The sequence below is a fragment of the Trichomycterus rosablanca genome, chromosome 5 (assembly GCF_030014385.1).
Source record: "Trichomycterus rosablanca isolate fTriRos1 chromosome 5, fTriRos1.hap1, whole genome shotgun sequence".
NCBI classification, from domain to species: Eukaryota; Metazoa; Chordata; class Actinopteri; order Siluriformes; family Trichomycteridae; genus Trichomycterus; species Trichomycterus rosablanca.
Genome location: NC_085992.1, coordinates 25,914,478 through 26,175,489, shown reverse-complemented (window position 1 = coordinate 26,175,489; position 261,012 = coordinate 25,914,478). Strand labels below are relative to the sequence as shown.

Genomic DNA, 261,012 nt, shown 5'->3' with positions numbered 1-261,012 from the left:
TATTTAAGAATATTTCAGCATGTTTAACTTAATGTGAAATGTTTAATGTTTAACTTTACCAACACCCCGGATTACATACTGGACTGTTGTTATTATTTATCATTAGCACCTGCACTTTACACAACTGTCATACATATATATGTATAATTATAGTTATTTTTCACCATCCTTATATAGTTATAGTTACAGCTGTACAGTTTTTTTTTTTTTATTATCTTTATTATTATTACTGTTATAATTATAATATATACCTAACTAATCTTTATTATTATTACTATTATTATTATAATACATACCCATTTTTATTCATATGCTTATTGTTATTATTGGTATTATGTATATACTGTAGTACTATGTACTTAGATATAATTCCATATACAGTATGTAAATAGCTATAGTTATAACTTTATACTCATATTAATCATAGACATATGTTTACTGATCTTCACTGGGGTTTTTTTGCACAATGCTACTATCTGCACTTCTGTTAGATGCTAACTACATTTTGTTGCCTTGTACCTGTACTGAGCAATAACAATAAAATTGAATCTATCTATCTATCTATCTATCTATCTATCTATCTATCTATCTATCTATCTATCTATCTATCTATCTATCCATCCATCCATCCATCCATCCATCCATCCATCCATCCATCCATCCATCCATCCATCCATCCATCCATCCATCCATCCATCCATCCATCCATCCATCCATCCATCTATCAACAATAAAGGTGTCTTAATCACCTTATCAATTGAGCTCATCATCTAAAACCCAGCAAGACAGAGCTGTTACTTATTCCTGGAGATCAATCTCCAACCCAGGACCTAGTCATCTCTCTTGATGACTCCCAGATCAGACCATCTGATAAGGTAAGAAGCCTTGGCGTTGTCCTGAATAACCAGCTGACCTTCTCTTCTCATGTAGCCAACATGACAAGATCGTGCCGGTTCCTCCTCCTACAACATCAGGAAGATTCGGCCATTTCTCTCCATGGAAGCTACTCAGATTCTTGTTCAGTCACTTGTAATATCACGGTTGGACTACTGCAACTCCCTCCTGGCAGGTGCTCCCATGTCCACTGTTAAACCCTTGCAGCTCATTCAAAATGCAGCTGCCCGTCTGGTTTTTAACCAACCTAAACATTGCCACATCAACCCACTGCTGCGTTCTCTTCACTGGCTTCCTGTAGCTGCAAACATTCAGTTTAAAACACTGATGCTCACCTACAAAGCGAGTTACCTTTGTGGTCTAATCAAACCCCGCTCTGTACCATGCAACCTCCGAGCAACTAGTTTCACTCAACTTCATCCTCCACCCAGGACCTCTACTATGAAAGCACTTCTGTAAGTCGCTCTGGATAAGAACATCTGCTAAATGGCAAAAATGTAAATGTAAATCACAGCCAGGCAGTACATATTAGCTTTAATTGAAACAAAAAACCCTTCTGCAGTTATTAAAACCACTAAGACATCCTCTGTATCATCACACAGATGCAGAAAGTGAACGGAGTCAGAAATTAGTTTGCTTTATGTTGCTGACTTTAAACAAAATCTTTGAACCTTTGTATATCAGTTTATGTGTGATTACGCTTTGAAATTCTAGTAGCAGGTTAAACTGGGGTTTAGTGCACAAAAGCTTGGCTGTCAGTTTTAGGTGTTCCCCTAAATGTATAATGGAGCCTGATCCTGTCTGACTGGAATTGCAGGTGACATAGAAGTAAACAGACTTGCATTGAGGCCATGCATTGAGCTAATATTATTTAATTTCTATTTACTATATTTAGTACATTTTTAGTAAAGTTTTATCCAGGGTAGCTTGCAGAAATGCTTTGCATTTCTATTAGGAATCATTTCCTCATACCAGCACAAGCAGGCAGAAGACCCCTTCACTTTCTAAGAAGGCATTATGGGTAAGGACAAAAAAATAACAATAAACTTTTTAGAGTGCAAGACTAGTGTACTAAAACATGTTCACATGTTTTATATTTATTTGAAGACAGCAAGTGACAGACAGGGGTAGAAAAGACCTAAATGCCAGTACAAAGAGAATGACTAGGATATGTTCTTGCATCAATGTCCCTTAGTTGATTCTGGCAAAACACTTCTTTTCCCCAGTAATCTGGCATTATGTTTCCTACCCACTCATGAGCCACAAGTAAATTCTTTAAGAACGCATCAGTAAGATGGCTATTTTGTCCTATAGCAAGCACTAAATAGGTTTACATGGCCTTACTGAAACTGGCATAATTTCTTATGCCTCCTATGCATCATATGTATAATATACTGTACATCATCTTGATTGCTGCCCTAGTGTGTTAAGGATATGTATTTAAATACTACCCAGTCGTTAAGTTTGTTTGTCAATATGTAGGTGTTTGTTTTGATGATTCAGTTTAGAATTTTGATTAATATTTGTTTCACGCTTGTAACACCTTGTTTTGAGAGTTTGGCTGCTATTTCTTCTTCAATTACATCTTCTAGGTCTCTGGAGTAGATAACTCCATTACTACTGTTCAGGAGTGGTATATGAAAGCCTTGATGTCAATCCTAGCCAGTTGGTTTACCCGTAGAAGGTTTTCCGTTTGGGTATTTATTGAAAAAATTTAATTAGAATCTGGCATGATCTAAATATTTGTAGCATCCTTTGCTGATTGTTGTTGAGTATCCCAGGGAAAACCACCATAATGCTTAAAGAATCTTGAATTTTATTTCTGTCAGGCAAAATTATATTACTGAGTTAATGCAAATATTTCAGCATTTACCTGTCCTACAAATTCTTCTGCCGCGACCACTGGTTTAAAAATGTGAAGTAAAAGATTTGATTTGTACATATAAAGCACAAATATTTAAGAAATTATTCACATTTATTTTATTGCTGTGACATTTATTTTAAGATATGATGACAAACCTGTACCTGACAGGCAACGACTACATTCCGATAGTGGTGGGTGATCCAAATATCGATATTATCGATACCAACATTGGTATTGGTATCGGATTGCAATTTGTTTGAATTCTTCACTGTGATAACATTGGGTGACATAGAAGTAAGTTCATTAACTTTTTAGTAAAAAAGGAATGGACATCTTTCCGATTCATTTATAAATGAATTCATTTTCACCAACCATTCAATCCTGGTTTGTCCCTGGCTAGAGGTGGTTGCAGGGTGGGTAGACACTCTGGTCAAGAGGCATTTGGATCATTGTTCAGGCGGATGTTCCAATTACACTTCAGTTTCAGCTCACGGACAGGTAATGTTACATTGTATGGAATCACTTTCGGACAGAGTGGAATTAATTGTTTATTAAAGGTCGCACATACAGTAGTAAGCCACTCCATATTTGCCTAATAGGACAATGTTCTTTTTATGAGGTGATGTTTTTTCCATGTCATATTGATAAATCTTGTTATTCTGTTAAGGGTTGTGCTGGGTTTGTTTCCTCCATGAGAAATTTATCAAACTTTATAGATCTTAATTTGTACATAGGAGGACTGTCATGCTGAGACAGGAAAGAGCCTTCACTGAACTATTATCTCAGTTTTAAAGCTTATCATTCATCATATGTAATTTATTTTAATTAATTTAGCAGTGGGTGTGATTGAAAAACGTCTAAATTCAATACTTAGGAGGAGTGTCCACATACTTTTGGCCATTGTGTATGTATTGTTTATAACGTGATGTCGCCATCTACTGGATAAGGCTTTAACATGCACCCTATAATCTTCAGTTGCATGTTTATGTAATGCAGGTTTTGTGAGATATCCAGGTGAACAGGGCCGTTTTAACATAAAATTGGCTTTACCACCTTCACATTACAGATATCTGTAATTCATTTATGACTAGACATATTCCTTAATTAAGATATCTCTAATTATATTTTGACTAGGTAAAATACCAATTTGAGATATCTCTAATTACATTCTGACTAGTATAAATGACGTAAGATTTACCGTTGAGTTGTATGGAGGCTCCAGTTCAAGATATCTGCTATTAATTACTGACTATCTGAAACGTACATTTCAGGTATCTACAATTAAATTATGACTAGTCATAAAGTAAATTACAGATATCTCGATTTTTGTTCTGATTAGTCATAATTGCAATTAAAGATATCTTAAATGGCGTCATTAAAAGATATCTTAAATGTATTTTTAGATATCTGAAACTAAGATTCGATTAGTGCAGATTAAATTGCAGATATCTTAAAAGCAAATAATGACTAGGCAAAACTAAGTTAGGGATATCCAGAACTGTATTTTTGACTAGTCAAAAGTCCTTTTAAGATATCTCCAAATAAATTAAAGATATCTTGAACATTTTTCCATCTAGACGGCTTTTGTATATCGGCTATCTTGAATTTTCATTCTGAATAGTCAGAACGTGTTTGGGTGAAAGACGAATAGGGTGTTCCAAGTACCAAAAAAATAAAATGGTTAAATTGTATATTTTTTTCATTTAATATTGTGCACAAATGTGTCACCTATGTAAATATGTATTTTTTTTCTCAGCATTTTGTTTATTTGATATTTTTAAGTGTTGTTGACACACAACAAGGGCACAAAAATGTCATTCAGTGCAACGACTAATTTATGACAAAATACACACACAAGGACCAATCTTAGCCATTTCAAATTTATAAGTTTAGTATATCTCTTACAAAAGATTTAAAACCTCAGAAGAAACTGTACTTACTCTGTTTTGAATTTTCTGTGCATTGTTTGTACTCTAATGCGTCTTGGGATTTTGTTTATTTGTATACAAGATGTTTTTGCTACACATTCTATTCTATTTAAAACCCAATCAAACTCTGTTTTCTATGAAGCAGGCCTGGATTCTCTTGCATTCACATGAAAAAAAATATATAATAATTACTTGTTACAGTTATTTTAAGCAAATGTTTTTGTTGCACTGTATGATGATTTTATGCTGCACTGAATGACATATTCCAAATTATCCTGTTACATCAGAATATTCATGACTTAATTTGTTTTTAAGTTCTTTATTGATTAAAGTAGCAGTAGTAGAATGAAAATATGCCACACCAGTGGCAAGTATGTGTTATAATATTACTACATCATGAGTTTGCAGGTTCTCCCCGTGTCTGCATGGGTTTACTCCGGGAGCTCCGGTTTCCTCCCACAGTCCAAAAACATGCAAGTGAGGTGAATTGGACACACTAAATTGTCCATGACCGTGTTTGATAAAGCTAGTGAACCTTGTGTGAAGATAAACTACCGTTTCCTGTCATGAATGTAACCGAAAGTGTAAAACATGACGTTAAAATCCTAATAAACAAACAAACAAACTACATCATGAAAAAAGTAAACTTTATTCTGAAATAAAACAAGAAATTGCATAAAAGTGATTTAACATAAGATCATTTGAAGTCCTGTCATAGCATGAAAAAATGGTTGCTGTTAAAGCATTTCAATATATTCATAAAGCATTTTAATATTAAAACATAGCTAATGAAGCCCTCATAACAACTTGTAAGGCACCAGAACAGCGTGGAAGTGTGGAATTTGTGTCATAACACGTGAAAAAGTTGCTGCAGTAAATCTAAATTCATTCAGCAGTGAAAACCATTTGAAGTCACATTTTATCTTTTGTTGTTAACCTTGAGGTTCTTGCTGTACATGGCTTTGGTTCTGCGATTATGATTTTGACATCAGACTTAAGGTAGTAAATTTCATCAGGTGGATTTGGCCACACAAAGGAATTTCTGTTTCAATTTTGCTTTAAAAAATAATTTTAAAACATTATAAAGTCAGTATAACAATGTCATTGTCAATTTAGTGCAACAGCGAAATTCTGTTGCACTGAATGACTGTTGTTGTACTGAATGACAGAAATTTTACTTTAGCACATTTTACAGTTATCTCAGTGGTTAGCCAAAGCTAACATTGACCTTAACTCAAAGACATTTCTACACATATTCACATTTAAATGTTAATAACCTTGTTTGTTTACAAGAGTAACCGTAATGTTACGTTTTCTGTGTTGTACTGAATGACACTTAGTTTTGTTCTTTAACGTACTATGTCAGTAAAAAGACATTTTTATCAAATAATGTTAAAATGCATTGACCTCGTGTGTGTGCTGAAGGGTCCCCAGGAGTCTTCTTTTGTTGTTATAATTGGTCACATGACTGCAGTAGCTTGATTGCATATTAAAATAAGGCTTTTTATTAACGTTGTACTGAATGACAACTGAAGATTGGGAAAATGGGGACTGAAAGTATCCTGAATATTATTAATATTAAAAAACACATCTGATTGAATATTATTTAACATGTCACACATGACATTTGTACAATTATGCCAAAGCAGTAAATTTTAGTTTTACTTAAGATTAATTAGTTTTTTCTTAATGTTTTATTACTTAAAGAGGTAGGGGGACCGTTGCACTGAATGACATTTTTGGGGTTTCAAGGGTTATTTTTTCAAAAATCATACATTTTCTGAAAAAATTACTTTAAGTTTCCGTAAACATGTACAAATGGAGTAGACTGAAGGTATATCCACTTATATTAATATAATTGTATATTATTTATCAAGTGGGGACACTAAAAAGTTACGTCTCGTCTTTGACCCGTTTGTAGATATCTTGAATGATCATTATGTCTAGTCAAAACGTCCCAGATTTACCAAGTTTATTAAGCATTTTGGTATTGTTTGCATTTGCTAATCAGTGGTCTGCATGCGATGTCGGGCCAGTCGAACTCACATTCTCGTGTTTTTAACACGATTTTTAGTGCTGCAGCTCGTGCTCGACAGGAATTAAGCAACACGATCGACAACGAGAAGACTTTTTTGACGTCAAGTACAGCAAAGTCAAGGCAAGTGGCTGCTATCACGGTCCATGTTACTGCAGCTTTCTAGCTAGACTACGTTAGCTTCTGGGGACTTAGCTAGTCGATTTTTACAACTTTCATAGCGAACATTAAACTATATAGGCAACGTAAACTTAGTGTATCAGCTTGCAGCTAGTGCATTAATGGTGTAATCCTGTTGTGTTCGTTACAGGTTCAGTTGGGAGGCGGCCAAGCCCTGTATAGCAGACAAATATTTTCTTACTCCCTGGCCCAGATATTGATGTTCTACCTTCTCCTTCTGAAGTACTAAGACTTAGGAACCATGGTTTAGGTAGGCATAACTTTATAATGTTCGGCGAGCTAGTTAGCTATAAAGCAGTACGTTCGCACTAACACATACATTGGAATTCTTAAGTGGATATTAAATGTGCTTCAGTATTTTTTAAGACTGTATAGCTAGTCTTTTGCTTGGTATGTACATTTTTCATGAACATTGCCACTGAAACATAGGTTAAACACCATAAATTACGAGTTTTGAGAGTCAATTAAATAAGCTAATGTTAGTCATGTATTAATCATTAAAGACATTAAGTAATTAAATATAGAGAACAAGAATTCATGAATTTGGCAACACCTTTTCATGTATTGCTGTATTATTTAAAAATATGATTTTACTGTTTCACCAAAATTCTTTGGTTGGCTGATGGTTTGTGGCTTAAATTCAGTTAAAGGTACTTTGTGTTACTGTGTGTTATTATTGTTTTGTCAATGTGTCCATTTTCAGGCAAGCTGGCAATTAGGCAAATTAACTTGAATTGGAGCTTATCTGAACTGAATAACTTTGTTTGCCAAAGCTACCCACACATCAGTTTAAATTTGTTTGGCTTTGAACTGGCAAGGGCTGGCAAAGAACGAAAGGTAAAAAAATTACAAGTGAATTCTGTGAGGGAGCTGAAGGAAAGGGTTGGCAAAAGCAGACTCTACACTTTACCACTGGCAGATGTATTGCAGGTATGAATGTTTTGTACACAGGAAATTGCTGTATGTCGTATAATATATGCTAAGTAATGTGTGCCATTATAGTTAAAATATATCTCGGCCCAACCTAGGAAACCTCATCAACCTCAGCAATGTCCAGGAGTTCATTTCCAGAACCCTTCTCTGCACCAACACTAGACGAGATCTCTCCAGCGGCTGAGAGCACCAATATCCAACATTTGGTGGTAGAGCAGGTCAACCTTTTTGAGACTAATACAGTGCCTTGCAAAAGTATTCAGCCCCCTTGAACTTTTCAACCTTTTGCCACATTTCAGGCTTCAAACATAACGATATGAAATTGTAATTTTTTGTGAAGAATCAACAACAAGCGGGACACAATCGTGAAGTGGAACGAAATTTATTGGATATTTTAAACTTTTTTTAGAAATAAAAAACTGAAAAGTGGGGCGTGCAATATTATTCAGCCCCCTTGCGTTAATACTTTGTAGCGCCACCTTTTGCTGCGATTACAGCTGCAAGTCGCTTGGGGTATGTCTCTATTAGTTTTGCACATCGAGATACTGAAATTTTTGCCCATTCTTCCTTGCAAAACAGTTCGAGCTCAGTGAGGTTGGATGGAGAGCGTTTGTGAACAGCAGTTTTCAGCTCTTTCCACAGATTCTCGATGGGATTCAGGTCTGGACTTTGACTTGGCCATTCTAACACCTGGATACGTTTATTTGTGAACCATTCCATTGTAGATTTTGCTTTATGTTTTGGATCATTGTCTTGTTGGAAGATAAATCTCCGTCCCAGTCTCAGGTCTTTTGCAGACTGCAACAGGTTTTCTTCCAGAATGGTCCTGTATTTGGCTCCATCCATCTTCCCATCAATTTTAACCATCTTCCCTGTCCCTGCTGAAGAAAAGCAGGCCCAAACCATGATGCTGCCACCACCATGTTTGACAGTGGGGATGGTGTGTTCAGGGTGATGAGCTGTGTTGCTTTTATGCCAAACATAACGTTTTGCTTTGTGGCCAAAAAGTTCGATTTTGGTTTCATCTGACCAGAGCACCTTCTTCCACATGCTTGGTGTGTCTCCCAGGTGACTTTTTATAGATATCTTTGAGAAATGGCTTTCTTCTTGCCACTCTTCCATAAAGGCCAGATTTGTGCAGTGTACGACTGATTGTTGTCCTATGGACAGATTCTCCCACCTCAGCTGTAGATCTCTGCAGTTCATTCAGAGTGATCATGGGCCTCTTGGCTGCATCTCTGATCAGTCTTCTCCTTGTTTGAGCTGAAAGTTTAGAGGGACGGCCGGGTCTTGGTAGATTTGCAGTGGTCTGATACTCCCTTCATTTCAATATGATCGCTTGCACAGTGCTCCTTGAGATGTTTAAAGCTTGGGAAATCTTTTTGTATCCAAATTCGGCTTTAAACTTCTCCACAACAGTATCTCGGACCTGCCTGGTGTGTTCCTTGGTCTTCATGATGCTCTCTGCGCTTTAAACAGAACTCTGAGACTATCACAGAGCAGGTGCATTTATACGGAGACTTGATTACACACAGGTGGATTCTATTTATCACCATCAGTCATTTAGGTCAACATTGGATCATTCAGAGATCCTCACTGAACTTCTGGAGTGAGTTTGCTGCACTGAAAGTAAGGGGGCTGAATAATATTGCACGCCCCACTTTTCAGGTTTTTATTTCTAAAAAAAGTTTAAAATATCCAATAAATTTCGTTCTACTTCACGATTGTGTCGCACTTGTTATTGATTCTTCACAAAAAATTACAATTTCATATCTTTATGTTTAAAGCCTGAAATGTGGCAAAAGGTTGAAAAGTTCAAGGGGGCTGAATACTTTTGCAAGGCACTGTATATGCATTTTAGTTTTATCTCTTGTTATTTGTGATACTGCATATAATAAATGCTGTGTTGGATTTACAATAGACACTTCAAGAGTGGCGATCTCTACGTTCCCAGCAAGACCAAGAGTATAATGAATCTTTGTTATCAGACCAAGAAAAGGTAGATTAAAATTTTTTACTGATCTTTTTCTTGTTTTTATTCTTCAAAGAAAAGTTAAATTTTTACTGTAACAGGAAAGGAGAAAACAGACCTGGGAGGAAAGACGCAAAAAGGTTAGAACTAATACTGTCTTAGAATAACAGTGTTAGATTAATAATCTGAAGGTTTATTTAGTGCTCATGTTTTAGGCAATTGAGGCCCATTCAGACGCTGCAGACTCTGCACTCTGCCCAGGCACTGCCGTCCCTGCCCTCCGTCCAGTCGCCACAGACCCTGCCATCTACCCCAGCACCGCCGTCCCTACCCTCCACCCAAGGGCTGCAGACCACGCACTCTGACCAAGCACTACCGTCCTTACTCTTCGCCCAGGCACCGCTGGCCCTAACGTCTGCCCAGGCGCTGTCGACCATGCCCTCTGCCCAAGTACCATCAACTTGGCTCTTCTCCCAGGCACCAGCGACCCAGCCCTCCACTCAGGTACCGCCAACCCTGCCGTCCTCTCAAGTGTCACTGGTCACAGCCTCAGGGCTGCTGGCCCCACCCTCTGACCAAGCACTGCTGCTCCACCACTCTAACCAGGCTCCACAAGTGATTACCATTGAGGACCAGACACCAGCTTATCCATATCATCCTTGAAGACCAAGAAGGGCAACTTTCTGTCTCTCCACCCCAGTCTCCGCTACATCCACTGGATTAGCGTTTGGATGAGTAAGTCCAAATTTTTAAACTGTTGACACAAATAATGTATCGTCAGTATTTTATATATTCCTACATGGAGGACTATAATTGGGCTCTAATATTACTGTCACATTTAAATCTATCTAATCTTTGGTTGTCTTTCAAAAGATCAGTAAATATGTTTTTGACTACAAACACTTACAAATGTCAGTAGTTTCTGTCAAATTCCATAGTAAATACATAACGGTCATTTTTGACCCATGTTGTGCATTAGAAAAAAGATTTTTATTAAAAAAGAAAAAAATATGAAACTGAAATAAGGATTTGTGATGATCAAAAACAACTTAATTGAGGAATTCATGGAAGCTTGAATGACGAAATTAATTTATTGCAAAGATGTAGAAAATAAAAACTCAGTTGGGTCACTTTTGACCCAGGTTGTGCATCAAAGGGTTAAGGACTCAGGAGCTGCAGAAAAACTCTGGACTGTTTTATGATTTGTTTGTCAGTGAGGAGAGACCACTCCTAGCACGGGACATGTGCACCCTTTTTGAAGTTCGTTTTTCCATGCAAGGCAGCAACAGAAGGGCTAGAGAAAATCAAACAATATGCTTTTGGAGAGACTGGTTGATCGATATTGAAGGTACATTTTATTGTGATATTAGCAGCACAATTGGTTTCAATTTGTTCTGTGATAGCCAATACATCATCACTGTCCAAAAACACATCTCCATATTTTTTTCCCCAGTTTTCATTTTTGACATCATTTGAGTTTAGCAGCTGGCCTTTACATTGCGTAAACATTTCATAATGAATGGACCAAAATAAATGCTAAAAATTGCTAGGAATAAAATATCTTTACATTAACTTGCCTGGAAAGAAACTTTTTTTTTTTAAGTTGCCATTATGGAGATTCTTGTCTTTCTTTGGACAGCAATTATATATTGGTGAATTCTGTTGCATAAATGCATTCTTTAACACACCCTTTACAGTGAACATGCTAAAATATGGTACATTTTGCAAATGTTAGTGTAATGTTTCTTTTAATTTGCTGATTAACATAACATAAAATATGCACATCATATACTGTTTTTATTGTTTCCAATATGTTATTTCGCTCTATAATTAGCAGTTATTTATCATTTGCTCAAGTGTGTCTCCGGTAGTGGATGTGCATACTTAATTTTAAGGGGTGCCGAAGATGAGATGGTAAGATGGTAAAGGTAATATTTTCCCTACTGCTTTAGATGGGAATAGAGGATTCATACTGCCACATTACAGCTGAAAATAGGGCATCTACATGGGAACCTTTTTTTGGTAGAAACTGGCTGAATTGTTTTGACAAGCACAAATAGAAATTTTGATTTTTTTTTTTTCTTCTTTTTATTATTAGTTTCATGCAATGGTTCATTCTTTTGAAAAAATACAAAATAGCAAAGGGTCCATATACTGTAGATAACAGAAATGTATTTGTCATGATCATCAAATGCATTGTCATAACCAGTCTATCAAGATTAACCTAAAGGACAAAAAGACATTTGTCTTCAGCTCTCAGTGGAACGTATCAAAATGTTTTTTCCATGTTTTGGATGTCTTTATTTAAGAGCACTGCAGTTTTTCCCCCTATAGGAACACTGTATGCATTATATCCAAGGTCACCATTTCTACATTTTATCTTTCAGAAGGAGAATGCAGTCCCATTACACTTGAAATGATATTGGAGTTTGCCTCTGTAACATCCACGGTGCCTCCACTGGGATTTCCCCATCGTCCACAAATTGAGTTCCTCCATGAGGCCAACAAAATCTTCCCAGAAGCAAACACTTGCCTTATAGTACTCCGCCTTCCAGTACACACAGACTATGAATCTTTCACAAAGTATATGAAAGAGGGTGTTCTGCAGGCCCCTACTTTTGGTGTTGCATAAGCAGCCAGTAAGTGTACCAGTTAATTCACAGTTCTTTTAAAATAAAATTGTTGGGAAGTTTTGAATTTGTTTTTAAGAATGCTCTTAAACACACTGTAAAGGTTTTATATGGCTAAGCTCAAAATTGAAAGCAAGATTGAAACTGTTAATATTTGCTAATTTGTAAAATTTTTTTCCTTAAAAAAAGATATTTTATTGAAATGCAGTACTGTTCAAAGGTTTGTCAATTGCCATATATTTCATTTATTAGTTCTAGAATTCTGTGAATAAGTTTGTTTGTTTATTAGGATTTTATTGTCATGTTTTACACTCTTTGGTTACATTCATGACAGGAACAGTAGTTACTCATTACACAAGGTTCTTCAGTTCACAAGGTTATATCGAACTCGGTCACGGACAATTTAGTGTCTCCAATTCACCTCACTTGCATGTTTTTGGACTGTGGGAGGAAACCGGAGCACCCGGAGTAAACCCACGCAGACACGGGGAGAACATGCAAACTCCACACAGAAAGGACCCGGATCGCTCCACCTGGGGATCGAACCCAGGACCTTCTTGCTGTGAGGCAACAGTGCTACCCACTTAGCCACCGTGCCGCCCTCTGTGAATAAGAGGTACATAAAATTTTATACTCTAATTATGTACATTCATTTTTGGCTGGAATTTTTCCTTAAGATTTAGTCTTCAGAATTTTTATTTTATTTTTTTTGCATTTTTTCCCTTTTTCTCCCCCTTTAGCGCGTCCAATTGCCCAATTGCAACATGCTTCCTCTCTGCCTATGCCGATCCCCCTCCTGGGACCTGGTGTGTTTGAACCAAGAATGTCAAGAACTCACTACAGACTTTATTACAGACTGGACTGAATAATAACTCTATTATTATTTATTTATTTATTTATTGCTAGTTATAACTTTTAGTTCATTTTATTTCTGTGTTTGTATGATTTGTGTAAATCTTATTCATTTAAAGTATCCTCCAGACCACCCAAGAAGGATGGGCCCTGCTGAGTCTGGTTCCTCTAAAGGTTTCTTCCTGTAATTTTAAGGGAGTTTTACCTTGCCACAGTCGCCCTTGGCTTGCTCAACAGGGGTTTTTGTATCTGTTGGTCCTGGATTTTGTAAAGTTGCTTTGAGACAATGTCTATTGTAAAAAGCGCTATATAAATAAATTTGACTTGACTTGACTTAAATATACGTTCTTAAAACTCTTCTTAATGTAGAAAGTCCAGATGATCAGTTCATACTAAAAATGGGACACACTGTGGCAGCCATCCTGCAAGTACAAGTCTAACTTTAAATAACCAATAAGTTTAATCATCAACTTTAATCAATACAAGTAAATTGGTGTGAAGAAGATCAGTTAATTCTTATAAAGTAATAAACTGCTAAGCTAATACCCATACATAAACAGAATAGGATGATGGGTAAAATCAGACTGGGCCTCTCAGGCTTCCACCAGCACATACTGCCTCCTTCTCTCCTCTCCTCCTCTCCTGCTGTAATTGAGCCCTTCTATCAACACACTCTTAATGACTCCATCCTGTTTTACACTTGTTTATCTGTTCTCCATCTCCCCGAACACTAATGTGACCCTCTGAGCAGGCATGTGAGAGGAGAATGGAATAACAGACAGAAGAAGATGGGCCTATATAATTGTGTTCATGCCATATGTGCATGTGTTTGTCTAACAGGAAGCAAGACTGCAAGTGTGTTTATGGAACAGTCTGAGTTGAGATGGTTAAGACTCTGGGGGTCTGTCTGTAAGAGGTAACAGGGTACAGTGTGGGGTGGTTTAATGGAGTATTGTTTGGTCAAGGCAATCCTATATACACACTCTTTCTTGTTATCGTGAAAGGCATACATTTCCAGGTTGAAGTTGAACCCCTTGGGGTTAATTAATTATTGACTAAATGTGATGATAACACACATGATAATATGTGTTATTTTCAATATATGATTTAAGAAATGGTTTGAGATTGGAGGGTGAGTTTGTTGGAGGGGTGACTTATTAATTAACTCAAAGCTTTTTTTTCCCAAAGTGATGAAACATAATATCATTAAACAATTCAAGGAATCAGGAGGAAGTTCAGTGCATTAAGGCCAAAGGCTCAAGCTTAAGCTGAACGCCCGTGATCTTCAATCGATCTTCAATCAAGAACCGCCACTCAACAATAGCTGATATAACTACATGGGTGAGGGATTACTTTGGCAAACATTTGTCAAGCACTACAATACAGAGTTACATGCACAAATGCCACTTATAACTTTACTGTGCAAAAAAGAAGCCTTATGTTAACCATGTCCAGAAGCAGCATCGACTTCTCTGGGCTCTAAGGCATCTAGGATGGACCATCACACAAGTGGAAATGTGTTTTGTGGTCAGATGAATCAGCATTCCAGGTCTTTTTTGGAAAAAATGGACGCCGTGTGCTCCGGACCAAAGACGAAAAAGGACCATCCAGACTGTTATCAGCAACAAGTCCAAAAGCCAGGGTCTGTCATGGTATGGGGCTGTTTCAGTGCCCTTGGGAAAGGTCATTTATGCTGCCTTCAAGACGTCGTCTTTTCCAGGGACGTCCATGCATTTTTCAACAAGACAATGCAAAACCACATGCTGCACACATTACAAAGGCATGACTGAGAAAGAAGAGGGTACGGCTACTGGACTGGCCTGCCTGCAGTCCTGACCTGTCCCCAATAGGGAATGTGTGGAGAATTTTGAAAGGAAAAATGCGACAATGACGACCCCGTACTGTTGCACATCTTAAGACGTGTTTGCAGGAAGAATGAGACAAAATAAAACCTGAAACACTAAACTTTTTTTGGAATGTGTTGCAGGCCTGAAATGCAGGAATGGATGTACATTAAAAAATGAAATTAAGTTGACCTGACAAAACATGAAATATCTCCAGTTCAATGTGTTAGTTAATTATTACAGTGGAGTATCTCTTTTTCCCTGATTTTTCCCCCCAATTTTCTCCCCTAATCTAGTCGTATCCAATTGCCCTGATTGCGTAATGCTTCACCTCTACTAATACAACCCTCCACTGCTGACTGAGTAGCTTCGCAACTGACACATGTCCACTCCGACACGTGATCAGTACCGACTGCCTTTTCACGAGGCGAGTTCATATGCTGGCCAGCCCTGTGCACGGAGAGCCACACCCTGATCAGCATTATTCCCCAACTCTGCGCAGGCACCATCAAACAGCCAGCAGAGGTCGTAATTGCACCAGTTATGAGGAACACTGGTCCAGCTTAACAACCCTGTGAACAACAGCATAACGTTGTTCATGTGGCCGCCCAGCTCAGCGGGATGGCAGAGCTGAGTGCGATATGATGTATTTAAAATCCCAGCTCTGGTGTGCTAGAGTGTTTTACCGCTGCGCCACCCTGAGCGGCTCACAGTGCAGTATCTTTACCCGGTAAATCCAGGGGGTTCACAAACTTTTGCTTGCAACTTTGTGTAGTTTGAATTCCCACACTATATAAATAAAATTATTGGGACACCTCTTTGAATGTTTGAAGTTTTGAATTATATAATAGTAATTAATAATAAATTATCTTTCACAAGATAAGATTGAATTTAAACTTTGCCAAAAAAAAAAATTAGGGAATGCCCTTTCCTGTTCCAGCATGACTGTGCCCCTGTGTACAAAGCAGGGACTGTAAAGACATGAAGAAAGCGTGATTTAAAGAAACTCCACTGTTCTGCACAGAGTCCTGACCTCAGCCTCACTGAACAGCTTTGGAATGAACTTTCTTGACCAACATCAGTGTCCAGCCATACAAATGCTCTTTTGATTGAATGGGCACAAATTCCCACAGACTTACTTCAACGTTTAGTGAGAAGCCTTCTCAGAAGACTGGCTGTTGTTATAGAAAGACTAATTCAGGTGTCCATATAGATTTGGCCATATATTGTATGTATAACTTCAACCTTAAACCAAAGACCTTAACAGTCTAATGTCTAATTACTTTAACCAACCCTGCAAACAAATATACTTCTGTTTAAGGATTAATATTTCATTGTGTGTGTGTGTGTGTGTTGCATTCTAGTAGTAAAAAGCTTTTCTCACTCCGCTCTCGTCCCTTTGGTACGACAGCGTGTAAGCCGATCCTAATCTTTTCCGTCCTCCACACTGCACTTACAATCCAGTAAAGAATGGCACTTTAATGAGGTTATGAAAACATGGCTAATGACCACAGCATCCACAGAGACAACTCTCTCACCACCTCCACACAACTGCCTGCCATGTTCACATCCATGTCATTACCACCGGCATTGCCACTTAGTGTGATGGAAAGTCACTAATTAGTCATTCATGTGGTCCGGGGGTTGTGAAAAGCATAAATTAGCAGCTATAGCTAATCTGGAGGCACAATGAGAAGTCTAACAAAGACTGTGGTAATACAACTAAGGATAAGAATACTTTGCTTAATTTTAAAGGTCTCATAACTATGCACAAAATTCCCTTAATTGCATCCCAACCTACAAAATGTATAGTAAACAGTATGTAGATTAATTTCCAATAACATTGGTGGTGTATTAAATAGACACACAGTTTAGTTTGGTAGTGTGTTTAGCTCACAAGCTAAATATCTGTCCAAACTTTAGAAATTCATACATTTATTACAACTAGTAATGTAACAATTATTGCATCAACTAGTAATGTAACAAGGAGACAAAGCCTAAAGTGGACATTAATTGTTAGTTCATGTTTTTTTGCTATAATGTATAAAGAAATGATGGAACAAGTTTGGTAGGGAGGAACTCTAGATTCAGATTTAGAATTTAGTCATGTCCAGTTACCCAATTAGACAGTGGTAGCCTAGTGGGTAGAGCTTTGTGCTATCAATCAAAGGTTGAAAAATCGAATCCTGGCTTTGCCATACAGCCACTGTTGGGCCCTTAAACAAGGACCTTAACCCTCTCTGCTACAGGGGTGCTGTACAAAGGCTGACACTGCGCTCTGAACCCAGCTTTCAAACGAGCTGGGATATGGCAAGAGAGAATTTCATTGTACTGTACATGTGTATATGTATAAATGACAAATAATGACATTCTATTCTATTCTAATCTTAAATCGCCTCTACTGCTGCTGACCTCCACCTTGTCACATGCCCCCTCCAACACATGTGCAGTACCAACCACATCTTTTCACCTCCATGAATCGGGATCATATGGGAATTCATTTGCACTTATCACACTTATTCCTCGTCTTATTGTGCAGGCATCAGTCAGCCAGCAGAGTCCATAATTACAGCCATTATTAAGAGACCCTTACAGGCAATCATTTGTCTATGTTTGTTCCCGGCCAGGTGATAGCAGAGCTGACATTTAAACTTAAGGACTTGAGCTGGGCTAGTGCATTTTACCACTGTGCCACACCAGTGCCCTGTTTCCACTGTCATTCGGTCTTTTTGAGAGAGGAGCTTGACACAGAGAACTTGTTTCATATTGCATTTCTTGATTCATGGATTGATATTGTGGATTAAATTTTTAATAGAAATCATTTTAACCCATCGATGTAAATAAATCACCCATAATGACAAAGTAAAAACATGTCTTTAGCATTTTAAAAATCACAATGTGATAGCAAGCTTGGAGTTTTCTTAAAGACACATAAGGGAATATAGAATATTCTCTGGTCAGATGAGACCCAAAAAATATTATTTGAGGAGAATGGCAAACACTAATTCTGGAGATAATCAGGCAGTGCACATCTCTGGCTAATACCATACCTAGGGTAAAACATGTCTTTGCATGATGTAGATAAAACAGGGTCTATTACCTATAATATCTGAAATGATAGTACAGTAGATAGTAGTTTCTAAATGTAGTAAGAGAAATTGAATATGTAAACTTGTAAACTGAAATAATGAAAAATAATGTGATGAAACAGGAATCTTTGGGTTTTGAATATGCCTTCTACTGTATTATACTGTATAAAACAGCCAACAGCCAACAGATTTGGTTCTCACATCACAGTCTGGGTTTATCTGTGTCAATAATTGTGATATTGACAAATATTAATAAAGGAATTATTAAAAAAACTTCAATAGAAAGACAAGCATCACGTGGTTCAAAATAGGGTTTACATTGTTTCATAATGTGTTAATGTTTTTTTAGGTTTTCCGTTTTTATTTAAAAATCAGTACTCACATAGATGAAATATGATAAAAAAAAAAATAATATTAAGCAGGTGTTAACACTACACTTTATCAAATAAAATGCTAAGAAATGCGTGGTCTTGTTATTTATTTATCTACCCAAAAGCCCAAGTGTCTGAGAGAAAACGTAAAACTTAAAAACGTAACTTATCACATAAAGCATGCGTTTTTGTTGTTGATGTTGTTGTTATTGTACTATAAAAAAAATACATATTTTAAACACATAATGTATTTTGTGTAAAATCTGGATTCAACAATTCTAAAGGTTTCGACGGTAGCAGTGGAACGCATATGATGGGCTACACTGCCCTCTAGTGGTAAGTGTTTATTTTATTTGTGCATTCTATATTGTACGTTGTATCAAAAAATAAATAAATAATAAGATAGATCCTCAAAACTGCTATCAACTAAATGATTTAAACTAATTTAAAAAAAATAAACATTCAGTCACCCCCATCCTTTAAATTAAGCTCAAACTACAGTTTGGCTTCATAATATGGCTAAACACATGTCCACCAGTTACCTTTTACCCATTATGTTACTTTTTAAATTTGGTTTGACACATTCTACCTGAACTTATTACAAATAAACAATTGTACTTTGCAACTTTTAAAAATTGAAATTGAAATTTAACTTTTTGGCACACAAAAATAAAAAGAAATCTCCTAAAACTTTTTTACAGTTGTGAATCATGGATTGGGGCATCTTTGCTGCCTCAGGGTCTGGACAGTTCGCAACCACTGAGAGAAAAATAAAAGATCTGTATTAAAAAATTAAACAGTCTAACAAATGTCTAACAGAAGCCTAATCTATTAGATTAAGCCTTAATCCTAGAATCATCCTGTATTTCTCCACATTACTGTTAATGTCTGATGCATAGCTTCAGGAAATGTACTGCTGTTAAATAAGGTCCTGCTAGTTACTGAATACAAGAGAAACAAAACTGGCTTCTAGTTTTTGATTAGTCAATGTGTTTAATAAATGCATGCAAATATTTTCTCTGTGTTATTATGACCTAGATATTTACTTGGTCCGGTCATTTCTCCACCCAGGCACTGCCAATTGTGCCTGCTAGATGGCACCCAGTTAACCGGTAGCAGAGCCAAGATTAGAACCGGGGTGTTTAGAATCTCGGCGCTGGTGTGCCAACGGAATATCCGGCTGCGCCACCTGGGTGCCATCTGTTACTTTTTTTTATTATTATTATTGTCTTTATGCATTTTCTCCCCTTTTTCCCTTTTCTCCCCTTTTTCCCTTTCTCCCTTTTTCACGTCCAGTTGCCCAATTGTGTCATGCTTCCTCTCCACCGATGCCGATCCCTGCTCTGATTGAGGAGAACAAAGCTAACCCACTTCCCTTCCGACACGTGGGCGGCATGCCGTATGCATCTTATCACCTACACTTTGACGAGTGCAGTGCAGCTCAGCGTTGTGTGCGGAGACACACACCCTGAGAGCACTCTTTTCTCATCTCTGTGCAGGCTCCATCAATCAGCCAGCAGAGGTCATAATTGCACCAGTCATGAGAGAGAGAGACCCCATCTGGCTTAGTCCCGCCCATATCTGAACAACAGGCCAATCGTTGTTAATTTGGCCACTCAGCCTTAGCCGGCAGGCAGAGCTGAGATTCAATACGATAAATTCGAGATCCAGCTCTGGTTCCAGCGTGTGCTTTTTTAACGCTGCGCCACCTGAGCGGCCTATATTGTATATTTTTTATTCATATTGTTTTCTTTTCATTATATTTCCTAAAACTGTAATTATGCTTTGGCAATACAAATGTCCAGATTTTGTCATGACAATCAAGCTACGTTTGAGTCTGAGTTTGATTGAGAGCAATATTAGGCTCATTTGCAAGTGCTCTAGTGGCTCTTTTAAAAGGGAAAGAAGGCATTTCTGTTCAGCAGAGGGCCCCAGGCTTGTCCTGTCAAGCCGCAGAATAAGACCCAGAATAAGACAGATGATCCTTTTTCTGTCCTTCCTGATCCTTCAGGAGAGAGGAAGAACAGGAGCTTTGTTTGCTTAGTTGTACCCTTGGCTGGGCAAAGCTGCTGGAGCAATCGCTGCCAAGAAGTCAGAGAGGGTGAGAGCGGAGAGCCAGGCTGTAAAGCCATATGCTGACAATACAATTTGTAGAGCTTTGACACACACACTCTCTCTTTCACACATGGGTGAAAGTCCATCCTGATGACCTGAGGTACAATATTGAGAACAGTCTATTCTGTGTTCAGACTCAGTAGGGCCACTTAATGCATCACAATGCTCCTTCATACTCGCAGCAACTCAGCAGTCTGACTATGAGCAGGACTGTTGGTTTCTCACTTTCTGTATAGACCATGGTTGTACTGCAAACACAATGGACATGATCTCTGGCATTTTACATCCTCAAAATGACACGTCTATGTTTCCTTCTAGTCTGACTCTTTACTACAAAAGGCTGTTGTTGCATGGAAGAGAACCTGTTGCTTTCCAATTTGCTACCAGTTATTTTGCTGCCAAATCACTACTGTGGGAAAGTACATTCCCACACTCACACTGCTTTTATCCTCACATCCAACTAGATTTTCTCCAGATACGTTCACCTCTCTGTAAAAGAGATGAAAAAGGTAGATTGACTGGTCTACATTGTTTATTTATTCATTTATTTATTCATTGTCTGTTTTACCACTGGGGTGCCACGGTGCAAGAAGGTCCTTCTTCTCCATGTTCTCCCCATGTCTGCATGGGTTTACTCCGGGAGCTCTGGTTTCCTCTCACAGTCCAAAAACATGCAGCCAGGTTAATTGGAGACACTGAATTGCCCTATAGGTGAATGGGTGTGTGTAAATGTGTCTGCCCTGCGATGGACTGGCGCCCCGTCCAGGGTGTTACTGTGTGCCTTGCGCCCATTGAAAAGCTAGGATAGGCTCCAGCATCCCCTCATGCGACCCTGATTGGATAAGCGGTTAAGACAGTGAGTGACAGTGTTTTACCACTGTTGTATCATGGTCAGGGTCAATCTGGTAATTGGCTGAAAGGTCATCAGTCCATCAGTAACTACAAATTCACACACACTTGGCCTGACTGCATATCTTTGAACTTGTGAGAGAGAACCAAAGCACCCAGAAAACACAAGAAGAACATGCAAACCCCACACAGAAAAGTCCCTGGCCTTCCAGCTGGGGAATCAAACCAAGGCCCTTCTTGCTGTAAGTCAACAATGCTACCCACTGCACCACCGTACTGCCTGCTCTAAATTTTAAGTGTATGAATGTGAGTGTGTGCCCTGTGATGGATTGTCCAGAATGCATTCCTGCCCTGCTCGCATTTTTATGTGTGGCACCACACCCACCACAACCCTGATTTTGATACTAATGAATAAACAAACAACCCAACCTCAAACAGAACTAATATTCAAATATATGTGGTATAGACAAGAGGAACTGCTGGAATTGTAATATGCAAAAATGATTGTTCCACAGCATCAGGTTCCTTAAAACATGGGTTTAAACATCACTTCTGGTCACTTTTTAATGTTCTCTAAGTTTTGTTTCCCATTTATTTGCACCAACTTTGTAGATTCCTAATTAGCAGTTTACCTTTGCCTACCACACCATGCTCTCTCTGGCAAAGAAGGGCTGCAGGCTAACACACATTTTCTCTGAGGCCACTGGTCACATCAGGTTCTGTATTCCGGTGGCTCAACTATCAATAAGGTTAAAAACCTCTAAACTATACGTAAGGTGGAAATGCTTCATTAGAAGGCAATACATGTAGCCGCTCAGGTGGCGCAGGGGTAAGAACATACACTTGCACACCAGAGCTGGGATCTAGAATACATCGTATCAAATGTCATCTCTGTCTGCCGACTGGGCTGAGCGGCCACATGAACAACGATTGGCCTGTTGTTCATATAGGGGTGAGGAATTGAGCCGGATAGGGTCTCTCTCATAACTGATGCAACAACAATCTCTGCTGGCTGGTTGATGGCGCCTGCACAGGGGCGGGAAAGGAGTGCGTTGATCAGGGTGTGTTTCTCCGTACACAGAGCTGATTCGCAGCTGATCTTGTCTAGTGTAGGTGAAAAAATGCATACGGCTGCTGCCCACGTGTCAGAGGGGGCGTGGGTTAGCTTTGCTCTCCTCGATCAGAGCCGGGGCCGGCATTAGTGGAGAGGAAGCATGACGCAATCGGGCAAAATTGGACGCGCTAAACGTTGGGAGAAAACGTTTGTTTATTATGCATAAACAAAATAATAATAATAATAAAAAAGAAGGCAATACATGTTAGCTGGATCACTGTGCCACCCATCTTTATCTGATAATAATAATACTGATAATAACAGGAAAAAGAAAGACAAATATATAACATTTAAAATATTAAATATGTATAACTCATTCATTGTTTAGGACTCCTATTATCTTTAATAGGGTGCTCGGGTGGTGCAGCAGTAAAAACTATCGGCCAGCTGGGTGCCTACACAGACATCACTGACATTATTGGTTATGTCTAATGGGGAAATGGTGAAAGCCCTGCATTGGATTTGCACCCTGTTTTGGTGTGTCTGTGGTTTCCAGTGGAACCCACCACAACACAACCCTAATCAGAATAAAGTGGTGGTAAATAATTAAAATTAAATTCAAAATCATTTTAAATATATTTCAGTTATTAGTTTTGTATTTGTAATATGTTTCTATATATTTGAAGGGTTTTTATTATTTTAGTGTCTGCATGTACATGGTTAAATGAATAAGGAAGAGAACCCGTAATGTGCATATTGTTCCCTAGGCAGGCAATAACCTGCTGTCACTGAACATAGGTAAATCAATTAGCCTACTTTATAAAAAAGGGTTGAGAGAGCATTGATGTAACCCACCCCCTTAATGTCACAGTATCTATTCGGTCAAGTTTAAAAGGTAATTAACAACTCCAAATTAAAAAAAGATTGTGACAGTATGGAAAAATGCAAATAAAAAAATTGCAGTGTTTCTTACATTTACTTATTACATTGGAGACAGTGTGAACCCAAGATATTTCATGTTTTGTCTAGTCAACTTCATTTAATTTGTTAATATACCTCCATTCCTGCATTTCAGGCCTGTAACACAATTCAAAAAAGTAATTTGGGACGGTAATTTTCTGATTTGGGGTTGTACATTTTTAAGCTCTTAACCACTACTCTTAGGAACCCTGGTGTACGTTTTACCAGTGTTGGTTTAGTCTGCCTCTGCACAGACCAGTGCCAATGGCTGCAGGGAACACATGTATTACAGATGTTGTACTCCTTTACCACAGACATGGCCTCATAACACAAGATACATACCGTTTTCTCTTCTTAAAGCACAAACTTGTATTTACTTCCCCATCTCAGCATCACTTGTTGAAAAACCGCCTCAGTTAAACGCTGATGTGGAAACACCGCCATCTAGTGGTGGGATGCGGTCACTTTGCGGTCACAAAATCGGCATGCACTGTGGGAGATGCAGTTTATGTACGATTTTACAGTGTATTTTAAGACAATCATACGTCTTTTAAGCTCTCGCGGGCCACATAAAATGACGTGGCGGGCCTTGAGTTTGACCCGTGTTCTAGAGACTGATAGAATTTATGCCAAGACACAATATAGTTGTTGTGGTGGTTTGTGGTGACCTAAAACCTCAGTAAAACACTTGCAAACTATTTTTAATAATACTACTTTGTCCCATATGTCTGAGCCATTTTCTCAAGCTCAGCTGTGTTAAACACTAAGAGAGTTGGTAAACACTTCAGTTATATTTGCCAACCTCAAGCTTCAAACTGATTACATCATGTCTACTGTCATCTATTAACCAGAACTATCAGCTTGATGCATACACTGTCATCGCCAACCAGGAAAGCAGGCAACATCCTTTACGTCATCTTTAATGACGTTTTCTTTCAACACCACTCCTCCTCTCCCCACAGCTTTACAGTTACTGTACATTCACGAATCTTAAGCATGTATAGATTTTAAAGAATGGCCTTCTTACTTGGCCATCATTTATTCCCTGTTTGTCAATCATATATCACTCCCAAAGAACAACATTTCACAATGTTGAGTGCTAGGAAAAGTATGCTAAGTATTCAGTGTTGCTTGTTCGCTGTGAACACAGCCACTGCCTCAGCTTTCTTTTAGTTTAAACCAACAAAAGTATCTCAAACCCACACATTGTTCTTCTTTTATTCAACCCTCATTTCCCCATCCCACATCTTTACTGACAGCTGATGACACACTTCGCACAGAAGGTTGCCAACATCTAGTCATCCTTCAAATGTCTAGCTGAGGCGGAGAGAACCCAAACATATCACATATTTCTCACCCTTTTTATTATTCTAGACTCTCTATGGTCTGCTAACATAATCCAATACCACAAAACACCAGACATTTTACACAGTATCCAACCAGTATGGTCAACATTTTAGCATCATGTGGCCCCAATTTGCAGAATGCTTAACCAAGGTAGAGCTATACTTAGCCATAAATAAATAATAAATAAATAATGTATACCAGTCAATCCACCTTTTTTCATCTCTTTTTCCGAGAGATAAAAGCTAAGTATATGGAGAAAACTAGTTGGATGTGAGAAAAAAAAGCATTAATCTTTGACAAACCACTCACGGGGGGGGGGGCAGTTATCCAATGGGCACAAGGCACACAGTAACACCCTGGACGGGGCACCAGTCCATCACAGGGCAGACACTTATCCAATTAACCTGACTACATGTTTTTGGACTGTGGTAGGAAACCGGAGCTCCTGGAGGAAACCCACGCAGACATGGGGAGAACATGCAAACTCACCCGAACCGCCCCACCTGGGGATCGAACCCAGGACCTTCTTGCTGTGAGGCGACAGTGCTACCCACTTAGCCACCGTGCTGCCAATAAAAGAAACAAAGCCAACTAAAAACCATAACCCAACAATAGCTGAAAGAACAGATAGACAAGTGCCTTAGTGGAAGCTGTGGTATTACACTACACACACACACACACCCAGAGAAGTAAAAGGAATGTTCTCCTCACAGGGACAAAATCCTATGCTGTCCCCAGCAAACGTCAAAAAAGGCAAGTGGCCATGTGCTCATCTCACGAGCAATATGCAATTAAGCCACCAGAAAAAAACACATAATCACAGAAGAAAGTAGGAAAACAAGATAAAAACTAAAAGCTACTTGGTCCACCACTGCATGTTTTTAGTAAAAATACATAAAAGAGAGAGAAACTCAGGACAAGCTGGGGCAGCAATTAAAAAAGGAAGGAGCGAGAGTAGCCACTTTACCACTAATGTAAGCCACTTCCAGTGAAGATCCGTCTCTGGAGCGCCACAAAAAATTACACTGCTTCAAGAGACAGCTCACCCATCCAGGATGGACAAAAGGCACAACACTCGTTGAGCTTCTTGTTCATGTGTTGATAAGGACACCATATAGACACCATACAGCACAATGCCAATGTGCCAATGTGGTGAGGAGGCCAATGAAGACAGTATATTAATTTGATTCTGCAACCTGTTCCTCCTGCCGATCTCCATGCTCTTTTGATAAAGCTTTGCCAAAGAGTGGATGGTCTCATACACACAAAAGAGGGGCCAGCCTTATATTAATGCCTATGGTTCTAGTATGGGTTTTTAAAACAAGCTCATGGTCAGGTGTCCTGTTACTTTTGGCCATGTAGTATTTGTAGCACCAAAAGCCTACAATGCACAATGCCAGACACAGGATGAAGTGCTGTAAGACACATCACATTTGGCAGTATGATTGTAAATTCTGGTTTTGGCAGCTTCCCTCAAAATACAAAGTGTTACCTCTTGGTAGAGGAGAAACTGTGACGTTGGGCTAATTTTGATAGCTTGGGCTGTGAAAGAAAACCTCTTCCACATACGACTAAACCCTTGTCACTTGTGTGCATACAACTTCGTTCAAACAATTTTGGGACAGTTTTTTTCTCTGCATGACAGTGCTCCCATGCACAGACTGAAAGCATTGGCTTGAAACACATTAAGGACCTTTGGGATTTATAAAGTTCTAAATGCAAGCCAGGACTTCTCACTCAACAGTCAATCACTCAGCTCATCAGTCTTTGACCTCACTAATGTTCTTGTGGTCAAATGGAAGCAATTCCCAATAGTGCAAATGTGTTCTACTGTATAATCTAGTAGACAGCCATTGATAAAGAGTGGGGTTGTTAAAGCAGCAAAGAAAAACCAACTGTATTAACACTTATGGTTTTGGAAACAGTAGTTCAACAATCATGTATGCTATTTATATTCCTTGACTCATTTGTGTATCTGTGCTCTCACAAAATGTCTGCATTTATTCATTCATTTTCAGTAACCACTTTACCTGATCAGGGACAGAGTGGGCGGCTGCTCAGAAACACAGACTGTAAAGTGAGAATACATCCTACACAAGCCAATCTATCATTACCCTCACTTTGATCACCCATACACCTTGTTCACTAAGTAGGATTTAGAATAGCCAGTCTACCAGTGGGGAAATTTTTGGATGCAGTAGGAAATATCATATTACACTATTAGTGTTGCTGATGTGGTCACATTAATCATTACTCCTTTAGCCGTTTAGGTGACACAGCGGTAAAGACACATGCTGGAACCAGAGCTGGGATCTCGAATACATCGTATCGAATCTCAGCTCTGCCTGCCGTCTGGGCTGAGCGGCCACATGAACAATGATTGGCCTGTTGTTCAGATATGGGCGGGACTAAGCCGGATGGGGTCTCTGTCCCATGACTGGTGCAGTTATGACCTCTGCTGGCTGATTGATGGCGCCTGCACAGAGATGAAAAAAAGAGTGCTCTCAGGGTGTGTCTCTCCGTACACAGTGCTAAACTGCACTGCACTCGTCAAAGTGTAGGTGATAAGATGCATATGGCATGCTGCCCACGTGTCGGAGGGGGCGTGGGTTAGCTTCGTTCTCCTCAGTCAGAGCAGGGATCAGCATTGGTGGGCATTGTTTTTTAAATAACAGCTGTAGCGAATTTTAAGCATATCTGAATATTGGGGGACTCGTATATTGTGATAACGGCTTTGCATTAATGCTTTTAAAGCTTGTGGAGTTCATGGCAAATTTCATAAATTGTGCTGACAGGAAAAGCACCTATGAAGTAACTGGAAAAAAATAATTTAACTACTTAATAATTGGGAGATTATATCTAGGCTCTGTTTTTTGTTCTAGCACCTACATAATTAAATTATCTGTTTGAAGAAAAGACAACCAAAACCTTTTTTTTAATTTTGTTTATGCATTTTTCCCATTTTTTCTCCCTTTTTTTAACACGTGCAGTTGCCCGATTGCATCTCTCCACCAATGCCGATCCCCACTCTGATTGAGAAGAGCGAAGCTAACCCATACCCCCTCCGACACGTGGGCAACACCCGTATGCATTTTGTCACCTACACTTTAACGAGTGCAATGCAGCTCGGCACTGTGTACGGAGAGACACACCCTGACAGCACTCTTTTTCGTCTCTGCGCAGGTGGCATCAATCAGCCAGCAGAGGTCGTAATTGCACCAGTCATGGGAGACAGACCCCATCCGGCTTAACCCACCCCTATCTGAACAACAGGCCAATCGTTGTTCATGTGGCCTCCCAGCCCAGCCGGCAGGCAGAGCTGAGATTCGATACGATGTATTTGAGATCCCAGCTTTGGTGTTCAGCGTGTGTTTTACCGCTGCGCTACCTGAGCGGCAAGACTCACCTTTTCACATAGTAGCGTACTTAAATTGAAACAAGCCTTGTACCTAACAATGTCTTCTTGTTTTAAATACAAACAAACAAACCCCACTTTTGTTATTGTGTCTATTTTGTTGTGTATTGTGTATTGTTGTCTATTTATATAAGGTTAGAAAATTTTCACTGAGGAAAACACAATGCACCTATGTAAATCATTTAGGATCATGTGCTAATATGCTAAATCCTGTAAATGAAAATGTATTGCTGGTGGGCTCATGCATAGTGTAAACAAATTGATGGACCTTGACATTTAAAAAAGCTCAGGTTTTCTGTAATATGTTGTCAAATGTGTCCAAATGACACTATTATATATTATATATATTATTTTTTTGGATTAAGTTGATGCATTTTTTTATTTTAGTTATCGTATCCAGTATACAGAAAAGCACGGAGCTCCTACAAATATATGCTAAATTCATGATAAAATAAATGAATTTGTACACAACCATTGCGAATGTGGTTTGAGACGTGGGTTTGGCAGTAAAACATACATTTTGCCCACATACAATGCACACCTACAGTATACAGTAGACCCTTGAGTTACGAACGGTTTACCATACAAACATTTCAGGTTATGAACGATCTTTTCAACTTAACGTATGAACAAATTTCGGATTACGAACAGAAATTCGCAAAACACGTGACGTCACGAACTAGTTGTCTCCAACAGTCTCTCTTTCTCTATATACAGTGAGCGAACATTCGGATAGCGGACGGTGTTTTTTCTGTGTTTTCTTTATATTTAGTAAAATTCAATATTAAAATGTCCCCAAAGAAGGTGCAGAGGAAGCGTAGTGGTGAGAAAATGAAAAAAAAAAAATCACTATTTGTTGTTGTATAATTACTCCTGCCAGTAGCTGTCACTGTGTATCAGACAGAGGGGACAGTGAGTGAGAGAGAAGAAGGAACTCGGCTCAGTAAAGTATTCTTTCTTTCGTGCAATTACACCTACAAAATACAACACTATTGAAATAAAGAAGGAAATAATAGAGAAATATGAGAGTTATTGTTGTTTCTGGTAGATAAATTTTATATAAAAAAAGGAAATGTATTATGTGTATGGTACAGCACACGTACTGTACTGAAATGTGGTGTGTGTTTTATGTACAGTACTACTGTATATTGTTGTTTATTATTGTTTATTACAGGAATGTCTATTCTATAATTTAAGATGTAAGGGAAAATATACTTGTATTTATAACAAAAAAGAGCATTTATGACATTAGAAAAGTTAGGTAAGGGGGGGTTTGGGAGGTCTGGCACGGATTAATTCTATTTACATTATTTCTTAAGGGAAAAATAGGTTTAATTAACGAACATTTTGACCTAAGAACAGCCCTTCGGAACCAATTAAATTCGTAAGTCAATGGTCCACTGTACTGTGCATTTTGACTGATATATAAGGTCTATGTATGAATTCAGGCTTAAGTGTTTCAGACCTGCAGCATGTGGGCGGGGCGTCGAGATTAAGGGCGGGAGTTGTAGTTGACAGACGTGCGAGCGGATGTCGCTGATCCAATCAAATTCCGGCGTGTTCATCCAACGCTTACGTTAGATATCACACTGTATTCACTATACAGTGCACTTCTTTTAAAGTTCTACGATCTGTAGTTATGTTAAAACGCATCGTGAATAATTAGCAGTACACTCATTCACTTTAAGGGTGCACTGCAATTAGCTTGTGCTCAGACGTGTTTTCTTACTGGTTCAGAACACCCAGAATATCAGGTGAGAGGTTTGTGGAATAGGGAATGTGAGGTGGTTTAGGACACAGCCCACGCTTTCCAGATGAACGAGTCTGTGCTTGCTGTGCATCAGGGAGGCGTGCGTTTTGAGAACTGATCAGTGAAGCGGAGCGGGCGGAGTCGCAGAAGGAAGAGGCCGCTGCAGCAGTGCACTGTGTATGAGCGGTGCGCCTGGGGACCTGTGAGCCGATCCTCTCTGACTTATTGGTCTTATCCGTTACAATACAATACAAATACTCGGGTCGATTCTGATACAGCCTGAACCGGATAAACGGAGAGGAGTCCGTGTTGTATTTAGGGGTGTCAGGCACGCTGCGGCCCCGCATTCCACCTTTTATTAACGCAGACCTCACAACAATCAACCGGGATTCTACGAGAATCTGTCTGCTTTTCTTTTACACCGGCTAATCCTCTGAAAATGGACGGATTCGCCGGCAGCTTAGGTGAGTGCACATATCGGTATCTAACATGCTGTTTCTTTTGGCTGCTATTAATAGAAATGCTGTCATGTAGCAGAGTGCACCTATAGCCGCAGTGCTAGTGTAAACCTTGTATGTATATGCAGAACCATGTGTGCACATGTCAACCCTGCAATCCGTCCCCAAACACGGATCTGTACGCGCTGTCATCTGAGACTAACACTAACAATCGATCGAGCAGAGCTTCTATTGTTTTGACTGATGATCAGATTTTTTGCTGTGTTTATTTCCGTTGTGGCACATGACATGCCATTGGGGGATGACAACAGAAAGGCCGGTGCGATCTGCCTGCTGTTTTAATAAACACGCTTAATTTAAACAAGCTAAGAGTGATCTATGCACTGTTAGAAGAGGAATTTGTTTAGTAATCGTGCCTGACAGACATTTCTGGCTCATTTGTTTACCACTTTCCACAATCTCTCTCTCGATCTCTCTCTGTGTTGACATTAAGGCTGTGGCATTAGCATCCTCCATATGATTGTTTTGTGTTTGAATCAATATATCTTTCTATATATATATATACAGTGTATCACAAAAGTGAGTACACCCCTCACATTTCTGCAAATATTTCATTATATCTTTTCATGGGACAACACTATAGACATGAAACTTGGATATAACTTAGAGTAGTCAGTGTACAGCTTGTATAGCAGTGTAGATTTACTGTCTTCTGAAAATAACTCAACACACAGCCATTAATGTCTAAATAGCTGGCAACATAAGTGAGTACACCCCACAGTGAACATGTCCAAATTGTGCCCTAATGTGTCGTTGTCCCTCCCTGGTGTCATGTGTCAAGGTCCCAGGTGTAAATGGGGAGCAAGGCTGTTAAATTTGGTGTTTTGGGTACAATTCTCTCATACTGGCCACTGGATATTCAACATGGCACCTCATGGCAAAGAACTCTCTGAGGATGTGAGAAATAGAATTGTTGCTCTCCACAAAGATGGCCTGGGCTATAAGAAGATTGCTAACACCCTGAAACTGAGCTACAGCATGGTGGCCAAGGTCATACAGCGGTTTTCCAGGACAGGTTCCACTCGGAACAGTCTTCGCCAGGGTCGACCAAAGAAGTTGAGTCCACGTGGTCGGCGTCAAATCCAGAGGTTGGCTTTAAAAAATAGACACATGAGTGCTGCCAGCATTGCTGCAGAGGTTGAAGACGTGGGAGGTCAGCCTGTCAGTGCTCAGACCATACGCCGCACACTGCATCAACTCGGTCTGCATGGTCGTCATCCCAGAAGGAAGCTGACGCACAAGAAAGCCCACAAACAGTTTGCTGAAGACAAGCAGTCCAAGAACATGGATTACTGGAATGCCCTGTGGTCTGACGAGACCAAGATAAACTTGTTTGGCTCAGATGGTGTCCAGCATGTGTGGCGGCGCCCTGGTGAGAAGTACCAAGACAACTGTATCTTGCCTACAGTCAAGCATGGTGGTGGTAGCATCATGGTCTTGGGCTGCATGAGTGTTGCTGGCACTGGGGAGCTGCAGTTCATTGAGGGAACCATGAATTCCAACATGTACTGTGACATTCTGAAACAGAGCATGATCCCCTCCCTTCGAAAACTGGGCCTCATGGCAGTTTTCCAACAGGATAACGACCCCAAACACAACCTCCAAGATGACAACTGTCTTGCTGAGGAAGCTGAAGGTAAAGGTGATGGACTAAACCCAATTGAGCACCTGTGGCGCATCCTCAAGTGGAAGGTGGAGGAGTTCAAGGTGTCTAACATCCACCAGCTCCGTGATGTCATCATGCAGGAGTGGAAGAGGATTCCAGTAGCAACCTGTGCAGCTCTGGTGAATTCCATGCCCAGGAGGGTTAAGGCAGTGCTGGATAATAATGGTGGTCACACAAAATATTGACACTTTGGGCACAATTTGGACATGTTCACTGTGGGGTGTACTCACTTATGTTGCCAGCTATTTAGACATTAATGGCTGTGTGTTGAGTTATTTTCAGAAGACAGTAAATCTACACTGCTATACAAGTTGTACACTGACTACTCTAAGTTATATCCAAGTTTCATGTCTATAGTGTTGTCCCATGAAAAGATATAATAAAATATTTGCAGAAATGTGAGGGGTGTACTCACTTTTGTGATACACTGTATATATGGGTGATTCTTCAATTGCGGGCTCTTTTTACCATCTTAATTTTTGAAAAATAAAATTAGTAACAATTTAGTTTTAATTATGTCAAGATAATGCTTACATGCTTTAGAGCAAAGACTTAATGATGGCTACAATTGAATTTTAATATTTCATATTTATCTGCGAAGTGGCATAGCAAAATGTCATTATGTGTTGTAATGACGTGTTGCGGTAATGACAATTTTTCCTTTTTTTAAGAAAAAAACTAGCTAGGCCATGGATTTGCTAAAGCTAGTCAACAGCTAGTACAAGATGCACTTTAAATACATATAAATAATGTGTAAATTTCTTTTTTTTTTTGGTAAAGTACTGCCATATTGATGTAAATGGTAATGACGCTGAATACATATACTCTATGATCAGGAGGAATACATGATTAAATTACTCACATTACAGACATTAAAATGTTAATCTTCTCTCATGGCTGGCATGTGCTTCCTTGCAAGTCTTTGTTTCCATGGTTACAACATAAACAAGTGTTACCTTCAAATGATTCCCTACAGAAACCATACACTGTTGCGGTAATGAGGATAATGCTGGGGACAGTAATACAGTATATTGCTTAAAAATATTCATAGGTTGTACAAATATGAAAAAAAAAATTACATTTTGTTTCTTTTTAAGTTGAATATTGAATATTGAATATAATATGAATATTATTAAGTTTTTATAATGAATTGATCACTTTTTAGCATTTTATTAGAGCAGAGAAGTTTTAAAGTCTGGGTTGGGGACAAGGCCAAAGTAGCATAATTATTTTGGTATGTAATTTGTAATACTTTAACTTTAACTTTTTAATACCTAAAATATTATTTTTTTAATAAAGTATTTTTAACACAAATGTATAACCTAGGGACGTAAAAGTTCCCCCAATTGAAGAATCACCCATATATATATACAGTGCTCAGCATAAATGAGTACACCCCAACAGATTTGTCAGAAAACCTTTAGTTTCTTTACAGAATCAACATTTTCTATGGGGTACTATACTACAAAATACTCCTACAAATGTGGGCCATTGATTGCAAACAAGATTTGTTCATTTGTACACACAAAAAAGTTATTTTCTCAACAAATTCATTCAAGACCATGTTGCAAAAATGAGTACACCCCAATGAAAGTCTTAGGAGTTTAGACTACAAAATTCTAATTAACACTAATTTAACCACGTGAGTCTAATTATTCATTAAACAGGTGTCCAGCAGACACTTGACAGTTAAAAGGGCATTACTTAACAAAGAAAACCCCATCCCATTTCATGCTGTCAGCAGTGGCACCACATGGAAGAGAAATGTCACGAGACCTGAGAAAGAAAATTGTTTCTTTACACAAGAAAGGTGAAGGCTAAAAGAAGATTGGCAAAGCTTTACTGATCAGTCAGAATACTGTAGCAAAAGTGATACAAAAATTTTACAAAGATGGAACTGCAACCATCTCACAGAGACGTCCAGGCCATCCACGGATGGTAACACCCAAACAGGAGCGTCTTCTGATGAGAAGGGTTGAAGAAAATCGCCATGCAAGTTCACTGCAGTTAGCTAAAGAGGTAAAAAGCCAAACTGGGGTGACTTTTTCCCGTGACACAGTACAGCGTACACTGCAGAAGAATGGCATGCATGGGTATCATCCACGAAGGAAGCCTCTCCTGAAGCCCATGCACAAAAAAGCCTGCCTAGAATTTGCCAGGGCCCATGCTGAAAAAGATGAAGACTACTGGGACTCTATACTCTGGAGTGATGAGACCAAGATAAATGTTTTTGGAACTGATGGCTTCCAAACTGTATGGCGTCACAAAGGTGAGGAGTACAAAGAAGAATGCATGCTGCCTACAGTGAAACATGGTGGTGGCAGTGTCCTTATGTGGGGCTGCATGAGTGCTGCTGGTGTTGGGGAGCTGCATTTCATTGATGGTATCATGAATTCACAGATGTGCTGCTCTATATTGAAGGACAAGATGCTACCATCACTTCGTGCCCTTGGTTGTCATGCACTTTTCCAACATGACAATGATCCAAAACACACATCTAAGGCCACTGTTGCATTTCTGAAGAAGAACAGGGTGTAAGTGATTCAGTATGTTTCCTGATCTGAACCCAATCGAACACCTACGGGGAATTCTGAAGACACAGGTTGAGCATCACTCTCCATCCAGCATCCAGGCTCTAAAAGAGGTCGTTCTTGAAGAATGGAAAAAGATAGACGTTGCAATTTGTCGCCAACTTGTTCATTCCATGCCTAGAAGACTTAATGCTGTCCATAAAAATTATAGTGGTCATACAAAATACTAGATGTAGTACTTTTTGATGTGGGGTGTATTCATTTTTGCATCAACTCATTTGAGTAAAACTGAATATTTTGTAATCTAATTATTAACCTTACTTTTATGTTATGGGTTAAAGAAATGTTCTATGAAACTGTCTTGTCAAAATTTAGAAAATTGTTTCTGTGTTCAGTGAGATATTGATTAAAATCTTACTTTTCAGAGGGGGTGTACTCATTTATGCTGAGCACTGTGTATATATATATATATATATATATGTCCATATATCCTTTCATAAATGTGTATACTAAATACCCAACATCTCAGTGAGTGCCTCCACCGATGCCCTAGTCCTTCCCTAGATATATTTTGATCCTGTTGCATCTCATAGTCCAAACATTGTATGTCGTTTGACCAACCAACTTGATAAGATTGCCCAATAAGCTTTAGAATATATCATTTCTTTGTAGGTAAGTCATTATTAATGACAATATTTCACTACTATAATTAGGGCTGGGTATCGCCACTAATTTCCTGGATCGATTCGATTCCGATTCACAAGGTCCCTCTTCGATTTTCGATTCAATTTTCGATTCAATTTCGATTCAACACATTTAGGCATATTTGAGTTACATTAACAGGTTTTGTTTAAATATGTAAAGATGTTCAGAGAACGAATGTGATAATTGTACAAAAAACACTCATTATTAAAAATATTTGTGTATTTTGTTTACATAATTAATCCAAAACAGAAAACGGTAACATTCATTTCTTATTATTATTTTATATGTCTGACACGCTACAACATTGTAAATGTAATGTAAACATACACCTGGCTGTTGAACAGCTTATGCCAAGTTTACACTACACGACACTCTGATTAACACCTGGTCGCTGTAATGTTCACACTACACGACTGATCGGCGATGGGGGGTTTTACACTACACCATCTATCACCAGGGGGAATCACAGGCGAGCTTCTCTGGTCTCCAAAACTACGTTTTGTCACGAAAACACACGTGAGAAGTGATGAAAGGTTTAATGATACCACGTCCAAACATGCACATCAACAAGTAGCGAGAGATGAAAGTTTGTGCGCTGATGAAATAAATGAATCTGAGTGGATTTGGCAACACGAGCAGCATGGCTTGTTCTATAGTGAGTTGGAGGTTAATAAATATTTTGTTTTGTAGAGAACGATCAGGTCAGAAATACTGTAAAACTCGTGTGCTGATGTATTCTGATAGAAACTATATTGCGCTCCACCACCTGTTTACAACCTCTCCCCTGTGTTTCCCCTCGCTGTTTCTCACATTGATTGAGAGCCGAGTTTTGATCGCAGAGCGAACACCGAGTTCCTCCCGAATCCAGCACCGACCCGTCGCCGAGCGAAAATCAGTGCAAAAAGTTGTGTAGTGGTCATAACTTGAGCTTCTGCCATGCTAAACTGATGTGCAGGTCAGATCTTGTAGCATGAAAAAACACTGACTGGTCACGCGAAATTAAAGGGGGTAACAGATTTCTGTGTGCACCGTAAAAAGGGGCGTATTTAAAAGATCGATCTCGCGTTTATATGAATCGATATCGGATCGTTCAAATAAAGATCGATTCGAATCGAAAAATCGATTTCATAAACCCACCCCTAACTATAATACTAATGTGTGTATTTTTGTTTATAATAGTTGTAGCATCCTCCAAACTGTTTATGTTTGAGTGAATTGCTTTGCATGGAGATAAGAAGGAAACAAATGGTTACCCACTGCACCATAACATTCCTTTAATGTTCTTTGCAGCCTTATAGCTTTTAAGAAACGTATATACTGTATACCTAACATCCCAATGAGCACCTCCATCAGCGCCCCAGTCCTTCCCCTGGTATATTTTGATCCTGTTGCATCTCATAGTTCAAACATTGTATGTTGTTTGACTTAACAACTTGATAAGATTGCCCAATAAGCTTTAGAATATATAATTTCTTTGTAGGTAAATCATTATAAATTACAATATTTCACACATATAATACTAATGTGTGTATTTTTGTTTATATTAGCTGTAGCATCCTTCATATAACTGTGTATGTTTGAGTGAATTTGTTTGCATGTCAGCGTTATGGAGATAAGAAGGAAACAAATTGTTCACCCTGTGTTCCTTGCGGCCATATAGCTTTTAATAAATGTACATACTGTATGCCTAACATCCCAATAAGCACCTCCACCAGCACCCTAGTCTTTTTATAGATATATTTTGATCCTGTTGCATCTCATAGTCCAAAGATTGTATGTTGTTTGACCTACCAACACGATAACATTGTCCAAAAGGCTTTAGAATACTTCATTTCTCTGTAAGAAAGTCATTATTTATTACAATAATTTATTAGTATAATACTAATGTGTGTATTTTTGTTTATAAAAGCTAGATGTTATTTATTTTCCAAGTGCTGACATTAAGGCTGTGGCTGTAGCATAACTGTTTATGTTTGAGTGAATTTCTTTGCATGTCAGCATTATGGAGATAAGAAGGAAACAAATTATTTATCCACTGCACCTTAACATTCTTGTGATGTTCTTTGCGGCCATATAGCTTTTAATATATCCCAGTGAGCTCCTCCACCGATGCCCTAGTCCTTCCCCGGTATACTGTATTTTGATCCTGTTGCATCACATAGTTCAAACATTGTATGTCGTTTGACTTAACAGCTTGATAAGATTGCCCAATAGGCTTTAGAATATATAATTTCTTTGTAGGTAAGTCATTATAAATTACAATATTTTATTAGTATAATACTAATGTGTGTATTTTTGTTTATAATAGTTGTAGCATCCTCCATATAACTGTTTATGTTTGAGTGAATAGCTTTGCATGTCAGCGTTATGGAGATAAGAAGGAAACGAATGGTTTCCCACTGCACCATAACACTCCTTTAATGTTCTTTGCGGCCATATAGCTTTTAATATATCCCAGTGAGCATCTCCACCGATGCCCTAGTCCTTCCCCTGGTATATTTTAATCCTGTTGCATCTTATAGTCCAAAAATTGTATGTTGTTTGACCTACCAACTTGATAAGATTGCCCAATAGGCTTTAGATTATATAATTTTGTTGTAGGTAAGTCATTATAAATTTATAAAGTATTTTATTAGTATAATACTAATGTGTGTATTTTTGTTTATAATAGCTAGAAGTTATTTATTTCCCTGACATTAGGGATGTGGCTGTAGCATCCTCCATATAACTGTTTATGTTTGAGTGAATTCCTTTGCATGTCAGCGTTATGGAGATAAGAATGAAAACAAATTGTTTACCCACTGCACCTTAACATTCTTGTAATGTTCTTTGCGGCCATATAGCTTTTAATATATCCCAGTGAGCACCTCCACCGATGCCCTAGTCCTTCCCCGGTATACTGTATTTTGATCCTGTTGCATCTCAAAGTCCAAAAATTGTATGTTGGTTGACTTACCAACTTGATAAGATTGTCCAAAAGGCTTTAGAATATGTAATTTCTCTGTAAGAATTTCATTAATAATAACAATATTTCACTACTATAACACTAATGTGTGTATTTTTGTTTATAATAGTAGTAGCATCCTCCATATAACTGTTTTGTGTTTGAGTCAATATATCGTTTTATCGCCGCTCAGGTGGCGCAGCGGTAAAAGACACGAAGGAGCGGATTTCGAAGGAGCTTCGACATGGATTTCGAAGGAGCGTCGTTTCGAATCCAGCTCTGCCTTCACGGTCGAGGCTGGGCGGCTATGGACAACGATTGGCCTGTTGTCCGGGTGGGGGGCGGGACTTAAGACCGTAGGGGATGCTCTCTCAGGAACGGGGCGGTTGCGCCCTCTGCTGGCTGGTTGGTGGCGCCTATATGGAGACAGGAGGGGGTGTGGCGGAGTGTGTGATCCTCCGTGCACAGTACTCTGCCACGCTGCACTCGTCAAGTGTGGGTGATAAGACAGTCGATTGGCTGTGCACGTTTCGGAGGAGGCGTGGAACGACCTCGTCAGCCCCAATCAGGAGCAGGAATCCGCACTAATGAGAGGATGATAGATGGGACGAAATTGGACGTGCTAAATAAAATAAAAAAAATAAATAAAAAAAATATATATATATATATAATCGTTTTATCTACATATCCATATATCTTTTTATAAATGTATACACTGAACACCTAACATCCCAATGAGCACCTCCATCAGCACCTTAGTCCTTCCCCTGGTATATTTTGATCCTGTTGCATCTCATAGTTCAAACATTGTATGTCGTTTGACCTACCAACGTGATAGGATTGCCTAATAAGCTTTAGAATATATAATTTCTTTGTAGGTAAGTCATTATAAATGACAATTTTTTACTAGCATAATACTAATGTGTGTATTTTTTGTTTGTAATAGTTGTAGCATCCTCCATATACCTGTTTATGTTTGAGTGAATTGCTTTGCATGCCAGAGTTCTGGAGATAAGAAGGAAACAAATGGTTTTCCACTGCACCGTAACATTCTTTTAATGTTTTTTGCGGCCATATAGCTTTTAATAAATGTACTCATAGTTCAAAACTTGCCAAAACTTTGACCTACCAACTTGACATGATTGTCCAGAAGGCTTCAGGATGTATTTTATTATCTGTAGGAAAGCAATTATTAATTACAATATATTACTAGTATAATACTTATGTGTCTATTGTGTAAAGCCAACTTCCAACATGTTTTACAACAATACAGTGTTTGTGTTTTGGAATGAAAGCCTATATATGCAAAAAAAATGTAGTCTTAAAATTCAAAATAAAATGGTTTCACATTGTCTATAAAACTCAAAAACATGTGAATAGCAAAGCGGGGTAAATGAACTGAGACTCAGACGTAATGCAACACATCCAAAGACGAACCCATGCATATTTTGCTTTGCACGATTGTTATTATAAATTTACCACGTAATTTAACATAATATGTCACTGGCAACCAAGTGTGGTCCCGACCCCAAGGTTGAGAACTGCTGCATTAGATGTGCATTAATAAACAGTTCAAACATTTGCTTATTGTTAAAAATGGGTTTGGTTTATGTATACACTAAACCAGGATGTGAACAAGCTGTAATATGACATGTGCTAGTATTGTATTGTTTATCATTTGGCAAGCATGACCTTAAATAGCAGCAGTAAAACTCTCTGTAACATTTACAATAAACTATTACTAAGAATAAGAGTATTATGGAAACATTTGAAAAAAACATTTATGGACCATAACCTTTCACAGTATGTTAAAGTATGTTAAATTGAACAAATAAACAGTGATTGCACTCATTTGTAATAAACCTAACCAGCATCATTTTGGTCCATAATATATATAGCAGATCTAGTCCGCATTTATTACATGGGACAGTTTTTACACCATATGTCCATCCTGACTCAAGCATGAGACTCTTATAAACTGTTATGGGGGAGCTGTTATGTTATAGGGGAGCTGTTATGTTATAGGGGGACTGGGGCCCAACTGTGATCATATGTGCTTCATACTGTTTGCAGTCTGGCATACTGACATGTACACACTGCAGGCATGTGACTAATAAATGATTTATAGGGCTGCATTGTTACAATGTAAATATGAGCCTGCAATCTAAAAAAAACGATAACCAGATACACTGCTCAGCCAAAAGAAACAAAAACAGTTTGGGGAAGGCCCTTTCCAGCTTGACTGTTCCCTGTGCTCAAAGCAAGGCCCATAAAGACATTGTTTGACAAGTTTGCTGTGTAGAAACTGCAGTGGCCTGATTAAAGCCCAGATTAAGTCCTAGCAAACACATTTGGGAGGAAATGAGACTTCAGTTGAGGGTAGGGATGTTAATGATTTACCGGTTAACAGAAAACCGACAAATGAGTCATTGTTTGATTTATGTTGTACTGTACATTAAAAAGATTATTTCTGCCAGTTGACGCTTTATTTGAACTGAGAGAAGGTAATAAGTTGATTTGAGAATCGTGTCCTTACACCTTCAGTGTGCATCCGCCAGCTAAGTGCACATACTCATTTTGAGAAAGCATTTTTTAATGCATTTTCTTCATTTTTCTCCTGATTTAGTGTAGCTAATTGATCTTCCACTGCTGTGAATCCAGCAGGAGGGTATATTTGCCTGCTCCACCCCCCTTCCAACGCATGCGCAGTCCTTTAACTCCTTCTTTTTTGTCCGTGCTTTATTGGATTTGCACATGAGGCTCATCCAAGTCTGCACAGGCACGTCAGTCTGCTAACCAGGGTCCTTGCACAGCGAACCCCTAGCAGACTTGGTGGCCCATATCTGCCAACTGTGCCTGCTAGATGGTGCCCAGCCGACCGGTAGCAGAGCCGAGATTCAGAGCGGGGTGTTCAGAATCTCAGCGCTGGTATCCTTCTGTGCCACCTGAAAAAGTGTTTTTTAAATGCATGTATATTATTAAAATCATTAATAAGCCAGGCCTACACATCCCACATCATTGTCTGACCTCTTAAATGCTCTTTTTGACTATATGGGCAAACATTCCCACAGTGTCCACATACTTGTGGTTATAGCATGTAGCAAGTCTTGTCATTGTTTTTTCGTGGAGCGGGCAGTGGTGCTTACTGTGTGTTACTTTGAGCTCTAAAAAGCAAATTGGTTGCTCTTTTTTCACGTCTTGGCACTGGAAACGTAGAGGCGTAACAAATTAGGCAAAGCATTACCAATTAGGCAAACACTTTAAGGCCGTAAAACAGAGAAGTGGCAGTACAGGTAGAACTATACTGATTCAATGCTGACATTTTTAAGACTGCAAGTGACTTGTCAAATGTAAAATGTTGCAAGTTTTAGTCCTGTGTTAACTAGGGCTGGGCGGTATATCGCAAATATCAATATATTCGATATTACTTTTTACATGATGTTGAAAATGACCATATTTGATATATCGAGTATGCGTAGAATACACAGATTACCATTTGAGAACGTTTAAAACAGAGCGCAAAATGAGCGCATGCGTGCACGCACACACAGGGAAACTGAATCACTGGAAAGAGTCAACAAGTCAGGAACGACTGTTTTCAAAGGAATTATTAATTGGAATCAAATCAGGTAGCTGTGCTCTTATCTATGGTAAAGAAAGCGAAGCTCAGGTCAGCAGCGGTTATGATTTTATGCTGCTGTGTGATTGATCTGGGTCGCGGTGCTGCTGTTTACTGTGCGCTGTCATTTTGCAATGATAGCAAAGCATTAATAAAATGTCAATATATACCCCCCCAATTTTCTCCCCTAATCTAGTCGTGTCCAATTACCCTGATTGCATCCTCTATATTGATTCGACCCGTCACCGCTGACTGAGGACGCCTCTCAACTGACATACGCCCCCTCCGGCACGTACAGTCAGTACAGACTGCATTATTCACCTGCACGAGTCGAGTTCATACACATGACGGCCACTGTGTATGGAGGGCCACACCCCCATCAGCATTATTCCTCAGCCCTGTGCAGGCGTCATGAGTCAGCCAGCAGGAGCCGCAGTTGCACCAGTTATGAGGACCTATGATCCGACTTTTTTTTACCCTCTAACCCTAAACAACAGCCAATCGTTGTTCATGCTGCCGCCCAGCCCAGTCGGAAAGGCAGAGCTGAGATTCGATACGATGTATTCGAAACCCCAACTCTGGTGCGCTAGCATACTTTACCGCTGCGCCACCTGAGCGGCTAGTATTTTGTATTTTTATGGTAACTTAAAAACAATATAAGCTAAAATACGGGCAGTGGCCTGCCATTGTACTTTAAGTTTACATTATATCGTATCGTTATCGTATCGTATATCGCCACTTCTCAAAAGCATATCAAGATATGAGTTTTTTAGTCATATTGCACAGCCCTAGTGTTAACTTAGATGATCTGTGTTGTTTCAGTCATCATGCAAATTTAGAGCATGAAGCATGGCGCATCTTAGGATGGTAGAAGATCTGAGGATAATGACACGACACATTGCCCTGTTTGATGACTTTTCTGTTTAGGAACATTCCATGTTTATTTGTGCTATTTGGCCTTTGTTGAATAAAGCATGTTCCTGTAGCGAGAGTAGAATCAAGTGTGTGTGTGTGTTTTGTGCTGAATGACATGCTGTGAACGTTTTTGTTTAAGGACCTAGCTCACAGTAATGCTAGTTTTTCTTAGCTGAGTTGAGTGAAACTGGCGAAGACAAAAAGGGGATCGGGTTGCAAAATTTCATTTGGTGAAAGAGGAAAAGATAGGAGACAGAGTGCAGAAAGGGAATGAAAAAAATCTGGATGGGGACTCACGTGTGTTTGAACACTTCCAGATGCAGGAATGCTGCTTTCCAACTTGGTGCATTCCTTAAACCATTTTCCCCTTATAACAATGAATAATAATATATCTGGAATAAAGCGAGGTGTGTGTGTCAATGTGAAAGATTAACATTGTTAAGTAACCGGTGTTTAAGTCACTAATTATGGCAGATTTATATTTTTTTATATTTAATTTATGCATTTTCTCCCCTTTTTCTCCCTTTTTAGGGCGTCGAATTGCCCGATTGCGTCATGCTTTCTCTCCACCAATGTCGATCCCTGCTCTGATTGAGGAGAACGAAGCGAACCCACGTCCCCTCCGACACGTGGGCAGCATGCCGTATGCATCTTATCACCTACACTTTGACGAGTGCAGTGCAGCTCAGCTTTGTGTACGGAGAGACACACCCTGACAGCACTCTTTTCTCATCTCTGTGCAGGCGCCATCAATCAGCCAGCAGAGGTCGTAACTGCATTAGTTATGAGAGAGAGACCCTATCCGGCTTAATCCCACCCATATCTGAACAACAGGCCAATCGTTATACATGTGGCTGCTCAGCCCAGTTGGCAGGCAGAGCTGAGATTCGATACGATGTATTCGAGATCCCAGCTCTGTTTCCAGCATGTGTTTTTACCGCATGACGACAGATATTTTGACTAGGGATGTCCCGATCCGATCTCAAAGATCGGGATCGGGGCCGATCAAGGCATTTTTTAATTGATCGGAATCGGCTTTACTAAACCCGATCTTAATCCCGATCTTTTGTGTTACGTCAGCATGTCCGCTGTGTGGAAATACTTTAAATTGAAAAGTAAAACAAGTTCAACAGTGAAGTGTAACGTCTGCAGTGTGAGCGTTTCACGAGGCGGTGGGAGCAGAGCTGCTTTCATGTGTGAGAGTGTGTGTGAGTTAAGGATCACTCCGGTTTACAAAACAACGTAGTGATGCACTCGTTTAATAAAGAAATAAATGCACAGAATATTCACATATTGTCGGGAGCAGAACACTTTATTAACTTCTTCTGTTACGGTACCGAATAGCCGAAAGGGTCAAAACACACTCACTTCGTGTACAAACGTCCATCAAACCATTGTCACAATAGAAGCACTTTAAAAACTGGCTTTCCTTCATAACAAAAGAGCCTTTCCATTTTATTTTGGTATTCAGGTTTTCTTATATTTAAGTTAAGCTGCTACACAGATTTCTGTTCATTTTTAGTGTATCACTGCATTAAACATTTTTTTTCTTTGAATGTAAAGTTTAAAGTAAAACTAATTATCTCACTCATTTTGATTGATTTTGTAAAAATACAAAAACATTAAGCAATAGCTTGGATGCAGCATTTTTCCCTTCAGCACTGCAGAGCTATTCAGTTGTTAAACATATACACTGGATTAATTTGAATAATTGTAATGTACTTGAAGTGTGCACTGTGTGAACAGTATTATCTAGTTCTTATCTAGACAATATCTAGAAAATACAAGTATCGGTTTGAGAATCGGTATCGGATCGGGATCAAAATTAATAAACGGGATCGGTATCGGGAACAAAAAAACGTGATCGGGACATCCCTAATTTTGACTAAATATGTCTTGCTTCTTTTATTGTTCTACCCTTTTAAACTGGTCAATCAGCAGAAGTGTAGAATCAGAAACGTTCCTAAACGTGAGAAGGAAATACTCATACTCGTACTCAAAATTGCATGCAAAGGACAACAGGACAACCGCCTAGGCAAATATCCACTGGAGCTGAGCAGTATGACCAAAACTTATCGCAATATACTTTTATTTTTCCCCTCATTTCCCCCACACTATCAGTATCTTATTAAGTTCCACAGTGGGTTAGCTGGTGGAGTGTAGGCCACATATTGGGTTTCTGGTAAGACTGGGTATCATTTGTATTTTTGTAATTCTGATTCTGCTTGTTTCAAATTCAAAATAGTTAAAAAGGGAACATTTACAATGTAAATAGATTAAAATAAGTGTTTAACCAGAGCTGGGATTTCGAATACATTGTATCGAATCTCAGCTCTGCCAGCTGGCTGGTCTGGGCGGCCACATGAGCAACGATTGGCTGTTGTTCAGGGATGGGAAAGCTGGACCACAATTACGACCTCTGCTGGCTGATTGATGGCGCCTGGACAGAGTTTGGAAATAATGCTGATCAGGACGTGGCTCTCCGTGCACAAAGCTGATCCGCATGTGAACTTGCCTGGTGCGGGTGAAAAGAGGTAGTCCATACTTCACACGTGTCGGAGGGGGCGTGTGTCAGTTGCGAAGCTCCTCAGTCAGCAGTAGAGGGTTGTATCGGTAGAGGTGAAGTGTGATGCAACCAGGGTAATTGGATACGACTAGATTAGGGGAGAATATTGGGGAAAAGACAGAGAGAAAAAAATAAGTGTTTAAATAAACTGTAAGAACAATAATACATATTATACTGTGACATATCATACAAGTCATATCTGAGAAAACTAAAAGCTTGTTTGAGCAGCAACAGGGGCAAAATGCTAGAACTAAAGTGTGCACACAACACACACAACACACAGCCTGCAACTAAATAAACCAAGTCAATACATAAAACAGACAGCATGTTAACCATGTATGCAACAGTTCTTCTTAAGGAAAATCAGCATATCAGTCTTTTCTGGCTTTGATCAGCTTTGTTGTTTTATTTTATAAAGTGAAGCCACACTTTTGATTGTTTACTTTGGTCCATAATGCACACTGTCATAAGGTTAGCCATACGTCCTAGTTCAGGTAGTAACATAGACGAATTCTGGTGTACACTGATCAGCCATAACATTAAAACCACCTCCTTGTTTCTACACTCACTGTCCATTTCATCAGCTCCACTTACCATATAGAAGCACTTTGTAGTTCTACAATTACTGACTGTAGTCCATCTGTTTTTCTGCATTCTTTGTTAGCCCCCATTCATGCTGTTCTTCAATGGTCAGGACCCCCCCAGGACCACTATAGAGCAGGTATTATTTGGGTGGTGGATCATTCTCAGCACAGCAGTGACTGACATGGTGGTGGTGTGTTAGTGTGTGTTGTGCTGGTTTGAGTGGATCAGACACAGCAATGCTGATGGAGTTTTTAAACACCTCACTGTCACTGCTGGACTGAGAATAGTCCACCAACCAAAAATTATCCAGCCAACAGCGCCCCATGGGCAGCATCCTGTGACCACTGATGAAGGTCTAGAAGATGACCAACTCAAACAGCAGCAATAGATGAGCGATCGTCTCTGACTTTACATCTACAAGGTGGACCATTTAGGTAGGAGTGTCTAATAGAGTGGACAGTGAGTGGGCATGGTATTTAAAAAGTCCAGCAGCGCTGCTGTGTCTGATCCACTCATACCAGCACAACACACACTAACACACCACCACCATGTCAGTGTCACTGCAGTTCTGAGAATGATCCACCACTTAAATAATACCTGCTCTGTTGTGGTCCTGTGGGGGTCCTAACCATTGAAGAACAGCATGCGAGGGAGCTAACAAAGATAGATAGACAGATAGACAACAGTCAGTAATTGTAGAACTACAAAGTGCTTCTATATGGTAAGTGGGTGGACAGTGAAATGGACAGTGAGTGTAGAAACATGGAGGTGGTTTTAATGTTATGGCTGAACAGTGTATATGAATGTACATCCTTACAGGTTGGTATCCTGTATTTACAATAATAAATGCTTATCTCTTTTAGGAACCAATAAGCAGAACTGATAGTTAGTTTGTACTTGCCGGTACTTGCCATTTTTTTTTCAGTTCTAAATTGGAACCCGAGGTTCGGTGTTTTGGTACCCAACTATATTTCCTGGGGACCTGGGTTTCATACTTTTCTTTGTTTACTGATTTTAAATAAACGTGTGGTCTGTTCTTCCCATGTCTAAGTTGGTTTCCCCACCTTTAAAAAGCTTGTAGAATTTGCTGAGTTGGCTTCTCTAAATTGCTATAAGACGTACGTCAATGGTGGGCAATTCCTCATGATGGCTTAGCACCCTGTCCTAATGTTTTTGGCTGGCACAAAACCCACTGCCACCCTCAGCCCTCTCCAGTGATTGAAAAGCTTTGTGAATTATTCATTTGAGAATTTGAAGTTTGAAGTTCGGCATGTTAACAAATAACTTTATGTGGTAACGAATAAAGGGGATTGGGATCTTTCTGTCTGTCGGCCATGAAGAAGTATTTGCCCCCTTCATGATTCACTTTGACGAGGTGAAAAGAACACAAAATACAGATTTTTAAGCATTTAATTCATTGAAAGACTATGTTATCTAATGCCAACTTGCCTTGGACAGCAAGGCCTGTGGGGGAATATTTGGAGGCTAATAAATATTTTTTGCAATGCATTGTTGGTATTATGGTTTGGCGCGGATGATAAGATAATACTTTTGAGATAACATATAGACAACATACAGAGTTTTAAAGTTATAGGTAATGGCATGTAAATTTGGTCCCTGGAATCAGTAGTGGTATCGATGTGGTATAGATTACTCTTAAACTGACCAGTAACTGAAGTTTTTTGTCATTAATAAATTAATTTAAACGCTGCTCAGGTGGTGCAGCGGTAAAAACACATGCTGGAACCAGAGCTGGGATCTTCGAATACATCGTATCGAATCGCAGCTCTGCCTGCCGGCTAAGGCTGAGCGGCCACATGAACAACGATTGGCCTGTTGTTCAGATGGGCGGGTCTAAGCCGGATGGGGTCTCTCTCTCATGACTGGTGCAATTACGACCTCTGCTGGCCTGCACAGAGATGAGAAAAGAGTGCTCTCAGGGTGTGTCTCTCCATACACAACACTGCACTGCACTCGTCAAAGTGTAGGTGATAAGATGCATACGGCATGCTGCCCATGTGTCGGAGGGGTTAGCTTGGTTCTTCTCTATCAGAGCAGGGATCGGCATTGGTGGAGAGGAAGCATGATGCAATCGGGCAGTTGGACGCGTTTAAAGGGAGAAAAAGGGGAGAAAATGCTTAAAGAAAATATATATTAAAAAAATTACACGAATTTAATGGTGGATTACTGTGTGAATAAATAATACGCCCATAGCTTTACAGTATGCTTAAGTCATAGATGTATTAATAGAAAAATCCAAATTCACCGGTGAAGTGCATGCATTAGTTCCTTTCTTTTCTTTCATCTAAATCCGTCTTACTCTGAGTGTAAAAATGTGCATGCATGCCCTTGCTACATTTTGAATTCCAAGCCAAGCTACATGGCAGCATGCTTTCCAACACACACACACACACACACACACACCCTGATTAAATTAGATTATAAGAAAGAGTCAGAAATGTGTCAGGGTATAGCTCATGGCTAGATGGATTGTCTGACGTAAACTGGTTTTTGATTCCTGGCTTAACCTGTCTTATTGCTCCAGTGTATTAGCTTCTCTAACACGCTGTTCAGCAGGTCATAAGTCAGACCTTGTCTGTTTCTCTCACTCTTTCTTTGTGTGTGTGAGACTTGGCCCGGGGTCCAGTGGGGAATGTGCATATGTAGGGCCCCTTAAAAAGAGTCACTTACCACTTAAGTGCAGCCAGTTTATCCACTGCTTGTTTTTGGGAGGCGAGTTGAAACCAAAGTATCTGTATGAAACCAAGGTAGAGGTGGTGAGACCATGCTAAACTCCTAATAGACATTTACTGAAAGCCGGTATCACACACAGGACCACATTAAGAAGAAGATTGTCTTTATTTGTCATACAGTATATACATATACACTTGTACAGTACAATGACATGGAGCAGACAGGGTTAAGGGCCTTGCTCAAGGACCCAACAGTGGCTGCATAGCTGAGCCTGGATTTAAACCGACAATCTTCAGATTGATATCCAAAAGCTCCAATCACTGGGCTACCACTGACCCTAAAAATAATAAAATAATGATAATAAAAAGGTTTTTTAATGGATTTAGACCAGGGGTGTCAAACTCAAGGCCCGGGGGCCACATCCGGCCCGCCAGATCATTTAATGTGGCCCGTGAGAGCTTAAAAGACGTATGATTGTTGTGAATAAAAGTTTAAGTGATTCAAGAAATTACAGTTTTTAGTTATTGCATTTTTAGAAAGTGTCCCAACTTTTTTGCAAATGGGGTTTGTACATACAGTATATCTGTGTTAGTTTGATTTTCATCAGTGTGGGAATAGCATAGCATCATCTGGGGTTGATTTTCGGTGGTTATGGAAACAGACTCTGGTAGGAAGATAAAGTGTGCTTGATTGTACAGAAACCTGCAGTTGATCTTGCAGTCACTGCTCAGCTTGGGAAAACTATTACCAGAAGCTCCACTTGATGAGTTTTTCCCATAACTTCCAATACAAGTTTTCATTGCCGGACAGGTTGTCAGTTATCAGTTCACGCCCAGTGCTCGTAAATGTTTGCATACTTTCTATTGACAACAGGAGTGTTCAAACATTTTTTTTTTCAAAGTGGCCCAGAATTTATTGCATTTAAATAATCACGGGTTCACTTTCTGCCAAGACAATTTTAAAGCTTTGTTATTTAAATGGTCAAAAAACCCTTCCAAAATACACAGTTTTTATTTTATTTTTGAACTTTATGAACCTATTTTAGAGCAATTGCCAAACAGAATTCCAGTAAAACAACCCATATTTCTGAAAAAGTTGGGACATTTTGTAAACTGCAATAAAAAATAAGAATGTGATTTTTTTTATTCTGTCAAATCTTTATTTTAATTAAACTAACAAAAGTACAAAGAAAAGATATTCATAATTTTATGCTTGCAACACGCTCGCAAAGGTTTCATACTCAAAAAGGCACCACTGTGCGGTAAAAACACACGCTGGCACACCAAAGCTGGGATCTCGAATACATCGTATCGAGTCTCAGCTCTGCCTGTCGGCTGGACTGAGCGGCCCCATGAACAACAATTGGCCTGTTGTCCATATAGGGGAGGGGCATTAAGCCGGATAGGGACTCTCTCATAACTGATGCAACTACGACCTCTGCTGGCTGGTTGATGGTGCCTGCACGGGGCGGGGAAAAGAGTGCCTTGATCAGGGTGTGTCTTTCCGTACACAGAGCTGATCCGCAGCTTAGCTCGTCCAGTGTAGGTGACAGAATGCAAATGTCTGCTGCCCATGTGTCGGACGTGGTGTAGGTTTGCTTCGTTCTCCTTAAATCAGAGCCGGGGCCGGCATTAGTGGAGAGGAAGCACGACGCAATCGGGCAGTTGGACGCACTAAAAGTCGGGAGAAAAAAGGGAAGAAAATGCATAAACAAAATACAAAAAAAAAAGGTACCACTGTGTTACATTGCTCTTCCCATTAATTGCACTTTTTAATTATTTAGGAATTGAGAATACTCACTGTTGCAGTTTTGCAAATGGAATCTTTTCAAAACTTCAGCTGTTCAACAGTCTGTGGTCGGCATTGTCAGATTCTCCTCCTTGTGATGCAGACAGATCTGGACTGCAGGCAGGCCAGTCAAGCACACACACACTCTGCCAACAAAGCCACACAGTTGTGACTTGTACAGAATGAGGCCTGGCACTGTCCTCCTGAAGTAGACTTGAATTTCCTGGGATGATACAGTATGTCATCTTGACGGAAGCACGTCTTTCCAAAATACCAATATAAATCTTTGCATCAATGGTTTTGTTAAATTTATGCAGATCACACTCTGTTGTAGCACATGCAGGATTAGGCCTGGTATTGGCTTGCTAAATTAACTATGAACTTCACTGAAAACTAAGTTGCCTTAAAGGCATCTTATGTGCCTCTAAACCTTCCAATCTGTGTAAGACACAGATCTTTGGTGGTTTCTTCTTTTATACCCAAGCATTATATTGTGGAATGTTTTAAAACAGTGTTAAAAACAACTTATATACAGTGATACCTTAAAACTCAACGTCAACTGGTTCTGTGAGTGGTGTCGAGTTTAAAAGGTGTTGAGTTTTAAGGTATTTTTTCCCATAAGGATGTATGGAAAACCTGTTAATGTGTTCCATGGTCCCGTGGAACTGCATATATTTTAGATTATGTAAAATAATGGGGTTGTTTTTGACACCTATACACTAAAAATAACAAGAATATAATATAAAAACACTGAAATACAATTTAAAACAGTTACAAATCAATATAAAAATACAATAAAACATGCACTTTATTTTTACTTATTTATTCTTATGCTTCTTAATTGTGGAGATGCTTGATCTTTGAATACAATATTCCATTCAGTATAGGCGCATTTACATGAGAAGCGGCAAAATGGCTTTTATAAAACAGCTTTTATTTCCTATGGAGTGTGCTGTTGCACAAAGCTTAAAGTGACTTATTGTACTAAAACATCAAGCGAGGAATTTCATTAGTGGAAAGAACTTAAGCAGTAATCATTAAGAGAGGTTTAGTGTTCCTATGTTGTTCTTTTAATACACTAAGTCACATTAAGCTCAGAAAAGCTGATTCCTACAATTTCTCAGCATGCTGAGCTATAACACAAGTTTAAAAGTGAAACAGAAAAAAAAAAATCCAACTACACACAGATACATGGACGCTTTCAGAGTGAATTTGACGGTTATTCCACACCAACTCATATTCTCATATTCGCACTTTGAGGATGTTTTACCACACCACTCAAACCAAGTGCTGAACAAGCGGCGAGTACACATGAAGGGAAACGTTGAGTTTAAGGGTACAAATTTCTTGACGAAGGCCATTGACTTTTAAAGATTTTGAGTTTAGGGGACATCGAGTTAGAAGGTACCACTGTATTCCTGTGTTGCAGGCGTAAAATAAAAAATTTGTATATATAAAAAAAATACAAATATTTAATATTTATTGCCATGGTTTCTTTTTTGTCGTTTCCACAAGAAACCCAACTTTGCAAAGTTTCTATCATATTATGGAGTCATAAAAACTGGACCTCTTTTGGGATCTTTGATGACTTTCAGGATGAGTTATAACAGGGGCGGAAAGCCAAAGCCCTGCACTGGATTGGCGCCCTGTCCAGGGTATCCCAGCCTTGCGCTTAGTTTTCCCAGTGAAACCTGACCCACCGTGGCCCTGACCAGGATAAAACGGTTGAGGAAAATGGAAAAAAAAAAAAAATTATGAAAGAACTAGCAGTTGGATGACGAGTCAATCATTCTGACATTTCCCTACCTCATACAGTGTCTAGTTCCAGCCCTAATTTTACCAGGCTGATCCGGCTAATCAAGTTGACTTATTGCCCCGAGCAGGTTTAGACTTGGACCTTAATTATATAGTAAAGTAAAGAAAAGCTGTAGAGACACAGTTGTTAAATACTGTTAAATAAGTTACTAAGGCTTTGTTCAAATGACAAATGGTAAATGGTTATTACAGACCGAGAATAAAAGATGTCTAGCTGTTGTCTATTATTAGTAGTCTGGCTCTCACTGGGTAGAGATACGGTTACGTATTCAGATTTACTTTTGTAATTATCAGTATAGGAAACAATAATCTCTAATGGCATTAGATTTTGGGTAACAAGGTTTTATCAAAAGCAAAAATAGTATTAAAAAGTAAACATATGCTAATGAATTACTAATTAACTAATAACTATTGGTTGACCAATTACCAAAAAATGACCATCAAATTTTCTTTTGTGTTCGCATGCTTTAATTCTGAGGCAGTTAAAGAAACTATGGTGCATTTACAAGCTCCGGTGGCGATACGGTAAATTATGCTGGCCCACTACTGCTGGGAATCCCTAACAGTGCTATCAACCGCTCTGACATCTACCCAGACATAATTCACATGACTTATTGTACTAAAACAAGGAGCAAGGAATTTCATTAGTACAGAGAACCTGTGAGCAGTAATAATTGAGAGGTTTAGTGTTTCTATGTCCTTCTTTCAATACATTAAGTCACATCAAGCTTTTTATTTTTAATGATAAGCGTTTTATACTCTCTCGCAAAAGTTGATTTTCACAATTTCTCAGCACCACGAGCTGTAACACAAGTTTAAAAGTAAAACAGGAGAAGAATACAGCTAATCACAGATACATGTGGAGCTTTTAGAGTGAATGGTTGACCAATTACCAAAAAATGCATTTTCTTTTGTGTTCGCATGCTTCAATTCTGAGGCAGTTAAAGAAACTATGGTGCATTTACAAGCTCCGGTGCTGATGCTGTAAATTATGCTGGCCCACTACCGCTGGGATCCAGGGCTGGAATCCCTAGCAGTGCTATCGGCCGCTCTGGCATCTACACAGACATAATTAGCTATGTCTGAGGGAAGGGGGATGGCCAACGCCTCACGATGGATTGGCGTCCTGTCTACGGTGTGTAGTTAAATTGCATCCAGTAATTGCAAGGAGGCTCGACTTACCATGACTGTGACCAAGATAAAGCAGTGGTAAAACATAAAAATGAATGAATGGACAAGCTATTAGTGCACAGGCACCTCTTCTGTTTACAAACTCATTAGAGAAGTATATTGTACCATGCCTCAGTAAAGGAAGAACTCCGCTTACTATATAATAACTAGAGCTTTAATATACAGATCTCGTCTCTATTGTTTTTTCATTAGAATGTTTAGTTAGAGGTTGTAATGGATTGTTTGCCACGGTCTAGAACAGGGGTGCCCACACTTTGTAGTTTTTTAAAATGCGCTTCAATTGCCTATATTGATATTCAGCATTACAGGGCAAGCGACTAAAAAAAATCACACTAACCTTATTCTGATGATTTGCACTGAATGGTGTCAGCCGGGTTTGTGACTGATGCCAATCCTCAAGCTTTCAAGTGTTCATCAGTAAGGGTGGACCGATATTTAGACTTAATTATTTTCAGGTTGAAAAAGGCTTAATCACACAAGTAGGTTGACCCAAAAATGCTGTAAAATATGTGGCACATTTTCTTGTTTGGATATTTTTCCTTAGCCAGCAAGTTCCAAAATTGTCCAGCAGAGGCCCTTGACTTCATTAAATGTCAGATTGCTGGGTAAAAATTTCTGTTTGTAACATGAGATCTGAATATTCTCTGTCAGCTTCTTCCACGTATGAACGAAACAGCCGTCTTTGCTGTGTTCTTGCCTGAATCGAACCGTTTTTGGTTTCTTTGTGCTTGGTTGCGCACTCGTCTTCACAAACAGTGTGGGTTACAAAAGGAAAAATGCAAAAATGGTGCAAACTGGCTACTGATGAATGAAAACTTTCTAGATTCGCAGTGCTTTAGGCGGGCTCAGAGCCGTAGATAGAGAGAGTTGCGACACTCCTTGATCTCGCCGCCACGCGGTCACATGGTTCATGTAACCCTCCAATAGTTCCAAACAAACCCGGCGCTGTCATGTTCTCATATGGGACAGGCAGCAGTAAATGAAATATTAAACGCTAAATAATAAACACTCGTACAATTTCTGGGTATTTTCAACTGCCTTTACATTTACTGCATCTGCTTTAATGTCAATTTGGTATATGAAGTGGAAAATTGATGTTTATAATGACTTGTTAATAGGTCGTTCTTGTTAACACACAGTGCATTATATTAGCATACATTACATAATGCGATATCATTATGTAGTAGAGACAATATACAGTACAGATATTAGACAGTTTTTTTTTTAAATTTTTTTTTACATAAACTAATCTCCCTTCACTTTCCTGAGGATTCATAATAATAATAATCATTTTGGTTAAACACTAAGTCATGTGGCTGGATTCATAAGGTGTACCTGCACTGCATGAACAGATTCATAAACACACTACCGTACCTTTAACATTATAGTGCAGGTACATGACATAGCATGAATTCATGTCTTATTTCATGAGTGATTAATCATTGATTCCTACATTAATGAATATGCACTAGTTCATTTTGTCTAATGTAAGAGGTGGAGAAGGTACACAAACCATGCATGCAGTTGAGTTAAAGTAGAGATATCCAAGGTAAAATATTACTCCAGTAAAAGTAGTAGTAAAAGTAAAAATACCTTCACTTACCTCCACTAAAGTACTAAACTAAATTTACCTTCAAATGTACTTAAGTATGAAAGTAAAAGTAGCATGATTTATTATGGCTCTAATGTTTTATGATCATTTCTGTAACAAGACTCTTGATTAATCAACTCATTTTAGGTGAAAAGACTCTAGTGTCATTAATTTAGCTTACCTGACCAAGCTAAATTGGGTTATACCTATTAATTAAGATAAACATGTAACATTTAGTGCTGAGCAAATGCTACAGTGTATCACAAAAGTGAGTACACCCCTCACATTTCTGCAAATATTTCATTATATCTTTTCATGGGACAACACTATAGACATGAAACTTGGATATAACTTAGAATAGTCAGTGTACAGCTTGTATAGCAGTGTAGATTTACTGTCTTCTGAAAATAACTCAACACACAGCCATTAATGTCTAAATAGCTGGCAACATAAGTGAGTACACCCCACAGTGAACATGTCCAAATTGTGCCCAAATGTGTCGTTGTCCCTCCCTGGTGTCATGTGTCAAGGTCCCAGGTGTAAATGGGGAGCAGGGCTGTTAAATTTGGTGTTTTGGGTACAATTCTCTCATACTGGCCACTGGATATTCAACATGGCACCTCATGGCAAATAACTTTCTGAGGATGTGAGAAATAGAATTGTTGCTCTCCACAAAGATGGCCTGGGCTATAAGAAGATTGCTAACACCCTGAAACTGAGCTACAGCATGGTGGCCAAGGTCATACAGCGGTTTTCCAGGACAGGTTCCACTCGGAACAGGCTTCGCCAGGGTCGACCAAAGAAGTTGAGTCCACGTGTTCGGCGTCATATCCAGAGGTTGGCTTTAAAAAATAGACACATGAGTGCTGCCAGCATTGCTGCAGAGGTTGAAGACGTGGGAGGTCAGCCTGTCAGTGCTCAGACCATACGCCGCACACTGCATCAACTCGGTCTGCATGGTCGTCATCCCAGAAGGAAGCTGACGCACAAGAAAGCCCGCAAACAGTTTGCTGAAGACAAGCAGTCCAAGAACATGGATTACTGGAATGCCCTGTGGTCTGACGAGACCAAGATAAACTTGTTTGGCTCAGATGGTGTCCAGCATGTGTGGCGGCGCCCTAGTGAGAAGTACCAAGACAACTGTATCTTGCCTACAGTCAAGCATGGTGGTGGTAGCATCATGGTCTTGGGCTGCATGAGTGTTGCTGGCACTGGGGAGCTGCAGTTCATTGAGGGAAACATGAATTCCAACATGTACTGTGACATTCTGAAAAAGAGCATGATCCCCTCCCTTCGAAAACTGGGCCTCATGGCAGTTTTCCAACAGGATAACGACCCCAAACACAACCTCCAAGATGACAACTGCCTTGCTGAGGAAGCTGAAGGTAAAGGTGATGGACTAAACCCAATTGAGCACCTGTGGCGCATCCTCAAGTGGAAGGTGGAGGAGTTCAAGGTGTCTAACATACACCAGCTCCGTGATGTCATCATGGAGGAGTGGAAGAGGATTCCAGTAGCAACCTGTGCAGCTCTGGTGAATTCCATGCCCAGGAGGGTTAAGGCAGTGCTGGATAATAATAGTGGTCACACAAAATATTGACACTTTGGGCACAATTTGGACATGTTCACTGTGGGGTGTACTCACTTATGTTGCCAGCCATTTAGACATTAATGGCTGTGTGTTGAGTTATTTTCAGAAGACAGTAAATCTACACTGCTATACAAGTTGTACACTGACTACTCTAAGTTATATCCAAGTTTTATTTCTATAGTGTTGTCCCATGAAAAGATATAATGAAATATTTGCAGAAATGTGAGGGGTGTACTCACTTTTGTGATACACTGTAAACAATAACAGTATTAAGTATATTAATGACATTAAATTCATTATTTTTTTAAAACAAAGCAACATACAGCTAAAAATGCTTGATGTAGTGGAAATGAATGGGGCTCTATGGGATGTTTGGAACTATTCAGAGCTCCACAACCCGGAAGCTGCGCAGAAAAAATTCCCCCCCCCGTTACAACGGTTCCCTATGGAAGTGTCGCCACTCTGTTCTCTCTACGGCTCTGGGCGGACTGAGGCGTAGCTATGGTAACAAACCGCAAATTAAAGAAACAGTGGCCAGATTTCATGTCAATCACGTTGACCTGTTTGAATGATCGATGTATTGGGCACCCCGGTCTAGAATGCTTATAGAATGTTCATTCTGACTGGTGAACTAGTTCTTCTCATGGTGGTTATGATCATCTTATTGTTTTTATTACTGCTATGTACACTATGTTGCACTAATTTTCTTTTTTCAAATAAATATAGCATAAGGACTTAGGACAGGAAACTAACAGGAAACAGTTAACCGCTGACTAACAAATGTGTGTAACACTTTTTTTAAATATATTTTGTATCATGCCCCAATATAAAGATAGAGTGCTACTAACCTTGCTGCCAACTTCCTCTCTATTCGATTGAGAGTCTCAAATTAAATTATATGTTAAACTTTATGATCCAAATGAGGAACTAGCTTTGGCCAGCATATTTGGACTGTTCTACATTACTGCAACATTCACTACTTTAAGCAGATGGATTAAAAAGCCTTCATTATATGGATACTGGGACATAAGCATGCTAGAAATCCAATTCCATGACCACGGACACTAAAAAACATTCTGTACGGGACAGTGATAGCCAAGTGGGTAGGGCTTTGAGTTATCAACTGAAAGGTTGAGAGTTAGAATCCCAGCTCTGCTATGCAGCCACTGTTGGGCCCTTGAGCAAGGCCCCTTACCCCTTCTGCTCCAGGTGTGCCATACAATGGCTGACCCTGCGCTCCGACCCCAGCTTCCAAACAAGCTGGGATATGCGAAGAAAGAAATTTGTTGTACTGTACATCTGTGTATGTACAGTATATATGACAAATAAAGGCAGTCTATGCTCTTCTGGGAACATTTTGCAGTGTGTGTGTAAGAACGTGCTTATTTAATCAATTGTAGGCTACAATTGGGCAGTTGTATCCTAGTGGTTAAGGTACTGGACTAGTAATCTGAAGGTTGGTGGTTCAAACCCCACCACTGCCTGGTTGCCACTGTTGGGCCCTTGAGCAAGGCCCTTAACCCTCAATTGCTTAGACTGTATACTGTAAGTCGCTTTGAATAAAGGTGCTAAATGCTGAAAATGTAAATAAAGAGGTAAGCTTGTGTGGGGTAATAGTAAGAGCCACCACCTGTTCTGGGGGTTTAAATCAAGGGCTGAGCTCACAAATACAGAAGCCACATGGTGGTACATTAATCTAGCTATTGGGGGAAACACATATCAGTGCACCCTTAGTACTGGTCCCAAGCCTGAATAAATAGGAGGGTTGTGTCAGGAAGGGCATCTGGTTTAAAAACTGTGCTAGGGAGTACGCTGTGGTGACCCATAGTTGGAGCAGCCGAAGTGACGCATATATAGTGTATATATATATATATATATATATACATCAGTTCAATCAAAGAACATTTACAGACCAGGGCTACATGTAGGCCAGTTCACACTGTTGTTCCTTCTTGGTGCACATGGCTACAGTCATATTGGGACAGGGAAGTTGGAAGTTGTTTTACATAACCAATGATATTTGTTTGCAATAGATGTGGCTGAAACAATTAGCGTCTACATACTTTTGGTCTACATAATCGGTGGACTCAATCTGGAACTGAATGCATTTATGCTTTCTGGGTGGCACGGTGGCTCAGTGGGTAGCACTCTCGCCTCACAGCAAGAAGGTCCTGGGTTCGATCCCCAGTTAGAGTGGCCGGTCCTTTCTGTGTGGAGTTTGCATGTTCTTCCCGTGTCTTTTTGGGTTTCCTCCAGGAGCTTTGGTTTCGTCCCACAGTCCAAAGACATGCAAGCGAGGTGAACTGGAGATACAAAATTATCCATGACTGTGGACTGTTTGACATTAAACTTGTGAACTGATGAATCTTGTGTAATGAGTAACTACTGTTTCTGTCATGAATGTAACCAAAGTGTGTAAAACATGACGTTAAAATCATAATAAATCAATAATGCTTTCTGTCTCAAACACACTGCACAAAAGGTGCAACGCGTGATATTCTGCAGCGATGACTGTGACACTGCAGATTTCATCCTGTGCTTTAGGAAATGCTTTACCGGGTAGAGGGGGTGCTGATGACCTCACTGCACTGCAGCAGTATGCAGTGATGACTCTGCACTTTTGCATACTGTGAATAAGTAGTTCTGGTATCTGCGTACTTTCCCAGAAGTTCTCACTGGTGCATATTTACAGTGTTTGCTTCGGCTTAGCCATAGAGGCAGTCCCGCAGAGTTCAGATGAGCCATGGAGAATAGAGGATGTACTAGTAATGTCAGACAGGTGGTGCTGTTTCTGTAGCTAAAGAGAAGATAAGATGGTTAAGTGACCATACGTTTATTTTTCAACAACAAATTTTGGGGTAGCGATGGGTCCAGAACTTTACTGAAAGCACAGGGCGCATGGTGTGAAAGCACCCTGCACAGGGTACCAGTCTAGGGCTGCCACTAATGACTATTTTTCTATCAATTAATCTATAGACTATTTCATCGATTAGTTGATTAATCTAACGATTAATTTTCCCTCAAAAAATTTTATTCAGAATCTCATTTACGCTTTTATTTTAACAGCAAATTGTATGGCATAATAATATGGCAAAAAACTAAATGTAAACAGGGTTTATGTCCATATGATCAAATTCTCAAGTGCTCCATATTAAACAAAGTGCAACATGTGTTTATGGCATTCTGTACACAAAGCAAAGTGCTTAAACTGTGCAGAAACAAAATAGAGGTGGGCACGTCTCATTAAGTCCAACGTACAGTAACGACAGAATGAGCCCAGATTCTAACCTACACATTCACTCAAAAATTACTTCACATTCTAAGCGATGTAAACAAAGTGGTTAGCGTTAAGAAGCTTTTTGCGCTTTGATTGCCGTGGCAACCACAAAAATTGCGATCCCAATGGAGCAAATGCGCGGCTCGTGTGAATGCGCCCTAACTGAACTCGCTAAGAAATACGGTATTCCAAGATCTCCGCGATTAAGAAGCTTAATGAAACAATATAAAAGTAAAGATGCGCCCTAATTGAACTCGCTAAGAAATACGGTATTCCAAGATCTCCGCGATTAAGAAGCTTAATGAAACAATATAAAAGTAAAGATGCGCCCTAACTGAACTCACTAAGAAATACGGTATTCCAAGATCTCCGCGATTAAGAAGCTTAATGAAACAATATAAAAGTAAAGATGCGCCCTAATTGAACTCGCTAAGAAATACGGTATTCCAAGATCTCCGCGATTAAGAAGCTTAATGAAACAATATAAAAGTAAAGATGCGCCCTAATTGAACTCGCTAAGAAATACGGTATTCCAAGATCTCCGCGATTAAGAAGCTTAATGAAACAATATAAAAGTAAAGATGCGCCCTAACTGAACTCGCTAAGAAATACGGTATTCCAAGATCTTCGCGATTAAGAAGCTTAATGAAACAATATAAAAGTAAAGATGCGCCCTAATTGAACTCGCTAAGAAATACGGTATTCCAAGATCTCCGCGATTAAGAAGCTTAATGAAACAATATAAAAGTAAAGATGCGCCCTAACTGAACTCGCTAAGAAATACGGTATTCCAAGATCTTCGCGATTAAGAAGCTTAATGAAACAATATAAAAGTAAAGATGCGCCCTAATTGAACTCGCTAAGAAATACGGTATTCCAAGATCTCCGCGATTAAGAAGCTTAATGAAACAATATAAAAGTAAAGATGCGCCCTAACTGAACTCACTAAGAAATACGGTATTCCAAGATCTCCACAATTAAGAAGCTTAATGAAACAATATAAAAGTCAAAATGCACCCTAACTGAACTCACTAAGAAATACGGTATTCCAAGATCTCCGCGATTAAGAAGCTTAATGAAACAGTATAGACGTGCAACATCACGTTAGTGCTGCTGTGGTATCATCAAAGCTTTGCACAGTGTACAAACCACCTTTTTGTTTTGTGCCAGTTTTATGTATTCCCAAACTTTTGATGATTTGGGTCGTGGAAAACTTTTAGCTTTTCTTTAAAAGCTCTTTACAATCTCGACTGCTGCAGATGGCATTTTTTTAAGACTGCGCTTAATCCCGCCACCAAGTGACTGGACCAAATACGACTTAGGTCATGTATGCAGCAAGTAGTGCTGAGGGAAATCATATGAACGGTTATATAAATGGAAACATTGTAGAAATTAAAAAGGATCATTTATAAACAAAGCTGCATCAACTTAAAGTATTGACGTCGACGCGTTTTTAGCGACGTCTTCGACTAGGTCGACCAATCGCGGCAGCCCTATACCAGTCTGTTGTTGGGCATCAAATATGAACCTATTTTAGTAAATTAATTGGCTACTAAAAATTGCCCCTGCATAACTGTCATGTTTTAGTGAGTGCAAGAAAACTGGAGCCTCTGAGGAAAACCCATGCAGACAGGAAGAAAACTTGCCTACTTGACTGTAGGTAGAACAGTGAACATAACGTATTAATGTGGTATTTTAAAGTAAAAGGAAACAGAGGTAGTTTGCTTTTCAGAACCTCCCATAGAGGTTTAATGTTGTTTAAATCTGCTAATTAGGGAAAACAGGGAATGCCGTCAAGTCGATTTTGTTTCATGCTGACCATATGGAAAGTGCATTTCCAGAACATTCTGTTTTCTACTTGGTCTTCTCCTAAAATGGAAAGGCTCAGTTTGGTTATGGATTATGAATGAGAAGTTAGGTTTTATTGGGTTTAGGATCCACCTTTTTGTCTTCTTTGCTGTCCAATGACTCTTAAGTCTCATGAGTACAAAAGCATTGAGATTTCTGAGATTATTGTCCAGCTTTCACATCTGTTTTTAATAGGGATGCGCTCATGATGGTCATAGAGGTGTTCATTTAAATCTGTCTGTTTTTTTTAGATGCACTTTTCGGCCATAAATGTCCTTTAAAATGTCTGTACACCTTGCTGCTAGATGTGGCAGCTCGGAAGCAACTCGGCGTTCGCTCAGGGCTTGAAAATCAGCTCTCTATCGCTATGTGTGAACTGTTCAGTGACTCGATCCGAGCAGCTCGCCGAGTGCTTGCTGATCGCTCGCAGACTCAGGAAAAACATCCATCATGCTAAATATCTGAACCTGTCGGCGACTTCAAATCATGTAATGTGAAAGGTGTTACGATCAGTTTGTAATTGTTATGAAGCAAGATACAGAAGGGAAACCCGGGGGAGGAGTTGCAATGGTTCTGGCTGCACCGGGAGGAGGGGTTGTTCCAGCACTGCACCCTCAGTACAGTAGAGACGGAGCTGCACTTTCTCACCCAGTGTACCAAATACCACCACATCCGGTCCCAATTCTTCACCAAATTTAACACCGTCATCCCCAACCTCAACTCCCTCCCAGACCCGACAAACTGCCCTACCTACTGGGGAAGCACAGAGAGAGCTGCACACTAGCAGCACTCTATACACACACCTGCCACCAGGTGAGAGACAGTGGGTGACCATGTCTCATAAACACACACACACACACGCACGAACACAACAAACGTTTATGACTACCTCATTATTGTAAATGTCACCTTTTTTATTGTTACTATTTGCACAGTTTTTATTATTATTTTATTCTATTTTATATTTTTTGCACCTGTAACTGTTTTGTATTGTTATATTTATTTTTCTCTGTAACTGAGCTTTGGCAATATGAATGTCCTTATTTGTCATGCCAATAAAGCTTCGTTTGAGTTTGAGAGTGTGGGACAGGGGCATAATGTAGTTTATATCAGAATACATCGGCACACACACAAGCTTTACAGTATTGTGACTTATCATCCACGGCAAACCATAATACCAACGCTGCATTGCAAGAAATATTTATTTGAATTTCAACTCTTTCTGCAAAACAGACAATCCATGCTGGTGCTATTTGTTTTTACGCTACATATCAGCGCTCAAACAATTTTGATCACTCGCTTCTTGCTGATGTGCGTTTTTGGATGTGGTATCTATCACTAAACCCCTTCGTTACTTCTCGCATGTGTTTTCGTGACAAAAAGTAGTTAGGGAGACCAGACAGACTTGTCTGAGATTCCTTCTGGTGATAGATGGTGTAGTGTAAAACCCCCTATCACCGATCAGTGGTGTAGTGTGAAAACCACAACGACTTAAAAGACTCCCGATTACAAGAGATCCCATTGTGTGGTGTTAACTGTACAACCATCTAAACAACTTGAAAGTCGTGTTGTGTGAACTTAACATTAGTTGCTGCTTACAGAGATGCTTCTGAAATGATTCAGGTCTGGTTTTGTTTCCACTCTTGTGTATGGTGGTAATCAGACCTTGGCTGAAAATGCAAGATGAGGTTGAATGATTTGAGCTGCACCTTCTGTAGCTCAGCTTCATTTAGAATGCTGCCACAAGGGTTTTTAGAATTTATTTATTTTTATTATTATTATTTTTTTTTATTTTACCCCTTTTTCTCCCACTTTAGCTTATCCAATTTCTGCCCATCAATCATCCTCTCACTAATGCTGGTCCCTGCTCCTGATTGGGGAGGACGAGGCTGCTCCACGCCCCCTCCGACACGTGCACAGCAATCGAACATCTTATCACCTACCCTTGACGAGCGCAGTGCGGTACAGCGCTGTGCACAGAGGGCCACACCCCCTACCGCACTCCTTCCCCATCTCCGTGCAGGCGCCACCAACCAGCCAGCAGAGGTCATAATCGCACTAGTCTGAGAGAGAGTCCCCATCCGGCTTTTAGTCCTGCCCCTTATCTGAACAACAGGCCAATCGTTCATGTGCAAGGCAGAGTCAAGATTCGATACGATGTATTCGAGATCTCAGCTCTGGTGAACAGCGTGCGCTTTACCGCTGCACCACCTGAGCGGCGGGTTTTTAGAATTTGAATTTTATGTTTTAAATCTACTAGTAGAATGTGTTGGTACAGTGGAGGTTTTTTGGGTTGAGTTGTAATTGAAATTTTTAGGTTTTTTAGTTTTTTGGGCACAAGTGATTCCACTTCTCCCAGACTGGACTTTAATTTATAGATTCTTTAATTTCTTTAAGGGTTTGTTTAAGAGTTAGTTAATAAGAGTTAGTTCACACCAATGATTTATGTTCCTTTAAAATGTAACAATTTATTTATTTATGTATTTTTTGGTTTGAGAGTTTACGAGGGTTCTTCAAAAAGTTTCCACACTTATTTTAACTCTTTTTATTAAGAATTTAAATAAAAATGACATCACTTTTCTACACATTCACCTTCTGATGCATTTTTCCGTGTTGTGCAATTGTAATGGCATCAGCAAAAAATGTTTTTGGTTGATTGCGTAGCCACTGATGCATCGCTACTTTCACATCATCATCACATGAAAACCTTCTTCCTCTTAAAGCTTCTTTAAGTGGTCCAAAAAGGTGGAAATCAGATGGTGCTAAATCCGGACTATAAACGTCTCTCAGTCTCTCAGACACGACCAATTACTACTCCTCCCGCCCTCACCGTTTCCAAAGAAAATATAAATGTGTGATAACTTTTTGAAGATTCTTCATAGATATGCTTTGTCACTTCATATTTAATTGTTCATTTTTCCTGGTTTTTGTTTGATATTTTCCCCTCTGAAGGTTAGCCATAATTGCTACATCATGAAAGATACTTGTAATTTCCTTAACAGCAAGATCAACATAATTTAGGCTTTCTCTCTATAAATATAGATATACAAACAAAGCATTTCATCAGAACTTCCCCTTGACTTTGGAAACCAAGTTGAAACCAAGATTTCTTTTTGCTACTCTTGGTGTGTGTTTCTGGTATCCAGAACTAGATTGACAGATCGATGTCTTTCCGAGCAGCTAAGAACTGGCTTGCGTGTCAGTGCAAGGTTGCCAAACCCTTATTATTAACTTACCTGTTCCTTCCAGCAGGTTTTTACTATCTAAATTTAGGATGGCTAATTAATTTCCTCATGCCTAGTGAGAGGGGAAATCATTAACTTCGTGTTTGTGTCATGAATGCAGACTCTTCTCTCACTGGTTATGACAGCCTGCATTATCTAAACAGTACGAGTCCACATTAATGCTCATAAAACTGGCACACAATCTGCACATGCACTGCTGTCATTTCCTGCTCACAATATAATATAAGCAATATATTATATAAGCAAGGCTATAAATGTTCAGATGGAACAAATACAGCCTCTTTATGGTCTGTATATAACTGGTAAGGAGCTGTGAAAAGTATTTGCCCCCTTCCTAATTTGTCACATTTAAATATATGCCAAAGACACAAGTAAACACAAAATGCAGCTTTAAAATAAACCTACACCGATCAGCCATAACATTAAAACCACCTACTTGTTTCTATACTCACTGTCCATTTTATTAGCTCCACTTACCATATAGAAGCACTTTGTAGTTCAACAATTACTGACTGTAGTCCATCTGTTTTTTTTTACATGCGTTGTTAGCCCCCTTTCATGCTGTTCTTCAATGGTCAGGACTCTCCCAGGACCACCACAGAGCAGGTATTATTTGGGTGGTGGATCATTCTCAGCACTGAAGTGACACTGACATGGTGGTGGTGTGTTAGTGTGTGTTGTACTGGTATGAGTGGATAAGACACAGCAATGCTGATGGAGAGAGCTGATGGAGCTGATGAGCGACCCCCAATCTTATCATTATAAAGCCCTGAAACACCAAGAGCTGAGCAAACATACCAGTCCCCTCATCCAATTGGTCCTGAGTCACTGCACCGATACACTAACACACACCGGCACACCACTAACACACAATGGCACACCACTAACACACAATGGCACACCACTAACACACACTAACATAACAAACCCAATTAAAATGAACCAAATTACACAAAAACTCAGAATGAAATATCTGAATTATTGGGAAACTGAAACTACAGCTCAGAATAAAATGCAGTGTTATTTGGCCCTAAACAGACACTACAGTACAGCAGATTATCTGAGCACTGTATCCGACCCTAAATTAAGAAACACCCTGACGAGGTACAGACTTGAGCGCACACGACCTGGCAGTGGAGACGGGGCGACAGCACTGCACTCTCAGTACAGTAGAGACGGAGCTGCACTTCCTCACCCAGTGTACCAAATACCACCACATCCGGTCCCAATTCTTCCCCAAATTTAACATCATCATCCCCGACTTCAACTCCCTCCCAGACCCCGACAAACTGCCTCATCTACTGGGGGAGGACAGAGAGAGCTGCACACTGGCAGCACACACACACACACACAATCTAATTTTTATGACTACCTCATTACTGTAAATGTTATAATTTTTATTGTTATTATTTGCACTGTTTCTATTAATATTTTATTCTATTTTTTTTTTTTTTGCACCTGTAACTGTTTTGTATGTATTTGTTTTTTCTTATTGTTATTGTTCTTTTTCTGTTTAGCTGAGCTTTGGCAATATGAATGTCCTTATTTGTCATGCCAAAAAGCTTCCTTTGAGTTTGAGTTTGAGTTTGATGTCTTGTAAGCCACTGGGACTCCAGCATTGCAGTTGTACTGTAATTGTGCTATAAATAACTGAATAATACGGTTATTCACTTTTCGTTAAATGGGGTCTTATACCAGTGAACACAGGGACATGTATTCCTTGTAATTCAGTTGCAGCTCCAGCTTGCATTTGCAGTATGCACCAACGAACCCTTTATACACCTATCTAAGTAGACTGGCTTTACACCTGATTTCTCTGTATTTAGCGTCAGCAGAAATTTCCACAGAACTCTTTGATACAGTGCCAGTCGCCTCTGTGGTACAACCTTGTGTGTTTGTGCAAGGCTAAGTCGAAGAACACAACTGGCAGTTAAGAAGGTGCAAAGACTTGTCCAAACACAAGTCTGTCAGGTTTTTTTCCACCCCACTATAATCATTAGCTGTGCCGTAGGTTAAAATTCCTCGTAGTGCGCATGGACTAATACAGTAATGCGGTAACAAGCACTTTCATTGTTGTGATTCCGTACTGCAAATTTACCACACTGCTCCCGGATGCCACAGTTTATGACTTCTCTTGCATAAAAGGAGGCTTTGCACAGCTCAACATTGCAACAGTTTGGCTTGAATTTAGTGTGATTTGCAAGAAACAGACATGCATTCATGTGGGCAAGCAAGATAAAAATCTAGTGAAGAATGTTGCAACAAGGGACGTTGTTTTAAACTTCCTGTCTCACATTTTTTTGGATGAGTGAGAGGATTGTGTCGGCTATAGATCAGAAATGGCCAAACTTGTGAGGGCTACAACTACTGATCGACAAACTCAATAACATAACAATACTTGCCAATGAATTTTAGAATCAGTTAGTTGGTTTATGACTAATTCTCACTAAAACATCTATATTTTTTTAAACCCTTATGTTTTATCATTATGACATTTCCAGCATTTACATTGTTTTGTTGCAGCAGCACAACAATTATGACATCTACATGCTGTGTAGTTTATATCTAGTGCACTACATAGAGCTTGATCTTTTAGAAAGCCTCCCAGGTTTGAATTATAAGTATTATGTTTATCACAATTTATAAATGAAATAAACTGAGCTTAGTCTTGTCTGGATTAGCCAAAATATTGACACTTTAAATAACCTATATTCTTTTTTAACCATTATTAACAGAAAATCAAAAAAGGCTTCCAACTTTTAGTTAACATTTTGGGAAAGGCTATTCCCTGTTCCAGCATGCCCCTATAATGCTGTATAGAGTTTGATGTAAAGAAGCACTCAGGTTTCTTGCACCAAACCCTGACCTCGGTCCAATTGATTACCTTGGATGAAGTGGGATGTTGATTGCAAGCAAATGCCTGACCCTACAAATGGTGTGAAGTATACAAATAAACCACCAGCCTAAACAGTTAAAATCAAGCAGGTTGGGTCTATGCATTTTATTCCTTTATGCTGTTATAGCTAAATTTTAACTCACTTTAACAGCAGAAATTCGTCAAACCAGGCAATGATTTTGAAATTTTCAGCTTTTGACTTGAGGTGAACCTGTGCCCACTTTAGCCTCAGATTCCAGTTTTTGCCTGATAAGAAAGAAACATGATGTGTGTTTTACTGCTGTAGCTCATTTACCTCTAGGTTATGCTTGTCAGGGGCGGCACAGTGGCTCAGTGGGTAGCACTGTTGCCTTACAGCAAGAAGGTCCTGGGTTTGATTCCCAGGTAGAGCAGTCTGGGTCCTTTCTGTGTGGAGTTTGCATGTTCTCTTTAATACAATTTAGTAAAAAGCTATTAAAGAATAATTGACTCTGCATGTACTGTAGTATAGAACATAATGATATAAGTTAAATCCATTTTTAAAAGTTCACTTAATAGATAGGTAGATGGATGGATGGATGGATGGATGGATAGATAGATGGATGGGTAGATGGATGAATGGATGGATGGATGGATAGACAGATAGATGGATAGATGGATGTATAGATAGATGGATGGATGGATGGATGGATGATAGATGGATGGATGGATGTATAGATAGATAGATGGATAGATGGATAGATGGATAGATGGATGGATGTATAGATAGATGGATAGATAGATAGATGGATGGATAGATGGATAGATGGATGGATAGATGGATAGATGGATGGATAGATGGATAGATGGATGGATGTATAGATAGATAGATAGAGAGATGGATGGATGGATGGATGGATGGATGGATGGATGGATGGATAGATAGGGAAAGTCAGTTATTAGAGCAGTTTAAGATACATTAAATCAAGTATTACAAGTATTAAAATACACAAGTATTTTTGTACAACACTATGTAATTAAATAAATAGAATAAGAAATGTAGTATGCAATATAAAAATTATTAAAAAGTTTCATTGCAGTAAATATTATTGGATGAGATATGTAATATATAATATACTAAACTGTTGTAGGGTGTTCTTTGCAGTAAATGCTAAGAAGAGTGTAATATAATGTAGGCTCCATAAACAGAGAGCCAAGTCATGCTCCATGAGTCTATCCTGATAGTGAGTGGCTCAGTGTTCAATGATGTCCCGACACTGTTTCACTACACAGCTGGTGACATGTGTTTATAGTTGTGACGGTGTATGAGGAGTATTGGAAGACTGTACTTTATGTAATGTTTGTATATTTAAATGGGATTTGAAGTCTGGATTTAGTTTTGCACTTTGACCCACTTGGAGGCACTTGTGAGGGTTGGTGGCTATATACAGCGGAAACACGATGGGGCATGTAACAGCCATTCCAACTACATTAAGTAACAGACGTTTAATAGCAGACATTGATGAAATACCTACTGTGGAGTGGGGGTTTACTTAAATAAAGAAATGAACAGAATAGGATTCCTTTCTATAATGTAATATTCAAACATTTATTTTGCCTGCACATTGATTAGGCATAATATTATGACCACCTTTCTTATATTGTGTTGGTCCCCCTTTTGCTGCCAGAACAGCCCTGACCCATAGAGTCATGGACTCCACTAGACCCCTGAAGGTGTGCTGTGGTATCTGGCACCAAGATGTTAGCAGCAGATCCTTTAACTCCTGTAAGTTGCAAGGTGGGGCCTCCATGGAACGGACTTGTTTGTCCAGCACATCCCACAGATGCTCGATTGGATTGAGATCTGGGGAATTTGGAGGCCAAGTCAACACCTCAAACTTGTTGTTGTGCTCCTCAAACCATTCCTGAAGCATTTTTGCTTTGTGGCAGGGTGCATTATCCTGCTGAAAGAGGCCACAGCCATCAGGGAATACTGTTTCCATGAAATGGTGTACATGGTCTGCAACAATGCTTAGGTTTGTGTCAAAGTAACATCCACATGAATGACAGGACCCAAGGTTTCCCAGCAGAACATTGCTCAAAGCATCACACTGCCTCCACCGGCTTGCCTTCTTCCCATAGTGCATCCGGGTGCCATGTGTTCCACAAGTAAGTGACGCACATGCACCCGGCCATCCACGTGATGTAAAAGAAAATATGATTCATCAAACCAGGCCACCTTCTTCTATCACTTTGTGGTCCAGTTCTGATGCTCATGTGCCCTTTGTTGGCGCTTTCGGTGGTGGACAGGGGTCAGCATGGGCACCCTGACTGGTCTGCGGCTATGCAGCCCCATACGCAACAAACTGTGATGCACTGTGTATTCTGACACCTTTCTATCAGAACCAGCTTTAACTCTTCAGCAATTTGAAGACACCTAAAGTAGCTCGTCTGTTGCATCAATGAGCCTTGGGCGCCCTGTTGTTGGTTTACCACTGTTCCTTCCTTGGACCATTTTTGATAGATACTGACCACTGCAGACCGGAAACACCCCACAAGAGCTGCAGTTTTGGAGATGCTCTGACCCAGTGATCTAGCCATTACAATACTATTTTTCCTGCTTCTAACACATCAACTTTGAGGATAAAATGTTCACTTGCTGCCTAATATATCCTACCCACTAACAGGTGCCCGTGATGAAGAGATATTCTGTGTTTTTCACTTCACCTGTGACCACAGTGGTCATAATGTTATGCCTTGTTGGTGTAGTTTTAACAGATTGTTACAATTGAAGTGAAGCTTTTATGTAGACTTGTAAAGGACATGCATGTCAAGGTAGTCTTCCTATTTTTTTCTGTTTTTTCAATCTAGTCATCTCCAGTTCCCCTCATTGGAATCTTGCCTTGCGGGCTCCACCCCACTGAGACTATCACACACCCTCTTTGACTCTCATGCAATCTCCAGGCACAACTTTTCACCTGCCAGTGGTGGAGTTCCAACAGAAAGACTTCTTGCATACGGAGAGACACACTATACCCTCAAATAATCCATTACAAGGGCAAGTGGTTTGACCAGACAGAAGGGTCACAATGCCAGTGAATTTGACCCATCCCTCCCTCCAGGCACAGCAAATCATGCCTGTGTGTTTACCCAGCCAGGCTGACAGCACTGCCTTGTCTTTGGATTGGATTTGGAAGTCCTTTTTATTGCTAATTAATGACTATAGCTGGTAACCTTCTTGTGCAGTTAATCCGAGGAGCGACAAATTAAAGTTTCCATTCACCACAGATGAAATATTAAAATCTCATTACTTGGAATGAGTAGGTTTGGCACATCTGAGTAAAAGTCTTTTTTCGAGGTAATCAGACATGTAGGCCACTTCCTGTGTTGGGTCGTGGCACACTTCTTGGCACATTCTGCAGAGAGACTAGTGCCAGACACTAAACTTGCAATGTGTAGCAGCAATCGAACTAACATGTAAGGTGTCATGTTAGAGAATGCCGAACGTTTAATAGGAGTTGCTCCTCATGGCATTTTTGGCATTAGCAGATATCTTCCATAATTAAGGCTCTCCTGCTGATGATTCAGCGTCTCGGTTGGCGTTTCCAATAAATACATACAATGATGGGCCACATTATGTAAATTATGGGCATTATGTCAGTTATGTCAGGCTGACAGTTGGTTCACCACACACAGTAGTCCCTTCCCTGTTTTCTGTTTGGAACGAGGCTGCCCAGGTGCCAATCATTCACATGCAGCATTTAAACCAATGTAACAGTGTAACCGGCAGTCAAACTCTGCACTCTGATTGGCCATTGCCTGTTGATTTTTGTCACTCATTTGACGGTATAGTATTGTTTCTATATTGTTCCATTTATAATTTTTTTGCCTCCCAATCTAGTCATATCCAATTACCCGCTTGCATTATGCTTCCTCTCTACTGATGTTGACCTCCACCCTGATTTAACACACGCCCACTCCGACTGCCGACTGCATCTTTTCACTTGCACGAGGCGGGTTCATATGTGGATCAGCTTTGTGAACCGTAAACCCTTGTCTCTGTGCAGCCGCCATCAATTAGCCAGTAGAGGTCGTAATTGCATCAGTTATGAGGAATCCGCTTCCGCACCGCCCTTGAACAACAACCAATCGTTGTTTGTGTAGGTTCCTAGCCTGCCAGGTGGCAGAGCTGAGTTTCGAATTGACGAGCTTGAAATGTCAGCTTGGTGTGCAAACGTGTTTTACCGCTGCGCCACCTGAGCACCCTATGTCCCTGGCAGGTCTGGTTTCACTGGGAAACATTGTTCGCAGAGCAGGAACACCCTGGATGGGGCGCCAATCCAGTGCAGGGCTTCGGCCATCCTCCTCTCCCTCTGACATAGCCACATAGGGCTTTTCCTAGGTTGTTCATTTCTATACATTAATACATGTGTACATCCAGCAGGACTTTCATTTGACCACTGGTGCTGCATAGTAGAATGACTGGGTTTGGCATCTATCATGATATGAAAATATAATATTGACACTTAATCTGAAGCAAGAGATTGATGTTTGGCTAGCAGCCTGGCATTCAAGCTTTCATAATACTTGTTTCTGCTAGTTTTTGTTTACGATGTTAGCACGAGCGTCACTGTAACAATGCTGTTTTTACAGTACTGCGTGATACAGCGTAGTAGTAGAGTTTCCACTCTGGCCTCTTGGCCTCTCAGTCCTGCTGCATTCTGCCAGGCTAATTGGAAACAGAGACTGCAGGAATCTGGCTGATGCTGCCAAGGTTGGCAGTGGCGGGCGGCTTGTTCGCTCGATCAGTCCTTCCCTTACCCACGTGGCAGCTGAGGTACTTTGAGGGTGCAAAAAGCCCCAAGCTTTGGATCTTGCGGGTGTGCATTATAACTGCAGCAACCATGTGCATGTGCCTATTGTGTGGAGGCTTTGAAAGAGTAAAGAAGAAGAACTACTACGTCTGGTAGTAAATTACTGGTTAATGATGCATGGCTGTGTAGGATTTGCAGTGGCATTGCCTTTAAGCCATCCACTTTAATCTTTCATTCTCTATTTCTCTGCCAGTTAATGCCCTGCTGGTTCAGGGCAAACCTGACTGTTCTTGTATGGTCTGTGGCTGTGTTTCATATGTTGTAGTGGTAAAAAACCTTCTTTTCGTCGTGCTGAAGAGACAAGACGAGCAGGGTCAAATGGAATTTCTCATCAGTGGGAATTTTTGCCTAGACAAAGTGTGACTTTGTGTGGGAACCTTCGACTTCTTGTTTTCACCAATCAGTCTGCAACTGCACCCTTGTTGGACATGATGCATGCAAGTCTGTGGTGCTTTCCAACCAGAACGAGGCAGCGGGGGAATTATAAACAATTTAAAATGACTAGACAGATCCTAAACATCATTGTACAATTACAAATGTAAAAAAAGATAAGATGCTGCCTATCTAGTGCACTACTGTTTGATTTGGGTTTGAATTTTAGCTGGGCTATCGGCTATCGGCACTTACACAGAGTGGCTATGTCTGATTGGCTATGTCTGAGGGATTGGCAGGGGAGTGGTTGAAGCCCTGCATTTGATTTTGAGGGATTGCCTATTGTTTCCCAGTGAAACAGACTTGCCACAACCCTGACATGGTGGTGGTGTGTTAGTGTGTGTTGTGCTGGTATGAGTGGATAAGACACAGCAGCTCTAATGGAGTTTTTAAACACCCTACTCTCACTGCTGGACTGAGAATAGTCCACCAACCAAATATATCCAGCCAACAGCGCCCCGTAGGCAGCGTCCTGTGACCACTGATGAAGGTCTAGAAGATGACCAACTCAAACAACAGCAATAGATGAACAATCGTCCCTGATCTACAAGGTGGACCAACCAGGTAGGAGTGTGTAATAGAGTGGACACGATATTTAAACCCCCAGCAGCACTGCTGTGTCTGATCCACTCATACCAGCACAACACACACTAACACACCAACACACCACCACCATGTCATTGTCACTGCAGTGCTGAGAATCATTTACCACCTAAATAGTACCTGCTCTGTGGTGGTCCTGTGGGGGTCCTGACCATTGAAGAACAGAGTGAAAGCAGGCTAAAAAAGCATGCAGAGTAACAGATGGACAACAGTCAGTAATTGTAGAACTACAAAGTGCTTCTATATGGTAAGTGGATCTGATAAAATGGTCAGTGAGTGTAGAAACTAGGAGGTGGGTTTAATGTTATGGCTGATCGGTGTATATAGTGTTAAACTCTGGCACTAAGGGTGAAGATTTTAGCAATGCCTTTGCATTGTGGGGCTGCGTATGTGTAAAATCAGCATCCCTGCTCTTGATTTAAATCAACCCTCAGCTGCTGGAACAGAATTTAAATGATCTTGCAAGCGACAGCATTAGTCAATGTTTTTTACTGCAATATTTAAATAAGTCTGCAATATTTAATACCAGAATAAGTAGGCAAACACTGTGATCCCTTTAAATAGAAATGTATTTGAACAAACATAGCCAGTGCCTATTGTTTATTCGTAACCTGTGCAAAAAATTAAGGTCTGAATACTTAATGAATCCACTGAATATAGCTGCTGAAGTATGTATGCAATGCAGTGTAATTCAGCCTCGAGCGCAAGGATACCAGTGTGACTTCTCGACTGGCATCGTGCCCTGGAGCTACTGAGCCAACATGGCGGTATCTCCTTACTCACAGAGATTAGCCCAGAGTTCTCAGCACCACAAGCAGGCCTGAGCATGTCCCATCAAAAACCATTAGTCAGGTTACGATTCAGTGAGGGAAAACAGACCAGCAAAGTTCTAGGTTTAACTATTAAGGTAGGCTGTGCTGTGTATTGTAGCTTTTATTTATTCTAGTGCTGGACAATAATTCGATATCGATATATATCGCGATAGAAAATGTTTCAATAACAGTGATATGATTTTTAAACAAATTCGATCGATATGCATACGTCAGTGTGTGATGATGTACGCCACAGTCACGAAGCCAGTGCTCAGCGTTACCGCTCTGATTGCACTCCGCTACAACATGGTGGATATTAGCTGCAAAATAAGTTCAACAGCTGTGAGTGAACGAGCATCCACAGTTAAAAAAGAAGCAGTAGAAATAGTTGATAAGAGCACAACACCTGATATAGCAAATTCTGCAGCAACTCTTAAGCACTTTTTATATTTTTTATCCTGGTTGAGCACTTTTGTTTGAAAATGTTTACATACAAATAATAATCAGTCCATGTTGTGGATTAAAGTTAGTCAAGACCAGAGGTGGAAAGTAACGAAGTACATTTACTCGCTTTACTGTAATTGAGTGTACTTTTTTGTTTTTTGTGTACTTATACTTTTTAAAGTAGATTTCACAGCCTGTAATTTTACTTTTACTTAAGTATGTTTTGTATTAAGAATTGTAATTCGCTACATTTTAAATAAGATCCGTTACTGAGTAAAATAATAAACGCTAAAGAAATCGTGTCTGGGAAACTGCTGCAGTGAATTCTGCGATGGGGAGTCGGATCTTTTGTCTCGGTTCCTTTTAAAGAGCCATATAAAAGGGCCGTTCAATAGATTCAAATAATTCTACGACACATCACTCACTAGTGGTTATACAGTTTAAAAAAGTTTTATGGGACTAAAATGATACATTACACACCCCTAAATGTTTTAAATGTTGTATCAACATGTTTCTTCTATTATACAGTCGAATCCGGTTAATTGGACCACCGGTTAATCGGACCAGCCGCTTATTCGGACCGAATCCTAAAGTACCAAAACACATCCTATTATGTACGTGTAATGTTATTCGCTTATTTGGACCAAAATTCCGTTTAATCGGACCAAAGAACGTGAGAGCGAATAAGAAAAAGAAGCCACAAGTCGCCACTTAGAGCGGATGCAAAGATATGGGAGGTCAGCGAGATATGGGAGGATTCCTGGGCTCCCCGGGAGAATTTATGCTTTTATCAAAGGTCAGGAAATCCGAAAAGTTGTGTTGACAAGAGCAAAACCAGCGGGAGGTGAACACGCCCACCACTTTCTTTCCCACAACGAAGCACCCAGTAGCCAGCAGTGTGGTTATTGGATCCATCTGCATCTCCGCTTTTCAGCAAAATGAAGTAAAGCGTAAACAAGAGTGTCCGGCAGCACGTGCAAGGAATTCCCTCCTGTCAATCACGATTAAAGTCTACACGAGAAAGCTATCATTCCACTATCATTCCTTGTAACATAGGGCATGTTCGTGTAATCGGACCAGCCGGTTAATAGGACCAAAACGATCGCGTCCCGATGTGGTCCGATTAACCGGATTCGACTGTATTTGAATTAAAAACAACTATTGTGAGATTTATATCCACTTGTCCTGTTTGCATTACACAGAAGAGACCCCCCCTGCTGTTAATAAAGTAACTAAGTAACGTTTACTCTGAGTAAATTTTAAATGAGTTACTTTTTACTTGAGTAGATTTTTATACTAGTATCTTTACTCGTACTTAAGTGAAAATTCATTAAAGTAATAGTTATTTTACTTGAGTACAATATTTTAGTACTCTTTCCACCTCTGGTTAAGACGTATGTTAATATATTATATATTGTCAAAGCTTATGTTTATTTGAGAATGATATCGTGTTTTTCTCTGTATACAAATGCTGAATACAAGTAAAAGGTAAAAGCTAATTTATTTGTATTATTATTATTATTATTATTATTATTATTTCTAAAATATTATAAAGTTTTAAAGGGTGAGATTTCATAGACTTTGCCAATAAATTTTTCAGAGGTTCGCAGGTACAGCCTTTCAATGTTGGTGTTTCTGGCAGTTTTTCTGACATTTGTATTATTCATATCGATATCGGAATTATATCGTATCAACCGAAATTAGGAGTTATATCGTGATATAAATTTTAGCCATATCGTCCAGCCCTAATTTATTCTATAATTTAATGTAATGTGTTAATTAATGACTGTCGTGAATTGCAGCATCTTTCTTTTTTTTCGAATTTTCGATACCCCCCCCCCCCCCCCCAATTTTTCTCCCCCTGATCTAGTCGTGTCCAATTACTCTGATTGCGTCTTCTATACTGATTCGACCGCTTCACCGCTGACTGAGGACGCCTCTCAACAACCAGTTATGAGGACCTATGATCCGACTTTCTTACCCTCTAACCCTGAACAACAGCCAATCGTTGTTTATGCAGCCACCCAGCCCAGTCGGAAAGGCAGAGCTAAGATTCGATACGATGTATTCGAAACCCCAACTGAGCCACCTGAGTGGCCTGTTGCATCTTTCTTAAAATATCTGTAAAATCTGTGATTTCTAAAAAACAAGGTTCGTAAAATTTTCCCATAAATTTAGTAGAGCCCTAATTATTATATGTGAAAATTGAGTTTTTATTGAGAAAAAATGACCTGTTCATATCTAATATTGTGTTCTCCTGTATTTCCATGTAATATGTGTATTTTACATGCCCTTATATCCCATTTAACCTTAGCGGCCCTACTTCTGGGCTACATTAATTTTAATTCAGCTCTAGTAGTCTCTGTAATGCTGCTATAATAAGTGCAGTAATACTGGCCTTAATAGGCCTTAATGAAGGTGACTCAAGCTTAGCCTTTAGTTACTTCAAAGCTGCGTGTCCCTGTCAATGCAGGCTTACCCTTATTGAAAGTGCAGCCATGCGGGGTCGAACTGCACCTGGGTTTTGAAATGGGCATGAGTGTGTCTGTGGTGAGCGGATGTTACATTAAGAGCAGCTTTCTTTTTCTGTGTTTCTTCCTGTCACATCTAATCGAGTGTGTCACTCTCCAGCTCTTAAGTCTCGCTTTCGGGTCTGGAGATGACTATGCCCGTCGTTTTGCAACTACCCAGTGATGCAGCCAGTTGCGGGGTGTGGCGTGTGCCTCGTGCCTTGTGCCTCGTGCCTTGTGGTGAAAAATGTTGGACCTGCCGTTTCCAGACCTGTGGATGTGCGTGAGAATAAGTGCCTAGTTGTGGACTGTCTCTGTTTTGTCTACTTGTAGCAGAAGTCATATGACCTTAGGCTGCACTTGCACTTCCACTGCCGCGTCAGACCATGTTGACATGATTAAGAGGGACGATATAGCCATAACATTAAAACCTCCTACACTCACTGTCCATTTTATCAGCTCCACTTACCATATAGAAGCACTTTCTAGTTCTACAATGACTGACTTTAGTCCATTTCTTTCTCTACATATCTTTTTAGCCTGTTCTCACCCTGTTTATCAGTGGTCAGGACCCCAACAGGACCATCACAGAGCAGGTATTATTTGGGTGGTGAATGATTCTCAGCACTGCAGTTACACTGACTTGATGGTGGTGTGTTAGTGTGTGTTGTGCTGATATGAGTTGATCAGACACAGCAGTGCTGATGGAGTTTTTAAACACCTCACTGTCACTGCTGGACTGAGAATAGTCCACCAACCAAAAATATCTAGCCAACAGCACCCCGTAGGCAGCTTCCTGTGACCACTGATGAAGGTCTAGAAGATGACCAACTCAAACAGCAGCAATAGATGAGCAATCGTCTCTGACTTTACATCTACAAGGTGGACCAACTAGTTAGGAGTGTCTAATAGAGTGGACAGTGAGTGGACACGGTATTTAAAAACTCCAGCAGCGCTGCTGTGTCCGATCCACTCATACCAGCACAACACACACTAACACACCACCACCATGTCAGTGTCACTGCAGTGCTGAGAATCATCTACCACCTAAATAATACCTGCTCTGTGGTGGTCCTGTGGGGGTCCTGACCATTGAAGGACGGGGTAAAAGCAGGCTAGAAAGGTATGTAGGTCCGTGTACCTTTGGTAATTCGTTTTTCACTTTAAATCCCAAAGTTGAAAAACAAGAAAACGGGTCGTTTTTTGTTTTTCGTTTCAAAAACCAATATTGAAAAACGGGAAAACGGGGCGTTATTCGTGTTTCGTTTTAAGATCAAAAATCAAATAACAAATAAGCAGAAATTGAAAAACGGGTCGTATTTTAATTTTCCAAAATCAACATTTTTTATCAGTTCAACCAGAAATAAAAGAGCGAGCGCGTGCACGTGCTGAGGTGCGTGTACACGCTTCATATAAAGTGTAAATCAGGTACAAGTGTTGAGAAGACGGAGCACAAAGTCATAATAACGTTACACCGCGTCCCCTGTTCTGACTTTTGTGTCTGCTGTACTTTTTCCTGCCTTTGTTATTCACACAAGAACTATTTATCCTATTACTATTATTATTACCGTATAGGACTCAGTTCTGTAATACAGGCATAACTAATCGTACATGTCACATAGTGGTGGTAAATTCGGTTCATTTTATGGACTCGGGTTAGTCTGAGTCACTCAGTAATGTGATTCGGTTCACTTGAGTCACTTGTACTGACATCTTGATTGAGATTGATTTACTGCATGAAAATGCATCCAGACATCACTTATCTTCCGTGCACTCAGAGCCAGGGCCAATCAGAGGACTCATAGGATCCGGGTTCATTGAGATCTCGGACTCGTGATTCCTGATTCAGTACGAAGATTCGAATCCTTAACCGAGGCGATTCAATATTTCTTGTTCTCGGCCAATAAACATCCAAAAATTTATAAAATTGCACGAACTAACTCTGCAGTGAACAAGGAGCAACAACAATCAAATATATTTCAAAAAGTAATTTGGTAAATAATAGGCAGAACACTGATTAAAAAGAAGCATTAGATGTTGTAATAGCTTCACCGTGACATGTACGAAAATCAAATAACAAATAAGCCTGTATTACGGTATTGCCTGTATTACGGTAATATAACAGGGGACGCGGTGTAACGTTATTATGACTTTTTGCTCCGTCTTCTCAACACTTGTACCTGATTTACACTTTATATGAAGCGTGTACACGCACCTCAGCACGTGCACGCGCTCGCTCTTTTATTTCTGGTTGAACTGATGAAAAATTTTGATTTTGGAAAATTAAAATACGACCCGTTTTTCAATTTCTGCTTATTTGTTATTTGATTTTTGATCTTAAAACGAAACACGAATAACGCCCCGTTTTCCCGTTTTTCAATATTGGTTTTTGAAACGAAAAACAAAAAACGACCCGTTTTCTTGTTTTTCAACTTTGGGATTTAAAGTGAAAAACGAATTACCAAAGGTACACGGACCTATGTAGAGAAACAGATGTACTATAGTCAGTAATTGTAGAACTACAAAGTGCTTCTATATGGTAGCTGAAGCTAATAAAATGGACAGTGAGTAGAAACAAAGAGGAGGTTTTAATGTTATGTATATATACATACATGAGTAAAATCATTATTATCAGAGTGAAAACTCATAATGCAGTATGAACTAACAGCTCAGAACATCTTTAGTCGTGTTACCTGTTAAGTTTCTGAAATGACTTTGACTGACAGTGCGGCGCAGTTTAACCTCTCCCTAGTGTCCCCTTAGGGTTGCCTCACCCTTCAGTGCACACACACACATGCCAGATCAGTCAGTCAGAAAAACCCACTCAATCTCAACTCACTTAACCAGTTCAAAACATCAGTAAGGAAGAACACAATGTTTAACTGGTTTCATTAGCATGTACATTGCATACAGATTTTATTACGACACAAATTTAAAAAAACCCGGAACGGTACGAGAAAGATAAATAATGCCAAGTTCACACTACACAACTTTCAAGTTGTTCAGATCGCTGTACAGTTCACACTACACAACTGGATCTCTTGTAATTAGGAGTTTTAAGTCGCTGTGGTTTTCACACTACACGTCTGATCGGTGATAGGGGGTTACACACTCCACGATCTATCACCATAAGTAATCTCAGACAAGCCTGTCTGGTCTCCCAAACTACGTCTTGTCACGAAAACACACGCAAGAAGTGGCGAGGGGTTTAGTGATACCACATCCAAAAACGCACATCAGCAAGAAGCGAGCGATCAAAGTTGTTTGAGCGCTGATGTGCAGCGTAAAGTCAAGTAGGAAAAATAAATGAATCTGGGTGAAGGAGTGGATTTGGCTACGTGGGCAGCAGGGATTGTCTGTTCTGCAGAGAGAGTTGGACGTCAAATAAATAATTTTTGCAATGCAACGTTGGTATTATGGTTTAATGTGAACGATAAGTCACAAATACTGTAAAGCTTGCTACATGTAGAAATGCGAGGTAAGACTCCACAACCTATAACTTGAAGCAGAAGCCATATATCAGTAACATCCGGAATCCCTACCAAGCTCTTCTTGGGATGCAGAGGGGGGTGGGGTAAAAGCAGTTCGTTGTAAAAGCAGCTCAGGAACAGACTCATGTAGACTCAAACTTTTCCTATTATTCAAATACCAAAACAAGCCAAGTGACCAGATTTTCACCCAAAAATCTAATTTAATAAAGTTAAACAGTTAACTCCACTGAGAGATTTTGGTTAGGCATATGAACTCACCTTGGTTAGGCATATGATTTTGGTTAAGGCATATGAACTCGCCTCGTGCAGGTGAAAAGATGCAGTCGGATACTGCACACGTGTAAGAAGGGGTGTGTGTTAGAGTTTCTGCGCTTATCACCAGTCTCTTTTTCTTTTTCCTTCTTGCTTGTTTTACTGAGAAACTCCTTCATACTGTCTCTGATTATAGTACGAGCTGACAACTATCTGACAATCTAAACACACACTGAGCTTTATGCTGTATAATCCGTAACCCATGTATCAGCATTTGCTGCGTCAGTGCGGACGCACCCGCAGGGTTACAGGATGTGTAGTAAATATGCTGAGAACCAGAAGCTACTGATTACAGGGACTTGTAGTCACAAATACTGTAAAGCTTGTGTTTTTGTGTATTCTGATATAAACTATATTATGCCCCTGTTCCTCCCTCAGGGTTTCCCTTCTGTATTTTGTGTTCATAATAATTACAACCTGATCGCAACACCTTTCACACTACATGATTTTGAGTCGCTGACAGGTCTAGATATTTAGCATGCTAGATATTTTTCTTGAGTCTGTGAGCGATCGACTAATGCTTGGCAAGCCGCTCGGATCGAGTCGTTAAACAGTTCACACATAGCAATCAAAAGCCGATTTCCGATCCCTAAGCGAACACCGAGTTGCTTCCCAGCTGCCACATGACCTCCACTCTGACTAACACACGACCCATCCAACATGTGTGCATAGCATTTCTCTCTACTTACACTTTCTCTCTACTGATGTCGATCTCCACCCTGGTTGAGGAGAGCCTTGACTAATGCACGCCCCCTCTGACCTGTGTTCAGTAGCCGACTGCATCTTTTCACCTGCACAAGGCGAGTTCATATGTGGATCAGCTTTGTGTACGGAGAGAAACACCCTGATCAACGCATTATCCCTCGTCTCTGTGTAGGCGCCATTAATCAACCAGCAGAGATCATAATTGCACCAGTTATAAGGAATCCCCTCTGGCACCCTCCCTGGAACAAGAAGCCAATTGTAGTTTGTTTAGGCGCCCAGCCTGCCGGTAGCAAAGCTAAGATTCGAACCAACGTGTTTTACCGCTGCGCCACCTAGGCGTGTATAAAAGCAACATTAATGAAATGGTCAGTTGGTTACAAGGAAGGATGGGTCAAGGTTTGCCACTTATGCAGGCTATTGCCATTTACAGTCCATGATATTATCAAAATGTTCAAAGATCCCAAATGGAATCGGAAAGTGAGAAAATCAAAAAGAAGTTGCCGGTGAGCTTTGATCCCTCAGATTGAGTTGCATCAACAGAAACCTGAAAATTGTTGTAAGTAGTGACAACTTGTTGCTACATGTAGAAATGCATGTTAAGACCTACAACTTGAAGCAGAAGCCATATATCAGTGACATCCGGAATCCCTACCAAGCTCTTCTTGGGATGCAGAGGGGGGTGGGGTAAAAGCAGTTTGTGGTAAATCTCCTTCTAACCTGTCAGCTTGTTTTACTGAGAAAATCCTTCAGTTCTGTTCTCTGATTATAGTACGAGCTGACAACTATCTGACAATCTAAACACACACTGAGCTTTATGCTGTATAATCCGTAACCCATGTATCAGCATTTGCTGCGTCAGTGCGGACGCACCCGCTGGGTTACAGGATGTGTAGTGGATATGCTGAGAACCAGAAGCTACTGATTACAGGGACTTGTAGGGACTGAGCAGAAACTGGTAACAGTATATTCATAACAAGAATTTAATATGAAATAGAGCCACTCTGCCTCCAGACAAGCAGTAATTCTATTTGGAATGTTGTAATACAAGTCATGAATGGTTCTCAGTCATATTTTGGAGCTTTCTTCAAGAGGGAACCTATTTTATAGTCTGCATTCTCATACAAGTACAGTGATTTTTAAATTTGCAAGGATAAATTGAAAATGTTGGCTTCATCCTGATGTTCATTAAACCACTTTTGAGTCATTTAAGCAGTACTTATGGGGGTATATCCATCTTAGTATGTGGGAACATCAATATGGAGGGTGTACTCATGTAAAATCTTCTTTTTTTTAGACTTGTGGGCAGTTAAATAATGATTTTAGGAGATAGCTGGCCAAACGTAATGGATTCCCCACTGAACTAATATGTATCTACAGTACAATGTGGGTTAAATGTGTCCTTTTGACTTTTTACAGATTTATTGTAGTTAATATTTTTAATCTACTGGATCTACCTCATATTTGATTTTTACGTGCCCTGGCTCTTTCTGCAAACCTGATAAATGAAGATTCTCAAGGATTTACGTGTCCGAATTTGGAACATATTTACCCTGGGACTAAAAAGGAACATGTAGATCTCTAGTGTCCATGTGTGTGTATTGTGTGTTCGTATAAGTGGTATAATAGTATAGGGTTGAATTTCCTAAGTTACTGAGACATTTACTACTGAAAACAATTAATGACACTGCAGTACTAGGTGCTGGGGTGGTGCAGTGGTAAATTACACTAACCCACTGCTGCTGGGATCCAGGGTTTGAATCCTCATCATTCAGGCATCTACACATCTAGACATATGGCTATGTCTGTGGGGGTGGGGTTGGAGGGTTGAGGCCCTGTGATGGATAGGTGTTTTGTATTACACTGTGTTGTACCCAGTAATTTTGTGAAAAACTGACCCACAGTAAGATCAGACATGATTGTAAGGTCACAACATTCCTGACCCGTCGAGGCTTGAACTCCACTAAACCCCTGAAGGTGTGCTGTGGTATCTGGCACCAAGATGTCAGCAGCAGATCCTTTAACTCCGGTAAGTTGCGAGGTCAGGCCTCCATGGATCGGACTTGTTTGTCCAGCACATCCCACAGATGCTCAATCGGATTGAGATCTGGGGAATTTGGAGGCCAAGTCAACACCTGTTCCTTCCTTGGACCACTTTTGATAGATACTGACCACTGCAGACCAGGAACACCCCACAAGAGCTGCAGTTTTGGAGATGCTCTGACCCAGTCGTCTAGCCATCACAATTTGGCCCTTGTCAAACTCGCTCAAATCCTTACACTTGCCCATTTTTCCTGCTTCTAACACATCAACTTTGAGGATAAAATGTTCACTTGCTGCCTAATATATCCCACCCACTAACAGGTGATGGGATGAAGAGATAATCAGTGTTATTCACGTCACCTGTATGTATCATATATATATATATATATTAGGGCTGTCGAAGTTAACGCGATAATAACGCATTAACGCAATCTCAATTTAACGCGATTAAAAAAAGTAGTGCCGTTAACGCAAATTCTATTTGGCCCTGCGAGTCATCCGTAGTTCATGTTGAGACTTGACCGTGCACCAACGTTTTAACGTCGGACTTGCCACCGTTTGTTTCATTTGCGGTTTGTTAACATAATGTAACCGAGCATTGTAGTGATGCACTTGCTTAATACAGAATTAAATACACGGTATATTCACAAGTTGTCGGGAGCAGAACACTTTATTACTTCTTCTGTTACGGTACAGAATAGCAAACAGCTAGAGTCATACTGTTAGCCAAGCATGCTATTCCATGCACTATGGAGGCCCCAAAGCCAAAGGGTCAAAACACACTCACAATGTTTGCTGATGGAGAAATTTTAACCTACAATCTGACATTTATATGAAGTCAAGGGTCTCTGCTGGATAGTATTACTGCCTAGTATGTGAGTGAATAAAACTCCCTTACAGTTTTCTCTTGTCCCAGCAGTTTTAAACATAAGTACATTTAGCATAAAATGTGTTCACCATTTTAATTGTAACATTTCACTTAAAAATCCTTGTTTTCTATAACATTTACACAGATTTTTTAAAAATGCGATTAATCGTGATTAACTATATGAAATTCTGAGATTAATCGCGATTAAATTTTTTTATCGTTTGACAACCCTATATATATATGATACACAATCAGATGGAATATTTTTGGCTCCTATTGAGGTTATCAAACCACACTAAAAGCAGAAGCTTCATCAAACAAACACTGAAGCACACTGCTAATCAAAACACAACCACAGAAATACTTAATTTGGTAAAAACATTAAAAAATTACAGTACATCTGTATTTTAAATGAGGTATTTTCTGTTTAAACAGATACCTTACACAGTTTACCCAAGAACATGAACATAAAAATATAAGTTAAAGGTAAAACAGTTAAGGGAAAATATCTACGAGATTTTAAAGGCCTGCGTAAGCACGTGTGTGTGGTAGGAGTTTAACACCTCCATGTGGTTTCTTTCTCTCATGTACCCCTCACCCTCAGGACAGAGTAAAATTACACATGCGTGTGTCTGTGCGTCTATGTGTGTGTGGTTCTGTACAAGTGCGTGGCAAAATGGCAAAGGTTAAAGACGTGTAAGCGCCGAGCTTTGGCCACGCCCTGAGCCAACCAAGATTTTCTTTTTTTATCCTTTATCTCCTCCTCCTGCAGCTCTCGTTCACTCACTCGCTCTCTCACTTACTCTCGCAGTCTGTGGGCTTTGTGCACGCGGGTAGACGTGTGTGCAGACAGAGCGGCCAGGTTTGCTACGGTCTGCAGTCCTGTAGAACTGTCGGTTTTTGGCTAGAGAAAAGAAAGGAGAACTCGTGAGGGCTAGAGGGGGAGGAATCTTGAGGAGAGACACAGGAAGATTACACACGTACGTACACATACTGCACACACGTCTGTGGAAGGAGAATGGAGGACGGTACAGCAAGCGTGGCTCCGAACTGCAACTCAACAGCCGCGCTCAATAACCATTGTGCTGGTAAGAAAGCAGGATCATCTCTGGGTACGTTTGTAAATCTACACCAGAGCTCGGGCTATGCTTCCTATTGCTATTTGGTCTGTGCATGCAGCTGCGTGTGTGTGTGTGTGTGTGTGTGTGTGTGTGTGTGTGTGTGTGTGTGTGTGTGTGTGTGTGGGTGTGGGCATGCTCAGAAAGTGGTAAACTTCAGACAGTGTTCCTGTTTCATAGTGTTTCCTAGATCTGGACCGAGTTTATAGCAGGCGGATGACTCGCGTATGCTTGTTACTTAACTTGTCCCATTGCCTATACCATATATGTTTTTAAATATACTGAATGGACACATCCGTACTATATACATAGGCCACATGGCGGTGCAGCTGGTGGTGTGGGTGCTGCACAACTTCAGGGTCTTTGGTTTGAACTTCTTCTTTTACTCACCGTCTGTAATAAGTTTATACTATGTGGGTTTCCTCTGGATGATTTGTTTGTTCTCACTTCTCAAAAGTACTCAGAAATAGGTGGATTGGCTAGTAAACTTTCCCTAGTTCTGAGGGACTTAGTGAATGACTGAGAGAGAAAAGCAGTGCAAAGAATTTGACCCCCGTCCGAAGTGCATTCCCGCCGTAAAACTCAGTTTATCTGGGTGAGCTCCGGATGCAGCCCTGATCATCAGAATCTGAGTATGTTACACATACAAGGAATTTGTCTTGGTGCAAGCACACATGTATAACATGCAATTTACTAAACAGACCAGACAGCACACAGATTGCTAATAAGTATTTAACTTTAATTTAAATAAACAGAATAAGAATGTAGAATAAGCAGGAGCTTAGAGATGTCTGCGTAAGATATATATGTAGAAATTATGTTGGGATGATGAATGAAAATTAACAGACAAATAAATAAATATAGGACAAATGTGTACGTATACATTTCACAGGCTAGTTCTGGTTAACTTGTTGCTAGGATATTAGTGATGGCTTGAAAGTCTAGAGTATTAACCAAGCAAACCATGATACTGAAGTTACCCAGTACTGTAATTTCCAATATATTCTTGCAGCTAGCCATGAAAAACCATGCAGGGTTTATGTTATGTAAACAGTCACCATTGCCTTGTCCAGTAAGGCTCTCCTTAGTAACCTAGTAAAGGTTTGGCTTTAACAAGAAAGTGAAGATTCACATTTACATTTTCGGCATTTAGCAGAGGCTCTTATTCAGATTGACTTGCAGAAGTGCTTCCATAGTGAACAATTCCCTACTCTAGTTTAAGTAGACAACAGTCCAAAAACACAAATCTGCTGTAACCCTAGTGTTTAGTAAAGAGGTGGGTTTTTAATCGTCTTTTAAAGACCTTAAGGGATTCGGCTGTTAGGACAGACAGAGAAAGTTCAGAGAGGAGCCTTGATGCTTGTCTTCCTTGAGTTCTGAGTGGACAATTAAGCTGAGCAAGACTAGTGGCCTCGGAGGTTGCGTGGTACAGAACGGGGTGCGAGTTCTCTAAGGTAGTTTGGAGCTGGTCCAGTTTTGGCTTTGTAGGCAAGCATTAGTGTAGTGTAGAAGTATTACAACTGTGTAAAAGTTGAAAGACGTGGCCTTAGATAGGGTCAGTGTTCAGGATTTCACCATTAGAAAAAGACAACAGTCGTCTTTATGGGAGAGTGTAATACATGTGGGTTAAAAACACAACCCACTACACAACAACCCAAATCCCCCACTCCACCCACCAAAAAAGAGAAAAGAAATAAAAGGATTTAATGTCTCAGTAACTTAGGACTTAATGACAGTGCTACTTGAGGTAATGTTTTGTAGGGCATGGTCCATCTGGTACAAGGCTAAGATAGCAATTCACAATAAGAACATGGGCGGCCTCACAGCAAGAAGATCCTGGGTTCGATCCCCAGGTGGGACGGTCTGGGTCCTTTCTGTGTGGAGTTTGCATGTTCTCCCCCTGTCTGCGTGGGTTTACTCCGGGAGCTTCTGTTTCCTCCCACAGTCCAAAGACATGCAAGTGAGTTGAATTGGAGATACAAAATTGTCCATGACTGTGTGTTCGATATAACCTTGAGAACTGATGAATAGTGTGTAACGAGTAACTACCGTGTCTGTCATGAATGTAACCAAAGGGTGTAAAACATGACGTTAAAATCCTAATAAACAAACAAACAAACAATAAGAACATTATACCAACATTCATAGTTTGGTAGTGGGAAGGTAAGAGGATGCTTTGCTGCTTCAGGTCCTCAAGGACTGATATTTATTCATCAAAAGCATTTAGTTGTAGCGCCCAGGTGGCACAGCGGGATAATTCGCTAGCACACCAGCACTGAGATTCTGAACTCCCGAGTTCGAACCTCAGCTCTGCTACCGGGTGGGCATAACTGGCAGTGCCTGCAGAAGACAAACCTGGCCATTTAAGTCTGCCGGGTGGGACAAAGACAGGACTGAAAAGTGGGTGGGGTCTTTGACGCTGTGGAAGGACCCTGATTAGTAGCTTGAGGCGTCTGTACAGAAAGTGGAGGAGCACGCTGAGCTGTGCGAATACTGGCCTCACGCGCAAATTCACAGAATATGTGGGCGAATGTGAAAGGGTCTGAGCGTGAGGCAGGTAAAAATACCCTCCTTGAACACGACTGGAGTCTCCAGCAGCGGAAGACGAATTGACTGTGCTAAATGAGGAGAAAAGGGAAGAAGCATAAACAAATAGTGCTTGTTGCTGTCACCAGTTATAAAGTTTAGAGGGGGTGATAACTTGACATGGGTGATATTGATCTTGAGTAATATGTAATCTTTTCACTTAATAAAATGATGTTGAAACTGTGTTGTGTTCTCCGTGGCCTTTGGTACAATTTAAACGAGGACCTGAAACCACCAAGTTTGGTAAATATGCAAAAATAGAGGAATTTAAATGGGGGCGGGGGATACTTCACGGCTCTGTATGTCTAAAATATCTGGCGTATATGTTCTAAGAATCTGTGTACTTGCAGGTATTTTGTTTACAGTGTTTATGAACATAATAGAAGATTGATAGGTGGAATGTTACACCCCGATGTGTGTGTGTGTTTGTGTTTGTGTTTGTGTGTGTGTGTGTGTGTGTGTGTGTGTGTGTGTGTGTGTGTGTTGGTGCAGCGTAGTGTGGTGGTTGTCAGAGAAAAACCACTTCTGTGGTGTCTCATTCACAGCAAACTGTTCTTTGCAGCTGGGGGACAGACTCCGCTAAAGCATGAGCTACCTGGCTTTCGGCAGAGGATATGAAACAGACACACAAACACACACACACATGTACACACACACACATTTTGTGACACGGGTTCACGGGTCGGCATGGACGGGTGTTACTTCCTCTTTTTGTCACACCGTGATGTGTTGTAGGAACTGCTGGTCAATGAGTAACCAGTGCTACAACAGTGTATGTGTGTGAGTGCGTGTGTTAGTGCGTTTGTGTATATTTGCCCACGTGAATTATGGCGGGAATGTGGGTGTGCGCTTGTGCTCTGCCAACATATGCCCTTCATTTGCATACTACAGTTAAAGTGTGCAGCAAATCTAATTCTGGATGGACTCTACACAATTTTGCACTTTGTTTGTGTAGTACTGGGCCTTTCCCAGCACTCGTTCCCTTCTCGTCTTTAATCCCGTTCCCGCTGTTGCGCTCTCTCATTCTTCCCCTCCCCCTCTCCGACTTCACCGTCCTCTTTTTTGCATCTCTCATGCTGAACAAAAAGCAAACAGGAACACATGGAAGTAAAACAAACCTTGTTTCTACACTCACTGTCCATTTTATCAGCTCCACTTACCATATAGAAGCACTTTGTAGTGGACTGTTGTCCATCTGTTTTTCTACATACTTTTTTAGCCTGCTTTCACCCTGTTCTTCAATGGTCAGGACCCCCACAGGACCACCACAAAGCAGGTATTATTTAGGTGCTGGATCATTCTCAGCACTGCAGTGACACTGACATGGTGGTGGTGTGTTAGTGTGTGTTGTGCTGGCATGAGTGGATCAGACACAGCAGCGCTGCTGGAGTTTTTAAATACCGTGTCCACTTACTGTCCACTCTAATAGACACTCGTACCTAGTTGGTCCACCTTGTATATGTAAAGTCAGAGACGATCGCTCATCTATTGCTGCTGTTTGAGTTGGTCATCTTCTAGACCTTCATCAGTGGTCACAGGATGCTGCCTATGGGGCGCATTTGGCTGGATATTTTTGGTTGGTGGACTATTCTCAGTCCAGCAGTGACAGTGAGGTGTTTAAAAACTCCATCAATGCTGCTGTGTCTTATCCACTCATACCAGCACAACACACACTAACACACCACCACCATGTCAGTGTCAGTGCAGTGCTGAGAATGAGCCACCACCCAAATAACACTTACTCTGTTGTGGTCCTGTGGGGGTCCTGACCATTGAAGAACAGCATGAATGGGGGCTAACAAAGCATGCAGAGAAACGGATGGACTACAGTCAGTAACTGTAGAACTACAAGGTGCTTCTATATGGTAAGTGAAGCAGATAAAATGGACAGTGAGTGATCGGTGTATATATACAGTGTATCACAAAAGGGAGTACACCCCTCACATTTCTGCAGATATTTAAGTATATATGGAGGGAAAATGACAAGCAGTGCTCAATTTGGACATTTAGGGGTGTAGTCTCTTAGGGGTGTACTCACTTTTGTTGCCGGTGGTTTAGACATTAATGGCTGTATATTGAGTTATTTTGAGGGAAGAATAAATTTACACTGTTATATAAGCTGCACACAGACTACTTTTCATTGTGTCAAAGTGTCATTTTGTCAGTGTGTTCCCATGAAAAGATATACTTAAATATCTGCAGAAATGTGAGGGGTGTACTCACTTTTGTGATACACTGTATATATATATATATATATATATATATTGTGATTACTGGCTTGCAGCCTACATTTACCTTTGCATATGGTAACCTTAGGCTTGTTGGTGACTTGGTCATGCAGGTCCAATTCATGAAGCCTCTGCCAATGTCTCATGACTTATTAATCAGTTTTACAGCTTAGGACTGATGACTTAAGTGTAAGCGTGTGAAGAATAATTTTTGGATGGCATTACTAGCAGATTCACTTTTGAATCCAGTGATACTGCTTAAGATTCCTTGAGGTTCCTCGAGAGCTGGAGGTTTACTGCGATTGTTTGTTTATGGATTTGGGAGTATGCTTGCAAACAGTTGAAAAACCTATCAATTAAGAGGGCGTGGTTTCATATTTTTAGAGTTTTTGAAGAGCATGTCAGGTCTTGCAGAACCCTGAAGAGCTACAATTACAGTTTGATAATAGCTTTTTGTATTTGTTCAACATAATTCAATAAAAAAGCTAGACAATTTGTACCAAGATGAGTGTCAGGAAACTGACTTACGCAATATGATGATGTTGAAATCTGAGGTGATCAGATAAGGTCGTCACTTCTGTAGTGTCCGTATCAACCTTGAGGAAATGCTTTGATCGTCTAGCTTTCCTTCACTGTGCTCTCACTTTCATACATCTGTCATTGTCAGGAGGCTTAGGAATAATTGCACCAATAGCAACATTTTATTTGTTTCTACTATATCAGGGCTAATAATCTAAAAAATTAACTCTGTTTGGATGGTACAGCTGTAATTGCGCTAGTCCACCACTATTTTCAGGGTTCGAATCCCCAGCTGTGCATTTAGCTGCTTAGGCATCTACATACAGACATGCTTGGCTATGTCTCTTGGATGACCTAGGCCTTGCAATGAATTAACATCCTGATATGTGTTACTGCTTTGCGCTCAGTGATTTTGGAGTGACCCGAACCAACCATAGCCCTGATGATGATGATGATGATGATTTTGTTAACTCATTAATGCATGTGAACTTGCTAATAAACTACAAAGCAATCATATTTAAAAAAAAATATGACTATATTAATATGCTGATGCCAAAGTTCAAAATATTGCTCAATACAGATACTGGCCTAACACTTTCACCTTCACTGTTTACTTTCACCCTCACAGCAATCAATTTCATGAGGATCTCATATAGCAATTTGTGCTTGTATGGTTTATATGGTTTACATGTGTGGTTTATATGAGTTTTGCCAATCAGACACACCCATTCACAGCATAGTATGAAACTGTATCAAATTGAAAACTACCTTAAATCCAGCCAAGAGTTAAATGCCAATACTGCTCTGATAAAGCAGTTGTGTTGGTAGTTGATACACTTATTACTACTGATGCTGATCCCCACTGCTGATTGAGGAGAGTGAGACTGACACACGCCCCACATTTTTCACTTTTCACCGGCACGAGGCGAGTTCATATGTGGATCACCTTTGTGTATGGAGAGCCACACCCTGATTACTGCATTATTCCTTGACTCTGTGCAGGTTCCATCTACCAGCCAGCAGAGGTGTAATTGCACTAGTTATGAGGTCCCTATCCGGCTTCCCACCCTGTATGAACAACAAGCCAATGGTTGTTCGTGTAGCCGCCCAGCCCAGCCGGATGGCAGAGCTGAGTTTCGAACCGACAAGTTCGAAATGTCAGCTCTGATGTGCTAGAGTGTTTTACCGCTACGCCACCTGAGCGGCACTGTCGAGTGTATTTTCAGTAGAGTAAAAAAAACATGTATTGAAAATACCAATATACAGAATCCAATCAAGTGTTTAGTTCAAATGTCTAAAACGTTTCCATTCTTGACTGTATTCGTTCTACAGATAACTGTAGCACATTGAATAATTGTCACTTTTGGGGGCCAGCGTGTGTAAATGCGTTGGTAGTTTTTTTGGTAGATTTAGACAGTACAATAGGAATGCTGTAACATTAACCCATTCTGGAAATGGACACATGACAAATAAAACATAAAAACACAAATAAAAATGGTGGTATGTTATTAAAATCTTAATGTATTTTGACCTGTTTGGAAACTCCATTCAACCACAACACACTTAAATGTAAACTTATGCCAAGTTCACACTACACGACTTTCCAAGTCGTCAGGTTGCTGTACAGTTCACACTACGCAACTGGATCTCTTGTAATCGGGAGTCTTTCAAGTCAGTGTGTATTTCACACTACACGACTGATCGGCGATAGAAGGTTTCACACTACACAATCTATCACCAACTGGGACAGCGAGCTTCTCTGGTCTCCCAAACTACGTTTTTTCACGAAAACAAACGCGAGAAGTGACAAAAGGTTTAATGATACCACGTCCAAAAATGCACGTCAACAAGTAGCAAGCGATCAAAGTTTGTGCGCGGTAAAATCAAGGAGAAAAAATAAATGAATCTGAGTGGATTTGGCTACGTTAACAGCAGGGATTGTTCTATAGTAAGTTGGAGGTTAATAAATATTTTTGCAATACAACGTTGATGTTATGTTTCGTAGAGAATGATCAGGTCAGAAATACTATAAAACTTGTATGTGTGTCGATGTATTCTGATAGAAACTATATTATGCCCCTGTTCCACCTTTTTACAACTCCTCCCCTGCGTTTCCATTCACACCGTATCTTGCGTTCTCATTGGCTGTTCGACATAGCACTCATTGCCAGTCGGGCAACTCAGATTCCGATATCTGACATGCTAGAAATCTTGCTTCGGTCGGTGAGCGCTCGGTGAGTTTGGATCGAGTTGTTCAGTAGTTCACACATAGCGATTGAGAGTCGAGTTTCGAGTTGCTACCGAGCTGGCAAATTTAACGCTGACCAGTCGTCGAGCGAAAATCAGGGCAGTGTAGTGTGAACTAGGCATTAGCTAGATGCTTCATTTCTTTGGATACCAGTAGGAAATTAAAGCAACTGGGGTGAAGAAGACTTAACTTACCATCTGTTTTAGGTTTCCACTGGCAAAAATTACTATTTTATTTGGCGGCTTAAGCAATGTTTCTTATTACTTAACATTTCTGTGAAAGATTTGCTAGTAAATGCTTTGTTCATTGCAGTGTTTCTATTTGTAATTCTCCAGCTTCTGTGCTTGTGTTGTCTCGATGGTAGATACTGGCCTAAACTGTAAAGTGTGTTTGTGCAGTTGTACATTAGCAGTTAGTTATCAGTAGTGACTGAAAGGTTGCTGCTTGAAGTCTCTGTCACTGCCAAGTTTCCCTTGTTGGGCCCCTGACCGAGGCTCTAAACACTTAATGGTTTGGATTGTATTCAGTCATAATTGTAAGTCACTTTGGACCTCTTTTGGCTGTTTCTGGTATGAGTCCATACTGCGGCTCATTCATCTCCATCTCCGCCTGTATGTCCTCTCTCACCATATCCATAAACCTCCTCTTTGTTCTTTCCTTTCCTCCTCAGCACCCTTCTTCTGATATAACTCTCATTTCTCTCCTGCACATGCCATCTTAATCTTTCCTCCTTAACTTTGTCTTCAAAACATCCTACCTGCTCTGTCCCTATAATGAACTGGTACTTAATCTTGTCCAGTTTTGTCCCTCCCAATGAGAATCGTAGCATCTTCATTTCTGCCACCTCCAGCTCTCTCTTTTGTCTTTTTGTCAGTGTCACTGCCTCCAAGCAATAAAACATTGCAGGCCTTATTACTGTCTTGTAAATTTTCCCTTTTACTCCGGCAGATCACAACTGTGGTAAATGTAAATGACTATGTAGTTGGGATGCAAATTTTGCTTAGTTCTTTTAACTGATAACCGACAGTCATTAGTTGATGGTTGAACGGTTCATTACATGCACTGAAACATGCTAATCAAAATAATGGGAGATTCCTGACCACATTAGTACAGTTATTACAAGATAATAAATAGAGTATTACCTTTATACTGAGACAAGATGCAAATTATCCAAATAGGAACTACTGACGCAAAACAGCTTCAGTGTTTCTGATTTTAATGCGTAATAGGTTAGTTGTTTGTTATTATTTAAAAGACATAAATGTGTAACAAAGGAGCTAATGCATACACTCCACAAATGGGGAAGAGTGTGTTTCCAATCTCTTTTGTACAGACCGTTTCTTAACTCTCAGTTGGAATCAAGCATTAGCTGCTGAAAATAAATAAAGATGTTTTTAACCGACAGCTTGATGCACATGCCATTTCTAAATAATATCCATTAATATGGAGTTGCTTTTCCTTTTGTGGCTGTAACAGCCTTCCTTTCTATAGAAACAGAAAGATTTTGGAGTCTATCTGTGGGAATTTGTGCCCATACAAAAGTGATATTAGTCAAAGAAGCTTGGCTCACAATCTCGCAATGTTCCAATGTTTGTTCACAATGTTTGTAGTTTATTTTATTGATGTGACTAATTCATTCATTCATTCATTCATTCATTCATTCAATAATTTGTCTGTTTTACCACTGGCTTATCATGGTCAGGGTTGTGGTGGTCTGATTCAATGGGCAAAAGGCAGTAAACACCCTAGAGAGGTTGCCAGTGTATCACAGGGCAGACACACACACACACTTACACACACATACACACACTTACATGTTGGGCAATTTTTAGTAGCTCCACTTAACCTGCTTGCTGGACTGGTTAAGGACTGGTCCGGGCACCTCTGTGAACGTGTTGCGGTGGGGGTTGCGTTGGGGGCTAGTCTGGGCCTTCTTGATCAGATTGGGGGTTGTGTAAGCGGCAGCGGATTTAGTACGGGGAATGGGAAAATAAAGGGGGAAATCTAGATGGGGGTACATTTGGTCACTATTGCAGAATTGCATTTACACAAACCCTAAAGGGGTTGCCAGTCAATCCCAGAGCAGACACACACACACACACTTACATGTAGGGCAATTTTTAGTAGCTTTAAATAAACTGACTGCATGTCTTTGGACCTGTGTAAGGAAACCGGACCTCCCAGAGGAAACCCACATGAACACAGGGAGAACATGCAAACTCCACACAGTTTGCTGTGAGGCGACAGTGCTACCCATGATTAAATCAGCTAAACTTAATAATTATGGGTGTCCAAATAATTTTGGCCATATATGGTTCCATAAAGAGGGCATTAAATTAAAATTAGTTTTTGCACAGTAATACAGTATTGAGGTGTACAGTGAAGATAAGTGGTATGGTAAAGATAGCATATGGCAAGCAGCCAATTGAAACTGGGCCTGCACTCGTGAACACTTGATGAATAGCTGTACGTCAGTGTGCGCGGTCATTGAGACTCGATGCCTCTACATTAAATCATTGACATTCATTTCACGTCTAACTTGTGCTCGGAGAGTTACAGGGCCCCTGACATTCTGGGACTGAAGAGTATATGATCTGGCTCACAGTCTGTCCAGGCCCTATGTCTGACTGCAGAGTAATGTCTTTAAGCCAGCCTGTCACCACGTGCACTGAACAGTTTGAAGCTGCATGCAAGCAGCGATCATCACTCTGGCAAACATGCATTTAAGAGTTTAAAAAAGCAGGGAAAACTTGTACAAGAATGTCGAATGCTGACATATAATCCTTGAAACTGCTTTGCTGTGGTTTCACTGTGACACTTTTGAAGCACGGCATGTTCTGTTGTGGTTTAAGTGAATAGTTTTCAAAGTAATTAATCAAAAGTGTCTGTAAAATATGAGAAGTTACCAGGGGCAAGAATTTCTACGCTACTTCCCATACGTAAGGAATTAAATCCTTTTGAATTGAAAGAACACAGTGTACAAATGCTAAGAGCACACTGCATAAGTAAAATGATCAAAATCAAACTGACAGCCTTTCTGATTTCAGCATGCACACAACACAAAGGTTTGACCTGCACAGATTCCTGACATCCACCCTGCAACTGTTGGCAAATTTAAATTAAAAAGTTCCCATGTGCTTAACTTCACAAATGCTCTTTTGACTAAATAAGTACAAATTCCCACAGATGCACTTGTGAAATCTTGTGGAAAATCTTTCCAGAAGGGTAGAGGCTGTTGAAGCTGCAATTAGCGACCAAAACCACATTCAATAATATGATGATAGATGGATGGATGAATGGATGGAGGGATGGATGGATGGGTGGACAGATGAATAGACGGATGAATAGACGGATGGATGGATGGATGGATGGATGAATAGACAGATGGATGGATGGATGGATAGATGGATGAATAGACAGATTAATAGACAGATGGATAAACAGATGGATGGATGGATGGATGGATTCATGGATGGATGATAGATAAATGGACGGATAGATGGATGGACGGATAGATGGATAGATAGATGAACAGATAAATGGATAGATGGATGGATGATAGATAAATGAATGGATGATAGATAAATGGATGGATGGATAGATGGATGGATGGGTAGATGAACAGATAAATGGATAGATGGATGGATAGATGGATGGATGGATAGATGGATGGATGGATGGGTGGATGGATAGGTAGATAGATGGATAGATGGCTGGATAGATGGATGGATGGCTGGATTGGACATAAAACAGATAACACAGCTCAGGTTTTTTCAGCATTCTTTATTTATTTATTTTGGTGATAAATAATGTTAAATATTTAATATATTACAATAATAGAAGCCTGGAATTGTGAAGCTTTTATAATTAAAAAGCTCATGTGACACCTTTGCTTGAAATAAAAGGACATAGTAAATGGAAAAGAATGTCTCTGGTAGTGCTTAATTTATTTTCTTTTTAACTGGCTAACTTACAAGCTCTGAAAGTGTGACCCAGTTAAAACTGGTCTTTTGTCACGCTATTTCCAAGGTTGCAAAAAAAAACAACTAAGGGTTGTTTGGTGGTAGAGCAGGTAGAATTGGTACTGCAGTTTTTTTAATGGTTGTAATGGTTTTGTAATACTGTACAAACACATGTAATAGAGAGAGAGAGAGAGGGAGAGAGATACACACCTTCATTGATATTGGTGATTTAAATATTTATTATTATTATTACTGTTATTCTTTTATTACTATTATTATTATTATTATTATTATCATTTTTACTTAGCTAAAAGCTTACTTTCTGCATTGGACTTATTGTTATGTTTCATTACTTATTGTTATATTATTATAACAATCTTAAACTTATTGTTATATCATTATAACAATATTGGACTTATTGTTAGTATAACAATATTAAACTTATTGTTATATCATTATAACAATATTGGACGTACTGTTAGTATAACAATATTAAACTTATTGTTATATTATTATAACAATATTAAATTCATTGTTATATTATTATAACAATATTGGACTTATTGTTATTATAACAATATTGGACTTATTGTTATTATAACAATATTGGACTTATTGTTATTATAACAATATTAAACTTATTGTTATATTATTATAACAATATTAAACTTATTGTTATATTATTATAACAATATTAAACTTATTGTTATATTATTATAACAATATTAAACTTATTGTTATATCATTATAACAATATTGGACTTATTGTTAGTATAACAATATTAAACTTATTGTTATATCATTATAACAATATTGGACGTACTGTTAGTATAACAATATTAAACTTATTGTTATATTATTATAACAATATTAAATTCATTGTTATATTATTATAACAATATTGGACTTATTGTTATTATAACAATATTGGACTTATTGTTATTATAACAATATTGGACTTATTGTTATTATAACAATATTAAACTTATTGTTATATTATTATAACAATATTAAACTTATTGTTATATTATTATAACAATATTAAACTTATTGTTATATTATTATAACAATATTGGACTCATTGTTATATTATTATAACAATAATAAACTTATTGTTATTACACAATATTGGACTTATTGTTATATTATTAAAAGTTAAAAGTTGATTTGTACCCTGCGATGAACTGGCGCCACGTCCAGGGTGTTACTGTGTGTCTTGCGCCCATTGAAAAGCTGGGGTAGGCTCCAGCACACCCCCCCCCTAAATCCATAGGCATTCATATTAGGTTTGACTCCCTTTGCAGCTATAACAGCTTCCACTCTTCCTGGGAAGACTCTTTCTAGTGTGTCTGTGGAAATTTTTGCCCATGCATCCAGAAGGGCATTTTTGAAATCAGACTGAGAGTTTCTGGCTCTGTCTTTGTCCTTGTTCATCTCAAAGCTGTGTAATGGGGTGGAGGTCAGGGTTCTGGCATACAGCTTTTGTCCCTCATTACTGTGCTCACCACTCTGTAACTTTACGTGGTCTGTCACTTCATGGCCGAGTTGCTGGGGTTCCTGAATGCTTTGATTTTCCAATAAAACACATCGCAGTTGATCGTGGAATATCCAGGAGAAAGAAAATTGTGGCAATGGATGGCTCGGTTAACTGGGTTTGGAAAACTCCCAACCAATTCTGTGGACGCAGAGGGCGGTGTGTCAAAACATGGTGAAAACTTTTGAACATGAAGCCTCGCACCGTTGCTAAACGTTCTAGGTTTACATTTAACCCTTAAGAATGGCTGTGCTGTGTATTGTAGCGTCTATTTATATATTTTTTTCTTTATGCATTTTCTCCCCTTTTTCTCCCTTTAAGCACGTCCAATTGCCTGATTGCGTCATGCTTCCTCTCCACCAATGCTGATCCCTGCTCTGATTGAGGAGAACGAAGCTAACCCAAGCCCCCTCCGACACGTGGGCAGCAGCCGTATGCATCTTATCACCTACACTTTGATGAGTGCAGTGCAGCTCAGCGTTGTGTACGGAGAGACACACCCTGACAGCACTCTTTTCTCATCTCTGTGCAGGCGCCATCAATCAGCCAGCAGAGGTCATAATTGCACCAGTCATGAGAGAGAGACCCCATCCGGCTTAGTCCTGCCCATTTCTGAACAACAGGCCAATTCTTGTTCATGTGGCCGCTCAGCCTCAGCCGGCAGGCAGAGCTGAGATTCGATACAATGTATTCGAGGTCCCAGCTCTGGTTGCAGCGTGTGTTTTTACCGCTGCGCTACCTGAGCGGGCATCGTAGCTTCTATTTATTCCATCATTTAATTTAGGAGTTTCATTTCTTCTAAGGATTATAAATGTCAGCTTACAGGAACATTTTTGTTAAAAAAATGTGTTAGGTTATAGGACAATCCTTTTCTTTTTACAAACCTCCAAATAAAATAAAGAGCAGTACTTTTACTTTTCCGAAAGATAATAAGTGCACCAGGTAATACAAACAAAAATCAAGATGTCAAAATGTCTGTTGTAAAACTAATTGCTGCTTTGGAATTGGCTTGTAGAAGGCTGTGTACATGGTACTTGTTTGCTTGACTTTGTGTATCTTGGATGATGTATCAACCTTCTAAAGCCTGTATACTTCACTACAGAAAATGGTTGGTCATTTAGCGCAATGAATGCCATTATAAGATAAAGATAGCAGGGGCTGCTGCCTTGTGTCTGGCTCTGTGCGCTCGCAAGCTTTAGCTTTAACGTCTTTGCCTTTGTTTGCTTTGTCTAATTCTACATATTCAGCTGGGTGATGCTGTTTTAAATGTCTTAAATTATTTGTTCCGAATGCTTTCAAAGTAGTTCCCCTACTGCAAACTTTTGCCGTGTGTGTGTGCGTGCACAGATATCGGTTAGATGTCGGGCTGTACTAAATTCACGGGGAAATGTGCTTAATTTCTTGGACCTTTTTTTTTTTCAAAAATCACAGATTTGACAGATTTTTACAGAAAAATGCAACATTTTATGACAGTCATTAAATTTCACTCATAAATTGAATGATAGAAGAAATAGAAGCTACAATACACATCACAGCCTTCCTTCAGGGTTGAATGTAAACCTAGAATATCCAGTCTCAAATACAAAAATACTCGTCCCTGTTTTTGCACACCCCCCTCTGTGTCCACAGAATTGGTTGGGAGTTTTCCAAACCCAGTTACCTGAGTAGTGTTTTAGCTGCTTTACACTTCAACATCTTGGACATTTTTGACTAAGCGATTGATAACTGAATTGCCGTAGGATTGCTAGGACCACCTCATAGACATGAACCAGCAAATGAACCAGTAAACGTGAGACACTCGAATTGAATGTAAATGAAACATGTTAATTTGCTAAAAACACACTGAAAGGTTTGGATTTTAAAGCAAATTGCATATTACACGGGAAACGACTCATTTTCACAGTCCGTGACGTGATTTTTATGGTTGTGAATTATGTAGGGTCTCTTCACGAGCTTACAAGCTAGTATACTTTCAGTGGTTTCATTTTGCCTGTCGCGTCTGCTCCACAGTTGCAGGTGACGCTGTGACATTTATGATGTTAAGTTCCATGACTACCGAAAAACGATGATCACAGTTATGGCGACGTGCAAGGTATTGGAAGTGTATTAAAAATGCTACAAGAAGAAGCAGTACTTGCTCTGAGAGACGCTTCTCAAAATCATCCATGTTTGTTTTCATGGCACGCCTTTTTTTACCAACCAGTCACAGGTGTTGTTTGCCCAGCTTTCATGAAGCGACAAGGCGAGCGAAGCCTCTGCGCGACGTCTGTGGTTGTTCCGCTTGAGACTGATCGATTTCAGTCACCGGCCCTGTCCAGTTTCAGCATGACTGTGTCCCCCTCTGCACAAAATGTCCATAAAGACATGCATTACTTTGATCAGTTTGGCACTGAGGAAATTCCTCCTCTGGTCTCAAATCAATTAAACGCCTGACTGCGAGCCAGGCATTCTCATCCAACATCAGTTCAACGCACTCCTGTAAAGCTGCTTTTTCTGCCGCTATTCTTCCTCCGTAAACCTGCAGGCAAAAGAAATCCTCTGGAAATCTTTGCTACATGGCGACCTGCCAAGAGCTGTTTGCATTTCGGGCTGCTCTATGCCGTAGTTACAGGGAAAGAATGCTCATGGCCCTGTATACACGCCAGTATACATTTAATGAAGCGTAGCCTATATGTAATTAAGCGCTTAGCAATGAGGCCCAGCGTATACATACATGCGGATACGTGCAGAAAGGTCAAAGCTGAAGAACGGCCAGGAATGTAATGGGCTATTGTGAAATTTGACAAGTGCGCAAACCTTCCCTTCCTTCCTTTTAGCCCGCAAGTGCTTATGGGTAGAACAGGGGAAGGCAATTCTAGTTTCTACTGCTTGCAGAATACCCTCTGACATTCCTGACACCAGGGTCACCTGAGGAAACACAAACACACACAAGTTACAATTCAGTCTGTCATTACATACTTTAGGTCCTTACACTATCCTTGAGATCTGGTTCGATGAGTGCATACCACTAGTAACTCCTTTGAAGTTCAGTATCCATTGTTGAGTCTGTATGCATGCACTTTTCAGATCAGATTTCAGATTTTATTACCTGATTATTGAAGTGCTCAGAGAACTGAAGTTATTCAGTACATGTTTATCTTCTATCAGTTCCTTTGAATTTTTAAAACTGTAGAGCTTGAAAAACAGCCTGTCTAATGCCACATACACACTGCACAACTTCAGACTGGTCTGATCGCTGTACTGTTTACACTACACAACTTGGGAATCTATAAGTCATTGTGGTTTGCACACTAAGTGACTGATCAGCGATAGGAGGTCACACGTTACATGATCTTCCACCAAGTGGAATCGCTGACGAGTCTGTCTGGTCTCCAAACTGCATTTTGTCACGAAAACACACACAAGAAGTGACAAGGGGGATGACGCGATACCATACCAAAAGATCCAAGTTGTTTTTGCTCTGGTATGCAGTGGAAAGAAAAAAACAAGGGGGAGGGGATAGTATGGGGAAATTAGTGGATTGGGATATGTGACTATGAAAACGTAGGTAATATGGTTTGGCGTGGACGATAAGGTTACAAATCCTGTAAAGCTTGTGTGTATGCTGATGTATTCTTAAAGAAACTACAGGGTGAGTCAAAAGTCGCAGGACACTCTTTTATTTCAGAAATTGCCGCAATCAGATTTGCAATATCTCTTGTGGTTCAAAAGTTAACACAGAAAGTTGCAACAACAACCGGGAACGTTCCCTGATGCACAGCTATTTGACGTGTTCAATGTGTTGTCCCTGGTGCTGAACACATAGCTGAAGGTGCTGGATCCAATCGTTATAAACCCGCATGAGAATCTCTGGAGAAATGCTGTCACAAGCCTCCACGATGCATAAATTCAAACCAATGGGATGAGGTGGCACAACGCGCTAGCATATCAACTAACATCTCCCTCCGTGTACCGAAAATAGTTAAATTCGCTGACAAAGCCCGATTTTGCAAATAAATGACACTTGTACACGTTTATACAAATTAAAAATCACTGATAATTTATTTACATTTGAAAATAACTCTGCACTGTCCGCCATGTTTTTTATTTTTTTCTGAGAAAAGCTGTGCCGCACTGAATGCTGGGATTGACTTCACCTCTAAGGCAGCATCGGTTATTCAGTCAAAATAACGTTTAGATTTAAGGTGCCTTAGTAGACAGCATTTTAGGCATCTAAGAATTCAAACAGCCTTCTTCTCGGGAGCGTACGTAGGATGACGTAAAATGCTGCCTATGTAGAGAGCTATTTGTTTGTGCTAAACATGCGAGATGGGTCTGTGTTCCAGATGAACTAGTTATTTGCTGAAATATCTAATTTCCGCATATAACAAGTGAACTTAAGCATGTAAACACAATTTCTCACTCTGCCTTTCCACACGCTTAATTATTACCAGGATTTATTACCAGCTTTAAAAGTGAACTGGTTTGCTCTTTTATGAAGGCTTTGTATGCTCACTGTTTGCTCTGTTTGCTCGGCTGGCTCTTGCCACAGCAGTGCTACAGATAAGCAGCTTAAAGGAAATCTATTCATTAAAGAACAGAAAACGTGGGTGGACTTTTCTAGAAGGTCTAGAAGGTGTTGAACAGACGGCTACACTTAGCTTTTATTTCTGCAACCTTGAAGTCACTTATGTTTCTTGGAAAGCTGATCATAAATGGGTTTGTGTGCAATGGTGTAGACGTGAGGTATATACAGGTATTAAACCGAATAGAGTCAAACAGTGCTGCGCCATCCTGTGGCATTCGTTTTACCATATTTTGGATAAGGTGGAAAAAACGTCACAACCATTGATGACTGTTGGTTATCTGTCTGTCATATTTGTTTATTAAACCTTTGTTAGATTGCAAACTGATGCAGTTAAGTCATGTATAGTTGAAGTACACCATGTTCTTTGTATGTTCATGTTCAGAATTTCAGCCACACTCATTAAACAGATTATCACTCATTAAACCAATTATACAGAATAAAATAAATGATGTCAATTGTGTGACATCTTTTTTTTTTAGTATACTAGTGCTTTGTTTACCATACATGCTTTGTAAAGACATGGCTTAATAGGTTGGTCTGTTGGAACTCCAAGGGCTTTCAGTCCTGGCATCAAACCCTGTTAAACACCTTTGGGATGAATTGGATATAATTGATTACCGGGCGGCACGAAGGCTTGGTGGGTAGTACTGTCGCCTCACAGCAGGAAGGTCCTGGGTTTGATTCCCAGGTGGAGCGGTCCGGGTCATTTCTGTGTAGAGTTTTCATTTTCTTTCTGTGTCTGCATGGGTTTCCTCCAGGAGCTCTGGTTTCCTCCCACAGTCCAAAGACATGCAAGTGAGGTGAATTGGAGATACTAAATTGTCCATGACTGTGTTTGACATTAAGGACTTGAACTGATGAATTCTGTGTAACAAGTTACTACCTGTCCTGTTATGAAACATGACGTTAAAAGCAACAGCTGACCTTACAAATGCTTTCTTGGCTGAATCGACCCAAATTCTCACAGTTACACAACACAGTTTGGTGGAAAGACCTCTCAGAATTGGATGCTTTTATAGCTGTACGGGTCTGTTATCTAACAAGCTGGTCTAGTGTTCACATACTTTGGGTCATAAAGTGTATCATTTTGTCACCCAAGTAGTGTATAATTGTATACTTATTTTAATCTGGATGGGTCATGTTCTGTATATATAAGTCATTTACTTGTAAAATTGAATGAGGCAGTTGTAGCCTAGCGGTTAAGGTACTGGACTAGTAATCAGAAGGTCGCTGGTTCTAGCTCCACCACTGCCAGGTTTCTGTTGTTGTGCCCTTGAGCAAGGCTTTTTCCTCAATTTCTCAGACTGTATACTGTCCCAGTAGTGTAAGTTGCTTTGGATAAAGGCGTCTGCTAAATGTCGAAAATTTAAATGTAATGTAAATGACTGGTTTAGTCCTTTTTTAGAGTATTATACAAGTGTATACTCTAGAGGTTCTTTTGATCATAGGTTTTTGAAAAACATGCTGCAATTTATTCAATAATGATCATTATCAAAGGAAGAACAGTATATCAACAGCCTGTATTTTTAGTTCTTGTATGACAAAACTAGCAAATCAGTAACTAATGGTTCTAAGCATTAACTGCAACTACTGATTATATACAGTATCTGGATTTATGGTTATGCTTAGCTATGCACTCATTACATTATTTGCTTCATGTACAGCACTGATTATCAAGTTGTTTGTACAGTATCAAGCTCAATTTTATCCTCAAAGTTGATGTGTTAGAAGCAGGAAAATGGGCAAGTGTAAGGATTTGAGCGGGGCCAAATTGTGATGGCTAGACGACTGGGTCAGGTCATCTCCAAAACTGCAACTCTTGTGGGGTGTTCCCGGTCTGCAGTGGTCAGTATTAGAGATGGGACGATCGATCGGCTATGAATCGGTATCGGCCGATTTTTAATCAAAATATGCTATCGGCGATCGGCCGATATTTCCTAAAAGTAGCCGATTCGATCGTGTGATATATAAAGATCACGTTAAGTTAACAGCTCAGTGGATTGATCCAGACTTTGAGCTACGAAGCACCAACCATCACATCACCATTCATCAACCATCGTACAGAAACCACAGTGAAAGCTCTTCATGACCTAAAATAACATCATTAACTTTGTGCATCATACATACGATGTAATTTTGCTGATTGTAATATTTACTTTAAAAAGATAATTCAACCCGGTCACATCTGAGTCGATTCTATCAGCACGTTATATAAACTCCTGGTTCACTTTGGTAAATCGTGAGCGGTTCTTACTTGTGATGTACAGTAGATGAGAACAGAAAACGTTACAGAGCCAATCAGAGGCAAAAGTTTATTCATTACCAAATTCGTTAGTTCAGGATCATCTGCTGAACTTTTAGCTCCTTAGACGGAACGAGTCTGACGGTCGGTTACAGATCTGTGGTAATAGCAGTTTAATTAAGCTTTTTAATGAAGCTTTTTAATGTAAGAGAGTCACACAAAATGTTCTGTAGTAGTTGGTGTTTATTTAAAACCACGACATTTAATTAATAACAGTAAACACGGAGAGATAACTGAGAAGAGAAACTTACGCTTCGCGAAAAATGACTCGTGAATCAATGAATCACTTATAGCGATACAGTGAACAAAGCGTCTCTTCTAAAGGCGCACACACACACACACACACACACACACACACACACACAAACACGCGCGCGCTGCTCCGGTTTATCTTCACTGTGAGGCCCCCCCCCCCCCCCCCCCCCCGATCGCAATCGGCTATCGGTAGATGTCCCTGAAAGGAGATCGGAGATCGGAATCGGTGCCAAAAACCCCGATCGTCCCATCTCTAGTCAGTATCTATCAAAAGTGGTCCAAGGATGGAACAGTGGTAAACCGGCGACAGGGTCATGGGCGGCCAAGGTTCATTGATGCACGTTGGGAGCGAAGGCTGGCCCGTGTGGTCCGATCCAACAGAGGAGCTACTGTAGCTCAAATTGCTGAAGAAGTTAATGCTGGTTCTGATAGAAAGGTGTCAGAATACACAGTGCATGGTGTATTCTTCCTAACACAATGTTAGGAAGTTGGTCATAATGTTATGCCTCATCGGTGTATATTGGTTTGTGGCCAGTTAAAAAAATATCTGTGATTATCCCCTCTAATGCTATGATTTGGGAATAGGATTGCAAACCCCCAAAAAATTGTAAAATAATAATAATGAATATATAAACCCCCACAAAAGTATAGAAGACTTTAGGAGGCTGTTTTTTTTTCCTTTTTGGTTTTCTTTCTGCGTGTGCTTGGCAGGTTGAGCTGATTGATTTCTTAGCTGGCTCAGCTAGTATTATGCAGCAGTTACGCTTGGCCTGAGAGTGTGTTAATTTGTTTGGCTCTACGTCTTTTTTCAGCTCTTTGAAAGTAGTGTTGGTGCATTTTATCCAGACGTGAAAGGAAGAGTGAAGAGCTGTGTGACGGGGCATTCCTTAGCCTTATTTCTCTTTTCTCAAAACCCACACAGATGGCTACAATAACAGTTGAACTTAAGATTCACTCTCTGCACTCTACATTCTTCTATGTAGTGTGTTGTGGAATGTGGTGATTGCCCCACGTAGTAATGATTTAGCTACAGTGTTAGTGCATTAGTTTTACAGCATTATGTTTTATCTTTATTCACCTTGTTTTTATAGTAATATTTACTATGTGAATGCGTGTGTCTGTGATCTCATTCACGAATGGCAGTATTCAGTCAGTAGTTTAGTTACTAGCTAACCACAGTTGGGACTAAGGGGCCTCTTCATTAGCCAGCCTACTTTGCCAAGTGTATGCAGGCTTTAGCAGGCCAAGTGCTAACCACAGCTATTCCACACAGCCTCCTGGGGTTCTGAAAAACATCACCCCCTCCAAACAGCCCTGCACAGTATTGTTGTATTGGTATGTCAGTAAAATGGTTTTATTATTATTAAATTGCTACTATTATATTATATTAATAAGTATTACTTTATTGTTCTGGGACACTGTAATGTTGATCTGTTTAAAAGGTTTATCACATTCCAGATCTGTGTTCCCAATTGTAACAAAGTAAGCATGACAATAGGCAGAAACAATAGTTTAAGCTGTACAGTATCAGTGAGGTATTATTTGCATGTAGATATTTTGACACTTGAGTACTTTGAGGAACTTGAATTCCAGTTATAGTGTTATTAAATTAATTGCGCCATAATTACACTTAGTGGTTTATATGTCTTGGCTAGCACTGCTGATTGCGAACATGCTAATTAACATATTTTAAGCCGTTACAACTGTGACAAGCAGTGGTTAAAAAAAAAATCTGATTTAAAATGTGCTTTGAAGTTTTGGCTGATAAAGCTTTAGGTATTCATTTGTATAAACAAATTTAGAATTTGATTCCTGCAAGTAAGACGTGTATATAAAAATAAAAAGTGTATATAATATTCACGTTACACGTAAAGATAAAATGTATAGTAGTTTTAAAATATTATAAAAAAAGAACATTTCCAGTGCAAGATTTTAAGAAATGTAGGTCCTTTACCATGTACCATACATAATATTGTGAAAAGATTCAGGTAATTGGGAACCACAGTAGAATTTGTGTAACCTTTGCCTTTCCATTTAAAAAATATATAAATACAGTGTAACCTTGATTTAACCGACCTCTATTTAACAGATTTTGTGAAACTGAATGTCTGCACCGACTGGTTAAAATTCCGTACCAAGACCAGTAGTTTGTCCACCAGCTGGCGCACGTCTCTCTGTTTACATGAGTGATAGGCTTTGTTTGTCCGGAGGCTCGCTTTGTTCTCTTTTTCTTGGTGTTTTATGCTTAATTATTACAAATTCTTATAAATCGTTCCTTATGTAAGCCAAGAATATGTGTTTTAGATAACTACACTATTTAGCATTCTGACTGAATGTTCTCATTCCTTTGTTGCAGATGACAGTATCTCGGCAGCGAGTGTGTCGGATATGCAGGACAGGCTTTCGTCCCTGGAACTGAGGGTACAGCAGCAGGAGGATGAACTCACCGTGATGAAGGCCGCGCTGGCCGACGTGCTTCGGCGACTAGCACAGTCTGAGGAGTCTAAAAAGCAGCAGAATGCCAAAGGTAAGACGTCTGTGTGTGATTTTAACGTCATGTTTTACACTTTAGTTACATTCATGACAGGAACGGTAGATTCACCAATTCACAAGTTAAATGTCAAACAGTCATGGACAATTTAGTATCTCCAAGTCACCTCACTTGCATGTCTTTGGACTGTGGGAGGAAACCGGAGCTCCCGGAGGAAACCCATGCAGACACGGTGAGAACATGCAAACTCCACACAGAAAGGACCCAGACCGCCCCACCTGGAAATCGAACTCAGGACCTTCTTGCTGTAAGGAGACAGTGCTACCCACTGAGCCATCGTGTCGCCCCCATCTGTGTGCGTGTGTGTTAGGCAGAAACTTGTTTGGTATCACTGTATTTTAAACACTTTATCAAGGTTAATTTCTGTGCTATATTTGTCAAAGAGGAGTAAGGATAGCGGTTGTGCTTATTATCTTGTTTCTCATCCGGGGAATAGAATTATGGGATTCCATTTACTGAGATTAACATGTAGTGTTGACTGTAAATAAAAAAGGCTTTAGCCTAAGGGAAAAGCCTTATTAGTAGAAACAACTTTAGCAAACTTTGCACGCTAGTTTACTTAATAGACTGGTTTCTTTTACTCTGTCCCTTTAATCTGGCCCTGTTTATTTCTTGGATGATGGATGTTGTATGGTAAATTAGAATATGAATGTACATAACTTTGACTTCCAATCTGTGCTTATTTATCACTATATCATACCATATCATTTTTTTTCCTTTTATTCATGCATATACCCTTTTTCCAATCCACTGATATCCAATTACCCAGTAGTGTCTTTGCTTCAATGCTGCAGACCCCTACCCTGAACAAGGTGGCCTATACCTAACACACGTCCCCTCATTACATGTGTGATTACAGTGAAAATAATCTTTAATTACAAACCATATGCAAGTTATTTACTACAACACTATTGAAACTGTCTCCTTAAAATACATGGTCACTGCTCAGTGTCAAAAGCTTGCATTGTTTATCTTGCTTCCAGATATTTCCATGAAATTATGTGTCTTTTCTTATTGGGATTTTAGTGAAATAATATAAATTTTTGGCAACATTTAAAATGTGATGAATATAAGGGATATGCATAAATAAATATTAAGTTATTCAATTTAAGCAATAGAGGGTTAGTGGCCCTTCTCAGGAGCCCATCAGTGGCAACTTGACAGTGCTGGACCTTCTGATCTTTAGTCCAGTACCCTAACGCACATCCACCATGGTCCTCGTTTTAAATGTAGTAAATGTACTGTTATGCTCATTATCTGTCCCAAGCACTAATTACTAACTTTAATAATGTGTAATGTGTATAAGTAATGGCTGATAATGTCTGAGTACGCTTATAGTGGTTAACAGATGAATATAAATACATTTTAAAGGGAAAAATATACACAACGGTGGATGGTTGTTAAATACCATTAAAATACTTAAATGTATTTTTGCTTATATGATGCCTTATGTGTAAGGCAGTACCAAATTCACGGCCATGAAAATATCGTCATGGACCTTGAAATGAGCCTTTTCCCGTGTAATATGCAATTTGCTGTGAAATTCGACGTTTAAGGTTTGTGTTCAGAGAAATAACATTTTTCATTCGTGTAGCGTATGAAATATGAGGCCCAGTATGCAATATGAGACGGTCCTACCAATCATATGGTAATTAAGTTAGTGTAACGGACTTTTCTGTGGTGTAGTGTGCTGACAATGTTTGATGTATGTGTTTATGTATTGAGTGCTTTTTGTTCATTTTGAGGATTCCATAGTCAATGGAAAAGTGTGGTTCTCTACACACGTGATCATCTCTCTGTAGTCTGTGCTTAAAAAAAACAAGCCAGTAAAGTATAATGCTCCCGATAGTTTGTCTATGTACAGTTTATTTCTTACTTTATAAACTCAGCAAACTCTAAAGACGCTCGGTTACATTCGCATCGGTTAGTCAAAATGTCCAAGAGGTCGAAGTCTAAAGCAGCCAAAAACACAACTCGTATAACTGAGTTTGGAAAACTCCCAACCGATTCTGGTCAGGATCATTGTTATTTACTCATACTGAGCAAATGCATAGTCTAGCGGTGCACATTATCTAGGGTTAAAACAACGTTTACTCTCATAGTGTGACACTATTGAATAAGACGTTATCCAGAAGTATAAACATTTTTTTGCATTCCCCTCTTCTCCAGTCTCTCCTTCCTTTTCTCCCAATCTAGCTTTCAAATCCTTGATTGTTGGTAATGCCACCCCCACCCAGACCGAGGAGAGCTGCAGACTATCATACGCCCCTTTGACATGTGTGCAGTCATCAGGCAGAGTCATGTTATTCATGCGTAATCAACCTCTAATACAGGCGCCCAGAATCGCCCACCCTGTCAACCAACCTCCCACAAGCACAGCCAAGTGTGTGTGTGTGTGTTGGATGTCTAGCCTGGTTGATAGCACAGATTATGTACCATTATGCAACATGCAACAGTTATTATACAATTAGCTAATCACATTTATTCAACCTGGCTATGATTTGGGATGTGAATGCATTGTAATAATCCCAGTACTAATGAATGCCTCTAAGACAGGCTATGTCTGCACCCGCTGATTTTAGTTCGAATTTGCTCATCCTCATTGCTGTCTGTACAGCCTGCACCCAGCTGTGAGTGTCGTTATCCTGGTTGTGACTGATAATGTCTGTTTTTGGCCTGCACTGATAGTGGTTAACAGTGTCTGCTGGGGAAGGGCAGGAGGAAGCCTGTGACATGCTCTGGATGGAAGGCAGAGATTCCCCTCATTTCCTGTGGTTGTTAAAAGGCCCTATGTGGGCCACATGTGAGAATGTGCAGACCACACACACACACACACACACACACACACACACACACACACACACACACACACACACACAACCACACTATAGGTCATCTTGTTGCTGGGCTCTGATCTTGTTCCAGGCGTTCTTCATTATCTAAGCCCCTGTGTTAGGGCACGTTCACATGAGAAGCGGCTGCGCCGTTTTTTTTTATGTAGAGAGGCGGACCGCGTACTTTTTTTCGCTTCCTCTTCACTAATGCCGATGCCGACCCCCGCTTTAATTTGAGGAGAACGAAGCTAACCCACGCCCCCTCCGACACACGGGCAGCAGCCATATACATTTTGTCACCCACACTAGGCGAGTGCATATATGTGAATCAGCCTTGTGTATGGAGAGACACACCCTGATCTGCACTCTTTCTCCACCTCTGTGCAGGCGCCACCAATCAGCCAGTAGAGGTCGTAGTGCATCAGATACGAGGAGTCCCTATTCGGCTTAATACCCCACCCCTATATGAACAACAGGCCAATCGTTGTTCATGTGGTCACTCAGCCCAGCCGGATGGCAGAGCTGAGATTCAATACGATGCATTCGAAATCCCAGCTCTGGTGCGCTAGTGTGTGTTTTACCACTGCGCCACCTGAGTGGCCAACTTTGATGGTGTTTTAACGCACCGCTCAAGCCAAGCACTGAGCAAAGCTTTGCCGCTTCTCAAGTGAATACATCCTAAATGGGAAGTTAATGTCAATAATATCTGAAAGAGTGCCATTGGGACAGAACAGAATTATGGGTGAAGTATAGATTTACTTATAGAGAAAAGCTAAATTATTTCTAGTGCTTCACAAGCCATCAGAATAGGTGAACCAGCCTCTAGAATCCATATAGGTAACCTCAGGCTTTGTATTTTGAGCGTTGAGTAATTTTCCCAAGTCTGATCAGTCAAGATGGATTGGTTTAGCAATTCCAGTCAGGAATTCCAGTGTAGTGGTTTTGGATAAACACAGCTAATCTAAACATGCTAAGCTTAACACACAACAGTAACGTAACACTAGATATGTTAATATTTTTTTAATAGGTTTTAGTTAAGAGACTAAACAGATTAACCCAGTGTTAAATAATATAATTATTAATGATAATAATTAATAATAATAATTTACTATCTTATTAATATGTTGTTGAGAATCCAGCTTACTACATTTGCCTCATTATGTGTGTGGACCTAGCACTTCCTGTCCTTCTCTGGGACAGTAATGTTCAAATTAAACATTACCAACAATAAATGTAAACATTAAAAAAAAAGCCCAAACTTTGGAATTTTAACATTTATTAAAGGAACAAACACACACATATTTCTGGTAACAGGAGCTGGATTGTGAAAATAAGATTAAAATGAAAAGCTGCCACAAAAAAATGACCACAAACAAAACAAACCAAAAGAGAGACACAACATGTTTGCTAGTGGCTGTCTGGTAGGGGTTTTTAGACATAATTCCAAAAACACACTGAAACATCAAACAGAACAGTTTGTTTATGTCTATGAGGCACAGCTCTTGTGATCTATTTATAGAATAATAGAAATGGTAAATCTTTATAGGCAGACACACATCTATCATCGAACAGTAAATAAGGTCAGGTTTCTCTACCCTAATACAGTGGTACCTTGAAACTCGACGTCAGTTGGTTCTGGGAGTGCCGTTGAGTTTCAAGGTATTTTTCCCATAAGGATGTATGGGAAACCTGTTAATGTGTTTCATGGTCTTGTGGAACTGCATATATTTTAGGCAAATGTAAAATAATGGGGTTGTTTTTGACAATTATACACTGACAATAACACAAATATAATATAAAGAAACACTTAAAAACAGTTAGATACAATAAAACCTGCACTTTACATGTACTACTTTATTGTTTCCTTATGCTTCTTAATCGTGGAGATGCTTGATCTTGGAATACTTCACAGTATTCCGTTCAGTAAAGACACATTCACATGAGAAGCGGCACATTAGCTTTTGCACTGGCTGTGCCGTTATTTCCTATGGAGTGTGGCGGCGCACAAAGCTTAACGTGACTTATTGTACTAAAACAACGAGCGAGGAATTTCATTAGTAGAAAGAACTTATAAGCAGTAATAATTAAGAGAGGTTTAGTGGTCCTGTGTCGTTCTTTTAATACATTGTCACATTAAGCTTATTCAATGATAAGCATTTTTGGCTCTTGGAAAAGCCGATTCTCACAATTTCTCAGAACCTCGAGCTGAAGCACAAGTTTAAAAGTGAAACAGGAGGAAAATACAGCTTCTGTCAAGGGTTATTCCACACAAATGCAGATTTGTCTTATATTCGCACTTTGATGACATTTTACTGCACCGCACAAGCCAAGTGCTGAACAAGCAGCAGTTGCACACATGTAGAGTTAAAGGGAAACGGCGAGGTTAAGGATAGGATACACATTTCTCGATGAAGGGCATAGAGTTTCAAAGATTTCGAGTTTAGGTGACGTCGAGTTACAAGGTACCACTGTACTTGGATTCAGACATGTGGCCATTTTTTTGTATAGATTTTAAAGACAGTAGCAGTATGTTACGTTTTGTATTTTTCTATTTTGCTTTGGCTAAGTCGCTCTGGATAAGAGCGTCTTCTAAATGCCAAAAATGTAGATGTAAATGACACTTAAACACTGAAAATAACACAAATATAATATAAAAACACTGAAATACAACTGAAAACAGTTAAATACAATGAAATCTGCTCTTTACCTTTACTTCTCTATTGTTTCCTTAGGCTACTTAATCATGAAGATGCTTGATCCCTTTTGCACTCAGTATTTCCTATGGAGTGTGGCGGTGCACAAAGCTTAATGTGACTAATTGTACTAAAACATCGAGTGAGGAATTTCATTAGTAGAGAGCAGTGATAATTGAGAGGTTTAGTCTTCTCTTTTAATACGTTAGGTCACATTAAGCTTTTTTATTTAACGATAAGCGTTTTAGGCTCTTGGAAAAGCTGATTCTCACAATTTCTCAGCAACCCGAGCTATAACACAAGTTTAAAAGTGAAACACAGAAACATGTGAATGCTTTCAGAGTGAATCTGACGGTTATTCCACACAAATGCAGATTCGTCTCATATTCACACTTTGATGACGTTTTACCACCAAGCGCTGAACAATGTGGCAGTCACACACATGTCAAGTTTAAGAAAAACGTTGAGTTTTAGGGGTACAAATTTCTCAACAAAGGGCATCGAGTTTCAAAGGTTTCGGGTTTAGGTGACGTCAAGTTACAAGGTACCACTGTACTTGGATTGGATTCAGTTATGTGGCCATTTTTTGTATAGATTTTAAAGACAGTAACAGTATGTTCTGTTTTATATTTTCATATTTTATCAATTAAAACTAAGCCATCTGGAATGTATACGTTTCTATAAAACAGTAATTATTAAATGGAATCCGAAACAGGCGTCCCATAGCTGTTCATATATCAGACATGCACCTCATGTGTGTGTGTACTGAAGAAATTATACAGTGAATTAAAGTATGAAGTATTTTCATGACCCTTCATTCACCCAGACGCACCGCTTCCTCTCACACACATGCTTCAGAGTGACATGGCAGGCCACATGTTGTGTATGTTTTTGTTGGGTGCTAATGGAGTGTGAAACTAGTCCATGTGGCACTGACATCGGATCACCTAACCCCCATACCACACACATACACAGCTACACGCATCCGTTCAGGAAGATGTAATTAATCAAATCTGTCCCACAAAGATTACACAGCACATTTAGAACAGTTATAGTAATTACAAACGTTCCTGCTGTGACATAAAAACATAAGCGAATCCAGTAAGCATAGCAATGCTAAGCGCAGTTAAATCAGACCTTTACACATGCACGTGATTGAGAGCGAGTTTTAAATAGACTGGCTGATGCAAACTGCTGCAATGGCATCAGAGCTTATGCTAAGAATGTCATGCTAAGGTTAGACTTGCTCGTTAAGGTATTTACAGTTACAGCATGTCTACCAATGGCATTTACTGACTAAATATTCCAAGTATCTGATCACATTTTTGTCAATACTAAGATTTTTTGTTTCAATTATAAGTCAAAAGCTTGCATGCTTTTTTTAAGGGTCATGTATGTGTTGGCAGTCTTAGGATTTCTGTAATTTTATAGAATTCTTATGAATTCCACATTATCACTAGAATATCCTTTAACTGGCCCACTGATTCCTCTTTAATCCTAACTATATATACATACACTGATCAGCCATAACATTAAAACCACCTCCTTGTTTCTACACTCACTGTTCATTTTATCAGCTCCACTTACCATATAGAAACACTTTGTAGTTCTACAATTACTAAATGTAGTCCATTTATTTCTCTACATACTTTTTAACCTGCTTTCACCCTGTTCTTTAATGGTCAGGAGCCCCACAGGACCACTACAGAGCAGGTATTTTTTAGGTATGATTCTCAGCACTGCAGTGACACTGACATGGTGGTGGTGTGTTAGTGTGTGTTGTGCTGGTATGAGTGGATCAGACACAAAGTTTTTAAATACCGTGTCCACTCACTGTCCACTCTATTAGACACTCCTACCTGGTTTTTCCACCTTGTAGATCGCTCATCTATTGCTGCTGTTTGAGTTGGTCATCTTCTAGACCTTCATTAGTGGTCACAGGACGCTGCCCATGGGGCGCTGTTGGCTGGATATTTTTGGTTGGTGGACTATTCTCAGTCCAGCAGTGACAGTGAGGTGTTTAAAAACTCCATCAGCGCTGCTGTGTCTTATCCACTCATACCAGCACAACACACACTAACACACCACCACCATGTCAGTGTCAGTGCAGTGCTAAGAATGATCCACCACCTAAATAATAGCTGCTCTGTAGTGGTCCTGGGAGGGGGGTCCTGACTATTAAAGAATAGCATGAAAGAGGGCTAACAAAGCATGCAGAGAAACAGATGAACTACAGTCAGTAATTGTAGAACTACAAAGTGCTTCTATATTGTAAGAGAAGCTGATAAAATGGACAGTGTGTGTAGAAACAAGGAGGTGGTTTTAATGTTATGGCTGATCTGTGTATATATGTATATATCAAAAGAATGCCTGCCCTTAAGAATGCCTCATATCCTGTCTTTTTTTCCTTTGTATATTATTTAAATACTTTAATCAAGCCAGCTTTGGAGCCAGTTTTGGAGCAGGAACATCTTTCTTAGTCAGTGGTCTTAATCATAGCAAGCGTGTTCTTTTTATTTATTTTTGTGGTTCTTGCATTACATAAGACCACATAGGCACATTTTTTTTTTTGCATGTGGTGAAAGTTTGTGGTTTCTTTGTTACCACTGTTTCATGTACTTTTTCATCGGGGCAGTCAAATAAGCCCTATGTACGAGGGATCTTCGAAAAGTTTCCACTCTTTTATATTTTGGTTTGAAATGATGAGGGTGGGAGGAGCAGTGATTGGTCGTGTCTAAGAGACTGAGAGAGAGCTTATAGTCCAGATTTAGCACCATCTGATTTCCACCTTTTTCAACCGTTTAAAGAAGCATTAAAAAGTTGGTATGACGGTGGGAAAAATGCATCGGAAAGTGACTCTGTAGAAAAATGATGTCATTTGTTTTTGAAATTCTTAATAAAAATAATTGTGAAAAGTGCGGGAACCTTTTGAAGAACCCTCGTATATGGCCATTAAGAGATCACCAATCACCAATAGGGAAACTAGGAGGCTATGCCACAAAGATAAATAGCATTGTACTGTATATTATCTACACTATTTATTGTATAATTAAAGTCTGTATATTTTTTGACCCAGTGAATTTTGACCCAGTGAATTTGTACTTTTAAATATATCATTTAAAATCGCTTAAATGTAATACAAACCCAACCAATAACAGATACGATTCTGATCTGAAATGCACTGTTTGAGGTCCTTAAGTGATTTACTAATGTATTCCAGTTCACATTAAACACTTTCGCAGAATCAGGGCTGATCTTCCACATTTTACGAATCACGCGAAAGCCTGTAGTTGTCATACCTGTAATGATTTGCATAACTTGGCAATAGTCGACATGGTTACTTTGACAAATATGTGATCAGTGTATTCCTTTTAAGTTTCTCTTAATCCTTAAAATACACTTAATACCCAGTATTTCCACATACCAGTAAAATTCATACCTCCATACCTCTTGGTTGGAGCTGTATGTGTGCTCTTAGTTGCTTTTTAATGAATTTTGCCTAAGATAATGCTGCAGGTTTAAGTGAATGTTTACACTAAGGTTATTTTTCATTAGGAGTGGTAGTAGTTTGGGTAGGCATCTCACTCACTTGGCTTAATCCTGTCTTGTATAGTACAATTAACCTGTCTGAATCCTGTCCTCACTGATTTCTTTTTCCAGTGTTGTTCTCATTAGTGAAATTACTGACCACAATGCTGACTGACCGATGAATGTTTTCACTTTTTTTGTCGACTGTAAACACATAATAGAGAAATCTACACCGACAAAAGCAAAATGATATTCGACTAAGGATGCCTTAATACCTTTTTAATGATACAGTACTGATGTCAAAGCTCTGAGCACTGATTGTTGCCGGACAAGATCCTATAATGATCTGATCTCCTGTTGCACTACAGCCTACTAATTTGTTAGGGTTGTATTTGGTAAGAAACCATTTTTAACTATTTTCTGATTCGGAATGTGTTGTGCAGGTCAGACACCGCTGCGTGAGGCTTACTCCATGTCCTGTATTGCTAATGGAAGCTCGAGTGGCCGCAGGTCTCACAGAGACAGCTCGGCGGTGTCCGTTGCCAGAAAAGAAACGCTGTCCTCTGCAGCAAAGAGGTAACACACTCACAAATGTACACATGCACACAATGCTAAGCACAGTGTTACAATCACTGTTGCATAATCATACATTACTTTATCAGATTTCTTACTCACTGATGTGTTTGTTTTACAGCTTTTGATGAATCTGCAAAAGTCACTCTCATGCAAAGTCCTTGTCTTTTCTGGGTATAACATATATGTCATTGTGTTGGAGATTTTCATGAAAGAATAGCACTTGTTTTATGGATTTTCTCCCTCTTTCCCCAATTTTAGCATAGCCAATTAGTCTTCCACTGCTGGAGACCCTGATCGCCTCAGAGGAGGGTATATTTGCCTGACACACCCTGTCTTTTTTGTCCATACTTAGTAAAAGTGTCGCGCATGTAGAGTCATGCGGTCTCCGTGTTCCTCCACTTCTGTACAAGCACCTCAGGCTACTAACCAGGGTTTTTACACAGCGTCGAAGACCCCACTTATATTAATCCAGTCTTTTCCCACCCAAAAGACTTGGTAGTAAATTAAGTTTGCTATGGGCCGCCCAGCCGACCGGTAGCAGAGCTGAGATTTAAACTTGGGGAGTTCAGAGTCCCAGTGCTGGTGTGCTAGTGGAATATCCCGCTGTGCCACTTGGACACCCAAAGAATAGCATTTCTGTGGAAATGTTACTGTAGAAATTTGTTATTAATACACCATAGTTGTTGCTGTTTAGCCATAAACAGAAACTACCATACTTAGACAGGTAATTTGTAAGACTTTGACCTGGGAGCCAGACGTGCTGGCCAGACGTCGCGTCTTGGAACACGTAGGAAGTATGCTGTGAAATCTGACCCAAATTTCTTAGTTTGTGAACTCTAAATATCCTAGAAAAGGTCAAATCAAGAACAAATAAGCACAATTACTCACAGACTTAAGAATGGGTCTAAAAATTGGTTGTATGAGTCAACAATCAAATACCAACCCATTTTGTGCAACAAACACATTAACTGGCTTCTCACTGGTAGACCTTTTAGCCATGCTATCCTACAGGTACACCCATTTAGTTTTCTTTTCTGTATCGGTCCCAAACCACATACTTTCTATACTAAAATAGTATGTAATAACTCTACCGTATTAGAATATCAAATGAATACACTAGAGTAGTATGATGTACTTTGAGACGCAGCCTATTTACATAACATTTAATCTTTATGAGGGGTTGGATTGGGTTATAGTAATATGACAGTCCTTTGAGAATTTAAGACAGACCTGAACTTTGAGACTACACTTTGGGTGTGTTCGAAAACCTAGTGAGCTCTCTACATAGACAGCATTTTATGTCATTCTATGCATGCTCCTGAGAAGGAGCCTGTTTGAATTCCTAGATACCTTAAAATGCTGTCTACTAAGTCACCTTAAAATTTGAATGCTATTTTGACAGAATAACAAGGGAGCATCTGATGCTGCCTTAAAAGTGAAGGCAATCCCAGCATTCAGTGTGGCACAGCTTTTCTCACCAAAAAATTTAAAAAATATGGCTGACTGTGCGGAGAAACGATTTATTTTCAAACGTACATACATTTTCATTAATTTTTTATTTGTATAAACGTGTTCAAGTGTATTTATTTGCAAATTCGGGCTTGTCAGCTTATTTAACCATCTTCGGTACACGGAGGGTGATAGTTGACATGCTTGTGCATTGTTCCACCCCATTCCCATTGGTTTGAATGGCATGATGCTAACTGTGTTAGCTTAGTAAGTGAAACTGATGGAATTGCCGTCTAAGAAATGCGTTTGAATAACCTGCCTTATAAGTCAATGACTTATTAGAATCCTCTCTACTTTGGCAGTTTTCGAACACACCCTTTATCTAACAGAGAAAAATAATTAATAATTAAATAAATGCATTTTAACAGGCACATAACCACCACAGTAACCTGTACGTGATTGCCCACTTTGTGTTATGTCTTGTAAACCACAGTGGGACCAAATTATACAGAGCAAAACAGAAAGAATACGATGCATTGTTTATGTTACCTGGGTTGCGTAAAAAATTGTGGACAAAATGTGGGTCGGTTGAAAAACCCTGCATTATCTGACAGTCTGTGTTATAAAGTCGTTGTGTATATTTTTGTCAATTCAAATAAACAATTTAACCCATCATTCACTGCACTGACCCGGACCTGTTTTGCAGCGGTACAGAGAAGAAAAAAGACAAGCCTCTTCTGGAGGAGATTAAGGAGAAGGAGGAGCCATCACAGGCTAATGATAAACCCCCTTCAACACCGAGCACCCCACAGGCACCATCCCCTTCCAGCAACCCCCCTTCCCCTCATCCCCTCCAGCCCCAGAGAGCAACACCTGACAACAAGGGGCCCTCCCCAGCCAAAAGGTTCCACTCAGCATCCCAACTCTGTTCAGCAGTGCCCTGCAATGCTCTGGCAGCATTCTCACTACGTGTTTAATTCTGAATAAGAGACAAAGCTGACATGCTTCCCAGATCATAGCATCACGTTTTCTTTGTTACAATAGGATCATGTGCGCATGAGGCGCATACTTCCTTAAAAAACCACAGTACGTCCTTAAATCTCTTGGGGATTAGAATTAATGCAATGCTGCTTCCAACAGGTAACTAATAAAGGCATAAGTACATTTAGTAGTGGATCAACTAGATTTAAGGATATTAAAATTGGATCAAAAAATCTTTGTGATGTTGAAAGATACCTAGTGAAATAATGGTATGTTGTCTCTGCTGCTACTTAAAACGTTTTAATTTGTATGACAATTACATTTTATTAATGGCCATTTCCTCTTAAAGCATTAAATTTAAAGCATTTTATTAGTAGTGTTTACACCGACCAGGCATAACATTATGACCAATGACAGGTGAAGTGAACAACACTGATTATCTCTTCATTACGGCACCTGTTAGTGGGTGGGATATATTAGGCAGCAAGTGAACATTGTATCCTCAAAGTTGATGTGTTAGAAGCAGGAAAAATGGGCAAGCATATGGATTTGAGCGATGTGGTCCAAGGATGGAACATTGGTAAACCGGCGACAGGGTCATGGGCGGCCAAGGCTCATTGATGCACGTGGGGAGCGACGGCTGGCCCGTGTGGTCCGATCCAACAGACAAGCTACTGTAGCTCAAATTCCTGAAGGAATTAATGCTGGTTCTGATAGAAATGTGTCAGAATACACGGTGCATCACAGTTGCAGGGCTGTTTTGGCAGCAAAAGGGGGACCAACATACCAATATTAGAAAGGTTGTCATAATGTTATGCCTGATAACTTTTGCACATGCCACATAACTTGGAAAACCAAATAAAACTTGAAATTTGACCGTAAATGTCTTTTATTATAAGACGTGTAGTGTATCCAAATGGGAATTTGACTTGTGTCATTCTTTAAATAATCTATTTAATACAACAATAGACATGTAAATGCCTGTATTCCATTACACGCAGTCACTCACTGATCTCTGTGTTAATAAAGGTGTAAGTACATTCAGTAGTGAATCAACTACATACACCGATCAACCATAACATTAAAACCACCTCCTTGTTTCTACACTCACTGTCCTTTTTATCAGCTCCACTTACAATTACTGACTGTTGTCCATCTGTTTCTTTACATACTTTTTTAACCTGTTTTCACCTTGTTCTTCAATGGTCAGGACCTGCACAGGACCACTACAGAGCAGGTATTATTTAGGTGGTGGATCTTTCTCAGCACTGCAGTGACACTGATATGGTGGTGGTGTGTTAGTGTGTGTTGTGCTGGTATGAGTGGATCAGACACAGCAGCGCTGCTGGAGTTTTTAAATACCGTGTCCGCTCACTGTCCACTCTATTAGACACTCCTACCTAGTTGGTCCACCTTGTAGATGTGAAGTCAGAGATGGTCGCTCATCTATTGCTGCTGTTTGAGTTGGTAATCTTCTAGACCTGCATCAGTGGTCACAGGACGCTGCCCACAGGGCGCTGTTGGCAGGATATATTTTGGTTGGTTGACTATTCTCAGTCCAGCAGGGACAGTGAGGTGTTTTAAAACTCCATCAGCACCACTGTGTCTGATTCACTCTTACCAGCACAACACACACTAACACCCCACCACCATGTCAGTGTCCTGGGAGAGTCCTGACCATTGAAGAACAGCATGAAAGGAGGCTAACAAAGCATGCAGTGAAACAGATGGACTACAGTCGGTAATTGTAGAACTTCAAAGTGCTTCTGTATGGTAAGTGGAGCTGATAAAATGGACAGTGAGTGTGGAAACAAGGGTTTTAATGTTATGGCTGATCAGTATATACAATGAAAGGACTGATGATGTATTGCAATACATAGACCGATCAAAGGAAGGTGTGAAGAATACGATGTTTGAACAACATAAATTTGGTGTTACGTAACATCTACGTAACATCCTGTTGACTGGGAAGCATGTCTGCTCTGTTGGACCTGAACCAATCCCTTTTCTGTTCCCCTGTGATTACGGTTGATGGGGTGTTGTTTGTAAGATAAAATGCCAGTGTGGCATGTGATTAACTTTCTCTGGGTTTTTTTCTCCTTTGTGTGTGTGGGCATACGTACATGGCGCGCTTGTGTTTACATGTAACTGATCACTCATGCTTACTAAATACCTTCAAAACTGTGTGGCTTACAGCTGTGAGGCTTTTATTTAAATACAAATATCTGTGAAATTTAATATTCTTTTTATTTATTTATTATTTTTCTACTATTATTTTAGCACTGAGGTATTTAATTCACTGCATTTTTAACACCAGAAGCGAAATTGTTATAAGTCATAGCAATGTCTCTATCAAGGTTAAGAAGATGGTATAATATATACACAGTTGAGTCACATTATTATGACCACCAGCTAATATCCAGAGTAACCGCCATGTGCAGCACGGATGGACAGCTGCTAGACGGGCTGTGAGTGACACAATAAGGTCCTGGTAGGTTGTCTGGTAGGTATCTTGAGCCATGCTGCTGGAGGGTACGTGGGGGAGGATCCGTAGAGCGAACACGACAATCAAAGTGGTCCCACAGATGCTCAATTGGGTTAAAGTCTGGGGAATTAGGTGGCCAGGGTAGTACTTGGAAGTCTTGGTCATGCTCCTCCAACCAGTGTCGGACATTTCTAGGCATGTGTCATGAAGATCACTTCCACCCCGGGGAAGACTATCAGCATGTATGGGTGTACATGATCTGCAAGGATGGATTTATACCCAAATCAGTTGAGAGTGCCTTCCACATGAATGCATGGGCCCAGAGGATGCCACAAAAAACATTCCCCAGACCATAACGCTGCTACCGGCGTCAAAAGTATGAAGTGGTCATAATAATGTGACTCAACAGTGTAGTAGCAGTTGCTGAATGGATATCAGTATTGCAAGAGTGATCCGAGGCTTTTGATTGTTTCTATGCGCATAACACTTTCTCCTTACGCACAGCTACGCATGAAGGATTGCTCCTCTCCTAAACTGGTTTCTCTTTTTTATGCAGGTCATTTCCTGCTCTTTACTCTTCATCTTGCCCCGACTATTCCTCTGACTGACTTTGCTGTGTGCATTTTTACTGTCTGAACCCTCATGCTAAAAAACTGAGGTTCAATACTGAAATGACCTGTGTGTATATTAACTATTAAGTGGGGTTCGTTTTTCTCTTATGTGCCTGGTCTACTGCATGTATGGACCCTTTTGCAAAGTAATTGCATACCTGTTAATGTTCTACATTCTGAAGACTTGTTTATGCTTTTGTCAGCTGTTTAAGCTTTGAGATTAACCAAAGAACAGGAAAGGCATGTCCATATGGAGGACTTTAAACCAAAGCTATAAATAGTGAACAACTTAAAAGTAAATTCAAATTACATTCGTTTTTAATATAACTGATCAGAGAACATACCTCCATTATCATGCCTTTCCACTAAATTATAACACCTCCTCTGCTTATCTTGTCCAGCAGGATTTCCTTTTCTGCTTCTCTTCCTTCACAAAAAGGAGATAATATTAAGGGTTTCTTTTGCTCTATTTTTCTGGCATCACCAGGGGACACAGTGCAAAGCGTGGTGGAGGAATGGAGCGCTCCCAAAGCACCACATGGGAAAGTGGAGATGAGAACAGAAATAAGCTGGTGAAAGCTGCTTCCACCTCCAAACTTTTATCCAAAGTTGTGAAGAATTCAGAGAAGTTAGTAATTTTACCATTTGAAAAACTGACATGATTACATCTATGAAATATTAAAACGTATAATTTGTGTAACTAATTTTGTGTCTAGAAACACTATAAAATAGGCTGTGGGAGACAGCATTTGTACATTTTTATGATCATGCAGTTTCAAAACAAGCACCATCCAAATATTTTTAAGTTGTAAAGAAATCAGAAAAGTTAGTACCTAACACAACTGTCTTAAAGTCCCTCTATAAATTACAGGTAGTTTGAAACAATTGAAAATGTATGGAATAATACATGTCATTTTAATGAGGAAATAGTTGCAACAGGCCTTCAACACACTGTTAAAGAGTGGTGAGAGGAACCATTTTAACTTGCATAGCCAACAATTCATTATTATTTTTTTTGTTTGTTTTGCATTTTCTCCCTTTTTCTCATGGTTTTTAGCACTTCAAATTTTTACCCAATTGCATTATGCTTCCTCTCTACTGGTGCTGACCCCCGCCCCTGATTAAGGAGAGCGAACTGACACATGTCCTTTTTGACACGTGAGCAGTACCGGACTGCATTTTTTTACCTGCACCAGCCAAGTTCATATGCAAATCAGCCTTGTGCATGGAGAGCCACTCCCTGATCAGCATTATTCTTGTACTCTGTGCAGACGCCATCAACCAGCCAGCAGGGGTCGTATTTTGCACCAGTTATGAGGTCCACATCCAGCTCCCTAACCCTAAATGAACAACAGCCAAACGTTGTTCATATAGCCGCCCAGCCCAGCCGGATGGCAGAGCTGAGATTCGATACGATGTATTCGAAATCCCAGCTCTGGTGTGCTAGCGTATTTTACTGCTGCAAAACCTGAGCGGCCCAAAAATGCATTATTGTATAATTTAACAATTTAAAAACATTGTTTCTCACTGATTAATTGCAAGAAAGTTTTTTTTTTCTATTTACAGTGCATAGTATTGTTAAAACATTAATAAATTTGAAAAATCCTCTTTACATAACAAACTACTAGTGAATGACTTTTGGGCTTGATTTGTATAGCAGCTAGATTATGTTGGCATGTAGCTTGCAGAATGACTTTCTTTCTGATAATAAAGTAGCTCAATTGTTTACAAGAATCTTGTCATATAGTACATTGCATATGAGTTATTATTAGTGTGATCACTATTTAATCTAAACAGTTAGATCCCTTTACTCCCTTCAAATATTTTCATCCTCAGTACCTATTTTATTGTATGTAAAGAAAGTTGATTTTGTAAATCCCCTGTATAACATTGTTTTTTTTAAATCCCCAGACACAGAGATCCAGTCATCAGCCAAGGTAAAACCATTTTTTCTTTCCTCCATGGCACCACACCACCTCCCTGCTTCATCTGTCTTTAATAAATAGTTAGTCTCTGTTGTCAGATCATTAAAGCCATTCTCTTCCTGGTGTGTATCATCCCGTGTTTGTTTTGAGACCTGTTATTTCTGTTCCATAACCAGCCAAAATGTCAACACGTGAAAAAAACAGTCAAGGTAAGCTTACCAGTTCTGATAGCTGGAAATGTGCAACTATACAATCGAGCATATACTTACCAACTCCTGCTTCTGGCTGGCGTTTGCGCAACTGTCACTTATTCTTTTTAACCAGGATTGCTTTTCAGCATGGCTTCATGTAATGTGCAAATTAAAAATTATTTTAGCTTATATTGACCTTTTCTAACAGCATGTTGATCACTAAATGATCAACATCTATCTCTTTTTCTTCTTTCTTTATTTGAACCCAGTTTAGCAATGCATTTTCTTCCTTTTGCATAATTTATATTGAATAGTTATACAATTGTATTATAGGTGTTGAATACCCAACACCCTTTTGTTGTTTATCTGTCAAAAATGCATTAATCATTTGTAGTTGATAAGGCAAATAGTACAGTAGAATCGATTTTTTTTTTTTTTTTTTTTTTTTGTGGAGAATTTCATCAAGCTCCTCACACGGGGCACCATTTTCTAAAATGTTACTGATATAATGTTTTGTTATTCAGATACACAGTTTTACCAGTATGGTAACAGAATTAAGCAAAAGGAATGAATTTGGCATGACCTGAACTTCAGTTTACTTTTACAATCAGCTTGTAAAACCCTATATGAGTCTATATCAGTAATGATTTATGTACAGTCTGTGATACATTTTGACGATACTGTAATTAGCTTTGCTCCCCCTTATAGCATTGCTTCAATTTGGATATATCTTAACGAAATCCATGCCGGTCTAAGAGGGCCCCAGGCTAGCAATTTCGTCTGTCGAATGACATGTCATGTTAGTTATATGGGATGTTTTTGGTTATTGAGACCGAATGTGACTTAGTAGGTTTTGCATTTCTGTTTATACTGCATATTGTTTATACACTGAACTTAGAACTTTCTGTCTCCATAAGGTCCTGAAGCTTTATTTCTTTCTCATTTTTTACTATGATCCAGTGTAAAAAGTAATGTTTTTGAGTCCAATAAAGTTGCTTCAGTAAACTATGTTACTATATACACTGATGAGCCAAAATATTAGGACCACCCTCAATAATGTGCATGGCAATGTCCATTTCAAAACAACTGTGCATGTCATGGTTAGGGATATATTGGGATTATGGTACTTAATCATAGTATGTGTGTTGAATGCAGCCGAAATGGGCAGCATAAAGACCTAAGTGACTTAGATAGTATGGTATGGTCAGTTGACTTGGTTAAGGTATCAAGTGGTGAGTACCCACTTACATTGGTCTAAGAAGGGACAACTATGAACTGTCGACAGGTTCTTGGGTTGCCAAGGCTTATTGATGCTAGAGAGCATATGTGCTATGGCATCTGGTACAGAACAGAAGAGCTATTGTGGCTCAAATTGCTTATCATTTTAATACTGGTGATGCGGTCAATGTGCCACATTTGTGTGAGCCTGCATAGTCACAGGCCAGTCATAGGGCCAATGCAAACTTCTGTCCATCATCAAACGAACTTACAATGGGGATGCATGCATAAGAACTAGACTTAGGAGCAAAGGGAGAAAGTTGAAAGTCAGTCAAGATCCCCAAGATCATGTAGATGTATGGGTACATGTGCATTATTTTCCCAGGGAAGAGATAGCATCAAGATGCACTGTAGAATGATCCACCTCACAATGTACAGAAGTTAAAGGGCCTGCTAGTAATGTACCAGATACCATAGGACCCCTTCAGACGTTTTGTGGAATTAAAGTTTCTGTGTGTCAGAGATGTTTTAACAGCATATTAGACAGGTGGTCTAAATGTTTTTGCGCATTAGTGTGTAATATTATGGCTTTATCTCCCAGACTTTACGGGAGTTAAGTAAAGAACCATTCACCATACGCTGAAACTCCCAATTCCATTCCTCTTTCTTCATTCCTATCATTTCTTCTTTTACTTCTCATGCTACTTTACTGCCTTCCTCCTTTTTAATCCCAACCTAGTTTGGGCATCTACACGCTGCTTTTGGATTTCTGCATGACAATACATTGTTCTGTCTCTCCTGATTTGCTTGGTTTTCAGAATGAATTAAGGGCATCTGCACCAAGTTTAATTCTGTAACAATTCAAAGAATCATTCATTATATAAGATTAAAAAAATTAAAAGCAGTTAAAGCATATTAATGTTATTTATTACAGATGTTATTATTGTTATTATATGGCCAAAAGTACACCGACGAGGCATAACATTATGACCAGGTGAAGTGAATAACACTGATGATCTCTTCATCACGGCACCTGTTATTGGGTGGGATATATTAGACAGCAAGTGAACATTTTATCCTCAAAGTTGATGTGTTAGAAGCAGGAGAAATGGGCGAGCGTAAGGATTTGAGCGAGTTTGACAAGGGCCAAATTGAGATGGCTAGACGACTGGGTCAGAGCATCTCCAAAACTGCAGCTCTTGTGGGGTGTTCCCGGTCTGCAGTGGTCAGTATCTATCAAAAGTGGTCCAAGGAAGAAACAGTGGTAAACCGGCGACAGGGTCATGGGTGGCCGAGGCCCATTGATGCACGTGGGGAGCAAAGGCTGGCCCGTGTGGTCTGATCCAACAGACGAGCTGCTGTAGCTCGAATTGCTGAAGAAGTTGATGCTGGTTCTGATAGAAAGGTGTCACAATACACAGTGCATCACAGTTGCAGGGCTGTTTTGGCGGCAAAAGGGGGACCAACACAATATTAGAAAGGTGGTCTTAATGTTATGCCTCATCGATGTATGTGGACACCAGTTTTTATTATTCAGTCTTTTAGCCACACTCATGGCTAGCAAGTATAAAATCACTTCTGTAAAATAAGTTCCTCGATTTTACCTTTTTGGCAACAGATTTGGGAGGGTCTCTTTCTTGTTCCAACATGTCAGTGGCCCTGTTCACCCCTGTTCACAAAACTAGGTCTATAAAGACATCATATGACGAGTTTGGTTTGGAGGAATTCCAGTGACGTGTGTCAGTGTCCTACATCAGTGCCCTTAGACACACTTTAAAAACTTAGTTACAATTGCAAATATTCAACCCTCCAAAGAAAATAACTAATATAATTATTCAACCCCTATATAATATTGCTGATATTAAAACCTACTACTAGTTCGTATGACCGTTGGGTACAGTTGGGATATAACATGATTGAATCATTGTGACTCAATGCCAAGCCTTAATTTGCTTCAGCTGTAATTTATAACCTACACCTAGAGATCAAAGTGTTGAAGGTGTGTTGCAAACATGGTGAAAACTGAGCTGTCACAAATGCTGAGACAGGAGATACTTTCACTGCACCAAAAGGATAATGCTCATAAGAATTTCAAGACCCTGAACATTCTTAGAGACACCACTGGGAGTATTGTCTGGAAGTTCCAAACTTATGGCAGAGCACCAAAGCCAAAACATTTGTCCAGCGGTTTTAGCAATCTCATCAGGACAAAAAAGATGTACAGGATGACACGATAAAGGATGGGACAAATGTGTCTGTGGCAACCTTAAGAGGACTACTTAACAACCAAGCACTTCATAATTGGACTCCACAATGCACACTACTCTTGATCAAGACGTACAGCAATGGTCGACTGCAATATGCCAGAAGGAATTTGGATAGGCCTGCAGAGAGAGAGTCCTATAATATCCTGGAGTGGACTTCTCAGTCTCAATATTTAAATAGAAAGTCTTTGGAGGGATCTAAAGAACGGAGGTGCAGCATGGAAGCTACCAAACTTCAATATGCTGGGAACTTTTGCACAAAGAGAATGGGCTAAGACGTCAGCATTTATCATTAGAAGTTATCAAGGCAAAAGGTTGTATCACCAAGTACTGAGGCTGGGGGTTAAATAAAATTACACACAGACATTTGTTAAAATGTAACATATGTTCCTTGAATGTTCCTGTTTTAACTATTTTAACTGAATTCCTACACACACTACCACAATACCGTTTAAAGTGAGGTAGCTTGAATATTTCCAATTGCTAATGTAAGTGTTACCAAAAAAGTTGTGGCTGGTATAGATGCAAACCAGGCTGTTTAAACTCCAACTTAATACTATTATTAATAGGCTTATGGTCAAGTGTCCAAATACTTAGTCCTAAAATCCAGCCTAAAACCACACACACACACACACACACACATTTGATTCCTTTATTGAATTAACACATTATGAGCACGCCTGACCATGTTCTTTTTTCACAGAGGGCGACTATATCAAAATGTTCATGCGAGGGCGACCCATCACCATGTTTATCCCGTCTGATGTAGAGAACTATGATGATGTCCGGTGTGAGCTTCCACCAGAAAAGCTGAAACTGGAGTGGGTGTATCCTTTTTAGAATATTATTGCAGCGATGCTTTCCAGTTGTCCCAGTCATCTTTGCTGAATTAAAGTGGAATCTTGATGGATTTTGAGAGATATCACAATCATTGACGTATCTTGTTCGTCCTGTTTATGTGCTTTGACTTGTGACTATTGTTTCTAATTTTCAAATGCTGTTAGTCCATGTTTAATGTATGCTACTAATGATTTTAAACCAGTTCTCCTTAAAACAGTAAATAATCTTTGATTTTTTGTCTGGCAGAGGTACCTAATTGATGTACTGTAAAACCTTTTTAGTGAGCTTACATATTTAGCTCATATATTAACTAATACATGCTGCCAGTTGGTGATGAACTCATACACGTAGCTGTAATGGTAACTTTAAAATTAGGCTTCTTTTTCATGTGATGTTTCAGTTTTTTGTCCACCCCGGCAACCATTATTTTGAATTCCTATCTCACTAAAGCTTCTCTCAACCTCTCCTAAATTTTATTTACGAGCACTCTTACATATTAAGTGTTGATGGCTTTACTTTACTCACACATGCTGGAGAAAGAATAAAAGTAAGATGACAAGAGTTTTCTAGCAGTTTTAACTGATTTACTACTCTGAGATTTTATCCTTGATTCTTTAGTTCAGATATGGCTATAGAGGACGAGACTGCAGGGCAAATGTGTATTTGCTTCCTACAGGGGAGATTGTTTATTTCATCGCCTCAGTGGTTGTACTCTTCAACTATGAGGAGAGGACGCAGCGGCACTACATAGGACATACGGACTGTGTGAAATGGTAAGATTGATCTGATTCGGATCTAATTCCTTATAGTCGCAGAAACCACAGTTGGCATGTAGAGTAGAGTAAAACAGAAATGCCTAGTCGAAGCAGGTATTTATGTGGGTAGTTTCATGTACCAGTGATATTCTTACCAATGGCATTAATAAGTAAATAATTGACTTTAATACTAGGTGAAGAATTAACTTTTTTGTCTTTTGATCTGTTTAAATTTGTCAAAGAGTTCACATTTGTAAAATATAGATCCAATATATTTCCATTTTGACCTCTGAGGTGGCTGTAGTTCACCTTTAATTCACGGTTCATTCAAATGAATACCTATGAGTTTTGACTAAACTGCATCACAACAAAGGTGGAGATAAGATGCAAATAGCTGTCCATACAGGGCTGGAATGCTAGAACACTGTATGATGGAAAAAATGTCCACATTCACAAATAAATCAGTGTAAGGATGATTGTATATAGAAGTATATCACTTTCAGAATGAGATACTAATTAATCTTGTATATGAAAGAATATTACATTTATAATTAGATTTTATTTTTACATTGGATTCTTAAATCCTGTTTAAACCTTCTGGCCTCTTTATTAGGAACACAATTCAAGTTAAAACTCATTTTATACAGTTAGAAGAAAGTTATCTTCTCTAGTGCTTTGTCAAGAGAAAATCATTTTTGATTATCATTTTTGATTATATTTCCGTGTGCTGCTACATTAGTACAAGTACAACACACATCACCATGTCATTACCATGTTATTTTTACTGGTGGGGGTACAAAGTGTACAGAGCAACAGATAAGCACAGTTAGTAATTGTATACACACAAAGCTTATCTGTATAGTCGGTGTAGCCTCAAATAAGCATTGAATGTACACACCAGATGGGTGTACATGACAAAGGGCTCAGGAAAGTCTATGATTTTATTACATTTAAAATTAAACACAATTTTACATTTGTTCTGGGAAAAATATAGCAACTACAATGAAATCAAACTTAACATCTTACGTCAAGGCATATTATATACAAAATGTGATATAGATAAATATTAAATATGAAGGATATCACATTTACAATTAAAGAAATCAGAACATTTCACCAATATCACTCTGTCTGTATGGCTTGCAGTTAATTAACATGGGCGGCACAGTGGCTCAGTGGGTAGCACTGTCGCCTCACAGCCAGAAGGTCCTGGGTTCGATCCCCAGGTGGGGTGGGGCGGTCCGGGTCCTTTCTGTGTGGAGTTTGCATGTTCTCCCTGTGTCTGCGTGGGTTTCCTCCGGGAGCTCCGGTTTCCTCCTACAGTCCAAAGACATGCAAATTAGGTGAATTGGAAATACAAAAATGTCCATGACTGTGTTTGACATTAAAGGGGGACCAACACAATATTATGAAGGTGGTCATAATGTTATGCCTGATCGATGTATAACAGTGTGTCTGATTACTGTGGTTGGTAATCTTTTTGCATGTTATCTATCCTTATTTCTTCCAGTCTTGCTATTCACCCAGATAAGATTCGCATTGCCACGGGACAGATCGCAGGAGTGGACAAGGATGGCAGGGTAACAAACACTATCTCACAAACATACATAAACACCAGAAAGCAAACTAAATACTGTATTTCCTTACCTGTCAGTGTGTACTACAAATTTTATCTGTATCCTTTATTACATGTAATTACTGTAGGTGTGAACAGACTTTTTCCTACAGCTTTTTAAATTGCTTTTTTTAAGAGGCCAAACAAGGAATTTCACACTCACAGAATGATGTAAATACATCCAGCATTAGTGGTGGTAGTTCTGGAGTTTACAAGCACTTTTTCTGATGCATCTGTATCATTTCACACTGACAGTTATTCAAGTTCTGTTGTTACTGATTAATAATAATAATACCGCCACCACTAAAGATTCTTATTCTCTCTTTTTATTTTTAGCCGCTGCAGCCCCATGTACGAGTGTGGGACTCCATTTCTCTGCAGACTCTGCAGATCATTGGCTTAGGCACGTTTGAGAGAGGAGTGGGATCTCTAGCGTTCTCTAAAGCAGTGAGTCTTCATTTATCCTCCTCACATTTGCTCATACTTAACCCAAATACAGGGGTTGGACAAAATAACTGCAACACCTGTCATTTTAGTGTGGGAGGTTTCATGGCTAAATTGGACCAGTCTGGTGGCCAATCTTCATTAATTGCACATTGCACCAGTAAGAGCAGAGTGTGAAGGTTCAATTAGCAGGGTAAGAGCACAGTTTTGCTCAAAATATTGCAATGCACACAACATTATGGGTGACATACCAGAGTTCAAAAGAGGACAAATTGTTGGTGCACGTGTTGCTGGCGCATCTGTGACCAAGACAGCAAGTCTTTGTGATGTATCAAGAGCCACGGTATCCAGGGTAATGTCAGCATACCACCAAGAAGGACAAACCACATCCAACAGGATTAACTGTGGACGCAAGAGGAAGCTGTCTGAAAGGGATGTTCGGGTGCTAACCCGGATTGTATCCAAAAAACATAAAACCACGGCTGCCCAAATCACGGCAGAATTAAATGTGCACCTCAACTCTCCTGTTTCCACCAGAACTGTCCGTCGGGAGCTCCACAGGGTCAATATACACGGCCGGGCTGCTATAGCCAAACCTTTGGTCACTCGTGCCAATGCCAAACGTCGGTTTCAATGGTGCAAGGAGCGCAAATCTTGGGCTGTGGACAATGTGAAACATGTATTGTTCTCTGATGAGTCCACCTTTACTGTTTTCCCCACATCCGGGAGAGTTACGGTGTGGAGAAGCCCCAAAGAAGCGTACCACCCAGACTGTTGCATGCCCAGAGTGAAGCATGGGGGTGGATCAGTGATGGTTTGGGCTGCCATATCATGGCATTCCCTTGGCCCAATACTTGTGCTAGATGGGCGCGTCACTGCCAAGGACTACCGAACCATTCTGGAGGACCATGTGCATCCAATGGCGGTGCCGTGTATCAGGATGACAATGCACCAATACACACAGCAAGACTGGTGAAAGATTGGTTTGATGAACATGAAAGTGAAGTTGAACATCTCCCATGGCCTGCACAGTCACCAGTAAATATTATTGAGCCACTTTGGGGTGTTTTGGAGAAGCGAGTCAGGAAACGTTTTCCTCCCCCAGCATCACGTAGTGACCTGGCCACTATCCTGCAAGAAGAATGGCTTAAAATCCCTCTGACCACTGTGCAGGACTTGTATATGTCATTTCCAAGACGAATTGACGCTGTATTGGCCGCAAAAGGAGGCCCTACACCATACTAATAAATTATTGTGGTCTAAAACCAGGTGTTTCAGTTATTTTGTCCAACCCCTGTAGGTCTGCAATACCTTCATGCATTTAGATGCTACAGGAACTAGGAGGTGACATATTTTTGAATATTTGCTCTGTCAGAAAACAATTTAGCCTTGTTTTTATTATTTTATTTTTAATTAAAGACAAATGGGTACTTAATTCAGTTATTGTATTAATTTATTTATTTTGGCTGCTCCCATATTAGGAGTTGCTACAGCAGATCAATGCTGGTCCCTCTTTATTCTATCCAGGCTAGGGACCAGCATTGAGAGCATACTGAGAAGTGCACCTCCCAGTAGCTATAGGCTTTACATGTAAATACTCCTTGTAGTTATTTGGGGGGCACGGTGGCTCAGTGGGTAGCACTGTCGCCTCACAGCAAGAAGGTCCTGGGTTTGATCCCCAGGTGGGGCAATTCGGGTCCTTTCTGTGTGGAGTTTGCATGTTCTCCCTGTGTCTGCGTGGGTTTTCCCCAAGAGCTCCGGTTTCCTCCCACAGTCCAAAAACATGCAAGAATCAGAGATAGAGGATTGTCCATGACTGTGTTTGACATTAAACTTGTGAACTGATGAACCTTGTGTGACAAGTGACTACCGTTTCTGTCATGAATATAACATACAAACATAACCTATAAACAAACCTTGTAGTTATTTAGTGTAGATGTTTTAGCCACACCCATTGTATTCTTACTGGTATGGGTGCCACCAGAGCGAAAAAATCTGTACTATGCAGAGCTATTCCTCAAACTGTCATATACGCTAGGTCTAAAGAGACTCACTCTAAGTTTTGTGTTTTAGGTATTTTGTTGTTGTTGTTCTTTGTTGTTCCAGACCGGTTTGTGTGATTAAACATAGGTCACATTGCTGACAAGTCACAGTGAACTGGTAGCGTACAAGTGATGAATGCCTTATAGGGAATCTAATCAGTAGGAGACAGTCTTTTCAAACATGTTTTTACAGCTCAGACACAAACATCTGGCTTTATTTTACATACTTACAGGGTTAAGCGTGGTCTCACCTTATTATTATTACATTTGAGAAAGGAAGGTACTTTGTAAAATTACTTCTCCTACATGCACCTCAAATTTATTTAATTTCTAAATAGATATTTATAAATAAAACAAGTGAAAACGTTTACCATACTTACACCATAAAAACAATATACACCGATCAGGTATAACATTATGACCACCTTTCTAATATTGTGTTGGTTCCCCTTTTGCTGCCCCATATGCAACAAACTGTGACGCACTGTGTGTTCTGAGACCTTTCTATCAGAACCAGCATAAACGCCTTCAGCAATTTGAGCTACAGTAGCTCGTCTGTTGGATCGGACCACACGGGTCTGCCTTTGCATCCCACGTGCATCAATGAGCCTTGTCCACCCATGACCATGTCGTCGGATTACCACTGTTCCTTTATTGGACCACTTTTGATAGATACTGACCACTGTCAACCAGGAACACCCCACAAGAGCTGCAGTTTTGGAGATGCTCTGACCCAATCATCTAGCCATCACAATTTGGCCCTTGTCAAACTCAAATCCTTACGCTTGCCCATTTTTCCTGCTTCTAACACATCAACTTTGGGATAAAATGTTCACTTGCTGCCTAATATATCCCACCCACTAACAGATGCTGTGATGAAGAGATAATCAGTGTTATTCACTTCACCTGTCAGTGGTCATAATGTTATGCCTGGTCAGTGTGTACAAACTGGACACTCCATTCCAATATGGAGTGGACCCGCTTCTCTGGAAAAGCTTCTAGATTTTAGTAGGTCTGTGAAAATTTGGACTTTTTTAACCAGAAAAGCATTTTGAGATTAAACATTGAATTTGAATAAGAAGGCCTGACTTGCAGTCCACTTTCCAATTCATCCCAAAGGTGACAGAAGAGATTAATGTCAGGGCTTTGTGCATGCCCCTGAAGTTTTTCCACACCAAACTGTTCCAACCATGCCCTCAAACAAAAAACACACTTTTGTACACATTAAAACATGAAATGGCATTCACCAAACTTTTGCCACCAAGTTGAAAGTGTATAATTAGAGTAAAATAATTATTTTATACACATGTTACCAATGGGTCTGCTGAAACTCTGAAGCATAATATTAGAAGGGATGTCTACATACTTTTGGCCATGCAGTGTATTAATCTGTATCTTCAAAAATCTAAATCTTTTTTTTCTTGGATGCATGATATGTTGTTAATAAAAGTAAAATAAAATAAAAAAGAACCCAAGTCGGTGTCAGTTCCTCTTGGCAAATACAGCATGATACAAATAAGCGGTTAACCTATCATGTTCTGGAATCTGGACTGATATCGCTCATATCATATCACAATGTTGGATCAAGATTACAAAAGTTACAAAAGGAGGGCCTATTATTGGCACACTAGCTTTAAATGGATAAACTGTTGAGATGGCCTGTGGGACCCTTTTTTATATGGGGCTGTGTAATTGAAGGCCAATCAAAGCGCCCATGCTAACTTACTGGCCACAGACAAAAAAGCATTATTGAAACCATGGGCCATGGGAGCAACAGGGGAAGGTTGACTGGTCCCACACATCTTGTTTTCTCCATGATCATGTGGAGGAGTTTTAATATTAACAGTTGTTGTTCTGGGAAAATAACAATATAGGTTAAACTGCAAACCTCAAACTGCAAGATCCAAAAGCAATTGTTCATTATCACGTTAATCTGTCAGTTATTAGAAAATGATTCAGACTGCTCAGCTGATTAATACAGAAGTGAAGTGGCAGAAGTGGTCTCTTTCATGGTGAATTTATCCCCATTTCTGTGACATGAGAAGTTACTGAATTGTTTAGAGAATATAAAAACAGTGAAACTGTATGCTCTAACTTTTCACTCATCACATCCCAAACCAGTTGAAGGTTTTTAATCCGAGTTGGTGCTTAGCTGTGCCATCATGAACTCCATTTGAGTAAGTGTCTTTAATAAAAAGTGTTCCTTCAGTTCCATACAGTTCTCATTAATGCCATATGGAAGCCCAACACCTTACCAACACAGTGTACTTGGATTCTTCCTTCAACTTATTTCCCATCTGTGTATCTATCTTTCGGAACATCTCTGGCTCTCCAACAGAATAACTTACATCAGTATTCTTTTTGACTTTCAGATTTGATTACATTTTATTCTGAATCTGTTTAACCTGTATTGATGATTTAAACTTTTCTTTTTGCTTCTTTGATGTTTTAGGACTCAGGAACTCACCTCAGTGTGATTGATGACTCTAATGAACACATGCTGACTGTATGGGATGTGCAGAAGAAGTCAAAAGTTGCTGAGATTAAGGTATGGTGCAATAGAGCGTATTAATATCCTTCACCCTGAGGCTACTGCTCAACTTTCCCTCGAATATTTTCTTTCCCTCCGACAAAGTTTTTTTCCCCCTTTTTTTTTTTTGAATGCCTTCCTGTTCCTGTAACTTTTCCTTAAAACGTTTTGTTCTTTTAGTCTTTATTTGTGTGCTTTTTATTCAGTTCCTTTCTCTTTCCCTGATCTACTCATTTACTGATACTGATACTATTTCTTCTACCTATTCAACCTCATCCCATTATGTTTATCTCACTTTCCATGGTGCTGTCTGAAAGGGGTATCATGGTAGTTGAAAACTATTATTTACAACCTTTTTGGACATGCACCCCCTTCCGTGTGCCGACCATGAACTTGCACCCCCCCTTCCCAAAACAACCCTCGCTGAGAAACCATTGTGAAAGCTCTTGACAAGCTAAAATAATATAATTAATGTTGTGCACATCATACATACGCCAATTAGGCATAACATTTATGACCACCTTCGTAATATTGTGTTGGTCCCCCTTTTGCTGCCAAAACAGCCCTGACCCGTCGAGGCATGGACTCCACAAGACCCCGAAGGTGTGTTGTCAGACCAGTCAACCTTCTTCTCTTGCTTCTGTGTCTAGTTCCGATATCTATGTGCCCATTTCTTGGGCTTTTGACGATGGACAGATGCGGCATGTTGGCTAAGTGGTTAGCACTGTCGCCTCACAGCAAGAAGGTCCTGGGTTTAATCCCCAGGTGGGGTGGTCTGGGTCCTTTCTGTGTGGAGTTTGCATGTTCTCCCTGTGTCTGCATGGGTTTCCTGCGGGAGCTCCAGTTATTTCCCACAGTCCAAAGACATGCAAGTGAGGTGATTGGAGATACTAATTTGTTCATGACTGTGTTCGACATTAAAACTTGTGAACTGATGAATCATTTGTGATGAGTAATTACCTGTCCTGTCATGAATGTAACCAAAATATGTAAAACATGACGTAAAAATCCTAATAAATAAATCAATTGACAGTGGATAGAAGTTGGCAAGGGCACTTTGACTGGCATGTAACTTCATGCACAAAAGGATTTGATGCACTGTGTTGCGACACATTTACCTTATCAAGAATATGATAAAATGCACTGCAATTTGTAGCAGAATAGTCCTTCTGTTGGTCTGTCCAAGATGCCATAGCATTCATGTCCTCTGACATATTTGAGTCTTGGTCGCCCAACAGCCTGTCAGCGGTTTGTGGTCTCACCATGGATGCCTGTGAGCACTCCTTATTATTTTGGAGATACTTCAGCCCAGTTGTCTGGTTATAATTGTTTGGCCCTTATCAGAGTTACTGAAGTCTTTATGCCTTATCATATGTGCTGAATTCAACATTTTGCAATGCGAGTAGCTACCATCAGCCCAACATATATCAATGACAATCATATGCACAACTGTTATAATGGCATTGCCATGCACACTTTTTAAATAGGGGCCCTAATGTTTTGGCTCGTCAAGATGCATAATTCATTATGTAGACCCCTTTTGGGCCCAGTGCCTTTTATTATATTTATTTATCATCTGTTTCTTTGTGCACTTTGTCACCTTTCTTTTCCCCATCTATTGGTTGAGTTGGACCCCCACAAACCAGATAGTATTTGGGTGGTGGGCCATTTTTAGCACTTCAATGACATGGTAATGTCATGATAGTTTGTGTAGTCCCGGTACCAATCAAATACTGTCCACTCATAAAAGCCTAGAGAATGATATTTGCATTCTAACATGGTATGTGGGTCTAAATAAAGTGGCCAGTAAATGTAAACAGTCCTTCAAAGTCCTAGATATACTGCGTCACCTAATACACCAATACCAGTACAACACGCTACCATGTCCCTGCTATCATAGTGTCATTACAGGTGGTCCACCACCCAAGTAAATTCTGGTAAATCAGTGGGATACAGTGTGGTGACAAAGTCTACAGAGCATTAATATGGTAGGTCTAGCTCATGCTGGTTATTGAATCGTGGTATGTGTACTTTTAATGTGGTTACTATGATTATAAAAATGTAAACTGGCCCTAGCTGTAATTAATGTCAATCTTTCTGTTTCAAATGATTTTTGTTTTTTGTTTTTAGACAACCAATGAGGTGGTATTGGCGGTTGAGTTTCACCCAACAGACCCCAACACCATTGTCACCTGTGGAAAGTCGCACATCTTTTTCTGGACATGGAGTGGCAACTCCCTGGCTCGCAAGCAGGGCATCTTTGGGGTAAAAACACTCACATACAAACACACACGTGCACACACTGAACCATGACAAATACATAAACAGAATGATATACTTTTGGAGTGACTCATCCACTAATAGGGGAACCTTTTAAATTGCATAAGTATGGGCTTGCACATGTTTAGGCATGAATATGGACTGAATTCTACCATATCAATGCAATTACATGCTGTTATTAACAGTGCAATTTGTGCTTAAGTTTACTTTACTGGAAGCTCAGTGATCGATGTTTTAAACTAAAAGCCATAGTGTTTAAATGTTTAACCTGGTTAATGCTTTATCAAACAGCTTTTGAGAACCACCTGCAATAAAGTGCTGGTAAACATCTGTAATGTTTTTAGTTTTGTACAACAGAAGGAGGTTTATAGCTGTTCCCAGGCAGTCCATACCAGGCCGGTATGCATTGATGACAAGTTTACTTCGTCACTTGTTTAAAACAACAGAACATTGATTGTATCTTTATTTATTTTCCCAAACTGCAAGTACGGTATTTGGGTGGCAGATCTTAGCTCTGATATCACTGGGGTTCACTGTTGCTGCTGCAATACGACTCTCTGTAAGACTTCACCTCTGGCAGAAAAGAAGCGGCCAGCAACTGCAACAGCAGAAAGTACAGTTAGGTGGAACAGCCTTACTATTGGAAGTGCTGGTCCCAAGCCCGGATGAAAAAATTGGAAGGTTGCATTAGGATGGACATATGCCGTAAAACTTTGCAGACCAAATCCACTGTGTCGATGATTCCTAAGTATGAAAGCAGCCTGGAAAAAATATAATAATAATTTAAAATAATGTATGTATTATGTATATGTATGAACAGTATGTATGTATATGTATTTATATGGGACGTTGTAGCCTAGTGGTTAAGGTACTGGATTAGTAATCAGAAGGTTGCTGGTTCAAGCCCCACCACTGTCAGGTTGCTGCTGTTGGGTCCTTGAGCAAGGCCTGTAACCCTCAATTGCTTAGACTGTATACTGTCACAGTACTTTAAGTCGCTTTGGATAAGAGTCTGCTAAATGCCAAAAATGTATGTATGTATGTATGTAAATGTATGTGTATGTATGTACGTATGTATGCATGTAAATGTTTGTGTATATGTATGGTATGTGTGTACGTATGTATGTATGTATGTATGTATGCATGTATGAATGTAAATGTATGTGTATATGTATGTGTATGTATGTACGAATGTATGTACATGTATGTATGTAATGCCCAGCCCAGTAATGCCAGCAGCAAACACATTTCAGATGCCAGCAACAAAAGTATTAAAGACATACACCACATCACTGTTATACAGATGTTCTAACACTGTGATATCTGTGCATGTGTCTTTTAGAAATACGAAAAGCCCAAATTTGTGCAGTGTCTGGCCTTCCTTAATAATGGAGACATCCTGACCGGAGATTCGGGAGGCGTCCTGCTGATCTGGACCCGCAGCACAGCGGATCCACCTCCTGGGAAAGGACCCAAAGGTGAGAGCTGTTTTGTCTTTTACCTCTTACTCATTTGCTCACATTCTTTTGCTTTTAAACACCAATTCCCATTCATGATCTGTCTGGGAAATACAAAGAAAAGCCCAAAGAGCACCCTGAGTTATTTTCCCTCGAGTGTATGCACAGGAGAAAATGAGTGGTTTCATGATTGCGTGTTTGTCTGTGTGAAAGAGAGAAAGAAAACGAATGTGATTCTATTTGGGTGTGATTGTGTTTGCAGGTCTCATTCTCTAGTTGAAGTGTTAATAGTTTTTAGAGGCATGCTGCGGAACTGGATCCACAGAGCTGGAGTGTGGACTACTGCCAGCTTTTAAGCATTAATCATGCCTTGATGTAGCCCCTGCACTGCAGGATGTTGCACTTTATTGCACAGTGCCCCCTACAGATCGAGTGTTCGATCTGCACTTTGATTGAGAGATATCGATCACGAACCCTGAAGTATTATCTGTTTTTTGTCTTGTCTTGTGATTGACTGTGTGTGTGTGCAGTAAAAACAAGCACATTTATATAAATAAATAACTGAATTGACCATTTTATTTGATATTAGAATGTGCAGGCCATTAGAGTTCCTTTGCACTAGACCAGGGGTGGGCAATTAAATTTTGCAAGGGGCCACATGTGAAACTGGGACTGTTGTAGAGGGTCAGACCAATAGGCTGATCTTAGTTTTGCTCAATATTAATTTTATCTTTGTATAAAGACAGTGAATTTTATGTTTTAAATAAACTGTTACTGTTAAGCGTAGATGTTCCAGTTAGACAATAAAAATTAGAAGCAGTCAAAGTAAAAACATCAACATAATTTTACTATCTAATCAACTTTCACAAAAACAGTTTCAAACAAAATATGCATGTTTTAAATTTTAAAACCTGTTTTTTTAAATGTGCAGGTTTTAAACTTTACACAAAGTGTTACTGCTATTTTGTTTGGAGTCCGATTACCTAATTTGCTGTTTTTCAGTCCTTTGTTCTTGTTGGATATTGTTTCTAGATATCACAACGCTGGTCTTGACTGCTCCAGTCCTGAATGTGTAAATCCCTGTTGCTTTAGCCGTTCAGATGTGATGCTCTGCATTGTTTGTTTGTTGTTTGTTTATTAGGATTTTAACATCATGTTTTACACTTTGGTTACATTCATGACAGGAACGGTAGTTACTCATCACACGTTTATCACCTCTCAAGGTATATATCGAACACAGTCATGGTCAATTTAGTGTCTTCAATTCACCTTACTTGCATGACTGCCCCACCTGGGGATCGAACCCAGGCCCTTCTTGCTGTGAGGAGACAGTGCTACCCACTTAGCCACCGTGCCACCCTCTGCATCGCACAAGTTCTTGTCTTTCTCTGTGTTTAGTACCATAATAGCGATTTAAATTGTAATCCTCGAACACAGCGATCTAAACACACAGCTTTACATCTGAATTAAATAAATAAACACTTAGACGTCCATGTCTTGTTAAAAAGTCATACATTTTGTATCAGTTGCACGCACAATTCGATTCGCCAACATGTTACGGTGAAGCTGGGTACACTCGCACACACTTGCGAATGTACAAATTTAAAATAAAAACAATGCTATTGTACTGCATGTATGATGTACACTTATTTACATCTGATTTCTAATTACCACTGATGTGGTCCAGTCAGAGACACCAAACAGGCCGGATGTGACCCAGGCCCGTACAATGCCCAGGTGTACACTAGATTTTTCTCTCCCTGTCATGCTAAAACTAGGAAAGGCCTTTGCCAAACTGATGCTGCAAAGTTGGAAGCATTATTTATTTAATATAACTGATTTTATACACTTGTTAGCAATAGGCGTGGCTGAAACACCTGAATTCAATAAGTAAGTGGGTTGTTTACATACTTTTGGCCATATAGAGTTCATTTTACATTCACATTTTCAGCATGTAGCAGGTGCTTTTATCCAAAGTGACTTACAATATACAATCTATGCAATTGAGGGTTAAGGGCCTTGCTCAATGGCCCAACAGTGGCAACCTGCCAATGGTGGGGCTTAAACCGGCAACCTTCTGGTTACTGGTCAAGTACCTTAACCACTAGGCTACAGCTGCCCTGTAAATTATAAGTTCATGTCCCTTATAAGTATATGTACATTAGAGCTTTCCATGATTAGTTATCAGTAGCATGTTATCAGTTTGGTGCCAGTTATATAGTTATGGTATGTGTATTAAGGCTACAGATGTGTCAGCACTTTGTATGGGCTGATTTGTTGTCAGGACACACTGCAGCACTATTGATTCACTTACAGACATTGTTCATGATCAGGTGTCCTAGATCATCCACTGTCTACTTCACATCCTTCCTCAAGGCAGCTGTCCCAGTGTGTGTGTGTGTATGTGTATGTGTGTGTATGTGTGTGTGTGTGTGTGTGTGTGTGTGTGTGTGTTTTAGTTCTCCTTTTCCCAATTTGTAGTGTATCCAATTGCATTTTTCTTTCTCTTTACTAATTCTAATCCCCGTCCTGATTGAGGAGAGCGAGACTGACACACACCCCATTTGACACATGTGCAGTAGCCAAGTGCATCTTTTCACCTGCATGAGACGAGTTCATATGCGGATCAGCTTTGTGTACAGAGAGCCTCACCCTGATCAACGCCTTATTTCTCGACCTTGTGCAGGCGCCATCAATCAGCCAGCAGAGGTCATAATTGCTCTATCCCTCTATAAACAACAGCCAATCGTTGTTAATGCAGGTGCCCAGCCGGATGGCAGAGCTGAGTTTCAAACTGGCAAGTTTGAAATGTTAGCTCAGGTGTGCTAGCGGGTTTTACTGCTGCGCCACCTAAGCTCCTCCATTCTATTTTAAAGGAGTTGCCCCCTCCTTGCTTTTAAAACAAGTCCATTCAGTCACAATATCCTAAGTAAAGTCAAGCACTGATGTTGGACTATAAGGCCAGACTACTGTTGACATTCCAGTTTATCCCAAAGGTAAATTTCAGCCAGTAAAATTCCTCCATACCAAACTCATCGAACCATGTCTGTATGGACCTATCTCTGGGCACAGGTGCACGCTCATGCTGGAACAGAACCTTCCTTAAACTTCTGCTACAAGTATTTATTGTATGTATTTAAGTTTATATACCTGTTATAAAATCACATGGGGTGTCCACACATTTATATTGTGACATATATCGTGAATGGGGGGAATGTCCACGATACAGATACACACACATACACCCCCCTCTTCCCCCACACCCATAAAAGCTTTAGCACCAAGCTGCACAGACCGCATTAGCAATGAGAAGTATGCATGGCACCCAATTCCCAGAAATCCTCTGAGCAGTCACCTATTTTTTCCTCCACTCCAGACCATGATTTAGGCCGTGTGGTTTTCTCATTATCATCATGCTTTTCATCTACTCCTCTTTTCCTTTACTGCTACTACTTAACTATTGTTTTATTCCCTTTTACAATAAGCCTGTTATTGTGGTGTAATTATCTCTGACGGTTAATTATTAAATATTCTTTAATATTCTGTTGTATTTATTCGTAAACTATTGTTTATTCGTAAACTATTATCACTGGGAGCCAGTGATAGCTTGGTGGTTAAGGTATTGGACTAGTAAGCAGAAGGTTGCCGGTTCAAGCCCCGCCACCACCAAGTTGCCACTGTTGGGTCCCTGAGCAAGGCCCTTAACCCTCAATTGCTCATCGTGTTCCGCTCATTGTGTAAGTTGCTTTGGATAAAAGCGTCTGCTAAATGCTGAAAATGTAAATGTAAACACTTTATGCAGAATAGCTGTATTATTAATGAATAAAAAACACACAATAAATGAAAAGAAATTATGTATAGGATTAGCAAATCTCGCAAATTTATGAAGGTAATAATAATAAACCTGGCCTTTAAAAAATGCAACTTGGCAGTCGTATTACTTGTGAGAGGGCTGGTGTATACAATATATCTATTTGCATTTACACACTTTGTCAAAATGTAGATGTTTATGGACATAAACAAAATGTGTGGAGGGGAGGATTCAGACTAATCATCTAACTTTTTGTAGCATATTCTATTTGGCCCATATCTTTTGGCAAACCACCTTTAAAGGCTTCCATGGTTTCAACAGAATTTAGGTCAGAAGATTTGCTTTACCTTTTTACAAACCAGGCTTGAGTTATTTTGTTGCTCCTGTGGCACCCTGTACACAAGCTGCCACCCCACAGGATAAATGATCTCTCATCTGTTTTACAGGAGCGTTTCAGATCACTCGTCAGATCAAGGCTCATGATGGCAGCGTGTTCACATTGTGTCAGCTCAGGAATGGCACCTTGCTGACCGGTGGAGGAAAAGACCACAAGATCATCCTATGGGACCACAACCTCAATCCAGAGAGAGAAATAGAGGTGGGCCAAAACATTTGCAGATAGTAGGCTTTTTAGATGAACGACAGTTGCACTTTGTTCATTCAAAGTATTTAAATCTGCATAATTTTATCTCGATTTTTCAGTAACAAGATAATCGCATCACTGTATTTCTAGTGTAGTGGTTTGTTATTAATTCAACTAATTGTTCTGACTTCATTAAGTGTTAATCAATGCTTTGTCCATCAGTGTCATATGTACACAACAGACATAATTTAAGTCACATACCTGGGTGGATCTGTCAAATTTTTTATTCCAGACATTGGGATCAAATACTTGACTCTAAAGCTTGAGATAGTTCCACATCTGTCAGCTGATTTGTAAACAAAGTATAGAAAAGTACATTTACCTTAGACATTCTTTAAAGGACAGATTAAGCCAGTGGCAGTTTATACCATTTAAATATGTTTTACTATAATTTTGTAGGTTCATTTGGAGTGTCTGATTTGATTATGTAGAATTACTCAGGTGTATATTATAGTGTATGATAGTAATAATAATAATAATAACAAAGATAATAAAAATTTGTTGCAAGTGTATTTATTTTTTATTATCAATAGTATACCTGTGACTTACCTCACTGCAGTTTAAATTAACTCATAACTCCAGAATAATAATAATAATGCCTGTGGATCTATACCAGTTTGTTGTACTACTTTTTTCTGCTATAGTCTATATACAGTAAAAGTATATATTATATATATACACAGTCGATAGCACGTGAAGGAATTCAGGTTTCGTGAGCTGGCTTGGTGGGTCTATACGGTGTGTGATAGGCTGTCTGCACACATATCCCTCGTTGCTCTCATGGGTAAAAGTACCATGGGTAAAACTGTCTTCCCTAGGCTGAATGTGATCTTCCAGCAAGACAGTGTCACACAGCTAGAAATGTCCAACATTGGTTGGAAAAGCATGACCAAGACTTTCAAGTACTACCCTGACTTCCTAATTCCCCAGACTTCAGAATTCAATTGAGCATCTGTGGAACCACCTTGATCGTCATGTTCGCTCTATGGATCCTCCCCCACACACCCTCCAGCAGGTGTGGGATGCACTGCAGTCAGCATGGCTCCAGATACCTTATGTGACAACTTACCAGGACCTTATTGAGTCACTCTCAACCTGTCTAGCTGATGTCTGGTGCTGCACATGGCGGTTACTCTGGATATTAGCTGGTGGTCATAATAATGTGACTCGACTGTGTATATAGTGTATATAGTAAAAGATAGTAGCAGATAGTAGTAGAGTCAACAAACCGTTAAGAAAACACTTTTTTTCCCTTCATTTCTACTTCAGGTTCCAGATCAGTATGGAACCATTCGAGCTGTGGCTGAGGGGAAGGGTGAGCAGTTTCTGATAGGTACTTCACGCAACTTTGTCCTGAGGGGCACTTTTAATGACGGCTTTCAAGTGGAGGTGCAGGTAAGGCTTTCATCTCGGACTCTTGGTATGTTTCTACCTGTTCTGTTTAGGTAGTCTAGGTTTAGGGGTGTTTTGTCTGTTGGTCCTGGATTCTGTTAAGTTGCTTTGAGACAATGTTCATTGTAAAAAGCTCTATATAAATACATTTGACTTGACTAGTCCTTAATGTCATTTTATTTCTGGGTGCAAGGCAGGAACAGCCTGTGCAGGGCGCCAATATATCTCATGCTCCAGCCATCCCTCTCTCAGACATAGCCAATCATGTCTATGCAACCCGAGCGCCTTCGCATTCCTGTTAGAATTGAAAAAATGCTTAATAACAGGTGGATGGAAATCCCACTGTCCTCTCTTATATGTGCAGGCTCGTTTCACATAGCACAGATTAATGACTTAAACAATCTTTTCCTGATTAGCTTGCTCAGTAGAGGATGAAGGCTGCAGTGTATCAGCAGAGCCGTGTCAAACCCTGATTCAGTCTGAGATTTTCCACATCGCTCTGGCAACAATTCTAACTCCTGCTGAATGTTTTATCTTTGTCAGCTATTCCGTCCCACTATAATAAGTCATTATAGTCACTGTCAATACTGGTAAATTTACTTTACCTCTCTATACTATACATGCAATATGCTGCTCTTTTACCTAAAATCAACAGCACCCATCATTGTGCTTATTACCAACCAACTAGACATTGTGTAGGTATTGTATTGTAATTATTTCTTGCATATTCACACACTGAAGACTGTGACCATCTTGTCTTTCTCATTCTGCAGGGACACACGGATGAGCTGTGGGGTTTGGCAACACATCCATTTAAAGACCTGTTCCTCACCTGTGCCCAGGACAGGCAGGTATGTCTGTGGAACTCAGCGGACCACTCGCTGGAATGGACCAGACTGCTGGATGTAAGTTCTACACACAGACAAATTGAAGCTAATGCAAAGTACTCCTAAACTTAAACCTTTTTATTTCTCTTCATCAACTTTAAGTGCCTATGCACGCCTTAAAATATTTTGTAAATAATAATAATAAAAAAAATTATAATAATTATTATTATTATTTATTTTTAATGATTATTATTAAGATTAGCAAGGGTAGTTTATTTCAGCTGTACTTTGAAGCAGTTCTACTTAGGAGACTTTTTTTTTACTAAAATAACACCTTTTAATAACACTTGATTTTGCCTTTTGTCCCAGATGCAAAGAAATACGTTTTAATTTTTAATTTTTAATTTAAAATAATTTAATGTCAAACACTTATATATGGGGTTATGGTTTAAACCTATTCTAGTGTGCATATTCACTGTACTTTTAATAACTTAAGTGTTAAGTCCTATTTCTTATTCCTATTACCTGTTAGCATGTATTATTTTAAGTATTTTCCAGCTTTAATGATGATTAAAATGTATTTTATATTTTTGGTAATGATTTTTTGACAGGAGCATGGTCACTGTGCAGACTTCCACCCGAGCGGTGCTGTAGTGGCCATTGGCACTCATTCAGGGAAGTACGTGACCCTCTATGTTTCTCTCTTGCGTGTACTATAAACCATTTATATAAAGTGTAAACCATACTGGTTGACTTTCAGAGACATACTCAGTCCCTTTTTGTGTGTCTGTGTGTTTGCACAGGTGGTATGTTTTGGATGCTGAGACTAGGGACCTGGTGGCCATTCATACAGACGGCAATGAGCAGCTGTCTCTGATGCGCTACACTGTTGGTGAGTGACTGTCATTGCTTTATTAGGATCGTGTTTTACATGTTAGACATGTTTAGACATGTTAGCATCATGACAAATGCCCTTGCTTATTTTTTGATACTCTTGTGATCCATTTTATGGAAAAATTTATATTATGGAATGTTAATTATTCTTTCCTTACATTAATCAAAATAAAGAAGCTTTAAAAACAGGTGTTCTGTTTGCTCACATTTAAATCGGTATGATCAATTGTGTATAAATGGTGCCTACTAGATACCTTTTCCCAAATGAGAACATTTATGAAAGAGGTCACTGACTGACTGTGAGTAGGAGTAACACTTGAGCAGCAACACATTCCACCTGTGATGCATCACATAACTTGGCGACTTTGGGGTCAGTGGTAGCCTATATTTATATATTTATATTTTCAGCATTTAGCAGACGCTTTTATCCAAAGCGACTTACACAATGAGCAACTGAGGGTTAAGGGCCTTGCTCAGGGACCCAACAGTGACAACTTGGTGGTGGCAGGGCTTGAACCGGCAACCTTCTGCTTACTAGTCCAGTACCTTAATCACTGGCCATAGTGGGTAGAGCTTTGGGCTGTCAGTCAGCAGATTGTCAGCTATGCAGCCACTGTTGGGCCCTTGAGCAAGACCCTTAACCCTGTCTGCTCCAGGGGCACTGCACAGTGGCTGACCCTGTGCTCTGACCCCATGTATGTATGTATATATGACAAATAAAGGCATTCTTCTTCTTCAACTTAATTACTGTTAGAATCCCAGTATCTGGTATGAATTGGAAAATACTCAGACCTCTGATATCAGCAAATTAATTAATAAATAAATTAATAAATAAATTATTTTATTTTGCTTGCTCCCGTTATTGATTACCATAGCAGATCAGTCGTCTACATTTAACTTGGCACAGTTTTAAGCCAGATGGCTTGACATAAATCTTTAATTTACTGGGGCATGGGACCAGCACTAAGGGTGCACTGATCTTTGTGCCACAAATGGCTAAGCTCAAGTAACACCATGCATCTTCTGTATTTGTGACCCCAGAACATACCAGCAGTTTGGATTTTACCAGTACACCAAAGATGTCTGACACTGATTAATGAATTAGGATAATATTAAACATTGCAAAAATAACAATATGTCTGTATGTATAGATATTAACCAGCCGTTTTCCTTTTAATCTTCCACTCTTTCAGATGGCACACTGCTGGCAGTGGGATCACATGATAACTTTATTTACCTCTACACAGTGTCGGACAAAGGACGCAAATACAGCAGATATGGGAAATGCTCTGTAAGTCTCTTCTATGTTAATTCCTCTCCTATGTTCAGTGTCAACTATTTTCACACTATACAATCTCACTAATCACTTTATTAGGAACAGCATACTGATACTGGATAGAACCCACTTTTCTCTTAGAAAAGCCTTAACTCTTTGTAACATGGATTACACATAGGGCTGGGAAGGTTTTTACTTTGACGTTATTTTGATGTAGTACATGTTAATATAATTGCATCATGCAATTGCTAAAGATTTGTCTCCTGCACATCCATGTTTGAAATCTCCATTTCTTAACATCCCAAAGTTACTTCATTGGATTTAGATGTGATGCTTGGGGAGGACGATAAGATACACCAAACTTAAATGTAATGCTCATTAAACCTTTTTTTGTTTAAATTATAATTCTGGAAGCAGCTATCACACCACTAGTAATTGGTATAAAAAAGTGCATTTAAAGAACAACATATAAAAACAACACAAGGATGATAGACCATGGTTATATTATTGGCAGCAAGGGTAGATTATTCTCATGTCAGTCTAAGCATGGTGTAAAACAACTAAATAAAGTAAATAGGTCACCAGCCTGGACTGATGACACGAGGCAGGTCTATAGATTCATGCTGTTAGGGCTTTAATATGGGGGATCTACACAAAACAAAGTCTATGACAGATCCATATTTTTCAGGTGTAAGATGCACTTGCATCTTACACCTGAAAGGGGCCATATTGATTAAAAAAAAATCCTAGTGCAAGGAGTTGCTCCATTGATGAAATTCTACGAAAATTATTTTAATTGTGGACATTTCCCATAAAACTCCTAGGGTAAAAAACTGTTAGGAGTAGGGAGAAGGACTTTTATCTATCCAAAAAAAATTTAACATCTGCCCACAGAAATCCCAATGAATTACTGAAAGACAGTCTATTAATAGGTACAGGAAGAACTCACTTCCACAGACAGCATTTGATTTATTGATGGTATGGGCCAGTAGCAATGGCCTGTGGATAATCCCCTTACCGGCCAGCGTTTCAGACCGGGCCAGCAGGGCTGCCTGTGAAACAGTAAAAGATTAAGCAGCTAAGGAGTTTCTTAAGTAGAGGTAAAAGAACACTGAATAACAGTGAGTTAATAGAATGCTACAGATTCTATTGTGTAGGAATAATGTTTATGGTTAAGCTTATTTAAAATGCTCTCACATCTCCTACCCAGCACAAACATACCATACTGCCAGAATTGAACATTATCACAACTCTAAGGTATTTGGGAAATGGAAAAATGCCACAGTGCAGCAATGATGATTTGAGTCTTTCATAACCTTCTATTAGTAGAGGGATCACGCAAGCAATTGCAGAGCTTTAATAACCTCATTTCAATTCTCAGTTTAGTTTATTTCCTCTGGACAGTCACACCTTGCAGCAAACACCGTAACTGAAAAGAGCAAAGCCATTTTACTTCAGTAAATATCAAATAGATTAAGTACAAAAATTGCCAGCATGGTAATAATAAGGCTTATAATATGCTGTATATTATAATTAAGAGTACTTTGACAACCAGTTACAGTCTGTGAAAGAATGCGTTTTACGGCCGCTCAGGTGGTGCAGCAGTAAAAACACACACTGGAACCAGAGCTGGGATCTCAAATACATCGTATCGAATCTCAGCTCTGGCTGCCGGCTAGGCTGAGCGGTCACATGAACAATGAGCCTGTTGTTCAGATATGGGTGGGACTAAGCCGGATGGGGTCTCTCTCCCATGACCTCTGCTGGCTGATTGATGGCGCCTGCACAGAGATGAGAAAAGAGTGCTCTCAGGGTGTGTCTCTCCGTACACAATTTTTTTTTTAATTTTATTATTTTTTTTTTTTTAAAGCACATGGTCATATGTAAGCTCACCAAGTACTAAGAAGTTCTAAAATTCATGTAGACTTTTCAAATATTCAACCTTTTGACTCCAATTGTGCTGATTATATGACTCCTAATGAAAAGAATCTTGTGTTTAATAAAGAAATGCATTTTCGCCAGTGGTCTCAGACTTTTGGCTCTTGCTGTACATGCACTGTACCACGCCAGAGTGGGATTGGAGGGGTCACTAGAGACTTAGCAGGGGTGAGTGTTTATGGAGCGAGACACTGGACCGGCTACAACCTTCTCCAAATCTCAGTGGAATGAAACATACAGAGGAACTGTGAATCCTGCTTCTGTTCTCCCTGTTATTCTTCCCTGTTTTTGCTATTCTGTAGAGTTCAGAGGGTCTCCCTAAGGGAGGGTGATTTAAGCAAAATTTTATGTCATGACATTTTCAGAGGATTAGCAGTAAATAAACAAGTCAGCCCTTTAAATGGTATCCATATTTCATTGTCTCAAATTGCATGTCTTAAATATAGTGAAGTTCTTTTTGTTAGTTTATCAGAGATGAAAAAAGTATTCACTGTCCTGGTAATACTGGCTTTGATTCCATGCAACACATTACCTTACCAACTTGCTGAATTCAAGAAAAAATGTGGATTAGCTATTTTTTTTTAATGCATTTTCTCTACTTTTTAATAAATTTTCCTGATTTTTAGCCCGTACAATTTTTACTCGATTGCATTATGCTTCCTCTCTACTGGCACTTGACTGCCGCTCGATTGAGGAGAGCAAACTGACACACGCCCCCTCCGACACGTTTGAAGTAGCTGACTGCATCTTTTCACCTGCACAAGGCGAGTTCATATGCGGATCAGCTTTGTGCACGGAGAGACACACCCTGATCCCCATTATCCCTCAACTCTGTGCAGACGCTAACAGTCAGCCTGCAGAGGTCACATTTGCATCAGTTATGAGATCCCCTCCCTGTATGAACGACAAGCCAATCGTTGTTCATATAGCCTCCCAGCCCAGACGGATGGCAGAGCTGAGTTTTCAACCAACGAGTTCGAAATGTCAGCATTGGTGTGCTCGCGTATTTTACCGCTGCGCCACCTGAGCGACGGATTAGCTATTTTTTGTTACTTCACCAGGCTGAGTAGTCTCTTTATGAGGTCAATCAGTATTGAAAATCCAACTTTCAATAAAGTTCCACAATTTTTTACCTTGTCTCTGCCTAGGAGTGCAAATAACCAACAGCCCGCAGGTTAAAAACTCAAAACGCAGGTTTAGTAGACATGCAGTCAAAATGATTTTAAGGCCCTGCACCATTTCCATCAATATTCATGCCACAATCCAGCATAAACTGTACTTATACTGTATATTTCAGTTGGCATGTTAAGTCCATTGTCTTATTTGTACCAGCATATCCACCACTTGCTCATCATCTCATGTATACCAACCGAGCACTTTATTAGGTAGACAAACATTGTGGGTATGAAATTACTGACTGTAGCCTGTATATCATTCTGTACAGCTCCAGGAAATATGCTCGAATGTTAACATCCAACAAAAATTCCAAATAGAAGGACAGCGATCAGGTGGCATACCGTAGGTGCTAGGTGTCGAATTGGACATACCATTTTGTTAACACATTCCCACTTAATTACAGGAGATGAGGCTTTATTATGTGACACTTGTCAAGTGGCTGCCTCCATCAGGCATATTCTAAATGACTGTCTTAAGTATTTACAAGAGGAGGCACGGTGGCTTGGTGGGTAGCACTGTCACCTTACAGCAAGAAGGTCCTGGGTTCGATCCCCAGGTCGAGCAGTCCAGGTACTTTCTGTGTGGATGTTCTCCCCATGTCTGTGTGGGTTTCCTCTGGGAGCTCTGGTTTTCTCCCACAGTCCAAAGCCATGCAAGTGAGGTGAATTGAAGATACCAAATTGTCCATGACTGTGTTTGACATTAAACTTGTGAACTGATGAATCTCGTGTAATCAGTAACTACCTGTTCTGTCATGAATGTAACCAAAGTGTGTAAAACATGACATTAAAAATCCTTATAAATAAATAATACGAGGAGAAGGGGCTCCATTAGGTGACACTTGACAAGTGCCTGCCTTCATCAGGCATATTCTAATTGACTGTCTTAAGTATTTAAAACAGTGGTAAGGACTTGACTTGGGAGTCAGTGTCGTTAGGAATTTTCAGTTTGGTTTAAATGGCTGGCCTCTTTATTAGGAACACATGCCTATCACTCAGGTGCAAGGACACAATGTGTGTTAATATTCCTCTAGCGTTTTATCAGTGGACACCAATTACTGATCACATGATGCTGTTGACCAGAAATGAGGTGTTAAAAAATCCCAACAACACTGCCCATGCAAGTACGACATAAACTATCATATCATTACCACATTAGTGACTTGTGTAGTGCAGTGTTGAGAATGCTCCACCACAATATCTGGTCAGTGGGGGTTTTATGGGGTCCCTTTCAGTTGACAAATGATATACAAGGGGTAACAAGGTGTACAGAGCAGCAGATGGTATATTATACCCACATTATACCCATAAAGTTCATTTGTATGATCGGTGTAGCCAATAAACGAACCAATAAGTGTACATACCAGGTAGGTGTACCTAATAATGTGCTCGGTAAGTGTAAATTATCTTTTATTCATTTTTAACTGATAAAAAAAAGAATTTCAAGTTACTGGTGTGTGTGTGTATTTGTGTGTTTCTGTGGGTCTGTACAATGTAAATGCTAAATTAAAGGCCATGTCAGGAAGTCTTAGGAATGAAAGACATCAAGCGAGCTCAGCTTGCAGAGTCTGTGCACGCACATCAGCTGCCAGTCCAGCGTATGCATGAAGGGCCCTGAACAGCTGCACAACAGCTGCCTAATAAACTCCATCTCGCCCTGTAGGGTGGGGACTGGGGAAAGGAGGGGTTATGTGGACGCAACCCAGGCGAAAGGGAAATGAAGACATTGTGTTCACACACATACACAGAGAATGACTAGCTGCTTTGTGGCTGCAGGATGATGGTAATGGGCATATGTGAAGGTGGCACATTTGATACAGCTACTGTGCGAGTGTGTGAATGAGTTCTTGCACCTGTAAGTTTGTGTAAGAAGAATGGACAGATTATTTGTGTATGTATGTGGACCTCATTCTAAATCCTGTGTCCTGTGGCCCTTAACCCTCTGGGCTCCAGGGGCGACATACAATGGCTGAACCTGTGCTCTGACCCCAGCTTTTAAATGAGCTGGGATATGTGGAAAATAATTTTATTGTACTGTACCCCTGTATATGTATATATGACAAATAAAGGCATGGGTTTATTAGCTATTACAAAGCCTGAAAATGTAAAAAGTATCTTTCAAAACATCTGGTTAAGTAATTAGGCATGATCATTTATTTTTTTTAAATGGTAAAAAAGACAAGTAAACTGGATAGATTAACAGACATTTGGGATGGATGGATGGATGGATGGATGGTTGGATCGGGAAATAAATGAATGAATTGATTGGATAAAAGATGGATGAATTGAGGAATGGGTTGGATAGTGGATGGATAAATTGGGGAATGGATTGGATAATGGATGAATGGTGGATGAACAGATTGGATAAGGGATGGATGGATGAACAGATTGGAGGGATGGATGGATGGATGGATGGATGGATTGAATAATGGATGTATTGGATTGGTTAATGGATGGGTGGATGCACTGGATAATGGATGGATTAATTGGATAATAGATGAATGGATGGATGAACAGATTGGAGGGATTGATGGATAGATTAATGGATTGGATTGTGGATGAATGAAGAGATTGGATAATAGATGCATTGATGGATGAATGGATTGGATAAGGCATGAATGGATGGATGAACAGATTGGAGGATAGATGGACTGGATAATAGATGGATGGATGGATTGGGGAATGGGTGGTTTATGGGATGGATTAGGGAAGGAATTAGATTGTGGCTTTGTGGTGGAACACAGTAAGGGCTACAAAATGTAACCCTAATTTTCCCCATTGTCGGTCAATTTACATTACAAGGCAAATTATGCAAACACCCCTTCTAAATAGAAGGTTTGGCTATTTTAACCCATTTTTTCAAGCCAACAGCCATACAATTTCTATAGACAGACGCTGGCCCTAGAATGGGTCATAATGAAGAGTTCTGTGACCTGGAGTCTGATTTGATTGTAGAAATACACTTTTTAACAAATTTTTAAGCTGTTTCAAAACTGTAATCTTTATTGTAAAGTGGAAAAGAATAAAGAATAAATCACTTGCAAATGCTTACAAATTCCCAAATTCCAGACAACTTCTGCATGCTTATCAAAGTCATGTAGTTGACCATAAAATTACAAAAACACAAATGGTAAAGATAACTACTAGATTTTAGTGTTCTCTGGGGTTTACTGGGGTGATAAATCATGGTTTTACCATCTGGCAGCTTAATGAATGAATTTAAGTTTGATTGGGGCTAGGGGAACACTAGAACTACCTATCATGATTCAGTTTCAAATTTGTTGATAGGGAATAATTAGTTTGTAATAAGTTGTTAAGCTTCTTGTTCCAGTGAAGTCCTAATTCTAGATTATCTCTAGGATTGGAATTGACTTTATGAAATGTTTTTTAATTACAAATTAGAATTAAGGAAGAGCTCTTTCCTTTCCAAAATGTGTTCGAGTTTAGGAAATAATAGGTCCTTTTGTTTTATAATTAAAGTGCTCATGTTTACTAAGTGGACACAATAGAAACTGACATTATTGTATTCAGGAAAAGCTTTGGTTATTAGATGAAATAAGTAGTGAAATGCAGGATGTAAACCATCTGGCCTTCTGCCGCTTTAAAAGCCGATCATTTATTTTTGTTATATTCACATACAATATACTTAGCTCTTTTGCTGTGAAATCATGGACCGATAAGTCTGGTTTGTTTCTTCTCCTTTAACTCTGTATGTTTTCTTTTTTCTTTATAGGGACATTCCAGCTACATTACACATCTTGACTGGTCCCCGGACAACAAGTTCATTATGTCCAACTCAGGAGACTATGAAATCCTTTACTGTGAGTGAACAGCTATAGCAGAATGAGACACAGCTAGTGTTACACACATGCAATAAAACAATAGACACTTTATATTACTTTCATTGATTAAAATTTAAGTTTCCACCATAAGCGACATTGTGGAACATAAATAATAATGTTAACAGTAAAGCTACTCTAGTAGTCACAGAGAACTAGATCTGCGTGGTGGAAACTTGCATGTAAAAGTCTATTTATGTATATACACTGATCGGGCATAACATTATGACCACCTTTCTAATATAGTGTTGGTCCCCCTTTTGCTGCCAAAACAGCCCTGACCCATCAAGGCATGAACTTCACTAGACCCCTGAAGGTGTGCTGTGGTGTCTGACACCAAAATGTTAGCAGCAGATCCTTTAACTCCTGTAAGTTGCGAGGTGGGGCCTCCATGGATCGGACTTGTTTGTCCGGCACATCCCACAGATGCTCGATTGGATTGAGATCTGGGGAATTTGGAGGCAAAGTCAACATCTCAAACTCATTGTTGTGCTCCTCAAACCATTCCTGAACCATTTTTGCTTTGTGGCAAGGCGCATTATCCTGCCATCAGGGAATACCGTTTCCATGAAAGGATGTACATGGTCTGCAACAATGCTTAGGTAGGTGGTACGTGTCAAAGTAACATCCACATGGATGGCAGGACCCAAGGTTTCCCAGCAGAACATTGCCCAAAGCATCACACTGCCTCCGCCGGCTTGCTTTCTCCCCATAGTGCTTCTAACACATCAACTTTGAGAATAATAAGTATAATGCCCTGATGCACTGAAATATTAAACAAACGTTGCACCCAATTATGTTTACTCATTTTTAACCCATCAAGTTCTTATACAATTTTTTGGCCAAAGGAACATGCAAAGGTATCTTCGGAAGGAGGGCAGAGATTATAAACTGGAAATACAATACTGAGCGATAAATTAGAGATGGTTGTTAGAGATGTAGGACTTCCACTGTGCACTTGTGTTTGCAACTAGTAAATAATTTCAACCTAATTTCTTACTTTGCCATAAATCAGCTTCATTTAAAATTGATTGGTTTATTTGACACACCTTATAAACCATACCTCTTGGTTTGCATATGCATATGCTTCTTCGGTCTAAATGACTGGAGTTTGCATGTTGTGTCTGTGTGGGTTTTCTTTTGGAGCTCTGGTTTCCCCCACAACCCAAAGACCCGTTAGTTGGCTCAGGTGGCGCAGCGGTAAAAACACACGCTAGCACACCAGAGCTGGGATCTCGAATACATTGTATCGAGTCTCAGCTCTGCTTGCCAGCTGGGCTGAGCAGCCACATGAACAACGTCCGTTGTTCAGATACGGGTGGGTTAAGCCGGATAGGGACTCTCTCATAACTGATGCAACTACGACCTCTGCTGGCTGATTGATGACACCTGCACAGAGATGGGGAAAGAGTGCGGATCAGGGTGTGTCTCTTTGTACACAGAGCTGGTCCGCAGCTGATCTCATCTGATATGGGTGACCAAATGCATACGGCTGCTGCCCACATGTCGGAGGGGGCGTGGGTTAGCTTGGTTCTTCTCAATCAAAGCCGGGGCCGGTATTAGTGGAGAGGAAGCATAACGCAATCGGGCAACTGGACGCACTGAAAGTCGGGAGAAAAAAGGGGAGAAAATGCAGAACAACTGCTAATAGCCACCAAGAGTAGATCAAAATGACTTTACTTGGCTGCATAGTGCACTACACAGTGTGTTAATGCAGTAACTGTTGTAACCTATACAGTGCATGTTAGTACAAACTAAAATGAATAGGAGTAAACGGTGTGAAAACCAGTGTATATGTAGGAAGCTTTGTGGATCGTGCAAGCCCAACAGACTATATACACGGACCACATGACCAAAAGTGTGTGAACATCCGAGAATAAACTTGTTTGACATCCTGTTCCAAAATCATAGCATTGATGATTATGTTAGGGCTCTGTCAGGCCTCGGGAGATCCACTGTTTGTTTATGGAACTCACTTTATGTATTTAGGTCCACATTCTCACTGAAACAGGAAAGGCTCTTTCTTTAACTGTGGTCACAAAGATGGAATCATAGAACCTTTTGTATGTGTAAAAATGCTAATTCATTGTCTTTTATTTGCTTAATGTTTTCTTTTTTTCTTTTAGGGGACATTCCAAACGGCTGTAAGCTGATTCGTAACCGCTCTGAGTGTAAGGACATTGACTGGGCCACGTACACGTGTGTGCTGGGGTTCCATGTCTTCGGTTAGTTTTCCAATTTCAATAGCCAAAATAATATTATTTTACTTATTGTAGTAAATGTAATTAATAATATAAATATGTGTAATTTAACACCTCACCTCTGTTGACATTATGTGTAGACCTGGATACCTAACTATGTTGCTGCATGTGATTTTCTTATATGGTTGGACTTTTTGGGAGAGTGTGTGTGTGTATGCATGCATCTAGTTGTTTCTGCAGATGGTATGTAGAATAACCTATAATTCAAAGCTAGTGGTTTGGTTTTGATGGGATTATAGACCCCCCCTTTTTATATCCCTGATGTCTGTCCAGTTGTTGACTCCCCACTTCTTATTTCCATTTGACTGCTTTTGCTATGTTTTCTTGCTCTCCACTAGCATTGCTATTCTGCCTACCTGTGATGTGCAGTTTCTCCAGCGTTTACCTTATGTAAACTGTGTAAACATGTTAATGACTAGCCAGGCTATTAACAATTCAGACTCACCTGCCTGTCAGCGTGGCAGCCATCTGGTGTCTGTCATTGTCATCTCATCTTGTACCTAGACAAATTTGAACTTATTGGGCTAAAGAAATAATTTGGTAGTGTTTTGCACATTCACTATCAGTGCTGCTGACACTCCTACTGATAGCAGCTTCCAGATTTCCACAACTGCACTGTGTGTGTGTGTGTATATATATATATGTGTGTGTGTGTGTGAGAGAGAGAGATAGACTTGACTCACTATATAGCCAATATTATTATTTGATCACTTGACCATTAGCTTGACCTTGGTCATTAATATGAAATTTGGAAATAACAATAATTGTAATTGTAATTATGCTTTACTGGTGGAGCGTTATTTTGTACTAGCCCAGGGTCAGAATTTCCTGTGGTGACATTGGCCGTTACTGAAAATAAAGACATCATTGGCTATGTGAGGAAAGGGGGAGGGTCAAGGCCCCGAAATGAAGTGATGTCCTGTCTGGGGTGTGTTACTGCAGTGTGCCCAGTAATTCCAGGTACCAGACCCACTGTGATGGGATAGAGCAGAAGAACTAAATTATATATAATTTTTATTATTATTTCTGGCATCATATTTGTATTTAGCTGCATTAAAAATAATGAGGATTTTAATTAAAGAGTTGGAGCAAAGATGCCAGGGTAGTCATCTAATATGCTAGCCCACTTCAACCTTGATTTCGGTAGTGCCGCTGCAACAGCAATGCCTACTGTCTGGTGGAGCCCCTGGGCCAAGTGGTGGAGGACCACAGACGGCATAGCAAGACCTACTTGCATTTGCAGCATTTAGCAGATGCTTTTATCCAAAGCAGTTTAAGCAGTTGAGGTTTAAGGGCCTTGCTCAAGGGCTCAACAGTGGCAACTAGGCAATGGTGGGTTTTGAACTGGCAACCTTACGATTACTAGGCTCATACCATATCCTCTGAGCTACCTTCCTATGTTCAAACTATCTGTAGGAACCCACCACTGTCCTACACACAATTGTGCACAGAGAATTAGATCCAAATTGTGACAGTGCCAAAAAGGGAAAAAAAATCTTTGGCTGCAAGTTATTAAAGTTTTCTCATCTGATTTCTGGTTCCATTTCCGATCAATCTTTTGTTGCTGAAATATAAGATAATATAAGACTTGTAGCAAAAAACACTGTCACATATACAACACATTGAGTACTGTGTTCATTGTTGCACTAAATGATCAGGTTGGTTTTATTTTAATAAAGGGGAGTAAAAACCTTTGTAGTTGATTGGGTGGGTCGCTAGTTGTAAAGGGTTTAAAGCTCCTGATATAAATGATATGAGACAACTCATGTTAAAAAAGAAGTACCTTCATATACAGAATTGAAATGCAATCAGGTTATGATGTGCATGATGGGCCAGTGTAAATGCCCCAAGTATTACAAGTGCACTTTTCTCGGTAAACTTATTAGTGTTTGTGTTTGCTTTGAAACAGGAGTGTGGCCTGAGGGTTCAGATGGCACTGACATCAACGCTTTAATCAGATCTCACAACAGGAGGGTGATTGCTCTGGCTGATGACTTCTGCAAGGTTCACCTGTTCCAGTACCCCTGCTCCAAACCTAAGGTCAGCACTTATTGCTCTAAACTACTAGCAAAAACGGGATGTGCAGTATAACGGAAACCAATAACGGGTTTTTTTTTACCATTTGCCTACAGATTATTATTGTTATTGTTATAAGGAGAGGCATAGGACCCAAGGATGCAGAGAAAAAGTCTTTTATTTATAAACAATATATATATTAATAAAACACAAGATGAAAAAAGATGAACAAAAAACAAATCGGGTGAACCCCGATTGATGCCGCTGGCGCTGCAGGCAAAAAATAGGAAAAAGAGAAAAAAGTAAAAAAAACACAAAAACCGTGAATCGCGAACCCGGATCGCCTGTGTGCGAGGCGTTCGCGTACTCGCTGCGCTATATACTAGCGATAGGAAATAAAGGAGTCTCGCGCTTAAAAGGCGCAGAGGACCAATGTCCCGGGAAACAGAACCGGGAACGAGAGATTCCGAAACTGATCGCTGTTTCGGAGTTCCCCGGATCGGCGATGTCACCAGCCTTGCACCGCTGAGCTGGGAGGAAGCCGATCTGAGAAGAAAAATAGACAAATTTATTATATTACAGCGCGGATTCGAAGGAACCGGTGCAGGAAGCGCAACAAGCAGGCGCTTAGCCCACTAGGCTAAGCCGGCACAGACGAATCCATCTATATTAGCGGATATGAACCTCCGCTGTACCGGGGGCTAAGCTAACGTTAGCCTCCAGCTAACGGTTACAGGGGAGGTAAAACGCTGAACAAAACAGCAGCGCGAGGACTGCGTGGAGTCGCACCGGTCTTTCCCTATCAGGTAAAGAAAAACCCTATTTACCTCAGCCTTTCAGCTTACACACCCGACCATCCTAAAGATTGCCCGGGGATACCAAACTGGCCCTGCTAAAGGGTGCGACTGCACAGCCATGCATGAAAAACAAAAGAGAAGATGAGACGCCTGCAGCCATGCGAGGCTCGCTTAAATAGGGCGAGCGCAGCTGCAGGTCGTTGCACTAATTAGACGGCCTCCTATCTAAGGCCTTGCTGTTTGGTGCTCTGTAACACCTGCGACGCTGGGAACTGGTGGTGCGTTCACCAGACGCCGCAGGTACCCTAACAGTTATTATAGCTTTATTATCTCCCTGAGGTAAAAAAAAAGTGCTGTGTCTATATACTATATACTAAATGATACTTAAATCATATGGAATACCAAGCGATTGTTTACTAATTATATATAATGTTTTAATTTCATTTTCACTAACCATTTAGTCCTGACAGTGTCGCTGTGTGTCTGGTTCCAATGCAAACCCTTTTCCCCTAACCCCCTCCCTGACATAGCCAATCATGTCTTTGTGGACGCCCAGACGGCAGAAGGCACTGCTAAGATCTGGGTTTTAATGGGCTAGAGTAATAGAACCCTGCGCCACCTGAAAGCTATTCATAATAATAACAATAATAAAATAAAGATTAATGACTGTGAATTGCATCAATATTCTTTTGTGGGATTATGTAATGTTGAAGTAATCATGTAGATGAAAGGCAAAAAAAAAAAGCAAATACAGAACATTTGGACCTCTGAACATGACCCCTAACCGGGGGGATTAGTATGACATTGACCCCACCTTTGTGTCTGTTGAAACTTGTGCCTATTTAGTCATTTTATTAGGGTCAGACACAAAGCCTTGGCAAATGACAAATGACATTTCAGGAAAGGGTCTTCCCCAAACATATGCCAAGTAGGAAGCATACAATTTTCATGCTTTACCACCGTTATTATCCTGGACAGTGGGTTCAGTTTCCTCAGCATCACCCGACACAATGCAGTAACACACCCTGGATAGGACACCAAACCATCACAGGGCCTCAGCTATTTTTCCCTCTTAGACATACCCAATCATGTCTGTATGTAGACACCCAACTTGCCGACATTTAAACCCTGGATCCCAGCGGTAATGGGCCAAGTTGGCTGCTTTTTTTTTAGAAGGGTGTCCACATACTTTTGACCTTATTGTGTGCAATGCTACAGTGCAATTCGAGTATGACTGGCTGTAATTGTTGCTTACTTGGGAAGTACGATGGCTCAGTGGGTAGCACTAGCCTCACAGCAAGAAGGTCCTGGATTCGATTCCCAGGTGGGGCGGTCCTATCTGTGTGGAGTTTGCATGTTCTCCCCGTGTCTGCGTGGGTTTCCTCTGGAAGCACCGGTTTCCTCCAACAGTCCAAAACATGCAAGTGAGGTGAATTAGAGATACCAAATTGTCCATTACTGTGTTTGACATGAAACTTGTGTAACCAGTAACTACCTGTCCTGTCTGAATGTAACCAAAGTGTGTAAAACATGACGTTAAAATCCTAATAAATAAATAATTTATTGCTTACTTGAACTCCTTTTCCTTCAGGCCCCGAGTCATAAGTATGGCGCCCACAGCAGTCACGTGACCAACGTTAGCTTCACGCACAGCGACAGTCACCTGGTGTCGACAGGTGGCAAGGACACCAGCATCATGCAGTGGCGCCTGATGGGAAGCACTTCAACGTCGCGCACTCTGGCCCCAGTGCCCACTGTCCCAGCCGTACCCACCTCCTTGTCTATCGACGGCATGGGACCTGATGCTAACACGCCTCCTCCCACGCCAACCGAGCTTCAGGAGCCCACCCCTAACGGACAGCAGGAAAACCCTGAAAGTCCACCCACCCCAGAGGAGCCCTCGGCTCCTTCCGACAGCACCGTGAGCAACAAGGACAGTCTGGAGCCTAGCGATGACACGGCGACACCCAGCGATGAAGGCATGCCGTTCAACCCTCCCTCTTAAACCGGTGGTCGAGGTGGTTTGTCCTCGTCTCCATCGTCATAGCACATGCACGGGGGCTCCATAAAGTTTAAATCTTTTCAGGTTCTTTCTATGTTTTTTTTTCATTATGTGTTTGTACGTCGTGAGAGAGAACAGATGCAAAAGTGAATGAAGTATCGTTAGCGTTGCCTGTGGAGTGTGTATATGAAAGTTTTTGGTAATAGGGAAACGGACACTAGAACGTCTGGATACACTGCACACAAACACTACGGCAACCGGGATTCTGCAGACACCAAACGCAGGGGGCACATACCAAGAAAACAGAATCATAACGAGGATTTAATTGACTGTTAAACCTTTTTTTTAATGTAGAATGAAAATGAATACGCCAGAATAATTAAAAAAACAAAACAAACTTTGTTGAAATCAGTAAAACTGAATGTCTCTTATGATTAATAATCACATTATTCACTCTTTTGTGAATCACCGCTTTTTAAAACCTCTGTATTTTTACCTGAGCCATGAAGATAGCTTAGAAATGCCAGGCAGGAAACTCTGGCAAATTGAACGGACACAATTCAATCACCAATCACGTTGGAATTGTTATAAACATGGCAATGGGTTGATTATTGCCATTTCGTTAATTCAAGAAAAGTTAGGCATGTTCTCAGCACAGTTACTTACACACACACACACACACACACACACACACACACACACACACACAGCAATTCTTAGCTTCATGCATGTGGGTCACTACACACAGGTGTGTACTTTGACCTGCCTCCAGTTTTTTCACGGGCTGTACATTGTTCTCAGGCATCTTTCTCCACACTGCTACGTTTGTGAAGCTCAGCAGACCGTCCTGAATGTCTTCAGCATGAGGCGGCACTCAAACAACAGTTCCGGTTTTTCTCCAATGGACTCAAACCTAACCTGTCCTGCACTGCTTTAGGTGCATTTGCAGACTGTTCTCTATTCATTGGACTGTTTTTTTTATTATGAGAGACAACGATTAAACAAGTCTTAAATGTGTGATTGTGTGATTGTGTGTGTGTGTGTGTGTGTGTGTGTGTGTGTGTGTGTGTGTGTGTGTGTGCGAATGTATGAGGTGATGTTTTTATCTTTTATTACGCAAGATGCTCAGGATCCATCAAGTCCGCATCAAGTCCTCACTCTTCTTTTTCACCACATTAGTAAAGCATTGACAGTCATTGAGAAAGTGAGTAGGCTAAGTGATAGATAGATTGTATACTATTTTTGAAAGTTTGAAGATTAGCAGTCTTACAAAAGAACATCCCAGCTTGCAGTTCCCTTTATGTCATTTGACCTCAGCTGTACAGTAGAAAAATACACCAATCCGGCATAACATTATGACCACCTTCCTAATATTGTGTTGGTTTTGCTGCCAAAACAGCCATGCAACTGTGATGCACTGTGTATTGTGACACCTTTCTATCAGAACCAGCATTAACTTCTTCAGCAATTCGAACTACAGTAGCTTGTCTGTTGGATCGGACCACACGGGCCAGCCTTCGCTCCCCTGTGCATTAATGAGCCCTGGCCACCCATGACTATGTCAATGGTTTACCACTGTTCCTTCCTTGGAACACTTTTGATAGATACTGACCACTGCAGACCAGGAACACCCCACAAGAGCTGCAGTTTTGGAGATGCTCTGACCCAGTCGTCTAGCCATCACAATTCGGCCCTTGTCAAACTCGCTCAAATCCTAATGCTTACCCATTTTTCCTGCTTCTAACACATCAGCTTTGAGAATAAAATGTTCACTTGCTGCCTAATATATCTCACCCAGTAACAGGTGCTGTGATGAAGAGATAATAAGTGTTATTCACTTCACCTGTCAGTGGTCATAATGTTATGCCTCGTCGGTATATACAGTGTATCACAAAAGTGAGTACACCCCTCACATTTCTGCAAAAATTTTATTATATCTTTTCATGGGACAACACTGAAGAAATAAAACTTGGATATAACTTAGAGTAGTCAGTGTACAACTTGTATAGCAGTGTAGATTTACTGTCTTCTGAAAATAACTCAACACACAGCCATTAATATCTAAATGGCTGGCAACATAAGTGAGTACACCCCACAGTGAACATGTCCAAATTGTGCCCAAAGTGTCAATATTTTGTGTGACCACCATTATTATCCAGCACTGCCTTAACCCTCCTGGGCATGGAATTCACCAGAGCTGCACAGGTTGCTACTGGAATCCTCTTCCACTCCTCCATGATGACATCACGGAGCTGGTGGATGTTAGACACCTTGAACTCCTCCACCTTCCACTTGAGGATGCGCCACAGGTGCTCAATTGGGTTTAGTCCATCACCTTTACCTTCAGCTTCCTCAGCAAGGCAGTTGTCATCTTGGAGGTTGTGTTTGGGGTCGTTATCCTGTTGGAAAACTGCCATGAGGCCCAGTTTTCGAAGGGAGGGGATCATGCTCTGTTTCAGAATGTCACAGTACATGTTGGAATTCATGTTTCCCTCAATGAACTGCAGCTCCCCAGTGCCAGCAACACTCATGCAGCCCAAGACCATGATGCTACCACCACCATGCTTGACTGTAGGCAAGATACAGTTGTCTTGGTACTTCTCACCAGGGCGCCGCCACACATGCTGGACACCATCTGAGCCAAACAAGTTTGTCTTGGTCTCGTCAGACCACAGGGCATTCCAGTAATCCATGTTCTTGGACTGCTTGTTTTCAGCAAACTGTTTGCTGGCTTTCTTGTTCGTCAGCTTCCTTCTGGGATGATGACCATGCAGACCGAGTTGATGCAGTGTGCGGCGTATGGTCTGAGCACTGACAGGCTGACCTCCCACGTCTTCAACCTCTGCAGCAATGCTGGCAGCACTTGTGTCTATTTTTTAAAGCCAACCTCTGGATATGACACCGAACACGTGGACTCAACTTCTTTGGTCGACCCTGGCGAAGCCTGTTCCGAGTGGAACCTGTCCTGGAAAACTGCTGTATGACCTTGGCCACCATGCTGTAGCTCAGTTTCAGGGTGTTAGCAATCTTCTTATAGCCCAGGCCATCTTTGTGGAGAGCAACAATTCTATTTCTCACATCCTCAGAGAGTTCTTTGCCATGAGGTGCCATGTTGAATATCCAGTGGCCAGTATGAGAGAATTGTACCCAAAACACCAAATTTAACAGCCCTGCTCCCCATTTACACCTGGGACCTTGACACATGACACCAGGGAGGGACAACGACACATTTGGGCACAATTTGGACATGTTCACTGTGGGGTGTACTCACTTATGTTGCCAGCTATTTAGACATTAATGGCTGTGTGTTGAGTTATTTTCAGAAGACAGTAAATCTACACTGCTATACAAGTTGTACACTGACTACTCTAAGTTATATCCAAGTTTTATTTCTATAGTGTTGTCCCATGAAAAGATATAATGAAATATTTGCAGAAATGTGAGGGGTGTACTCACTTTTGTGATACACTGTATATATATATATATATATATATATATATATATATATATATATATATATATATATATATATATATATATATATATATATATATATATATATAGATCAGTTTCTGTGATGCTGGTCTTAAGAGTCTGTTTCATATGAGTTACTCATTTTCTCTTGCATTAACCCTGTGGTAAAATACGCACATTAAGGCTTTTCAAGCCAAAAAACGCTCTATAATTTTTTTATATATATGCAGTGGGGCCAAAAAGTATTTAGTCAGCCACTGATTGTGCAGGTTCTCCTACTTAGAAAGATGAGAGAGGTCTGTAATTTTCATCATAGGTACACTTCAACTATGAGAGACAAAATGAGAAAGAAAATCCAGGAAATCACATTGTAGGATTTTTAAAGTATTTATTTGTAAATTATGGTGGAAAATAAGTATTTGGTCAATAACAAAAGTTCAACTCAATACTTTGTAACATAACCTTTGTTGGCAATGACAGAGGTCAAACGTTTCCTGTAAGTCTTCACCAGGTTTGCACACACTGTAGCTGGTATTTTGGCCCATTCCTCCATGCAGATCTCCTCTAGAGCAGTGATGTTTTGGGGCTGTCGCTGGGCAACACGAACTCCACAAATTTTCTATGGGGTTGAGGTCTGGAGACTGGCTAGGCCACTTCAGGACCTTGAAATGCTTTTTACGGAGCCACTCCTTCGTTGCCCGAGCGGTGTGTTTGGGATCATTGTCATGCTGGAAGACCCAGCCACGTTCCATCTTCAATGCTCTCACTGATGGAAGCAGGTTTTGGCTTAAAATCTCACGATACATGGCCCCGTTCATTCTTCCCTTAACACGGATCAGTCGTCCTGTCCCCTTTGCAGAAAAACAGCCCCAAAGCATGATGTTTCCACCCCCATGCTTCACAGTAGGTATGGTGTTCTTGGGTTTTTCTTCTTCCTCCAAACACGACGAGTTGAGTTTTTACCAAAAAGTTCCATTTTGGTTTCATCTGACCACATGATATTCTCCCAATCCTCTTCTGGATCATCCATATGCTCTCTGGCAAACATCAGACGGGCCTGGACATGTACTGGCTTAAGCAGGGGGACACGCCTGGCACTGCAGGATTTGAGTCCCTCTCGGCGTAGTGTGTTACTGATGGTAGCCTTTGTACTTTGGTCCCAGCTCTCTGCAGGTCATTCATCAGGTCCCTCCGTATAGTTCTGCGATTTTTGCTCACCGTTCTCATGATCATTTTGACCCCACGGGATGAGATCTTGACCCCAAGGGAGATTATCAATGGTCTTGTATGTCTTCCATTTTCTTACAATTGTTCCCACAGTTGATTTATTCACACCAACCTGCTTGCCTATTGTAAATTTACTCTTCCCAGCCTGGTGCAGGTCTACAATTTTCTTCCTGGTGTCCTTTGACAGCTCTTTGGTCTTGGCCATGGTTGAGTTTGGAGTCTAACTGTTTGAGGCTGTGGACAGGTGTCTTTTATACAGATAACGAGGTCAAACAGGTGCCATTAATACAGGTAACAAGTGGAGGACAGAAGAGCTTCTTAAAGAAGAAGATACAGGTCTGTGAGAGCCAGAAATCTTGCTTGTTTGTTATTGACCAAATACTTATTTTCCACCATAATTTACGAATAAATTCTTTAAAAATCCTACAATGTGATTTCCTGGATTTTTTTTTCTCATTTTGTATCATAGTTGAAGTGTACCTATGATGAAAATTTCAGACCTCTCTCATCTTTCTAAGTAGGAGAACCTGCACAATCAGTGGCTGACTAAATACTTTTTGACCCCACTGTATATATATATATATATACATGTAAAACTAAATGTTGGCTCTGAATGACGAAAACTATGCCCACAGACTTTCTAAACTTGAAAACCAGGATAAAGACCAGCAGCCCCTAACCTTTTTTTCCACCACTGACCAGTTTCATATAAGATATAATTTCACAGACCAGCGGGGGAGGGACAATTTAAAATAGAGTAACTATAGAATGAAAAATCAGTGTGAATCCTGAGCTTTTTTGCTGCAATGAGACGCTGCTTCCACCTAGTGGTGATAAAAGACAGTATCACCCGATACAGAGTATTGTATTGAGAGTATTGTAAATTTAATTGCTCTTGTAGCGATCTCTAATTATTTATTCTTTCTGTGCGGCCCGGCAATAAATGACCCACGGACCAGTACCGATCCGTGGCCCGGTGGTTGGGGACCACTGCCTTAAACATCTTGATTGACCTAAATCTTTGGATGTAGGCTTACCACTAAATAATTTTCTTGTGATGTTTTAAAACACAGGGTAACGTTACACTGCTGAGCTTCAATACAAAATGTAATGTTTATATTTGCATAATCAAAGCTGCCAGTTATTTTTAGCATACATCTAATTTGACTTCTTCAGAGCACTCAAATGTGCTCAGGAGAGACACACCACACCATTACTCATTTCATTCCAATTGCATCATTTTTAATTCTACAGCAAATGAACAGTGTATGTCTTGCAAAAAAAACATATTTTACTACATTTTATGCCTTGACTTCAGCCATGGGTCACTTCCAAAATGACATTATTTGTGCTGCATAGTGTGTAACTTGGTAGTGCACTAATTAGACATGTCATTTACTACAGTAGATTGCGACTTGGAAAGCAGCCTGTATCGATCACTGCTGTTTCCTTTTGGAATCTGGAAGCGTAGATTGCCTTAGGAAGACTATCATCCACCCACCTTCAGCTTGAACTCCTATGAATTAAATTAAATAAATTTCTCTTTAGAGTTAAAGTCTGGTTTGCGAAACAATATTGATGTAAAATTAAATTGTAAAGCAGTAAACCATCTCTGAATGGATCTACTAGAATAGAATGCCTTCATTTGTCATATATACATATACAGGTGTACAGTACAACAAAATTCTTTCTTTGCATATCCCAGCTTGTTTTGGAAGCTGGGGTCAGAGCGCAGGGTCAGCCATCATACGGTGCCCCTGGAGCAAACAGGGTTAGAGGCCTTGCTTAATGGTCCAACAGTGGCTGCATGGCAAAGCTGGGATTTTAACTCTAAAATTTTCAGTTGATAGTCCAAAGCTCTACCCACTAGGCTCCCACTGTACTAGATTCAGGGATCTGTGATGTCCAGTGTTTTTAGGAAATGAGCCTTAGCTATGTATGATTCCATGTATTCAATCAGTTATTAGTTTTATCAAGTGAAGCTTCTGCCTGGATGGTATAAAGACTTACGCCCACTTTTATACCCTTCTACTTACTCTTATGTCTTTCTGCTTGTTCTTGAACCCTTCTATTCATACTTATTCTCTTCTGTCCAGGCTTAAGTCCTTCTGCTTTATCTTCTCCCATTGTACAAACCAACCTGCAATATGAAATTCTACTCCTTAAAAAAAGCCCAGAATTAATTCTGGGTATAAAAAATGCTCTAATCCCCTCCTGCTTATTTTAAAACCAACCCTGCCTGGAATGTGTTAAATGTATTAAAATATTTGATGAAAACTAGTATCTAAAATGTTACTTTACAGCTGACTCATACACGTTTAAGGCATAACATACTTGCTTTTGCTTCCCTGCAACAGCCCAGATGATAAATAGAATGATAGAATGCCTTTATTTGTCATATATACATAAACAAAGCACAGGGTCAGCCATTGTACGGCACCCCTGGAGCATAGAGAGTTAAGGGCCTTGCTCAAGGACCCAACAGTGGCTGCATGGCAGATCTGGGATTATAACTCAACTTTTCAGTTGATAGCCCAAAGCCCTACCTACTAGGCTACCACTGTCACACTGTACTAGATTCAGGGATCTGTGATGTCCAGTGTTATTTGCAAATTGACTTTTTGTCTGGAGGTTTTTCTACCAACCAGGCCTGGATATGGACCAGATACTTGAGTCATGTGAAAATGTCCCAATCCTCTCCTGCTCATTTTACAACCAACCTGCCTGGAATGTGACGGGTGTATTAAAGACCTAGTATCTCAAATGTCACTATACAGCTGATTCATATATGTTTCAGGCAAACCAGACTTAGTTTTGCTGTCTTGCTACAGCCCGGATGATAAAAGATTGAGACCCACTCCTGACAGTGGATGGTATTATGTGTTATTGTAAAGCTTAAGCATGTGACTGCTGAGGGTATATGAGGTATATTTTTCATGACGGCGTTTAGTATTTAAAGGTGTTTTAGTCTTAAGTGTATGTATTTCATACAGGTCTAGTAGGTGTTCAGCATGTTTGATGTGTAGTGTGATTAGTGGTGTTTGATGGTGCACAACAGGCAGTGGATTTCAGTACGATTAGAGGATTTCCTCACTCTGTCAGGACTGGTGAACCTGGTGAACTAATTACTTTAAGCATGTGTGTTTAAGCAGGATAGTTTGCATACTGTCAGACTCAAGTCCTCCAGGACTAAACTTCTGCAGCCCAGGTTTAAGAGAAAGAATCCAAAGATGATGCCTGATTGTTTAACAAGTGATACAGTGTGGTGTATCACAACAGTCATGCTGTTACTACAGCCTTTAATGTCCAGCTGGTCTGCAGTGTTTAAATTCTTTGATTGTATGGGCTTTTTGAATTGTTCCCATTTTTTATATGATGATGTTTGCTGAGAATGTCTTTGATAGAGTTTTGACAGATTTCTACTTGTATTTTCTGAAGAATGATCCTGTTCTTTTGCTTGGAGTTGGATCCGGTCAGCTCTTTCTACCTTGGGTTAGATGCCTATTGCCTTTTTTAATCAACAGGACTGACTGTTCTTGCTCTTTGCTCCAGGGGGCATGCTTTTGTCAGCTTTAAGCTAATTCCAGGGGCTTTTGCAGACCGTATTTCCAGACATCTGGTTATCTTGTGTATATAATAGCTCCACTGTATGTATATAACTGTGGGAATGCTTTATGTATAGTACCTTGGTCATAAAATGCAGGTTTAGTTATTAAGATTTGCGGCAGTTCTGGGATGCATGGTTCAGTGGTTCAGTGAATCCACTAGGGAACAAAAGCAAGAGGAAACATAGTATAAGATTTCAGATCAGCAGTAAAAAGCCAGTCATTGAGTCTGGTAGATGTTCCTCCTGGATGACAGCCTGGAAATGTGCCTCATCCTTTAAAAATGGTCTTATCCAGACAATCCATTGGAGGCAGAGCTGAATAAGCATACCTCAGGTTGGTGTACAAATAAGGGGCTTAAATCAGGATTTTTTTTTGTATTATTTTAATGTAATTAAGTTAAGTGGTCTTGCTTTGTGTCTTCTGTGGGGAATATGAAGGTTTTCGTGGATTATTAGTAGTGTTGGGTAAGAAGCATTGTGTTTTTAAGGTAACAGTGGATGTGTACATTGAGTAGTTGAAAATACTTTTAATAATTGCAGTGTGCTCTGTGCTTAGTGAAAAGATTATTAGGTTGTTGCACAGTAGTAATTGTGAGGGTTGTTTAATTTTTTATTATTATTATTTTTAATTGTATTTTTGCCTTGTTTCTACGCTCTACTGTCTCTGCATGAGATGTACTTGTATAGAAAACAAACACAGGGAGAAAGAAGTGAGAGGAAACCAGTGCAAAACTAGAGTGGAATGGTCTGGATCTCAAACAGCTGATCTCAAACAGTGATCGTTGAATCCTCATTGGATAAATATGTAAGAAGCTTTAATATAAATGCTTTTGCAACATAAAAAACATACCAGCAATGATATCAACGAAAATGTCAACAAATATGATCCTTTTTTTCTTGTACGTAACTAAGTTTGAGCCGATATGTCTCTCATGCATTCCTGTCTGCAGACAGAAAATACTGAAGATTTAAAAAAATAAACATTCATTTTGAAATAAGAAGTGTGTTTCTTAAGTAATGTATGCACAGAATGGATTTACTGGAATCGTTTTAGTAGTTGCAAGAACCATTTGGACACTCCTGGAATCCTAAATTTAATCAGTTTTGAATAATTTTGAGCCAGATGTAATTTGTAATTGGACAGTGTCAGGGGTGTGCGTTTTTACATGGGTAAGTAACAGCACACACTCCCACAGAGGTTCCAACAGAAATCCTGATGTTTTTTGTCATGACTGGAGCTGCCAATTTATTCAGCATTACGTTTTTATTATTTGCTTGTACTTCTTGTCTTGAGATTTCTTCTATTATGACAAAAACATTGTATGTACAACCCCAAATCAGAAAAAGTTGGGACGGTATGGAAAATGCAAATAAAATAAAAATGCAGTGTTCCTTACATTTACTTTGACTTTTATTTGAACAGTTTGAACCCAAAATATTTCATGTTTTATCTGCTCAACTTCATTTCATTTGTTAATATACCTCCATTCCTGCATTTCAGGCCTGAAACACATTCCAAAGAAAGTTGGGACGGGGCAATTTAGGGCTAGTATTGAGGTGAAAAAACTAAATAATGATGTGATTCCAAACAGGTGATGTCAACAGGTGATTGTAATCATGGTTTGGTACAAAAGCAGCAAAAAAAAAAAGCAGGAAAGGCTGAGTCTTTGATGAGCAAAGATGATCAGAGGATCTCCAGTTTGTCAACTAATGTGTGAGAAAATGATTGCAATTTTTAAAAACAATGTACCTCAAAAAAAGATTGGAAGGGATTTGCATATTTATCCCTCTACAGTGCATAATATCATTAAACAGTTCAAGGAATCTGGCACAAGCTTAAGCTAAACACCTGTGATCATCGATCTCACAGATGACACTGCATCAAAAACTGCCTCTCAACAATAGCTGATATAACCACATGGGCAAGGGATTACTTTGGCAAACTTTTGTCAAGCACTACAATACAGAGTTACATGCACAAATGCCACTTAAAACTTTACTGTGCAAAAAAGAAGCTTTATGTTAACCATGTCCAGAAGCGGCGTCGACTTCTCTGGGCTTGGAGGCATCTAGGATGGACCATCACACAGTGGAAACATGTATTGTGGTCAGATGAAACAGCATTCCAGGTCTTTTTTTAAAAAATGAAATGAAAAGAACCATCCAGACTGTTATCAGCAACAAGTCCAAAAGGGTCTGTCATGGTATGGGGCTGTGTCAGTGCCTTTGGCAAAGGTCATTTACACTTCTGTGATGGCAGCATTAATACAGAAAAGTACATTGAGATCTTAGAGCAACATATGCTGCCTTTAAGACGTCATCTTTTCCAGGGACGTTCATGCAGTTTTCAACAAGACAATGCAAAACCACATGCTGCACACATTACAAAGGCATGGCTGCGGGAGAAAAGGGTACGAGTACTGGACTGGCCTGCCTGCAGTCCTGACCTGTGCCCTATAAAGAATTTTGAAAGGAAAAATGCGACAACGACGACCCCGTACTGTTGCACATGTGTTTGCTGGAAGAATGAGACAAAATAAAACATGAAACTCCAAAATGTTTTTTAAGTGTGGTGAAAAGGAATGGCAACATTACAAAGTGGTAATTGCTCTACTGTCTCAACTTTTTTTGGAATGTGTTGCAGACCTGAAATGCAGGAATGGATGTTTATTAATAAATGAACTTTCTGATTTGGGGTTGTAGTTTTCCCCCAGATAAATGGTTAAGTGTAATCAAGCATACACTACAAGTTATGACAAAAAAGATTTAATTACTTTTAATATAAAATAAAAAATCTCCTGGCTGTTACAAAAGCTTCATTTTGTGATATATAATTTTGCTAGTGCAGTAATTAGACATAATATTTAGTATGTCTAATAACACGTTTGCTATTTATTTGAGATTTATGAGGCAGATATTGGCTCACAAAATTCACGAGTTTAGCCTGACTACAGTAAGACCTCGTTTTACCTACTTTTAACACAGAATTCCCCACAAGTTTCTGCTCATTAGAGAAACAGTCAGGTCCTGCTCTTAAAAAAACACAATAGGTCTGTCTTAAAACCTAGTGAGCTGCCTTGCTGCACACTGTCTACATAGGCAGCTAACCAAATAGAGAGGATTCCAACTGACATTGAACTTTAAAAGGCAGGTTACTGAGATGCTCTAGTTAGACAACAATTGTGTCACCACTTTTTTAGCTTACTAAGCTTACAGATTTAGCCTTAGGCTCTTGAAACCAATGGCCTGAGGCAACACAGCATGCCAGCTAACAACTTATCCATGTACTGTGTATATTGTCACTGACATTACTATATGCAAATAAAATACTCTTGTACATCTTTATAAAAAATAAAGAAATATGTCAATTTCTTAACTCTGCTCACTGCTCCACCTCCATCCATTGTATCTGAGAAGTACTCAATATTCAATCAGAATTTCAGCCAGAATAAGACATCTTAGTAGGCAGTAGTGGTGTGCGATACTGCAAAATTTGGTATCGATCCGATACCAAGTAAATACAGGGCCAGTATCACCGATATCGATCTGATACCGATACTTTTTAATAATTAAGGTAGATGCGTCATCAAATTGCTAAATCTGAATGAATTTTCATGACCTTTAGGTGTATTATTGTAATACATAATGTTTTTTTAAGTAGCTGCTCTCAGTAGGGTTGTAAATAAATTCAGATGTTTAAAGCGGTCCGATTTCTTGTTTCTGGTGGTTTACTTTCTCACAACGTTACCGTCATGGCGTATCACCACCAAGCGGCTTAACTAGTTGTGTTTGCTGGGTGAATACATTTTTAAATTTTTAATAGTGACCGAATGCATGTGTCCTTGTTAATTTAAAATAAAAAATCAATGCTATTCTGTTTACATTTATAAGTGTGGCAGTAGCAAGGAAATATAGTGTTGCGACAATGCCACCTGGGGTAATCTCACCCACAGGAAATTCTAAGTCTTTAACTTTTAACATACAAGATCACACAGGTTCAATAATACCACGGGGCAAGAGACGCTTTTCAAATTAACCAAAAAAGACTTTATTAAAGTACCCACCATAAATACCAATAAATTAGCCCCAGACCGGAGCCAAAAATTAAGGGAAAAGACTGCTGGGGCTTACCAGGCGGCCAGGACAAACCAAAAAAATTAAGAGGTCTATTAATCAAACACCCGTGACACTACACTCACCCTACAAAGAAAGAAAATGTGAAGAAAAACCACCACCAAGGACTGGACTGCCGCCTGGGCCACAGCACCTAACCAAACACACAGAAAAACAATTAAAGTGTGCCAAAAAGGGCTATGCAGGACTGGTGTGGAAAAAAAACAATTAAATGAAATTCTCACACCGCGAAGCTACAGTGACACCCACGAGAGACCGAGGATCAAAGGCTTGTGCCGCGGCTCGTGCTTGCGACAGAGACAGGCAAGCGCACCCAAGAAGGGCTTCCGGTGGAGCAATGTGTTCCCCCACGGCCCCTGCAGCCGGTTATGCTGAATGGAGAGGATCGTGCACCTGAAACGTCCATGCCAACAACCACGATGGTCACGCCAAACAGACCACCGCCACCGGAAAGAAACGGAGGAAGAGGAGCGCCCCTCTCTTTCTATATATATACTGTATATACAGTGTATCACAAAAGTGAGTACACCCCTCACATTTCTGCAAATATTTCATTATATCTTTTCATGGGACAACACTATAGACATGAAACTTGGATATAACTTAGAGTAGTCAGTGTACAGCTTGTATAGCAGTGTAGATTTACTGTCTTCTGAAAATAACTCAACACACAGCCATTAATGTCTAAATGGCTGGCAACATAAGTGAGTACACCCCACAGTGAACATGTCCAAATTGTGCCCAAAGTGTCAATATTTTGTGTGACCACCATTATTATTCAGCACTGCCTTAACCCTCCTGGGCATGGAATTCACCAGAGCTGCACAGGTTGCTACTGGAATCCTCTTCCACTCCTCCATGATGACATCACGGAGCTGGTGGATGTTAGACACCTTGAACTCCTCCACCTTCCACTTGAGGATGCGCCACAGGTGCTCAATTGGGTTTAGTCCATCAGTTTTACCTTCAGCTTCCTCAGCAAGGCAGTTGTCATCTTGGAGGTTGTGTTTGGGGTCGTTATCCAGTAGGAAAACTGCCATGAGGCCCAGTTTTCGAAAGGAGGGGATCATGCTCTGTTTCAGAATGTCACAGTACATGTTGGAATTCATGTTTCCCGCAATGAACTGCAGCTCACCAGTGCCAGCAACACTCATGCAGCCCAAGACCATGATGCTACCACCACCATGCTTGACTGTAGGCAAGATACAGTTGTCTTGGTACTTCTCACCAGGGCGCCGCCACACATGCTGGACACCATCTGAGCCAAACAAGTTTATCTTGGTCTCGTCAGACCACAGGGCATTCCAGTAATCCATGTTCTTGGACTGCTTGTCTTCAGCAAACTGTTTGCGGGCTTTCTTGTGCGTCAGCTTCCTTCTGGGATGACGACCATGCAGACCGAGTTGATGCAGTGTGCGGCGTATGGTCTGAGCACTGACAGGCTGACCTCCCACGTCTTCAACCTCTGCAGCAATGCTGGCAGCACTCATGTGTCTATTTTTTAAAGCCAACCTCTGGATATGATGCCGAACACGTGGACTCAACTTCTTTGGTCGACCCTGGCGAAGCCTGTTCCGAGTGGAACCTGTCCTGGAAAACCGCTGTATGACCTTGGCCACCATGCTGTAGCTCAGTTTCAGGGTGTTAGCAATCTTCTTATAGCCCAGGCCATCTTTGTGGAGAGCAACAATTCTATTTCTCACATCCTCAGAGAGTTCTTTGCCATGAGGTGCCATGTTGAATATCCAGTGGTTAGTATGAGAGAATTGTACCCAAAACACCAAATTTAACAGCCCTGCTCCCCATTTACACCTGGGACCTTGACACATGACACCAGGGAGGGACAACGACACATTTGGGCACAATTTGGACATGTTCACTGTGGGGTGTACTCACTTATGTTGCCAGCTATTTAGACATTAATGGCTGTGTGTTGAGTTATTTTCAGAAGACAGTAAATCTACACTGCTATACAAGCTGTACACTGACTACTCTAAGTTATATCCAAGTGTCATGTCTATAGTGTTGTCCCATGAAAAGATATAATGAAATATTTGCAGAAATGTGAGGGGTGTACTCACTTTTGTGATACACTGTATATAATGAAACTTGATATATATATAATGAAACTTGAATGAAACCAGGGCAGGCCCTAGGACCCCCGATTTTCTCACTGGAAATCGGAAATATACGCGCACGCGCGTGCATGCGCTTACATGCTTATATTATTGTTTAGACAGTGTAAATCAAAAATAATAAACAAACACACATTGATAGTAATAAGATCTGACCACTGTTCTGACTTTTGTGTATAAAACTAGGGTTGCCAACTTTCAGAAATAAGGAACGCGAGTTGGCTGGTTGGCGGAAGGCATAGGGTGTGGGGTGGGATGTTGGGCCAGTGTGACAACCAGCTTGGCCCCCCCTACGGCCCCCCTAATTGCGAACTTGCGAACACACAGCGACAAGGCTGCACACCAAAGTAACCCACATTTTATTAAGTAATTGGCCCCTCTAACATAACATTCTCTCCCATTGATAAAAATACAGAACAAAGCGCGTCCCGTTTCAGGTCAATACGGAACGCGACGTTTAGTTTCCAAATAAGGAACGATTCTGTATTTTAGAGGACAGTTGGCAACCCTATAACTTACATGACAACGTTACAACGTCCAGTACGAAAATCGCTTCCCCACATTGTTTATTTTATTTTTTGCAGATAGAGCAAATATGTGCACGTCACAAATACAAACACAAAAGTCAGAACAACAGGACGCGTCGTTATTATTACTTTTTAAACACTTGTGTTTGATTTACACTGTCTAAACAATAATATAAGCATGAAAGCGCACGTGCGTGCGCGTATATTTCCAGTGACAAAATCGGGGGTCCTAGGGCCTGCCCTGGTTTCATTCAAGTTTCATTATATATATATCAAGTTTCATTATAAATATATCAGGTTTCATTATATATATATCGAGTTTCATTATAAATATATCAGGTTTCATTATATATATATATCGAGTTTCATTATATATATATCGAGTTTCTTTATATATATATCGAGTTTCATTATATATATATATCAGGTTTCTTTATATATATATCGAGTTTCATTATATATATATCAAGTTTTATTCCATATATATCAGCATTTGCTATATATTTCCTGTTTGGCTTGCCATACTATATATATATATATATATATATATATATATATATATATACACAGACCCATTCCAAAAAAATTTGAATATCATGGAGAAGTTGATTAATTTCCATAATTCCATTCCAAGAGTTAAACTTTCATAGATTATAGATTCAGGGCCCACAATTTAAACGATTTCAAGTATTTATTTGTTTATTTTTACATAATTTGGGCTTCCATCTCATAAAACCCACGAACAGGATTTAAAAAAAATTTAATACTGTGGAGAAATCAGCCCAAACTACTTCTCAGTTTTTGCAGAAAAAAAAGAAATTAGGATCACATCAAATCAATCAAAATATGGTACTTTCAAAATGATATGTCAATCTTCAATACTTGGTTGGGAATCCCTTTGCTTTAATCACTGCCTCGATGCGACGTGGCACTGAGGCAATCAGCCTGTGGCATTGTCTGGGAGTTATGGAAGCCCAGATTTCCTTGATGCTTGCTGTCAGCTCTTCTTTGTTGTTGGGTCTGGTGGCCCTCATTTTTCTCTTGAGAATACCCCATAGATTCTCAATGGGGTTTAGGTCCGGCGAGTTGGTTGGCCAGTCAAGCACTGTGATGGCATGGGCATCAAACCAGGCTTTGGTGCTTCTGGCGGCATGGGCAGGGGCCAGGTCCTGCTGGAAGATGAAATCTGCATCTCCATACAGATCCTCAGCAGAAGGAATCATGAAGTCCTCTAAAACATTCTGGTAGACTGTTGCGGTGACCTTGAATTTAAGAAAGCAGAGTTTACCAACACCTGCACCAGACATTGCACCCCAAATCATGACTGACTGTGGATATTTCACACTGGACCTCAAGCAGTTTGGCTTCTGTTCCTCACCCGTCTTCCTCCAAACCCTTGGACCTTGATTCCCGAATGAAAAGCACACTTTACTTTCATCGGAAAAGAGGACCTTGGACCACTGGCCAACGGTCCAGCCCTTCTTCTCTTTGGCCCATTTGAGACGCTTCCTACGTTGGCTCAGGTTCAGAAGTGGCTTGACCCGAGGAACCCGACAGTTGTAGCCCATCTCCCGGATGCGTCTGAATGTGGTGGTTTTTGAAGCTGTGACTCCTGCCTCATTCCACTCTTTCTGGATCTCTGCCAGATTCTTGAATCTTCTCTTTTTGATAATCCGCTGAAGCCCACGGTCATCTCTTTTGCTGGTGCATCTTCTCCTGCCACATTTTGTCCTTCCACTAGACTTTACATTGATATGCTTGGACACAGCACTCTGTGAACAGCCAGCCTCCTTAGCTATGAACTGTTGTGGCTTACCCATCCTATGGAGGGTATCAATGATGGTCTTCTGGCCAGTTGTTAGGTCTGCAGTCTTCCCCATATTGAACTGAACTGAGACAATTGAACCAAACTGAAGCAATTTAATGACACCTGGGGAAACCTGTGCAGGTGCTTTGAGTTTAGTAGGTGATTAGTGCGTCACACTCAGTTTAAAACATTCATGCCCTGCAAAATTTGGGCTGATTTCTCCACAGTATTCAAATTTTTTGAAATCCTGTTTTCGTGGGTTTTATGAGCTGGAAGCCCAAATTATGTAAAAAATAAACAAATAAATACTTGAAATTGTTTAAATTGTGGGCCCTGAATCTATAATCTATGAAAGTTTAACTCTTGGAATGGAATTATGGAAATAAATCAACTTTTCCATGATATTCTAATTTTTTGGAATGGGTCTGTATATATATATATATATATATATATATATATATATATATATATATATAAGGGTGCATTATGCTTCCCTTCAAGCAAGACACTCCGAGTTGGCACAGTGCCATATAGTGGCAGGGAGGGAGACGACCCGTCACACCAGCACGAAGTTAAAAGAAAAGAGCTCTCATTTACCAAAACACGGGAATAAGAGCCTCACTACATGCTCCGATTCATTTGCGTAGGGTGCGCAAAGTGCGTAAGGTGTGTCCGTATTTTACGTATGTATAGTTTACACTATTATTTCCATAAAATTGCCCCAATTTCTGTATCTGTAAAGCAAAGTATTTAAAAACTTACAATATTCCAATGCTACCAATGTACTGATGTCTGTTAGGATTTTAACAACGTAACGTAACGATACTCAACAAAACACAGCAGAGCAAGAGGGGAGGAGCGAGGTGTACATGTAAGATGTGAGAGGAGCGGAGGAGTCTGTACAGACGTGGTCTTTACTTTCTGACGAAACGGGAGAAACGTTCTGAATGTAGCGGAGAAAAAGTAAAACTAAAGTATCGATCCCATCACACTAGTATCGATCCGATACCAATACCAACGTTGGTATCGATAATATCGATATTTGGATCGATCCGCCCACCACTAGTAGGCAGCATTTTAAGCTCTCTAAGAATTTAGACAGCCTGCTTCTCTGAAGTGTGTAGAATGTAAAATGCTGTCCATGTAGAGAGCTCACTAGGTTTTCAGACATACCCCATGTCTGACTCTGTTATTCTCAACAAAGATCTGTTTATGTAAATCATACCTCAAGCAAAGTACATTTTAAAAGACCTCTGAAGATGTGTGGTGTTGCAAAAACCATTACAAAAATCATCCAAATAATATTAATAACAAAAAAATAAAAACACATTTAAAACCCAACTGTTTAATATGGTGGAGGATGTATTGTTTTTCAACCTACCTTGCAATAATTATTGCAAGACTGAATTCAAAATTAGTTTACAGGAAAGTGGCAGGGCAACTTAGCAAGTCTATTACCTGAGGCTTAAATAAGTTGTAAGATTGCCATTTCTGTTTCTGCTGAGAGATTGATGGGCACCATTGGCAGCCACTTCTCGGCATGTGTGAGTTTTGTTTTATTCTGACTGTTCTGTTGTTGTTGGGTTACATTTGCTGAACTGGATTGGTTTCTTACCTGGCCCTGGAGTCATATTGCACAACCATTGTGCTGTATGGCATATTGAATTTTTACATACATGCCCTCCAAATCATTGGACTTTATCACCAATCAATGCAATCTTATCCACGCTGTGCCTTAAAGCCTTCTTCCTCAACGCTCTCTTCGGCATACTGCGCTTATTGGACTGGTTGGTGGGTGAGTATCCCATCACTTCAATCAATCTTTGACTTATGGCTCTGAAGTGTTGCAAACATAGGGCCAGTGGTTTTCGCAATATGTCCAGGGGGTTAGTATTTAGCTTTGGAATACTAGATAGATAGATTTAGGTAGGTAGGTAGATACTTTCTTTCTGTCTGTCTGTCTGTCTGTCTGTCTGTCTGTCTGTCTGTCTGTCTGTCTGTCTGTCTGTCTGTCTTTATTAATCCAGAAGGAAAATAAGGTTGAAATTAAGGTTGCTTGAATCTCCGAATCAAAATACTCAGGTATGCACCAATCGAGCTATGTAGCTGAAAGTGTCATTTGGGCCTAGAATCAGAGATTTACAATTACTATGAAGGCGCCCTCGCTACATACATTGCTCTGGTAGGATTGACCAGACAATCAACAACAACGCTTCCCCAGTATCGGCCATCCAGTCGATATGTTCATTTATTAAGACTTACTTGTTTTCAAGGTTCTGGTTATACATGAATGTATACTTTAATGTCCTTCGTTTTACTTCTGGTTAATGTGTACACGTGTTTTGGTTGTAAAGCATCTTTGGGCATAGGAAAGGCACCACATAAATAAGTGATGATGAGGATTGGATAATGGATATGAATGGGATTGATGAATTAGAATCCAATGTTTAATTCTATTAATATGCTGTGGGATGATGTAAGGGAAATCCTAAAGCAGAAAGCCTAAAGTCTACAAGTTCGTTAACACAGGAGTCTTACAGCATGGGCTGGAAGTAATTAATCAATTTGAAATAAACATTTGAACAGTATACTTTTGTTATACAGGCACAGGTGGTATTTGGGTATTGTTATGACTTGAGTGATTTATTCAATGCCGATTTATAAAAGCTTTTGATCTAGGTTCTACTGGTTTTCCTTTTTCTTTCAGAAAGAAGTATGTGGAAGTTTGATTGCTGAAAGTCTGGGTGGCCGGATGTTGCCCTGCAATACGTTTCTGCCCTGTCCAAAATGCATTCCTTCTTTTCTTGGTGACTTTAGACCCACTGTGACCTTAAATGACTTAATAGTACACTGACTCAGCAAGTGTCCTTTTATACACAATACAAATAAACAGACCAAAGTCTGAATGCTAGAGTTCAATATCAGCACAGCGACGTCAGGCTCTCAGTTTAAACACCACACACACACACAGACACACACACAAATAAACACAATAAAATTGACTTCATCTTTATTTAATCTTATCTCAACATGCTCTATTACTTTTACAATTAGTATCTTAACAATCTCATGTGGTCTTTAGCTCTCTCTGGTGTTCAATTTACTTATTGCAGAGGTCTGTGTGGCAACATTTCCAGCCAGGTCTTGAACAGAATTCCATTCTGCAGCAGCCCTTCTCACCAGAACCTGGAACAGACACATACATGAGGATACATGAAGCATGGCAGCTAGAGTAAGTCTTAATAAGTCTAATTTATAAGCTAAAATCTAACTTTAAACAAAGTAAAGCATTTATTTTCACATAATTGGTTATTATTTGGCTATATCTTACAAAAATGTAATTGGCGGCATATGCTGGGTAGGACCTTGGAATCTTTGTTTGATCCTCACCTTCAGACACTGTAAAAAGGTTTACATTTTGTCCCTGTGATCATGTGGGTTCCCCGAAGAAGGTGGAAAATGTGAATTGGCTACTCTAAATTGCCCTAGATTTACCTAAATAAATAAGTAAGTAGGTGTTGCCTGGTGTTGTGCCCATCTTACCCTTAGGATAAAGCAGTTAGTGAAAATTGAGAATGACTTTTCATGTATGACATGCATTTCTACTGCTCGGCCACCGCATGGCGTCAGGCGTTCACATTGTTCTGTATTGGTTTATCGCATGTCTGCCAGAAACGAAGCATTAATCAAATCGATTTGCTATCAATAAAATTTTTTTATCTTTGTAGTAATGCTGGTAATGCTGGTTGATTTGTCTTTTTTATTATTTGTGCTTAATTTGAAGGTTTGCTCTTTTGTTACCCTTTGTAAAAGGAGCATTTTTGACCAGTTTCATATAAGATATAATTTCACGGACCGGCAGGGGCGGGGGGATTTAAAATAGAATAACTGTACTACTCACAAATTAGCTTTTTCGCTACAACGAGACACTGCTCCCTCCTAGGGGTGATTGGAGACAATAACACACGTAATAAAGTAGTGTTTTCATTACTGATGAAGCGATCTCTGATTATTTATTCTTTCTGTGCGGCCTGGTAATAAATGACCACCGGACCGGTACCGGCTGGCGGCCTGGTGGCTGGGGACCACTGTGCTATCATGCCACCTCAAAGAGGTCTTCACTCTCTATGGTAACGCCTGCCTGGCTGGATGCTCAACAGATACAAGGCATATCCTTGTCTGCTCCCCTTCTAGGCCAGCATGGGTGTCGTGCAAGCAGCAAAGGTCACCAGTGTGCTCAGGGAGATTGAGTATATACATACAAAAAGGGGACAGAAACGCTGTTGGGTAAATATTTTTGACTTTTGGACTTTTCAGAGGACACATTATCTAGTCTCAGGTTGTTCTATAGGGGTCCTGTCCCATCTATAATTACAGTTAAGCAGAAATGTCTTTCAACTGTCTATTATTTACTTAGTAATTCTTTAAATGACTGTTCAGTTTTAGTTGGAGCTGCAGGTTTTTGGTTTAAAATCTTATACCTATAAAGTGTAACCATATTAAATATGTATCTGATAAAAAGCCATTTAAACTGGCTGACATTCATATTTGAGTATAGTATTCAGCACATATTTTACAGCTATTTTGTGCCAACAGTCACATACAGTGATGGCACCTATTGATACTTGGTGCAAAGCAGGATGCTTTTAGGGGCTAAAATACTTTTTTTCTTTTGTAGCAGCTCAAATTTTGTAGCATTTTTAGTTGCTGGAGGGGCAATAAAACTGTAGAAATGTGCAGTAGAAAAACATCCAACCTATAGTCTGAATGTTGCAAGTTCTAGTACTAGTTTTGTTATAAGCCATCTGTGGCTGGAAGCTAAAAGCTGATCGGCCTTGTACTAACAGCACCAGCCAGAATGTCTCACCCATGTATACATGGTAAACTGGACTACGGTAATTTTAGTGCATAGTAATTTCAGTACATAGTAATTTGCTTTGTGATCCAAAACCAGTGTCCACTTTAATTTGTGGTCTTCAAAAAATGTTGCAGTGTGTACAACGCTGTTCCCCACTGGTTTCATTTCTTTGGAAATATTTGTTGAAATAGTCAATTTTTTCCTCACAATAAACATGACATGCACTCATCCTTTCTGGAGTTCCCACTATTGGGCCCTTGAGCAAAATCCTTAACCCTTAATTGCTTTTTGTGTTCATTACAAATGTAAGTCACTTTGGATAAAAACATCTACTAAATACTTTAAATATATCAGATAAATATAAAAGCAATAATGAGGGGCTTGACATCTTCAGTGTGTAAATAGTGTGGTAAACAATGTTCCTGCCACGACACCTCTGCCTTACACTGATCCAATTCCCATGTTTAGAACAGTACAAACCAGTGCTGCTTACTTCTAGTGTAACACGCCTGTTGCACTTTGCCCGAGCATTGCAGAACCTGGTTCTTCACCATCAGGAAATCCTCCCCATAGCACTTAATCTTAAAGTCTGCTGCAACACCTACAACAAAAGACATTTCACATTATTTTACAATCACATTTAACATATTTCTTCATTCATAGTATTAGTGTTCGTACTGGCGCAGTTTTATTAAAACAGGGTGTCCATCAGCTGGCCGAGCGAGAGTTTTTGAAGCTGTAGGTGGTTAAAAGTGTTTTGATTTAGAACAGCCAGGCATTTCTGTCTCTTATAAACAACCAAAATATATTGTTTGCACAGCTGAGCTGATTAAGGACATTCTCTTAAAGGAACAACTTTAATTTACTTCCCAACTAAATGTAGTAGAAAAGTATTTAGGTATTCCATGCCCCCTAATATTTATACTAATTGTGTCATAAAATTAACAGTTTTTCTGCTTGTTGTTTTTTTTATTTGTAATGTATGTCATTTATAATTGTAACAGCATTTTACTTCATAAAATGAAAGTCTTGCATTTTTACAGAATCAGCAGTACTTAGGAAAGCAACCATCAGGGCCCTTTAGGCCCATAGAGAGGGGCTAAGACATTCCAAAGATAATATATACAAAGTATAATAATAATAGTGTTCAGTTGGTAAATCAACATCAACAAATACACATCAACACGTCATTTGTGTTGGAATTTAAAGGTTTAAATTAAAGAAAGCCTTTTGTTTACTCCCCCTATTGTTGCTAGAAAGAATGTTGTGCTGTAAGGTGGTCCGCCTATAGATTTCAGAGAACCTAGTAATATGAATTTAATGAAAGACCAATTTTAAATGACAGTAAAATTATCCAATCAAATATTTCCTGTAAATGTGTGGGCTTTATGACAAGTTCCACCCTCTGTACCAGCTGCAAAAATATCTATCTGCAGAGCCGCGTGGGCGTTATTTTTTGTGTCCTTATATTCCTAATAAAAAAAACTATTACAGATATAAATTTGCGTTGAAAACAAATTTTTCAATAAAAACAAAACTTTTGGGGGAGTTTGATGCTGTTAATATTGGTACAAATACAGCATTGTAATATTTAAAAATATAAGTACTGTGTGCTTTTTTAAGGTTTTTAAGGTAACAAATACAATAAGTTAAAATGATATACATTACTAAGAAGTAGGGCATTCTATGATTTTACAATACAGGGGATCTGGGGGTTGAAGGGCCAAGGTTTAAGAGTCACAGTTTGCTACTGACAAATTATATATAATTTAATATAATATAATATTGCATAATAATAAATGTATATGTAAGTCAATAATATAAAGTATTATATATGTATCCATACACTGAGCCAGCATGAGCAATCAGAACAGCTTCAATGCACTTTGGCATAAATTCAACAACAAAATACAATCCAATAAAACAATCTATATCTATTATTTTTAGATGTTTTGTTGAGGGTGAAGTAGTAGACAGTGCTATTACACAAATTTTCGTTTAAATAATTTATATCATTTTCATACACCTTAACCAGTCTTAACATTCTGAAAGAGACTCTATTTAAAAAAATAAACATCACATTATATCTATTAAGCAATCAGTCATAATAACATATTGATTAAATGCAGGAACGGCACATCATGGCTATTTATTGTAAAAAACAAAATCACCTTGTATACTGATGCTTTACCAGTGTCACCAAACCATGTTTTGTCAGATGTTTAATTCATGGTGTCTACATACTTATGGCCATCTGATGTATATTTGACATTTGGTACAGAGTTCCATAATCTGTACAGAAAAGTGTTGTAGTATTGCTAGTATGCATAACACACTAAACTAGATTCAAGTATTGATTCATTTCAGACCTACCTAAGCAGAGTGGCAGCAGCAGGCACAGCAAAAACCAGGCCTTCATTGTAGCTTTTAGTTCAGTTGTGTTGACTCAACTGCAAGGTCTCTGAAAGACCAAGAAAACATTCAAACTTTTATAATGATTCACATGAAACTAGACACGTGGTTGAAAAACGCACCCACACACACTAAATAAACAGGCTTATCTTCAGGCATTGTGGCTGCTGATTTGGTTTTGTTTCCAACTGTGCAAAAAGCTTTTAGAAGACGTGGAAGAAAATATTGAGAAAACAAACTGTGCAAAACATTACCAAGTCAGCAAAAATGAGAGATTTTACCTAAATTATTTTCTTACATTAATTTAATTTACCCTGGACCAGGAACCTCTGTATTGCTGGGCAATATAGACTCACATTCACTTACCTTCACCTTTTTTATGTTTTTGGGAAGTGAAAGAAAAGTACTCTCACAAACTCCACAGGAGCTTGCTGTGCATACCAGCTGTGCCACTGTTCTGCCCCTGCCTGTATTTTGCATTTTGTAGTTAATGGTGTAATCAAAATTAATAATAAATATTTGTTTATCATGAACTATATTGGCATGATGCCATACTTTTCAATCAATAATCCGTCAAATAGGTACATGTCAATAGCAGCCTGAAGGTTGTATGTAGGTATTATGATCAGTCAACTTAGCAGCAATGATTAAGGCCCAACCCATTTAATGGCCAAGAAAATTGCGTCATGAACCGTGAAATGAGCCTTTTCCAGTGTAATATGCATTTGGTGTGAAATTCAAAATGTAAGGTTTGTGTTTAGCGATTTAGTGCCTCACGTTTACTGGTTAATTTGCACTATGAGGCGGTCCTAGCAATCCTACAGCAATTCAGTTAGCAATCGGTTAGTCAAAATGTCCAGGATGTTGAAGTCTAAAGCAGCTAAAACACTACTCGGGTAACATTTTTTTCCATTTATTTAGTAGGGCACTTAAGAAGTACCCTGTGAATCGCTATTTGAAACAGAAAAAAGAGTCTTTTGTACAGGGATGACACATTTTGGAGATGCCGAAAATGAACAATCCAGTATCTGGTACAGACCCTCATAATGGTTACTGTGGCTCTAATAGCAGGTCACTTAAATACTAAGAATGACATGAATGTTCCACAATAGTTGATCAAACCCTCCTCTGTCTATGGAGCTGCATCGCCAAAGTGCCCATGCTAATCTACAATGGGCACACATGCATCGTAACTGGACGATGGGGCAATGGAAGAAGGTTGAGAGGAATCCTTTTATAAACATCTACTGGATGGCCAGGCATGTGTACATTATTTACTTGTTGAAAAGATGACACCAACCATATTAGTCCATAATTAACCTGTAATGATTTAGCATCACAGTATTAGAATTAAGTCAGTTTGACACAAATTGAAGGCAATAGCAAGACAACCCCCAAAAATGGGGGAATGATTTTGCAGGTGGTGGCCACAGACAATTACTGTTTCCTTATCCTTCTTGGCTGATTCTTCTCTAGTTTTGTGTTTTGTCCTTGTTACTACTGGTAGCATTCAGGTCACACAGGTTGTCCAGCTCATCCAGAAAGGCACATCCATAAGTGCCATCACAGGATGTTTGGTGTGTCTCCCAGCACTAAACTGTCAGAAACAAACTCCATGAGGGTGGCATGAGGGCCTGACGTCCTCTAGTGAGACCTGTGTTCATAGCCCAGTACCGTGCAGCTTCATTGCCAAAGTATACCAAAGAACACCAAAATTGGTAGCTGTGACACTGGCGCCTTGTTCTTTTCACGGATGAGAGCAGTTTCACACTGAGCACATGATAGACGCCAAAGAGTCTGGAGACGCTGTGGTGAACGTTATGCTGCCTGCAACATTATCCAGCATGACCGATTTGGCGGTAGTTCAGTGATGGTCTTGGGAGGCATATCCTTGAAAGGTCACATCAACCTTCACTTGATAGCCAATGATAGCCTGACTGCTTATAGGTACCAGGATGAAATCCTCAGAGCCATTTCAGACCTGCTGGTGCAGTGGGCCCTGCGTTCCTCCTGGTGCAGGACAATGCTTGGCCTCAGCCCCGGTTCTGGACTGCTTTGCTTGGGGGGGGCAGTAAAACCTAATGAGGGGGCATGTTGATAGTCATGTTTTTGAAGCCAGAAATATATTCAAGGCTTGATTTGTGCATGAATGATGACAGCCAAGCTATTGATACTGGCTTAAAGTGATGTATGAGGTAAAGAAATAAAAATGCATGTTTTCGAACTTAAACTTAAAACCCAATGATTAAAAAATACATGTTGATTATGTAAATGGGGAAAAAAGATTATCTAATTGTATTTCATTTTAATACGCCCCCTTAATTAAATTGCCATTACTAATAGAACAACTCTATTTCTTGAAAGGCTTTAATACAAATTTAAGTCAAAGCTGACAAATGTACCTACACACAGACTGAGAATATTCAAACGTGGAAATAGGAATGAGTGAGAATATTTATATTATTGGGAAATTAAAATATAAAGAAAACAAAAGATAAAAAAATACTAATTCTGTAAAAAAAAAAAGTGTTTACCAGTATACCTGCCTCTCGCTCACACTAACAGAACATATACTGCCGAACTGAACTGTTTGGGGCAGTCTGCCGATTTTTATATGACTCAAAGAGCCAATCAGGAATAAGCAAGGAAATATCTTCACACTGTAAAACAAAATGCATTTTTGTGATTGGTTCAGAGATAATTTTAAAAATAGCCGTTGCTTGCATTGTGCTTGGGGGGGCAAAGACACAATTTGGGGGGGCAATGCCCCCCTCAGCCCCCCCCCCCCCCCCCCCTAGCGCCGGCCCTGCTTGGCCTTATGTGGTCAGAGTAAGTAGGCAGTTTCTGGATGATGAAGGCATTTCTTAGAGCTGAATCCAAATGAGAACCTTTAACTAATGCCCTGATCCAGGTCTGGGAGGACAGCATTTCCAAACGATGGTGGGGGTGCAAAAAGGCAAGCGGGGGCCATATACACTACTCAGTCACATTATGAGTTGCTGTGATGACATTCACACAAAATGGATCAGCCTGTGAATTTAATTTTTTAATATTTTACTTACATTTTTGGTGTGATTTTGAATCCAACCCTTAATGAGTTATGATAATTTTTGTTTCCTGTGAAGTAATTTCATTCATCCAGTTGGAAGTGTTCCATTAATTTTAAACAGTGTATACATACACCGATCAGACATAACATTAAAACCACCTCCTGGTTTCTACATACACTGTCCATTTTATCAGCTCCACTTACCATATAGGACCACTTTGTAGTTCTACAATTACTGACTGTAGTCCATCTGTTTCTCTGCATGCTTTGTTAGCCTGCTTTCACCCTGTTCTTTAATGGTCAGGACTCTCTTAGGACCACTACAGAGCAGATATTATTTGGGTGCTACAAAGTGCTTCTATATGGTAAGTGGAGCTGATAAAATGGACAGTGAGTGTAGAAACAAGAAGGTGGTTTTAATGTTATGGCTGATCAGTGTATACCAGTTTATTGTCTAAAAACTGTCAAGTCTGGCTTTTTAATAAAGCAAAGCTTGTCAGCACACAAAACTTTAGGTACACAAAGGTTCAGAACAGACTGAACTCAAATATTTGATGCACGGTCCCTCGACCCCTTCTTATTCGCCCATACTTAATGTAAATATCACGAACGAAGTGTCACGCACCAATCTCCATGCTCCTCCACTTATGTACAGGTGCATTACACAGCATTAAAGACCCCTCCCACTTTTAACTTCAGTCTTTCCCACACAGCAGACTGGGGCCAATTTTGTCTGCTGCAGGCAATGACAATCGTGCCCGCTAGGGGGCGTCGAGCTGATCAGTGGCAAAGCTTATATTTGAACTTGGGAAGTGCTAGCAGAATATCCCGCTGTGCCACCTGGGCGCCTCAGGTTGCATTCCTCAATGCAGGTGACATTGGTTTTCCAAATTACTTCCGAGCCCATGTGGCTACAGTGCCTTGCAAAAGTATTCAGCCCCCTTGAACTTTTCAACCTTTTGCCACATTTCAGGCTTTAAACATAAAGATATGAAATTGTAATTTTTTGTGAAGAATCAACAACAAGTGGGACACAATCGTGAAGTGGAACGAAATTTATTGGATATTTTAAACTTTTTTTAGAAATAAAAAACTGAAAAGTGGGGCGTGCAATATTATTCAGCCCCCTTGCGTTAATACTTTGTAGCACCAACTTTTGCTGCGATTACAGCTGCAAGTCACTTGGGGTATGTCTCTATTAGTTTTGCACATCGAGATACTGAAATTTTTGCCCATTCTTCCTTGCAAAACAGTTCGAGCTCAGTGAGGTTGGATGGAGAGCGTTTGTGAACAGCAGTTTTCAGCTCTTTCCACAGATTCTCGATGGGATTCAGGTCTGGACTTTGACTTGGCCATTTTAACACCTGGATAAGTTTATTTGTGAACCATTCCATTGTAGATTTTGCTTTATGTTTTGGATCATTGTCTTGTTGGAAGATAAATCTCCGTCCCAGTCTCAGGTCTTTTGCAGACTGCAACAGGTTTTCTTCCAGAATGGTCCTGTATTTGGCTCCATCCATCTTCCCATCAATTTTAACCATCTTCCCTGTCCCTGCTGAAGAAAAGCAGGCCCAAACCATGATGCTGCCACCACCATGTTTGACAGTGGGGATGGTGTGTTCAGGGTGATGAGCTGTGTTGCTTTTATGCCAAACATAACGTTTTGCGTTGTGGCCAAAAAGTTCGATTTTGGTTTCATCTGACCAGAGCACCTTCTTCCACATGCTTGGTGTGTCTCCCAGGTGACTTTTTATAGATATCTTTGAGAAATGGCTTTCTTCTTGCCACTCTTCCATAAAGGCCAGATTTGTGCAGTGTACGACTGATTGTTGTCCTATGGACAGATTCTCCCACCTCAGCTGTAGATCTCTGCAGTTCATTCAGAGTGATCATGGGCCTCTTGGCTGCATCTCTGATCAGTCTTCTCCTTGTTTGAGCTGAAAGTTTAGAGGGACGGCCGGGTCTTGGTAGATTTGCAGTGGTCTGATACTCCTTCCATTTCAATATGATCGCTTGCACAGTGCTCCTTGAGATGTTTAAAGCTTGGGAAATCTTTTTGTATCCAAATTCGGCTTTAAACTTCTCCACAACAGTATCTCGGACCTGCCTGGTGTGTTCCTTGGTCTTCATGATGCTCTCTGCGCTTTAAACAGAACTCTGAGACTATCACAGAGCAGGTGCATTTATACGGAGACTTGATTACACACAGGTGGATTCTATTTATCACCATCAGTCATTTACGTCAACATTGGATCATTCAGAGATCCTCACTGAACTTCTGGAGTGAGTTTGCTGCACTGAAAGTAAAGGGGCTGAATAATATTGCACGCCCCACTTTTCAGGTTTTTATTTCTAAAAAAAGTTTAAAATATCCAATAAATTTCGTTCCACTTCACAATTGTGTCGCACTTGTTATTGATTCTTCACAAAAAATTACAATTTCATATCTTTATGTTTAAAGCCTGAAATGTGGCAAAAGGTTGAAAAGTTCAAGGGGGCTGAATACTTTTGCAAGGCACTGTATATAAACAAAAGTAGCATGATGCTTTCTCATGCAATACTGTCTGAAGGCTTGAAGGTTACACACATTCAGCAGTGTTTTCCAGCCCTGCCCTCATCTGGACTGAGATTTCTTTGAATTTACTGAATATTTTTACTATAATTTTAAGGTAGATGTTAAAAATAATGGATAAAACCGTGTTAATAGAAAATTCTCTCATAAATTTTTGGCACAAAGTCATAAGCCATGACTCATCTTTGCTTGCAAAGACTAAGCCTTTAAAACCCAATCACGATTTCCTCATCTGTTTCCAATTCATCTGCTTACTGTAGAATTTTTCCAAATGTTGTAACTTAAACGTTCTATAAATTCCTCACTCTTGTTTTGCCCTGTTTGCCTTTTTTGTTTGTTGCAGGCATTAGATTCAATATTTGTTTATATTTACAACATATAATCAGCCAAAACTGTCAATGTATTTTTTTTGTACTTAAGGCTTAAATGAGAATGACCAAGTTCTTGGTTTGTAGCAGGTCATATTTACAGTTGTAAGTTATGTGTATAATAGTGCCACAGTTCCCTTAGTAGGATTAAGTTCTCACATTGTTATATTTGTATTGCACAATCCAGAGTGTTGCAAAATGACACCTACACCTGTTTCTTTATATAATCTATGAACAAAACTTGCATGCTGTCACACGAGTACTATATTTCCACACCTTGTATTTTCATAATAAGAACATACTGTGCTACAGGAAGTCAGATTATTTACATTTTCTTGTAGTATAGGGGCTGTTTTAGATTGTTTTAGATTGATTTAGATCGTAAAGACAGTGTAGTTTTGGTCTTTGCAGATCTTTGATCTTTGTAGTTTTGATATTTTACATACAGCTCAGTTTAAACTGACATATACAAACAGAGAACTAAATATACCTGACATTACCACTTCTCTATCTGTTTACCATAATTAGCATGGGGGCTGGATAAATAAGAGGAAGTAACATAGTGTACACATTATTTATATACACAGAGAACAAAGATACATATTTTTATATAATATAAAACTTAGCATTGAGTTAAACTCAATCATAGCTGTGGCCTGTTCCATTTATCTGCCAATTACTAATTAATAAAACACTTTAAACTCTGTAATTATATTAACTCACTCACTCATTTTCTTAACCGCTTATCCTATTAGGGTTGCTGGGGGGTGCTCGAGCTCCAGCTTTTCAGTGGGTGCAGGGCACACAGTAACACCATGGATGGGGCCCCAGTCCATCGCAGGGCAGACACACACACACACACACACACCCATTCACTTATAGGGCAATTTAGTGTCTCCAGTTAACCTGACTGCATGTTTTTGGACTGAGGGAGGAAACCCACGCAGACACGGGGAGAACATGCAAACTCCGCACCGAAAGGACCCGGACCGCCCCACCTGGGGATCGAACCCAGGACCTTCTTGCTGTGAGGCGACAGTGCTACCCACCGAGCCACCGTGCCGCCCTAATTATATTAACTACATTATAATATTGAATAAATAGAATAAATACAAATATACTACTAATTCAAATAAGTCATTTGTAGTTGGTGTTTAAGTTTTAAACTGATTCTATAAGCTTGTCCACCTGTTTCATACAAACTAAATTGCATTATTGGTACATTTTTCATTATATTAATCATTAAAACATTTTCTTAACTCTGGCATTTCTGACATTACACAACCTATGCTATATATAAAATACAGGCAAATATGACTGCTCCCTTTTAAAATTCCTCTGAAGTTTGACCTGAAACCATAATTGTGGACAATGGTTAAGGTACTGGATTTAGAAGGTTGCTGGTTTAAGCCCCACCACTGCCAAGATGCTACTGTTAGGCCCCTGAGCAAGACCCTTAACCCTCAATTGCTTAAATTGTATTTAGTCAAAATAGTAAGTCGCTTTGAGAAAAGTGCCTGCTAAATGCTATAAATATAAATAACTGCTGTTTAATAAACTTAAGGGTAGACTCATTAATAAATTAAATAAATAATAATTTATTTAGTTAACAATTAATAGGTATTTAAAAAAAGAACATAATAATGGTTTTTTTCCATGGATAAGTATTTCATAACTGTATTTTATTACCTATATTATGCTGGAATATATAGTACAACTATGCTTGGCACAAAATTAAGGTGTTTTAATTAATATTATGTAAAGATATGACATACACTGATCAGCCATAACATTAAAACCACCTCCTTGTTTCTACACTCACTGTTCATTTTATCAGCTCCAGTTACCATATAGGAGCACGTTGTAGTTCTACAATTACTGACTGTAGTCCATCTGTTTATCTGCATGCTTTATTAGCCCCCTTTCATGCTGTTCTTCAATGGTCAGGACTCTCCCAGGACCACCACAGAGCAGGTATTATTTGGATGGTGGATCATTCTCAGCACTGCAGTGACACTGACATGGTGGTGGTGTGTTAGTGTGTGTTCTGCTGGTATGAGTGGATAAGACACAGCAATGCGGATGGAGTTTTTAAACACCTCACTGTCACTGCTGGACTGAGAATAGTCCACCAACCAAAAATATCCAGCCAACAGCGCCCCGTAGGCAGCATCCTGTGACCACTGATGAAGGTCTAGAAGGTGACCAACTCAAACAGCAGCAATAGATGAGTGATCGTCTCTGACTTTACATCTACAAGGTAGACCAACTAGGTAGGAGTGTCTAATAGAGTGGACAGTGAGTGGACACGGTATTTAAAAACTCCAGCAGCGCTGCTGTGTCTGATCCACTCATACTAGCACAACACACACTAACACACCACCACCATGTCAATGTCACTGCAGTGCTGAGGATGATCCACCACCTAAATAATATCTGCTCTGTGGTGGTCCTGTGGGGGTCCTGACCATTGAAGAACAGGGTGCAAGCAGGCTAAAACAATATGTAGAGAAACAGATGGACTACAGTCAGTAATTGTAGAACTTTGTATGTAGAAGTGTATGGTAAGTGGAGCTGATAAAATGGACAGTTAGTGTAGAAACAAGGAGGTGATAATAATAATAATAATGATAAAAATAAATCACTAGTTTGTTAGGTTGATGGTTGTATTCAGTAAGGTATATGTTTTCTCCACAACATTAGTAAACTACACTTTAACTAATATGCAAAACATGACAGACTATATAAAGTCTTCACTTCTTACAGAGAAAGTTTATAATAAGATATAATAAAATAATACTCACAATAATATGTTCTGTCCTGTCTTCAGCAGATTAGTCGGATCTTGTGGTGTTTATGTGCAAGACCTGAGTAAACCCCCCCTTATATACCATAGGCATCAGGTTCCAGCTAATGATTCTCACTTCCGACTTTTTGTCGGAACACAGAACACTGCTTATGTGTAAACAGGGCCCGGGCTAGTGTATGCACGTACATAGAGAGAACAGGTTAAGAACATGAATCAACAAGTGTCACATTTTAGATATTTGTGGAAAAAAATTTGAACAGAGTTCAGAACAAACTGAACTCAAATATTTTTAAATGTACGTATGAAGTCCGTGTGGATTCAGATTACAGATTAGAATCTCAACATCTAAAATATGTTATTTAATTACAACACATGTAGAAGTAGATGGTATTTGATTATTTATTGTAAAAGTATGAGTACACTACCAGAGTGATTCAAACGTTTAATGTATTGGCACCATTTTGTGTCTGGTACAAACAGGATATAACATTATCATTAACCATAGCACAATGTACAACACTACACATTCAGATACTGAATAAGGCATTTAAACCAACACTGTACTGTTTAGCAGCAAATGTATGTACCAGATATGTGTATCTAAATAAGTGGTCAGTAGTTGTAAACAGTACTGTGTAAAAAGCACAATTTATATTTCTACACACCTTTCAGCTACTGTTTTCTACAAACCTATTAGAACCTTGCTATAAAATTTAACAATGCTTTATGTAAACCATTATTATTTTCAAAATGAATACAATTAAAAAAGTTCGGTAAATACAAATTCAAAAACACATTTTTGACATATTAACTTGCATTTGTGGGTACAGCAACAAACAGTATTCCAAAGTATCAGCCAAGCTAATGTCGTGATATATTTAGAGGAACATGCTGGTATTTAATGCTGTGTTGTCTGAGGAATCATGTTGTCAGTGGAATCAAAGGTTACTGGCATTTAGAAGTGGTTTTGGCTCTGTCGTTTATGCACAGTTATCTCTTTGGATTCTTTGAATCTAATAATAATGTCATGCACTGTAAATGGCAAAACACTTAAAATCCCTTGCAATTGCTTATTAAGGAACTTTGTTCTTAAACTGTTAAATTATTTTAGGAGGGTAGGCATGGTAGCGCAGTGGGTAGCGCTCTCGGCTCACAGCATGAAGGTCCCAGGTTCGATCCCCAGGATATGCGTTCCAGGTCCTTTCTGTGTGGAGTTCGCATGTTCTCCCCGTGTCTGCGTGGGTTTCCTCCCACAGTCCAAAGACATGCAGCCAGGTTAATTGAAGATACAAAATTGTCCGTGACTGTGAACTGATGAATCTCATGTAACGAGTAACTACCTGTTCTGTCATGAATGTAACCAAAGTGTGTAAAACATGATGTTAAAATCCTAATAAATAAATAAATACATTTTTGGCAAATTGAAACATTCTTCCTCATTAAAGACTAATGAAAGCTTCTTTTTATAATGTTTCTCATTTTAATTCACTCCTGTCCAAACTTTTGTGTTGCAGATTTATTGTAAGATGTTCTTTGTTTATCTAAAAAATCTTTGTGTATCCTAAGTTTTTAAAAGATTTGAAAGGATGCAAAGACTTATGGCTGACACGTGTTCCACAAGTACTCAGACCACTTGATCCATAAAATAGCAAAAAAAAAGACCACACCTTTCTTTATCTTTCAAACTTTTATTTTAACTATAAACATACAAAGTAAATTAAAAATACAAATACTTGTAAAATATCTTCCACAGTGTCCAACTCGACGATCAGAAAACCCTCAGGCTCCATCTTAAATTATCTAAAGCTAACTAAAGTGCACACCCACACTGCTCATATTAACAAATGTGGACATGCCATCAAGACTTTGTTATAGCCTGACATCTGTAAACATAAGCTTTTGTCCTACACTGTAAGTTAGTGTTTGTTTTTTCAGTAGCATGGTGTCCTAAAAGTTATAGGGTTAAAACAGGACGTCAAACTATCCATGCTGTCTTGTCCTATTTGTCTTGTTTTCCCTGTTGTGGCAGTGTGTTTTTTCAAAAGCCCTAGTCGTGCTCATCAAACAAGGGGCCTGATCCTATTTCAACTTGTTAATAATCATACACTTCTCTTACATAAAAATGAACATGATTTTTATAGAGGTTGTTAATTTTTTGTCTGTTTCACGTCTGTTTCCTCGTCAGGGTCATCGAGGGCAAACACACACACAAGATTTTGTATCCCCAATTAACTTGACTGCATGTCTTTGGACTGTGGGAGGAAACCAGAGCACCCAAAGGAAACCCACACGGACATGGGGAGAGCATGCAAACTCCACACCGAAAGTACTCAGACTGCTCTACCTGGGACTTGAATCCGAGCCTTCCCACCCTTTATAAAGATTATTATTATATTATATTATATAATTTTGACAACTAAGCAAGAAGAAACAAGTGGCCTTTTTGATTTGCATATTTATAAATATTAATATAATGTGGTGTTTTCTTAGACATAAAAGTACCATTGAGCACAGATGACAATCATCTTTAAAAGAAACAGTTCAGGGCATTTAGGGCGGCATGGTGGCTCGGCAGATGGGCAGCACGGTGGCTTGATCGGTAGCACTGTCGCCTCACAGCAAGAAGGTCTTGGGTTCAATCCCCAGGCAGGGCGGTCCGGGCCTTTTCTGTGTGGAGTTTGCATGTTCTCCCTGTGTCTGCGTGGGTTTCCTCTAGGGGCTCCATGCAGTTTCCTCCTACAGTCCAAAAACATGCAGTCAGGTTAATTGGAGACACTGAATTGCCCTATAAGTGAATGGGTGTGTGTATGTGTGTGTCTGCCCTGTGATGGACCGGTGCCCTATCCAGGGTGTTACTGTGTGCCATGCACCCATTGAAAAGCTAAGAAAGGCTCCAGTAACCCCCCCGCGACCCTAATTGGATAAGCGAGTGAGTGAGTTCAGGGCATTTAGGTGCCACACCAGTCTAATACGCTAGCCTTAGGAAGAGCCAGATGGGGAATCACTGAAACATAGACTCCTGTCGTCAGATTGAGGTATGAACTTATATATGATATATTTGGTTGACTGAATTAAAATTACTGTGGTGCTACTTCTAAGAACATTTATTTCAATTAACAATTCTGCTGGTGACTAGCGCTTTAGACATCAGACATCAGGCTTTCTTATGTCTCATCGCCTAGTAAAGCCAGTGAGCTCATTAGGAACGTAGGTGCTGCTTGTCTTTTTTATAAAAAAATGTTGAGACATGGGTGTACAGGGAATTTAGCAGGATTAACTGTAACCTAAACCCACTGTAATGTTTATAGTGCAGTGGTTACTATAGTCACAGGCTTTTTCTTTTAAAAATGTAAATCTCAACACTATAAACTTTGTTATAAAGTGCAGTTTACTGCTGCTCCACCCAAGCACCTTGTTAATACATGATTTTTAATTATTTTTTGCTGTAGGCAGTCTTGGCGAGCGATGCCCTAACCCTACTTTTCTAAAACAGTAAAGTGTTGATTTAAAATACTACTAATGAATTTATTCATTGTCTGCTTTACCACTGCTTGATCCTGGTCAGGGTTGCGGTGGGTTTGAAGAGAAGGAAACACCCCAGATAGGTTGCCAGCCCATCCCAGGGTAGACACTCACGCAGACCCACTTACACTTAGGACAATTTAGTAGGTCCAAGTCTTTGGATTTGAGGGAGGAAACTGGAGCACCCAGAGGAGGACCAGGAAGAACATGCAAAGTCCACACAGAAAGGACTCGAATCCGGGCAATTCTTGCTAAGACGCAACAGCGCTACCCACTGTGCCGCACATTAACTGAATTTAAAAAATGGGCAGTATATGACCAGTAAAGTATATGGTCAGTGTATGATTTTAGACCAGTGATCTGCTATACACATATCAAATGAACATACAGTCATGTGAAAAAAGTTAGGACACCCAATGAAAACCTTTGTCTTTTTAAACATATTTAAACATGTGGACATTTCAACAGTGCTGAGAGATGAAGCTTACATAACTAAACAAAAAAATGTAAAAAATTACTTTTAAAGCAATTTGAGCACAAGAACCTCATACCAACTGTGAAGCATGAAGGTGGAAATGTCATGGTTTGGGGATGCTTTGCAGCAGCAGGGCATGGCGAGCTCTCCATTATAGAATCCACGATGAATTCTTTAATGTATCAGAGGTTGCTTGAGGAAAATGTAAGACCATCTGTCCAAAAACTGAAGCTGAAGCGGAGGTGGAGCATGCAACATGACAACGACCCAAAACATTCCAGTAACTCCACCAAGGAATGGCTCAAAAGAAAGAAATGGAGTGAGTTCTGGAATGGCCAAGTCAAAGCCCGGATCTTAATCTTATTGAGATGCTGTGGGGTGATTTGAAAAGGGCTGTGCATGCAAGAAACCCCTCAAACCTCACACAGCTGAAGAAATTCTGCATAAAGGAGTGGGAAAAACTTTCTCCCAGTCGATGTCAGAGACTGGTAGATGGTTATAGGAAACATCTAATTGAGGTTATTTTAGCCAAAGGGGGAAATACCAGCTATTAGGGCATAGGGTGTCCTAACTTTTTCCTCACAATAAATTTCCATTTTTGTTCATTACATTTTACAACTTGAGTTTAAACGTATTTTTTGCTATATAAGCTCCATCCCTCAATACTGTTCAAATGAAATTCAAATGTTCGTATGTTTAAAAAACAAAGGTTCTCATGGGGTGTCCTAACTTTTTCACATGACTGTAAGTGCAGCACTAATCTGAAGCATGTTGATTTAGTGCAATAAGAACAATCATTTTGCCTTCTGCAAGTGATTCCTGAGTAAGGAATTTAGAGATTAGATACTCCCCTATGTCTCACCACAAAGCCAATAAGCCCTTTAATCTTTCTCTCAATTGCTCATTGTCGTTGTATAGCAGGTTGAACAATTAATGTACAATGGACTTGGCTGGCTTATGGGGGTTACTTATTTACATCACCACATATGCTGTAAAAGTTCTGTTACCTTGAATTTTTTTGGTGATTGTGACAGACCCATTTGATCTGAACACAAATGTAGTTTCTGATTGTCTGTATCACATAGAAATTTTGAGAAACATGAGATTAACTTTACTGATTATAACACATTTAAATCTTATACGTGTCATTAGTTCAACTGAGATAAAAGTGTTTTGCTGCTGATTTTCGTTTCTACTCAACATCTGGTGCATCTCGTATTAGTATCCAGCAATAGTCAGCCAGCACTGACGGATTCCAGTGGCCTTGGTAACATTTTTCCATTGTGGCAATGTCTTGGTGAAAGCATTCGCCATGCTCATCACTTACTGCACCAAGATTAGGGAAGAAATGCAGGAAATGAATTTTCAGTGACATTGCACTTCATCACTTTGTAAGCTTGAAGAAGGTTGTCACCCAGCTTGATGAAGTTTGGCGCTCGATAGTTGCAAAAAAAAATTTTTCAACAACATCCTGGAATGATTTCCAAGTGATTTTCTCAGGTCTCACCACCAGCTCTTTGAACTGATCATTCATGATGTGTCGCATTTGTGGACCAACAGAAATGCCTTCACTAATCATGGTATCAGTTATTCTTGCGAACTCTTCTTGCTTTTTATTTGTTCGTTGCCTTTATAACATTTTTCATCAGCCCGAGTTTTAAGTGAAGTGAATATCTTTTTTTTTTTGGGTCCACAAGTGGTTTATGTGCAATATTGTTCTGCCCTGGGGTCAAATTCTGATGAATTGGCCAGTTATTTTTAGTGTAATATGATTCTTCTTATGACTGTCCCAATTGCAAATGAAGCAGCAATACTTGGTATATCTGAGCTGCAATCCAAGAAGCAGTGCCACTCTAAATCTCCAGCTGTTTCAGTTGTAGTTGCTGTACTTGATGTGTTTCAACAACAGTTCCATGTTCTGGTATGTTTCCTTCATGTGTAAAGCATACCAACAGGTACTGAAGGATAGACATTGTCACTGTATAACAAGACAGCCTTGAGGCATGAATCAATAAAATGGTACGTGATAGGAAAAATTTGAGGTGATTTTTGTTATCAGCAGCTCAAAATACCTAAGACACACCCAAAAGTGTTATTGATGATGTACTGTATATATAAGTACATTACCTTGCAGTGGCAGCTGATTTTGTAAATTTTTTTATAATTTGAAGATAAAATGTTCACTTGCTGCCTAATACAGTAATCCCTCTGCGAAGTAAAAACCATGTGTTTATATGGTTATTTTCATAACCCGATTCCATCGGGTTTAGCATTTAGCATCTTGTCATTAAAACCAATGGATTGAGGTAGTACAGCCCGCTAACATGTCAATATAACATCTCCCTTCATGTACCGATTACGGTTACATTTCCTGACAAGCCCGAACTTGCAAATAAAAACACTCGGTACAAGTTTATACAAGTTACAAATCAGTAATATTTTATTTACGTTTAAAAAGAACTCCATTCGTTTGTCCGCACTGTCAGCCATGTTTATTCTTCTGCAAGAGAAGAGCGCCCGACCCGCAATGAATTCTGGGATTGCCTTGATCACTAAGGCAGTGTCGGATGCTCACTTGTTTTTGAGTGAAAATAACATTGAAATGTTGAAGGATTTGGGACAGCCTCCTTATCGGAAGCGCATAGAATGACGTGAAATGCGTCTATGTAGAGAGCTCCCTAGCTTTTCGAACACACCCCTTGTCTGCAGAAATCCGCGAACCAGCGAAAAATCCGTGATTTATATTTAGACATGCTTGCATATAAAATCCGCGATAGAGTGAAGCCGCAAAAGTCGAAGCGCGATATAGCGAGGGATTACTGTATATCCCACCCACTAACAGGTGCTGTAATGAAGAGATAATCAGTGTTGTTCACCTCACCTGTCAGTGGTCATAATGTTATGCCTGGTCGGTGTATATATACACAGGAGTTCTGATATCTGTCCTGGAGCCTCGTTGCTTACAGTAATTCTATTTTCTTTTTAGAAAATCTGCAGTTTTAGCTGTATCCACTAGATAGAGCACACACCACTGAAATTGTGATTTAAACTAACCTAAATATCACAGTATACGCCAAACATTGCACTATAGTTTCATCAGGAATACCTAAATTGGATTTCTTTTGCTCTTATAAGATTTTTGTTTTTAATGTTATGCTCTCGCTAAATATTAAGACAGTTTTTATACCAGTAAAAATAGATCATAATATCCCAACACTCACTGTTTTCATACTGTTACCAGATGTTTACTGTTAGCAGTTATTCAAGTTGACGCATGATGGGGAAGTGTACTAGTTTCATGCTTTTTTGTTGTTGGTCTTTATATTGTATTTTTAATTAAGTTAATTAAAGCCTGGTTCTTTGGCACAGCATGTGGTTTTTTTTTCTGTCAGTTCTTATTTTGCCCAACATGATCTTGAGCTATGTGGACCTGACCTAAATTAAAAAGCCTTTAAAAATTGAACTAAACAAGAATGTATTAGAGAGTTAGTCATTGCCTTTTTAATAGTTACAGTCTTACTACCTCAAATCAGAAAAAGTTGGGACAGTATGGAAAATGCAAAGAATAAAAAACACAGAGTTTCTTACATTTACTTGGACTTTTATTTGATTGCAGACAGGATGAACCTGAGATATTTCATGTTTTGTCTGCTCAACTTCATTTCATTTATTAATAAACATCCATTCCTGCATTTCAGGCCTGCAACACATTCCAAAAAAAGTTGGGACAGTAAAGCATTTACCACTTTGTAATGTTGCCATTCATTTTCACCACACTTAAAGGGCGTTTTGGCACCGAGGATACCAAGTGATTTAGTGTTTCAGCTTTTATTTTGTCCCATTCTTCCTGCAAACACGTCTTAAGATGTGCAACAGTACGGGGTCGTCGTTGCTGCATTTTTCATTTCAAAATTCTCTAATGGGGACAGGTCAGGACCGCAGGCAGGCCAGTTCAGTACCCGTATCCTCTTCTTCTGCAGCCATGTCTTTGTAATGTGTGCAGCATGTGGATTTGCTTTGTCTTATTGAAAAATGCATGGACGTCCCTGGAAAAGATGACGTCTTGAAGGCAGCATTTGTTGCTCTAAGATCTTAATGTACTTTTCTGCATTAATGCTGCCATCAAAGAAGTGTAAATGACCTTTGCCAAGGGCACTGACACAGCCCCATACCATGACAGACCCTGGCTTTTGGACGTGTTGCCTATGACAGTCTGGATGATCCTTTTCGTCTTTGGTCCAAAGCACACAGCGTCCATTTTTTCCAAAAAAGCCCTGAAATGCTGATTCATCTGACCACAATACACGTTTTCACTGTGTGATGGTCCATCCTAGATGCCTCCGAGCCCAGAGAAGTGGACGCAGCTTCTGGACATGGTTAACATAAGGCTTCTTTTTTGCACAGTAAATCTTTAAGTGGCATTTGTGCACTCTGTATTGTAGTGCTTGACAAAAGTGTGCCAAAGTAATCCCTCACCCATGTGGTTATATCAGCTTTTGCTGATAGATCCCAGGTCAAAGTAAATGTAAGGAATACTGCATTTTTACATTATTTGAATTTAACATACTTCCCAACTTTTTCTGATTTGAAAATGTATTAATAATAATAATAATAATAATAATAATAATAATAATTGTTGTTTTATCAGAGCTACTACTTTAAACCAGACCAGTCCCATAATCAATGCAGTTGCCTTGTCTGCATTTCGGACCTTTCTTCTGCTAAATTATGAAGCATGCCCTAGTCCCAACTTTTTTTTGGAATGTGTTGCAGCTATCATATTCACACTGTAAATAAAATATCAAAATGCAAGTTTACAGGTTAAAATCTTTAAAAACTGTCATTAGCTTGTGCCTTGTATGTTATTGGATTGTTTTATATGGCGACTGTTGCTGTAATATAATCATACTCAAAAAGCCAAAGTCATTTAGCCACAAGAACATTGTGTTATAAAAATGAATCAGGAGTCATGAGAACTGCCAGCTGCCTTATGAAAGAAAGATCATTGGCACAGAGCTTCCCAAATGGTAACTTGGCTTCAATTTGCACTTTTTGTTTCCACCACAAATGATGAAGGACTGTAATGAGACTATATAAATTGGCCATCATCAGGCATTTGGTTTGGAGTCATTTGTGCTTTGTGATACTTCTCTCAGTAAAAGTCAACACCTCTCTTTACAGCAGCCTTTACATGAATATAACAGAGAGTATCTGATGCACGTGTATGTAAGAGACAGAGTCAGAGCAACTGTAAGAGTAAAAGAAATAAATAATTGATAATATAAGAAGACATTGCACTACTCCTTGAGTAACCTGGATAATGAGGTGAGGAAGAACTGCCTGCCATTCATTCTGCATGAGCTTTGCGTTTCCTCAGATGTTCCCGAAGAAAGGGTTGGGACAATGCTGCTGTCTGAGTGACTCTACTAGTAGTGCTCATACCTCACTGCCCTCACCTGCTTTTCCTTCTGCCTTCTGCTATTATGCATCATGTTCAATGTTTCCCTAAGACCATTAATTAACAACCAATTAATGGCTAAAACTTCGTAGACACCACTTCTAATGAGTGGGTTAGGCTAACTGAGTCATATCAAGTCTTCACATGCAGATATACCATATTGCCTTGCCAACTCTGTACAAACTGGCAACAAAATTGGTCTTATTAAAGAGGTCAGTCAATTTCAACCTGGCCCTGTCATAGAATGCACATGTGCTAAAGCACAGTGCATAAATTTGGTCTGTTCTCAGTAACAACACTCACTATTGATTTTTACACTGGCTTTGGAAGCAACATCAGCACGAGAACTTTTATGCAGGTATTCTATGGATTGGATCTTGATTTATTCCAAGCTTCCACACAAGCCAATTAAACACAGCAGTCGTACACAGCAAAAACTAGAGTGTTGAAATTTCAGAGTTAAACATTTCAGAGTTGATTTTCACTCTCAAAGTGTCATTTTAACACATTCGGATTTAAATTGTGTTCAGTGTTGCAGTTATTTGGCAGAGTTGATTGGATCGGTGTTAACCTAACTTAGATTAACTTAAACTCCGCCCATGCATTTAGATTTAATTAAACTCTGCCCATGCATTTTACTCGGTTGGAGACAAGGAGACGACACGGTGCTATTTTCCTCCTCTCAAGTTTACGCGGTAAGTGTAATTAATTCAGTCTTAATGTATACATTGATGATGATATTGTCAGTCTAAAACATAGCTGTACTGAAGGATGTGTGTGTGAGAGTGAGAAAGTTTCTGTTGTAAGTATGCTGCACAAACTGACTGCAGCTGATTGCTGCCACTTAAGTTACATCAGCTGCTTTTGGTCCTGTGTGATTTTTTTGTTTGCGTGTTTAGCCGTCTAGTCAGCTAGGTTAGCAAGCAAAATGACTTGTTTTCTCCCTGCCTGATGGGGAACTGTGTACTGTGGTTGTTTTGTGTTCTTTTTTCAATGATTATTCTGGGCAAATGGTTAACATATTGGTGGCTCATATGATTGATAATCATGGGTATGTGTGTTCCATATTCTTTTTATTTGTGCCAAATAACTGCATGACAATTGCATAAATTTAAATTAGATATTTAATCTCTTTTCAGATTAAATGAAAATCTGAGAAGATGATGAGGGAGATTTTTCAGCACCGTCAGAAACTTAATGATTCAGGCTGATGTGCTGATATCCTTTCCACCTTCCCAAGATGTCCGAATACAAAAGGATTGGTAAGTTTGGAATGATGTTTATACTGGGTTAAAATTAAGCATTTAATGTAGTAGTACAACTAGTAGTTTAAACTTAATTCTTCATTAAAGGCTGAACAAGATTCTCCTGTTTTGATGACGAGACGGAATGCGTTCTTCAAGCTGAATAGCATAAAAGAGGCCAAGAGGCTCACTTCAACACCAGAGCTGCGTCACGTGTTGCAGAAAGTTCACCAGGAAGTGATCTTGAGTCGACATGTGTGTTTTGTGTGTTTTAATGCATTTGCTATAATTTTCACCTTTCATAGTTTATAGACTGGACAATCATTGTCTGTTTACTGTTCTTAATATATGTCTCTTCATTGTTGCTTATCTGGTCACTACTGCACTTTAACTGTATTATATGTAAATAATCTCTATCTTCTGGTTAGATGCTACTGTGTTTCGTTGGCTCTGTACTTGTACTCTGCACAATGACAAAGTTGAATCTAATCTTATAATTGCAGTCTTTTTTTGCATTAATTTATCTATTCATTATTGTAGAGTTTAAGATTTAGTTTGTTTATTCTCTGTTTCAAAGTTTATCTGATTTTTCCATTATTTGATTGTGACTTTGTCTTCAGCCTATGACCAACAAATGGGCTGTTGTTGCTTTCTTGCATCTTTTGCATCTTCAACTGCCACCACCAGGAAAATTAAATGTTCTTTTTGAAAATTATTTGGTGTATTGGAATTAATTCTTCTTATTATTAGAAGAATAATTTAGGGAGTTAAATGAACACTACTGAAATGGTAAAATATAACACGTTCCCCAGACCTAAATCAAATTGAGAACCTCTGGGACTTTATGTATCAGAGCATCCGACGCCGCCAAGACTGTACCTGATCCAGGGAGGACATCCGCCAGAACACCATCCGCCTTCTCATCAGGAGCATGCCCAGATGTTGCTGGGAGTGCATACAAGCACTTGGGGGCCATACACACTACTGAGTAACATTATGAGTAGAAATTGGATGAGTCTATGATTTTAGTGTTTTACTTTGATTTTCGGTATGAATTTGAGTCCAGCCCTCTGAGGGTTGCTGATTTTGGTTTCCATTGACCGTTATGTCATTTTGTTCTTAACTAATTACAAAATTTATATCGGTAAAGATTTTCAACTTGAATCTTTCGTTCATTGAGATCCGATGTGTGATTTAAGTGTTCTCTTAATTTTTTTTAGCAGTGTATATTATAAATTACATTCAGCCACAGTCATATACACAGTCTATTGTGTTTTAATGTAATGGTCAAGTGTCCATATAGTTTTTTGTAACATCCAGCAAACTCTTCATGATAAAAGTCTGGTCACACCAGGTTTATGGAAAAAAAATCTCATTTTAATGGGATTTATGACAATAAGAAGTTTCACATCTGCAAAATTATATTTGGTAAAATTTGACCTGTGAATTTGCACCTGTGATCAGTAGCGCATAAATAGACATAAATAAATGGATTAAGCAAGATGGTTCTAAATTTAATGGCAGCAGACAGTTTAACATTCTGTTAAAAGCACTAACACACCCCTATACCATGACAACCACTAGCTTTTGAACTTTGCATTGCTGACATTTGGGATGTCTTTCTTTCCTTTTTAGTCCAGAGAACACAAAATCCACTAAAGACAATTTAATGATGTACTCATCAGACCACAGCACATGTTTCCACTCTGCATCATTAATTTGGTGGAGTAGAAATGATTTAATGATGTGGCACGGCCTCCTAATCCTTTGGTCATGATTGCTTTATTTTACTTTATTTTATTACTATTGCTGATGACATCACTGTGCTCATAATAATAGAGCTAGCTGATTACCCCTATTAAACAGTAAATGGAACAGTGCACTCTAGCCAAGGTTGGGAAAAAAATCCCAATTGTCACCTTATGTTAAGCGGTAATTTCTCTGGGTGGTCAAATAAAATTCACAAAAAAGTAACCATGAAAATCTGGTCTGCTGGAACATACACTGATCAGCCATAACATTAAAACCACCTCCTTGTTTACACTCACTGTCCATTTTATCAGCTCCACTGACCATATAGAAGCACTTTGTCTACAATTACTGACTGTAGTTCATCTATTTATCTGCATGCTTTGTTAGCCCCATTTCATGCTGTTCTTCAATGGTCAGGACCCCCACAGGACCACTACAAAGTAGGTATTATTTGAGTGGTGGATGATTCTAAGTACTGCAGTGACACTGACATGGTGGTGGTACGAGTGGATCAGACACAGCAGCGCTGTCACTGCTAGACTGACAATAGTCTACCAACCAAAAATATCCAGCCAACAGTGCCCTGTGGGCAGCATCCTATGACCACTGATGAAGGTCTAGAAGATGACCAACTCAAACAGCAGCAATAGATAATCGATCGTCTCTGACTTTACATCTATGAGGTGGACCAAATAGGTAGGAGTGTCTAATAGAGTGGACAGTGAGTGAACACGGTATTTAAAAACTCCAGCAGCGCTGCTGTGTCTGATCCACTCATACCAGCACAACACACACTAACACACCACCACCATGTCAGTGTCACTGCAGTGCTGAGAATGATCCACCGCCTAAATAATACCTGCTCTGTGGTGGCCCTGACCATTGAAGAACAGGGTGAAAGCAGGCTAAAAAGGTATGTAAAGAAACAGATGGACTACAGTCAGTAATTGTAGAACTTCAAAGTGCTCCTATATGGTAAGTGGAGCTGATAAAATGAACAGTGAGTGTAGAAACAAGGTGGTGGTTTTAATGTTATGGCTGATCAGTGTAAGTAATTACAGGTCACAGATACATGGGTTTATATGCTGCTATGCAATAAAAATGCTAAATTGATTTTTTTTTTATAAACACAACAGAACCAAGTGTTTATAATCTAATGCTTTTTCTGAAAAAGTAGAGTATCCTCACGTTATATGTTTTTAATGCTTACGCAGCAATGTGTGAGAGTTTGCTCAGAGCTGTGAAGAATGTTTTATGGACTGTATTGAACAGATTATGTAAGCCCCTGCTGGTCTAGTTTGCCTTGGAAAGAATCAGCACCTGTATACTCAAAGCACCTCACTCACAGTTTGCTGTTTATTCACTTACTGCTTTGCTCTGCAGAAGTCCTAGTATTTTTAATTTAATATAAAGCACTTTTAACATCCACTATTATTGCCACACTGTATATTGCCACACTAATACTTGTCACACTGAATAGTTTTAGATTAAACATGATAACAGATAATAATTACACGATAATCTAAAACACAAACACTAAACTGATTGGCTAAAAAGAAAGAAAATACAGTAAAACAGAATTGCCCCTAGAATTAAAATTTACACCTAGGGTGTGTTCAAAAACCTAGTGAGCTCTCTACATAGACAGCATTTCATTCTACACGCGCCCCAAGAAGTAGGCTGTTCGAATTCTTAGATGTCTTAAAATGCTGCCTAGTAAAGTACCTTACACTTGAATGGTATTTTGACTGAATAACGACGGAGCATCTGATGCTTCCTTAGCGGTGAAGGCAATCCCAGCATTCACTGCAGCACAACTTTTCTCACCAAAAAAAATACAAATATGACAGATGAATGCGGAACAACAAACGGAGTTCTTTTCATATGTAAAGAAATTTGTATTGATTTTTGACATGCATAAACGTGTACAAGTGTCAGTTACTTGCAAATTCGGGCTTGTCAGCGGCAATTTAACCGTTTCGGTACACGGAGGGAGGTGTTAGTTGACATGGTATCGCGTTGTACCACCTCATCCCATTGGTTTCAATGGCATGAGACTAACTGTGTTAAAAACTAATGGAATCGCTGTAATTGCTGTCTAAGTAGTGTGTTCAAATAACCTGACTTATAAGCTGATGACTTATTAGAATCCTCTCTACTTAGACAGCTGCCTATGTAGGCAGTAGACAGCAAGGTAGCTCACTAGGTTTTCAAACAGACCCCTATTCAAAGTCCTAACTTAAACCAACAAAGGATGCTATGGTGACACTTAAGTGGTTCATGCCTGAAAACCAAACAGTGCATCTAATCTAAAGTATTTCTGTAAAACATTCCTTCTGAGAGATAATAATAATAATAATAATAATAATAATAATAATAATAATAACTTATTATATTAACTAGCAATGCATAATAAAGTACATAATTAATCGTTTATGTTACTGAAATTACAGTTTTTTGCAGTTTGCCTTTTTTATTGAACTTATTAACCCTTAATAAAGTTTATTAAATATTATTTGATCTATAAGCTACAACCTACTGATTTTTAAATTATTTTTGTTTAAAGCCATTTGCACAAACTGTGTGGCAGAACAGGAATAACATAAGACAGAGAAAAGCAGATCAAATAAACTAATAATCCAAATAAGCAACACAAATATTATATTCAATTAGATTTAGGTCTGGTCTTTGGCTGGGCCCTTCTAAAACTTTGTTCAAGTGGAGGTATGCTTTGTGTTGTTGTTGTTGTGCTTAAAGGTGAAATTGATCTTTATTTTCAGCTTTTTAGCAGGTAAAAAGTAAATACAGGGCCAGTATTGCTGATATCAATATCGATACCAATACTTTTTAATAATTAAGGTAGATGCATCATCAAATTGCTAAATCTGAATGAATTTTCATGACTTTTAAGTGTATTATTGTAATACATACATTATTTTGTATGTAGCTGCAGGTATGTAGAGAAACAGATGGACTACAGTCAGTAATTGTAGAACTACAAATTGCTTCTATAAGGTGGAGCTGATAAAATGGACAGTGAGTGTAGAAACAAGGAGGTGGTTTTAACTTTATGACTGATGTATATATACATGTATACTGATTACTTAATTAGCTACACCTATTTTGTACAACACTGCTGACTCTGATACAATCGTACTTAAACTGCACACCTTACCATATCAATAACAGGATGATATCTTTGCAATGCAAAAAAATGGTCCACTACCCAAACATCATCTATCCAGTAAGGGTCTCAGGGCGCTTCCCTTTGTTTGATGAATGTAGTACAGGGGTGACATAAAGTACAAAGCAACAGATTGGCTACAGTCAGTATTTTTTCGTACCCACAGAGTATAAAGTAACCAGTAAATGTGTACACCTTACTAGGTGCACCTAATAAGAGGCTGCGTGAGTATTCATATATTGGGATAAAATGGTGCTAAAATTTGGTCCAATAGTGACCCACTAGGACCTCTCATCTTATATCAGTGCTTGACCTCAGAAATGCTCTTTTTACTTTTATTCCAGCAGAAAAAATCATACATACAGTGGTGTTAAAAAAAATAGCAGTGATTTTAAAAAAGCAAATAAAGCACAAAATCATTATAATAACTTTTATTTCCATAAATGCAAATGCACTGAAAATACTACACTTTAACAAACATTAACAAAATTTTGCTAGTTTGTGTTAATCCTTTACAGAAAGTTAAGAAAAATGAAAACTAGGCTGTTCAAAAAAATAGCAGTGCCAGCATTTTTATTTAAAAACTCAAAAAATTTATGTATAACATAAAAAATGTTTGAGGTTTCACTTTACTGTGAATTACTGAACTAATATTTAGTGGCATAACAATTGTTTCCGAGATCTGTGTTGCATGGAGTCGACCAACTTCTGGACAGGTATTCCAGTCCAGGATGATTAGACTACATTCCACAGTTCTTCTGCAGTTTTGGGTTTTGCCTCAAAAAACTCACTTCAGATATCAGCCCACAAGTTCTCTATGGGATTGAAGTCAGGGGATTGGGCTGGTCACTCTATTACCTCAATCTTGTTTGTCTGTAACCAAGATGTTTTGGGTCATTGTCATGTTAAAACACCCATTTTAAGTTCATTTCTTCTTCGACATAGGGCAACATGATCTCCTCAAGTATTTTGATATATTTAAACTGATCCATGATCCCTCGTATGTGATAAATAGGCGTAACACCATGGTATGAAAAACATCCCCATATCATCATTTTGTACCACCATGCTTTACTGTCTTCACAGTGAACTTTGGCTTGAATTCAGTGCTCGATGGTCGTCTGACATACTGTCTACGGCCACTAGACCCAAAAAGAACAATTTTGCTTTCACCAGTCCACAAAATGTTCAGCCATTTCTCATTGGACCAGTCAATGTGTTCTTTGGCAAATGTTAACCCATTCAAGACACGTGTTTTTCTTAACAACGGGACTTTGCAAGGAGTTCTTGCTGGTAAATTGGCTTCACTTAATCATCTTCTGTACTCACTGGTAACTTCAGATGTTCCTTGATCTTTCTGGAGGTGATTATTGGCTGAGCCTTTGCCATTTTGGCTATTCTTCGATCCAGTGGAACAGTAGTTCCACGCTTCCTTCTGCGTCTGTCAGGTTTTGGTTGTCACTTCAAGGCATTTGAGTTCATTTTAGCTGAGCAGACTATAATTCGCTGCACTTCTCTGTATGTTTTTTCCCTCTACAATCAACTTTTTAATCAAAGTACGCTGTTCATCAGAACAATGTCTGGAACAACCCATTTTACCTAGTATTTCAGAAGGAAATGTGCTATGACAAACCTGTGCAACATTTGCCACCCTCCTACCTTAAATAAGGGCCAAAACTGACACCCCTTCCTCTGCAGAATGAATGTCTTCACCAATTGAACTCCTCACTGCTATTATTTTGAACAACCCACTTTCAATCAATGCTTCGATTACTCAGAATGATTGGCATGCATGTCGTAATTGTTGGGTTTGTTTTGTTTTCAATACTCTACTACACTTTCAAGTAAATTTTTTGCTATGTAGAAAAATCACTTCTACTAAAAACATGCTCACAGTGATTTCCCATAGAGACCTTGTGTTTGGTTCAGGGCATCTAAGGAAAGGAGAGTTTCTTTTGATTCCTGTTTTTACAAAGACGTGCCAGAATGGACTAACTTCAAAAAGAAGGCACATGTTGGGGAAGGGAACAAGAAACACACAATTTTATGCTGGTAAACTGTTCTCATAAAGTAGAATTATTTAATAGATGATTTAACAATGAATTGATTTCATATACAACCCCAAATCAGAAAAAGTTGGGACAGTATGGAAGATGCAAATAAAATAAAAATGCAGTGTTCCTTACATTTACTTTTATTTCATTGCAGACAGGATGAACCTAAGATATTTCATGTTTTGTCTGCTCAACTTCATTTCATTTATTAATAAACATCCATTCCTGCATTTCAGACCTGCAACACATTTCAAAAAAAGTTGGGACAGTAAAGCATTTACCACTTTGTAATGTTGCCATTCCTTTTCACCACACTTAAAAGACGTTTTGGCACAGAGGAGACCAAGTGATTTAGTGTTTCAGCTTTTATTTTGTCCCATTCTTCCTGCAAACACATCTTAAGATGTGCAACAGTACGGGGTCATCGTTGCTGCATTTTTTCAGGCCTACAACACATTCCAAAAAAAGTTGGGACAGAGCAATTTAACAATTTGTCAAGAAATGTGTGAGAAAATGATTGAAATGTTTAAAAACAATGTACCTCAAAGAAAGATTTGAAGGGATTTGCATATTTCTCCCTCTACAGTGCATAATATCATTTAATATCATCAGAATATCATCATAATTTCAGTGCGTAAAGGCCAAGGCTGCAAGCTTAAGCTGAACGCCCATGATCTTAAATCCGTCAGACAGCACTGCATCAAGAACCACCACTCAACAATAGCTGATATAACCACATGAGCAAGAGATTACTTTGACAAACCTTTGTCAAGCACTACAATACAGAGTTACATGTACAAATGCCACTTAAAACTTTACTGTGCAAAAAAGAAGCCTTATGTTAACCATGTTCAGAAGCGGTGTCGACTTCTCTGGGCTCTGAGACATCTAGGATGGACCATCACACAGTGGAAACATGTATTGTGGCTAGATGAATCAGCATTCCAGGTCTTTTTTGGAAAAAAATAGACGCTGTGTGCTCCGGACCAAAGACGAAAAGGACCATCCAGATTGTTATCAGCAACAAGTCCAAAAGCCAGGGTCTGTCATGGTATGGGGCTGTGTCAGTGCCCTTGGCAAAGGTCATTTACACTTCTGTGATGGCAGCATTAATGCAGAAAAGTACATTGAGATCTTAGAGCAACATATGCTGCCTTCAAGACGTCATCTTTTCCAGGGATGTCCATGCATCAAGACAATGCAAAACCACATGCTGCACACATTACAAAGGCATGGCTGCGGAAGAAGAGGGTACGGTCCTGACCTGTCCCCAATAAAGATTGTGTGGAGAATTTTGAAACGAAAAATGCGACAACGACGACCCCGTACTGTTGCACATCTTAAAACGTGTTTGCAGGAAAAATGGGACAAAATAAAAGCTGAAACACTAAATCGCTTGGTATCCTCAGTTGCAAAACGCCTTTTAAGTGTGGTGAAAAGGAATGGCAACATTACAAAGTGGTAAATGCTTTACTGTCCCAACTTTTTTGGAATGTGTTGCAGGCCTGAAATGCAGGAATGGATGTTTATTAATAAATAAAATGAAGTTGAGCAGACAAAACATGAAATATCTCAGGTTCTTCCTGTCTGCAATCAAATAAAAGTCAAAGTAAATGTAAGAAACTCTGTGTGTTTTTAATTATTTGCATTTTTCATGCTGTCCCAACTTTTTCTGATTTGGGGTTGTAGAATAGATTTACTAAGGATGATCTCATGTGGCATAATGGTATAAGCCACGCTGCTGGTTATAGCATTTCATGAGTTCCAGGGTGGGCTCACAAATACAGAACTTACAAGATGTTTCAATCTTTTTATATTCATCAGCTATGTATTGATTTATTGTGCAGGTCATCATGAAAAAAGAGCTGTCCTGTTTTGGAATTGTTTCAGAGTAGGTGGGTATTTGACTGTTTTTGACTGTACTGACTACTCAATATATTTTATCAGCCCTGGTTATGAACTGCTTTGCTTGGGGGGGGGGGGGTCAGTGAAACATAATGGGTGGGCATGTCGTTAGTCATATTTTTGAAGCAAGAACTTTATTTAGGGCTTGATTTGTGGAGGGATGATGACAGCTGAGCTAACTGAAATATGAGGTAGAGTTTTTGTGATTGGTTTAGAGATAATAAAAAAAATAGCCTTTGCTTGCGTTGCGCTTGGGGGGGGGTGGGAGGTGGCAGTGAGGAAAACTTATAAATTAACTATAATAAAAAAATTATAGTTATAGGGGGGGTTGTTTGCCAAGCGTCGGCTCTGTTTTTTATTATACTTATTATACTTATATCATAAATGCTAAGTAATGGAGGAAATGCGAGTGGAGGACTGTAGAGAGGTGTAACGAATGGGTTAGACAAGATGATAGGCGGAAACACGCAGAGATGCTGTTTAACAAGGTTTAATAATAACAAAACACAAGACAGGGATTTACACATGACAAGAGACACTAACAAATGCCCCAAGCTAAATGCCAATGCTAATCTAAATGAACCTAACCAAACCTAAACCCTAAGCTAACAATGCTAAAGCTAAACATGAACAAGACTAACATCAAACATGAACAAGACTAAAACACTTGACTTGTGAGCATGAGCAAACAAGAGCATGAGCTAACTAACAAGAGCATGGACTAGACAAGAGCATGCCAAATCAAAATAAAATGAGCTAGGACCCAAACAAACATGGCAAAGTCAAAATAGTCTCCTCTGCTAAAGGATCCCTTAAATGCCATGAGCATTACCTGCAACAAGGAGCAGCTGTGGATCATTAGATTCACTGACCAATCAGAAGAGGAGGCGTAGGTTACAAACCACCTCCAACATGTGCTCCTGGAGAGAGGGGCATGGCCCATAAACATGGCTCTAGGAGCACAAAGAGGCTTGTTGCGTAATGGAAGCATAATGCAATCGGTGATTAGATACAACTGGATTGGGAGGAAAACTAGGGGAAAATGCTTAGTAATGATAAAAAGGGAGTTTGGGATGCTGACATTTTAGGCTAAAGAGTAATGTCTTTGTATAAGAGACACATTTCCAGCCAATCATATCCAATATTTAACTGATTAAAGATTAACCAGGTCCCCAGAGACTTCTATGCTATCAAATGGTCTGTCAGTTAGCCTATCTTTTAGCTATGTGCAAATTTTACTGTATTTACTGTCTGTGGATTTATTTAGAGCTGATCCTGGGCATAGGTGGTATGATTGATAAATGAATGATCCAAAGGGCACCAGCCAAAATCTTTTTTTTTTTTTTTTGCATTTTTCCTTATTTTCCTCCCAATCTAGTCGTATCCAGTTACCTGACTGCATTACGCTTCCTCTCTACTGATGCTGATCTCCACTCCTGATTGAGAAGAGCAAGACTGACAAACTCCCCATCCGACACGTGTGCAGTAGCCGACTGCATCTTTTCACCTGCACTAGGCGAGTTTATATGCGGATCAGTTTTGTGTACGGAGAGCCACACCCTGATCAACGCATTATTCCCCGTCTCTGTGCAGGCGCCATCAATCAGTTAGCAGAGGTCGTAATTGCATCAGTTATGAGGTCCCGGCTCCCACTGTGTATGAACAACAGCCAATTGTTGTTCATGTAGCCGCCCAGTCAGCCAAACTGACGAGCTGCTAGCGTGTTTCACCGCTGTGCCACCTGAGCGGCCCACCAGCCAAAATCTTAGCGGCTCTGGATTTATTTGTTTAGATTTTTATTTTTTTATTTTTATTTTTTATATTTTAAATGTTATCAAATTATGTGAAATTATCAAATTATGAGTAGATAAAATAAAATTTGAATTTGTGTTATATGTATAACAGATACTGACTGTAGCTTCTGGTATGTTACATTAAACTGAGCAAATACTTTTTTTCAGCACTATACTGTACATAGTAATGTTTTTGTCACTAAATTACACTAGATCCAGGGTTTGAATCTCAGTGGTGCTAATGGCTGGGTTAGATTATGTTTGGACCATTTAAACATACATGATTATCTATTTCTGAGTATAGGATGGTGGCCAAACAGCTTAGGTATTTAGAGTTACACTTGTCAGTGCACTCTCAGTGCCCGGATAAAATATGGAGTGCTGTGTCAGGAGGGGCATCCAGCATAAAACTGTGCCAAATCAGGGATGCAGACCAGAATTATCTGTTCTGGTGACCCCTAATACAGGAGCAGGCAGAAAAAAAATAATCATGGACTGCACAGTCGACTAAATGCTGCACAGCAACATGGGTCCAGGAGTTGTCTCTGATCAATGTCTATTACAAGTTACACATGTTCCCTATATACTCTGCTTTTCTCCCACCTAGGAAACACAATGAAGGTACTGCTACTCTACATTTCAATTAGGTGTAAGTAAGTGAATGTGAAAGAGTGTCCAGAATGTATTCAGCATGGGTGAGAGTTTCGGGAAGCACCTATTTTAATCCTACTTTGGCATTAAACTCATAAACAGTTTTTATTCCAAATAAATTCATGGTTCAAAATGACCTGTTCAGTGGAACTAATCAATCTGTTAACTCCTTTTTTATAGTGATATCACCGGTAACCTAAACCAAAATAATATTGCTAAGAAAAGCCAGCATGGTGTTAGCTTACTGACCGCAGCCTCCTCTACAACACAGTGACTTGGAAGGTGCATAAGTAAGATCTTGACTTTGGGAGAATACATTTGCATTTAGATTGAACACTCATTTACCATTGCAGCTGAATGCTGTTTATTTGGGCCAGTCTATTGGAGTATTTGATGCACCTGAGGTTCTGGCTAAGCAGATCTGACATCATTCTGTAGACATAAAGGTCAGGATGCTGTCAGTGATTGTTTTCATCTTATCTGGCATTTATGAAACAAATAATGTTATTAAAATTACATCTACTGTATTTTGTGGAGCAAGTTCAGGCTCCTATTATAGACAACTGTCTAAAGCAACACTGGGGGGAGGGGGGTTGGGGTGCCAACATAGTGAGCTATCATTTGTATTTTGACTTGCATAGGCCTGCACTAAACATACAGCCAGCCTGTCTAAACACACAACCTTCATAGTTATTGATATTATGTTATGGCATTCTTTTGAAGAAACAGAAAAAGTTGGGACAGTATGGAAAATGCAAATAAAATAAAAACACAGTTTCATACATTTACTTTTATTTTGACTTTTATTTGATTGCAGACAGTTTGAACTATTAGGGCTAATAATGAGGTGAAAAAACTAAATACAGGTGATGCCAACAGGTGATTGTAATAATGGTTTGGTCTTTGAGGAGCATAGATGGCCAAAGGATCTCCAGTTTGTCAACAAATGCATTAAAAAAAGATTTAAATGTTTAAAAACAATGAATCTCAGAGAAGGATTGAAAGAGATTTGCATATTTCTCCCTCAACAGTGCATAATAGCATTAAACGATTCAAGGAACCTGGAGGAATTTCAATGCGTAAAGGCCAAGGGTGCAAGCATAAGCTGTATGAGCGAGGGATTACTTTGGCAAACCTTTGTCAAGCACTACAATACAGAGTTACATGCACAAATGCCACTTAAAACTTTACTGTGCAAAAAAGAAGCCTTATGTTAACCATGACCAGAAGCAACGTCGACTTCTCTGGGCTCTGAGGCATCTTGGATGGACCATCACACAGTGGAAACATGTATTGTGGTCAGATGAATCAGCATTCCAGGTCTTTTTTGGAAAAAATGGACTCTGTGTGCTCCGGACCAAAGACGAAAAGGACCATCCAAAACGTCTTCTAAGTGTGGTGAAAAGGAATGGCAATCAAATAAAAGTCTGCAATCAAATCAATGTAAGAAGCTCTGTGTTTTTTTTTTTATTATTTGCATTTTCCATACTGTCCCAACTTTTTCTGATTTAGGGTTGTATTTAAAATTGCTCATAACAACTACAGCTGATGTGAAGACTCATTAATTATGAATGATTTAAAACACTGAAAAAGACACAAGCACTTGCATGGACGTCTATCCATGGTTTAATTCATGGATAGAAAAGGCTGGAAATTGAGCACCTTAGAATCAATGATGATCAAGGCATATAATCTGCAGAGTCTCTAAACTAATCTACGACCCCTTATTGTACAAAACAATAAAATGTCCTTTTCACCTAGAAAGCCTTATTACTTATGTAGACGCCTGAATCTCATTCCAAATCATCTTTTAGAGTTGTCCTATATATAACCCACACAGCAGTCCTGTGAGACATACAAGTCATAGCATCTGAGCAGCATATCCAGTGAAATAAAGATGCACTTTAAAACAAATGGTGTTTACATCTTTGACCTCAGGAATGCATCTGTTAGCTTGTTTATCATTTAGCTATTAATGTACTTGCAGAGTCTTATTCACTCATAATTAATAAACCCTAAAACCTGGCAGAATGTGTATCAGTAAACACCCATTTTAGGTTTGCCTCCTGTGGTTTGTTAAGAACACAGATGGTGACCTGAGCTTGTTTTCTGAGCCAGTTAGAGTAGCACTTACATTCAAGCCTAAACCTGTTTGGTTGCAGTATGTTGCATGGCTAACAAGACAGATGTTTAAGTGTATACCTAAAAGCCTACTGGCTATGCACATAACTGAGTGTTACTAAACTTAGTTATTCTAAAACTTACTATGCTATCATGCTATGATAACTAGAGATGAGTTAGGGAGGAATAATGATCCCAAAGGAATAAAGATGCACCTGAGTATTGCACTAGCGACTTAATAAACTTTGAGTTTGAATTTTCTAGGCATTTCTTTTTATTTGTTTATCTTTTAAATAACACAAGCATCAAATTTTACAATGCCAAAATATATACTTTTATCCAAAGCAACTTACAGTATACAGTCTAAGCAACTGAGGGTTAAGGGCCTTGCTCAAGGGCCCAACAATGGCAAGCTGGCTGTGGTGGGGTTTGAACCAGCAACCTTCTGCTTACTAGTGCAGTACCATAATCGCTAGGCTACAACTGCCATTTAGTGATTTTTTTTTTTTTGCACTAAGGGGCATTGTCATCCTGGAAGACATTGCTTCTATCAGAACAATGTTTTTTTTACTATCAATTACTTTATCAGCACTTGTTTAATCTGCTTGGGGCATGGACTTGAAAGTCAAGTTTTGTTCTGGTTTAGATCTTTTTGTAGCATTAATAAAAAAATCTTTAGAGCCTAAAATGAAGCAATATGAAGTCCCACCAGGTACTGATTTAGGGCCCTTATTATTTATTTCACATCAGCCCATGAGACATTAATTAACGTGAACATAAGACTGATCTGTACTTTTTTTCTACTGGCTGTGCACATAACTGAATAACTGATTCATTCAAAATGTATTGTAAGGATATACATAATTGTCATTTTCATCATATCATGTTCAATAATTTAATTTTTCATGTTCAAAAGACCATGTGTATTTGAATTGTTGCCATGGCAACAGCAAACCATACAAGTAACATATCCCTCATAGAATCTTTGTCTGTTCCCATGTTTACACTGTGTAAAATGTTTTCAGTAACATATATTCTTTTAAACTCTATAAAAACAAAATTTTCAAAACACAAGTACAATACAGTTGGCTCTGAATTCAATCCCTGCCTACAGTCTCTGAGAAGTTCTACACGTTTTTCCTGTGTTACTGTGTGTGGCTCCTTCAAGCACTCTAGTTCTTTTCAACTTAAAAAAAAATCAGAAGTGCATGGACTGATGTAAATCGCTCTTAGGTATAAGTGGGTTTGTGGGTTTTTTGAAAATATAATGGGTTAACAATAGTTACAAAGCAATGTAGATTATCAAAGAGGTGTGAGAAAGTGATATTTCACTTATTTTCTGTATGTGTTTATAATTGTCTACATCTCTTAACTACCATAAATAGGGCTAGTTGTTCATTTGACTCCACTGTGTTTTTTCTCTTCCATAAAAGCCTTTAAACCTATGACGATTTAAAAAGCTTGTTGGTGTGTGAACAGTGTCATCTAAACTGTTCACTGGTAAGAAGACACTTGAACAGGCACAGCCTAATAACTTTGCTACTGACTATGTCAACTGAAGAAAATCATGTGTGACCCATAAGATATTTGATAAATTGCTTGAGCACCCTGCCCTTTTTAAGCAAGTTCAATTATATTTCAAATGCATTTTAAAAGTCTCTATAAAACTATGTTTTATTCTAACAACCCTATTTAACATTAAGCAGCATTTTCTTTTTCTTGTGTTGGCTGTTGTTGGTGTGTGAACAGTGTCACCAGGATTTTTTTGGCGGTGGGGAAGTAGGGGTAGGGTTTGGGATGACATTAAACCATTTGGACAAATTTTCTCTTATCATGTGAGACTATGAGACTATAATTTTTTTCCACCCTTGACAGTCCACTTTTCCACATACTTAGCCTTATTTATATAGACACGAGTTACCAGCTATAGGCAATCATTAACGTTACCCAGTTTTGATATGCATGTGAAAGAATTAATTTTGCTTTCCTTTAGGGCTGTCAAACGATTAAAATTTTAAATCAAGATTAATTGTGATTAAAGAACCAAATTAATCGCGATTAATCAACTGCAAAAATAACTAAGCAAAATTTGAACAGTTATGCACATTTTCATTGCAAGAAAATGTTTGCCAATAAATTTATTTAATAAAATTATGACAAAATTATTGAATCTAAATGATCTTCAGAAAGCCAGCCAATGCCTATATAGAGTTGTTAACAGCTACCCGTCTTTTAGCCAGTTATTTAAAATGACAAGTCTGTTCACATTATCTGGCAAAAGTGAGGAGCTTTTCCTGTTCGTAACCCTGACACCAGAAACAGGCACTTAGGGTACTACAATGAACCATTTCTAGATGCAACAAGTATAACGTCATGTCGACCCACATCGTTAACTATGTTAAAGTGTCTACAGTCCATTGCGATCCAAAAAAATACCCCCTTTAAAATACCCCATATTTCGCAATATGTAGCAGCAGCAGCTAGAGTAATTTGTAAGTCACGACTGCAAACTGGAAAACGACCCGTGTTATCACTATACAGTATAAACACAATGTTGCTATGTTAAAGTAGCGCAAATGACCACAGTGACGCATGTTTAAAGTGGCACAAACATAGCCCAATAAAAACCGTTTGATTAAAAAATTTATTCTCGATTAATTTTTTTAATCGCGATTACAATTTTAACATGATTAACGACAGCCGTACTTTTCTCTCATTCTTCTTTCAGGCAAATAGACTACTGAGATTATGTGTTTTCTCACTGTGATGTTACTCATGTGTAAACGTGCCATGCAGTTAGTTTTCAAGCTTTGCCTCAATCATGAATACTGACATTATGGCGGACATTGTAGCATTGCATGAACAATGCAAAACTTGAATTATGTATATAAGCTCTCTCATAAGATTAAAAAAAGTAATTGAAAGAGAGATGAGTTAGGGAGGAACAAGGGTCCTAAAGGAATAAAGATGCACCTGAGTATTGCACCTGAGACTTAATAGGTCATGGGCTTTGAAATGTTCTCATCATTCATCAATTACCTAAGCCTCAGCATGTCTACATGCATTTCCATCAACCTAATTGAATTTTTACGCTGTGTTTGGCATTTATGCAAAACTAAACGGCACTCTACTGAAGCAAGAACGAGTCTATTATTTTGTTCTGACTTGTCATTTCTCTAATCTGGCTAATGCTCTAAACTAAACTTTTTACTGGTAAGAAGACACTTGAACAGGCACAGCCTAATAACTTTGCTACTGACTATGTCAACTGAAGAAAATCATGTGTGACCCATAAGCTATTTGATAAATTGCTTGACTTGAGCACCCTGCCCTTTTTAAGCAGGTTCAATTATATATCAAATCCATTTTAAAAGTCTCTATAAAACTATGTTTTATTCTAATAACCCTATTTAACATTAAGCAGCATTTTCTTTTTCTTGTGTTGGCTGTAGTTAACACTTTTTTTGCTTTTATAGACCAAATTTGCTAAAATGCTGCCTGAGGATTTACCTTCCTATGCATTTTTCATATTTCCTTATTTATAAAACAACCACTCCAATTTATCAAAATGCCCATTGTTAGTTGTTGGGAAGTGTTTGGAATAGTAAACATAAAACAAGGAATCTGGGTCCACAGCACTGGAACTGTAGAAGTATGTTACACATTCATATTTTGTGTGTTTAAATAATTTTAAATTTAACATAAAGGCAGAATATATGTTTAAGTAAAAATGATCAACTGTGTGAACCCTTTGATAGTGAGAAGCCAGCGAAGAGTAGACGTTGCTGTAATGAGCAAGAATGTGCATGCATATGAAGCTAGAACACTACATAAGAGAGGTAGTGAGGAAGCCAACTATGGTTGTTAATACAAAAATAATGTATTAATTTCATTTGGAAGTTTCCTTGTTTGCATGTGTCGTACTGTGGTTAAAAGAGCACTTACTTTTGAGTTTTACCGATATAATAGGAATAAAAAAGACAACATATGCAGATACACATTTTTAAAGTGTGCTATTGGAGGCTCATTCAAGATTTGCAAAAGCTGGAGGCTATTGCAGTGCTATGTGACAGTGGGACATGCTTTAAAATGGAAAAGACTGGTGAATGGTAAATGCTGTTTAATAGAGAATCTTGCAAGGTAGCATTGTGTGCATGTTGTTGACCCAACTTCCTTACTCAAGTTGAAGAACAAATACATACCCATAAATGTACACTGGTAGGGCTCTTCAGTGGTGCAGCAGTCTAAAACCTTGGCCCACCAATGCAGAGAGTCCAAATCTGGCCGGACAATCAACAGACCAAGTTTGGCAAACAGAAGTCCAGATGGAGATGAGCGTCTTTTCTACTGCCACATCAATTCCTACTGTCTGGCATAAGTGTAAAAACAAAGATTATCATGGTTCTACAACTGTGCTTCTCTTTAATGTTTTGCCACTGGTTGGTGTAAAGAGTGAAGCGATTTTTACAGAGAACTTACATTAATTCAAATTGGAAAAAATACTTTTGTAACTTTATATATATATATATATATATATATATATATATATATATATATATATATATATATATATATATATATATTTACTGCACTTAACTAAAATGTTTTTTAAAATGTAAAATCACCTCCTTGTTTCTACACTCACTGTCCATTTTATCAGCTCTACTTACCATATGGAAGCACTTTGTAGTTCTACAATTTCTCTGCATGCTCTTTTAACCTGGTCAGTATCCCCACAGAACCACCACAGAGCAGGTATTATTTAGGTGGTGGATCATTCTCAGCACTGCAGTGACGCTGACATGGTGGTGGTGTGTTAGTGTGTGTTGTGCTGGTATGAATGGATCAGACACAGCAGCGCTGCTGGAGTTTTTAAATACCATGTCCACTCACTGTCCACTCTGTTAGACACTCCTAACTAGTTGGTCCACCTTGTAGATGTAAAGTCAGAGACGATCGCTCATCTATTGCTGCTGTTTGACTTGGTCATCTTCTAGACCCTCATCAGTGGTCACAGGATGCTGCCCATGGGGTGCTGTTGGCTGGATATTTTTGGTTGGTGGACTATTCTCAGTCCAGCAGTGACAGTGAGGTGTTTAAAAACTCCATAGGCACTGCTGTGTCTGATCCACTCATACCAGCTCAACACACAATAACACACCACCATCATGTCAGTGTCACTGCAGTGTTGAGAATGATCCACCACCCAAATAATACCTACTCTGTAGTGGTCCTGACCATTGAAGAACAGCATGAAAGGGAGCTAACAAAGCATGCAGAGAAACAGATAGACTACAGTCAGTAATTGTAGCACTACAAAGTGCTTCTATATAGTAGGTGGAGCTGATAAAATGGACAGTGAGTGTAGAAACACAGAGGTGGCTTTTATTTTTTTTACGTTATGGCTCAGTGTATATATGTATATATACTGTATATACAGTGTATATATATATATATACACATGACAACTACAACAATGGTGTATTAACTACTATATAATACAGTGGCTCAGCATTTTAAGTTTATATTACAATTATTAGTGACAAGAGTGTCTCATCTTTGTAGCAGGATACAAATTTTTGATATTAATATATGGAGCACTAGCTAAATTAGCTCTGCTGGCTATTTATGCTGAACCTGTTATGTAACTTTTCATTCTTCACCTTCTTTGGTAACATTCAATTGCAAGGTTTTTTAAACCTATTTTTGTAACATGTCCATATTTGTCCCTGCTTCCCCATTCTTTTCTGCTTTCTCTGAAGTAAATTATTAAAAACAATGGAATAATGAGAATATTATGGGCTCCGGTACTAACATTGTATGGGTCTCCTATACAACAATTACTTTTTTCATAAATGAAAAAGTATGTAATTCAAATGTAATTCAAACAACTTAGAAGTTCTGATATAAGAGCCCTGGTACAGATGTTAGTGGCTTAATCACTGTGGCCACAGTATGATTGCCTTCACTGTACCCTCGATAGTTATGCATGGATCTGAGCTGAATCAACTTGTGCATAAAATTGACCATCATTGCCTTAACAAACCAAATCCCTGACACACATTAACTACATTTGTCATTTGATACTTTGATAGCAGGCTATATTAATTACATGAAACTAATGATGGAGCACATTGGCCTGATTGGACAAACAAACTAGCAATACCCTGGTATTATACCCCTCAACTATAGTAGAGCGCTGATTCTATTTTAGATGTTGTTCCATCTACTTGTCTTGTTTTTTGCAAGGCACCCACACAAAGGCTGCTCCAGTCAAAACACAGTGTAATATATCTATTCCTCTATTGCACCACAGCTATGCTTCATCTTCTTATTGAACTTATCAAATCAGACAGGCCTGAGGCAGCTACATACAGTAGGGCTGATTATTTTCCTAATGCACTAACTTTGAACAAGGGTAAGGTTGTTTTAAGCAGTATTGTTAAAAAACAGCTTTAAAAAAATAAATAAAAGATTTTGAGATTCTACAAATCACAAGCTCTTTAACAAATGCATTATCACTAAATCACACAAAATGTGGAGACACCGTGTGAGTTTATAGAAAAAAAAAAACTCTACTGGTATGCAATGCCAAAGCCAGACAGGACCTAGCAGCCCGGTATTACAGCTTCAGCGAAAAGTACTTTGCCAACAAGCTGGCAAGTCTAAGAGGGAGAAACCTGATATTAAAAAAAGCCTCCACCTGGAGCGAATTTATGTTCACAACCTTAACTAAGAGAAAGTGACACAGCTGACACTGAATCATCAGAGCCTCAGTGTACACTCTACTGGCCAAAATAGCAATGCAGCTGAGCCATATTTCACAGCTGTTGTTTACTCACTCATTCACTTTCTTAACCATTTGTCCAGTCAGGGTCGTTGGGGGCTGGTGGAATGCTGGAGCCTCACAGTTCAGTTCAGTGTCTGCAATTAACCTGACTGCATGTTTTAGGACTGTGGGAGGAAACATTAAATATCTCAGGTTCATCCTGTCTGCAATCAAATAAAAGTCCAAGTAAGTGTAAGAAACTCTGTGTTTTTTATTATTTGCATTTTCCATGCTGTCCCAACTTTTTCTGATTTGGGGTTGCAAAACATGAACGCTCTGCAGTGTCGTCATTTGATGAAGTAAGAGGATAAAAATTAAAATGAGTTCTTTAAACTTTATTGCTTCAATTAAAGGTGCATTAAACCTTATTAAACAACAAGCAATTCCAGGATTAGTAAACGTTGGATTGCTATCTAAAATGCAAACTCGGTCTCTGCGTTTCACAGCTCACCAGTCGACATGATGTAATTTTCCCACTATGCCGTGGTTCTAATTTGAAGTAGAATACAACAGTTCAGGCTTTTGTGAAACAATGCAAATCATTTTTTTTCCACCATGTCTGTGCTTTGCTACTGATTACGTCATACAAACAGTTTGTTGAACTGGTCAGCAGCAAACTCGGCTGAAGATCAATCAGACTGAAGTCTGAGCACAGTTGCAAGCGGTTTAACGATCATTAAAGTGGTAAAGTGTGCACACTCAAGGTAGCACAGCTGCAAGATTACCACGGCACCGCTTAGTGTTATGCCAAGTTCACACTACACGACTTTCCAAGTCGTCAGGTCGCTGTACAGTTCACACTACACGACTGGATCTCTTGTAATCGGGAGTCTTTCAAGTCAGTGTATATTTCACCCTACACGACTGATCGGTGATAGGGGGTTTCACACTACACGATCTATCTCTGGTCTCCCAAGCTATGTTTTGTCATGAAAACAAACGACGAAAAGTTTAATAACACCACGTCCAAAAATGCACATGAACAAGTAGCGAGGGATCAAAGTTTATGCGCTGATGTGCAGCATAAAATCAAGGAGAAAAAAATAAATGAATCTGAGTGGATTTGACTACACGAGCAGCATGGATTGTTTTATAGTGAGTTGGAGATTAATAAATATTTTTTGCAATGCAGTGTTGGTGTTATGTTTTGTAGAGAACCACAAGGTCAGAAATACTGTAAAACTTGTGTGTGTGCCAATGTATTCTGATATAAACTATATTATGCCCCTGTCCCACCTTTTTACAACTTCTCCCCTGCGTTTCCCCTCACACCGTATCTTGCGTTCTCATTGGCTGTTCGACATAGCACTCATTGCCAGTTGTGCGACTCGGATCCGGATATTTGACATGCTAGATATCTCTCTTCGGCGAGCCGCTTGGGTCAAGTTGTTGAGTAGTTCACACATAGCGACTGAGAGCCGAGTTTCGATCGCCGAGCGAACGCAGAGTTGCTCCCGAGCCAGCAAATCTAGCGCTGACCAGTCGGAGAGTGAAAATAAGAGCAAAAATCGTGTCGTGTGAACTAGGCATTACTCAACAGGAAACAATTGTACAGCCAGCATAGAAGCTGTTTTACCGCCTATCATGTTTAGGGAGATACACTATATTGCCAAAAGTATTCGCTCGTCTGCCTTCACATGCATATGAACTTGAGTGACATCCCATTCTTGATCCATAGGGTTTAATATGATGTTGACCAACCCTTTGCAGCTATAACAGCTTCAACTCTTCTTGGAAGGCTTTCCACAAGGTTTAGGAGTGTGTTTATGGGAAGTCTCCACTCCAATTCATCCCAAAGGTGTTCTATCAGGTTGAGGTCAGGACTCAGGAAGGGGCCATCCCCAAACTGTTCCCACAAAGTTGGGAGCATGACATTGTCCAAAATCTCTTGGTGTGCTGAAGCATTAAGAGTTCATTTCACTGGAACTAACGCGCCGAGCCCAACTCCTGAAAAACAGCCCCATACCATAATCCCCCCTCCACCAAACTTTACACTCGGCACAATGCAGTCAGACAAGTACCGTTCTCCTGGCAACCGCCAAAACCAGACTCATCCATCGGATTGCCAGATGGAGAAGCGTGATTCATCACTCCAGAGAACATGTCTCCACTGCTCTAGAGTCCAGTGGCGGCGTGCTTTTCACCACTGCATCTGTCGATGTAAGTCTTGGATGCAGCTGCTCGGCCATGAAAACCCATTCCATGACGCTCTCTACGCACTATTCTTCAGCTAATCTGAAGGCCACATGAAGTTTGGAGGTCTGTAGCAATCGACTCTGCAGAAAGTTGGCGACCTCTGCGCAATATGCACCTCAGCATCCACTGACCTTGCTTTGTCATTTTACGTGGCCTACCACTTCATGGCTGAGTAGCTGTCATTCCCAATCACTTCTACTTTGTCATAATACCACTGACAGTCGACTGTGAAATATTTAGTAGCGAGGAAATTTTCAAGACTGGACTTGTTGCACAGGTGGCATCCTATCACGGTACCATGCTGGAATTCACTGAGCTCCTGAGAGTGACCCACTCTTTCACTAATGTTTGTAGAAGCAGTCGGTATGTCTAGGTGCTTGGTTTTATACACCTGTGGAAGTGATTGGAACACCTGAATTTAATTATTTGAATGGGTGAGTGAAAGCTTTTGGCAATATAGTGTAACTCTGGTGTGGTCATGTCTGTAAAACTACCATTTATTTAAGATATGGAATATGTCAAAAGAAATCCAGACTGAAGCCCAAGTTAATATGCAGTGCAAGCAAACCTGTACTGGACATCAGGCCTTTAAACAGTGCTGCTCTACCACTAATCTGTAATTTGCATCTTTACCAAAACTGCTGCAGATGGAGAGAAAGGCAGGTTGCTGCAATTTGGCATGAGGGAAAAATCTGTGCGAATGTGTCTGTTTAATCAGACTGGAAGAGTGGCGAATACTCAAATGAGCAATTAGCATAATGATGAGGCTGTATGCCTGCTGAGAAAGAAGTGACGAGCTTCGGTCTGATTTCTCTGGGAATTCTCGACCGTTGTATCACTGAGTGACAGTGGCATGTGGGAGGAAGTTGGGGTAAAGTTAATGGCCGAGCCTAGCTTACAATAATAATTGCAATACTTAGAGTAGGAATTATGTCATTACAAACTAATTATGCTTTTGCAGATATTAGCACCTTAAGCAGAACTAGTTACAAACAGGGAGTTAGGTTATTTTAAATGTGCTTATCAGACCAATACTAACCCATTATCCTGAGCTCTCAGACTATATGGAGCTCTTTAGAACCCACGGGGCATTGCTTCTATCAAAAACAATTTAGTCACACTGCTTCTCAAGCCAGCAGTTTCAACAGTGTTTAAATGTTACAAGTAGGAGGCAAGTCAGCCATGATCCCACAGGAAGAGCTTATCCAAACGAAATGAAATTGCCTTTGTGCTGTTGCTAATTCTCCACTAAAGTAAAGCATGGTTGGGTGGTTATATAAATAGAAAACGTGAACAGTTTTAAGTCATGGAAATTTAAAGGAATGCAAGGACATTGTATTTAGGCATCTATCTATCTAGGCCTTACCAGCAGGATCAGGTCTAGACTGCCTCTATCAGTCAGGGTTGTAGTATTATGTCCTGTGTTAATTGGTTTAATCACGTGACGAGGTGAAAGTGTCAAAACACACAGTGCATCAAACCCTTATATGTATGGGGCTGTGTAGTCGCAGGCCACACACTCCTGCCCACTGTCAAAAGCACCTACAATGGGCATGTGGGCGGCACTGTCGCCTCACAGCAAGAAGGTCCTGGGTTCGATCCCCAGGTGGGGTGGTCCGGGTCCTTTCTGTTTGAAGTGTTCATGTTCTCCCCGTGCCTGCGTGGGTTTCCTCCGGCTGCTCCTGTTTCCTCCCACAGTCCAAAGACATGCAAGTGAGGTGAATTGGAGACACTAAATTGTCCATGACTGTGTTTGATATAACCTTGAGAAGTGATGAACCTTGTGTAATGAGTAACTACAGTGTCTGTCATGAATGTAACCAAAAGTGTAAAACTGACATTAAAATCCTAATCAAAGAAACAAACAAACAATGGGCATGCATGCATTAAACCTGGACAACAGAGCAGTGAAAGAAGATTGGCTCATCGGGTGAATCCTGTTTTTTCCATGATGATGTGGACTTCCTGGTATGTGTGTATCATTTAGCTGTGGAAGAGATGGCACCAGGATATACCTTGCAATGTGCCGAAGCTGAAGGATCTGCTTTTAATGTCATAGTATACTACAGATATGACAATGCTTCTTCTGATCTATTGTCCATGTTTGACAGGTTTGGCTCATCAGCATTAGCACAGCTGTGATTATAGTTTACTCATTTTTTCTCTATTTATTTATGCATTTTCTCCCATTTTACTTTAATTTACCATAGACAATTTCACTGCTGGGGATCCCTAATTGCATTCGAGGAAGGTATATTTCCTGCTCACGCCTCCTTAGCGGACCACTTCTTTTTCACCAATGCTTCTGCACAGACGCCTCTATCTGCTAATCAGGGTCCTTGCACAGGACACCACCCACATAGTCCGATCATCCCGCCCTAGCAGACATGGTAGCCAATTAGAGCCTGCTGCAATTATGCCCGCTAGATGGCGCCCAGTCGACCGGTGGCAATGCCGAGTTTTGAACCGAGGACTTCAGAATCTCAGCGCTGGTGTGCTAGCGGACTCCACCTGTGCGCCTCATAGTTTACTCATTTTTGTATTTGTAATAAATTACATTTATTTGTGCAACAGAAACAAGGAAACAACAGAAAAAAAAACAAAAACGTTTCTACTATTTTGTCACAACTATTTGCACCTTTGTAAATACGAGGGTTCTTCAAAAAGTTACTGCACTTTTTTAAAACTTTGTTTATAAAGAATTTCAAAAACAAATGACATCACTTTACTACATAGTCACCTTCTAATGCATTTTTTCTAGCACTGTAGCAACTTCTTAATGCCATCAGCAAAAAGTGTTTTTGATTAAGCATGTAGCCACTGATGCTCCGCTGCTTTCCCATCATCATCACATGAAAATCTTCTTCCCCTTAAAGCTTCTTTGAGTGGTCCAAAAAGGTGGAAATCAGATGGCACTAAATCCAGACTATAAGCTCTCTCAGTCTCTCAGACAAAACCAATTACTTTACCTCCCACCCTCACCGTTTCCAGTGGAAATATAAAAGTGTGGAAACTTTTTGAAGATCCCATGTAGCACTACAGCTCTTCTTGCCAAAATTACAGCTTTAGGTTTCTAGATAAGAAACCACAAAGCATTTCTTAATATAAAGTCTTCCCAGATTACGATACTATGCATTTGTTCAGTCTACACTTTTCAGTTTGACCCACAGCTTTTCAATGGATTTAAGGTCAGAAGACTGAAATGGCATCATTATGTAGTATAAATCCATTTTCTTACTCTTTTACTTGGACATTTTTAGCTGTGGGGCTATTTTTCATGACTGATACCGTTTCATTTTAAAGTAAACATACACCAATGAGGCATAACATTATGACCGAATGGTCTGCGGCTATGCAGCCCCATATGCAACAAGCTGAGATGCACTGTGTATTCTGACACCTTTTTATCTAAACCAGCATTAACTTCTTCAGCAATTTGAGCTACAGTAGCTCGTCTGTTGGATCGGACCACACAGGCCAACCTTTGCTCCCCATTTGCGCCCATGACCCTGTCGCCGGTTTACCACTGTTCCTTTCATGGACCACTTTTGATAGATAATGACCACTGCAGACCAGGAACACCCCACAAGAGCTGCAGTTTTGGAGATGCTCTGACCCAGTCTAGCTATCACAATTTTGCCCTTGTCAAATTAACAGGTGCTGTGATGATGAGATAATCAGTATTATTCACTTCACATGTCATTGGTCATAATGTTATGTCTGGTCGTTGTAGTTATTAATTATTATTATTACTACTTTTAATTGGCACGTGTATATTTGTATTTAGACCCCAGTAAAAAAAGTGTCATGGGAAAATAGTCCTAAACCTTCAGGTGAACCTTAAAGTACAATATAAATAATCATGCTTTAGTTAGTTTTGTATTCACTGTAATATTAATCTCTACCAAGTTACAAAACCTGGTACAAAACCTCTAACCTCTAATTAATCTGTTACAAAACCTCTAACGCTGACTAGTTTTCATGATTCCTTTTTAATGGTACAGGTATGTTACTGGCATTTTTTATGCTAGCAAAGTACAAAAACACATTAATTATAAGCGTAGGTTGCTTTCATTTGCATTTTGATGAGAAATTTTTTTATCTTCCTTTCTTTCCTACAAGGCCAAAAAAAATGTGCAAATCTGTCAGTGTTCAAGTCAACAGGTGATTGCACAGATGGTTGATTTTGAATTGCTCACATTCACAAATACCATGGAACATCCTGATGGAGTAGAGCTAATTAAGTTCTAGACATGAGCAGAAAACAACTTGTCATCATTATGTTTCTATGTACGAGCCAGATTTACAAAAGTGTAGGGTCATTGTGTAAAATGTAGTAAAAAGGAGAAGATATGATTTGTTAATTCTCTTCAATCTTTATTTCTAATATTTTCATTGAGCAACTTTATTGTGTTTTGTAAATAAGATAAGATAAGATAAGATAAGATAAGACAAGACTTTATTGATCCCCTTAGGGAAATTAACTTGTTACAGCAGTATGAGGACAGGAAAAACAGAAAGAAATACAACTAAGTAAAAAATATTGCACACATAGTGTGTAGTTATTTACTCTTAAAAATATCTAAAAAATAATATATACATTAGAAATATGCAAAATGTATTAGGTTATTGCACTTATTGTAAATAAATTACATATTGCACTTGTTATTACACCATGAACATGAAAGATTAGGTATGAGTGATATTATTATATATTATTACTGTTGTAAGCTCTGATGGCTGTGGGAATAAAGGACCTGCGGTAGCGCTCCTTCTTACACAGGGGGTGGAGGAGTCTGGTACTGAAGGAGCTTGTTAGGTCTCCTACAGACTCATGTAGTGGATGTGTGTGATGTCCAGGATGGATGACAGCTTGGCTATCATCCTCCTTTCTCCCACCTCCTCTACAGGTTCGAGAGGACAGTTCAAGACAGAGCTCGCTTTCTTGATCATCTTGTTCAGTCTTTTTCTGTCTCTCTCTGATATTGCACCACCCCAGCACACCGCTCCGTAGAAGATGGCTGATGCTACCACAGTGTCATAAAAGGATCTTAGCAGTGGTCGGCACACTCCAAAAGACCTCAGTCTCCTCAGTAGGTGGAGGCGACTTTGGCCCTTCGTATATAGGGCATCCGAGTTGCTAGACCAGTCCAGTTTATTATTGAGGTGAACACCCAGGTATTTGTACTCCTTCACCATCTCAATGTCCAAACCCTGAATGCTCACAGGTGTGGTGAGATGCGACTTTTTCCTGAAGTCGATCACCAGTTCTTTAGTTTTACTGGTGTTAATATGAAGCACATTCAGAAACACATTTAGAATTTGATGCCTGCAACACACTCCAATAAAGTTGGGATAGGGGCAAAATACGTTTAAAGAACATATAAGCTACTGTGTTCAACAATTGTTAACAGGTCTGGAAATCTCGATTGGGTATAAAAAGAGGATCCACCCAAGAAGTCTTTGCAAGCAATGATGGAAAGTGGCTTACCATTTTATACCAAAGTAAAGGAGAGAATAGGCAATAACATTTCTCAAAAATAATGTTACTCAATGCAAGATTTCAAATACCATTGAATTATTAATTGTTTGTGTTTTAGCTTGCTGATTGCAAGTCAAAAACAAGACTTGATTTGCTATTTTAATTTGAACCCAAGATATTTCATGTTTTGTCTGCTCAACTTCATCTCATTTGTTAATATATAGTGGGGGAAATAAGTATTTGATCCCCTGCTGATTTTGTAAGTTTACCCCCTTACAAAGACTTGAACAGTCTATAATTTTTATGGAAGGTTTATTTTAACAGAGAGACAGAATATCAACAAAAAATCCAGAAAAAAAAACATTAAATAAAAGTTATAAATTAATTGTATTTAATTAAGGGAAATAAGTATTTGATCCCCTACCAACCAGCAAGAATTCTGACCCCCACAGACCGGTTATGTGCCCATGAGGCACACAAATTAGTCCTGTCCCTGTATAAAAGACTCCTGTCACAGAATCAGTTTCTTCCGTTCAAATCTCTCAACCACCATGGGCAAGACCAAAGAGCTATCAAAGGACGTCAGGGACAAGATTGTAGACCTGCACAAGGTTGGAATGGGCTACAAGACCATCAGCAAGAAGCTTGGTGAGAAAGAGACCACTGTTGGTGCGATCATTCGAAAATGGAAGAAATACAAGATCACAAGTCAATCACCCTCGCTCTGGAGCTCCATGCAAGATCTCACCTGGTGGGGTAAGAATGATTCTGAGAAAGATGAGGTCAGCCCAGAATTACACGGGAGGAGCTTGTCAATGATCTGAAGGGAGCTGGGAGCACAGTCACCAAGAAAACCATTAGTAACACACTTCGCCGTAATGGATTGAGATCCTGCAGTGCCCGCAAAGTCCCTCTGCTCAAGAAGGCTCATGTACAGGCCCGTCTGAAGTTTGCCAATGAACACCTGAATGATTCAGAGAAAGCTTGGGAGAATGTGATATGGTCAGATGAGACCAAAATTGAGCTCTTTGGCATCAACTCCACTCGTCGTGTTTGGAGGCAGAGAAATGCCCAGTGGGGATGGTGTTCTTGGGGTCATATCCAGCATTTCTCTGCTCCCAGCTCCCTTGAGATCATTGACAAGCTCCTCCTGTGTAATTCTGGACTGACCTCACCTTTCTCAGAATCATTCTTACCCCACGAGGTGAGATCTTGCATGGAGCTCCAGAGCGAGGGTGATTGACTGTGATCTTGTATTTCTTCCATTTTCGAATGATCGCACCAACAGTGGTCTCTTTCTCAACAAGCTTCTTGCTGATGGTCTTGTAGCCCATTCCAACCTTGTGCAGGTCTACAATCTTGTCCCTGACGTCCTTTGATAGCTCTTTGGTCTTGCCCATGGTGGTCGAGAGATTTGAACGGAAGAAACTGATTCTGTGACAGGAGTCTTTTATACAGGGACAGGACTAATTTGTGTGCCTTTTGTGCACATAACCGGTCTGTGGGGGTCAGAATTCTTGCTGGTTGGTAGGGGATCAAATACATGTTCCTAAGACATGAGGAAAAAGGAGGTAAATGTGGTAAATGCTTTACTGTGGAATGTGTTGCAGGCCTGAAATGCCGGAATAAATGTTTATTAAAACATGAAATATCTCAGTCTGCAATCAAATAAAAGTCAAAGTATATGTAAAAAACCCTGTGTTTTTTATTATTTGCATTTTCCATGCTGTCCCAACTTTTTTTCTGATTTGGGGTTGTAATATTGCATGCTTGTATTTTCTGAACAAAACTGTGGTGCTGTGCAGTTTTCAGACTACCTGCTAAACCCTTCAGTGAGCAGAATGCTGCTCGGGTCTTTTCAATGAGCTCTAACAAGTGTGAAATGATATAAAATACGCTTGTAATAAACTCGTGTATGTGCTGCCAGTCGTCAATCACTTTAGCATGTTACTCTTGGGATAACATAATAAATGCCATGCTAATAAGACATCATTAAAATGAGGCCACAAAGCCATGCATGGCATTAAAAATGACATTTTAAGCAGTGTCATTTAAGAACTGGTATAGCATGTAGTGAAGCTGTCATTAAAAGGTGAAGTGGGGATACTGGTGTGGTTTCTTCAAGGACTGAACATACAGTTCTTTGTGATGAACAGACTTTTTCTATGAACATGTGTTTATACTGAATCGTCTGACCACAAAACACATTTCCACTGTTGAATGGTCCATTCCAGATGTCTCCAAGCCCAGAGAATTGAATTTATTATTTACTTTATTTGTTCATTTAGATTTTAATGTCATGTTTTACACGCTTTGGTCACATTCATGACAGGCAGGTAGTTACTTCTAACACAAGATTGATCAGTTCACAAGTTTTATGTTAAACACAGTCATGGACAACTGTGGGGGGAAACCAGAGCTCCCAGAGGAAACCCATGTAGACACAGGGAGAACATGCAAACTCCACACAGAAAAGACCTGGACCGTACCACCTGGGGATCAAACCCAGGACCTTCTTGCTGTGAGGTGACAGTGCTACCCACCGAGCCACTGTGCCGCCCTGAATTTATCTTTACTAAATGACAGTCCACTTTAAGTAATATGAAATTAAGGTCAGCCAGCAAGCAGATCAAAAACAAGGTTTTATTCTTTTTAGTTGGATTGTTCTAGCTCTGTAGTTTCATGAGACATTTGGTATTATAAAACCTGGGTAAATTTATATAGACTTAGTTTATGAGGAGTAACAATTGTTTTGATTTCTTTTCACAGTCTCTCTATCAAACATAGGCGTATAAATACTGTGCAGCTTAAAGTCACCTTTCTTTGGATAAAAAAAAAAAAGATAGACTGGGTTATAAAAAACAAATCTATGAGAACACTTGGATTACATCTGGTTGTGTAACAAAGCTAGGTTTATGCTTTTCAGAAAAGTTTTAGTAAGAAACTCTGAACATGGTTCAGATCGTGGTTCATTAAAAAGTTTAAGATTTTTTTTGCCATTTACTATTTTAGCTATTTTAACACCCTAAGAAAAAAAAGTAACCATTACTGCAGCTCTCCTGAAAGACCTACAGGTCCTGACACAACAGCTTGCAGGGTGGGATTGATTTTCAGGATTGTAAGGAGTGGGAGCTCAGCAGTTAAGGTACTGGACTAGGACTTAAAAAGATTGTTGTGCCAGGTTGCCACCGTTGGGCCCTAAAGCAAGACTCTTAACCTTCAATTAATTGTATACAGTCATGTGAAAAAGTTAGGACACCCCATGAGAACCTTTGTCTTTTTGAACATATTTAAACATATGGACATTTGAGCTTCATTTGAACAGTATTGAGAGATGGAGCTTATATAACTAAACAAATAAAACTAAAAAATAACTTTCAAACACAAGTTGTAAAATTTAATGAACAAAAATATAAAATGATTGTGAGGAAAAAGTTAGGACACCCTTTGTACTAATAGCTGGTATTTACCCCTTTGGCTGAAATAACCTTAATTATATGTATCTAATAACCATCTACCAGTCTCTGACATCGAATGGGAGAAAGTTTTTCCCACTCCTCCACGCATAATTCTTTCAGCTGTGTGATGTTTGAGGGGTTTCTTGCATGCACAGCCCGTTTCAAATCACCCCACAGCATCTCAACAGGATTTTGATCCGGGCTTTGACTTGGCCATTCCAGAACTCTCCATTTCTTTCTTTTGAACCACTCCTTGGTGGATTTACTGGAATGTTTTGGGTCCATTGTCATGTTGCATGTTCCACCTCTGCTTCAGCTTCAGATTTTGGACAGATGGTCTCACATTTTCCTCAAGCACCCTCTGATACAGTGAAGAATTTATAGTGGATTCTACGATGGAGAGCTTGCCAGGCCCTGCAGCTGATGTGGTGCACAACCTTAATAAATGTGGGGGTGTCCTAACTTTTTCCTCACAAGATATTTTCATTTTTGTTCATTACATTTTACAACTTGTGTTTAAAAGTATTTTTTTTTTCAGTTTCATTTGTTTAGTTATATAAGCTCCATCTCTCAATACTGTTGAAATGAAGCTCAAATGTCCATATTTTTCAATATGTTAAAAAAGGCAAAGGTTTTCAAGGGGTGTCCTAACTTTTTTACATGTCTGTATGTATATGATCCTCACTTTATAAGTCACTTTTTAACTCTGTTAAATGCCATACTGTAAATGTAAATGAAAAATGGAAATAATGAACAATTTAGAAAAACAAGTTAATATCATTAAAAAAATAAATACGGTCTTAAAACAAATTACTTATCCTACATACATTATTATGCAGGGATACAAAGATTTGAAAGGCTGCTATAAATTACCCCTAGGTGTGACTAAGTGCATTTTCACTAAGGGCATTTTCACCACTTTGTGCCAAACTTAAGGAGAGAATTGCCAACTCATTCAAAAAGATTGCAAATACTATTTTATTATTATTATCTGTTAACTGTTAAACTTGGCTTTACCTTGATTTGATATATTTTGTTAATATTGCATGCTTGTACTTTTATATTATTGGAATTATTTATATAATATTACCATATTCGATGTTTATTGAATTATTGTCTGTTTTTATTACTTCAGGCAGCTTTTAAATATTTAAATATTTGTTAGCCAAGAAGCTAGGGGTATACAAATATATGCTTGGTTGCTAGGACACACAGATGCACGTAAGTCGCACACACAGCGACTTCAGACTCGACTCGGACTTTTTTCAAATGACTCAGACTCGACTCGTGACTCGAAAAAAATGACTTGTGGACAACAAAAGTCAGCAACATTAGTTATGTGTCACAATTATATATATATATATGGAATGCCCCTACAGAATTGGTGCTAATGATTGAACAAAACACTTTCTGAGCCAATCAGACCTTCTGATTAGAATTTTTAGTACGAAATGCTGTTATTTGCATGTATTTAGTTTGCAGCGTCACACAGATGATGTGTCAATACTTTACAACCGGGAAAAGTTTGGAGGTTTTTAATTATAAGCACATTGACTTGACTTCACACGTGACTTGACTCGGACTCTAGCCTAAAGACTCGTGACTTGACTTGGACTCTAGCCTAAAGACTCGTGACTCGACTTAAACTCGTATTTTGTTACTTGTGAACATCTCTGCTAGGAGGGATCACAGCAATATACCATGTTAAGGGATGGTGGCGCAGTGGTAAAACACACTAGAACTCATTGGTTCGAAACTCAGCTCCCATCAATTATGAGGTCCCGTCCTGCACCTAAGTTACCTACAGCTGTCTACACGAACAATGATTGGCCTCTTGGTCATTCAGGGCGGGTGCCGGACGGGACCTCATAATTGATGCAATTACGACCTCTGCTGGCTGATTGATGGCGCCTGCACTTCTGAGTCGAAGGATAATGCGTTGATCAGGGTGTGGCTCTCCGTACACAAAGCTGATCCGCATAGGAACTCGTCTCGTGCAGGTGAAAAGATGTAGTCGGCTACTGCACACGTGTCAGAGGGGCATGTATTAGTCTCGGCTCTCCTCAACCAGGGTGAAGATTAGCATTAGTAGAGAGGAAGCGTAATGCAATTGCATAATTGGTTACGACTAGATTGGGAGGAAAAAAGGGAGCTCATATAAATAAAGATATAATAAAGAATTATAAAGATGAATAAAGATTAAATAAATAAAAAATCAAGGGAATTAAAAAATGAGGTTGGTATTACATGATACATTTAGTTGACTTCATATACAAAACTAAATTATGATTGAATAAAGTGTGTTCCTACAGTGGTCTTCTCAAAGAAGGTGGAATGTAATGATGGTACTCTTAATCAATTTTATAGATGAATAATGTTCAGTGACCTTGTGCCTCTACATGTACCTCTGTAACCATCCAACCTTGAATAAAGTATGTACTTAACCTGTCTAGTCTCCCTGGAGGCACAAAGTGTCAAGTCTCATCTCTTTTTTGTTTATTGAAGGTCTAGTTCTTTAATGAAATGTTTATTCTTTTCAGTTACAGTTCGTCTAGATCACCTATTGGTCTTTCTGTAAAAAGCTGTACTATCTGGCATCCACAAGCAGCAAGATCTCAGAGTATAAATAAATTATATTTAAATGTTGGTTAATTAAAAGGATGTACACTGATCAACCATAACATTAAAACCAACTTCTTGTTTCTACACTCACTGTCCATTTTATGAGCTCCACTTACCATATAGAAGCACTTTGTAGTTCTACAATTACTGAGTGTAGTCCATCTGTTTCTCTGCATGCTTTTTTTTTAGACTGCTTTCACCCTGTTCTTCAATGGTCAGGACCCCCACAGAGCAAGTATTACTTGGGTGGTGGATCATCCTCAGCACTGCAGTGACATTGACATGGTGGTGGTGTGTTAGTGTGTGTTGTGCTGGTATGAGTGGATCAGACACAGCAGCGCTGCTGGAGTTCTTAAATACCGTGTCCACTCACTGTCCACTCTATTAGACATTCCTACCTAGTTGGTCCACCTTGTAAATGTAAAGTCAGAGACGGTCGCTCATCTATTGCTGCTGTTTGAGTTGGTCATCTTCTAGACTTTCATCAGTGGTCACAGGACACTGCCCACGGGGCGCTGTTGGCTGGATATTTTTGGTTGGAGGACTATTCTCAGTCCAGCAGTGATAGTGAGGTGTTTAAAAACTCCAGCAGCGCTGATGTGTCTGATCCACTCATACCAGCACAACACACACTAACACACCACCACCATGTCAGTGTCACTGCAGTGCTGAGAATGATCCACCACCAAAATAATACCTGCTCTGTGGTGGTCCTGGGAGGGTCCTGACCATTGAAGAACAGCATAAAAGGGGGCTAACAAAGCAATTGTAGAACTACAAAGTGCTTTTATATGGTAAGTGGAGCTGATAAAATGGACAGTGAGTGTAGAAACAAGGAGGTGGTTTTAATGTTATGACCGATCGGTGTATCAGCCAAGATTTTAACGTAACATAAGGCAACTAACAATTGCAGGAGCAACTGCAATTGCCTAGTCATCTTCATTTTTTTTTACCTATTTAGGGTGGCACGGTGGCTCAGTGGGTAGCACTGTCGCCTCACAGCAAGAAGGTCCTGCATTTGATCCCCAAATGTAGCGGCCCTGGTCTTTTCTGTGTGGAGTTTGCATGTTCTCCCCATGTCTGTGTGGGTTTCCTCCGGGAGCTCCGGCTTCCTCCCACAGTCCAAAGACATGCACGTGAGGTGAATTGAAGATACAAAATTGTCCATGACTGTGTTTGACATTAAACTTGTGAACTGATGAATCTTGTGTAACCAGTAATGACCTGTTCTGTCATAAATGTAACCAAAGTGTGCAAAACATGACGTTAAAATCCTAATAAATAAATACATTTTATCATTTTTATTATTATTTAGAAAAATAATTTCTGCTGCTTTAAGGTCATCCTGCAAGTCTTTTTGATTGATTGCTGGCTTCTCTCCTACCTTGCTTATCATTATTATTCAGAGCACGTTGTAAAATATTGCATGGTACACCGGTCCAGCGGCAATTGCATATGGTTCCATTGTATTTTTTACTTGATTTCTAAATCAAACATACTGACATTGTTGTTTATTGTGTTTGTCATGGCTTTTTTTTCAATTTACTGTTTTATAATTTTATCACTTCACAACGATTGCTAATTTCTTGTGAGAAATCTCACTGGCAATGTCTTTTCTAATAAATCCATCTGAAATGTACATGAGAACATTCAATATCTGGAACTTGACTTATTTTTACTTTTTATTTTATTTATTTATTTTTTAATGCATCCCCTTTTTCTCCCCATTTTTAGAGCGTCCAATTTTTACCTGATTGCGTTATGCTTCCTCTCTACTGGTGCTGACCCCCGCCTCTGTTTGAGGAGAGTGAACTGACACACGCCCCCTCCGACACGTGTGCAGTACCCGACTGCATCTTTTCACCTGCACAAGCCGAGTTCTCATGCCAATCAGCCTTGTGCACAAAGAGCCACACCCTGATGAGCATTATTCCTCTACTCTGTGCAGACACCATCAATCAGCCAGCAGAGGTCGTCATTGCATCAGCTATGAGGTCCCAATCCGGCTCTCTTACCTGGATTAACAACAGCCAAACGTTGTTCATATAGCTGCCCAGCCCAGCCAGATGGCAGAGCTGAGATTTGATACAATGTAATCAAAATCACTTGACGTATTTTATGTATCCTTTGCATATAAACATTTTCATGAAATTATTTTTTTGACCCCTTATTTATTTATTTGTTTATGCTTGTTTATGCACAAACCCTATTTCCAGAAAAGTTGCAAGAATAAATAGTATTTTTTACTGTCCAATCTTAATTGTATTTTGTAAATATAAAGAAATTTAATCTAAATTTAATTTAAACTCAAGAACAAAAAAAAAATACAAATTTAAAACAAAAAGTTGGGACAAGTCACAATCATGCTTTTTTTCCCTAAATTTTCCTCCCAATTACCCTATTGCATTATGTTTCCTTTCTACTGATGTTGATTTCCACCCTGGTTGAGGAAAACTGAGACTGACGCACGCCCTCTCTGACGTGTGTGCAGTAGCCGACTGCATCTTTTCACCTGCATGAGGCGAGTTCATATGCAGATCAGCTTTGTGTACATAGAGCCACATCCTGAGCCACATTATCCCTTTGTGCAAGCATCATCAATCAGCCAGCAGAGGTCGTAACTGCATCAGTTATGAGGTCCCGTCCGGCACCCCCTCCCCCAGAACAACAGCCAATTGTTGTTCGTTTAGGTGATGAGATTTGGTCTTGTTAATGCTTTTCAGTCATTCATTTATTGTCTGTTCACACACACACACACACACACACACACACACACACACACACACACACACACACACACACACACACATACACATAGCAGGTTTTAGTAGCTCCAGCTGACCTGCCTGCATGTCATTGGACTTTTGGGAGGAAACCAAAGCACCTAAAAACCCACATGGACACAGGGAGAACATGGAAAATCCACAAAGAAAGGACCCTGGCCATGCAGCCAGGGAATCAACTCAGGCCTTTCTGGCTGTGAGTCGACAGCACTACCCACTTTGCCCCTGTGCTGAGCTAATTAAGTGTCAGGTTGCATTCATCTTTAAAAATTTGGCACAGAGTGTTAAAAAGGAGGTTCCAACAAAGTATTTTAAAAGATCTTGTGATCCCTCGTTTGTTACCAGTTAACCTGCTTACTGTGGAATTTTCTAAACAGTGCAGCTTGATATATTCTATAAGCTTGTCACTCCTATTGTGTCCCTGATCCAACTGTATTTGTTTGTTGCAGGCATTAAATTCTCTTTGTTATATTATAGAAGTCATGTCTATATATTTTATTAAAAAATAAAGGTTCAAGAGAATGAACAAATTACAGATTGTTGTTTTTATTGCATTTTACAAAATGTCACTGTTTCTGACAATTTGGTTAGCCCCCTTTCATGCTATTCTTTGATGGTCAGGACTCTCCCAGGACCTCCACAGAGTAGGTATTATTTCGGTGGTGGATCCCTCTCAGCACTGCAGTGACACTGACATGGCGGTGGTGTGTTAGTGTGTGTTGTGCTGGTATGAGTGAATAAGACACATCAATGCTGATGGAGTTTTAAACACCTCACTGTCACTGCTGGACTGAGAATAGTCCACCAACCAAAAATATATCCAGCCAACAGCGGCCCATGGGCAGCGTCCTGTGACCACTGATGAATGTCTCAAAGATGACCAACTCAAAGAGCAGCAATAAATGAGCGATCGTCTCTGACTTTACATCTACAAGGTGGACCAACTAGGTAGGAGTGTCTAGTAGAGTGGACAGTAAGTGGACACTGTATTTAAAAACTCCAGCAGCGCTGCTGTGTCTGATCCACTCATGCCAGCACAACACACACTAACACACCACCATCATGTCAGTGTCACTGCAGTGCTGAGAATGATCCACCACCTAAATAATACCTACTCTGTGGTGGTCCTGTGGGGGTCCTGACCATTGAAGGACAGGGTGAAAGCAGGCTAAAAAGGTATGTAGAGAAACAGATGGACTACAGTCTACACCTATATGGGAGCTGATAAAATGGACAGTGAATGAAACTACAATAAATGTTTTGAGGTATTTTGACACTTTCCATGTCAACATTTGTCGAATATTGTGTGTATCCCAGGGGGATTATTTTCTGTTTCTGTGCTTTTGTGTATTTTTGAAAGACCGAATCTAAAAGTATTGCAATGAATAATTTCAGCACATCTGTGCAGTAACCTTGGATCTTCTAGAAGCAGGATGTACAGACTCCTATTTAGAAGAGCAATGCATGATCTGAAATTAAATACACATTAGCTGTTCAGAGAGCAATTACAATGTGCAAAAAATGGGCCTTTAATTAAATACATATTGAAAAGAAGAATGCATTGCCATTTCCCTGAATTCTATTTATTAATTGAATTTGCAGTGTAACAAATTATCATCTTTTTTCAAAACATTCATTTTGGCCAAATACTTGAATGTCTTTATCTTAGTGCTTGTGCAACCAGCACCAACCAGCAACATGGGTGTAAGACAGGAATAAACACTGTACAGGTTGTTGTTATTATCACAAAAACTTACACACTTACACCGAGTAAAAAATTCAGAGCAGTCCATGTTCTATCTTCCATGTTCTTTTACAATATGGGAGCAACCCTTGCAATCAACCCTTGCAGTGGTAGCTTAGTGGTTAAGATGCTAGACTAGTAATCATAAGGTTGCTGGTTCAAGCCTCACTGCCACCACTGCTGGGCTCCTGAGCAGTGTCCTTAACCCTCAATTGCTCAAACTGTATTCAGTCATATCTGTAAGTCGCTTTGGATAAAAGCGTCTGCTAAATGCCACACACCCCTAATGCCACCCACCCCCACCCCAATCAAATCTCAAATCCTAGAGCTCAGGATCCATGTTGCTGTGCAGCATTAACTCTACCAGCCATACTGCATCTTTCTATATACAGATGCTTCTAATTTAGTTCAGTGCTACAGTACATAACATTGGCACTGCATACATCCATGGGCCACTGGACATGAGTTTGATGATTTTTTTAATTAGCTTTTTGTGTGGAATTTGGTAGGTTCTTCCTGTATTCCTGAAAATTGTATTTTCATTTTCTATTCCACCTCTCTAAACCTAGAGAGTCAGTAGATTACAGTGTTTCTTTAAATTTGCCATTAATTTGTTTGTGAGAATGAATGTGTGAAAGTGTAAATGTGCAATGTCCATTTTGCACAAAATATTAAAAAAAGCTTTTAAGTGCCTTGACTGATTCTGTGGAATTGTACTGGGTGAAGAAAAACTATTCTTTTAAAGATATTTCCATTTCTGTATATTTATATACAACCTCAAATCAGAAAAAGTTGGGTCAGTATGGAGAATGCAAATAAAATAAAATTGAAGTGTTCCTTACATTTACTTTGACTTTTATATGATTGCAGACAGTTTGAACCTGAGATAATTTATATTTTGTTTGCTCAACTTCATTTCATTTGTTAATATACCTCCATTCCTACATTTCAGGCCACCAACACATTCCAAAAAAAGTTGTACCTCAAAGAAAGATTGGAAGGGATTTGCATATTTCTCCCTCTATAGAGCATAATATCATTAAACGATTCAAGGAATCTGGAGGAATTTCAGTGCGTGAAGGCCAAGGGTGCAAGCTTAAGCCGAATGCCCGTGATCTTCGATCCCTCAGACGGCACTGCATCAAGAACTGCCACTCAACAATAGCTGATATAACCACATGGGCAAGGGATTACTTTGGCAAATCTTTGTTAAGCACTACAATACAGAGTTACATGCACAAATGCCACTTAAAACTTTACTGTGCAAAAAAGCAGCCTTATGTTAACCATGTCCAGAAGCGGCATTGCTTGGTATCGTCAGTGCCAAAACATCTTTTAAGTGTGGTATATACAGTGTATCACAAAAGTGAGTACACCTCTCACATTTCTGCAGATATTTAAGTATATCTTTTCATGGGACAACACTGACAAAATGACACTTTGACACAATGAAAAGTAGTCTGTGTGCAGCTTATATAACAGTGTAAATTTATTCCTCCCTCAAAATAACTCAATATACAGCCATTAATGTCTAAACCACCGGCAACAAAAGTGAGTACACCCCTTAGTGAAAGTTCCTGAAGTGTCAATATTTTGTGTGGCCACCATTATTTCCCAGAACTGCCTTAACTCTCCTGGGCATGGAGTTTACCAGAGCTTCACAGGTTGCCACTGGAATGCTTTTCCACTCCTCCATGACGACATCACGGAGCTGGCGGATATTCGAGACTTTGCGCTCCTCCACCTTCCGCTTGAGGATGCCCCAAAGATGTTCTATTGGGTTTAGGTCTGGAGACATGCTTGGCCAGTCCATCACCTTTACCCTTAGCCTCTTCAATAAAGCAGTGGTCGTCTTAGAGGTGTGTTTGGGGTCATTATCATGCTGGAACACTGCCCTGCGACCCAGTTTCCGGAGGGAGGGGATCATGCTCTGCTTCAGTATTTCACAGTACATATTGGAGTTCATGTGTCCCTCAATGAAATGTAACTCCCCAACACCTGCTGCACTCATGCAGCCCCAGACCATGGCATTCCCACCACCATGCTTGACTGTAGGCATGACACACTTATCTTTGTACTCCTCACCTGATTGCCGCCACACATGCTTGAGACCATCTGAACCAAACAAATTAATCTTGGTCTCATCAGACCATAGGACATGGTTCCAGTAATCCATGTCCTTTGTTGACATGTCTTCAGCAAACTGTTTGCGGGCTTTCTTGTGTAGAGACTTCAGAAGAGGCTTCCTTCTGGGGTGACAGCCATGCAGACCAATTTGATGTAGTGTGCGGCGTATGGTCTGAGCACTGACAGGCTGACCCCCCACCTTTTCAATCTCTGCAGCAATGCTGACAGCACTCCTGCGCCTATCTTTCAAAGACAGCAGTTGGCTGTGACGCTGAGCACGTGCACTCAGCTTCTTTGGACGACCAACGCGAGGTCTGTTCTGAGTGGACCCTGCTCTTTTAAAACGCTGGATGATCTTGGCCACTGTGCTGCAGCTCAGTTTCAGGGTGTTGGCAATCTTCTTGTAGCCTTGGCCATCTTCATGTAGCGCAACAATTCGTCTTTTAAGATCCTCAGAGAGTTCTTTGCCATGAGGTGCCATGTTGGAACTTTCAGTGACCAGTATGAGAAAGTGTGAGAGCTGTACTACTAATTTGAACACACCTGCTCCCTATGCACACCTGAGACCTAGTAACACTAACAAATCACATGACATTTTGGAGGGAAAATGACAAGCAGTGCTCAATTTGGACATTTAGGGGTGTAGTCTCTTAGGGGTGTACTCACTTTTGTTGCCGGTGGTTTAGACATTAATGGCTGTATATTGAGTTATTTTGAGGGAAGAATACATTTACACTGTTATATAAGCTGCACACAGACTACTTTTCATTGTGTCAAAGTGTCATTTTGTCAGTGTTGTCCCATGAAAAGATATACTTAAATATCTGCAGAAATGTGAGGGGTGTACTCACTTTTGTGATACACTGTATATGTATATACAGGTAATAGCATGTGATCATTTTTATACTAATAAAACATTCATGTGACCTAATTGTGCTTGTGGCCTAAACAGTCTGAATAATTTTATATCCCTTTGCAATTACACTTGTGGACAAGTCAGCAAATAATGCCAGATCATAAAGAAGCGGATGATATAGTTGGCATTTTCTTTGGTGTAGTCTGTCTTTGGTGTAAACTGTAGTCACAAACAAAGCTACTGTATGGCTGTGGTCAAAGTACAAGACAGCACAGCCACTCATTACAGGCTCTGGTGCCACTCTGATATTTTACACTGGTCTGCAAACACAACAGTGTTATAACTAGGTTACCCAAAACAGGTGCAACTAGTGAGGATGATTAACAGAACTCAAAACAGGTGTGAAAACCAAAGCTAAAACTCTAAAGGACTAGATGGGAAGCGCACATGGCTGAGACCGGTGCAAAGTAATAAATCAAATAAAGGTCATTCTATTTACAACCATTTGCAAATGGGATGCCCGGCTGAGTGAGGGGGCGGGCAAAGTCGGAACAGCTTAGCCATTGGGAGGTGCATTTGTCAGTGCACTCTCAGTGCCTGTCACAAGCCCACATTCCTATGGGTACTACTACCACAGGCGTGGGAAGTGAAGGGCTGCCAAAGCTTCATACATGCCCAAGAAAAAACACAACGAAAGAAAGGGATGAGGAGCATCACATGCAGTGTCTTTCAGGCTGATATTATGAACATTGTTCTGCACTGAGCTGTTGTGTTCCCAGTACCATACATATACTTAACAGTGTGCTAAATTGACTGTTGACAAATGTAGAGGCTACTTTTTTCAATCACCTTATAGAATATTGTGTGCAAATCGGAACACAGCTTTCCACCTAGCAGGTAAAAGCATCGCCCCCTTTGCTACATGTGCAGCTTGATATTCTCCATATTTTAAGGATTTGATTTTAATTGTTTTGTTGACATTTTGTTCACTCACACCTTCACACACCAACCTTGATTATGCAGTGGATTAAACAACACACATCATTTAAATTTTGTTTTTTCACACTTTATAATTCCTATGCCAGCCCTTCAAACTTAAACCTCCTCCCACATGCCTGCTGGCTACTCTAAAAGAATGTGCTTCTCTTTGTGTCCAGTGTTTCCATGGAGGATCAATGTGACCTGGATCAGGATGAAACATTACTGAAGATTAATGAAAGAAATTGTTGTCAGTTTTGGAGACTATGCCACTTCTTACTAATAGTGTAACCTAGTCATGTATCCTTCTGTGATTTTAAAGATTTAAAGAGTATTATTTGAGTAATGTCAAACCCTGATATGTTTGAATGAGCCATTTGGAAGTGGAAGGTGCTGCTTAGCAAGTGCTGATTGCACAACATTCAGCTGCAATTTAGCCTCATCAGAGCAATGGTCTTAAAATTTGGATGATTCCAAATGTAATAAAGTGTTGTCAAGTGTCTGCTTAAACCAGCAATAAATCAGTGCTGATGAGAATAAAATTCAAACTCATTTTGATCTGCAGATGGTATATGCTGATATTCTGGGTTGCACTGTAAACAAATGTTTTAGTGTTAAGAAGGTGTCAGAATACACAGTGCATCGCAGTTTGTTGCGAATGAGATGCATAGCCACAGACCAGACCTACAATTGGCACGTGAGCATCGGAACTGGACCACGGAGCAATGGAGAAAGGTGGCCTGGTTTGATGAATCACGTTTTCTTTTACATCACGTGGATGGCCGGGTGCGTGTGCGTCACTTACCTGTGGAACACATGGCACCAGGATGCACTATAGGAAGAAGGCAGTGTGATGCTTTGGGCAATGTTCTGCTGGGAAACCTTGAGTCCTGCAATCCATGTGGTTCTTACTTTGACACGTACCACCTACCTAAGCATTGTTGCAGACCATGGCACACCCTTTCATGGAAACGGTATTCCCTGATGGCTGTGACCTTTTACAGCAGGATAATGCACCCTGCCACAAAGCAAAAATGCTTCAGACTGGGAACAGTCTGGGAACAGACTGGGAACGTCACTTCCGGTGGTACGCACGCTGAGACGCTAGCCTAGTTGTTTGTTTGTAGCCTTTAGCTAAATAACTTTTTATATACGTATGTTTTAAACATATAATTTATACGTTAATCTTCCGTGTGTTGTTGATTTAGTTTTATTTTGTTTATCGTAAAAAAGCGCTTGTGTTTACTAACGTAAATTCGTGCTGTGTTGGAAACTAGGAAACTTCTGCTACCGGCATCCGAACGAAGCCGGTTTTGTTTGTTTTTGTACTTCAGCGCATAAACATCATAATTATCCAGAATTAAAACCGTTTTCGGTCCGCACGAAGCGCGTTTGTGTTTGGTTGTGTTCTGTATTTCAGCTCTTAAAACACCTCTGTTTTGTGAGGAGTTATAACCGTTTCTGTTCGTAGGAAGCGCGTTTATTTGTTTTGTACACCAGCGCATAACACCGTTTTCCTTTAGAATTACAGCCGCTTTTGTCCGAACGAAGCGCATTTGTGTTGCTTTGGTTGGTGGTTTTTGTATTCCAGCTTATCATCGCCTGTTTCATCCGGAATTAAAGCCGTTCTTCTGTGACTACCAGCAGAAGCGCCGGTGAATCCAACATAAACATCATCTCCAACTCATCTTGTAAAGCTAAGTATATTACTTTGTTACTATGGCCCCAGCAGGAGCTTTGTATCCATGTTCCGAGTGTAATATGTTCATTTATTCCTTCTCCGTGTTTAGTGATAACTTTACATGTGATAAGTGTAGATTAGTTGTTAGTCTGACGGAGAAGATCTCAGTGTTAGAAGGGCGCATTCGGGCGTTAGAACAGACTACTACTAGTGAGGGCTTAGATTCAGCTGTAGCAGTCCCGAATGCCAGCAGTTCAGGTACAGAACCCCAGACTCCGGCATTAGAGCCCTCACAGCGGGGCGACTGGGTGACGTCTCGGCGACATAGTCGTAGGGAAAAGCACCGACCATCTCAGTTGCACGTGTCCAACAGGTTTTCCCCACTCAGTGAGCCACCCGCTGAGAAGCCTGTTAATGTAAGTGCTCTGGTTATAGGAGATTCTCAGCTCCGACACGTGCGTATTGCGACCCCCATAGAGACACCAGCAACCATAGTCACTTGTATTCCGGGGGCCAGGGCGCCTGACATCAGAGCAAACCTGAAAGTGCTGGCTAATGCTAATCGTAGATTTTCGAAGATTGTTATCCACGTCGGCACTAATGATGTTCGTTTACGGCAGTCTGAGGTTACTAAGAGTAATGTTAAAGAGGTGTGTGAGTTAGCTAGGTCGATGTCTGAGGCAGTAGTGTGCTCTGGCCCCTTACCGATTCGACCCAGTGGCGAAACCTACAGCAGGTTGTTGTCGCTGAACCGCTGGATGTCTAAATGGTGCTCAGAAAACTGCATCGATTTTGTAGATAACTGGTCCACCTTTGAGTGAAGGCCTGGTCTTTTGAAGCGGGATGGTGTCCACCCCACGTGGGAGGGTGCTGCTCGCATTTCTTGCAGCATAGGTGACAGGCTTTACCACCGCGTTAGTGTAGCGGCAGATAGTGTTAAATGACTATCCAGAGCCAAGACCAGGCAGCAGACTAACAGGCCTAACCGACTGTCTGCGAGTCGCCATCGGACGTCACCCGGAATCCTTAGGTCACAAACCATTGAGACTGTGTCTGTTTACCGTGGCAGGTGTAAGCCAAAACAAAATCAAAAAGTATGTCATAATAACTTAATTAAAATTAATCTAAATGAGCATCATGAAAACCCTAGTAAAGTTAAACTAAAGTTAGGACTTCTAAACATCAGGTCACTTGCATGCAAAACAGTAATTGTAAATGAAATAATTACAGATAATTGTCTTAGTGCCCTGTGTTTAACCGAGACCTGGGCTAGACCTGATGAGTATCTAGGTTTAAATGAAGCATCTCCGCCGGGTTACAGTTATGAACATAAGCCACGTCTTAGCGGTCGTGGTGGAGGAATAGCCGCAATTTATGATAAAGACATAGGTCTCACTGTAAAATCAACTCCCATAACAAACTCGTTTGAAGTTCTTATCTCTGACATAACCAATAAATGTTCATCTGATAAAAATAGTATGTTTAAACTGGTTACTGTTTATCGACCCCCTGGTCCTTACTCAGAATTTCTTAACGAATTTGCCGATTTTCTTTCTAAATTAGTCTTATCAACTAAGAAAGCTCTAATTGTTGGTGACTTTAATATTCATTATGAGGATAAGTGTAATCCACTCAAAATTGCGTTTGATTCTATTTTAGAATCCTTAGGCATCACCCAAAATGTAACAGGACCCACTCACCGCTGTAAACATACCTTAGATTTAATACTTACTTATGGTATAAACATAGACAACCTGGAAATTATACCACAGAATGACTTAATCTCTGATCACTCCCTACTAATATATGAAGTGTCCCTGTCCAATAATATACAGCAACCAAATCGTTTTAAATGTAAGCGCACTATTACATCTGCAACTGCAGCAGCGTTCATAAACTGCCTACCAGAATTACCAAATATATCAGCATCAGAACCTAAAGAACTAGATCAGGCAACTCAAAACCTAGAGACCGTACTGCGCACAACCTTAGATAACGTAGCCCCACTCAAAACTAAACTGATTAGGGAGAAAAAACTTGCTCCTTGGTACAATGACCACACGTGCGCACTTAAACAAGCAGCACGGAAATTAGAACGCAAGTGGCGTCACACTACACTGGAGGTGTATAAGATTGCTTGGAAAGATGCTCTAACTGAGTATAAACATGCACTTATAAAAGCGAAATCTTTATATTATTCATCCCTAATAGAGAAAAATAAAAACAATCCTAGATTCCTTTTTGAGACAGTGTCCAAATTAACTAAAAACGTCAATGAAACTGAATCTAATATACCACCTGACTGTATCAGTGATGATTTTTTAAAATTCTTTAATGACAAGATAGAAAAAATACGACTTCAGAGTCAGAGTGTGTCACTTGCCAATGTTAAGTATGGACTCACTCCGAGCAGCATTGGTGATAATAGTAACGAGTTAATCCAACTAAATTCCTTTAATCCAATCTCCCAAAATGAACTAACTGTGTTGATTAAATCATCGAAGTCATCATCGTGTATACTCGATCCTGTTCCAACTCGCTTACTTAAAGATTTACTCCCAGCTATTGTAGAGCCCCTGCTTACCTTAATCAATGCATCCCTTAGCCTTGGGTATGTACCTAAATTGTTTAAAAGTGCTGTTATTAAACCCCTGATTAAAAAACCTAATCTTGATCCACATGTTTTATCTAATTATAGGCCAATTTCAAACCTTCCTTTTGTCTCAAAGATATTAGAAAAAGTCGTTTCCAAACAGCTATGTTCTTATTTGAATGAAAATTGTATTCATGAAAAATTTCAATCAGGATTTAGACCCAACCACAGTACCGAAACCGCATTAATTAGAGTAGTTAACGAGTTGTTAATGTCTTCTGATAATGGATGTGTCTCTTTTCTTGTTCTATTAGATCTTAGTGCAGCGTTTGATACGGTCGATCATAACATTTTACTGGAGAGGCTAGAAAATACAGTAGGTGTTAAAGGACTCGCACTCTCTTGGTTTCAATCATATTTGACTGACCGCTCTCAATTCGTTTATGTAAATAATAAATGCTCAGAAACTACAAAAGTAAAGTGTGGTGTTCCACAGGGGTCGGTACTTGGACCGCTATTATTTACACTCTATATGCTTCCACTAGGTGAAATTATTCATAAACATGGCATAAACTTTCACTGCTATGCAGATGACACACAGCTGTATATATCAGCCAAACCAAATGATACTGACACAATCAGTAAGATAGAAGATTGTGTAAACGACATAAAAAACTGGATGTCGTGTAATTTTCTTTTACTTAATTCAGATAAAACTGAGGTTTTACTTGTTGGCTCTAAAGCTGCAAGAGACAAGTTGTCTAACCTGGTGCTAAACTTAAACACGTTCTCTGTTACTCCCAGCCCAGATGTAAAAAACTTAGGTGTCACAATAGATTCAGATCTCTCCTTTGATACACACATTAATAATATTACTAGAGTTGCTTTCTATCATTTGCGTAATATCTCTAAAATAAGAAATATACTATCTGTTAATGACGCCGAAAAACTGATCCATGCGTTTATAACTTCTCGGTTAGATTATTGTAATGCTCTTCTAACTGGATGCTCTGGTAGATCCTTAAACAAACTCCAGTTAGTTCAAAATGCAGCAGCTCGAGTGCTAACTAGAACTAAAAAATTTGATCATATCACTCCTGTTTTATCATCTCTACACTGGCTGCCAGTTAAATTTCGCATTGATTACAAAATACTTTTACTAACCTATAAAGCGCTACATGGTCTGGCTCCACAGTATCTGAGTGAGCTTATTAATTACTACAACCCAGCACGTCCACTTCGTTCACAAGATGCAGGGTTACTTATAGTTCCTAAAATTAAAAAGACCAAAGCTGGTGGAAGAGCATTTTCTTACAAAGCTCCACAACTTTGGAATAATCTTCCTGCCTCTGTTCGGTATTCGGACACAGTCTCAATGTTTAAGTCTAAACTGAAAACATATTTATTTTCTCAGGCTTTTGATTAATATAGACAAAGGCGCAGAGCTTGGGGGTTCTTGGTCATAGAAACTTGTGGTGATCAGGGATGTTGGGTCGCTGTCGTTCTGCCTCTCTTGTCCAATCACTCTGGTTTGGGTAGGAGAGGTGGGCGCTGATGTCCTGTGAAAGCCTTCATGACCTTGTTACCTGCTCGCTCTCCCTTTTAGTTATGCTGTAATAATTAGGGCTGCCGGAGTCTAAAACTCTCTGTAAAACTGTTTGTCAACTAGCATTGTACATTATTAACTACATTCTCTGTTGTTTTACCCCGAGGGCATTCTGATGGAAACCTGTTTACCCGCCGAGGTTAAGGATTAAAGTCGAGACTGCCGGGACAACGATGCTGCTCCTGTCAGATGTGACGGGTCTGGAGTAATTGCAACGACAAGAAATCACTACAGACTTTATTGAAGACTAGAGCGGATAACAACTCTATTATTATTTAATTGTTTATTTATCTATTTATTACCACTGTATGACTTTTAGATCATTCAATTCTGTGTTTGTATGATTTGTGTAAATCGTGTATTTATTTAAAGTATCCTCCGGACCACCCAAGAAGGATGGGCCCTGTTGAGTCTGGTTCCTCTCAAGGTTTCTTCCTGTAATTTTCAGGGAGTTTTTCCTTGCCACAGTCGCCCTCGGCTTGCTCAACAGGGGTTTTTGTATCTGTTGGTCCTGGATTTTGTAAAGTTGCTTTGAGACAATGTATATTGTAAAAAGCGCTATATAAATAAAGTTGACTTGACTTGACTTGACTTCAGGAATGGTTTGAGGAGCACAACAATGAGTTTGAGGTGTTGACTTAGCCTCCAAATTCCCCAGATCTCAATCCAGTCGAGCATCTGTGAGGTGTGCTGGACAAACAAGTCTGATCCATGGTAGCCCCAACTTGCAACTTACAGGAGTTAAAGGATCTGCTGCTAACATCTTGGTCAGATACCACAGCACACCTTCAGTGGAGTCCATGGATCGATGGGTCAGGGCTGTTTTGGCAGCTAAAGAAGGACCGACACAATATCAGGAAGGTGGTCATAATGTTATACCTTATCGATATACAGTGTATCACAAAAGTGAGTACACCCCTCACATTTCTGCAGATATTTAAGTATATCTTTTCATGAGACAACACTGACAAAATAACACTTTGACACAATGAAAAGTAGTCTGTGTGCAGCTGTAAATTGTAAATTTGTAAATTTATTGTAAAATTGTAAATTTATTCTTCCCTCAAAATAACTCAATATACAGCCATTAATGTCTAAACCACCGGCAACAAAAGTGAGTACACCCCTTAGTGAAAGTTCCTGAAGTGTCAATATTTTGTGTGGCCACCATTATTTCCCAGAACTGCCTTAACTCTCCTGGGCATGGAGTTTACCAGAGCTTCACAGGTTGCCACTGTAATGCTTTTCCACTCCTCCATGACGACATCACGGAGCTGGCGGATATTCGAGACTTTGCGCTCCTCCACCTTCCGCTTGAGGATGCCCCAAAGATGTTCTATTGGGTTTAGGTCTGGAGACATGCTTGGCCAGTCCATCACCTTTACCCTCAGCCTCTTCAATAAAGCAGTGGTCGTCTTAGAGGTGTGTTTGGGGTCATTATCATGCTGGAACACTGCCCTGCGACCCAGTTTCCGGAGGGAGGGGATCATGCTCTGCTTCAGTATTTCACAGTACATATTGGAGTTCATGTGTCCCTCAATGAAATGTAACTCCCCAACACCTGCTGCACTCATGCAGCCCCAGACCATGGCATTCCCACCACCATGCTTGACTGTAGGCATGACACACTTATCTTTGTACTCCTCACCTGATTGCCGCCACACATGCTTGAGACCATCTGAACCAAACAAATTAATCTTGGTCTCATCAGACCATAGGACATGGTTCCAGTAATCCATGTCCTTTGTTGACATGTGTAGAGACTTCAGAAGAGGCTTCCTTCTGGGGTGACAGCCATGCAGACCAATTTGATGTAGTGTGCGGCGTATGTTCTGAGCACTGACAGGCTGACCCCCCACCTTTTCAATCTCTGCAGCAATGCTGACAGCACTCCTGCACCTATCTTTCAAAGACAGCAGTTGGATGTGACGCTGAGCACGTGCACTCAGCTTCTTTGGACGACCAACGCGAGGTCTGTTCTGAGTGGACCCTGCTCTTTTAAAACGCTGTATGATCTTGGCCACTGTGCTGCAGCTCAGTTTCAGGGTGTTGGCAATCTTCTTGTAGCCTTGGCCATCTTCATGTAGCGCAACAATTCGTCTTTTAAGATCCTCAGAGAGTTATTTGCCATGAGGTGCCATGTTGGAACTTTCAGTGACCAGTATGAGAGAGTGTGAGAGCTGTACTACTAAATTGAACACACCTGCTCCCTATGCACACCTGAGACCTAGTACACTAACGAGTCACATGACATTTTGGAGGGAAAATGACAAGCAGTGCTCAATTTGGACATTTAGGGGTGTAGTCTCTTAGGGGTGTACTCACTTTTGTTGCCGGTGGTTTAGACATTAATGGCTGAATATTGAGTTATTTTGAGGGAAGAATAAATTTACACTGTTATATAAGCTGCACACAGACTACTTTTCATTGTGTCAAAGTGTCATTTTGTCAGTGTTGTCCCATAAAAAGAAATACTTAAATATCTGCAGAAATGTGATACACTGTATATATACATACATACTGTACTATAAATACATATATTCTACTGAATAGAACATATAGTATGGTTTTATAAAGTGACAGGGCAGGACTACTGATTAAATGATTAAATAACATTTATTCGATGCAAAGCATTCATAATGGACAAAAAAGAGGAGCAAAAATAAAACATCAATGATGGAGAACCCAGAACAACCCTGACATTTCTGTAAATTCTGCTCTACACTTTGTGCCATCAGACTTGCTTGCTGAGTAACAGACAGGATGATTAGTGTGCCACATCAAGTGTAAAAAAACAGTGTGTTTTGTTATTAGTGTAAGAATTGAGAACTCATCTGACTTTTACAGCTGAACAACCCATCTCACCTCATGTTCTGCTACAAATGGTGCAATCACACAATGGAGAGAAAGAACTGACAAGTTCCAAACGTTTACTTCAAGATGCACAACCAGAAGAATCCTGTCATTTAAAACTGTAGTTATTTAACATGCTCCTTTAACTGCTCCAAACATGCATAATATAATCAGATACAATTTTATGACACTGATCATTTATATTTGTCACAGTTAAATATATTGTCACAATTTTGTTTATAAATTCTATATTGAAATACACTATATGGCCAAAATTATGTGGACACCTGACCATAAGCTTGATACAAAAAATGCTATTAATTTATAGTGACCTCTGTTGATCCTTTTAGCTATAACCAAAGCCACTCTAAGAAGGCTTTTCACAAGATTTGAATTATTTTTTCTCCAGGGATTTGTGCCTATTCAGTCAAAAGAGCATTTGTATAGCTGGGCACTGATGTTGGTCAAGAAAGCCTCAAATTATGTTTCAGTCCTTTCCAAAGCTGTTCAGTGGGGCTGGGGTCAGGGCACTGTGCAGGCCAATGGAGTTTGCTTTAAACCAAGCTTTTCTTTATGTCTTATAAACCTTGCTTTGTCCACAGCGGCATGGAAGCATATCTATCTATCTATCTATATATATATATATATATATATATATATATATATATATATATATATACATATATATATATATATATACACATATATATATGAGGAATCTTTTTTGCATTTTTACATTTAGCTGGTGAGGGCGGGAGGAGTAGTAATTGAGAGAGCTTATAGTCCAGATTTAGCGCCATCTGATTTCCACCTTGATCAGACACAGCAAAGCTGCTGGAGTTTTTAAATACCGTGTCCACTCTATTAGACACTCCTACCTAGTTGGTCCACCTTGAAGATGTAAAGTCAGAGACGATTGCTCAAAGAAGCTTTAAGGGAAGAAGATAGCATTAAAAAGTTGGTACGAAGCTGGGAAAAATGCAACCGAAGGTAACTGTGTTGTTTTTAAAATTCTTAATAAATAGAGTTAAAACAACAACACTGCTGCATTTGATACTCTTATACAAGAACAACATACACTTGCATGTCAGTACAATATTGGTGTCATTACAGGGCTGAGAATGGTTCACCATACAAACACTGACGTTGACATTGACTTGACAAATGTGGTACAGGGGTGACAAAGTGAATAGAGCAATAGCTAGGCTACTTTCAGTAATTGTATGCACACATTCTTCTATATGGTTGGTGTAGCTTATCAAATAATAATGAAATACCAAGCACTTTCTTGGGTAAACCTATTTGGTGTGTGTACAGTGTCTTTACCACACTCCGAATGCCATCCTTATCAGCTTATAATGCATTTGTCACGATTTGAGCCTCTGTGTGTGCTCCTGAGGTGCCACGCCCCCCTCTCCATGAGCACACTCTGTCTCCAGCCAGGAGGCTCAGAGAAAGGCTGGTTGGAGACTATTTTCATTGTAACTCTGT

General features: G+C 39.6%; 2 protein-coding genes across 5 annotated transcripts; one reads left to right on the top strand and one right to left on the bottom strand.

Annotated features, from left to right (window-relative positions):
- Positions 1-30,229: 30,229 nt before the first annotated feature.
- LOC134315019 (echinoderm microtubule-associated protein-like 4) lies at positions 30,230-165,592 on the top strand. Of its 4 annotated transcripts, none has more exons than XM_062995918.1 (24): positions 30,230-30,546; positions 108,792-108,962; positions 118,485-118,617; positions 120,773-120,970; positions 124,631-124,771; positions 126,055-126,080; positions 126,245-126,277; positions 130,445-130,568; positions 131,205-131,354; positions 132,847-132,916; positions 133,288-133,398; positions 137,890-137,985; positions 140,098-140,232; positions 141,590-141,725; positions 145,962-146,113; positions 147,428-147,553; positions 148,324-148,455; positions 148,989-149,056; positions 149,181-149,269; positions 150,465-150,562; positions 157,394-157,481; positions 159,626-159,724; positions 161,670-161,800; positions 164,165-165,592. In XM_062995918.1, exons 1-24 carry the CDS (start codon positions 30,522-30,524, stop codon positions 164,576-164,578), a joined length of 2,946 nt encoding a protein of 981 aa, XP_062851988.1. In that variant the 5' UTR covers positions 30,230-30,521; the 3' UTR covers positions 164,579-165,592. The 4 variants fall into 4 exon arrangements, with proteins under 4 accessions (XP_062851988.1, XP_062851987.1, XP_062851986.1 ...); XM_062995917.1 differs by lacking the exon at positions 30,230-30,546 and adding an exon at positions 85,892-86,204; XM_062995916.1 differs by lacking the exon at positions 30,230-30,546 and adding an exon at positions 85,892-86,228.
- An 18,887-nt stretch (positions 165,593-184,479) lies between these two features.
- On the bottom strand, positions 184,480-188,825 carry wu:fj16a03 (uncharacterized protein LOC335475 homolog). Its single transcript, XM_062995009.1, has 3 exons — positions 188,718-188,825; positions 186,838-186,945; positions 184,480-184,672 (listed from the first exon to the last, which is right to left on the bottom strand). Exons 1-3 carry the CDS (start codon positions 188,761-188,763, stop codon positions 184,587-184,589), a joined length of 240 nt encoding a protein of 79 aa, XP_062851079.1. The 5' UTR covers positions 188,764-188,825; the 3' UTR covers positions 184,480-184,586.
- Positions 188,826-261,012: the final 72,187 nt, after the last annotated feature.

What these genes read in the sequence shown, in the direction of transcription:
- LOC134315019 (XM_062995916.1), top strand. Translation starts at nt 86,135, where the DNA reads ATGGAGGACGGTACAGCAAGCGTGGCTCCGAACTGCAACTCAACAGCC. An exon ending in AAAGCAGCAGAATGCCAAAG is followed by an intron (nt 108,963 to 118,484) that starts GTAAGACGTCTG and finishes TGTGTTGTGCAG; the next exon opens with GTCAGACACCGCTGCGTGAG. An exon ending in ATCCAGAGAGAGAAATAGAG is followed by an intron (nt 146,114 to 147,427) that starts GTGGGCCAAAAC and finishes TTTCTACTTCAG; the next exon opens with GTTCCAGATCAGTATGGAAC.
- wu:fj16a03 (XM_062995009.1), bottom strand. Translation starts at nt 188,763, where the DNA reads ATGAAGGCCTGGTTTTTGCTGTGCCTGCTGCTGCCACTCTGCTTAG. An exon ending in GCTGCTGCCACTCTGCTTAG is followed by an intron (nt 186,946 to 188,717) that starts GTAGGTCTGAAA and finishes CTTTTGTTGTAG; the next exon opens with GTGTTGCAGCAGACTTTAAG. An exon ending in ACAGGCGTGTTACACTAGAA is followed by an intron (nt 184,673 to 186,837) that starts GTAAGCAGCACT and finishes TGTCTGTTCCAG; the next exon opens with GTTCTGGTGAGAAGGGCTGC.